General features: G+C 41.5%; 2 protein-coding genes, 1 long non-coding RNA gene, 1 other non-coding gene and 1 pseudogene across 15 annotated transcripts; 2 read left to right on the top strand and 3 right to left on the bottom strand.

Moving 5' to 3' along the window:
• Positions 1 to 81,778: 81,778 nt before the first annotated feature.
• ERI1 (exoribonuclease 1) lies at positions 81,779 to 216,841 on the top strand. 4 transcript variants are annotated; one of them, XR_010339609.1, is made up of 13 exons: positions 81,779 to 82,053; positions 87,104 to 87,279; positions 90,936 to 91,146; positions 95,582 to 95,665; positions 97,587 to 97,696; positions 99,617 to 99,731; positions 110,672 to 111,314; positions 113,642 to 113,742; positions 113,919 to 114,009; positions 115,425 to 115,504; positions 117,598 to 117,659; positions 119,866 to 119,947; positions 214,267 to 216,841. XR_010339609.1 is itself a non-coding variant. In XM_012468763.2 (7 exons), the coding sequence occupies exons 1-7, from the start codon at positions 81,946 to 81,948 to the stop codon at positions 110,912 to 110,914; spliced, it is 1,047 nt and encodes a 348-aa protein (XP_012324186.2). In that variant the 5' UTR covers positions 81,779 to 81,945; the 3' UTR covers positions 110,915 to 112,045. The 4 variants fall into 4 exon arrangements, 1 of the variants encoding a protein (XP_012324186.2); XR_010339610.1 differs by lacking the exon at positions 117,598 to 117,659; XR_010339611.1 differs by lacking the exon at positions 214,267 to 216,841 and having other exon boundaries at positions 119,866 to 122,477.
• Positions 141,599 to 141,717, bottom strand: LOC135271485 (small nucleolar RNA U3; annotated as a pseudogene).
• Positions 154,895 to 154,956, bottom strand: LOC135271513 (U7 small nuclear RNA). Its single transcript, XR_010339672.1, has one exon. It is a non-coding gene; the product is annotated as a U7 small nuclear RNA (small nuclear RNA).
• On the bottom strand, positions 215,045 to 229,111 carry PPP1R3B (protein phosphatase 1 regulatory subunit 3B). 7 transcript variants are annotated; one of them, XM_064368745.1, is made up of 4 exons: positions 225,687 to 228,173; positions 224,029 to 224,776; positions 221,167 to 221,332; positions 215,045 to 220,071 (listed from the first exon to the last, which is right to left on the bottom strand). In XM_064368745.1, the coding sequence occupies exons 3-4, from the start codon at positions 221,175 to 221,177 to the stop codon at positions 219,189 to 219,191; spliced, it is 894 nt and encodes a 297-aa protein (XP_064224815.1). In that variant the 5' UTR covers positions 221,178 to 221,332; positions 224,029 to 224,776; positions 225,687 to 228,173; the 3' UTR covers positions 215,045 to 219,188. The 7 variants fall into 7 exon arrangements, with proteins under 7 accessions (XP_064224815.1, XP_064224814.1, XP_064224813.1 ...); XM_064368744.1 differs by having other exon boundaries at positions 224,029 to 225,799; positions 226,231 to 228,173; XM_064368743.1 differs by having other exon boundaries at positions 224,608 to 228,173.
• Positions 229,112 to 229,432: 321 nt separating this feature from the next.
• Positions 229,433 to 244,964, top strand: LOC135271462 (uncharacterized). Of its 3 annotated transcripts, none has more exons than XR_010339612.1 (6): positions 229,433 to 229,631; positions 231,434 to 231,620; positions 232,658 to 232,807; positions 233,272 to 233,348; positions 243,162 to 244,544; positions 244,645 to 244,964. It is a non-coding gene; the product is annotated as an uncharacterized LOC135271462 (long non-coding RNA). The 3 variants fall into 3 exon arrangements; XR_010339613.1 differs by having other exon boundaries at positions 243,159 to 244,544; positions 244,648 to 244,964; XR_010339614.1 differs by lacking the exon at positions 231,434 to 231,620 and having other exon boundaries at positions 243,159 to 244,544; positions 244,648 to 244,964.
• The last annotated feature ends 14,714 nt before the right edge of the window (positions 244,965 to 259,678 follow it).

The raw sequence follows: 259,678 nt of genomic DNA, 5'->3' as shown, positions 1-259,678 counted from the left end.
GACCATCTGTAATTTGCTTTATCTGATGAAAAGAACTGGATAAGACCCTGAGCTCAGGCCTCGCTGAAGCCCCAAAGCCTGGTGTGAATAAGTCTGCTTAGTGGGGCAATTCTTTGTGAGTCCCTCAGCCTGCCATGTGCTGATACAGTCAATATAGTAGTAAGCCTTGTAAGAATCCTTGTCTATGAGTTATTTGAAAGTCAGTATGTTGATGGGTGCAGTGGCACACGCCTGTAATCCCAGCACTTCCAGAGGCTGAGGCGAGCAGATTGTTCGAGCTCAGGAGTTCGAAACCAGCCTGTACAACAACATAAGACCCCACATCTACAAAAAATACAAAAATTAGTTGGATGTAGTGTCTTATATCTGTAGTCTCAGCTACTCAGGAGGCTGAGGTGGAAAGATCACTCAAGGCTGCAGTGAGCCAAGATTGCACCACTGCATTCCAGCCTGGGAAACAGTGAGATGCTCTCTCAAAACACAACACAATACAACAAAATAAAGCCAGTATATTAAAAACTAGAAAGTCAAATCAGAACTCAATGATAAAAGAAAACTCTTTGGAAAGAAATTGTGTTCCATATAGCTTTAAAAAATTTTTCTTTGTGCTCTCCATGTTCAAAGAAATTGCTTAGTAAAGAACTATGAAAGTGATAGGTGGGCTGGGCACAGTGACTCACACCTATAATCCCAGCACTTTGGGAGGCCAAGGTGGGCATATCATAAGGTCAGGAGTTCAAGATCAGCCTGGCCAACATGGTGAAACCCCATCTCCACTAAAAATACAAAAATTAGCCAGGAGTGGTAGCACACCTGCAGTCCCACCTACACCGGAGGCTGAGGCAGGAGAATCGTTTGAACCTGGGAGGCGGAGGTTCCAGTGAGCTGAGATTGCACCACTGCACTCCAGCCTGGTCAACAGAGCAAGACTCTGTCTCGGAAAAGAAAAAAAAATGATTCATGAAAGTATCTTTTTTTTTTTTTTTTTTTTCCAAATTGAGACAGGGTCTGGCTGTGTTGCCCAGGCTGGTCTCGAACTCCTGTGCTCAAGTGATCCTCCCAAGTATCAACCCAGGCAAGAATGACTCCTGCCATGGGCACCTAACCTGGCCCTCATCTCACCATGCTGCACCCCTTGTGGTTAAGTTTCTGATAGGCCAAGGGGCATGCCCCCTCCACTTGCTAGAACACACATCGTATGAAGGATCCTGAATTCCCAATGCAAATAGTCTCAAGCCTGGATGGGGAAGGTGGGGCAGTCTTTCATAGTCATTCAAAGGAAGTTGTTGAGGTGGGCTTCCCTAGGCCTGGGGGTTGTGCAGGAGCTGGACTTCAGCTGTTTGACCATGAAACTCCTCCCTGTGCTGGATGAAACCCAGGTTAGGACAAGGAGTGTGAGTGTGCCACGTCTGGTAGGGTGATGTAGCACATTTAGATACTTAGGCATGTGGTATATGGGCCTTCACACGTACCCTTTCCCCAGGTCCTGCAAAGGATAGGAGTGGCCCTGCGAATGGTAGGGTTTTTCTAAAAGCAAAAACAACAGCATAGTTTGGAGAACAGGAACTCTATTATAAACGTTCCTGCCTTAGAGATCTATCCAATGTCATTGGACCTAATCTATAAAATTTCCGAAACCTTTTCAGCTTAAGCCTGTTAATGTATTCTGTTTTCTGACTCTTGGATTGTTTTCTCTTTCGCTGCTGCCTTGTGATGGCAAAAACATTTCATGCACATTGGCCTTTTCCCAGAATCCAGACCCTCTCTGCAAGGGCAGAGTCATTAGGAGAGTGGAGAGTACATGGAAAGAGGCTGTGTCTTAAGTGAGGCCTTAAAACATGGCTGTTTAGAGGGGAGAATCCTAGATGCTCCAGATAAGTGTCTTTTGTCAAGAACAGTTTTGATTGGCCAGGTGTGGTGGCTCACACCTGTAATCCCAGCACTTTGGGAGGCTGAGGTGGGTAGATCACTTGAGGTCAGGAGTTCAAGACCAGCCTGGCCAACACGGTGACACCCATCTCTACTAAAAATACAAAAAAAAAAAAAAAATTAGCCCGACATGGTGGTGCACTCTGGTAATCTCAGCTACTCAGGGGGCTGAGGCAGGAGGATCGCTTGAACCTGGGAGGTAGAGGTTGCAATGAGACAAGGTCACACCACTGCACTACAGCCTGGGCGACACAGCAAGACTCTGTCTCAAAAAAACAAGTAAAAAGTCTGGATGGAGGGGGACAAGAGTAGTTTATTTCTATCCTTTGCTAAAACTATCAACGAGCCCCAAGTAAGCTTTCTTCCCAGGTTTCTTTTGCTCTGTCTTTAACATACTCAGCCTTCCTCCATCTTGACAGAATTATCTCGACCTTCCTAATGCCCTAGTTACTGTCTGACTACTTTACTTCCTTTCTCTGTCAAATATCTTCCATAATTGGTCTAGGCTAATCTGGCTCCTCTCCCCTGGTTCCCTACTTGGGCCAGTCCAGGAATCTGGTTTCCATCCCCACCATGCCATCAGCCTTGCCCTCTAAAAGGTCAACTCGCCCTTTGTCCTTCCTTGACCTCCCATCGCTGAAAATGTTAAAAAACTTCCTTTGGAAACTTTCTGCTTTCTTGGCCTATATGATATTTGGTGTCACTTTAAGGTTTGGGTTTTCAACAAGAGTCCCTGTAAAGACTAATTATTTCCTTCTAGGGATCAAGTTTGCAATTAGAGTTAGTCCTACCAAATGAAGCACTGTAACTACATGGGCAGAGTGGCCAGGATTTGCCTAGATAATGATAGTTTCTGAGGAGGACATTTAGTCAATATGTTTTTTCCACTTATATTTAGATTATTCTATTTCTATTAAAGATGCATTTAGAAAATCATATGAGTGCACTTTTCCATTGAATTTTAATTTTATCAATTACAACTTTAATCAAATCTTGATGTTAAGGTGACAAAATGTTCCAATGTGCACAAGACGGAGGGGTTTCTCAGGATAGGAGACTTTCTGTCCTTAAAGCTAGGGTAATCCTAGGAAATCAGTACAATTTGTTAATTGACTTGGTCTTTAAGACAAACCCTTTAACTTGCTCTCCCTTTACCCTTCAGGAGTTCAGAAAGCACAGCTTCCAGGAAATGTAGTACTTTTTCAGCTGCTTTCGTTCTGATTTAGACTTTGGTTCTGATTTCATTTACCTAGCTGTTTAGTAGCTTAGAAGACAGGATATTCATGGGCTGGAGGCTCCAACTGACTTTGGAGTATGAAAACTACCTGTCTAGTATTGAAAGAAAATTTGGCAATCGCTTAACCCTTCCACGCAAATGAGACCCAGGGCTGGGTTACAATATCTCGTGAGAAAATGAGGTGAGTTTTCTCCTTGAAGTCTGGAGAAGCTGAGGATATACTGCCTGTATCATGAAAAGGAGCAAAGGACTCCCCACAGTTCTCCTTTCTTGTAATTTTAGATCATATTTTGCTTTAAATGAATGACAGCAACAGCAATGCTTCCTCCTATGTGGCTAAAGGTAACTAAGAGAAAATCTCACCTTCGTGACTTTAATTAGGGCACACCCTTCTTGGCTTGTCTTTGAAGGAGATAGAAGTGGAAAAAGTCAAGGGAAAAACAGAAAGAGGAAAAGGAAGAGATATTTATTTTAATTAATTTATTTATTTTTGAGACAGAGTCTTGCTCTGTTGGCCAGACTGGAGTGCAGTGGCATGATCTAGGCTCATTGCAATATCTGCCTCCCCGGTTCAAGCAATTCTCCTGCCTTAGACTCCCAAGCAGCTGGGACTATAGGCATGCATCATCAAGCCTGGCTAATTTTTGTATTTTTAGTAAAGACAGGGTTTCACCATGTTGACCAGGCTGGTCTCAAACTCCTGATCTCAAGTCATCTACCCACCTCGGCCTCCCAAAGTTCTGAGGATTACAGGCGTGAGCCACTGCACCCGGCCCAGAAGAGATATCCCTCTAAAAGGTGTTAGGCTTGGTCCAAAGCAGAGGACTTGAAATAAAATCTTAAAAATTGACATCAAAGAGTTTTGCCAAAGGAGATCTTGGTGGTCATGTCATTTTCTCCTTGCACTGGGCATCACTCACAGAAATCTCAGAATAATCACCAGTCATAATAGCTAACAGCTCTTAAAAGTTTTCTATGCACCCAGGCACCGTGCTGTGTGCTTTTCATGCAATATTTCATTTAATCTTCACAACAGTTCTGAATAGTAGGTTCCATTAGCCTCATTTACAGATGGAGAAAAATAAAAGCAGAGCTATTGAGTGGCAAAATTCACTCAAAATGAGACTGACTGTAAAACCCACGTATTTAATCACTGAGCTAATTCTTGGGGGGTTGGGAGGGTGGAGGGGACTGGTTCTTAATTGATTGGGAGCAAAGTGTGTATTTTAAGCTGTAGAGAAGAGGGAAAGAGGTACCAGCTAGAGCCAGGTCTGCCACCCAGTCTTCAGTAGAAATTGAGCTGAACTCCCACAAAATTGAAGAATATTATATTGGGCAATCCAAAGCTCTAAACAAAGTGTCCCCAACTACAAGAACTGGGCTTAAATGTCACTGCAGGAAACCAAAAGAATTTCTATGCTAGTTGTAGATCAGCTGTGTTCGTTCAATTTGCTAGTTTTACAGAGAAAGGGTCTGATACCAGTGCCCGTAAATCTACACTCCAATTAGCAGGTGTTTCAGATTTTGTATTTTGATAAGGGCATTTTTTGAAAAAAAGATGGAAGGTGACTGTATTAAGCTCAGATTAGATACAAAGAATCTGACCTCTTTTGCCTGGACTTTTTAAAAAAATTATTTAAAAATATTTAAAACATACCTCAACCCTCTTTCCCAAATGTAATAAATGGGCCTTGGACTGACCATCTGATGTGAAAGCAAGCCAGTTCCGATCAGCGATGACTAAGAAGTCTGAGACTTGCCACTCAACTACAAACATGGAGCATCAAGTATGTGTTCAAGACACTGACTCCTCCAGAGAGCAAAGGCAAAACCATACCCAGACGACTGCTGTTTTTTCTTTCCCTTGCTCTACAGAAAACTAATTTATTTTGGAATGAGCAACATTACATTTAACATTGGATCCCTTTGTGTTTCCAGGTCAAGTGGGAACACATATGCTCCCTACTGGGGAAAATAAACTGCAATGTATTTTTAGCATCCGTTGAAAGTACTTTCAGCTGAAGATATTCCACAGGACCCAGCCATTTCACTGCAAGCCAAAGGATTTGCCTCAACATCACCTAGAATTCCAAAACTTTCCCCAGGGGTCCCAAAGTAGCAGTGTCCCCTCCCAACCCTCAACTGCCCACCATTCTCTCTCCCAATTCTGGAGCAAATATCCTCTTTCTGAGAAAAACAAGGAAAATTAATCCAGTGAAAGATAAATGGAAAACATCTGTGAAATAGTCATGACGCATTAGGCTAACTAGAGCATACTTGGCAAAATGAAGCGTATCCAGGAGGAGAGAATAGGGAGAAAGGGTTGCAAAGAGGATGCCCCTATCATCCCCCGCTTCGTGTCTATTGCTAAAGGCAAGTATTGGACAGGGAGCCTCTCTATTGTGAGGTTTTTTGAAAGGGGCCTGTATTAGTCCGTTTTTAATGGACTAATAAAAACATACCTGAGACTGGAAGAAAAAGAGGTTTAATGAACTCACAGTTCCGTGTGGCTGGGGAGGCCTTCACAGAAGGCAGGGAGGAGCAAGTCATGCCTTACATGGATGGCAGCAGGCAAAAAAGAGAGAGCTTGTGCAGGGTAACTCCCTCTTATAAAACCATCAGATCTCATGAGACTTATTCACTATCACAAGAACAGCACAGGAAAGACGTGACCCATGATTCAATTACTTCCCACCAGATCCCTCCCCCAGCATGTGGGAATTCAAGATGAGATTTGGGTGGGGACGTGGCCAAACCATATCAGGGCCTGTATGGTGCCTCTGTGAGAGGGAGAGCAAGGCATCACTCTCCACAGACCCAGCTGTGCTCCTAAGTGCGGTGAGTGAAGCTCAGGTGTTTTGTCTTCCACTCCTCCTTCCAAGGGTGGTATATGCAGAACGTAAGCTGTGTATCCCTGGGTGTGGAGTTTTAGCTACCACTCTGAACTGCGACTGCAGTCACAGTGAGACAAATGGTTTAAGACTTTGCTTCCATCCACAAAGTTTTGAATTATTTTCCATGTTTAAAAATAAATGTACTTAGTAACTACCTTTTGAATAAATGACACAGGGATATTTGGCCCTCCTTTTTGAACATTCTAGTTTCAAAATTTCTGAGGTGTCTGCAATGATGTAAATTGAAAATGTAAAGTCCTGCCAAGCCTGGTGGTTCATGCCAGTAATCCAAGCATTTCTGGGGGCCAAGGTGGGCAAATCACTTGAGGTCAAGGAGTTCGAGACCAGCCTGGCCAACATGGCATAATCTTGTCTCTACAAAAAACACAAAAATTAGCTGAGCATGATGGCAAGCACCTGTAATCCCAGCTACTCAGGAGGCTGAGGCATGAGAATTGCTTGAACCTGGAAGGTGTAGGTCGTAGTGAGCCAAGATCATGCCACTGTACTCCAGCCTAAGCAATATAGAGACTCTGCCCCCTCCCCAAAAAAGGCATACAAAAAGAACACATAAAGTCCTACCAAATGATTGTAATTATTGTTAATAATATTATTATTATTATTATTACTGAAGACAGACTAAACTTTGACTTCTTTTCTTCTCTTGCCCAAATTCCTACCCTAGGGACTTGGGGAGTCATGGTCTATAAACCATCAAGTCTCAACAGAGACGTTATATTTAACCCTATATAATGTGGCCTGCCTTCCAACCTGACTCTGGTGTAACATCACATAACAAATAAGGAAGTAAATCAAAATATTTTAACCCCAAATATATTTCCTTGCCATACCTTGAAATTGTCCTGCACAGTCATCTCTTATGGGGAAAAATCTGCATTCTGTAGAGAATCCCCTTTTCCATTTTAAGTTCAGTAAGAAACATTTGCAATCTATTCTCTCTGAAGCCTGCTACCTGAAGCCTTCCTCTGCACAGTGAAAACTTTGGTCACCACAATCCTTTATCTTAACCCAGACATTTTCTTTTTATTGAGCCCAGGTCTTTAGATATACTCAACAAATTGTCAACCAGAAAAAATTTAAATCTACCTAGAGCCAGGAAGCCCTGGCCCCACTTTGAGTTGTCCCGCCTTTTTGACCTGAACCAATGTACATCTTAAATGTATTTGATTGGCCAGGTACAGCGGCTCATGCCTGTATTCTCAGCACTTTGGGAGGTGGAGGTGGGCGGATCACTTGAGGTTAGGAGTTTGAGACCAGCCTGGCCAACATGATGAAACCCCATCTCTATTACAACTACAAAAATTAGCCAGGCCTGGTGGCACGTGCCTGTAATCCCAGCTACTCTGGAGGCCGATACAGGAGAATTGCTTGAACCCAGGAGGAAGAGGTTGCAGTGAGCCAAGACTGTGCCACTGCACTCCAGCCTGGGCAACAGAATGAGACTCCATCTCAAAAAACAAACAAAAAAGAATTTGATTGATGTCTTATGTCTCCCAAAAATGTATAAAACCAAGCTGTGCCCCACACCAAGGGCACATATTCTCAGGACCTCCTGAGGGCTGTGTCATGGACCATGGTCACTCATATTTGGATCAGAGTAAAATATTTCTTCAAATATTTTAGAGTTTGACTTTTTTCATTGACATTATGAAGCCATGTATTTACTAAAAGACAGGAGAACATGTGCCTAATAAGAACAGGCACTAATAAGAACTTGCTAAAATAAGCCCAACTTAGAAAAATGTGCTCTAGGTATGAGGCATGGCTTGGTTTTATACATTTTTTGGAGACATAAGACATCAATCAAATTCTTTTTTGTTTGTTTTTTGAGATGGAGTCTCACTCTGTTGCCTAGGCCGGAGTGCAGTGGAAGTTTTTCCCTTTTTTATAAGATAATATTGTTCCATTGTCTTGGTGGATCTTGAATACATTTATGTTAACATTTAATTTATATTTTCAAAACAATACTTGGAATATTAAGTTTATGTATTAGAGGTTTGGCTTTGTTCTAGTACGGAACACTGAATTTATTATTATTTTTATTAATTGGGCTTATTTTAGTAAGTTCTTATTAGCAAGTTTAATATGTTGTACAAATTAAATGAAAATATCCTCCAAAATTATTTGGAAAGATTATAGAAGCCTTATCCTAGCAGTTTAGGACATAATCATATGCCCCTGCTGCTTATCATTACTGTGTCACAGGCTGTGTCTCTGCAGAGCAACTGGATTTAACTGGAACCAAACTCAGGTTTCCTCTTAAATTTTAGTGTTCACTTTCTTGCAGATGATGTTCTTAAAATGGATAGTTTTAGGTTGTTTTTATATATCCTCATGCGTAACATTAAATCTGACAAAAGATTCTAGGACATGCTTTTAAAAATACAGTTGGTACAATGCACAACTTTTTTGTATCTGTGTAAATTTCCAATGATTCTTTAACCGTTCCCTGTCTCCCCCAGCAGTGGGCTGTCAGGAGCCATTTGTCCATGTGACCTCACATCCTTGCTTTCAATTCATTAGACCTGAGGTGTGCACTTCATTGAAATGGGGCCAAAGTCACTTTCTTAGAAATTTGGACTTGGTCATGCCTGTAATCCTAGCACTTTGGGAGGCTAAGGCAGGTAGATTGCCTGAGCTCAGGAATTCAAGACCAGCCTGGGCAACACGGTGAAACCCATCTCTATTGAAATACAAAAAGTCAGCTAGGCATGGTGGCAGGCACCTGTAATCCCAGCTACTCAGGAGGCTGAGACAGGAGAATCACTTGATCCCACGAGGTGGGGTTGCAGTGAGCCAAGATCACGCCATTGCACTCCAGTCTGGATGACCAAGCGAGACTCTGTCTCGAAAAAAAAAAAAAGAAAAAAGAAAAGAAAACCAAGCAAGACACCATCTCAAAAAAAAAAAACAAAAAAGAAGAAGATAAAAAGAAAAATAAATTTGGACTTGGGGTTGAGAGAAGGAATGTCAGTCTTTCTGTGGGTCCAGATGGTAAATTTGGAACCATAAGCAGCCATCTCCAGACTATTAAGGGGCCTTAGGAGCAGAGAAAATCCTGTCCACCAAGAAATAAGATGGCAAATGTGAGAGATAGGCCACATTTCTTGGGTTTCTAATCACATTTTGCTTTCCTGACAGGTATTCTTGAATCCTAGCTCCTCTCCCTACCTTCAAGACTTACAGTAAATCTCTTGCTTTTGCTAGAGTGCCTTTGAATTGATTTCTCTTCTTTAAAACCCAAAGAATCTTAACACAGACATTTTTATCTGGAAGTGAGTTTACAAGTTATAGTCCATTAAAGAAAATTGTTATATCAAGCAGATGGGGTGAGAAGTGGATAGTCCTCTAACCAAGGAACCTCGTGTTTTCGTGTGTGCAGTTCTCACAGCCTTTCAGGGAAGTACAGTAACAGCAAGAAAGAGAAAGAGAGACTTCAGGACAAGTTTGCCTCATGGAAAGAAGACAGAGGAAAGTAGAGTAAGAATACAGTTATGTACCAGAAGCCTTTCTAATCATAGCCAGCCATCTAAGCTTGCTCAAAGTTAGTCTAAAAAAGCATCTATAAGGGCCAGTCATGGTGGCTCATGCCTGTAATTCCAGCACTTTGAGAGGCCAAGGCGGGCAGATCACCTGAGTTCAAGAGTTCAGCCCAGCCTGGGCAACATAGCAAAATCCTGTCTGTACAAAAAATACAAAAATTAGCCAGATATGGTGGTGGGCACCTATAGTCCCAGGTACTCAGGAGGCTGAGGCAGGACAATTGCTTCAGCTTGGGAGGCAGAGGTTGCAGTGAACCGAGATCGTGCCACTACACTCCAGCCTGGGCGACAGAGCGAGACTCCGTCTCAAAAGAAACATATCTATAAGGACACTAACCATGCTAATTATGTCTCCTGCGTAGTAACAACCAGATCCTTTATTGTAACCACTTTTGAAACTAAAATCGGGGTGTTTACTGGGAAAATGTATAATTTTGAAAATTAGAATGAGAATATCTGATAGAAACCAGAAGACCTAAGAACTTCAGCTTCAAAACTTCCACTTTGATTCCCAAAACCCTGCACATGTCTGTTTCATTCCATTCATCCCATCAGATAAACATGCTGAGACCTGACCCCTTGTAAAGCAAATCAGCTTTACAACAGCTTTGCAACTTGTGGGCACAGGTGGCATTTCATAATTTATTACAGAAAAGAAGTGCCATCATAAGTTAAAGAAAATGATGCCAGGCGTGGTAGCTCATGCCTGTAATCCCGGCACTTTGGGAGGCCAGGAAGGTGGATCACCTGAGGTCAGGAGTTCGAGACCAGCCTGGCCAACATGGTGAAACCCCATCTCCACTAAAACTACAAAAATTAGCCAGACATTGTGGCGCATGCCTGTAATCCCAGCTATCTGGGAGGCTGGGGGAGGAGAATTGCTTGAACTCAGGAGACAGATGCTACAGTGAACCGAGATTGCACCACTGCACTCCAGCCTGGGCAACAGAGTGAGATTCCATCTCAAAAAAATAAAATAAAATAAATAAGTTAAAGAAAATGATAGAGAAAATATTTTCAATACATATGACATAGGGTTTATGGTAAAAATATATAAAGAGTTCCTACCAGTCAATTTGCAAAAGATGAGTACTATAATACAAAAATGGGCAAAACAGTTTGCATTAGGAGAAATGCAAATAGCTAGTGAATATATATATTTTAAAGAGTTTAACTTACAAGAGTAATTGAACTGATGCAAATTAAAATAGCATACCATATTTAGCCTGTCAAATTGGAATCAATTTTTAAACATCCAATATTAATCAGAGAATAGGCAAAAGGAACACTATCAAATACCGCAGCTAGAGGTACAAATTGGTAGAACGGTATATAGAGCATTTAATAATATACAGAAAAAAACTAAGAAAACATTCTACACTTGGGAATTATTTTAGTTTTAGAAATTCCTGCTAGCCAAAAAGCTGAGATAAATAAAAAGTTTTCTAAAAAGGCCAAGCACGGTGTCTCACACCTGCAATCCAAGCACTTTGGGAGGCCAAAGTAGGCAGATTACTTGAGGCCAGGAGTTTGAGACCTGCCTGGCCAACATGGTGAAACCCAATCTCTACTAAAATAAAAATTATGAAAATTTTTTTTTAATTCTAAAGAAATAGAGATGCACCCAAAGATCTACATACAAGGATATATAGGGGGGAAAGCTGAAAACACCCTGGATTTCCAACAGTAATTAATAAATAAATGTTGGTGTGGATATATCATAGAATCCATGTAGCTATTAAAAACTGTTTTCCAAGAAAATTTAATAACTTTAAAAAATACTCATGCTGTAATATTTGTTCAAAAGATCAAAATACAGTCCTTTATATAAACATGACCCTACTTTGATAAATAAAATAGATCTATATGTAATTATATGTATATGTATATATAAATATGTTTTCATAGAAAAAAGCCTGAGAACACATGCATCAGTTTATGAGTGGGTATTACTTCTGCTTACTGAAATTAAGCAGTTTTCCTTCTTTCTTTTTTATTTTTCAAATTTCCTGTAATAGGTATGATCTTTATCAGAATAAATAATATATCAAAAGAAATTCATGCAAAAATACACATGTACTTTGTCTAAGCAATCACAAAAAATACTTGTAATATTTAATGTTATATTTCTATATCTCAATTTATGATTGAGAGCAAATATGTCCACAAGGAAATCTCCCTTTCCTGGAATATCACTCTGTGCTTCCTTCTTGGCCATAACACAAGCCTTATCCAACATGTGCAGTTTCTCTAAGTTAATTGCATGAGACTCATAAAATTGGGGATTTTTAAATACATTTCAACAATGTCAGGAATCTGGTTGCTTAGTATTTCAGTACAAAACATTTCCAGAACTCTCACTTCCAGCTGAAAAAAAAAGAAAAATGGAAGCAGATGAAGTTCTGAAAATGCTGTCTTTGCTTAACTTTAATCCTGTTAAAGAGACTCTTGTTTCATCCCCTTTTAAAAACACCCTTTGCCTTTACCCCTCATCCCCTTGTGTAGAGCTGATCATTGGACAATAGGCAAACGTGTGTAGGGGTTAAGGGTAACAGCAGGTAAGGAGACCAACAGCCCCAAAGCGAATTCAGCATAAGAAGTAACAGTCTGGGCTAGTGGCCCATATTATACTCTAGTTTGTTTTCACCCAGCATTTGCATGGAAGATGGTGCTTGATGTCTTGTCCAAGTTGATACAAACACACTACCAGCAGACCCCACATGTAAGGATTTAAGGCATTATCAAAGACTGGGTACAGAGGTACATTGGGGCCAATGGTAACTATCACATTGATCATCTGAGTTAGGTGAAGTTTCATAATCAAGTGATAGAAAAAGCCACATTGTAATATGAGGTCTCTACCCTCCCTCACTCTGTGGCCATGGGCAAGGTGCATAGCACTGTGACTGTCAATTCCGCCAACTATAAAAGGAAGGAATTGAATTACATCAGATTCTTTTTTTTTTTTTCGAGACCGAGTCTCGTACTGTAGCCCAGGCTGGAGTGCAGTGGTGCAATCTCAGCTCACTGCAACCTCTGCCTCCTGGATTCAAGTGATTCTCCTGTCTCAGCCTCCCAAGTAGCTGGGACTACAGGCACACGCTAACACTTCCAGCTAATTTTTGTATTTTTCATAGAGATGGGTTTCACTATGTTGGCCAAGCTGGTCTCGAACTCCTGATCTCAGGTGATCCACCTGCCTCAGCCTCCCAAAGTGCTGGGATTGCAAGCATGAGCCACCGTGCCCAGCCTCAGCATAATATTTTTACAGAGTAGTTTGGGTCACAGAGGAAGACCCTGCCTCAGGAAAAGAATAGGTTGGAAAGATGTGGGGAAAAGTTATAGAACTGTAATTCCAAAATCCCTGATCCCATCAAGATGTAGATAATATAGCTATAATGAATTCAAAATCTTTGAATTTTCATTCCCTGCTTGACATTAATAATGTAACATATCTATTCACATCTGTCTCTCTGACATTTACCTATTCCTTCAAGAGACTACATTAGAAGCAACTTAATGATGACACAGATGCTTAGCATCTTGCTGCTTTAGAAGCTGGCTAGAGATGTGTTGGGCACGTCTGTACAGAAGGAGCACACTGGCAGCGTCTTTGCCAGGGGCCACCGAATCAGGGTGCTAGATCACAGCCCTCTTTTTTGGCCAGCCTCACTGAGCATGCAGAGCTGATCTCATGGGTCCTGGGCGATATGCAATGAAGTCTTAATGTGCAACAGAGACGCCACATCCACGGAACAAAACAATAGACCAGCCCTGGAACTGTGAGCAGCAGTTTTTATTTTATTTTATTTATTATTATTATTTTTTGAGACGGAGTTTCACTCTTGTTGCCCAGGCTGGAGTGCAATGTGGTGATCTCGGCTCACCACAACTTCTGCCTCCTGGGTTCAAGTGAGTCTCCTGCCTCAACCTCCTGAGTAGCTGGGATTACATGCGTGCGCCACCATGCCTGGCTAATTTTGTTTGTTTGTTTATTTATTTATTTATTTATTTATTGAGACAGAGTCTCCCTCAGTTGCCAGGCTGGAGTGCAGTGGCACGATCTCAGCTCACTGCAACCTCCACCTCTTCGGTTCAAGCAATTCTCCTGCCTCAGTGTCCCGAGTAGCTGGGACTACAAGTACCTGTCACCATGCCCGGGTAATTTTCATTATTTTTAGTAGAGATGGGGTTTCTCCATATTGGTCAGGCTGGTCTCAAACTCCTTACCTCAGGCAATCTGCCCTCCTCGGCCTCCCAAAGTGCTAGGATTACAGACGTGAGCCACCTCGCCCAGCCTAGTTTTTAATTTTAAAGTGGTTAACCTTGGTTTGTTAGAGCTCTTATAAAAGTCTTGCAAAAGGTGAAATTTGATCATTTAATCTTCATATTACTCATCTCTTTAGCTTTTTGAAAAGTATTGCTACTGTGCATTTTATGTAGTTTTGTCCCCCACCCAATTCAGTCAATTTGCAAATTAAGATGAAAATAAAACAATTAAAAAGAATAAGACATTGGGAGGCTGAGGCTGGTGGATCATCAGGTCAGGAGTTTGAGACCAGCCTGGCAAATATAGTGAAACCCTGTCTCTACTAAAAATACAAAAGATTAGCCAGGCGTGGTGGCACGTACCTGTAGTCCCAGCTACTGGGAGGATGAGGCAGGAAAATTGCTTGAACCTGGGAGGCGGAGGTTGCAGTGAGCAGAGATTGTGCCACTGCACTGAAGTCTGGGCGACAGAGTGAGACTCTTTCTCAAAAAAAAAAAAAAAAAAAAAGCTAGAAAATAAAGGGCACTAATAAATATTTGATGAAGAAACAATGGATTCCTCAATTTTTTAAGTTCCTGTGGGGCCCTGTACACCATCATTTTTCACTTGGAGAAGAAGTTGGCATATATTGCTCTTACTCCTAGGACACAGGGTTAATGTTCCCTTAACACAAGCCCCCTACTCACTCCATCCCAGCTGGAGATGGAGTATGTATGGTACTTTTGCATGGTACCTTACAGGCCCCCTGCATATTCTACTTACAGGAAAGCTCTCTTAAGATGTTTACGAGAACCTCCTTCCCCTGCTTTTTCTTGTAACCTTCCCTAGAGGCCTGTTCTAACCACCCTGATCTGGTTTGCATCTGTGTCCCCACCCAAATCTCATGTTCAGTTGTAATCCCCAATGTTTGAGGTGGGAGCTGATTGGACAGTGGGGTGGATTTCCCCCGGGTGCTCTTCTTGCGATAGTGAGTGAGTTCTCGTGAGATCTGACTGTTTAAAAATTGTGTAGCACATCTCCCCTCCCTCTTACTCCTGCTATGGCCATGTAAGAGGTAGGTGCCTGCTTCCTCTTCCCCTTCCACCATTATTGTTTCCTGAGGTCTACCCAGAAGATGAGCAGATGCCAGAATCATGCTTCCGGCACAGCCTGGGGAATGAGTCAATTGCACCTCTTTTCTTTATAAATTACCCCAGTCTCAAGTATTTCTTTATAGCAATGTGAGAACCAGCTAATATGGAAAACTGGTACCAAGGATCAATAGGATCCCTACTCTTACCTTGTCTACCTCTCTATTTCTTTACCTGTCTCCTATCTCCTCCCTCCACGTACTTATCACTAGTATGTTTGTTTGTTGCTTTTTTCCCCTATAATATTAAAACCTCATAAGGAAGGGCATTTGACTGTTTTATTCACCACTGACTTTTTCTTTTTTCTTTTTGAGACGGACTTTCACTCTTGTTGCCCAGGTTGGAGTGCAACAGCAAGATGTCAGCTCATGGCAACCTCCGCCTCCTAGGTTCAAGCTATTCTCCTGCCTCAGCATCCCAAGTAGTTGGGATTACAGGCATGAGCCACCACACCTGGCCAATTTTGTATTTTTAGTAGAGATGGGGTTTCTCCATGTTGGTCAGGCTGGTCTTGAACTCCAGACTTCAGGTGATCCGCCCACCTTGGCCTCCCAAAGTGCTGGGATTACAGGTGTGAACCACCATGCCCGGCTTCACCACCAACTTTTAACCTAGGCCTTGGCACATGGTAGGTCACAAATGAATATTTGTTGCATCAGTGAATAAAGTGTAAAAAAGGTACTAACATTGAAGAGATTCTAACTTCTAGCTAGAACAATGAACTTCACTCACATCTTTAGCAACCTTCCTGGGAACTCTCATGAAATTTAATTACTTGTACTTTTCATCTTCAAAGTGTGTGTAAATGATTAACTATTTTACTCCATGACACATACACTAATGCTGCATTTTATAGATGGGAAAACTAAAGCATAGAGAACTAAATCCCTAAAGATCAATGAGTGAGTCAATGTCAGAGCCAGATGAATAGGAGAATTTGGGATATTTAGTTCTCAGCAACTGATTCCCCAAAGTCATTTAGCTATTTCTTGTGCTTGTTACAACTCATTTAAAAGCATTTATGATTCCCAAATTTAAAAGGCTTTTGAGTGAGGAATTGGTTTGTTGTGACAGCAGGTGATTCAGTTACTGTAAACGCTCATTCAGGCACTCAGTCCTCAATCTGGATACAGTAATTCACAAAGTAAGCTAATGCTCTCCTACTAATCTCTCTGCCTCCAGTTTTTTGTTCTGCCAGGCATCATTTAGAAAGATCAGAATGTCTGTTTCAATCCCAAATCAGGCCAGGCAGGGTGACTCATGCCTATAATTCCAGCACTCTGGGAGGCCAAAGTGGGTGGATAACTTGAGGCCAGGAGTTTGAGACCAGCCTGGGCAACATGGTAAAAGCTCATCTCTACTAAAAATAAAAATTAAAAAAAAAAAAAAAAAAAAAAAAGCTGGGTGTGGTGGTATGCACCTGTGGTCCCAGCTACTTGGGAGTCTGAGGTGGGAGGATCACTTGGCCCAGGAGGCAGAGGCTGTAGTGAGTCAAGATTGCACCACTGCACACTAGACTGGGTGACAGAGCAAGACCCTGTCTCAAAAAACAGAAAAGAAAAATCCCAATCTGATTGTGCCACACCCTAAACACACGTGTAAAAGTTGCATAAAGGGTTAACAGAAGCAGAGTTCTTACTTTAGAAGGTAAAATGTATCAAGGAAATTGACTCCGTAGAAATGAATAAATGCTGAGTGAAAGCTCAGCAAATATCTAGGACTATGAATAACTACATCCAAGACATTGTTATGTTTGTCTGTATGAAATACATTGAATTTGCTTGTAAAATTCAGGTATTCTAACAGATTCATTTTTCTGCTGTTGGAAATATTAAGGAGTGATCATAGGTCAAAATTTGCATTTGCTTTCTATGATGTAGAAACTTTAGCAAAATAAGATCATAAAATTAACATTTTGTTGTATTTATTTCAAAGATCTATATTCACTTCACTAATCTCACTGAATTAAATTGTCTTGTTATTTATATAAGAGAAAAAGAGCAAGTGAGCTTGAGTGAATTAAGAGTGTGTGTGTGTGTGTGTGTGTGTGTGTGCGTGTTTTTTTTTTTTTTTTTGAAACAGTCTCACTCTGTTGCCAGGCTGGAGTGCAGTGGCACAGTCTTGGCTCACGACCTCCACCTCCCGGATTCAAGTGATTCCCTTGCCTCAGCCTCCCAAGTAGCTGGGACTACAGGCACGTGCCACCACGCCCGGCTAATTTTTTTTGTATTTCAGTAGAGACAGGATTTCACCATGTTGGCCAGCATGGTGTGGATCTCCTGACCTTGTGATCCACCCTGCCTTGGCCTCCCAAAGTGCTGGGATTACAGGCATGAGCCACCATGCCCAGTCAAAGTTGTGAATTTTTTTAAAAAAGTAAGTTGCTGTTTTAGCAGAAATATACAGTCTGTAAATAATTTATCGGTTAGTAGTTTCATTAATGTTCATTCCTCATTTTGCTTTAAAATGGATCATGCCACCCTACATCTATTGCAAATGTAGGGGAAACCCTTTGTGCAGTGTCTGTAAAGGAGTTTCTCAAAATCTAACTTAATTTTAAATTATTCAAATGGTACTAGAAAGTATGACCCCAAAATTCAATATGCAGTCTCATTTTTCAGTAGGAATTCTCTTTTAAAATGCAGACATCTCAAAAACAAAACAAAAAAAGGTAATGTGGGAGCTGGGCACCATGGTTCATGTCTGTAATCCCAGCATTTTGGGAGGCTGAGGCAGGCAGATCTCTGGAGGTCAGGAGTTCAAGAGCAGCCTGGTCAACCTGGTGAAATCCTGTCTCTACTAAAAATACAAAAACTAGTTGGGCATGGTGGTGCTTGCCTGTAATCCCAGCTACTCAGGAGGCTGAGGCATGGGAATTGCTTAAACCTGGGAGGTGGAGTCTGCAGTGAGCCAAGATTGTGCCACTGCACTCCAGCCTGGGTGACAAGAGTGAGACTCTGTATCAAAAATAAAAATAATAATCATCATCATAATCATAATACGGGAACAGTGGTTCTCAACTTTGGCTGCACTTTGGAATCACCTGGAAACTTTACAAATAGTGATCCCTGGATTCCACCCCCAAGATGTGAGTTTATTTGATCTGAGGAGTGGCCTGGGCATTGTGATTTTTTAAAGCAGCATCTGAAATGCAACCAAGATGGAGACCCTTGAAGAAGGGTCTCAGTCCATGGAAGTCCCTACACAAGACCTGAGAATTAAATCTAAGAAGGACCCAAAGCCAGAGAACCCTGAATATAATGGTTTCTAGATTTCTCTGTAATTCTAAGTATCGTAAACAATTTCAAAATTGCCATTAGTAATATCTTACTGTATTCTTCAATAGTGGGGCTATTTCTCAAAAGGATGTACTTTTCGGAATCTAGGATTTAAGTTAAATTGGGCTAAGATGAAAAGGATGTCAAGGTAATCAAAACTTTGGTATTAGGCTGGGCACAGTGGCTCATGCTTGTAATCCCAGCACTTTGGGAGGCCGAGGCATGAGGATCATTTGAGCCTAGGAGTTTGAGGCCAGCCTGGGAAACACAGCAAGATGACATATCCACAAAAACTACAACAAATTAGCTAGGCATGGTGATGCATGCCTGTATTTCCAGCTATTTGCAAGGTGAGGTGGGAGGATCACTTGAGTCTGGGAGGTTGAGGCTGCAGTGAGCCATGATTGCACTTCAGCCTGAGGGACAGAGTGAGACCCTGTCTCAAAAGAAAAAAAAACTCTGAGGAAACAAACAAACAAACAACAACAACAACAAAAGACTGTGGTATTACATGAGAGCCATGCAGATCCAAAGTGGTTATTTGTATGATATAAACTGCCTCAATGTAATTTTTTTTTTTTTTTTTTTTTTTTTTGAGATGGAGTCATGCTCTGTTGCCCAGGCTGGAGTGCAGTGGCACGATCTTGGCTCTCTGCAACCTCCGCCTCCCAGGTTCAAGCGATTCTCCTGCCTCATCCTCCCGAATAGCTGGGACTACAGGCACACAGCACTGCACCTGGCTAATTTTTGTATTTTTAGTAGAGATGGGGTTTCTCCATATTAGCCAGGCTGGTTTTGAACCCCTGATCTCGTGATCCTCTTGCCTCGGCCTCCCAAAGTGCTGGGATTACAGGTGTGAGCCACCACACCTGGCTTTAATTCTTAGTAATAAAATACACACAAAATATGTTGACTCTTATTTTGAAGCTCTTATATCTTTATCATCAATCATTCTCTCTTGCTGGAAAATGGATATGAATTTTAAGGCCTGAAAGTTCTACCCATTCTGATACATATAGCTTAAAGTAAAACACAGCCCCGTTGTTACACAGTAGTTATTACATTTAACAATTCGGATCCCTCTATGTGAAGACTTGCATGGGTATGTGGTTTGCATTTATTTGCTAGCAAGTTCTCATACCTGGTATGTATTTGGTTTGCTTGCTTGCTTGCTTAATTGTGAATGTTAACAAAGGTAACATAGAAAAATAGATACAGGCTGGGGGTGGTTCATATCTGTTATCCTAGCACTTTGGGAGGCTGAAGCAGGTGGATCACTTGAAGCCAGGAGTTCGAGACCAGCCTGAGCAACGGGATGAAACCCCGTCTCTACAAAATTAGCCAGATGTGGTGGCACATGCCTATAGTCCCAGCTACTTGGAAGGATAAGGTGGGAGGATTGCTGGAGCCCAGGAGGTTGAGGCTTCAGTGAGCTGTGGCACCACTGCACTCCAGCTTGGGTGACAAAGCGAGACTTTGTCTGAAAAAAAACCCCAAAAACAAAAGAAAAAGAAAAATAGATGCAAATAAGGAAGGAATTACTGAAAAAGAAATGCTTTTTTAATAATGAGCAAGAAAAAGCACAAAAACTTGGATCTCTGAAAGCTAGGACTAGAAGCCCTGTCCCTCTCAGTAGTTCAGCCTTGCATCTTGCTGGGCGCCTCCAGAACCCTGATCAGCTGAATCCCTTCCTTCATTGGCAGTGTGTGTTGGGTCCTCATCACTTGATCACTTAAGCTCCTTTAAAGTGTTGTTTTCCCCTCCTTGCTCCAGGTTGTTGGGCTTACATTTAGTATAAGTTCTCAGAAGCAAGGAGGCTGGTGTCATCATTCAGCACCCCTAATGAAACACACCCTTAATAATTCCTCCTGTTTCGTCTGGCTCATTGGGTGTTGCCCATAAACACAGTTTGGCTTTTGTAATCACAACTAGAGCAGGCGGTGTGACTCATCAGTCAGTTCCCTGCATCTCTTGGTATCTTCTGTGAAGTGAGTCAGTTTCAACTTTGGCTTCGTGCTCATGTGTCCCTCCCTACTCTCTGATGTTCAAGTCTATATTTGTTCCAGACTCCGTTTTATTTCATCTATTTGTTTTCTTAATAGAACCATATTCCAAATTCCCTTTCAAGAGTGGAGCTAACTTCACAGAAATTTGGGAAAATTCTGATAGTTCTAGCCTATACGTAGAATGCCCAAAACAAGGAAGATACTTATTCTCTGAGGAATTGTACCAAAAATACAAGTAGATTAAGTCAGGATGCACATGTTGAATATTTACAATGTGCCAGGTACTTTCATATGCCATTCTATTAAAAATAAGCAGCATACGGCTGGGCACAGTGGCTCATGCCGGTAATCCCAGAAGTTTTGGAGGTTGAGGCGGGCAGATCACAGGAGGTCAGGAATTTGAGACTAGCCTGGCCAACATGGTGAAACCGCATTTCTACTAAAAACACAAAAATTTGCCTGGCATGGTGGCAGATGCCTGTAGTCCCAGCTACTCGGGAGGCTGAGGAAGGAGAATTACTTGAACCCAGGAGGCGGAGGCTACAGTGATCTTAGATCACGGCACTGCACTCCAGCCTGGGCAACAAAGCACGACTCTGTCTTAAAAAAAAACCAAAAAGCAGTATGCGTTAGAGCAGTTTTAGGTTTATAGAAAAATTAGAAAGACAGTACAGAGTTTCCATATATGCCACACTCAAGTTCCCCTATTATTAACCTTCTACGTTGTTATGATACATTTGTTACAATTAATGTGATGATGTATGAATATATTAATAGGTGATGATTAATTAACATCTATATTCTTATTGCCTTATTTTTACCTGTTGGCCTTTTTCTGTTCCGGAATCCATGCCGGATACATGACATTCTAGTTGTCCATCTCCTTAGGTTCCTCTCGTCTGTGACAGATTCTCAGACTTTCTATTTCACGAGCTTGGCAGTTTTGAGGAATATTGGACAGGAATTTTGTAGCATGTCCCTCACTGACATTTGTCTAATGTGTTTCCCATTAGACTGGAGTTAAGTGTTGCTGGGAGCGAGACTACAGAGGCAGAATGCCATTTCATCACATCATGCCTAGGGTACATACTATCGACATGGCTTATCCCTGCTGCTGTTACCTTGATTACCTGGCTGAGATAGTATTAGTTAGGTTTCTCTGCTGCAAAGTGACCCCCCTCCCCCGCCAACACTTCTGTGCTCTTTGGAAAGAATTTGCTCTGCATGGCCCACACTTAAGAAGGAGAGACTACAGCCCATCTCTTTAAGATAGAAGATTTACATAAATTATTGGAAGCTCTTATTTAGTCATTTATTTATATCAACGTGGACTCAAGGATTTTTAAAAATGTTTTGAGTTATAACCTAACTCTTTCTTTCTTTCCTTCCTCCCTTCCTTCCTCTCCTTTTCTTTCTCTTTTTCTCTCCCTTTCTTTCTCTCTTCCTTCTTCCCTCCCTCTCTCCCTCTCTCTCTTTCTCTCTCTTTTCTCTCTTTTTTCTCCTCCCTCCCTCTCTCCTTCCCTCCCTCCCTCCCTTCCTTCTTTCTTTCTTTCCCAGCTTTGAGTTGACTTCTCTGTGCCTGTGACATACTCCTTCTTTGTGTGTGTGTGTTTGTGTGGTGTGTGTTTAAGCCCTTCCTTAATTTTTGGCTCTATAGGATATTTCAGACATCTTGCATATTTTCTCCCCCACTCATAGAATCTGCCATTTCTCCAAGAAGCCCTGGTTCCTTTTATTGAAAAATGATACTAGATATCAAGATCTAGCTGGTAGGTATGGTTGTTGCTGTGGGGAAGTCTTTGCCTCTCAGCTGAAAGAGAAAGGAAATATATGTGCATATACTAACCCATGTATTTACATATATCCATAAACATTTCTGTGTGTAAACATTTATAGCTATATCAAGTTAAATATGCATTCATAGGGATATTCCCATCTCTAATCCATTACCACATGGATCATTCTAGCCTCTTTCCCTTGCACCAACAGTGAGAAATCTGGCTTTGACCATCAATCATCCATTTACTCGTGACCTCATATCCTCAAGTGATCCGCCCACTTCAGCCTCTCAAAGTGCTGGGATCACAGAAGTGAACCACTGTGCCTGGCCTGAATTTTAGCTGAATTTCTATGAAAGGGTTGTTTTTTTTCTTCTTGATACTTTTGACACAAGGCTCATTTCCTTCCTTTGCCACTTCCTTTAATGCTGCATCGCCTCCATCTTTTTTCAGCCTCCACAGCTGCCAGCCCACTAACAGAAGTAAGGGGAGAAGCCTTAACAACTTCATTAGACATTGTAAAGTGAGAGGGCACAGCTGGGTATACAGGTGGTGATGGATGGAAGGAGGGAGGGAGGGAGGGAGGGAGGGATGAATCGATGGATGGAGAGAGAAATGGATGGGTGGATGGATGGATGAAAAAAGTATCAGTAAATGGGTACTGACTCATCCAAGATACTACTACAGCAAGGGGAAAGAAACATAGATCATGGGACAGGATTTATAGCTGACCATTAGTCAACCATAATTTGTATCAGTTAGGATATAGATTACACACCTCTAGTCTGTGCCTCTTCATTAACCTATGATCAAATCAATCATCAGCATGCTATTTTCATCCAATGACAGTTGGCAATTTAAAAACAAACCCATGTCCAAATTCCAAATCTGACCTGATGTCTGGACAACAGTGGATGTGTGTCATTACATATTTGTCAAAACACATAGATTGGGCTGAATGCAGTGGCTCACACCTGTAATCCCAGCACTTTGGAAGGCCAAGGCGGGCAGATTGCTTGAGTCCAGGAGTTCAAGACCAGCCTTTGTAACATGGTGAGATCCTGTCTCTACTACAAATAAAAAAAACAAAATAAAACAAAAACCCATAGAACGTTCAATACCAAGAGTAAATTATGGTGATAATGACATGTCAATGTAAGTTCATTGATTGTGATAAATGTAGTACTATTGTGGTGTTGGAGGTTGACAGCAGGGAAGGCTGTGGCATGTGTGGGAAAAAGGGGTATATGGGAACTCTCTGTACTTTCCACTCAATTTTGCTATGAACCTAAAACTGCCCTAAAAAATAACTTTTACTAACATCTAGGCTGGGCGCGGTGGCTCATGCCTGTAATCCCAGCACTTTGGGAGGCTGAAGCGGGCAGTTGGATCACCTGAGGTCACGAGTTTGAGACCAGCCTGGTCAACACAGTGAAACCCCATCTCTACTAAAAATACAAAAATTAGCCAGGCATGGTGGTGGGCACCTGTAATCCCAGCTACTTAGGAGGCTGAGACAGGAGAATTACTTGAACCTGGGAGGCAGAGGTTGCAGTGAGCCAAGATCATGTCACTGCACTCCAGCCCGAACAACAGAGTGAGACTCAATCTCAAAATAATAATAATAATAAACCTAAAGTTTTCCCTAAAATATGAGCTGATTCAGAGTTTAAGATTCTTGAAAAAGGTGAAAGGAAAGGGGGCTTTGCAAACTCACTCATCTGTGTTTGAATCCTAGCTCTGACGCTTAACAGCTGTGTGACCGTGGGCAAATTATTTGCTGTTATTTATATTAAATTGATATAAAATATTAAAGTATTAAATATAATTTATTAAAATAATATGTAAATGACATCCTCTATTAATATTTAAAATGATATATAACAAAACTCATAAGATTGGATAGCACCAAGAGTAAACCCAAATGAATGCACATTTACAAATCATTCAGGAGGTCAGAAGATCCCGGGATGGAATGTGGAATGCAGTAAAATGATCTAACTGTATTACAAAAGTATAAAACTACCTCACTGAAGAGGTGGAAGGAAAGGATGTTAACTTAAGTAACTCTGGAAATCAGTGGAGTCTGACAGACTAAAGGCAAAAGAAATTGTCCATAAGCACTGCTCTGTTCAGAAGTGGAATATGAGACCTCCACCAAGTGTCTGTAAAGGAAGGGTGCTTTCCTCCTCATCTCTCTCCTTTCCTGCTGGGTAGAAGGAGAACCGATATGGCTTGGCTCCGTGTGCCCACCCAAATCTCATCTTGAATTGTAATCCCCACATCTCAAGGTAGGGACCTGGTGGGAGGTGACTGGATCATGGTGATGGTTCTCCCCACACTGTTCCCATGATAGTGAGTTCTACAGGAGCTGATGGTTTTATAAGTGTTTGACAGTTACTCCCTCTCTCTCTTTCCTGCTGCCTTGTGAAGAAAATATTTGCTTCTCCTTCACCTTCTTCCATGATTGTAAGTCTCTTGAAGCCTCCCAGCCATGCAGAATTGTGAGTCGATTAAACTTCTTTCCTTTATAAATTACCCAGTCTCAGGTATTTCTTTTCTTTTCTTTTCTTTTTTCTTTCTTTCTTTCTTTCTCTTTCTTTCTTTCTTTCTTTTTCTTTCTTTCTTTCTTTTGAGATGGAGTTTTGCTCTTGTCGCCAAAGCTGGAGTGCAATGGTGCGATCTCAGCTCACGGCAACCTCCGCCTCCTGGGTTCAAGTGATTCTCCTGCCTCAGGCTCCCGAGTAGCTGGGACTACAGGCATGCACCACCACACCTGGCTAATTTTGTATTTTCAGTACAGATGGGATTTCTCCATGTTGGTCAGCCTGGTCTCAAACTCCTGACCTCAGGTGATCCGCCCACCTCAGCCTCTCAAATTGCTGGGATTACAGACGTGAGCCACTATGCCCAGCCCCCAACCCCCTTTTTTTTTAGATTGCTCTGTCCCCCAGGCTGGAGTGCAATGCACAATCTCAACTCACTGCAACCTCCACCTCCTGGGTTCAAGCAATTCTCCTGCCTCAGCCTCCCGAGTAGCTGGGATTATAGGCATGCACCACCATGCCCCACTAATTTTTGTATTTTTAATAGAGGAGGGCTTTTGCCATTTTATCCAGGCTGGTCTCGCACTCTTGACCTCAAGTGATCTGCCTGCCTCAGCCTCCATCAGTTCTGGGATGACAGGCGAGAGCCACCGCACCCAGCCAGGTATTTCTTTATAGCAGTGGGAAAGCGGACTAATAGAAGGACAGGTGCCTGACATGGAAGAAACACCCATCTTGGACTACATGGAGTGAAAGACAAAAGCTGGAGATGGTAGAACAAGAAGATGGAAGAAGCCTATCTTCTTCTCATGATGGTGGTGCCATTATGCCAGCTGGATTTATGTAGAACAAAAAGTAAACTTCTTCCTTGTTTAACCCACTCTGATTTGAAGTTTTCTGTCACTCACAGATCAATCTAATCCTAACGAATGTAAATTTTAGTCATGTCTTTCTCTCCCTGGCTTTTATCTCTCCAACAACTCCTCTATCCCTTAAAAAATGAGGCTACAGGCTGGGCACGGTGGCTCATGCCTGTAATCCTCGCACTTTGGGAGGCCAAGGCGGGCAGATCACAAGGTCAGCAAATCGAGACCATCCTGGCTAATACAGTGAAAACCCGTCTCAACTAAAAATAAAAAAAATTATCTGGACCTGGTGGCATGAGCTTGTAGTCCCAGCTACTCAGAAGGCTGAGGCAGGAGAATCACTTGAACCAGAGAAGCAGATGCTGCAATGAGCTGAGATCATGCCACTGCACTCCAGCCTGGGCAAGAGAGCTAGACGCTGTCTCAAAAAAAAAAAAAAAATGAGGCTGCATAACTGTTCATGATATAACTCTGCTGTGGGATATCCTAAGGTATTCTTAAGCACCTAATTCTAGTCAATAAAAGCAGGGCATGAAGTGGACTCTCTCACAAAAAGATTGTGCTCTTATGTGGAATAATAATTGATAATAAGTAGCATAATTTTTATTAACTCATCATCTTTACAAAAGAGATTTTTTTAATGAGCTTTCAAATAACAGTATAAATTTAGCTTTTGTTTCCTTTACATAAAAATTACACACTTACTGAATTTTGGGAGAAATGTCAGGAAATATGACTGATTAAAATATAAAGCAACACAAATTGCTTTGGTTGGGAAGGTGGTAAGTATGGGGTCTAAATTAGTCTGTTTTCACATTGATGACAAAGACATACCTGAGACTGGGAAGAAAAAGAGGTTTAATTGGACTTATAGTTCCACATGGCTGGAGAGGCCTCAGAATCATGGCAGAAGGTGAAATGCACTTAGTAAGTGACAGCAGTAAGAAAAAATGAGGAATAAGCAAAAGTGGAAATCCCTGATAAACCCATCAGATCTCATGAGACTTATTCACTATTACAAGAATAGCACAAGAAAGACAGGCCCTCGTGATTCAATTACCTCACCCTGGGTCCCTCCCACATGTGGGAATTCTGGGAGATACCATTCAAGTTGAGATTTGGGTGGGGACACAGCCAAACCATCTCATTCCACTCCTGGCACCTCCAAATCTCATGTCCTCAAATTTACATACCAATCATGCGTTCCCAACAGTCCCGCAAAGTCTTAACTCATTTCAGCATTAACCCAAAAGTGCACAGTCCAAAGTCTCATTCAGACAAGGCAAGTCCCTTCTGCCTATAAGCCTGTAAGATCAAAATCGATCTAGTTACTTCCTAGATACAATGGGAGTACAAGTGTTGGGTAAAGACAACCATTCCAAAGCGGAAAAATTGGCCAGAACAAAGGGTTATAGGGCCCATGCAAGTCTGAAATTCAGTAGGACAGTCACATCTCAGAGCTCCAAAATGATCTCCTTTGACTCCAGGTCTCACATGCAGGTCACGCTGATGCAAGACGTGGATTCTGATGGTCTTGGGCAGCTCCACTCCTGTGGCTGAGCAGGGTACAGTCTCCCTTCCAGCTGCTTTCACAGGCTGGTGTTGAGTGTCTGCAGCTTTTCCAGGCACATGGTGCAAGCTGTCAGTGGATCTACCATTCTGTGGTCTGGAGGATGGTGGCCATCTTCTGACAGCTCAACTAGGCAGTATCCCAGTAGGGACTCTGTGTAGGGGCTCCAACCCCACATTTCCCTTCCTCACTGTCCTAGCAGAGGTTCTCCATGAGGGCCCCGCCCCTGCAGCAAACTTTTGCCTGGTCATCCAGATGTTTCCATACATCCTCTGAAATCTAGGCAGAGGTTCCCAAACCTCACTTCTTGACTTCTGGACACCCACAGGCTCAACACCATGTGAAAGCTGCCAAGGCTTGGGGCTTCCACCCCCTGAAGCCACAGCCTGAGCTCTAGGTTTGCCCCTTTCAGTCACAGCTGGAGCAGCTGGGACACAGGGCACCAAGTCCCTAGGCTGCACACAGCACAAGGACCCTGGGCCAGGCCCACAAAATCACTTCCTCCTGGGCCTCCAGGCCTGTGATGGGAGGGGCTGCCACAAAGGTCTCTGACATGGACTAGAGACATTTTCCCCTTGGTCTTGGGATTAACATTAGGCTCCTTGCTACTTATGCAAATTTCTACAGCTGGCTTGAATTTCTCCCCAGAAAATGAGTTCCTCTTTTCTATCATATTGTCAGGCTGCAAACTTTCCAAACTTTTATGCTCTGTTTCCCTTTTAAAACTGAAAGCTTTTAACAGCACCAAGTCACCTCTTGAATGCTTTGCTGCTTAGAAATTTTTTCTGCTAGATACCCTAAATCATCACTCTCAAGTTCAAACCTCTAGGGCAGGAGCAAAATGCTGCCAGTCTCTTTGCTAAAACATAACAAGAGTCATCTTTGCTCCAGTTTTCACCAAGTTCCTCACCTCCATCTGATTCCACAAGCCTGAACCTTATTGTTCATATCACTATCAGCATTTTTGTCAAAGCCATTCAACAAATCTCTAGGAAGTTCCAAACTTTCCCACTTTTTCCTGTCTTCTTCTGAGCCCTCCAAACTGTTCCAACCTCTGCCTGTTACCCACTTCCAAAGTCACTTCCACATTTTTGGGTATCTTTCAGCCACACCCCACTCTACTGGTACCAATTTACTGCATTAGTCTGTTTCCACACCGCTGACAAAGACATACCCAAGACTGGAAAGAAAAAGAGGTTTAATTAGACTTACAGTTCCACATGGCTGGGGAGGCCTCAGAATCATGGTGGGAGGCAAATGGCACTTCTTACATGGCAGCAGCAAGAATAAATGAGGAAGAAATAAAGGCAGAAACCCCTGATAAACCCATCAGATCTGGTGAGACTTACTCACTTTCACAGAATAGCGTGGGAAAGACCAGCCCCTTTGATTCAATTACCTACCTCTGGGTCCCTCCCATAACAGGTGGGAATTCTGGGAGCTACGATTCAAGTTGAGATTTGAGTGGGGACACAGCCAAACCGTATCAGGGTCAAAAACAATGAATATATTCACAAAATAGTTATTTATGAATGGCATGTTGTTTTCTTTTAAGTATTTTCACAAGCAGGCACTAACATCTCTCCATCTCTCTCCCTCCCTGGCCTCCCATCCTCGTTGATGTTACACTGGATTTAGGAATTAAGGTTTCTGTTCATAGAAAGAGGAGAAAAGGAAGATGGCAGTTAGTAGTTATTTAGTGTCCATTTCAAAATGGTTACCTAGCAACAGTTCCAGGCTGTAGCTGCTAGGAGTAGCACCAGCTGCTCATAGTTAAGCCTGCTTGAGCTATGTAGTTGCTCTGCTAAACATCTTATTTGTATTATCTTCAAATAAGAATCATCTTTTGGGGTTATATGGGCTGATGCTTCAGCTGGCCATCTGTTTTATTTGTCTTGCTTCATTCCTTGACAAAGTGAATGTGCTTGCTGTATTTATAAAAGAAAAAACCCGGCCGGGTGCGGTGGCTCACACCTGTAATCCCAGCACTTTGGAAGGCCGCGGGCAGATCACCTGAGGTCAGGAGTTCAAGACCAGCCTGGCCAACATGATGAAACACCATCTCTACTAAAAATACAAAAAAATGAGCCAAGTGTGGTGGTGGGTACCTGTAATCCCAGCTACTTGGGAGGCTGAGGCAAGAGAATCGCTTGAACCCGGGAGGCAGAGGTTGCAATGAGCCAAGACTGTGCCATTGCACTCCAGCCTGGGTAACAAGAGCAAAATTCTGTCTCAAAAACAAACAAACAAACAAACAAACAAAAAACAGATGTGGAAAAACAACAACAAAAAATCTGACAGTATTTGGAGCCAAAACAAATCTCTCAAAGCTCCTAGATATCAAGTGACAACAACTATGTAAATTCATAAATAGATTTTTAAACTAGTAATAAATAAAGTCTATCCCAGTACTTGGGAGGCTAAAACAGGGAGATACTTGAGCCCAAGGAGTTCAAGACCAATCTGGGCAACACTGTCACAATTTTTTTAATATCCACTTTTAAGTAAGGCTATTGATAGTTTACTTAAACCCACAGAATGCACTGGAAGAGTTTAAGTCAGTGTTAGTTTTCACAAAAGTTAAATATCATTCTAACTACCCCTTGCCTCTCAAGTTTTAATCTCTTTATGTTCAATTTCAGGAAACTAAGACAAGTATTCATAAAAGGAGAAAGACAGGATGTTTTACAGTACTTGTGGTGCTTGATTTTTATATCTTGTCGTTAAGCTGTGCCTTTATTTCCTTTGTGTTAAACCTCTACCCTTGTTTACACCTATTGTCTATCTATAATTTAAAAACATAATGAATGTTCCACCTCTGTAGGTTCTTTGTAAAGTCTTTTGAGCTCTAACCTCTCAAAGGACAGATACTCAATATGGTTTAAACACATATCACACATGCTGAGACTGGGAGCAGTGGCTCACACCTGTAATCTCAGCATGCTGGGAGGCTGAGGTGGTAGGATCACTTGAGGTCAGGAGTTTGAGAACAGCCTGGCCAACATGGTGAAAACCTGTCTCTACTAAATATACAAAAAGTAGCCAGGCATGTTGGCACACTCCTGTAGTTTCAGCTGCTAAGGAAGCTGAGGCAAGAGAATTGCTTGAACCTGGGAGGAGGAGGTTGCAGTGAGCTGAGATGGTGCCACTGCATTCCAGCCTAGGCAACAGAGTAAGACTTTAAAAAATTTAAAACACAATAAATAAATAAATACACATCACATATACTGAATGTGTAGAAATGGGGTGTCTACTAAAAATCATCTTCACAAGGACTCAAACAGATATTTGTACACCTAAGTTTACAGCAGCATTATGCAAAATAGCCAGAAAGTGGAAATAACCTAGCTATTCATGGATAACAAAACGCGATATATGGCCGGGAGCGGCGGTTCATGCCTGTAATCCCAGCACTTTGGGAGGCTGAGGCAGGCGGATCATGAGGTCAAGAGATCAAGACTATCCTGGCCAACATGGTGAAACCCTGTCTCTACTAAAAATACAAAAAATTATATGGGTGTGGTGGCACACACCTATAGTCCCAGCTACTGGGGAGGCTGAGGCAGGAGGATCGCTTGAACCTGGGGGGCACAGGTTTCAGTGAGCCAAGACTGTGCCACTGTATCCAGAGTGGTGACAGAGCAAGACTCCATCTCAAAAAACAAAACAAAACAAAATGTGATATATGCACACTATGGAATATTATTCAGCCCTTAAAAGGAATAAAATGTTGGTACATGCTGCAACAGAGATGAACCATGAAGACGTTATGCTAAGTGAAATAAGCCAGACACGAAAGAACAAATATTGTTTGCTTCCACTTATGTGAGATAACTAGAGGAGTGAAATTCATAGAGACAGAAAATAGCATGGTACAATGGGGAGCAATTGTTTAATGTGTACAGATGTTCAGTTTGGGAAGATGCATTTAGCTCCCACTTATAAGCGAGAATATGTGGTATTTGTTTTTCTGTTCCTGCGATGTTCTGGATGTGGCTGGTAGTGATGGTTGTAAAACGATATGAATATACTTAATGTCAATCAACTATCCAACTAAATTGGTTAAAACGGACAATTTTATGCTATGTATGTTTTACATAGCATAAAAAAATCAAATGTGCTTATTTGGTCCGGACAAATGTTAACAATGCTGTGATTTTCCCTCATGTACCAGTATTTTGCCACATAGCTAGTGGGAGATCATTACATTACTAACGGAGAAAAATCTGCTATGGAGATTATGTAATGTGCACCCATGTACAGAAAAATGAACCACAATGTCTAAAAAGCAAAATCCTGGCCAGGCACAATGGCTCATGCCTGTAATCCCAGTGCTTTGGGAGGCCGAGGCTGGCAGATCACCTGAGGTCAGTAGTTCAAGACCAGCCTGACCAACATGGTGTAACCCTGTCTCTACTACAAATTTGAAAGCAAGCAGTTTATTTAGGAAATGATTCCAAGAAAGCATAGTAGGGAAATAAGGAAGTGAAACAGAAAAGAGAAGAAACCAAACAAAAGGTTGTTACCCAGCAAGTTACCCTTGTGGGCAACTAGAGTTTAATTTCTGGGGAAATCTTGGAAATAGTGAGGAACACACACCTGTGAGCTGTCCTGCTTGAGGGTGGGGAAGTCCCGGTATTTATCACCATTGCCCATCTGTCATCGGCTGAGGACTTACCCGGGGATGGTGTACATGAAGTGTGAGGTCTGAGGAGCTATGGGGCAGATGGTCGAGGGGACCGCGTATTGGGATGTGAAGACAAGAGGAAAATAGGGAAAGATCAAGAGGGTCTAAAAGCTACGCAATAATACTGCAAGCAAGTACTGAACTGTGCCCATCAATTTCTCAAAAGGAGTAGCTGGATGGACCATTTCAGTGGAACAGCAGGAGCTAAAGCCAGAATGCTTGCTTCAGAGTAAAAGGGGAGATTATGTGTGGGGACAATTCTTTTTTGTTGTTGTTGAAATGGAGTCTCGCTCTGTCACCCAGTCTGTAGTGTAGTGATGTGATCTCTGCTCACTGCAGCCTCCACCTCCTAAGTTCAAGTGATTCTCCTGTCTCAGCCTCCTGAGTAGGTGGCGTGTGCCACCACGCCTGGCTAATTTTTGTGTTTTTAGTAGAGATGAGGTTTCACCATGTTGGCCAGGCTGGTCTCAGCCTCCTAAAGTGCTGGGATTACAGGTGTGAGCCACTATGCCCAGCCCATTCTTTACAACACTTGATTCTGAAAAGAAGCAGAGAAAGAAGGCTGTAGCCAAAAGACTGTGAGGTTAGAGCAATGCTTTTCAAACTGGGATCCTTGATGGATTCTCGGTCTGTAAGACCTGAGAATTTTAAAAGACACACACACATACGCACAGTGTTCCCTGGATACCCACTTCTAAGTGAATATTGCTTCCAAGTTTCAGTTCCTCTGTTTACATTTGTGTTTACAATCAAGCTGTAGCCAGGCAGTAATCCTTTAAAGATCACTTTCAAACAGAAATTGTTCATGCTGTCATGGAGCAGGTGTGATCTGGATAAGCATGAACATCAGTTTCTGTGTTGACAAGAAGAAACACAGTGCTGCCTTCTGCTCTGTTTGTTCCAGCTTTAGAGATGTTTGAATTAGAATGAGGGTTCCCCATGGGGGATGCTTGTGTCCTAGAAAAGACACTGAGGTCTGAGCACGGTGGCTCATGCACAATCCCAGCACTTTGGGAGGCCAAGGTGTAAGTGGATCGCCTGAGGTCAGAAGTCCGAGACCAGCCTGGCCAACATAGTGAAAACTTGTCTCTACTAAAAATACAAAAAAAAGGTCGGGTCTGGTGGCTCATGCCTGTAATCCCAGCACTTTGGGAGGCCGAGATGGGCGGATCATCTGTGGTCGAGAGTTTGAAATCAGCCTGACCAACATGGAGAAACCCTGTCTGTACTAAAAATACAAAATTAGCAGGGCATGGTGGTGCATGCCTGTAATCTCAGCTACTTGGGGCACTGAGGCAGGAGAATCGCTTGAACCCAGGAGGTGGAGGTTGTGCTGAGCTGAGATCGTGCCATTGCACTCCAGTCTAGGCAACGAGCTAAACTCTGTCTCAAACAACAGCAACAGCAACGACAATAAAACAAAACATAACAAGAAACAAAACAAAATTAGCCAGGTGTGGTGGCATGCGCCTATAATCCCAGCTACTCGGGAGGCTGAGGCAGGAGAATTGCTTGAACCCACTGCACTCCAGCCTGGGCGACAGACAGAGTGAGACTCCATCTCAAAAAAAAAAAAAAAAAAAAATCAAGGCTCAAAGAGAAAAAGGAGAAACAGTGTATTAGTCCATTCTCACACTGCTAATAAAGACATACTGGAGACTGGGTAATTTATAAAGAAAAAGAGGATTAATGAACTGACAATTCCACATGGCTGGGGAGGCCTCACAAGCATGACAGAAGGCAAAGGAGGAGCAAAGTTGCGTCTTACATGGTGGCAGGCAAGACAGTGTGTGCATGTGCAGGGGAACTCCCCTTTATAAAGCCATCGGATCTCATGAGACTTATTCACTATCACGAGAACAGCATGAGAAAAACCTGCCCCTGTGATTCAATTACCTCCCACTGGGTTCCTCCCACAACATATGGGGATTATGGGAGCTATAATTCAAGATGAGATTTGGGTGGGGCACAGCCAAACCACATCCCAGAGTGAGCAACATATTGGTGAGGGTAGCTTTGTCACATTAAAACAGGAGCCCAAGCTGAGAGTTTTATCACATATACCCATCAAATCACTCTGGCTATTACAGGACACCTGTCCTGAAAGCATCTCTGGAAACATCCAGCTGTGAAGGCCTCCAAGGCTTTAATTGTCAGAGGGGAATCTCTAGTGGGTATACAAGCAAATGCCCCCAGCAAGACTGAGTGGGGAGGGCTCCTTTGTGGCCATAGCTGTGTTGGAATTGGGAATATAGTGGGCAGCCCAGATGTCAAAGCCACCCTGAGAATCTTTCTTTCTGTATGGGAATGCAGGCTCTGAAAGAATATGATTTGTGTGTATCTGCAAAAGCAAGGAAAACTTATACCATAGGTCATCTCAAGGTTTCTGTGTTTCATAAGAAAGCTGAAGAACTTCAATGATTAGGATAAATAATCTTAGACCTATTTAGTGTTTAAGGGAGTTTTACAAAAAAACACATATACATGTACTCATGGAGAAAAACACCGCTTTACTGGAGCAACTACTTGCAACTTGTTATGTTATTTCCAGCCTTGATCTATGTATCTATGGTTTTAGATCTTTGTGGTCAATGTGTTGAATATTTCATGAGTAACCCCAGACAAACCACTTCACCTACACTAGTCTATAGTCTACTTTCTTTCTTTTTTTTTGAGACAGAGTCTCACTCTGTCACCAGGTTGGAGTGCAGTGGCACGATGTCAGCTCATGGCAACCTCCACCTCCTGGATTCAAGGGATTCTCCTGCCTCAGCCTCCTGAGTAGCTGGGACTACAGGTGCACGCCACCACGCCCAGTTAACTTTTGTATTTTTAGTAGAGGTAGGGTTTCACCATATTGACCAGGTTGATCTCTTGACCTCGTGATCCACCTGCCTTGGCCTCCCGAGGTGCTGGGATTACAGATGTGAGCCACCGAGCCCAGCCCACTAGTCTATTTTCTTATCAGCAAATGGAGATAATTGCTTTTATTTCACAAGCCTGCTATGAAAGACAAGTAAAGTAAGGCAATACAAAAACAATTCCTAAAGTGTACAATCATGAGACAAAATAGTTAAATATAATTGCTTCTGTTATGTTTTTCTGTGTATCACCTGTAGCAGTTGCATATTATTCTGAGTTGCTATCATAGTTTATTTAACCATTGTCTAATTGTTACTCATTCTTGCCTTTTGCTATCATAAGTCAAGTTGATTATAAACATCTCTGCATGGTTTGCATTTTTTCTCCTTCGAAATATTTCTTTAGGAGGAATTCCTGGAAGTGGACTAAATGAGTTGGAATCATAGTTGAGACATTCTCCCTTAGATGAGATACATCTTAGTACAAACAAACAAAATCTAGTTCATTATGCTGTACCATAATTCAGACAAATTAAGAAACTAAAACCAATTCTGGTGGTGTTAGCAAGCCGGCATATATAAAATCATATCATCATAATTTTCAAAAGGCAAATAGTTAAATTTTCTTTGATTATGGAACATTTCTCCTGATGGCTTGAAATCCTTTTTTGGAATGTGGCAGAATAGTGTACGAAATGCAAAGACTTAACTCAGTAGCCTTCTTTTCCAGTTTTAACATCCTCTGTTTACAGGAGACCTGGTTTTCAGAGGATCAGTTCCTTCCCATATGAGGCTTCAAGCTCCTTGGCGTCAGCTGGTTTTGATTCAGAGCAAAGTCATTTTAGTAAAGGATAGTTTGCTACATAGATTTTAGGTTAAAATCGAGCAGATGAATTTTGTGCAAGAGGTATATAAAATACAAAAATGTATTCTCCATGACCTGGTTCCAGTTTTCTGGAAAGATTGATTTTTAGAGGTATACGCAGGCCAGGCATGGTGGTTCACATCTGTAATTCCACACTTTGAGAGGTTAAGGTCAGAGGATCACTTGAGGCCCGGAGTTCAAGACCATCCTGGGGAGCATAGCAAGACTCTATCTCTGTAAAAAAATTAGAAAATTAACTCAACATGGTGACACACACCTGTAATCCCAGCTACTTGGGAGACTGAGGCAGGAGGATCGCTTGAGCCTGGGAAGTTGAGGCTGCTGTGAGCTATGATCATGCCACTGCATTCCAGCCTGGGTAACAGGGCAAAACCCTATTTTAAAAAAATTTTTTTAAGTATATGCAGATTTGCAGATTTCAGGGGTGTAAGGGCTCTTAACATCTATTATCTGACACAATTTTTGGAGCCTTAAATGCTCAGATTGGCAAGAGGCTTAGCCTTTTTTTTTTTTTTTTTTTTACAGAGTTTCCCTCTTGTTGCCCAGGCTGGAGTGCAATGGCATGATCTCAGCTCACTGCAAACTTCACCTCCTGGTTCAAGTGATTCTCTTGCCTCAGCCTCCCGAGTAGCTGGGATTTCAGGCATGCACTGCTAATTTTGTATTTTTAGTAGAGATGGGGTTTCTCAGTGTTGGTCAAGGAGGTCTTGAACTCCTGTCCTCAGGTGATCTGCCTGCCTCAGCTTCCCAAAATACTGGGATTACAGGCGTGAGCCACTGCACCAGGCAGCTTTTGCCTTTTTAGACTGAAATTTTGCTTCTCTTGGGTTTTTCTTTAGAGATGGTTTCAGAATCAAAGAAGAAATATCTGACCAAACTAGTATGGTTCAGTAGAAACTTCCCCATGAGACATTTCAGAGGAATTTGAATGATACCACTCATCAAGGTATCAGGGTGATTGATTACTAAGTGATTAGCTCTATTACCCTTATTTTGTTTCTCCAGTCACTTCTCTTTTAAATGGCTTGATAGGAAGTTACGAGGAGGTATAATGGGAAAGCCTTGGCTGAAAGTTACATTTGGTTCATGCGTTCAGCTTTGCCGCTAACTAGCTGGCTGACCATATCCAAGTTACTTATCCCATTTGGGCCTGAGTTTTCTCAACTACAAAGTGGAATCTAAGGTCTAGTCCAGTTCCAACACTCTGTGATTTCATCTGGAGCAAAAGTCTTTTTCCAAGACACAAGTAATCTTCTGAGAGCCAATGACTTAAAGACTCTTTTCCACTTAAAGACTTGTCATGTGATTGTGGCTGTGCTGCCTGTGTGGGTGCTCACGCAGGGTGGGGAAGGGTGGGTGGAAGTAGATTCCTACTCTCTACAGCAACAGTTAAAGAACAGGTTGAAAAAAATACAGTGGTGTCCTGTGTTTAGGCAAACAGGAATCAGGCCACCCTGACCTCATGGTCCAATGGACACTGCCAGGAAGCCCAAAAACTCCATCCAAAGCTGCTGAGACAGAATCTTTGGCAGAGCTGAAAGGAAGCTGAAAGGAGGGGTGCAGGGAGTTCCTGCCCAAAAAGGGGTGAGCACGGTGCTTGGCAAACGTGCAGCGTGTATTACGTGCTGAATTAATACCCCTTATTGTCATTATTAGCACTTTCAGAAATAGCCAGCAAAGCTATTTAGAGAGGGAGTTAAAAAAAAAAACACATCAAAACCTTTAACTTACTCCAAAATTACTTCAGGTGCATTAATACCTTTAAAACCTAAACTGTAGTCTCTCTACTTGTTAAGGCATCATTATTCTTCAGACTCAAATTCTGGCAGTTCCTTGTTGATGTATTGTTTTGGTATTTCTTTGGCATTGCTGTTGAGTCTCAGATCCCAGATTGGAGGATCAGCTCCTGTGAAGTGTATAATGAGAGCTAAGTGAAAGCAAATCCCAGGGTCTTACGTGCCCCCTGCAGCAGGCTTCCTTCCCCTTCGGGTCCTCACAATCCCAGACCTAAGGAATTGCTTGGCCATCTGAGTGGCCTTAGTCTCACCCAGTCTGCTCACCTCTGCTAATACCTTTGTATGGTGATACTTTTTTTTTTTTTTTTTGGAGACAGAGTCTCACAGTGTTGCCTGAGCTGGAGTGCAGTGGTGCTATCTCGGCTCACTGCAACCTCTGCCTCCCGGGTTTAAGCGATTCTCCTGCCTCAGCCTCCCAAGTAGCTGGGATTACAGGCGCCTGCCACCATGCCCAGCTAATTTTTTGTATTTTTAATAGAGACAGGGTCTCATCATGTTGGTCAGGTTGGTCTCGAACTCCTGACCTCAGATGATCCACCCGCCTCAGCCTCCCAAAGTGCTGGGATTACAGGTGTGAGCCCCTGCGCCCAGACGTATAATGATACTTTTATATATTGCTAAAATCTCTCTAGCGGTTCAATCTGACCCTGCCTGCTGGTCTAGTTCTGCATCCTGCTGCCTGTTCATGCAGCCCCTAGCTCCATGGAAAACCATTTGCCAAGGGCTTTCAAGTGTCCTTCCCTGGGCTTCCTCCCAGAAGGTTCTTGCCCCTGCCTGCTGACCTAGTAAACTCTTAGATTTGTCATCCTTCTGTCAGAGGCGTTCCAACCAGAGCTGTTCCACCTTGAACAGGGGGCTGGGTAAAATAAGGCTGAGACCTACTGGGTTGCATTCCTAGAAGGTTAGGCATTCTAAGCCATAGCATGAGATAGGAGGTCGTCACAAGATATAGGTCACAAAGACCTTGCTGATAAAACAGCCCAAAATTGGTTTTAGCAGCTAAAATCCGCCAAAACCAAGATGGCAACCAAAGTGACCTCTGGTTGTCCTCACTGCTCATTATACCCTAATTATAATGCATCAGTATGCTACAAGACACCGCCACCAGCACCAGGACAGTTTACAAATGCCGTGGCAACATCAGGAGGTTACCCTATATGGTCTAAAAAGGGGAGAAACCTTCAGTTTGGGGAATTGTCCACCCCTTTGCCAGAAAACTCATGAACAATCCACCCCTTGTTTACCATATAATCTAGAAGTAACTATAAGTATCCTTAGTTAAGTAACTCAAGGTGCTGCTCTGCCTCTAGAGTAGCCATTCTTTATTCCTTTACTTTCTTAATAAACTTGCTTTCACTTTATGGACTGGTCCTGAATTCTTTCTTGGGTGAGATCCAAGAACCTTCTCTTGGGGTCTGGATTAGGACCCCTTTTCAGTAACACTTCAAGTCTCAGCTAAAATGTCTCTTTCAGATATTTTATTGCTTCCTTTTGTGAGCTACCTCAGCATCCAGGACAATTACAGCTGACCCTTGAAAAACTCAAAGCTTAGGGGCCTCCATCCCCTGCACAGTCAAAAATCTGCATATAACTTAACTCCTCCAAAACGTAACTAGTAATTGTGTCCCATTGACAGGAGCCTTACTGATGACATCCACAGTTGGTCAACACATATTTTGTATGTTACTTGTAGTATGTACTATATTTTTACAATAAAGTAAGCTAGCTAGAGAAAAGACAATGTTATTAGGAAAATCATAAAGAAGAGAAAATGTGTTTACTATTCATTAAGTGGAATTAGATCATCATAAAGGTCCTTATTCTTGTCGTCTTCACGTCGAGTAGGCTGAGAAAGAGGAGGAAGAGGAGGGGTTGGTCTTGCTGTTGAGGGGGGTGGGTAGCAGAGGCAGAAGAGGTAGAGGAGGTGGAAGGAAGAGGGAGCAGAAGTGGCAGGCACACTCAGTGTACAATTACTATTTTTTTTTTGAGACAGTCTCTCTCTGTCACCCAGGCTGGAGTGCAGCGGTACGATCTTGGTTCACTGCAACCTCCACCTTCTGGGTTCAAGTGATTCTTGAGCCTCTACCTCCTGAGTAGCTGGGATTACAGGCGCACACCACCATGCCCAGCTACTTTTTGTATTTTTAGTAGAGACAAGGTTTCACCGAGTTGGCCAGGCTGGTCTCGAACTCCTGACCTCAAATGATCCACCCCCCTCAGCCTCAGAAAGTGCTGGTATTATAGGTGTCAGCCACCATGCCTGGCACTCGGTATAAATTTTATTAGATAAAAATCCACATACAAGTGGATTTTGACTCACGTTCAAATCTATGTTGATCAAGGGTCAACTGCATATTTCCATAAGAGACTGAATTTTTTGGAGCCAAGCATTTTATTTTGATTTTTATATTTCAAGCTTTGAAGCTTGAGCTCAGAATCTCAAAAAAAGGTGCTCAGTAAATGCCGAATAAATACATAGATTTGTGTTCTACTAATCTCATCTTCAACTGGTATGTAGAACAAAGGAGGGTGTTAAATGAAAAAGAAATTTGTAAACTGACATGTGGGAATTTATATTAAATCATGTTTATACTTAAATTTGCCCTGTGAAAACCTCTCTTGAAACAAAAAAAAGAGAACCAAGAAGGGTCCCTTTCAGTTTCAAAGATCTTATCTAAGAGGAGAGTCCTTGAACACCCCATCCCCTTCAAGCATACCCATGGATTTCCCCTGCATTCTAGCAACCATGGGCTCAAGTTACTCTTAAAAACTTTATTACCTGTGGCCAGGAGCGGTGGCTTATCCTGTAACACCAGCACTTTGGGAGGCCGAGGCAGGCAGATCACCTGAGGTCAGGGATTCGAAGATCAACATGGCAAAATCCCGTCTCCCCTAAAAATAGGAAAATTAGCCGGGCGTGGTGGCACATACCTGTAGTCCCAGCTACTCTGGAGGCTGAAGCAGGAGAATTACTTGAACCCAGGAGGGGGAGGTTGCAGTGAGCTGAGATCACACTACTGCACTCCAGCCTGGGTGACAGAGACTCCGTCTCAAAAACAAACGAACAAAAATAACAAAACAAAAAAACGTCATTCCTTCTTAGGAAGGCTAAGCCTTGTTTATCCCTTAATGAAAATTATTCCACACAGAGATCTTCCTACAAGTGCTCCTCGCTGGGGACAGTGAGCACCAGAGATGCGTACTTTGGATGGAGGGCCCTTTCCTGGCATCCAGGCCACAGCTCAAATGCTAATCAGTTTCTCCTGGGCTGCAATCCACTGTTGGCCCAGATTCCTGGCCCGTGGAAACAGGTCTCCACGGTGTAAAGAGCCTGGGCATTCCTGCCAGAAAAAGCTACTTTCAAATCCTGGTTCTGTCACCCACTGGCTCTATGACTTGGGAAATGTTACCTATCTTAGCAGAACCCCTGTTTTCTCACCCATAAAATGGTGATAACAGTAAATGCCTCACAGCTGTTGGCAAATGAGATGAAAGGGCTGACGTCCGGTCATGTAGCAGGTGCAGATAAAGAGTACTTTGTAAGTCTTTGAGTGACTCTGGGGATCTGAGACTTGCCAGGAGTGGGTTTGGATTGGTTGGTTATTAGGTGTTGCTATGAACTGGAGGTGGTGTCGGGGGTGGGTTGGTAACAGCATGGGGAGCCTGGGGGCTACCTGGTGAGGTGTGGCACACTGTGGACCCCTGAGGTTGATCTGCAGGGGGATATGTTATTCCAGAAGTTCCAGGGCAACTCTAAACCCACAGCCTGCCGAAATGGACACTGGGTGATTCGATTCTGACATCTACTTCCTTTTCCAGTGGAGAAGTTTTTCCATTTCTAGCTGGCTGAACTAGGGTGAACCACTGACTCCACAGAGCAGTAAACACAGAGAAACTTTGAGGGTTGAACAAGAAATTAAATGTCAGAATCACTTCCCATCTGTAAATGATTTATCTCCCTATCTGATCTTCGAAGTGAAGCCTAGAGAGGATTATTTCTCAAAGCGAGTGTTGGAAATAGATGCTAGGTGCTGCAAAGAAAAATTATCATTGAGACAAAGGATCTTTCTGCAACAAAACTTTTACTTCCTGGACTGCAGGAAGGGTACCCTCACTAGCCATCATGCCATGAGAGTACAATGAACAAAGGAAAACAGACAAATTTATCCCTTATGCATTTGGGGTCATCCTTACTGCTGTTTCTGATCACCGAATCTAAAATAAAACCCGATTGTCTAACAACTTAAAACTTTTCTAAACAGGTAAAAGCATGGAGAGCTGGGACATGTCTGTGAGCATGTTCAGCACAGATATCTTGGTTAAAGTACAAGGACACAGAATGCACTACATGCCTGTAAGCATGGCATGTCTAACAGCTACGTAGGATAGGGTTTAACAAAGTTATTATTAGCTCACTTGTTCTTTAACAAGAAAGGAAATTTTAAAAAGGAACTTTTCTACTTCCCACAGTGAATTCAGAGTACCTACTCCTGAGAACTCAGACACGTTGAACCAAGATCTCTGAGATGGGGATGGAGAATCTTCATTAAACCAAGTTCCCCCAGGTAGTCCTGGTGCACCTTAAACCCTTGCTACTTCCAGTGTGGTGCCTAGGACAACAGCATTGGCCTCACTGGACACTTACAAACAAATTCAGAATCTCAGGTCCAGCCCCAAACCTACTGAATCTGCATTATTATTATTTTCCTTTTTTTGAGACACAGTTTTGCTCTTGTTGCCCAGACTGGAGTGCAATGGTGTGATCTTGGCTCACCGCAATCTTGCCTCACCGCAACCTCCACCTCCCGGATTCAAGAGATTCTCCTGCCTCAGCCTCCTGAGTAGCTGGGATTACAGGCATGCGCCACCATGCCTGGCTAATTTTGTATTTTTAGTAGAGACAGGATTTATCCATGTTGGTCAGGCTGGTCTCGAACTCCCAACCTCAGGTAATCCACCCACCTTAGCCTCCCAAAGTGCTGGAATTACGGGCAGGAGCCACTGGGCCCGGCCTGAATCTGCGTTTTTAAAACATCATAGTAAAATATAATACACATAAGATAATGTTGAGGAAATGTTAAGTTTATGAATATTGATGAATGCTGAGTGTATGATAGAATATATTGTCTGCTAGGAAGAACGATGGCAAGGAAAATCTACCCCCGACTGCCCCCCCCCTCCCCCCGCACCAGAGAAAACTACTTGGGGCATTCCAAAGTGGCAGGACAATGTATAAATATCATACACCGGTTAAAACAATTATTTAAGATATCTGACCCTGCCCCCGTGGCCCACTCATAGAGAATACCTTTTAGTTTGCCTGTGATCAGTGGTAAGTGGGCACCAACTGCCTACTTGGCATATTTTGTGTTATGAGAAAATACCGAACACCTGTTTGTTAGTGGTGCACCTGTTCAGAGAGAATAAAGGTATGCATGGGTCAGCGTCTACTCGGGGCCTTCAGCCTGGAAAGCTGTCAGCTCCTGAGGCTCTCAGTTCGGAAGGCTGCTGACCCCCTGGATAGACCCACTTTGCTGTTCTATCTGGCTGTCTGCCTCTTATTTCTTTCAGTGCCACCTGGGTGGGGGTCTCTAAGCTGAGTTGGCTCTCAGTAACATAAAGTTTGCTGTCTTTAAGTGTACAGTTCAGGACCATTAAGTGCATTCATGTCACTATGTAACCTATCTTCAGAACTCTTTTCATCTTGCGAAACTAAAACTCTATACCTATTAAACAACCCCCATTTCATACTCCCACAGCCTCTGGCGACCACCCAGAATCTGCCTTTTAACAAGATTCCCGGGAGGTTCTTATGATCATTAAAGATGAAGAAGCCTTGCCCTAAGTATGAAAACCACAGATAACAAAATCAGGAGCCTGCCAGGGGGCTTAGCAAGGCAACCAGGTCATTTCCTTAGAGCGAAATTAGAAAAACCAGTGAGCAGAACAATAACAAATCCCTCTAGAAAATTCTGATGCATGCTCAAGTTTGAGAATCACTCTCTCCAGCAGTGATTTATAACCCAATCTACAAATTAGAATCACTTGGGAACCTTCAAAACATTCATGCCTAAGACCCCTCCAAAATCCACTAACTGTAATCACTAGAGGCAGGGCCAAGGTATCTAAATTTTTAAAACATCTCCCAGGGATTCTGATTACTCAGTTAGATAGATTTGTTTCTTTCTTTCCTTTCTTTCTTTCCCTCCCTCCTTCCCTTTCTTTCCTCTCTTTCTCCCTTCCTTCCCTCCCTCCCTCCTTTCTTCCTTTCTCTTTCTCACTCCCCTCCCTCCCTTACTCTGTTGCCCAGGCTGAAGTGCAGTGGCACATTCTCACCTCACTGCAACCTCCTCCTCCCAGGTTCAAGCAATTCTTGTGCCTCAGTCTTCTGAGTAGCTGGGACTGCAGGTGCATACCCCATCCCACCTGGCTATTTTAATTTTTTTTAAATTAATTTATTTTCTTTTTGTATTTTAGCAGAGATGGCAGGTTTTGCCATGTTGGCCAGGCTGGTCTTGAACTACTGGCCTCAAGTGATGCACCAGCTTCAGCCTCCCATTGTGCTGGGATTACAGGCATGAGCCACTGTGCCCTGCCTCAGTCAGGTTTCAGAACCACTGATCTGGAGAGATGAAGGAGGTTGGTAATATGAGGCAGATTCTGCAAACGTGCAGGGGCATTAGAGGAAAATAATGGTGCCGGGTAAAGCATCAGCACTGATGCTTTATTTTATAATCTGCTCAGCTTTCCTGGAATAAGTGATTGCCCTGGGGAGTTTAAACAAACAAACCAACAAAGCTGTGTTTGCAAAAAGAAATTGCTATCTTATTTGATGTTCTAATGCTTTACATGCAAACAATCCCGACCACCTCTTCACTATTGCCTGTCATTTTTCCTATCACAGCCCTCTGTTTATTTTCCTAATAGCATTTACCACAATTAGCAATTATTACACTCATTGTCTGCCTCCTCTCATTAAAATAATAGCTAACTGTCTCTGTGTAAAAATAAGGTTCATAATACTTGTTCACCTCCTCTTCACACAGCCCCTGATAAATATTTGAATGAATGAAACAAAAGTAGTACTCAATCAACCAATGTGCCAATCAACTTTGCTATGCCATAAAATCCCTGCCCCCCTTGTGGCCCCAAACCAGCTGATATAATATGGAAAGGGAGAAGCAGTCTTTTTGTTGTTGTTGTTGTTGTTGTTTATTGCATTTTAGGTTTTGGGGTACATGTGAAAAACATGCAAGATTGTTGCATAGGTGCATGCATACATGGCAGTGTGATTTGCTGCCTTCCTCCCCTTCACCTATATGTGGCATTTCTCCCCATGCTATCTCTCCCCAACTCCCCACCCACTGCTGTCCCCCCTCCCCCACAACAGACCCCAGTGTATCGTGCTCCCCTCCCTGTGTCCATGTGTTCCCATTGCTCAACACCCGTCTATGAGTGAGAACATGCGGTGTTTGATTTTGTGTTCTTGTGTCAGTTTGCTGAGAATGATGGTTTCCAGATTCATCCATGTCCCTACAAAGGACGTGAACTCGTCGTTTTTGATGGCTGCATAATATTCCAGTCATCTTTTTGCCTGGCTGGAGTGCAATGGTGTGATCTCGACTCACCACAACCTCTGCCTCCAAGGTTCAAGTGATTCTCCTGCCTCAGCCTCCCGAGTAGCTGGGATTACAGGCATACGTCACCAAACCCGTCTAATTTTTGGATTTTTAGTAGAGATGGGGTTTCTTCATGTTGGTCAGGCTGGTCTCAAACTCCTGACCTCAGGTGATCCACCCACCTCAGTCTCCCGAAGTGCTGAGATTACAGGCGTGAGCCACCATGCCCAGTCAAGCAGTCATCTTAAAGAAACTACTGCACTGTTGGGATTGAAAGAATTACAGCAGACAGTCTGTGGACTAAAGCCCACGGGAAGCAGTCAAGAGCAGTGGAGGCCCAGTGGTCTCACGTGATGGAGACCAGTATAGGGAAGCAGCACTGATTTACTGCACAAAATTAGAATTCTTCGATGAGTGAGTGATAGGAACTTTGAACTAGTGAAATCTGCATATAAATGTGACCTCATCCAGAACCTCCCAGCTAGTGAGGCTTAGATTACAATGTGTTTATGGTACTCCCATGTCAAACTCTGTAGTGGAAAGAGCATAGATTTTGGAACACTATTGAAGGCATGTTCTGCTTCCTCTACTAGCTGGCTGTTCAACCATGGGAAATTACTTGTATGAGTTTCAGCTTTCTCATCTGAAAATGAGACAATCTTTCTGTTTTATATTATGCCAAGCACCTAGTAAACTGCCTGATGCATAGCAGCATTTGATGGATGTCAACTCCTCAATCTGCAATCTAGATTTTTTTTTCCCATTCTTTTTCAGACTTTTTCTTCCTTCAGTTACAGCTTAGCCATTACCTCCTTGTCACTGGAACCACACACAATCACTTATAACACTTATGGTTTGCAACATTTGATTGGCCGGAAAAAATAAATCACATACTGCTTTGTGAATTTTCTTTTTTCTTTTCCTCTCCCTTTTTTTTTTTTTTTTTTTGGAAATGGAGTTTCGCTCTTGTTCCCTAGGCTGGAGTGCAATGGCACTGTCTCGACTCATTGCAACCTCCGCCTCCTGGGTTCAAGCCATTCTCCTGCCTCATCCTCCCGAATAGCTGGGATTACAGGAGAGCTGCTTGAACTGGGGAGGTGGAGGTTGCAGTGAGCTGAGATCATGCCACTGCACCCCAGCCTAGGGAACAAAGTGAGACTCTCTCAAAAACAAAAAAATTATACTCCAGCTGTGATAACACAGGTTGGCCATGATGTCTGTTATGTATGTAAATACCAGGGAATGATTCAGGTTTTTAAACTAACACTTAAACTATTTTGGAGACCCTGTTCATGATAAATATTAAATTAAGATCAAGGTCTTTGAAGAAACTTATGCAAGTGAGAATTTCTGAGCCTTAAACTGCATTAGCTCCACCATAAATCCACCTCTGAACATTATACTGTAAAAACAATCAAAACAGTGTTCGTAGTACACACAGTGTTCTGTAAACTTTTTCCCTTCAGCTATGTGTCTTGGATACCTTTTCCTTTCAATACACAGGGTTCCAGCTCATCTTTTAAAAACAATTCTGTGGTTGTCCAATATTCATTAGATACTTCTTGAATGATATTTAAATTGTTTCCACAGTTTGGTCCTCTCACTGGGAAGATGCTTTATATAACAACAGAGCCTGGCATATAATAAGCCCTAAATAAATGTATGTTGAGGCCAAGTTCGGTGGCTCACACCTGTAATCCCAGCACTTTGGGAGGCCAAGGCAGGTGGAACACTTGAGGTCAGGAGTTCAAGATCAGCCTGACCAACATGGTAAAACCCCTTCTCTACTAAAAATACAAAAATTAGCCAGGCATGGTGGTGGACGCCTGTAATTTCATCTACTCAGGAGGCTCAGGCAGGAGAATTGTTTGAACCTGGAGGCAGAGGTTGCAGTGAGCTGAGATCGTACCACTGCACTCCAGCTTGGGTCACATAGTGAAACTCTGTCTCAAAAAAAAAAAAGTGTATTGAGTTGGTGCCTTGTTATGAGCTGGGCGGTGCCATGTTTGCTGGGGTTAAAAGATGCTCGTATCTACTTGTATTTCCCCCGACTTGGAGAGGTGAGAGGAGAGAACAAAACACACTGTTCTTTTCTTCCCCTCCTGTCCCCTTTCTGTTTGTCCCTCCTCCCTCCCACTTCCCCTGGCTGTCATCACCCAGCCTGGCTGGTTAGTGAAGGGTGGGAATCATCACCACTGAACAGGTTTGGCTAGAAAGCAAGATGGTGTTTTGGGACTACGCTCTCAATTTCAAAGTACTTTTAACTTTTTAGGAAAATGTTCCTGATCTTTCTTTCCCCACATCAATGACAGCAAAGTCCCACACATAAAATTGGAATGACAGGGGCAATCTGAGGGTCTGGAGTGCATTTGGGTAATGTGAGCCTGAAAAACAAAGAATACTCAAAATGAATAAAAACCTCACAAAATCAAGGAGTGTGGAACTCTAGAGATAAAATTCTCTTTATATTCTTGTATGATAGAGGGGATTATAGACTAATCTACTTTAGCTAGGTGCCATCAGTTCTTTTTTTTAAGAGACATCATTTTTTTCTCTTCCTCACATTCTGTTGCCCAGGCTGGAGTGCAGTGGCACGATCTTGGCTCACTGCAACCTCCGCCTCCCAGGTTCAAGCAATTCTCTGGAATCATTACAGGCACCTGCCACCATGTTGGGCTAATTTTTTTGTATTTTTAATAGAGACAGGGTTTTACCATCTTGGCCAGGCTGGTCTTGGATTCCTGACCCACCTAGACCTCCCAAAGTTCTGGGATTACAGGTGTGAGCCACCTTGCCCAGCAAGAGACAGGATCTTACTCTGTCGCTCAGGCTGGAGTACAGCACTGCAATTACACCTCACTGTAGCATTGAACTCCTGGGCTCAAGCAATCCTCCTGCCTGAGGAAGAAACAATCATCCAATTATCTCAAAGTCTATCATCAGAATAATGAGTAGAGTTTTGGTGTTTTTTTTTGTTTTGTTTTGTTTTGTTTTTTTGAGACAGACTCTTACTTTGTCGCCCAGGCTGAAGTACAGTGGCATAATCTCGGCTAACTGCAACCTCCTCCTCCTGAGTTCAAGCAATTCTCCTGCCTCAGCTTCCCGAGTAGCTGGGACTACAGGTGTGCACCATCACACCTGGCTAATTTTTGTATTTTTTGGTGGAGACAGGGTTTCACCATGTTGCCCAGGCTGGCCTCGAACTCCTGACCTCAAGTGATCGGCCCGCCTTGGCCTCCCAGAGTGCTGGGATTACAGGCATGAGCCACCACACCTGGCCAAGTTTTGGTGTTTTTTATAAGAAAATGTATATTCTCGTTTTCTAGAATAAATCTCCACATCACTCATGGAAAACAGTGAAATACTAAGCTTACCAACTTCTCTTGTTTCCAGCCTCTGCAGCCCCTTAATTTTTTAGCCTGGGACCACTCTCCTCCATGGATTTCACCATGTTCTGAGTCTCAGCAAAATCAAAGGAACACAAGGCCAGGTGCTCAGCATGAAGTCCAGGGTCACTGCTGTCTCTTTCTACTTTTTAGCTGTTACATTGGCTTGCCAGGAGTGACTCAGGGCCCAGTGGCTGCTAGTGGGTTCAGGACACACTATCCCAAAATATTTTAAGGTGAAAGAACTTGAGAAAATGGCAAAACACGAAGGTTGCTCTCATCTTCCCCCTACCCTTCTTCCCTGAAGCAGATCATAAACTTAGGAAGGATTTTTCTGATGTTCCCCTAAAGCAGGTCATAAGACCCTCATTCCAGAGGTTGTGTCCCTATACCTGGAGGAAAGGAACATCCTAATCTTCGAAGACACAAGGACCCAGAGAAGAAACTGCACAAATAGGCCTGGCTGAGTTCTCTCCAGTTTACTGCCATTAGATCACACACCTTTGTCCAACCATACTTTTCTGTGGCCGTCCTCATCTTCATCAAACATAGCATGAAAGTACACGGGTTTACCTCTTTCTTCAGGTCTTCATTTCCTTATGAAGGCTCCTGTGTCATGTAAAACTTACATCCAATTTGTATGCTTTTTTTGTGTGTGTTTATTTTCTCTTGTTTCTTTTGTTACAGGAATCTAAGCCCTGAACCCTGAAACTTAGATAGGAAGGCAAGATATTTCTCTTCTCTGACACTGCCAAGTCAAGTAACCAGGTCTCATGTCTATCCCATAGTGTTCTTTTGGCCCTTCTTTTTTTTTTTTTTTCTTTTTTTTTGAGACAAAGTCTCAGTCACCCAGGCTAGAGTGCAGTGGTACAATCTTGGCTGGCTGCAACCTCTGCCTCCCAGGGTTCAAGTGATTCTCCTGCCTCAGCCTCTCAAATAGCTGGGATTACAGGTGCCTGCTACCATGCCCAGCTAATTTTTGTATTTTTAGTAGAGATGGGGTTGCACCATGTTGGCTAGGCTGGTCTCGAACTCCTGACTTCAAGTTATCCACACGCCTCGGCCTCCCGAAATGGGCTTTCCTTTTTTATATCCAAGTTTTTCTGGAACTAGAACCCTCCATGGCCATGGTTAGTTACCTATCATCACTTATTTCATTTCTGAACATGTTTATGAACATGTTTATAACATGGGTGTTATAGTTCTCTATGACCACATTGAAGCATTTACATCCCCTGTCCCCGTGACTTTCACAGGGACCAAGAGATCTGGAGGCAAGTGACAAGAGTGAAGGGGTTTAATATTGTCATTTGCAGAGCTACGTCTCTTTAAAGCAAGCAGCCTCTTGTTTTTACAGTCACACCCATGTCATAGTTATACTCACAAGTAAACAAATGTTGAGAAAGTGCCAGAATTACTCATGAGCAAGCCCTTGCTTTCTGTACCAACCTTCCTCAGGACTTTTCTACTGTTCCACCTAGGGAAACCTTCCCATGCCACCTACTCCCTCAGCCTACATGTGCAAAACCAGTATCACAGCCAATTCCTTTTAACCTCCTAATCCTGATTTCTATCTTTTCTATCTCCATTGCATGGAGCTTTGGAAGTACAAAAATGATTAAGACAAAGTCTCTTTCCTCCAAGATCTTGCAGCCTTGTGAAAGAGACAAACAATATACATTTAATTTTAGTAAAATGTGTTTAGCCAGGCACAGTGGCTCATGCCTGTAACCCCAGCACTTTGGGATGCCAAGGCAAGAGGATAGATTGAACCCAGGAGTTTGAGACCACCTTGGGCAACATGGCAAGACCCCATCTCTACAAAAAATATAAAAAATTAGCCAGGTGTAGCGGCACACACCTGTAGTCCCAGCTACTTGGGAGGCTGAGGCAGGAGGATCACTTGAGCTCCAGAGTTCTCGGCTGCAGGGAGCCATGACTGTACCACTGCACTCCAGCCTGGGAAACAGAGTGAGACTATCTCAAAAACAACAGGCTGGGCGCAGTCACTCATTCCTGTAATCCCAGCACTTTGGGAGGCCGAGGTAAATGGATCACCTGAGGTTAGGAGTTCCAGAACAGCCTGGCAAACATGGTGAAACCCCGTCTCTACTAAAAGTACAAAAATGAGCCAGGCATGGTGGTGCATGCCTGTAATCCCAGCTACTTGGGAGGCTAAGGCAGGAGAATCACTTGAACCTGGGACAGGGAGGTGGCAGTGAGCTGAGATCGCGCCACCGCACTCCAGCTTGGGTGACAGAGCGACACTCCATCTCAAAAAACAAAACAAAACAAAACATCAACAAAAGGCAGGGAGGAAGATGCTATGATAAAATTATACACAGGGTGCAAAGGGAGCACAGAGAAGGGCCACTGAGGCCAATGCAAAGCTCACGAAGGTTTTCAGGGGGAAAATGATACCCAAGATGAACCACAAAATGATTAATATGGTTTGAGCATAAAGCATGAGGCAGAAAACACGGCTCTGATGGTTGGAGGGGTATATACAGAAACCGACATAGAAGTCATGGAGGTCAGGGCTTAGAAGAGGCATTCAAACACGGCTTTGAATTATTTATTCCTAGTTGAGTTTAAGTTCCTCGAGTGTTGGAATCTGATCTGTCTTGCTCACTAATGGATCTTCAGTACCTAAAACGGCTCCTAGCACCTAAATGGTACTAAATAAGTAGTTGTGGAACTGAATGGAAGCTTGGAAATAACACCACCAGGTATAATTTTTTATAAATAATTTTGGCAGCTATGTGAGCTATCAGCCATGAGGCTAATGCAATAGTCCAGGTAGTGAATTGAATGAGACCCCAACTTGGCAATGAGAGCAGGATAAGGAAGACAAAACTTATCAGAGAAATGTTTACACAGTGAAATCAGCAGGAATTAGTAACTGAATGGGGAGATGAAAGAGAGGCAAGGATGACTCTTAGTGATAAAGACTACAGAAGGAGGGATGGGGGTGGTGGCTCACACCTGTAATCCCAGCACTTTGCGATGCTGAAGCAGATGGATCACCTGAGATCAGAAGCTTGAGACCAACCTGGCCAACATGGTGAAATCTCGTCTCTACTGAAAAATACAAAAATTAGCCAGACATGGTGGTGCACACCTGTAGTCCCAGCTATTCAGGAGGCTGATACAGGAGAATCGCTTGAACCCAGGAGGCAGAGGTTGCAGTGAACTGAGATCATGCCACTGCACTCCAGCTTGGGAGACCCAGTGAGACCCTGTCTCAAAAAAAAAAAAAAAAAAAGAGAGAGAGAGAGAGAAATAAAAAGACTACAGAAGGAGTCTGGGGGAGGGAATAAAACAAAGAAACCTACATGGTGAGGAATTTGATTTGAACAAAATATTTCTTCCACTTCCCTTTTCATTATCTATCCTTGGTCCTCAGGGACCCTCTAGACAGGTGATGTTCAGATCACATTCATCTGGTCATATGCATTCAAGTCATGTTTATGTGACTTTGAAATCATTCATAAAATTATAATTTAGAATATAATTATATGTTATTTTTACAGTTTCTTCTCTATAAATACTTTCAAGTTTGTCATTTACTTATTTAAACCTGGTAAGCAGAGTGGGTTTATCATTGGAGTCTAAAAATTCTTATCCCTGAAGTTCTTGTGGCCTTTTTCTATCACCTGTTGTTTCTGCTGGTTCTTTTTCAAGCACTTTTGCTTTTATGTGAGTGTGATTCTCTTTAACTATATGTTTGACACTGTTCTTGAAAATTATACATGAGGATTTCCTGAGGCTTGGGATGAATGTGCCTTTCCCTGGGAGGCTGTGCACGTGCTGCTTTCAGATGCTTAGACACACTGCTGCCTGGGAACCTTCTCAATCCAAATTAATGCTTGAGGCTCTGTGGCTCCCTCAGACTGTGTGCTCAGAATGCAAATACATGTAAGAGCTGGTCTGTGGCCAATATTGGATCGCCTTTAAAAATTGAAAAGCTGAAAAAAGTTGACAAGTGGGGACTCAATGGCCAGTTTTGGGATAAAGTCTATTTTCAGAATAATATATTAAATGGGGTTAGGGGAGATCCAAGCTACATATTCCCTAAGGGAATTGGTAGGATTTTTTCCTTTTCTTTTTTCTTCTGTTTTGCTCAGCTCCAAGGTAGCATTTTCTAGTCTCTGGTAATGATGAGCCAGAAGAGCATGTTAAGTTCTGTTTAGCTCTCATGCTGTGGGGGTTGCACCTGTGATTAAGGGCTATAGGGACACTTCTGGAACTGCCCCCCTGTGCTGGACTTCTGTCCCCTTCACGCCACAGGGCTAACAACCTTGGCCAACTGCGTGTCGCCCCTATTCCCTCAGGGAATATGTAGCTTGGATCTCTCCCAACTCCGTTCAATAGTTAAAGCCTGAAAACAGGCTTTATCCCCAAACTGGCCATTGAGTCCCCCACTTGTCAACTTTCTTCAGCTTTTCAATTTTTAAAGGCAAGCCAAATAACCTAGCCCTCCTTTTCTTGAAAAAAGAAGTCTTATGCTAGAAATGTTGAATTTTGTAATTAACAAAAGGTAGAATAACTCAAAAGTTTTTGCTTTGGGAATCTGCTGATAAAAACACAGGTGAGTGATTGCTTGATTTTATTTAAAAATAAATGTTGATTATTAACAGTCAACAAGATAAATCATTTAGTTGGCATCATTATCTGTAACACTGTATGAAATTCCAACTAGCACTGTCTTTCTATCTTTGCACCTGGTACTCAGTTGATAAAAATGTTTTGAATAACCAGGGACACAGATGGTGACCTGTACTAGTTTCTAATCATATAACCTTACAGTTCCATTTTCTCAATTCTGAAATAAAAAGGTTGAACTCTGAACTCTGAAATGAGAAGGTCATATCAGTTGAAAAAGTAGTATGGCTTATTTCAGAGCTAATAATCTGGGTTAATCACATTTCAGTTCTTTCTCCTGGGGAAGGAAGGGACAAACAGGTTTATCCAGTTACTACTTTTTCCCCCTCTCCTCAGTGTAAAAAATAAGAGTTTGTGTCAGCATATGAACATAAATGAATATAGTAACACAGAAATATGTACTGATACTTTAAAACCAGAGGAAGAGAAAAGAGATGAACACCACACATTTATTCCCTAATGACCGATCATTGGGTCACATCTATGCAAAACTTTGTGGTGGCCCAAGCAGAGAAGAAAACTTGATTAGTTACTAAATTCACATCATGTGTAAAATGATGGCAAGCCACAGAAAAGCTTTCCTAGATCCTGGTTCTGAGACAATCTTTTCCCATGGGTTTTTAAAATCAGTTTTCTAGGGCTGCCGTAGAAAATTACCACAAACCAGGTGGCTCAGAACAATAGAAATGTATTCTCTTGCAGTTCAGGAGGATGAAAGTCTGAAATCAAGATATTGACAGATTCTTTTGGGGGATGCTGAGGCTGTCCCAGGATGACCTCCCAGCTTCTGGTGGCTGCTGGCAATCCATGGTGTTCTTTTTTGTTTGTTTGTATGAGATGGGGTCTCCATCTGTTGCCCAGGCTGGAGTGCAGTGTCACAATCTCAGCTTACTGCAGCCTCCTCCTTGGGCACAAGCAATCCCCCGTCTCAGCCTCCGAGTAGCTGGGATTACAGGCATGCAGCACCACACTTGGCTAATTTTTTTTTTTTTTTTTTTGGTATATTTTTGTAGAGATGGGTTTTACCATGTTGTCCAGGCTGGTCTCAAACTCCTGAGCTCAATTAATTGGCCCGTCTCAGCCTCCTGAGTAGCTGGGACTGCAGGTGTGAGCCACTGTGCCTGGTTCTTGGCATTCTTTAGCATATACTTGTATCATTCCAAATTCTGCCTGGCATCTCGTGACCTTCTCTTCTGTGTGCCTGTGTTTCTGTATCCAAATTTCACTCTCCTTTCTCCTATAAAGATATCAGTCATTGAATTTAGAGCCCACCTGAATCCTGTAGGACCCCATCTCAAATTGATTGTATCTGCAAAGACCTTGTTTCCAAGTAAGGCCACATTCACATGTATGAATCGTTAGGTGTTGAACATATATTTTTGGGGAACAAGATTCAGAAGCCTTTACAAAAGAAAGCCTAAGGGTGTAGAGGAAGCATTTATACCTCCTCCAGCTGCCCTGCTCCTGGAGTATCCAGCCCTTCCTGTGCTCCACTCCTTCACATTCCATCACTCCAAAGATGACTCCCTGACCATCTGGATGACCAGCATATTCTGACAGATTGTTCTGAACTGCCCAGAGGGGCACTAATAAATAACAATAGCTGGGTCAGCTAGTTATTTGTACAAGGAATAGAAAAAGCACTGTCAGTACTTACTGTGAGCCAAAGCTTCCTGGAAGAATACCAGATTTTAGAATCATGATCAGTTTATCTTGGCTGAGTCTAATTAAGGTTTTGGAATGAGGATCTGGACATCTTTATCCTTACTCCAAATTTCTATTTGAATAAATTGCCATGTTTGCTGCTATGTTTTAGCTAAAGTATGCCATTGGGCAGCGTTTCCTGTGCCAAAGTCCAGAGAAGTTAAGACAGTGGAAATTCTGGGACCATTTTTGAGCCTCTGTGGTTAAATGGGTGCTGTAGTTTGAATATGCCTTTCAAATTCCATGTATTGGAAACCTAATCTCCAACTTCATATGTTGATGGAGGTGGGGCCTTTCGGGGGTAATTAGAATTAAATGAAGTCATCAAGACAGAACCCCCATGATGAGACTAGTGGCTTTATAGAAAGAGAGACTTGAGGTGGCAGGCTCTTGCCCTTTTCCATGTTATGAAACAGCGAGAAGGCCCTCACTAGACACGAGTGCCATACTCTCGGACTTCCCAGTCTGCAGAACTGTGAATTAAATTAACTTCTATTATTTATAAATTACCCAGTCTGTGGTAGTCTGTGATAGCAACAGAAAGCAGACTAAGACAATGAGTTAGAGACAGAAGCTGCTCTAAGCGTGAATTGGGGAGCCTTAAGACATAAGCATACTGCTTTGGGGTTCAGATTGGGGCGTAGAGCACCAGGGAGAGGGGGACTTCCTCATATTTCTGTGGACGCACAGCTTGACCATACAGCAGGGAGGACCAAATGGAAACCTGTGCCGTTTGGTGTATGAGAAGGTGTGCAGCATGGAGAATGTAGCAATAAGGAAGTAGCCTTCTGTGTGTTGGGCAAGAGACACTGATAGCTGTGGCAGTGAGCAAGTGACTCCTCTATGAAACACTTCTAAGTAGAGGACTTACTGTATAAGAAAGCTGGCTGAGTGCAGTGGCTCATGCTTGTAATTCCAGCACTTTGGAAGGCCAAGTCAGACAGATCACTTGAGGTAAGGAATTTGAGACCAGTTTGGCCAATGTGGTGAAACCCCGTCTCCACTAAAAATACAAAAATTAGCTGGGCGTGATGGCATACACCTATAATCCCAGCTACTTGGGAGGCTGATGCAGAAGAATCACTTGAACTCAGAAGCCAGAGGTTACAGTGAGCCGAGATTGCACCACTGCACTCCAGCCTGGGTAACAGAGCAAGATTCCATCTCAAAAATACACAGAGATTTTTAAAAGACTGCCAAAAATTAATAAACATGAGTGAATTTCTTTCTGAGCAAATGTAAGACAATTCTGGGGAGTCTTTGGAACAACTAAGAGAATTTCTAATGTTTTAAAAAAATTTTTGAATAGCAACTATTTTGTTTTTATTGTGGTAAAACATACGTAACATAAAACATACCATTTTACCAATTTTACCATGTACAGTTCAGCGGCATTAAGTACATTTACATTGCTATGCAGTCGTCACCACCATCTATCCCCAGAGCTTTTTCATCATTCCAAACTGAAACTCTGTACTCATTAAGCAATAAATTTCAATTCTCCCCTTACCCTAGCCCCTGATAACTTTGATTTTACATTTTGTCTCTAGGAATTAACTACCTAAGACAATATTTGTACAATAGTGTCTAATTGTTATGTAATATTTGCATAATTGTAATTTATAAATATTGTACAATATTTGTCCTTCTGTGTCTGGCTTATTTCATCTGGCATAATGTCTTTAATATCCATCCACATTGTAGCATCCATCAGAATTTTCTTCCTTTTCATGCCTGAATAATATTCCATTATATCCATGCACTACATTTGTTTATCCAGTCATCTGTTGACAGCTGGGAGAACTTTAAATGTGGGGACTGAGGTCCTGCAGCTATGTTGATGGGAACTAACAGGGTGACAGAGTTCAGACACCAACACTAACATGAACTTGCACCATAGATTTATCATACCTGTGGACATTCAGGGTACTGAATTGTGTGATTCCTTTCATCTGGGAAATGTCTTTATTTAAAGCTGAGGAAATGAACCTCCAGCTTGCTAAAGTCATCGTAGGTGCTATCCCCTCTGGCCATGCTTGTCCCCTGATGATTGAACTTGGGCTTTTTAGCTCTGCCAAGAATGAATGATTGGCAAGGTGCGGTGACTCAAGCCTGTAATCCCAGCACTTTGGGAAACCAAGGTGGGCAGATCTCTTGAGGTCAGGAGTTCAAGACCAGCCTAGCCAGCATGGTGAAAGCCATCTCTACTAAAAATACAAATATTAGCCAGGCATGGTAGTGTGCACTTGTAATTCCAGCTACTCAGGAGGCTGAGGTGTGAGAATCACTGGAACCCATGAGTAGGTGGTTGCAGTGAGCAGAGATCGTGCCACTGCACTGCAGCCTGGGCAACAGAGCAAGACTCTGTCTCAAAAAACAAAAAAAAATGCATGATTGGCTCCTCTCTCTTAAGCCTTGCAAGCAGAATCAGGGGGCCATCATCCCACCCAGTCATAAGAAAACTAAAGTGACCTCTCTTCTCTTTGACTGCCAACAGAATGGGTGACAAGAAACAAACTTTTTCTATTTTTATTGGAATTCTTATTTATCTTTATGAAAATAAATCCTATTTACATAAAAAAAACTTTATCAGATTTACTTGTTCATGTTCTATCAATAGTTACATAGAATTAGTAGATATAGTCCCGATTGCAATATTGTCAGATGGGCAATTTGGCCCATCTGACTGACAGAACACTGAGATGATGTGATTTATGTGTGCAGAAGAACACAGCTGGAGGGCCATTTGACTGTAATTACTTGGGGTTTTATTACTCTCCTTGCAAATGAAAAGTGTGAAGATGTACAAGTGCCAATTGCTTCCAATTACTTGAAATAGTTTCTGTTAATATCCAACTCCTTTCTGCAATGTTATTGCCAAGTGCAAAGGGAAATTTCCAGATTATTGTATTGAACGTTAAGGTGACCGAGCGTGGGGGCTCACACCTGTAATTCCAGCACTTTGGGAGGCCGAGGTGGGAGCATTGCTTGAGCCCAGGCATTCAAGACCAGCTTGGGCAACATAGGGAGACCCCATCTCTACAAGAAAAAAACAAAATTAGCCAGGTGTAGTGAAGCCCGCCTGTAGACTTAGCTATTCAGGTGGCTGAGATGGGAGGATTGCTTGAGCTCAGGAGGTTGAGGCTACAGTGAGCCATGATCATGCCACTGCACTCCAACCCAGGAGACAGAATGAGACTGTTTCTCAAAACAAACAAACAAAAAAACAAACAAAAAGGCTGGACGCAGTGGCTCATACCTGTAATCCTAGCACTTTGGGAGTCCGAGGCGGGTGGATCGCCTGAAGTCAAGAGTTCAAGACCAGCCTGGCCAACATGGTGAAACCTCTTTTCTACTAAAAACACAAAAATTAGCTAGGTGTGGTGGCTGGCACCTGTAATCCCAGCTACTTGGGAGGCTGAGACAGGAGAATTGCTTGAACCTAAGAGACAGAGATTGCAGTGAGCCAAGATTGCGCCATTGGACTCCAGCCTGGGCAACAGAGTAAAGACTCCATCTCAAACAAACAAAAATAACAACAACAACAACAACTATATATATATATATGTATGTTAAGCTATGTATATGCATATATATATATCTATATATATAAAAACACAGATATATATATAGCTTAATGAAACAGTTACATGCTTGAGATATGATCATCAGAAAAGATACCTGAATTCAAATAAGACAGTATGTGTTACATCTTTGATGCTCAATGTAATATTAATAACAATTGAATAAATAGCCACATAGAAAATACAACATACCTTTATTCAAATAATAGTTTGTTGAGATAACTAGATATGTAAAGTCTCCTTGACAGACATAAGCAGTAAGAGGAAAAACCGCAAATCAAATCAAACTTTTAAAAAATATTTTTCTTCTTCTTCGTTTTTTTTTTGTTGAGATGGAGTCTCGCTTTGTCACCCAGTGCAATGGTGTGATCTCGGCTCACTGCAACCTCTGCCTCCCAGGTTCAAGTGATTCTTCTGTCTCAGCCTCTTGAATATCTGGGACTACAGTCAAATGTCACCATGCCCGGCAAATTTTTGTGTTTTTAGTAGAGACAGGGTTTCACGATAATGGCTGGGCTGGTCTTGAACTCCTGACCTATGATCCACTTGCCTCGGCCTCCCAAAGTGCTGGGATTACAGGCATGAGCCACTGCACCTGGCCTCTTGTCTAATTTTTGTTTAGTGAGCTTTGAGTTCAGTTATCAAAACCAAACTTTTTTTTAAACTCATTTTTCTCTCCTGACCAAAAAAAAAAAAAAAAAACCATAAGTAGAAAAATAAAATAAAATTGGAAATATTGTCTACCTATTAGTCTATGTCCTTTTAATGGACACAAAAAAAATGGAACACACATTTGTTTATAGTAGACCGTTGACCTGTTTAACTAAGGGGGGAGTTTGATTTTGTTAATATGACCTTGTGTGAATCCAGGAGTGCTGGAGTTCTTGAACTTGAAGATGTTTAAAAACAGGAAATAGCAACAAATCTTCAAGTTACTTCTGCTTGTTAGGTTGAATTGCAGTAGTGCTGTGGGCTTACTGTCTGAGTAGTTGGCTACTTTAGACAGCCTGTACCAAGTGAGTGAACATCCTGAGAAAATTCAACATTTTCATAGAATCTCAGGATTGGAAAATATCTTCTATGCCAATGAATAGCCTGCAGGTACTTGTAAATAAGTTGTTCAGTGATCTAGGTGCTTGTTTAACTATTATATCAAAGTATAATCTAAACAGGTAACACAGCATTTGGCCAAGTAATTCATAGTGTTTAGAAATTTACCTGTAGAAGACTTGGCCCTGGGAAATGATTGACTTGAATCTACTTGACTTTAGAAATTTAGGAATCTAAGAAGACCATGTGATTATGCATTAGCATATACCATCCCTGTTCTCCTCTGTCACCTCACCACTTCCATTGGCTCAAATCCTTGCAGCACATGTGGGTTTAGGGATTTTACAGATAGAAGATGGACCATCTTAGTATTTTTGCCTGCTTTAGTTCTCTTATGTTACATCTTTCACATTGGAAATAGAGCAAATGGGACTATTTGCTGGTAACAGTGTTAGAAGACTGGGGGGGAAATAGATGACCCCTAGCTCCTATCAGTGCACATTTATATGCAATTTAAATAAATGAGTTAGTAACATTCCATATGCAGCAGATGAAGCCCATCATTCTTATGCTTACTGTGCAATCCCTGCCTGGAGAGTTTCTATTTCCTAGAGCTGATTTTTTCTTTTTTTAATCTAGTAGATGCTCAAAAGCCTAATGAGACAGACTACCAAGAACTGAATACAGTTTCTCAGGTAGGAATTTTCTATTAATATATAAAGGGGTTTCTCACTAATCCATGGTTTTACTCATATCAAAAACATAGAGCCAGCAAAGTCCCATCTGTGAAAGAGCTTCCAATGGACTCAACTCAAGTGCCAGTGGGTGTGCTCGTTCATTCACACAGAGCATTGATCAAGAGAAGATTCTTTTCCTGCTGATACTACAGTGATGTCCAAACTGAGTAATCAAGATGCCTTTTAAAATAAAATCAAAACCAAAACCACCCTCCTAGCCACTGAGAAGTGGTTTATTCCAGATGGCTGTGGGGTCAAGTACACCCCCAATCCTGACCCTCTGGACAAGTGGTGGGCCCTGCACTCATCAGGGCCTGTACTGTACTGCCCCCTCCTACTGCCCACCAATAAATCCTACTTTTTGTCTACGTTTTAAAAAAAAATGATAAAGGGTAGTCACCTCTTGGGAGTGAGAATAGGGATGGTGTGAAAGTGAGTTTTCACTTCTCACTTGACATATTCCGTGTTTAAAAAACTGTTCGCCTAAAGTGGGTATCATTTTTATAACAATTAGATTTAAAAAAAATTTCACCGTGTGTCTAATCTGTGCAAGGGGAGAATGCAGAGGAGGGAGGCATTAGAACCACATGAGGGGACACTGGGTCCCAGTGCGTTTGACTGCAGAAAGCCATTACTTATCGTGTTGACTAATAAACACCATATGAAGATTATTTATGACGTGTAATCTCTTAATTACAGATACACAAAAAAGGGCAGTCATTAATCACCCCAAATTGGAAGCAACCAAGATGTCCTTAAGTGTGTGAATGGATAAGCAAACTATGGTGCATTCAGATAACAGAATATCACTCAGCGTTAAGAAGAAATGAGTTATCAGCCCTGAAAAGATGTGGAGGATATTATAGGCATATTACTAAATGACAGAAGCCAGTCAGAAATGGCTGCAAACATACAATTCCAACTATATGACATTCTGGAAAAGGCAAAACCATGGAGACAGTAAAAAAATCAGTGATTACCAGAGGTTGGGGAAGGGGTGAAAGAGGTAAGATGGTTAGGTGGAGAACAGGGGATTTTTAGCTCAATGGAGCTAGTTCTGTAATAATGAATACAGGACATTATGCATTTGTCAAAATCCATATAACTGTACAATACAAAGAGTGAATTTTAATGTATACCATGGATTCAATTAATAACAATGTATCCATATTGATTTGTCAATTGCAATAAATTTACTACATTAATGCAAGATGGTAACAGCCTAACTGTTAGGCAGAGACAGGATGCATGGGAGCTTTCTGGACTTTCTTCTCAGTTTTTCTGGGAACCCAAAGCTGCCCTCAAAAAACTAAAATCCAGTTTAAGAACAAAGTGAATGCTCTTTAAACATAATAATAGTAAAAGGCTAGTAATAACATACTAACATTGAAAACTAGTATTTCAAAACCAAGTCAGGACTGTGATGCGCTCATCCTTTTTTGTGCGTGTTTGTTTGTTGTTGTTTACAAAGTTAGGAGATGCTCTCCTTCGCTGTCCAGTCTGCAGAGCTGTCTTGGAGTTGGTGCGGGTCCTCCCTCCGTGGTTCTGGCTCTTGGGAAGGAACCAGGCGGGCTGCGGATTTGGCGCGCCCTAGTCTGCCCGCAAGTCCTTGGAAAGCGCAGGCCTCATGCGCTCTCCTGCGCCCAGCCAGAGTGCAAGGGCAGAAGAAGCACATCCCGTGTGCTAGGGTGGCGATCACTGTGGACATGGCGCCCAGCTCCACCCGTCCGTCCAGCCCCGTTGTCCTGCCAGGGCGCCGGATGCAGAGCAAGCGGGTCTGCGCTCCAACACCTTTGGCAACTCCTGGCCGCGGGATGCAAACGGCGGCCATGGCTCACAGGGTGCAGGAGCAGGCGGCCAGGACACTGGGAAGAGAAGCCCAGAGCAGGCTGGTTTGTTTCCCCACCTCCTCTGGCCCAGCTGAGCGCCTTAAACCCGCCGTGCAACAGACACAGGTACCCGCTCAGGACGTTCAGTCAGTGATGCAAGAAGCCTGAGTCGTGGTGCATCCTGTTTAAAAATAAACACCCACTTCCCTTAGGACCGTTGGAATTTATTCTATTTAAATTGCACAGATTGTTTCCCTTCCTTGGTGTCTGAAGTATGAAGGCTGAAATCAGCCTTCCCAGCTATTTGCATGTATTTGTTTAGTGATGGAGTCACCCTACATACAACACGGGCTGCTTCTATGGCAACTGCTACAAAACAAGATCAGGCTTCACCAGGGTAGGAAGAAGAAACCTCCCAAGAAAGCCAGACACTAGAGTCACTGGTGTGGATGTCCTTTTAGGGACTGGGAAAGGAGGATCTGATGAGCAGGCATTGAAGAAAAGCCAGTATGATGACGATGCTTTCATGGTGAAGCTTTGTGCATTTTCTACTGAGCATCTTTTAAAGTGTGCCCTTCTTTTTGAGCTAGAAGAGAATATTGGCATTCAGAGTTAATGCTTCTTTGAAAACAGCTATGTGGAAAGGAAAGTATTCCACTTTAGCTCATTTGCACACAATGGCATTATCCTTGTACCTTGTTTATATATATACACATACGTGTCCAATGAATACACTGTAGGATGTATATGTAATTATATATCATATGTATAGTATAGAATATAATTATATAACTTTCCATTTATTTTGAAACTTTGTACTTCAGAGAAGACACTGGAAAACACTTGTACACTTTATACACTGAAGTTTATTTATTTTATTTATGTATTTATTTATTTATTGAGACAGCACTCTGTTGCCCAGGCTGGAGCATAGTGGCACAATCTCAGTTCACTGACCTCCCTGTATCACTTTAATAATGACCTTGAACCTATTTTAGCCTTTTGGAAGTGTTCTTTTATATTACAGTTCTTTGTAAAATGACCTGCTAATTACTCTAATTCTCAAAAGCAAAACAAGAGCACATTAGCATGAAGAAAAGGATCTTGAACCCCTCTGGGGTTCAAGTGATTCTCCTGCCTCAGCCTCCCCTGTAACTGGAATTACAGGGGCACACCATGATGCCCAGCTAAGTTTTGTATTTTTGGTAGAGAGCTAATTTTTGCAATTTTAGTATTTTTGTATTTTAGGTGATAGAGCAAGACCCTGTCTAGGAAAAAAAGAAAAAGAGAAGTAAAAGATACAACTCTATCTCCAACAGGAACATTATGAATTTTATTATTGACTTGAGAGTTGAGTCCAAGAAGGAAGGCGAAGTTGCTGAAAAACCAGACTCACTTAAAAGTCAAAAGCCAAGCCAGGTACAGTGGCTCACATCTGTAATGCCAGCAGCACTTTGGGAGGCCAAGGCGGGCAGATCACCTGAGGTCAGAAGTTCGAGACCAGCCTGGCCAACATGGTGAAAACTCATCTCTACTAAAAATACAAGAATTAGCCGGGCATGGTGGCAGGCGCCTGTAGTCCCAGCTACTCGGGAGGCTGAGAATCGCTTGAACCTGGGAGGTGGAGGTTGCAGTGAGCCAAGATCCTGCCATTTCACTCCAGCCTGGGTGAAAAGAGTAAAACTCCGTCTCAAAAAAAAAAAAAAAAAAAAAAAAGTCCAAAGCTGGTAAACTAATCACAACGAGAAAGTTGGCACTGAAATGATGAGTTTATTCACAGAGAAAAAGAGCAAAGTCTCCAAAACCTCTTCTAGGCATTTTATAACTGAGCTGGCCCCAAGTCCCAGGTGCAGGAGTTCTTAGAAGCTCAATCATGGGGAATAACACTGGAGGAAATATATGGCCAGGATAAGCTGAATGAAATGGTGGAGACAAAATCCAGTATCCCCAGGCTCTTCATCTTCAAACAGCGGCCCATCTGTAGAAACCCTGTCAAGCTAGCTTGAGCACAGCATCTCTTCTGCAGGACTGTGTGCCTTTTGCTTGTCTGGCAATCCCATAACTCATAGGCAGATGCTATATGCTATATACCAAATAGCAAAGTGGAGATGTGCAGGGTAGGAAAACTGGATTGAGAGGAAGGAGATGAGACAATCATTCTCAATCCTGGTTGCACAACAGAACCTCTTGGGAAGACTTTATAAAATATGAATGTCTGGGTCCATTCCTATGGATGCTTCTTTTTTTCCTAATAAATGTTAGCAATTTTATTAGTCTTATGTCCTTGCTTTTGTGTACTATCTGTCCCCAGGGAGATTCGTTTTGAGAATTACCCCTAAATTTCCATTGTTTTCTCCCTTCAAATTTAGTGCTTATGAGACACGTCCTGAAATAGAGAAGTGACTGTATTTGTTGAATGCATTACTTCCTCCACTTAACCTCTTGCCTATTGGAGCTAAAAGCAGACTCTGTAGTCCTTATCCCCTAGTTGCTCTAATTCACACTCTCCTAACCAGGAATTTGTCATCATAGTTTCAATGCAATGGCAGTTTCATTTTCTTTTTCCATCCCAATCCAGTAGTTAGCTTAACTTGCTCTATAGTGATATGTACCCATGATATTCTGACTTAATTGGCTGAGTGCATGAGCCTGGCATCAATAATTTTTAAAAGCTCATAAGGTGATTCCAATGTGCAGTTGGGGTGAAGAATACCAATCAGACAGCTGGAAACAAAAGAAAAGCGAACATTTTTTCATTTGGTGCTTTCACAAAGTAAATAAATACATATAAATGTTGGGGAAAAAAGGAGGCTAGAGCAACAATATTGTATTAGTCTTGAGATATTAGCTAGATATATGATGTTGAGCTGGTTATCTTATCTAAGACTCAGTGTCATCTTTAAAAGGAGGAAAATTATAGCACCAGCCATATACAGGTATGAAGATTAAATGAGCTAATATGTGTAAATCACTTAGCATGGTGCCAGATAGAAAATGTCCAATAGATAGGTCCAAGGCATAGTGGCTCATGCAATGTAGTCCCAGTACTTTGGGAGGCTGAGGCAGTAGGATTACTTGATCCCAGGAGGTTGAGGCTGCAGAGAGCCATGATCGTGCCACTGCATTCCAGCCTGGGAGACAAAGACTGTGTTTCAAAAAAAAAAAAAAGTGGGCTGGGCATGGTGGCTCATGCCTGTAATCTCAGCATTTTGGGAAGCTGAGGAGGGTGGATCACCTGACATCAGGAGTTCAAGACCTGCCTGTCCAACATGGTGAAACCTCGTCTCTACTAAAAATACAAACATAAGCCATGCGTGGTGGCGTGCACCTGTAATCCCAGCTACTAGGGAGGCTGAGGCAGGAAAATTGCTTGAACCTGGGAGGTGGAGATGGCAGTGAGCCGAGATCGTGACACTGCACTCCAGCCTGGGCGACAGAGCAAGACTCCATCTCAAAAAAAAAAAAAAAAAAAAAAAAAAAAAAAAAAGAAGGGCCCAATAAATGACTGCTGTTTCATTATCATCCTCATTGTCATTTTAGGGAGTAGAAACACTGGGTTCATATACAGCATATTTGCTTCCATAAATAAGTGCAAATTCTGAAATGCAAAGCAAAAATTCTTTAAAAATCATTTCATCTTCACTGAGAGCTTTTCCTTTGAACACAGACTGGGGGAGGCAGTTTCATAGATTTTCAATGTTCATAATTGGATCTGTCTCCATTCTTTTTTGGCATTCCCAGCCTTGAACCTCATCTTGTTAATCCTCCTCCACAAAAGCCCATACTAGCTTTTATTTATTTTTCTCTCAGAATATCTCGTCTTTACTTTCTGTTGATTTATGCTCTATAAATACTAATTCCAGACTTGTGTAACCAGCACTTTCTGGCCCTATGTGTTCCACAAAATGGACTCAGATTATCTTGTACAATGCACAGTCTACCAGGTTGGTGAAAGGTGATAAAATGATCTGTGGAGCTGAGATTGAAAGGACCATCTGGGAAAGCTGGCTCCTAATCACTTAAATCCTTTCCTAACGTGGGGAAGGGGGTGGTTCGAGGGAGAATGAGAGCAGACAAAGCTGGCTGTCATTGTTATGATTAAGCTTTTTCTCTAAGCCTCCAGAGAGTTGTGACCTGGGCTAAATGATGTGAAGGATTCATTTGGCCTGGATACAGACAGGCCCAAGGGGCTACACCAGTAAAAGTGGGATGAACAGCGTCTTGAACTCCCTTTCCTCCAAGTCCAGTGCAAGCCACAGCCTCCTGAGCAGCCCAATGTGATAAGACAAATCCAAGGAAAAAAGAAGGAATACGCTTCCTCCTGAGAGCTAGATGGGAGCATCTCTAATCCCCCCAAACTGTTATCTGTCAGGAATCTTATTTGTGAGCAACAGAATCCAACTCCAATAACTTTGGAAGGAAGAAATTTAGCAAAGGCTATTCAGGAGCTCCAGCTAGAGCTGAGCAGATGGGAGAAGCAGGCTTAGAGTCAAAGCTCTGGTGGCAGCAGGAGCACAAGCCAGGCAGTGAGGACACCAGTGCAGTGGGCATTGGACACAGACCTCAATGCTCACCCATGGCTGATGCTGGCACAAGATAGTGGTTGCTGCTACAGGCATCGCTGCCTCTGCACTTGGGAACTTGCCAGTGCTCCCCCATCTGCCACCACCCACCTATCCATGGTTTCTCCACCACCCTGCTTCTTGGGGTACAGCAGCCCCCTAACTGTGCAGCTTTGGGCCAGCCTTAAGGAAGAGAAAGCAAATCCCCCAAATGTCTGAATCACAAATACACAGAGACCTCACCCCCATGACAGTGGAAATAAATGCCCTTGCCTCTGATTCCTACAGATCAGCATTCCTTCCCCTAAAGGGTGCAGTGAAGGGAGGGCTGGGCTGCAGAACAGGTGGAGAGAAGAATGTGGCATGTCCCCTAGGGGATCTGTGCTGGGACTCATATTGTCTCCAGGGTTTCCTGCCTTTCTGTTTGGTTAGGGCAACATTTCTCAGAAGTATGTGGATACCTGGGATTTTAAGAAGATATCATGGCGACTGTTTCACTCTCTAGTTTTAGAGATTATAGTGACAAATATCTCCCATCTGAGAGCCTTTGAGTATGTACCAACTAACCATATGGGGCAATTGTTGGGGATCAGATAGAAAGCCTGGTGACACAGTTACTCTATTGAGTTAGCACCAAATAAGCACAACAGACCACCATGTTGTCTCTGACTACCATGCAGCATGGCAGACTGCTTGTCGTTACCCCAAGTCCACACCACACCCAGCTAAATTTGGTAATTTTTAATAGAGATAGGGTTTCATCATATTGGCCAGGCTGGTCTTGAACTCCTGGCTTCAAGTGATCCACCCACCTCGGCCTCCAAAAGTGCTGGGATTATAGGCATGAGCTTTCACATCCTCCACGCCTGGCCGAGAATTAAGTTTTTAACAGCTGAGCATTCTCTGGATATTTTGAGAAGGTTATTTCCTCTCAATAAACATAACAAATCATAGATCCTGCAGAGATTTAAACTGAAATAAGATAGCTGTGCAAGGAGAGAGCAGGGACAGTGGAGACTGAGATAAAATGATAGGAATATCAAAATATGCAAGTAAATAACTATACTAAGAATACTTAGAGGCAGATATTTTACTGTGGAGGAAGAGATTACAAATATAAAAGGCTGAGAAAAACCTTGAGGTGTTGGATTGAAACTGATGATATCAGTGTGAACTCACAGTTTATACAGACAAAGATAGATAAGATTGAAATAGTTATATAGAGTATGTGCATGTGTGTATCTTCCATCTCTGTTCATGAGAGGTCTCAGAAGCAGTGATCCTACTGTAGCAATGAGTGTACTGGTTTTCAGATATTATTCCTCAATAGGCCAGGTGTGGTCGCTCACGCCTATAATCCCAGCAATTTAGGAGACTGAGGTGGATGAATCATTTGAGGTCAGGAGTTCAAGACCAGCCTGGCCAACATGGCGAAACCCCATCTCTATTAAAAATTAAAATAAAATAAATTAGCCGAGAATGGTGACAACCACCTAATCCCAGCTACTGCGGAGGCACAGGCAGGAGAATCTCTTGAACCCAGAAGGTGGTTGCAGTGAGCCAAGATTGTGCCACTGCACTCCAGCCTGGGAGACAGAGCAAGACTCTGCCTGAAAAATAAATAAATAAATAAATAAATAAGTAAAAAAATTATTCTTCACTAAAGGATGCAGGACTCCTTAGTGAACTGACTGATTCCTGGGCCAGGACAAGGAAAAGACAGAATGAGCTTGAAACAGTTTGTTGCACAAGAAAGTAAGAAAATGCTGAAAAAATAATGGGAACATGTCAAAAGGACATACGAACCAGCTTGAAGAAACTCCTTTGGCCAAATCTAGGTTAATCTAAGTGTCATCTCCACCCTCCCCCCAAAAAATGATAGAAATGGATTACATTTTCTTGAATAAAATAGAAAGCCATGAATCCATACTGATTTAAATAAATAAATTACATAGGGAAGCATCTATTTGTAGTAGAATGTCAACTACAGAAGGAATTATGAAAACAGAAAAATCATTATTTAAGGCCGGGCATGGTAGCTCACACTTCTAATCCTGGCACTTTGGGAGGCCGAGGCGGGTGGATCACCTGAGGTCAGGAGTTCAAGACCAGCCTGGCCAATATGGTAAAACCCCGTCTCTACTAAAAATACAAAAATTAGCCAGGCTTGATGGCAGGTGCCTGTAATCCCAGCTATTCCAAAGGCTGAGACAGGAGAATCACTTGAACCCTGGTGGTTGAGGTTGCAGCGAGCTGAGATTGTGCCATTGCACTCCAGCCTGGATGACAAAGTGAGACTCTGTCTCAAAAAAAAAAAAGTTAAAGAAAAGTCATTATTTAATGACTATCATAATGATGGTTGATTCAGACAGGAATGGGTAATGAATGCTATAGCCTGTGTGCTGGCGTTTGATAAGGTAAAGATACTCTTAGACTAACTATGGGGTTATGGCCTCATAAATCCATCGTAAGTTGAAAATATCGTCGTGTTCTAGATGCACAGTGCTTCTCTGATTACAGAATTTAAATATTCTTGAAATTTCCTTTTCTTTTCTTAATATTAGTGGTTTTGTCACTATTTCTGAAACTTAGCAGTTTAATCTTCTCCTATTTCCATTAAAATATGGTTAGTCTTAATGCCTACTCAGAATCCCTGCAATGTGAGGTACAAATGAAGATTTGGAGGCTACCCAGATCTATAAAGTCAAATCCTGAAATAAGGACCCCAGGAAGTATTATGGAGTTCCTTGGGATTCTTACACACACTAAAATTTAAAGGCTATTGTTATATGGTTTGTATAATGTTGAGCTTTGTGATTTTGACAATGATGAAAGAAATGCCTCCAACAAAACCCTACAAAATTCCATCATGAAATCCTTATTTTAAATCTAATAATTTTCAATTGCCTAGAGTACTTATTCAAGCATTTTTTTAATGGGCCCTTACATAGCTAAGAATTTTTGTTTACATCACAAACGACAGATACCTTGGTTGACAATAAAATTCTTGGGATGTAAACTTTTTCCCTCAAAATGTTGTCAATTGGCTTCTAGAATTTAGTATGTCAGAGAAATCTGAGGACTATCTAATTTTTGTTCTGTGTTAAGAGTTCTAGTTTTTGCTGGGTGTGGTGGCTCATGTCTGTGATCCCAGCATTTTGGGAGGCCAAGGCAGGTGGATCACTTGAGCCCAGGAGTTTGAGACCAGCCTGGGCAACATGGTAAAACCCCATCTCTAAAAAGATACAAAAATTAGCTGGGTTTGTGAACCACGCCTGTAGTCTCAGCTACCCAGGAGGCTGAGGTGGGAGGATTGCTTGGGCCTAGGAGGTTGAGGCTGCGGTGAGTTGTAATTGTGCCACCGCACTCCAGCATGAGTGAGAGAGTGGGACCTGGTCTCAAAAAAAAAAAAAAAAAAAAAAAGAGTTCCAGTATTTTTATGCTGGGATAATTCTATAATGTTTTATCATTTTAATTCAAAAATTTGCCAAGACGTGCCATTAATCTTGCTTGTTCTTGCACTAAGAATGTTTTCTGGGTACAAGCTACTGGCCTTCCATTCCATCTTTGGTTGTTGGTCCCATGAGTACCATGCCAGATAACTTCAAGCCTTCTCACCTTTCCGCAAATTCCCTGAAGTATATACTCCTGCCTCCTCTGCCTGGAAACTTCCTCCTCATTATAATATTTTGTCATAGTTTAACAAAACATACAAGTTTATAATTATATTATTTAGAGCGAAGTAGAGGCTTATAATTTTTTGCAAATAATGTTTTTCTTTTCTGTGCTTTCATAAATGGTAACGTATTATATACACAAAACAACTTTTAACAAGATATAAGCAACATATTACTACTAATAAAATACATTTTACACCTATCATCCCTGCTGAGAAATAGAACTTAGTGCATTAGAAGCCCCCACTGTGTTTCTTTTTTATTGTCTTTTCAAAATCTATTTTTCATGTAGGGATACACGCCTAGCTATCATATTGTTTAGTTTTGAAAAATTAGGATGCAAACACAAACTTAACTGTATGAGGAGGGGCAGAATCATCTCTATTTGATGAATAGTCTGTAAGTCATAGCCTGGCATCATCTTGTTTGATTGCTGACAGGAAACTTCTGGAAATTGGTGGGCAAAGCTGTATGTGTGTCCTAGGAAATGTAGGGGTGTAAGGGCATTGGACAGAACTCTGGAGTACCAGACATCAAGAAGAAATATGGTTAGACACAGTGTGTCTTCTCCTTCTTCGCTTACCACATTTTATCTCCAGTTCTTACATAGTTCAAAGCACAATGCTTCTGTGGGGTGAATGAGTATCTTCAATGATATGGCAGCAGGACTTGGAGGGGAAAGTAGAACTTCATCAAGTCTTAACAAAGACAGAGTAAGCAGCTGGGTGCAATGGCTTATGCCTGTAATCCCAGCACTTTGGGAGGCCAAGGTGGGCAGATCACTGGAGTCCAGGAGTTCGAGACCAGCCTGGCTAACATGGTGAAACCCTGTCTCTACTGAAAATACAAAACTTAGCTGGGCATGGGTGTGTGCACCTGTAATCCCAGCTACACAGGAGGCTGAGGCACAAGGATTGCTTGAACCCAGGAGGCGGAGGTTGCAGTCAGCCGAGTGACAGTCCAGCCTGAGTGACAGAGGAAGACTCTGTCTCAAAAAAAAAAAAAAAAAAAAAGACAAAGTAATTACATATCAAAATCTGACTAGATTCACTGGACTTTCTGTGCACCTGTTAAATAGAGTATGCAATAGTATTCAACATCTTGGTGGTAATAGCATTCAGCGTGCCTGTCTCTTGAATTGCACTGCTTCGATCCTGACCAGTGTCCCCTGGAGCACAGCTGTCATGCTGCAATCTTTCTCCATCATCCTGGGGATTCTCTCTGCCTCTGTCCTGTGTTAGATCTCCTGTTTTATTATGGATACATAAGAGTTGTACATATTTATGGGGTATATGTGATATTTTGTTACAAGGATACAATGTGTAATGATCCAATCAGGATAACTGAGATAGCCATCACCTGAAGGATATGTCATTTCTTTGTGTTAGGAACATTTCAATTTCACTGTCAGATATTTTGAAATATACAGTAAATTGTTGTTAACTATACTTGCCCTATTGTGCTGCCAAACACTAAATCTTATTTCTTCTAACTAACTGTATTTTTATATCCATAAACCATTCCTACTTTATCCCCCACTCCCCACTGCCCTTCCCAATCTCTGGTATCCATAATTATACTCTTTTATGAATCCCATATATTCCTCTTTCTTGGTTTGCCCTCTCATTTTCTTGCATGTATCCTTCAGAAGAACCTTGAGAAAGAATGTACAGAAGTTATTCAGACCTTGCATGTTTGAAGATATCTTTGTCCTGTTCCCATGCTTTATTACAAGTTGATTAAGTATAGAATTCTAAGCCAAATTCTTTTCTTTCAGATTTTGGAAGAGATCACTAGTTTTTTCTTGTTTCCAATGTTAGTATTGAGAAGTCAGAAGCCTTCTGTTTTTTAATACTGTGTATGCCACTTCCTGTTCCTTTTTGTTTTTACCTCCAGTGTTCTAAAATTTTACAAGAATATGCCTCAGAGTAGATCTATTGGGCTAAGCACTCACTGGGCTTTTTCAATCTGGCAATTTATAGACTTTCATTCCAAAAATCTTTTTTGAATTATTTCTTTGATGATTTTCTTCCCTCCATCTTCTTCCTTCTTTCTTTCTAGAATTCCTATTATTCAACTGTTTGACCTCCTTTTTTTTTTTTTTTGAGACAGGGTCTTGCTTTGTCACCCATGCTGGAGCGTAGTGGTGTGACCTCAGTTCACTGTAGCCTCCGCCTCCCGGGTTCAAGCGATTCTCCTACTTTATCCTCCTGAATAGCTGGGACTACAAGCATGTGCCACCATGCCTGGCTAATTTTTGTATCTTTTGTAGGGACAGGGTTTTGCCACATTGCCCAGCTGGTCTTGAACTCCTGAACTCAAACAATCTGCCTGCCTTGGCCTCCCAAAGTGCTAGGATTACAGGCAGGGGCCACTGTGCCCAGTCTCATTCTATTTCTTTGTCTTCTTGTTCTACTAAGGGAATTCCTCCAATATCTACTTCTTTTTTTTTTTTTTTTTTTTTGAGAGAAAGAAAGAAAGAAAGAAAAAGAGGGAGAGAGAACACAATTCTTGCTCTATTGCTCGGGCTGGAATGCAATCTAAAAATAGGTATTAAAACCTCTTTTATGCCAATAATTGTGCTTACCAACAGAGACAGGAAGGAATAAGGGAAGAAAATAAACAAACAGCCAACCAATATTTCATTTAAGTCTGTGAAATGCTATGCAAATGCTGAAGAATGATTTATTTCCAATTTTCCAATTATGTGGTCACTTTCAAAATAGGTGTAATGTGATACTGAGAAAAATGTATGTTCTGTGGACCTGGGGTGGAGAATTCTATAAATATTCATTAAGTTTACTTATTCCAGGTCTAAGTTCAAATCATAGATCTCCCTATTAATTTTCTATGTCATTGATCCGTCAAATATTAACAATGTGGTGTCAAAATCTCCTGCTATTATTGTTCGGGAGTCCAGGTCTCTTTATAAGTCATTAAGAACTTGTCTTATGTATCTGAGTGCTCCTGTATTGGGTTCATATATATTTATAATCATTAACTCCTGTTGTTGCATTGATCCTTTTACCATTATGTCATGTCATTCTTTGTTTCTTTTAGTCTCTGTTACTATTAAAGTCTATTTTGTGAGAGACGAAAGTTACAACTCCTGTTTTTTTTTCTTTTTCTTTTTTTTTTTTTTTTGCTCTCCATTTAATTGGTGAATCTTCCTCCATCCCTTTGTTTTGAGTCTTTGTATGTCGTTGCTTGTGAAATAGATCTGGATACAGTGTACCGATGGGTTTTGACTTTTTATTCAATTTACCTGTCTGTGTCTTTGGGGCATTTAATCCATTTAAATTTAGAATTAATATTAATATTTGTGAGTTCAATATTGTCATTTAATGCTAGCTGGCTATTTTGCCCATTAGTTGATGTAGATTCTTCATTATAGAGATACTCTTTATGTTTTGGTAAGTTTTTGGGATGACTGATACTGGTTGTTCCTTTCTGTTTGTAGTGCTTCTTTCAGAAGCTCTTGTAAAGCAGGCCTGGTGGTGATGAAATCGCTGAGTGCTTGCTTGTTCGTGAAAAATTTTCTTTTTCCTTCACTTATAAAGCTTAGTTTGGCGGGATATGAGATTCTGGGTTGAAAATTTTTTTCTTTGAGGGTATTGAATATTGACCCCCACTCTCTTCTAGTTTGTAGGGTTTCTGGTGAGAGGTCTGCTGTGAGTCTGATAGGCTTCCCTTTATGGGTAACGTGACCTTTCTCTCTAGCTGCCCTTAGAATTTTCTCCTTTATTTCAACCCTAGTGAATCTAGCGATTATGTGTCTTGGAGTTGCTCTACTTGAGAAATATCTTTGTGGTGTTATCTGGATTAGCTGGAGTTGAGTATTGTCCTGCCTTACTAGATTAGGAAAGTTTTCCTGCATAATATCCTGAAGAATATTTTCCAACTTGGATTCATTCTCTTCATGACATTCAGGTATACCTATCAAACATAAATTAGGTCTTTTCACATAGTCCTATATTTCTTGGAGACTTTGCTCATTCCTTTTTACTCTTTCTTCTCTAATCTTGTCTTCTCGTTTCATTTCATTAAGTTGGTCTTCGACCTCTGATATCCTTTCTTCTGCTTGATCAATTCGACTGTTAAAACCTGGGCATACTTCAGAGTTCTCGTATTGTATTCTTCAGTTCCATTAATTCACTTATATTCCTCTCTAAATTGTCTATTCTCGTTAGAATTTCGTCAAACCTTTTTTCAAGGTTCTTAGTTTCTTTGCATTGGACTAGAACATGTTCTATTAGTTCACTAAGGTTCCTTATTATCCACTTTCTGAAGCCTAAATCTGTTAATGGAATGCACTCGTTCTCAATCAGGCCTTGTTCTCTTGTTGATGAGGAACTGTGATCACCTGTAGAAGGAGAGGCATTCTGATCTTGGGTATTCTCAGCCTTTTTATGCTGGTTTCTTCCCTTCATTGTGAGTTCATCCACCTGTCGTCTTTGTAATTGCCTACTTTCAAATAAGTAGACGTCCAACTTGTTGATTCCCAGCACCAAAATCTGAGCAACCCACTGCGCCGGCCAAAACGGCGGCATCAAGATTCGTGGTGCCTTTCTGCCCGGGAATCTCCAGTCTGGCTTCCCTCTTGAGTCCCTTCTTCAATCAGGTAAATGGGCAACTCTGCCTTCCCAGAGGTCCAAACATCGATCAGTCCCGTTTACTCTGCACCAAGAACTGCCACGCCAGGGGGCCAGCAAAATCATGACGCCAGCCACAAGAGTCACCCTGGCGACCCATGGGGCTCCTCCGCTGGGAATCTTCCGGTCCGTGGGTAACAAAAATTCGTTTGAAAGTGTGGCGTCCTCTCGTTCTGTGCGTTTTCTCTGGAAGCTACAGTTGTGAGCTGCTAGTGATCAGCCATCTTGGATCTCTCCCCCTTCTAAACTTCTATCACAAAACTTTCTGAATTGATGGAAATGTTCTTTATGCTGTCCAATACCTTAGCCACTAGCCACATAGGACTTTTGAGCATTTAAAATGTGACTACTGCAAATGAGAAGTTGAATTTTTAATTTTATTTATTTCAAGTAATGTAAATTTAAGCACAGTGGCTAATGGATACCACATTGAACAGTGCCAAGTATTTGTTTTCTGCCATTATATTTTTAATTTCCAACTACTCTTTTTTTATTTTTCTTAAATCTTCCATTTTCTTAGCCTTTGTTACTGTTTCATAGATGTGATATTCCCTCTTATTCCCTCATTTCTCTCTGAGAATATGATTATAGCTGTTGCTTTTTTTTTTTTTTTTTGAGATGGAGTTTTGCACTATTGCCTGGGCTGGAGTGCAGTGGCATGATGTTGGCTCACTGCAATCTCCACCCACCAAGTTCAAGCAATTCTCCTGCCTCAGCCTCCTGAGTAGCTGGGATTACAGATGCCTGCCACCACGCCTGGCTAATTTTTTGCATTTTTAGTAGAGACGGGGTTTCACCATGTTAGTCAGGCTGGTCTTGAACGCCTGACCTCGTGATCCACCCTCCTTGGCCTCCTAAAGTGCTGGGATTACAGGCGTGAGCCACAGTGCTCAGCCTATAGCTGTTGCTTTTAAGTCTTGAATAATTTATATTTCCTCTAAGTTGCTCTTTTGTGCTTGTTTGTTTTGGTCTCTATCTTTTATATGATAGACTTTCATCAAATATACAGTAATCCTTGGTGGTCTGCTCAAAACTAATACTGGAAAATTAAAAAATGTATTAGAGGCTGAGCATGGTGGCTTTGCCTATAATATTAACACTTTGGGAGGCCAAGGCAGGACAATCTCTTGAGTCCAGGAGTTTGAGACTGCAGTGAGCTATGATTGCACCATTGCATTCCAGCCTGGGTGACAGAGTGAGACCTTGTTTCTAAAAAACGAAACAAAACAAAAACCATATTAAAAACTCTGAGCTTATAAGTTTCACTATAGAGAGACGTGAAGGAGGCTGATGGAGAACACTTGGTGTCAGCATTTTCAAGTACTTTCTTTGTGGGTAACACATTCATTCCCTCAGGCAGGAGTCTCAATCTTCCACCTAGAGGGTAAAGTTCTAGCTGCTGCTTGCTGAGGGCCAAGTTGCCGGGAGAGGCTTGGAGGATGACCTTTTAATCCCCTTTGGTGAGAATAAACATTCAGACTTCCTCCAGAGTGAGGAAGGGTCTAGGGCTCTAATTTTTTCCCAAACAGCTTTCATCTTGGTTCTCCTTATATTAGTTCCCCAGGAATTTTATCTTTGAGGATTTTGTGGTATATATGTGGTTGGTTCTCAGCATTCTCACTGGCAGTTTGGGATCTTGTTTCCTCATATTGTTATGAGAAACATATTTGTTAAATCACTTAACACTGATCCACTGGTTTTGCAGCTTCCAAAATGTCATAGCTCTTGTCTCCTTTCCTATTCTTTTAGTCCTTGTGGGTTTAGGTCTTAACTCCATTTTTGGGGGATTCAAGAGAGATTAAGTGAACATGTTCAATCCATCGCTGTTAACCTGGAAGTCCAAAAATGCCTACTTTCGTAAGGTCCAGTTCCTCTGGGAAGCACTCTTTTGACTCATCTGCCTTTAGCAGAATTTAATCCTGTCCTTCAAAAGATTCTTAGTGTGGTGCACAACACATTGGATTCTAATCAATTTGTTTACATACGCCTTTTTCCCCAGAGAAAATATGAATCCTAAAATGTCAGGATAAATTTTTTTTTTTTTTTTTTTTTTTTTTTTTTTGAGACAGAGTCTTGCTCTGTCGCCTAGGCTGGAGTGCAGTGGAGTGATCTTGGTTCAATGTAACCTCCGCCTTCCCAGTTCAAGCGATTCTTCTGCCTCAGCCTCCTGAGTAATTGGGACTACAGGTGCCCACTACCACGCCCGGCTAATTTTTTGTATTTTTAGTAGAGACGGGATTTCACCATGTTAGCCAGGATAGTCTCGATCTTCTGACCTCAGGTGTCCCGACCTCCTCGGCCTCCCAAAGTTCTGGGATTACAAGCGTGAGTCATAGCACGGCCAGGATCAAGTTTTACTCTAATTTTATCAATAGCACCCATCACAATACACTAAGTATTCAATAAATGTTTGCTATCTACAGGAATGTGTAATTAAGTTCCAAAAAGAATAGTGCTGAATCTTTTAAAAAAATGGACACGTTCAAATACATGCTATACTGACGAGGAATTTTTAATTTCTCCTTATTGTCAAACTAAACTAAAACGGAAAGCTGATGAGCTCCTTCAGCAGCATAGAAGCCTATTTCCTGCACTTCAGATAGAGCAATGTTTGGTTTGAGCACCCTCTGGTGGCATTTCAAGAAACTAACTTCTTTTACAGCCTGATAATCTGGTTCTGTTGCCGTTAAAAGATTGACGGAAAACATCTCTCATTTTCTTAATTTTTTCAATTGAATATGCATGACTTTTGCAATCAGAAAAATTGTATAATTTTTTCCAAAATAACTTTATGAGTTTCTGATACAATAGAAGACGTTTAGGAAGCTGAACAAGCACACAAATAGAAATTATATGTATCTTCAAACGAATCTATTTCTAATGTTTGCTTGCTTTTTTTTTTTTTTATTGAGAGTCTCACTCTGTCACCTAGGTCGCCCAGGCAACCCAGGCTGGAGTGCAGTGGTGCGATCTTAGCCCACTGTAACCTCCTTCCCCGGGGTTTCAGCTATTCTCCTGCCTTAGCCTCCTATGTAGCTGGGATTACAGGCATGTCCCACCACACCTTGCTAATTTTTGTGTTGTTAGTAGAGATGGGGTTTCACTATGTTGGCCAGACTGGTCTTGAACTCCTGACCTCAGGTGATCCACCTACCTCAACTTCCCAAAGTGCTGGGATTACAAGTGCGAGCCACTGAGCCTAGCCTGCTTTACCTTTCTTATTTCTCAATCCGAGTCAGTTGAATTATGATAAGCCTCAAATTAATCATTTATAATTCAAATGATAAAAAACATCTGGAATTCTTCATACTAGAAAGTCCATTTTCTTTTTTATGCCAAAAAAAATAGAGTTTCTTCCACTCAATTTCAAACAAATCTGAAACTTTTAACATATAGGCTTAAGCATATTTAAACAGACACAAAAATGTGCAAAATGAACTTCGATGGATGATATATTTTTAAGTTTTTATTTTTATTTTTTCTTTTCATTTTTTCTTTTCTTTTTTTTTTTGTTTTTGGTTTTCTTTCTTCTTTTTTTTGAGATGGACTCTCGCTCTGTCACCCAGGCTAGAGTGCAGTGGTGCGGTCTCTGCTCACTGTAACCTCTGCCTCCCAGGTTCAAGTGATTGTTGAGCCTGTCTCCCGAGTAGCTGGGATTACAGGCATGTGCCACCATGCCAGCTAATTTTTGTATTTTTAGTAGAGGTGGAGTTTCACCATGTTGGCCAGGCTGGTCTCAAACTCCTGGCCTCTAGTGATCCTCCCACCTCAGTCTCCCAAAGTGCTAGAATTACAGGCATGAGCCACTATGCCTGGCTTTACAGTAAATTCTTGAGAAGCAACCCAGGAACTGCCTCTTCTTTCCTTTAAAAATTCACTTGCAGCTGCTACTAATCTGAGTATACTCAGGGCAACTTGAATCTACACTTGAAATCCTCAAGTTTGGCCCAAACAAATTCTCTATTTGTATTAATTTTGCCTAAGCTGCTCCTTTTAAGTTGATTTTTTCATGCATGTTTCACTTTGTTCAGCCTTTAGTTGTTCAAACCAGAGTCTAAAGACAAAAACAGTTACTGCATGATAGTAATTTTTACCTAGGTATTTTCATCTCGCTTGGATTTTTTTGACTATTTTTTGACTGACTTTGACTATTTTCACCTAGCTAGGATTTTTCAGAAGGCACATTCTTTAACTGTGTCTCACAATCCAATTTCTTCAGAGAGACTCCTTGGATTTCCCCAGCACAGCTGCTCATCACAGGCTTCAAGGACAAAAGCCTCACTATTAGATTCCCTTATTCTTGGTCTTTTTTTTTTTTTTTTTATGGCAACTCAAATTTCTGGATGCTGCTGCACTAGTTCTAGAAAACAAAGAAAGTCAAAAGAGTTGTTTCTTGAGATAGAAGCTGAGATGAAGGCATGCACAGTTAGAAAGGAGTACTTATCCCCATCAAAGATTATTGTTATTGAAATTATGCCCTATTTCAATTGCCTATTTAACAAAGCAAATAATCTAGAATGTGTAAGACTTGAAACAATTATGATTCATTACAGGGTGTTCACTTAACTTCAAAATTGGCATATCTTCTGAGTAGATGGATTCAGGGCAACTTCAATCTATGCTCCTGGGTTGCAATCCTCAAGATTGGACCAAGGAAACTCTCTACTTATATTAATTTTGCCTCAGCTTCTACCTTTTGTTCAATAGTATTAAGCCTCTCTAATTGGTCCTATATGTAACTGTGGCTGTATTCATTTTTTTCTCTATGTGTGTCATTTTGCATTGTTTCTGTTGCTATGTCTTTAAATTCATCAATCTTTTTTTCTGCATTGCCTAATGTGCTAGCAATCCCATCCAAAGAAATTTTTATTTCAAGTATTTTTTTCCTCTAGAAATTTGATTTGCTTCTTTTAAAAAATCTTTCCAGTTTCTCTCCTATCATGTCTTCCTTTAAATCTTTGAGCATATTCATAACAGGTGTTTAAAATCCTTGCCTGTTAATTCCATCATTTTGTCATTTTGGGGTTTGTTTCTACTAACTTCATGAGATATCTTCTTACCACTTAGTATGTCTCTCTTTCTCTCTTTTCAGACAGAGTCTCACCCTGTCACCCAGGCTGGGGTGCAGTGGTACAATCATAGGTCACTGCAGCCTCAAACTCCTGGGCTCAAGCAATCCTCCCACCTCAGCCTCCCCAAGTGCTGCGTGTCTCTTAATTTTTGATTGGATGTCTCACATTTTGAACTTAATGTTGCTGAATCCTAGATTTTACCGTAGTCTTTCAGAGTATCGGACTTTGTTCTTATAGGCAATTAGGTTACTTACAGAGTATTTTGATACTTTCAGGGCTTGTTTTTAAGCGTTTGAAGACTCTACAGTAGCTGATGCTCTGGGTCCTGCTGTCTAGGGCTATTGTATATCACTAAGGCATGACACTTTCGTAACTGCCCAAGAGGTTCACCTTGCCCACTGCTTAAACAGAGCCAATTTATCAAGACAGGGGAATTGCAATACAGAAAGAGTAATTCATGCAGAGTGGGCAGTGTGGGAGACCAGAGTTTTATTACTCAAATCAGTCTCACTGAGCATTTGAGGATCAGGGTTTTTAATAATTTTGTAGGTGGGAAGCCAGTGAGTGGGGAGTGGTGATTGGTTGGGTAGGAGATAAAATCATAGGAAGTCAATGCTGTCCTCTTGTGCTGAGTCAGTTCCTGGGGGTGGGGGGTGGCGGGCACAAGATCAGGTGAGTTAGTTTATCAATACGGTGGTTGCCAGCTGAGTAATCAAGTGGAGGGCCCGCAAAATGTCTCAAGCACCATCTTAGGTTTTACAATAGTGATATTATCCCCAGGAACAATTTGGAGAGGGTTAAAATCTTATAGCCTCCAGCTGCATGACTCTTAAATCACAATTTCTAATCTTTTGGCTAGTTTGTTAGTCCTACAAAAACAGACTAGCCCCCAGGCAAGAAGAGGGCTATCACTTTTGTTTTAAACTCTAAGCTATACACTAAATTCCTCCCAATGTTAGTTTGGCCTACACCCAGGAATGAATAAAGATAGCTTGGAGGTTAAAAGCAAGATGCAGTTGGTTAGGTCCGATAACTTTCACTGTCTCAATGATAATTTTGCAACAGCAGTTTCACTTCTGAGGTTACTAGTGCAGTTTCCATGATATTCAATAATCTCCTCACTCTGGTTGCTGGGAACTCAAATAATTCCCAGTTCTGTATGAGCTCTGATCACTGGTGTACTGCTGCTCCCTAATTATACTTCCCTCCTGGCCTTGGGGAGTTTTACGTTTTTTATTCAGTTAAAGATTCAAAGGTATTCCTAAGCAGATTCCTGAAGCTCTTTTCCCATGTAGTTCCCTCCTCTCCATAATTCTGTCCCACAAATTCCAACCCACTTGCGCTACCCCAATTTCCTCTACGCCAATCCCTGTCTTCTCAACCCAGGAGATCCTAGGTCTCCATTTGATTATCTTTCTAGGCACCACAGATTGGAAATGGCCTCTGGGCAAAAAGGCAGGGTAATATAGGGCTCCTTTTGATTCTCTTCTCTCAGGTAAAACAGTCCACAGCTGTCTGTTATCCAATGTCTGAAGAGCTGTTTCCTATATTTTGTTCTGTTTGCTAACTGTCTATAGTGGGACATTAAGTCCAGATCCATTTTCTTTTCTTGCCCAGCAGTGGAAGTTTTAGGAAACTCCTTATGAAAAACGTGAATTGTTTTATACATGCTATTTTTTATGGTCGAAAACATCTTTCTCTATGGTATCTCCCCACCCACCCTACTTTTTTCCTTCTCAGGAAATGCTGACCTGATCATCCGTTCTGGTGCTACCCTCTAGTGACTCGCCCAACTTCGACCCGCACTAGCTCCGCCCACGGCCGGTCACGCCCCATCTTCTTTCCCGCGCGCCTCTCTCTGGTTCTTCCTCCCTCCCTCTGTGGGGTGCGGCGCTGGCGTTCCGCGCGCGCGAGTTCACTGCGCCTGCTCGGCGTGTGGACGCCACACGCTCCCGGAAGTAGGAGGTGGCCGCCGGAGTTTGTGTGGCCGCCGCCGCGGGAACGCGAGCCCGGTAATTTTTCAACTGAGAAAGGCTAAGCTTTTGGGCTTGACCGGGTGAGAGTGAGCGACGGTCCTGCCCCAGCAGCTCTCTTCTGACGTGACAGCAGGCATGGAGAATCCACAGAGCAAAGAGGCTGGCGGCGAGGCCGTGGCTCCCGCGCTGCAGGAGTCGCCACTGCTGGAGGGCGGGGAGGAACCGCCGCATCCCAGTCCTGAGGTGAGCAGGCGGCCCGCGCCCGGTTGTCGGCGCCCGCTGCCCCGGAACTCCAAGCGCCTTCACCCTTTTCTTCTCCGGTGTCCCGCAGAAGGTGCAGCTGCGCGCCCTTGAAGCCCAGCTGCTTCCCCCGTGCCCAGCTCCCGAGCCTTATCCCGGGATGGTTGTCATGAAGCCCCCTCAGGGCCGAATCACTTTCTGGGTGGGAGGAAATCGTCAAGATCAGGAGTTCTGTCAACACTGGGTTAATAGGTTCTAAGTGGGATTTCTGCTCTAAATATTCTATGTTCACGGTTGCTGTTGTCACTCCATCTAGCCCTTATGGGTAATTTGCAAGGCTTTATATTTTTAAATCGCACCATGTACCAAGTAGGTATGTCACTTCATAACTTTTTTTTTTTAATTAAACGCCCACCAGCCTCCCTCATTCCTCTGTCTATATCTATTAGGTGGAGCATTGTCTTTGCTGCTTTTGCTTAGTTACTGCTCTCATGTAAACATAGTATACGATTGATTGAATGATTTTGACGTCTCATTGGTTGAACCTAGTTACAGTGGCAGTTGTAGAACAGTCTTAAAACTTATTATCATCTTATTTAACGAATGTAATTGTTGACTAGCCCTGCGGATTGTAAGGGATTGAATGCTAAAATTGATTTTTTCCTAATAATAAACATGTTGAGCACTTCATAAAGTGGGTATTTGCAGGAGGCGCCCTAGCTCTTGCTCCTTATGTCCACAATCAATTTCCATATGGCAGCTAGAATAACCTTTTTAATAACATGAATTTGGCTTACTCCCCTCCTTAGTAACTTCGATTTGCTGCTCTGCAGGGTCTGGTGCCTGCCTCAGTTGCTAATTGCAGCTCACACAGTTTTTCCCTTTTGCTCTCAGTGCCCCTTTCTTCCTTGTGCTCTTTTACATTGGAAGGAAGGTCTTCTCGTTAAGGGTCTCTATGTTTCTTTTGCCCTGCTTATACTTCCTTCGGATATTTGCAATTATCTTTCTTCTTCTAAAGTTGTTACTTTCAAAGACTACTTAACAGCCCTCTCTTAAAAAGACCACTCTTCCACCTGCCTCCTGCTTCAACCTGAGATACATTGTGTCAATTCATCGTGTGAGTGGTTTTTAAAATAAATTTCAAAGTTTACTTTTCATAAAAGAAGTGTGTTTGAATATGCTTCTTTGTATTTCAAAGTCTTGACACTTTTACAGCTACTTAAGGCCTGGGTCTCTGTTCCAAATTGGATTTAGTGACGGTAGTAATTGTTAAAAACTTACTGTTGCATGCTCTTAATAATGATTTTTTTTTTTTTAAATTGTGAGACGGAGTCTCACTCTGTCTTCAGGCTGGAGTGCAGTGGTGCGATCTCAGCTCACTGCCTCCTCCGCCTCCCGGGTTCAAGCGATTCTCCTGCCTCAGCCTCCCAAGTAGCTAGGATTACAGGCACATGCCACCACACCCAACTAATTTTTGTACTTTTAATAGAGACAGGGTTTCACCATTTTGACCAGGATGGTCCTGATCTCCTGACACACCTGCCTTGTCCTCCAAAAGTTCTGGGATTATAGGCATGAGCCACCGCGCGCCTAGCAGATACATTCTTTTTTTATAAAAGGTAGCCAGGCGTGGTTGCACTTGCCCATAGTCCCAGTTACTAGGGACTATGAGTGTACAGAATCACCCGAGCCCGTGGGTGGAGGCTGCAGTGAGCATTTCATTGCACTCCAACCTAGGTGACAGAGTGAGACCCTGTCTCAAGAAAATAATAGTATTGATACACAGGTTTTTTTTTGTTTGTTTGTTTTGTTTTGTTTTGTTTTGAGACGGAGTTTCGTTCTCATTGCCCAGGTTGGAGTGCAATGGTATGGTCTTGGCTTACTGCAACCTCCGCCTCCCAGGTTTAAGCTATTCTCCTGCCTCAGCCTCCCTAGTAGCTGGGATTACAGGAACCCACCACCACGACCGGCTTGTTTTTGTATTTTTGTATTTAGGGTTTCAGCATCTTGGCCAGGCTGGTCTTGAACTCCTGACCTCAGGTGATCTGCCGGCCTCAATCTCCCAAAGTGCTGGGATTACAGGCATGAGCCACAACGCCTTGCCATGATACAGTTTTTTTTCAGTCTCAAGCAAAGTTTTTGTTGAATTCAGGTGGTAAATTTTCATCATCTCTAATGCCAGTTGTTTTTGTAAGCTAATAGAAGCTATTGCATATTTATATTTTGAAAAAGTAGATTCAGATTTCATCAGAACTCTTTTTGGAAGAACCTCAATCAAGAAAAATTCTAAGTTTTTTCTTCAGTGTGCAGAGGCAGGGGTTTTCCTTTTTCTTTTTTTCTTTTTTCTTTTGAGACGGAGTTTCGCTCTTGTTACCCAGGCTGGAGTGCAATGGCACGATCTTGGCTCACTGCAACCTCCACCTCCTGGGTTCAGGCAATTCTCCTGCCTCAGCCTCCTGAGTAGCTAGGATTACAGGCACGCGCCACCATACCCAACTAATTTTTTGTATTTTTAGTAGAGACAGGGTTTCACCATGATGACCAGGATGGTCTCGATCTCTTGACCTCGTGATCCACCCGCCTTGGCCTCCCAAAGTGCTGGGATTACAGGCGTGAGCCACCGCGCCTGGCCTTATTTTCTTTTTTTTAATAGGTAGTGCCTCGATTTTTGGCAACTAAATAATAGATGCATCTCCAAAACATCTGTTTTCAAAATGTTCTTTATACAGAAAAAGTTTCTTTTGACAAGCAGTTACCTTCTAGCTTACTGTTAAAATGTATTTTCTTTATCTTGCAACAAGTTTGTATTCATTTAAAAAAAAATGCTAAAAATCAAGCTCCAGTCCCCTTCCCAAGCAATCTTAGAATACCTGTCTTTGTAAAAGAATATATGTAATTCATCTTTAAGTTCAACAACAGTTTAAAAGTACTTTGTCACAAGATAATAAACCTGTGTTTGGTATAGAAGATTTTCATTGCCACATCCCATAATGTAAAAGGTTCTCTTATTTGAGATAATATAAACTGTACATCCATTTAATTTGACACGTGAATATTGTAAAATATTACGGTTCTGTGAAGGTGAATGTTTCTCTCCATATTGTGGAATCTGTCACTTTTTTCAATATATGGTCAATACTGTATGTGACACGTGATAGATGGACATAGATACTGGTGTGGATGCTGATGCATATGTAAGTATGTATTTCATAAACCAATTTTGTGTTTCTGCAGATTAACAATACAAGTAGGGTTTTTAGTATTTTCTTTTTACTCCTTAGTGGATTGATCAAGCATTCTTCTTTGTGAACCATTAGTGTAGATGTGAAATTTGGGAGGAGACACTGATTTCTGAGGATTGGACCTTGGCCGTCCCTAGAACTTCACTAGAAGAGAAGAGATCTAGAAGTAGACCTCGGAAAGGAAGCAAATTTTTCTTTATATAAGTCATAATTTATAGCATCTATAGACAAGGCCTAAGTGTTACTTGGGAATAATTTTTGTAGCTACAGTTTTGGATGAGAATTAACAAGTGAATCGGAAAGAGGATTTACCCAAAGAGAAAATCTACTTAAATTAATTAAGACATCTGTTTTGGTAGACGAACTGTTACTTAATGTTGACCTAAATCTTAACCTAAAGATGAAGTTTAAAATTCAATGTAAATTTAAAGTCAAAAGATAATTTTTTATTAAATTGTGATCAAGTAGAGAGATATCTATTGTAAATGTAATATATTTTTGAAAGTGAATTATGAGTCAAATAGCAATACTTTTTTTTTTTTTTCTTAGCATTGTTAACAAGAAACCTCAGTGTGGCTATTCTTTAATTTATGGACAGTTCACACATTGGAACTGCTGACCTCTTCCTAAAAGGAGATGGGTGTGAGTGACTCTTGAGTACTCTGGCACCTTACCTACTATTACATTTCCAGTAAATGTGTGTTGCATTAAATTGAGAGCTTAGAGTAAGAAACAGTTCCTGAACCATCAGGATCAGTTAGTTCTAAGTCAGGGACTGTGGCCTCTCTGTGATTATCCTTCCTTGATCTGTAATTAAGGTTTACATGAGGACGATGTGTAAATTTTAACTAAGGTAACAAGCTTTAATAGGGATTAATAGTAAGTACCAAGTATTTTTGAAAATTCTTGAACATAGTTAATATTTATGATATTGCATGTGGAAAATAATTAACTTACAAATGAATCTTTGGAACTTAATGTAATAGTAATTTGAGACTACCTGTGGAGAAAATAGAATCGAGTCATGTTTTTTTCTTAACAGATTTTTATTTATGAAAAGAGAAAAGATTTACAATTCTGTAGTTCTTCTGGATAGCTGACATAAGTATAACTTTTGGAAAATGTGAGTTTTGAAATGAAATGCATTTCTTTCTTTGCTTTGAAGTACTAGGAAGCTTTGAATGAGATTTGCAGTTCATTTTGTTTTTATGTTGGGCAATGTTTGTTAACGTTATGAAATGAAGTTAGGTTTAAAAATTCTCAGGAATTCATTATACATGTATAATGTAAAGGCTCATTTGTAAATCCTAGAATATTGTTTGTGAAGGCTTTGTTGTATAACTTGTGATATTAATAGTTACCATTAATAGCTACTGTGGGTGTAGGAGCCCAATACACATAATCTCATTTAATCTTTGTAATAATTCTGCCCAACCACTATTTACCATTACCAAATACCATTTTACAGATAAGGAAATTGAAGATCAGAAGCCAATACGTAACTACCCAAGGTCATGCCGCTATTTATAGTAAATGGTCAGCTGGGGCTCTCTATTGAGGTGGTGTTGACTCCCAACACCAGTCCTCTTTTCACTTAGCTTTGTTTCCTTTGAAAACCTCGTGACTCAGAATAGAGCAGGGTAAATTGTACTGGAGACACATCTTCCTTCTTCTCATCTTTTCCTCCCTCCAATAACTGCAGAGAGCACTTTTCATGGAACATGTGGCATGAACAGGCTTCAGAAGTTTGAATCTTTAAATCTGTGGTGTTTGTACTATTTATAAACTATATCTTTTTTTTTTTTTTGTAGAAAAATCAGTGTAGATTTGATGGCCAAGAAACAAAAGGATCCAAGTTCATTACCTCCAGTGCGAGTGACTTCAGTGACCCAGTTTACAAAGAGATTGCTATTACCAATGGTTGTATTAATAGAATGAGTAAGGAAGAACTCAGAGCTAAGCTTTCAGAATTCAAGCTTGAAACCAGGTAATTAAAAATAACTTATAAAAGTAGTACATACTCATTTTAGAAAGTCTTGAAAACATTGAAATATTAAAAATCATCTGTAATCCTATCACAATGACATGATCCTATTAACAATTCAAAAAACTGTAATTTATGTTTTTTATGTGCAACTCTGATTATTTCTGTCCATCTTCTAGATGATAGGACTGCTGAATCAAAGTCTATGAATGTTTTAATGATCTACCGGCAATGTATAGGAGTATCTATCTCATAACAAGTGTGTTTTTCATTTTTTCAGTTGCTCATTTACATGATGGATATATTCATGAGATTGTTTTTCTTCTTTTTTTTTGGCCATTTGTATTTTTTTTATATATAAAGAGAGTTTGTTTGAAACCAGGTACAGTAATTTAAAAACATAATTCACTTACCAGGAATATTTTTTTGTTTTGTTTTAGTTTCTAAAAAATAATTACAATGATGGTGTGCATTATGTTTAACTGTATATTGAATGAGAAAACAATGCAACTTAGTCAACTGTGTACTTCAGTGAGATATACACATACCTAAATTTTTAGTAATTATTTTTGCAAAACAGATCACTTTACATTGATTTGGGCCATGGGACAGGAATGGCTTTTGGAGTCCAGAAAATGCATAGATTTTTTATAAACAGTAGAACTGCCAGACATCAAGAAAAAAATGGCTTGTATGAAACAGGTGGTAACTCTTACTGTTTCGAGGCATCTGAATCATAATTCTCTTATAATTAACATTATTTGTCTACTTTAAAATAGAGCTTCACTACTCTTCAAAAGAGCACAAATACATTTTTTTCTAGATTGTCTACATCATAATTTATGAAGAAATTTTTGACTCCCATTTCCCCAGTTCTTTCTGTTGTGAACGTACAACTTTTAACCTGCAGATGATTTTCTGAGCAAAATTTTTGTCCTTCCCATGTGTGAAGTTTAGTTGCTTACTCCTGGCTTGCATGGGAGCTGGAGATCTAGATGTATGTTTATACATTTATTCAACAAGCCTGTATTGAATTCTAAGTACTGCACTAGGCATTGAAGTTATAAAGGTAACTACAGATATGTTCCCCACTTTGGCAATCTCAGTCTTTTGGGAAAACATACATAAATCATCACAATATGGAGGGGCCAATGCTATATTGCAGGTCTGGCCTGGTACAGCATGAGAATACAGAGGAGAATATTTCTCAGGAATTCAGAAAGATGACATTTGAATTGTGCCAGACAGAAAAGGGAAGGAGGGTATTTCAGACAAAAACACAGAAACTTTTGTAATTTGTATGGTTTCTGCAACATGATATTGCTTTCCCTTCAGCTGTTGTGCAACCGAAGTTATAGGACATCAAAGTGTACCACACATATTGAGAATATGACTTTTAAATTTTTTTTATTTTGTTTTGAGACAGAGTCTTGCTCTGCCCCCAGGCTGGAGTGCAGTGGCGTGTTCTCAGCTCGCTACAACCTCTGACTTCCGGGTTCAAGCGATTTGTGTGCCTCAGCCTCCTGAGTAGCTGGGATTACAGGCATTCACCACCACGCTTGACTAATTTTCATATTTTTAGCGGAGATAGCATTTCTGCATGTTGCCCAGACTGGTCTCAAACTCCAGCTCAAGTGATCCACCCACCTCCCAAAGTGTTGAGATTATGAATGTGAGCCATCTGGCCTGCGGAGGCCATGACTTACAGTATATTTTGTCTTCGTTACACAATGTACCTCAGAAACATTTCAGAATGATACTGAAATGATAGGCTGTAGCCAAGTTGTGAAGGAACTCTGTGCTGAACTCTGCATCTTACCTTGTAAGTAGAAGGGTGCCACCGAAGATATTAAAGCAGGAAATTGGCATTCTGCTCAGTTCTCAAGTAAGTAAAGAATGAATTGAAGGGTTTTGGTAGTGGAGGCATTTGCTATAGTCCACGAAGCTAATGGGAGCCATAGCAGAAAGAATTAAGGAGAACCAGATTCTGAATATTTTTCTGAGTTGGAATTGGCAAACATGGTGAGTATTTGGTAGAGCAAAGGAGATGTTAAAGATAACAGGTTCTATCCAGAGCAACTAGTTATGTTTGTCCTGCCATTAGCTTTGCAGACAACTCCAGTAAATGTAGTTACTCCCCCTACTACACCTCCCTGCCAACAACAACAACAACAACGAAAATTAAAGTAATCCAAAGATGTCACATGACACAGAGGTCATTCACAGTGCCTTGATATGAAAGGGGTTAAGCAGTTTTCTCCCTAGGTTTTGATAATTTGGAAAACTTCAAGCAAAGAAACAACATTAGGACATTTTATCTTAAAATAGCTAACTGGTTGATTATTAATATTTTCATGGGTAGGATTTTTTTTTCAATGCTTAATTGTAGTTTAGAAAGCAAAATAAAATACTAAAAAAGTTTTTAACATAGCCATTAATTAGTTAATATGACCAAAATATGATACTTAGCACTACACATTAATTATAATTTAGATTCTCTTATTTTTACTTCCATTTCATATTGCAGGCCATATAGGATTCATTTACATAATACTGAAGGAAGCCTGAACACTGGTTGTGACTTAATTTTTTGGAAAAATACTGCTTGAAGAAAGAGATCACCTGATTAACCATTGTTATCTATTAGGAGGACTTTTCTCTCCTCCCCATTACTCCATTTGCGGAGTGTGTGTGTGTGTGTGTGTGTGTGTGTGTGTGTGTGTGTGTGTGTATGTGTATGTGTATGTTTCTTTGAGACAGAGTCTCGCTCTGTTGCTGAGGCTAGAGTGCAATGGCCCAATCTCGGCTCACTGCAACCTCCGCCTCCAGGGTTCAAGCCATTCTCCTGCCTCATCCTCCTGAGCAGCTGGGACTAGAGGCACCTGCCACCATGCCTGGCTAATTTTTGAACTCCTGACCTTGTGATCTGCCTGCCTCAGCCTCCCAAAATGAGCCAACGTGCCTGGCCTGTGAAATTTTAAAGCTACCTGTAGTATTAAAATCCTCTAAATCATATTCTACCCATGATAAATTTAGAAACTTACTTGTAGTTAAGAACCTACTAGTATGATGATGTTCCTCTGGACATAGTTTACTTAAAGTATATTCTAATTTAGTTGTCCTAGTTAAGTAGCCAACAGACATTCACCTTTATATGCTAGGCTTATAACACTTTCATATTCATATGAATCTTTTGAGTTGACTAACCTACAAATGTCAAAAGAAAGGAAAGATAATATGATCTCTTCAACACGAGTTTTCATATTCTTAAGTTTATATTTGGCCAGTAGAATAATCTAATATTAATTTAAATGTTTGTATCATATATGTTATCTTAGTATATAAGGCAATGTGACTGTGTTAGTGGTATATGCTGACAATGTTTATGGTTTGAAATACCAGTATATGTTGGAGAAAATGCTGTTATATACTACTAAAATGAAAAACTACTTGTGAAGGAAAATGTTAATGTTGCAATAAACATGTTATTTTAATTAGTTCTTTGCTTACTTAAGCTTTGAGTCTTGCTTTTCTTATATTGATTTTAGCTAGTATTTGCTAAATTATGCTATGATTGTCAGTTTCAACCCAGTGCAGGCAAGAGTTTTGATTCTCGACTATAAAATTTACCTAAGTGTAAATACTCTTCTTGTATTTAGGGGAGTAAAGGATGTACTAAAGAAGAGACTGAAAAACTATTATAAGAAGCAGAAGCTGATGTTGAAAGAGAGCAATTGTGCTGACAGTTACTATGACTACATTTGTATTATTGACTTTGAAGCCACTTGTGAAGAAGGAAACCCACCTGAGTTTGTACATGAAATAATTGAATTCCCGGTTGTTTTACTGAATACGCATACTTTAGAAATAGTAAGTGAATATTTATATTTTAATTGTATTTCTAGCAGCAACTATTCTGGTGTTTTCTGGTAATGTGGAAGACCTCATTTGCTGTTTACCTAGAATTAAACTTTTGAAGTAAGCTTTTTTCTTTGCTGTGAACTTATATCAGCTTGATTAATAGAAAAGCTATAATAAAGCAATTTTAGAGACTACTGCTTGCTTTTTGCAGTAGCTAAAGTTAAAAATTTTTTTTCCGTTTGCTTAGAACATCTGGAGTGTGGACATCAGAATCTCCTGTTAAGTAAAAAAATAAAAAAACATACTAATGATACTGATGCCTGGCCCTAGTCCCAGAGATTCTAATTTAGTTCTATGATAGGGCCCCTGACATCAGCATTTTTTTTGAAGCTTCTCAGTTGGTTTTAATATGCAGTTAGACTTGATAACCACTGCTGTGGGCTAGTGTGATCTCTAAGAATGATAATTTACAAAAATGACTTTTGAGTCTCTCTCTGGTGGAGAGGTTATGGGGGAAATGACTTATATAACCCTGGTTTCTAAGCCAAATAATATGTATGCTTTAGATACTTGTCAGTGCATTGTTTGTTCAGGAAGTCATAGGAATTCCCTACAATAATACTGTTTGCCTTACAAAATCTGAGCAAAAATATCCTAACATCTCATCTCTCCAAAAGTCACTTCTGTGATATCCTCAGTTGCCACCAACCCACTTGGGAGTTAGTATGAAGAGGCTGTGAGTTAACATGCATAGGTTATTCTTCATGCTGTTCACAATCTCTTTTAGTTAGTCTTAATTAGTCTATTTCTATAATTTTCTCATCCAAAGCAGATTTATGGTCAGTAAATTAGAAGGAAAAATGGCAGTTATGAAGGCAAGTAATCTTGCATCACTAGATTTTATGTCCTCTCTCTTACTCAGGGACATTACTCTAGCAATTCTCCCTCATTTGGACATTATGATTTATTGCTTTCTGCTATATTGCTGCCACTACACACAAACATTATTTTCACACCATAAGAAAACTTCACTTCATCCCACTGCACTGCCAGCTACCCCATTTCTTTGTTCCTCTTTTTGGGAAGATTCTTCACATAAGTTATATGTACTTATAATTTATATGTGTGTGTCTTTCCTTTTCTCCCATTCTCTCTTAAATTCATACCATTGTGGGTTTAAATTCAATTCAGTTTAAGCTATGTATTCGATCCCATCATTCCACTAAAATCATTCATCAACATCATCTTTGACTTCTACCCTAAATCCTGGCAAAATTGACCATTCTCACTTTTTTTTTTTTTTTGAGATAGAATCTTACATCCAGGCTGGAGTGCAGTGGTACAAACTCAGCTCACTACAACCTCCGCATCCTGGGTTCCAGCAACTCGCATGCTTCAGCCTCCCAAGTAGCTGGGACTACAGGCATGTGTCACCATGCCCAGCTAATTTTTTGTGTTTTGGTAGAGACAGTGTTTCACCATGTTGCCCAGGCTGGTTTCGAACTCCTGAGCTCAGGCAATCCACCTGCCTTTGACTTCCTCAAGTGCTAGGATTACAGGCGTGAGCCACCATGCCTGGCCATTCTCACTTAAAAAATATAAAAAAACACTGCACTGCTCTAATATTCTTTCCTTGGAACATTTTCTTCAGGTCTAACTTCTTCTGCTTGATTTTTCTCCAGCCCTACTGGGTTTCCCATTTGCAGTTTTCTTTCCTGGTTCCTCCTTTCCTTCCCAGCTTCCCCGTATCAGATGACCCAGGTCTCAATCCTAGCTCCTCTTCTCTGCTTACATCCTCTTGCTTGATGATCTCATCCAGTGCCATAGCTTTTAGAAGCTGTCTCTATGCTGGTGACTTTCAGATACATAATTCCAACCCATACCTCTGTTCCAAATCCAGACTGCTTACTTGACGTCTCTAATTGTATGGCTCAACCTGTTGAACTTACCCCAACCCAATCTATCTTCAGCCTTCTTTAGCTTGGGTGATGGCAGCTTTTTCCAATTAGAATCCCTCTAATTGTTCAGTTCAAAAACTTTGGAGTCATCCTTGACTCCTGTTTCTCTCATATCCAGGCCATCAATGATTCCTGTTTGGCTCTGCCTTCAGAATAGATCCAGAACCCAGTCACTTAACTGAACTGCTGGGACTTCAATCTGAGCCCCTATCATTTATGTGTTTTACTACATTCTCCATCTAACTGGTCTTTGTGTTTCTGTCCATGTCCTACAACCAGTTCTCAACAAAGTGGCCAGAGTAATTCTTTTAAAATGTAAGTCAGGTCATTTCACTCCTCTACTCAAAACCCTGCACTGGCTCCTCATTTAACTCACAGTACAACCCAATATTCCTTATATGATCTGGCCTGTTGTTTCCTCTGATTGAGCCTGTCTTACTATTCTTTTCCTTAACTCATTCTTCTGCAGGCATAGTGACCTGCTTGCTGATTCTCAAAAAATGCCAGGCATGCTTTATCCCATTACTTGCCAGGACTTCAGCTCCAATTTTCTTACCCAGAAGTGTTGCTGGTTGATCTTTTTCTCCTTCTCTCCTTCCATCCCATTTTTCTTTTCAGTCCTTCCTTAAATCTTACCTGTAAATAAAGTCTAGTTGATTATCCTATTTGAGAGTGTGTCTTATCCCACATACCCCATGTTTCTGATCCCCCTTACTGCTCTTTTTCCTTTGTTGGCTAAAGGGAGTCTCCTGCTTCATCTTCCTGAGTAGCTGGGATTATAGGCACCCAGGTTCCTTTACTTTTAGTAACCCTTACTACTTTTTAACTTATGTAATTTATTTAAGTGATGATTAAAGATTTGGTCAATGAATGCATAGTTCTCTCTAGCATTCTTCTATTAAAAGAATTTAATAGTGAATACAATTTTAGTAATATCTGTTTAATATCGAATTGTAATTTAAGGGAAGTTGCAATATATTTTTGAAAGAATTTAATTTAAAATTATTAAACAAAATAGAATAGTGGTACTTAAAAGGATATAGACTTAATTTATCTGTGATACTCAGTTAAGTGGAATTTTTCTGCAATATGTCTGGTGAGTAAAGAGTATCTAACTTTTGAAATTCAATTTTTTTTTTTGAGATGGAGTCTCACTCTGTCTCCCAGGCTGGAGTGTAGTGGTGCAATCTCGGCTCACTGCAACCTCTGCCTCCTGGATTCAAGCGATATCCCACCTTGGCCATCCGAGTAGCTGGGAGTATAGGCACGTGCCACCTTGCCCGGCTAATTTTTGTGTTTTTAGTAGAGATGAGATTTCGCCATGTTGGCCAGGCTGGTCTCAAACTGCTGACTTCAAGTGCTGGATTACAGGTGTTAGTCACTGTGCCTGACCTCAAGTGTTCTTTTTTGTTCTTTACTGTTGGTCATTTACAATTCTTTACAACCATTTATAGCTCATATACTTAATAGATTAATATGTAGAAAGAATTTATTCTTAGGAAGTATAAATGCTACTTAATTTTTAAATCTTCTGTCATAAAGAATATTTTTTGTCATTTTCTCTATATCTACTTCCTAGGATTAACAGTTGCTGTCTTTAAATCTTTAGGCTTTGAAATTGTCCTTAATTTCTGAAATGTGACTTGGTATGTCCGGTTAGGGAGGCATTATTGGACTAGAGGAAAAAGCACTTAAAAGATTGTAGCCTGATAACAATACTGGCCTCACTTAGTTTACAGGGTTGTAAGCATAAAATAAGACTATCGTGAAAGCTTCTTGAAAAGGTTAAAATCTGGAGTAGCTGAGATTACAGGCACTCGCCACCACACCCCGTCTAGTTGTTTGCATTTTTAGTAGAGATGGAGTTTCACTATGTTGGCTAGGCTGTCTTGAACTCCTAACTTTGTGATTCGCCCACCTTGGCCCCCACAAAGTGTTGAGATTACAGGTGTGAACCACCACGCCTGGCTGCAGCTCTTAAACTACCTGTATTATACAGTTAAATTTTGACTATTTAGAATTTAGTTCAATTGGATTTTTCTATGAAAATAAAGACTATTCAGGAGTAAATGAGAGAGCAATAGTTTAGAGCTAATTTATTATAACTGAAGACTGGCATTTCTCCAGAAGAATTTATTATTTTTAAAACTCTTAGTATCTTGAAGTAGAGGTTGCATTAATAGGCTTTGTAGTTTTAAAATATTATGAACAAAATTATATTCCTCAGGAAAATATTTAAATTTTGGGTTCAAGTCTTACTTTCCACACATTTGCTTTATCTTTATTTTGAGTTATGAACCAAACGATTTTTTAATTTAAAAATTAAGAGTGCTTTGGGTGTGGGGAATTATCCTTAAAAACTGTGCAAGAGTTTATGCCATGAGATCCTATAAAGTTATAACCTAGTGTAACTGAATTTGTCGGTATAATGTATTGTGTATCTTAAGTCATATAAATTACTTTAACTTGCTGTCCTTCCCTTGCAGGAAGACACATTTCAGCAGTATGTAAGACCAGAGATTAACACACGGCTGTCTGATTTCTGCATCAGTCTTACTGGAATTACTCAGGTTATAATTCCAACTTCTTCTTTCTAGAGTTTGAAAGAGTTTTTGGAGTTAGGGATTTATTTTCAAAATAGTTTAAAAAAATTTTTACTGTTGTGAACAATTTAAATTAATATCTTGCTTGGTAAAGATCTTTCATGTTGTAATAATTAAAAACACAGCAAATTTTACGCCTGGTAACATTTTCCTCAGCCTTTCCTCTTAAGGAGTTGTAGTGATGAATCTAAAGATTTCATTTGTAAAACGAAGCATTAACGAATTGTTACCATACTGAACTTGGAGATAAGTTTGTTTGATTTATTTATTTATTTGTTTGTTTGAGATAGTCTCACTCTGTCACCCAGGCGTGAATGCGGTGGCATGATCTCGGCTCACTGCAATCTCTGCCTCCTGGGCTCAAGCAATTCTCTTGCCTCAACCTCCCAAGTAGCTGGGACTACAGGTGCGTGCCACCACGCCCAGCTAATTTTTATCCTTTTAGTAGCGACAAGGTTTTGCCATGTTGGCCAGGCTGGTCTTGAACTCCTGACCTCGAGTGATCTGCCTGCCTCAGCCTCCCAAAGTGCTGGGATTATAGACCTGAGCCACTGTGCCTGGCCAGAGATAAGTTTTAGAATGTATCTGTTTACAACCTGACTTTATATGTTGTGTTTATTTTTGATTTTTATTTTTTTGAGACGGAGTTTCACTCTGTTGCCCAGGCTGGAATGCAGTGACACAATCTTGGCTCATTGCAACCTCTACCTCCCAGGTTCAAATGATTCTCCTAGCTCAGCCTCCCAAGTAGCTGAGACTATAGGCATGCACCACCATGCCTGGCTAATTTTGTTTTAGTAGAGACAGGTTTCACCCTGTTGGCCAAGTTAGTCTTAAAGAGCTCCTGACCTCAAGCCCGCCTCGGCCTTCCAAAGTGCTGAGATTACAGGCATGAGCCACCACACCTAGCCTGTTTCATGAATTTTTAGGTCTCTGATTTTTTTTGTTGTATTCTAATGTCGTAGGCACTTTGTTCATTTATTTAGTTCCTTCATTCATTCACTCCACATGTATTTGAGTCCCTACTATAATATATGCCAGGATTTATATATATCTTTATGTGTATATAGATGTATGTCAGTCCTGTGGTCACAGAATGGTTAGGACTGATAAGTCAGTGTTTTATTGGGGTATTAATGGACATCTATGAAAAGGTCTTCCATTTATGACAGAGGGAATGAAAGACTGTCCTGGGAAAAACATTCTCAAGTTGATGAGTCATGAAAGGTAGGTAGGCAAAAAAGAATGGCTGGGCATTTCTGGTGTGAACTGGCAGAACTACAGGTAGTTCAGGATGGTTCAGATGTGTATGGGCTAGCAAGAAAATGGTCCAGATAGGCAGAGGCAATCCAGATCATGAAGAGTTTTGTGCATATATTTATCCTGAAAGCTGTGGAGAGTGGTTGGAGGATTTAAGTATGAGATTTAAGTAAGATTAAGTGATAGGGTGGACCAGATTTATGTTTAGGAAGATCAATCTGGCAGCAGTAGGTAGTATGGTGTGGGAAACTGTGAGACCTGAGATGGGAAGACACTTAGGGAGCTGTGGCTTTCAGCTTAGAAGGAGATTTCTCTTTTTTCCTCTCTAGAAATCCAGCAAACCACTAGGTTGAGGCCTGTAAAAAGGAAACCACTGGGGATGATCTTCAATCTTAATTTTGGGAGGATTATACATTTCAGTTGAACATAGTCCCTAGTACTTGGTTATAAAACTTTTCAAATTTCTTAAAAATGAAACCTTAGGTGGAGCTAAGCCAAGGAAATCATGAATCTAAAGCATCAGGCTTTCTCATAGTGTTCATTTCCCTCCAAGTTAGGTCTGGGTATTTTGTAGGGCTACGTGAAGCTACAGCCCTGATTTTTATATATTTTACTTTTATATCCTCAGGATCAGGTAGACAGAGCTGATACCTTCCCTCAGGTACTAAAAAAAGTAATTGACTGGATGAAATTGAAGGAATTAGGAACAAAGTATAAATATTCAATTTTAACAGATGGGTAAGTATTTAGGAAGATTATTTTTTATATCTACCTTTTAAAGATTAAAGATACCCTTATTTATTTAACTTTTAGAATAATCACAAAAATATTATTAAAGACCCTAGAGTCTCACCCCACAGGGGACAGTATATTTCCTTTCACCTAAAGATGAAAGAGAGGAGGAAAGCAGTGGGGACAGTCTAATCCAGGACTAGAACACTACAGAAAGATAAATATATAACGCTGAAAAGACTTTCCTAAAACTGTTTTTATCATGACACTTCCTTGCTCAAAAAAGTCCAGATTCCCGAGCTTGGCATTGAAGTCCCTTTCATCTCATCCCACCCGACCCATTAAATCTAATTCACCTGCCATTAATCCTCTTTAGTCAGACTGGCCCAGGAATTCACATGGTTTGTCCTTTCTCTGTGTACTTACTTATGCTTCCCTCTCTACTGAGAGTCTCTTCTCAACAATTTATCATTTTTCAAAGCCCATCTTGTGTTTTACCCTGACAACCCCATTGATCTTACAGCTTCTATGATATGTACTATTCATGTTGACATCTGACCATATATTCTGATATATAATCTTTATGTACATATGTAAGACTTACTTTTGCAAGGAAATTTAAAATTCTTTCCGAGTAAGGACTTTTGCTGCCTGATAATCTTCCATAATGCTTACCTTAGTGCTGAACTTAAGGTGTGTGCTCAAAAAGCACTGGTTAAATGGGAAGATTAGAAAGATTAAAACACAGATTACAGACATTGTGCCAGGGCATCTTCTATACCTTAAGGCCATTAAGGTTGAAAAGAATGTCCTACATAACTTCTGTTTCAAACTTTACAGATTATCCTCTATACTTGAGATGTTACCAACATAGAGGGTTTAGAGATCCTCACATATGATAGGAGAAGAGCATTGAATTTAAGCACATCATAATTGTTAAGTTTGGAAAATGTTTATAGACCTCTTTAGAAATCTGTTACTGATTTTAAACATTAATGAGCAGTGTTCTGCTAAAGTATACAGGTGTTTCTGCCACAATATAGTATATGCAGTTCTGTTAAAGTCTTGTTTTCTGGGACAGATCATTCACAACCTACGTAATTTTGTAACTAGGGCACTATCAAAAAACAATCACTGAAGCCTCCAGAAATAATTTGGACAGCCCAGGCAAGCAACTAAGGGGAGGTGAGATTGCCTCAATGGATATTAAAATTGCACAGAGGCACTGGTATCCTGGGGACATATACTTGTTTTTAATTTTCTTGTAGTATAGTTGACAGTATTATAAGAAAATATAAAGGATTATATCCTGTTCCCAGTATAGCAGCTGAGTTAAGGGCTTTTTTAGTTTCCTGCAGAAGGTTATAATTTCTACTGCTATTATTCTTACTGTCCTTGCCTAAGAAAAACCACATATGAACCAACACAGTTTCCATATCACACAGTTAATATTGTCCTTCTTAACTACAATAAATTGATTAGTGTTATAGAAACATGTTGTAGCAGAACAGACTGTATTTTAACCGTTTGATATCAGCTACTTTTGTCTCTTTCAATTTTTTGTTTTTGGTTTTATTTCAAAGCATACTTTCAAAGAACTTACTACAATAAGTCTGGCATTAAAAATAAGCTTAGCAGTTAATACTCAACAAGATAGAAGCCTGCCCAGAACCATAAAAAGAATCAAGATGAACCTAATAGGAATTAGTTAGTGAACAAAAATTAATGTATCTGACTTCTTTGTTTTGTTTTTAAAGCTTAATTTTGAATTAATATTTTGTAGGAAACAAGGTTAATTTTCTCAGCTTGATGTCATGTGTGAATATGAGAAAGTTTATATATATAGAAATAAAAAATTTAAAATACTCATTTGTAAAATAGTTTAGCATTTGTTTAATCTATTTTTTCTCCTCTTTTAATTTATAGTTCTTGGGATATGAGTAAGTTCTTGAATATTCAGTGCCAAATCAGCAGGATCAAATATCCTTCTTTTGCTAAAAAGTGGATCAATATTCGGAAGTCATATGGAAACTTTTACAAGGTAAAATTTCCATATTTAATAATTATACGGCCCTTGATAAATTTGCTAAATTTTGCATGTATATTAAGTTGTAATTTTCCAGGTGTTTTTGACTGAAAAAGGCCATATAATTAGTTACTACTTTTCAGATTCCAAATTAGTTACGTTCAAATTAGGTAAGCCTTTTTCTCATTCAACCTGTTAACTTTATTTAAATAGGTTAACTATATATATCTGACAAGTTTGAAACTGTAGGGGTAGTCGGTATGTGGATTGTTTGTACAGCAAATGCTCCCCACTAGATTTTAATTTTACTTTGCTTTTATCAAAGTTAATATGCGTGTGTAGTGTAAATGTTTAAAATATTATTGCAAGACTTTGCAAGACTTACAATGAATGGCAGTCTTCTGCCATAGCCTTCAGCACAACTGGTTTCTGTTCTGAGGCAAATGCTTTCAACTTCTTTAAAGCTGTTTTTTGTGTTTTGTTTTGTTTTTTTCAAATATTTACCTTTATATTTTAAGTTTCATGCTTATACTACTTCTGGACTTTTCAGTTTGTGATCTGTTGAATTCCTGCAATGAAAGATGAAGATTGAGCTTGACTAAGCTCCCACTCCTGCATATCCTTCCCTCCCTGCGTCTTCCTATTACCTTTCAGTCAGATCGCTCAGTGTTCATACTCTTGTGACTATGGAGAGTGTTTGCAGTGTTTCCCTAGATGTAATAATTTACTCCTAGGGTTGTTTACTTATCCCCTTACTCTCCATTCACACTGTACGTTGCTTCTAATGACTGAAAGCACTCAGGTAGTCTGCCAAGTTTTTTTTTTCCCTCTATTTTTCCCTTGCAGACTATCTTCCTGGAGCCTTTAATCCTGTTCTAATCTGAACTGTTAGTTCTTCAGGCTTCTTTTAAAATCATCTTAGGGGATTTCCTTTGATTCTCTATCATGTGTTAGATCCTGTGTTGTAGTCTTTTTCCCTTTATGGTTTCATTTTGGAGAAGCATATTCTAAAGTAGTTTCATGAGAAAAGGTGCTTTTCCTTATGGTCTCTTCTGTTTTAACAGTCTTTTAAAACTGAGAAATATGCATGCAGAAAAGTAGAGTTTTGAAGATTGTTATAAAGCAAATACCCTGTAACTTCCACCCACTTAACTCCCTTCCTTCCTCCTGGAGCTAACCCTAATTCTTCCTTTCACAGTAATCATTTTCTTCTTATTCCTTATAGCTTTAATACTTATATGTATATCCTTATACCATATAGTTTTGTCTGGCTTTGAGCATGATATAATTAGTGTTACACTGGCTATATTATTTATTTTCTTTTTCTCACAATGTCATGCTTGAAATCCATCCACATCGTGTATGTCACTGCAGTCCATTCACTTTGTTGCTATTAATTACATTTTGTGAATATACCAGACTTATTTATTTGGCTGGCCATTTGGATTGTTTTTAGTTTGGGCTTCTGTGAAGAGTACTGCTACAAGCATTCTTGTGCATGTCCCCTGGTGTCTTTGTGCACTCCTTTCTCTAGGATATAAACCTAGGAGTGCAGTTGCTGGGTCATAGGATATGTACATCATTGACATTGCTAGATAATGCAAAAATAATTTTTCAATGGTGTTGTACCAGTTTGCACTGTTATCAGCAATGTGTAAGTTTACCGTTGCTTTAAGTCTTTGCCAGCATCTGATATTACCAGACATTTTAAATGTTTTTTTAAATCTGATGGGTGTGTGATACCATCTCATTGAGGTATTAGCTCTCTGGATTGCTGTTTTGTGAAGCCCTTGTTTAAATTTCTGACCGTTTTAAAAAAAATTAGGTAGTCTGTTCTTTCATTATTGGTGTTTTGTTACTGGTTTATAGATTTTTACTTTGGATGCTAGTCCTTTGGTTATATTTAATAATATTTTTTACTTGTGGATTTTTTGTTTGTTTATTTGTCTTTGAGATGGAGTCTCACTCTGTTGCCCAGGTTGGCATGCAGTAGCGTGACCTTGGCTCACTGCAACTTCTGTCTCCTGGGCTCAAGCAGTTCTCCTGTCTCAGCCTCCCAAGTAGCTAGGACTACAGGTACCTGCCACCACACCTGGCTGATTTTTGTATTTTCTGTAGAGACGGAGTTTTGCCATGTTGGCCAGGCTGGTCTCAAACTCCTGGCCTCAAGTGATCTGACCACCTTGGCCTCCCAAAGCGCTAGGATTGCAAGCGTGAGCCTCCAAACCTGGCCTTTTGTGGATACTATTTTTTTTTTTAACTCATTTTGTGAATTTTTAAAAAAACTGTGTTATGGAAAATTTCAAACATATAGAAGTAGACAGGTATAATGAGTCCTCATGACCCAGTTTCAACAATTACAAACTCATGGCCAGTCTTATTTCCTGTGTATTCCCACCCACTTTCCTCTTCCTTATTATTTTGAGGCAGAAGTCAGACATTATGTTACCTGATCTGTAAATATTTCATCACATATGTCCAAAAGATAAGGGTTATTTTCTTAGAGACACAGCTACCATACCATTTTCACATCTTTAAAAATAAGCAGTAATTCCTTCACCAAATAGTCATAAATATTTTCTTTTACCTTTTGTGTGTTGAATCAGAGCAGAATAAGGTTCACAGATTTGTGGTTGATTTAACATGTCTCAAGTTTTTTTAAATACCTTCTTTAAAGATTTTTAAAAATCTCTTCTTTTTCTTCCCTAGCAATTTATTTTACTCTTTTAAGAAACTGAGTCATTTGTCCTGTTGTATGTCTCCTTGTCTGGATTTCATAATCATATCCTGCAGTGTGGTTTCAAAAGTGTCTGTGTCTTCTGTATTTCATGTAAATTCACATTCCAGTTGAGGAGCTCAATCCCCTTTAAGTTTTTTTTTTTGCTACAACTCCGAAATGGAATAATTTTTATTATTAAAAATTAATAAACCTCAAAGTAATTTTCTCTCAGGTCTGTATAAATCTACAGCTTACAGTAATTAGTGTAATCAGAAAGTTGTAGATATTATAAGGCAATAAAATACTCCTTGCGTTTTTGAGTAAACAGTGGTTTTTCTTTGTGGCTTGTTTATTTTGGCCAGTTTGTTAGCCTACTCTTGTGTGTGTGTGTGGTTTTTCCCTCTTCATAATAGATAACTGTAATCAGTTAGTAGTATAAGTAGAAGAAACTTTATTTTCCTTTTCTGTTTTTTTTTAATCTAAGACCTAAACAAAACTCTCGATCACAAAATTCTACCATATATAATACTTAATAAGGTATGTTACACAGTATGTTCAAAAACATTTTTTCTTTGAAAGAAAAATGACTTTTTTTTTTTGAGACGGAGTCTTGCTCTGTTGCCCAGGCTGGAGTGCAGTAGCAAAATTTCGGCTCACTGCTACCTCTGCCTCCCGGGTTCAAGCAATTCTCCTGCCTGAGCCTCCTGAGTAGCTGGGATTACAGGCATGCACCACCACGCCTAGTTAATTTTTTTGTATTTTTATTAGAGATGGAGTTTCACCATATTGGCCAGGGTGGTCTCAAACTTCCAACCTTGTGGTTCATCTGCCTCAGGCTCCCTAAGTGCTGGGATTATAGGCATGAGCCACCACACCTGGCCAAAAATGACTTTTTATTCAGCTTTTCTTAAGGACAAAGGGTGGAAATGGGTAAACTTGAGATTAATCTCTTTCATAAATTTAAAAGGCAAATAACTGTAATACATTTCTGTGAAATAATTGGCTTAAGCTAAAATGGGACTTGATTTTTCTAAAAGTCGGCTGAAAAAATATGAGTAAAAATACAGCCTAAGACACCTTTTTATACAAGATTTGGGGGGGGAAAACACAAACTTTCTTTGTGTGTGATATATCAGGCTCAGTTGTGGGCTTAGCATTTAGAAAATTATGCAGCTGTGTTTATTTTTACTTTTTGTTGTTGTTGTTGTTGAGATGGAGTCTAGCTCTGTTGCCCAGGCTGGAGTGCAGTGGCACAATCTCAGCTCACTGCAACCTCCATCTCCCAGGTTTAATCAATTCTCCTGCCTTAGTCTCCCAAGTAGCTGGGATTATAGGTGCCTGCCACCATGCCCGGCTAATTTTTTTGTGTTTTTGGTAGAGACAGAGTTTCACTATGTTGTCCAGGCTGGTTTTGAACTTCTGACCTCAAGTGATCTACCCACCTCAGCCTCCCAAATTGCTAGGATTATTGGTTTGAGCCACCATACTCGGCCTTCTTTATGTCTTTGTAGGTCTGTGTATATGCATTGAAATGCTGTTGTTGAGGTAAAAGGAATGATGAAATATACCTCTGTACTGTAAAATCTGTTTGCTTTTTTCCCCCCACCCCCTTACAAATACTCAGTTGTGGGTTGAATTTAAGATAAACTCACATAGATTCATTTTGTTTTGAAATTAGACAATTTCTGCCCTTGGTCTTCATGCTTGTTAAACAAGAAAAAGCTTGCTTACACATGTAGAAAGTTGAAACTGCAGTGAAATGTTACTGATTTCAAGTGAATGACAGGATACTTTGTAGAAATCCATAACTTTTCTAGGGACAGAGCATTAAGTCTCATCTCTCGCATACAGTCGGATTGTACCTATAAAGCTCTCAGAGTCAAATTCTCTGGTTGAGCAGAGATTCAGAGAAAGGATCCCTTACCTAATCACACTTTGGTGTTGAAAGGGAGGAAAAATACTTAATTTTCTCCTATAGTTTTTCCAGATTGCACCCAGTTAGACTTGAGACTTTAAAATACCTTTCCTCACTATCAAACCCAAGCAAAAGGTGAACATTTTAAGGTTTTCTGTTGTAACATGATTATTTCCAAAGACATACTTGGTTACCTTTGAAATGGAAGATTCTTGTCACTTGAAGTCAAACATTTTCTCCAGCTTCTTATAGGGCCTTGTTCAACTGGTTCATGTGATGAAAGATGTCGATAAGGAGGCTACATTTTGCAGCCTTTCTTCAAACTGCTCAGCAAATCTGGCCTTTTTGTTTTCCTGCTGTTCACCTTTTAACTCAGATACCTTGTTGAGAACTTTTCCTTGCTAAACTAGAGGAAGCAAGAGTTTGTTTTTTTCCCCCCAGGTTTTCACATTGCTTTTAAAAGCATGATGAAGTGACTAGGCCTTTAATAAAGTTAATAACTTTTTTTGGCACTATCTAGGACTTTTCATTTTATCTCTTTTTTGTGTGTGATAAAATATACATAATACAGGTTGAGTATCCCTAATTGAAAATGATTGGGACCAGAAGTGTTTCAGATTTTGGGGTTTTTCAGATTATGGAATATTTTCATATACATAATGAGATATCTTAGAGATGGGACCCAAGTCTAAACACGAAATTCATTTTTATTTCATATACACCTCATACACATAGCCTGAAGGTAAGTTTCATACAGTTTCATGGACAAAACAGTTGATGTACATTGAACCATTAGAAGCAAAATTGTCTGTGACTGTCTCAGCCACTGATATAGTCAATCTGGTTTTTTGGCATCATCATTCCTGATGCTACCAATAAGCAATTACTTTCCTAATCACACATAAATTAACTGTGTGTCATGCACCTGTGTTTCGACTGTGACCCATCACATAAGCTATAGAATCTTCCACTTGTGACATTTTGTTGGTGCTCAGAAAGTTTCAGATTTTGGGACATTTCAGATTTTGGGTTTTGGGAATTAGGGATGCTCACCCTGTATAACACTTGTTCACTTAAAAATGCTCTCAATCATTTTTAAGTGCACAATAGTTCAGTGGCATTAAGTACATTCACATTGTTGCACAACCATCACCACATTCTTCTCCAGAACTCTTATATCCTAAAACTGAAACTCTTTGCCTATTGAACTTCCCTCCTGCCAACCCCTGGCAATCATCATTCTTCTTTCTGTCTCTATCTTGACTTATCTATATACCTCTTATAAGCGGAAGCATATGGTATTTGACCTTTTGTGACTGGTGTATTTCACTGAGCATAATATCTTCAAAGTTCATCCATGTTGTATCATGTGCCAGAATTCCATCTTTCTGAGGTGGAATAATAATTCATTGTATGAATTATGGGCTGAATATACCTAAATCAAAAATTCAATATCTGAAATGCTCCAAAATCTGAAAATTTTTGAACACTGACATCGTGCTCAAAGGAAATGCTCACTGGAGCATTTCAGGTTTTGGATTTTCGGATTTTCAGATTAGGGATGCAAAACTGGTGTAATATAAATATTTAATATTTCAAAATCCCCAAAAAATTCAAATTCAAAGCACTTCTTGTCCCAAGCAAATCAGACAAGGAATATTTAACCTGTACCATGTTTTGTTTTGTTTTGTTTTGAGACGGAGTTTCACTCTTGTTACCCAGGCTGGAGTGCAATGGTGCGATCTCAGCTCACTGCAACCTCCACCTCCTGGGTTCAAGCAATTCTCCTGCCTCAGCCTCCCAAGTAGCTGGGGCTACAGGCTGCGCCACCATGCCCAGCTACTTTTTGTATTTTTAGTAAAGATGGGTTTCACCGTGTTGATCAGGATGGTCTAGATCTCTTGACCTAGTGATCCACCTGCCTCGGCCTCTCAATATACCATTTTTTTTTGTTTTTTTTTAAATCCATTGATCCTTTGATGGACACTTAAGTTACTTCCATGTTTTGGCAATTACTATGAATAGTGCTATTACAAACATGGGTATACAAATACTATACTTTTTTTTTTTTTTTTTTTTTTTTTTTTTGAGACGCAGTTTCGCTCTTGATACCCAGGGTGGAGCGCAATGGCGCGATCTCGGCTCACCGCAATCTCCGCTTCCTGGGTTCAGGCAATTCTCCTGCCTCAGCCTCCTGAGTAGCTGGGATTACAGGCACGCGCCACTGTGCCCAGCTAATTTTTTGTATTAGTAGAGACGGGGTTTCACCATGTTGACCAGGATGGTCTCGATCTCTTGACCTCGTGATCCACCCACCTCGGCCTCCCAAAGTGCAAATACTATACTTTTGACTGTATAACCAGAATAGGAATTGCTGGATCATGTGCTAATTCTTTAATGTTTTTGAGGAATCTCCACATTGTTTCCCATAGTGGCTATACCATTTTACATTCCCACTAGCAATGTACAAGGTTCCACATTCTCCACATTTCTGTCAATGCTTGTTATTTTCTGGTGTGTGTGTGTGTGTGTGCACGTGTGTGTGTGTTTATGAACATTCTAATGGCTGTGAAGTGGTATCTCATTGTGGTTTTGCTTTTCCCTAATGATTAGTGATATTGAACATCTTTTCATGTGATTATTAGCCATTGGCATATCATGTTTGGAGAAATGTTTATTCAGATTCTTTGCTCATTTACTGATTGAGGTACCTTGATGTTTTGAGTTGTAGGAGTTCTTTATTCTGGATACTAATTCCTTATCAGATATATACTTGCAATGTATCTTCTGTTCCACAGGTTACCATTTCACTCTGCTGATAATGTTAGTAATAAGGTTTTTAATGTTGATAAAGTCTATTTTTTCTTTTGTTGCCTGTGTTTTGGTGACATCCAAGAAATTATTGTCTAATCCATTGTCATAAAGCTTTTTCCATATGTTTACTTCTAAGAGTTTTATAATTTTATGTCTTACGTTTAGGTCTTCAATCAATTTTGAGTTAATTTTGGTATATGGTATAAGATAAGGGTCCAACTTCATTCTTTTGCACATGGATATTCAGTTTTCACAGCACCATTTGTTGAAAAGGCTGTTGTTTCCCCCATTGATTCAATATATTTGTGAAGGTTTATTTCTAGACTCTATTCTGTTTCATTAGTTTATATGTCTATCTTTATAGTAATACCACTCTCTGAATTACTATAGCTTTGTAATACATTTTGAAATCAAGGTGTGTGAGATCTCTGACTTTGTTGTTTTCTTCAAGGTTCTTTTGTTATTTGGGGTCTCTTGAAGATTTTCTATGAATTTTAGGATGGAGTTTGCTATTTCTGAAAAAAGTTGTGTTTTTTTGCTATGTACACATGTGTTGCACTGAATCTGTAGATTTCTTTGAATAGTATTGATATCTTAATACGAAATCTTCTAGTCCATGAACATTGGATGTCTTTCCATTTTTTGGTCCCTCCTTTAGTTTTTCAGCAACATTTTGAAGTTTTCAGCATACAAGTCTTTCACCTCCTTGGTTAAGTTTATTCCTAAGTATTTTATTTTATTGATGCTATTTCCATTTTGGATTGTTTATTTTGTATAGAAACACAGTCGATTTTTTTGTTCATTGTTTTGTATCCTGCAGCTTTGCTCTATTGATTTATTAGTTTTAATAACTTTTTGGTGGAATCTTTAGGGTTTTCTGCATGTAAGATCATGTCACCCGCAAACAGAGGTAATGTTACTTCTTTTCTTTTGGATGCTTTTTTATTTTTCTTGCCTAATTGTTTTGGTTAGATATTCCAATACTATGTTGAAGAGAGGCGGTGAATGTGGGCACCTTGTCTCATTCCTGATCTCTGATGAAAAGCTTTTAGTCTTTTACCCTTGAGTATAATATTAGTTGTGAGTTTTTCATATGTGGCCTTTATTATGTTGATGTATTTTCCCTGTATTAGTTTGTTGAATGTTTTTATCATGAAATTACATTGAATTTTATTAAATGCCTTTTATGGTATCAATTGAGATGGTCATGTGGGTTTTCTCCTTCCTTCTTAATGGGTTTGTTAACATTGGTTTTTAAATGTTGAGCCATCCTTGCATTTCATGATAAAATCTTACTTGATCATGGCATATAATTCTTTTAATATGCTGCTGATTTAAGTTTGCTTACATTTTGTCACAGATTATTGCATCATGATATTCATAGGGGATATTGATCTGTGATTTTCTTTTCTCATGAGGTCTTTGTCAGGCTTTTGTATCAAAGTGATGCTGACCTTATGGAATGAGTTGAAAAGTATTTCTTCAATTATTTGTAGTAGTTTGAAGAGGCTTGGTCCTAATTCTTTAAATATTTGCTAGAATTGAGCAGTGAAGCTATCTGGTTCAGAGCTTTTCTTTGTTAGAGGTTGTCAGTTACTGATTCAGTCTCCTTCTTAGGTGAAGGTCTATTCAGATTTTCTGTTTCTTTATAATTCAGTTCCTGGTAAATTGTGTATTTCCAGGAATTTGTCCCTTCCACCTAAGTTATCCAGTTTGTTGGAAAAGTTATTTTTAGAAGTGCATTTTCCAAGTGATAATTAGTGGAAGGTACAAGATATATTGCAGTATTACAGCTTAAGATAATTATGGATGTTTACATCATTTGCTTGTGATTATCCCAGTAACCCTATAAGTAAATCGTAGAGTCATTAGTCCCATTTTACAGATGAAAAAGCTGAAGTCCAAGATGCACAGGCAAAATAATTGTACAAACTACAGAATGTAAAACGTTAACAAATCTTGACAGAAATTTCTTGAAGAAAATGTAACAATAATAATAATTGTTTTTTTTTTGAGATGGAGTCTCCTCACTCAGGCTGGAGTACAGTGGCGTGGTCTTGGCTAACTGCAACCTCTGCCTCCCAGGTTCAAGCGATTCTCCTGCCTTAGCCTCCGGAGTAGCAGGGATTATGGGCGCATGCCACCATACTCAGCTAATTTTTGTATTTTGATTAGAGATGGGGTTTTGCCATGTTGGCCAGGCTGGTCTCGAACTTCTGACCTCAGGTGATTTGCCTGCCTCGGCCTCCCAAAGTGCTAGGATTACAGACATGAGCTACCATGCCCAGCCAATAATTCTTTTTTTTCTTTTTTTGAGACGGAGTCTCATTCTGTCGCCCAGGCTGGAGTGCAATGGCATGATCTTGGCTCACTGCAACCTCTGCCTCCCAGGTTCAAGCAGTTCTCTTGCCTCAGCCTCCCAAGTAGCTGGAACTACAGGCACGTGTCACCATGCCCAGCTCATTTTTTTTTTTTTAGTAGAGACGGGGTTTTGCCATGTGAGCCAGGATGAGTCTCAATCTCCTGACTTCGTGATCTGCCAGCCTCTGCCTCCCAAAGTGCTGGGATTACAGGCGTGAGCCACTGTACCCAGCTGCCAATAATTCTCAAAAGTAGAGGTGCATATTGGAATTTGGGGAGTGTGAGTTTTTTTTTTTAATTATCAAGGAACAGGTTTTTAAATAATTTGAAAAATATCACGTGACATCATCTTTCATTCTTGATCTTCATTATCTTTAGCCATCCAAAAAGGCTAAATAATCTTTTATCTAAGAAATCAGTCAAGTAAACTAATACACTGTAGAAAATTACCATATAAAGTAACTAATTTGGATTAAAAAGGTAGATTTTCAACTTACATGTCCCGAACAATACTATGTTCCCTTTAATAAATGATTTTCAAATCCCAAAACTGCAGATGTTTTAGATGTCTGAGGATTCTGTCTATATTTTTAGCTAAAACTCTAAGATCACATTTTAAAGCTCTGAAAATTAAAAGCTTGTTTTTTTTTGTTTTTTTTTTTTTTTTTGGGAGATTGAGTTTTACTCTGTTGTCCAGGCTGGAGTTGAGTTTTACTCTGTTGTCCAGGCTGGAGTGCAGTGGAGTGATCTCAGCTCACTGCAGCCTCTGCTTCCCAGGTTCAGGCAGTTCTCCTTTCTCAGCCTCCCAAGTAGATGGGATTACAGACATGCACCACCACGCCCAGCTAATTTTTCTGTATTTTAAGTAGAGATGGGTTTCACCATGTTGGCCAGGCTGGTCTCAGACTCCTGACCTCAAGTGATCTGCCCGCCTCAGCCTCTCAAAGTGCTGAGATTTACAAGTGTGAGCCTCCTTGCCCGGCCTGTTTTTTTATTTGCCTTATTTGACCAGGGGTATTGCCCTTTGCCTAGCTTTATTTAGCTATTAGTGCTCATTTTTAGCTTCTTATTTTTCAGCTTATCTGTGGCTTATATATTACAGTTTAGAACACCAAACAAATATTTACTAAGCTGTTTATTTTTCAGGTTCCTAGAAGCCAAACTAAACTGGCAATAATGCTTGAAAAATTAGGAATGGATTATGATGGGCGGCCTCACTGTGGTCTTGATGACTCTAAGAACATCGCCCGAATAGCAGTTCGAATGCTTCAGGATGGATGTGAACTCCGAATCAATGAGAAAATGCATGCAGGACAGCTAATGAGTGTGTCCTCCTCCTCACCAATAGAGGGCACTCCACCTCCACAAATGCCGCATTTTAGAAAGTAACAGCAGTTTTGTCTGTGGATCATTCCAACTGAAGTTGCTATGAAGAGGCAGCAGATGAATACTCATTGAATTAGTCTTGTAGTGCAAACTTTAAGCACCTTAAAACATTTAAAATCTTATTACAGGCAATAGATATATATGTATGCGAACGTGTTTTGTGGGAGGGCATACTGAATTCTTTATCACCAGCACTTTTGATATGAGCAGTATTTGTTACACAGTAACAGTTCAACTGAATTTTATAATTTAAGGTGTTCAAGATGTATTCTCTTTGGTTTTAAAATGCAAAATATTATTGGCTGTTCTTTTGAATGTCATTTCTTACTGGTGTTAAAATATGGAATATATTTCTTTATTACCGTCACTAGATGGAATCATAAAATGCAGAAATGATTGGAAGGTAGGTCTTATCTAGCCTTTGGATTTCAAAAATATCATAGTTCTTTTAATTTTCAAAGTTTATATGAAAAGTTCACCATGTATGCCCTGAATTTCCTAAGATACTTGGCATACGTATCTGCCTATGTTTCTTTTCAACTCATAATTGGAAGAATCATGATAGATTATAGGATCTGGTTAAAAATTCAATTACTAAAGAAATTAATGAAAACTCAGAAGAAAATACTAAAAGGAATATCATAAAGACTGTAGCTCAAACTTCATAATACATAAATAAATCACTGGGGTCTTTTTCAATTTGGTTGTTTGGTTCTCCTTCCTTTTTTGACTTATATATGCCTTAATTCTTAAATCTGAGGGACCATGTTTTGAAATAGACTGAAAATTTAGGGTCACCACCTAATTTTGCATTTGTATTCAGTATCATAAATGAGGTTAATAAAATATGCTTTCTACCATATGTTTTTGTTATTACACAACTTCATTGGCCACCAATGGAGTTAATAAAATACTTGTTTTTCTGATTTTACACAGTGGCTGCTAAATATTGAGTAGTTCTTAACTAATTCTAAAAACTAAAATGTGTATTTTGAGTTAATAAGGTAAAACTCTTTGTCTAGAGGCTAAACCCATGTATTTTCAGAATTGAATTTTTCTCCCTGTAGCTTTCAAGGGAACAATTTCATTGAATTGCTTCTTGCCTTTTACCTTTTAATAAAAATTGTGATGCTACTTTGTTTTAAAGATGTATATATTATAACCAAATGAATTTTCTCAAAGGTTTCCAAACCTGATATATAGGTGAAAAGCAGGAAAGTAGACATTTTTCTTAGCATGGGAATTCTCTACATAGGGCAGATTTCTTAAGCCAATAAATTTCTGCTTTTGAGCAGTAGTCATATAATCAATATCATAAAGAATAATATGTAAATAACAGAAGGCATGAGTGTGTGATGTTCCTAGATAAACTGTTACAGATTATAGTAAAATAAGGAAATCCAAGCGCTTTAAGTTTATACAGTTAACTCTTAGGATAAGAGGGATATATGCTGAGATGTTTGTGAATCCCAGATAGCACTGTATGATAAACTGTAAAGTGTTACTAAAAGTCTTAAAGAATTTCCTACAAATCCTTACTGTGCCAGAGCAAAGGACAAAGGAGTAGAAAATAGCAAATCACAGATGGCAGGAGATCTAGACGCTCTTTAGGTGATTTTTTTCCGTATAACCAACCTACTGTGGGATTCAAATCCATGCTCTAGCAGAACTATAATTGCCTCTCATGTACTTCCAGAGTTGCACATGAATAGCTGAAACTGCAATTGGAAAATTTGAAGATGGCAAGGAAATTATTACATTGGCATTTTTTGTTTGTTTGTTTTTTTTAGGGGTCTATCTGCTAATTTCTTTGCCTGTTTTTATTTTTGCCAAGTACCAACAAGTTCATGTTGTACTTCTTTAAGACCTTCAACATTATAAGCTCTCAGTACTCTATTGTTGTTTGACACAGTTTTTGCTCATCTGCCAAGCTGGAGTGCAGTAGTGCGATCTTGGCTCACTGCAACCTCCGCCTCCTGGGCTCAGGCGATCCTCTTGCCTCAGCCTCTTGAGTCGCTGGGATTATAGGCGCAAGCCAGCAAATTTTTGTATTTTTAATAGGGATGGGATTTCACCATGTTGGCCAGGCTTATCTTGAACTCCTGACCTCAAGTGATTTGCCCGTTTCTACCTCCCAAAGTGCTTGGATTACAGACATGAGCCACTGTGCCTGGCCTTGGTACCCTTTTGGCTCAACCATAGATTTTACTGTCTTAATCCATTGTAATTACTCTTTTGAGTCTCTGTCCTCCCTTCCAATTTGATTAGGGATTTTGCTGATGAGATGATATTAAACATCAAGAGTACTACTTTTTACTCTGACTTTTATTGTGTTGTCTTTAATAGACAAATAATATAATTTTTTTACAAGGAAACACATGAGATAGATGTCTTTCTGGTATCCACACCAAGAAAAGATTAGTATATTCTATTCTTGTTACTTCTTATTAATGGTTACTTAGTATTTACAAACAATCCTTGTTTTCTTAATTATTAGCTATGTTAATTTTTATTCTATGCTTCACTTGCTCTGACATTGACATAGTAGGTTTCTGCTGATTTTTTTCAAATCCACAATCTTTATAACAAACTGAAGTATATAATAGAGCACTATATTTTGTTTTTATTTGTGTGTTCTTTTGGATCAAATATTTAACATTTGCTCTGAAAAAATGTTTTTGTGATTTGTCTTTTTTGCCTTGAGATAGATCTGTTTATCCTGCCTCCTAGGGACAAGTTTCTGCCTGGATTGAAACAGAGAAAAACCACAGGAGTCACAAGCATGTTACCTATTAAAAGAGAGAGGGTATCTCTGAAGACTAATTAAAATGGTAATTTTTTAAAAGATGGGACAAGTTGACTTTTAGTATATCACCCCAAGTATTATCCCCAAAATGATAATGCAAAACAGAATAATTTGGAGACTAGGAGAAAAACTGGTGGTAAGATTACTGGAGGGGGGAAGAAGTACATGTGATCAGGATAAATAATGCTTGTTTGTCCTCAGCTGTAGGTAGAGGTGCCAAAGAAACTACCTGCCTCACAGATGAGCACGCTCGGGTGTACTGTACTTTGAAGGAAGACTTGCCATTTCTAAGGTACCATGGAGAAGTGTAAGAGAGCAGAAACTGTCACTTCTGAATCTTTGATTCCAGCAGCAAAAATGTTTTACACATAGTCGAATACAGTGTTGATAAATGGAGGACAGCATTAAAACTTTTTTCTATTAAAAGTTTCCTCTTTCTTCTGTACCACCAACCTGTATTTCAAGTCTCCCTGTCCCACAAAGCTTCCAAAGCCCATAAATTTGTTAATCTAGAGCAGGGATCAGCAGACTACCACCCATGGGCCAAATCTGGCCTGCTGCCTATTTTTGTATGGCCTACTAAGTATGGTTTTTATATTTTTAATGGTTTTAAATAATATTTTGTATAATATAAAAATTACATGAGATTAAATTTTAGTTTCTCTAAATAAAGTTTTGGAAAGAGCTACCATTCTCATTTGTTTTTATGTCATCTCTGACCACTTTTGTGCTACAATGGCAGAGTTGAATGGCTGCATCAGTGGTACCATCTGGCCAGCAAGGCCAAAACTATTACTGTCTGGCCCTTTATGGAGAAAGTTTGCCTACCCTTACCTCCCTTATCTAATGCAATATATAAGTTCCATCAACACACAAGAAATCGACTTGGTAACATGAGAACCTAGAGCTGAATGTTAAGGTACAGTAATGATACTTGCTCCAAACATTTATTGAGCACTGCTAAGGTACTTTATTCCGTTGTTTAATAAGAATCCGGTGAGGGAGAGAGGCATTATTTCCAATTTACAGATGGGAAAATTGAGGTACAGAGTGGTTAACTTGCCCAAGTTTAAGTAGTGGGAGCTGCAGACTCTGGCTGTCTGACGAGCCACTGCCCTTTACCCTTGTGCTATGCTGCCTCCCCTTGTGGACTTTGGCTTAACCTGATATTTCAGAAACAATTAGATTGTCCTGGGTAGAATAAACATCTTCGTCCCTCAGTTTAAATTAGACATTTTCAATGCGATTGTACTAAATGTTGCAAATCAGGAGATAATCTGATGTTCATTATTTGAATGAAGCATATAAAATACTGTTAACTTCTAATTTAACTAGCTCTAAGGGTTTTTGGAGATGGGGATAAGTGGAGAAGGAGAAGGATTTCTGCTTTAAAATTTCCCCCATGTTCTTGAGAGTTTATAATTACACAGAGGCTAAAGGGCTTAACCTTGATGGATTGAGAGGTGAAAGTAACTTTCTGGATTTCTTACCAAGTCTGGGGTAAAGGGCTGATTCTTGAAGCCTTAAACTAGATCTGCTTTTCTACTTGCAAATGGGTGTTCTCAAGATATATTTCATTAGATTTTTTTAGGGTGAATACTTCTCAATCATTGAGGAGCCACAAGGCATGCCTCATTTTATTGCACTTCTCTGTATTGTACTTTGCAGATACTAATTTTGTTTTCTTTCTTTTTTATTTTTTTAAAGATGGAACGTTTGTGTCAGTCCTGCATGGAGAAAGTCATTTTCCCAACATCGTGGGCTCACTTCATGTCTCTCACATTTTGGTAATGCTCCCTATATTTCAAACTTTTTGATTATTATTATCTCTCTTATGGTGACTTGTAATCGGTGACCTTTGATGTTACTATCATGATTGTTTTGGGACACCACAAAGCACACCCATATAAGACAGTGAATGTAATCGATAAATGTCTGTGTTTTCTCCATCTCTTCCTCTCAAGGCCTTCCTATTCCCTGAGACACAATATTGAAATTAGGCCAATAATAAGCCTATAGTGGCCTCTGCGTGTTCAAGTGACAGGAACAGTCACATGTCTTTAACTTTAAATAAAAAACTAGAAATGATTAAGCATAGTGAGGAAGGCATGCCAAAAGCTAAGACAGTCTGAAAGCTATGCCTCTTGATCCAAATTAGTTAGCTAAGTTGTAAATCCAAAGGAAAAGTTACTGAAGGAAATTAAAAGTGCTACTCCAGTGAGCACACAAGTGATAAGAAAGCAAAACAGCCTTATTACTGATACGGAGAAAGTTTTAGTGGCTTGGATAAAAAATCAAACCCCCACATTTGCTTAAGCAAAAGCCTAATCTAGAGCAAGACTGTAACTGTCTCATATTCTCTGAAGGTTGAGGGAGGTGAGGAAGCTGCAGAAGAAAAGTTGAAAGCCAGCAGAGATTGGTTCATGAAATTTAAGGGAAGAAGCTGTCTCCATATAATAAAAGTGCAAGGTGAAGCAGCAAGTGCTGATGTAGAAGTTGTAGTAAGTTATCTGGAAGATCTAGCAAAGGTAATTAATGAAGGTGGCCACACCAGACAACAGGTTTTCAATGTACATGAAATAGCCTTCTATTAGAAGAAGATAACATCTAGGACTTTCTTAGACAGAAGTCAATGCTTGACTTCAAAGCTTCAAAGGCAGGCTGATTATTGTTAGGGGCTAATGCAGCTGGTGACTTCAAGATGAAGCCGGTGTTTATTAACCATTCTAAAAATCCTAGGGCCCTTTTGCTAAATCTACTCTGCCTGTGCTCGAAAAAGGGAACAGCAAAGCCTGAATGACAGTACATCTGTTTACAACATCATTTACTAAATATTTGAAGCCTGCTGTTGAGACTTAATGCTCAGAAAAAGAAAATCTTTTCAAAGTATGACTACTCATTGACAATACATCTGGTCACCCAGGAGCTCTGATGGAGTTGTATAAGGAGAGTAATGTTGGTTTTAATGCCTGTAAACACAGTACTCATTCTGCAACCCATGGATTAAGGAGTAGTTCTTGCTTTCAAATCTTACTTAATAAATAACATTTCATAAGGCCGTAGTGATTCATAGGTAGTGATTCCTCTGATGGATCTGGGCAAAGTCAGTTGAAAACCTTCTGGAAGGAAGAAATCATGTCCTGTTAGTTCTGTGGCATAACCGACAGAGTGCAGACTTTATATCCAATCCCGGCTCTACTATCTACCCAGTGGTGGTAGAAATTCTCCAGCCAACAGCCCTGTGATTTTCTTTAGGCAATTCACTTTCTCCTGTTCTCAGCTCCACAGGTTTTGTGGGACTGACTCCACCCCCAGGTCTAGAAATAGATCCAGACTGCCTAGGGTATGACAGTCCCCCAAGGTTAGCAGATAATTTAAGACAAGACGAGTAAATCTCAGGAATTGTAAGAGAGCTATAAGAAGAGACCTTCTTTTCCCCATCTAGTGTGGGATACATTTGTGAACACTGTACAGCATTCCCGTGAACAGCTAGAGCCAATTTGAAACCATGGTTGTGGGGGTGAGGGAGACTTGGGCTGTAGCAGACCCCCCTGTAGAGCCTGAGGATGAGGCCAATGCTGGGAAGGCAAACCAAAGAGAACAACAGAGATGCCAAGTTCATGGTAATATAAATTTTGCAGCTATATCTAGCCTCTTAAAGACCTACTCCTACCTCTGGGCTTCTGTTATTTGAGTCAATGGATTCCTTTAACTGTTTATGCCAGCTTATTTATTTTGTCACTTGCAAAAGAAAGACTCTTATAAAAGAGACTCTAGCTGTCTCTTTTAAGAGGTTAGGCCGGTCAGCTAACCTCTGTAAAGTTTTTATTCATAAGATAATAATGGTGATACCTTCTCTGCATTTTTAACATCTTCTTAGGTGGGCTGTTAGCAGAATCAACTCAGAGAAACAACAGGCCCACAGTAGACACCCAAAAAGCCGTAAGTTCCTTTCCCACACTTCCTGATGTCCATTCTATTTCTCATGGTGTCAAGGACAATGCCACACACCCACTTATAATTAAGTAAATAGATGTACTAATTCTGGAATGTGCAAGTCAAACTGAAACCATGATTAACATTGTGAGCTAACAAGTTAATAAATAAAAATTTATATTTAAACTGTAAAAAAAAAAAAAAAAAAGAAAACCTTCTGGAAAGGAGTCACCATTCCGAATACCATTATAAGCATTTGTGATTCATGAGAAACGGTAAAAATATCAACATTTACAGAAATTTGCAAGAAGTTGATTTCAGTCCTCATGGATGACTTTTAGGGGCCCAAGACTTAAGTGGAGGAAGTCACTGCTGATGTGGTGGAAACAGCAAGAGAACTAGAAGTGAAGATGTGACTGAATTGCTGCAACCTCATGATAAAACTTGAATGGAGGAGGAATTGCTCTCATAAAAGCAAAGAAAGTGATTTCTTGAGAGGGAATCTATTCCTGGTGAAGATAACTGTGAACATTCTTGAAATGACAGCAAAGGATTTAGAATATTACATAAGCTTAATTGATAAACCAGTGGCAGGGGTTGAGAGGACTGAGACTAATTTTGAAAGAAGTTCTACTGTGGATAGAATGCTGCCAAACAGCATGATAAAGAGAAATCTTTTGTGAAAGCAAGTATCAGTTGATGGAGCAAACTTCATTGTCTGATTTTGAGAAACTGCCACAGCCACTCCAGTCTTCATCAGCTACCACCCAGATCACTCAGCAGCCCTCAACATTGAGGCAAGGTCCTATACCAGCAAAAAGATTATGACTTGCTGAGCACTCATATGATTGTTAGCTTTTTTTTTTAGAAATTTAATTTTTAAATTAAAGTATATATATATATATTTTTTTAGACATAATGCTTTTGCACACTTCATAGACTATTGTTTAAACAGAACTTTTATATGCACTGGGGAGCCAAAACATTTGTGTGAGTTGCTTTATTGTGATACTCCCTTTATCGCAGTGATCTGGAACTGAACCTGCAGTATCTCTGAGGTATGCCTGTATATAGTGTGATCACGAACAAGTTTAGAATACAAGTCCTTTTTTTTCCTATTTAATTGAGTAAAAGGACAAAACAGGAGAAAGCTTATGATTTTCTGCTTGCTAGTGCAGTGTGGCACACCATCACTAGTGATGGCAGAGTGATGGAAGGCAGAGGTTTAGCCTTCCCCTTCGAGTGTCCATTCTTGCTTGCCGACTCTGCACCTTTGAACATAGACCTGTTTTCCCATTGGATTTATTTTTCTCAGTGGGACCATGATTATCACATCACATATAATTGAAACCATGAAACTCATGGTCCCTCCTTCCCCCTTTTAGTAATGTCCTTTATTTTCCATTTACTTTATCCTCACCCCAGCCTCTGCTCCCATCATAGCTATGCAGACTATTGCTAAAAGTAGACCGACTTCTCTCTTGCTGTCTCTTACAAAACCTTCCTAAAATGTTGCTATGCACACTGATCTCAGAAACTCACATTTCTCATGGAATAAGACTCAGCTCTCTGTTGGCATATAAGACCCTTCACAGTCTGATTTCTATCTTCCAATTTTTATAGTAGCCATCTGCTCTGGAGTAATAGTTAACTTTCCTCACTGTCATTACTTGCATTGTGTCACATGGGCACTGTCTTACTTCTGTACCCAGGAAGTTAGCCCATCAGTCTTACTCCCTTGATTCTGTTTTGTTAAAGACCTGCTTTGATTTCAGCCTTCTCCTTCCCAGATGACCCGGACCTTTGGCAACAGCTCCCTCTATTGGTTCATTGCACTTTTGTTATACTCACTGGGCCCTTCATTTGTGCTGCAGATTCACATTTACTGTGTTGTTGGTTTATGTGTTTCCCCAACAAGAGTGTAAATTATTCAGGCACAGGTTCTTACTTGTATCCCAAGAACCTAAGACACAATGGATGCTTAGTTAAAAATAATTAGTGGTGGTAAAATATATCCTCTAAGGTCAGTTCCTGTTCTGAAATTGCAAAAGATAGCTTAAGTCCTGACTGCTGTGATGAGTGAGTTGCTGCTTTGGCAGAGTTACAGATATGAGCTATCCCCTTTTCTGTGACTGTGCACCATAAATCTTTAGAGGCTCTGCCTCAAGAGTAGAAATGTTTAACACCTGTCTATGCTTGACTTTCCCTCTAGGTGCCAGGAAAAGCAAAGAAACGTTAAGCTGGCCTCCCTGGTAGTTCAGTCTGTATGTTGCTGATTAAAGAAAAAATCTGCTGTAAGTCTCTTTGGCCTTGAAAAAGGTCATTGCTTGCCTTTCCTCTGTGTTGAGCAGGGATTTTTCAAACTCTTTTGCACAAACTCCCTAATACTTAAAAAAAATTGTTTGAAAAGGAAACTGTATCTATTTGCACATTTAAAGCTGTTCCTAAGTTTAAATATTGGCAAAAGATACAATATCCAGCATAGTACAAATACTGGTATTTTAAAACAAAACATGCTTCATTATATAATCAGTGTAGTCTACATACCATAGAAATTTAGTACCATTATCTACATAGAAAATATATGAAGGTTTTTAAAATTCCTTTTTCTCTTTGAACTTGTATTTTTGTTGCAATTCTCCAACAAGATTTTATTCTAATGTAATACAATAGTCTCCTATTATCCATGGTTTCAGTTATCCAAAGTGCAGTAACAATAATGTATTTTGAGAGAGAGACCACATTCATACTTTTATTGCAGTATATTCTTATAACTTCTATTTTTATTAGTTTTTGCTGTTAATCTCTTACTGTTCCTGATTTATTAACTTTATCATAGATAAGTACAGGAAAAAACATCAGGTTTGGTATTATCCGTGATTTCTGGCATCCTGGGGGTCTTGGAAAGTATTCCCTGTGGATAAGGGAGTACTGCTGTACAGCAAAACTCCACCACAATGCCTCGGTAGGACCCAAAAAAATTGAGTTGTAAAAATGTGGGGTCATATTACTAGAAGAAAATGAAACAAATATTTTAGTTTGTACTGTTGTACAAAGATACAGAAGTAAAGATAGTGAAACTTATTGTTTCACCATCATTAACTGACCATTCACCAAACTTAGAAAGTCCTCATTGGTGACATGGCATTCACTCTGGCTGCCACCATCACCACCTGCCATCCTCAGAGTAGCTTACAGCTTTCAGCTCCTGTGTTTGAGCACAAGCTCTGGGCTGGAGTATAGGAACCAATTTCACTATATCCAGTTTTCATCTTGTAGCTTGTTGTCATCAGGTTTTACTCTCTATTTTTATGCCTGAAAGTCATTGATCATACTGCCGTACATCTTTGCAACAAATGTATATACATTTAAAATAATAAATGGCTGAGCATAGTGGCACACAACTGTAATGCTAGCACTTTGGGAGGCTGAGGTGGGTGGATCGCTTGAGGTCAGAAGTTCGAGACCAGCTTGGGCAACATGACGAAACCCTGTCTCTATAAAAAATAGAAAAAACCAAGCCAGGTGTGGTGGCACAAGCCTGTAGTCCCAGCTACTTGGGAGGCTGATGTAGGAGGATTGCTTGATCCCAGGAGGTGGCGGCTACACTGAGCGGTGATCTATTTATTTATTTTGACCCTAAGGATGTGTTTAATTTCTTCTATATTTAGTCATTTGCATAATGGATCAAGATATATTAACCTTTTTTGACATTAGATGAAATATAAAATTTTTGGAAATTCTTTAATGAGAGTGTTTTTACAATTAGTTTATATATCTGGATTAATATGACACTGCTAGAATGAAAGAGGGTCCAGCATCAATTCTATCTTTCTTTTTCATTTCTGATTAAATACTGAAAGCCCCTACATAGAGAGGAATGGAAGATGCTTTACCTAAAAGCCTTTTTCTCAGTTCTTTAATTTCCATGACAAAAATCGCATTGTGATCTGTCATCTGTGATGATAAATCATTCTTCAGCTGACAGCATGATTAGTATCTTGTTTATTTTTGTTGAAAACAGAATTTTGAAAGTTGCCTAACTTTTAGAAGTGTTTTTTCTAGAATTACTCATTTTCATATTTGGGGATGTAAAACTAAAGGGCTCTACCAAGACTATAAAATGATTATTAATTGTTTACCTGTTACTCTTTAACTTAGAAAACCTTTATTTAATTCAGTATATTCATAAACCCGTTGCTTTCAAAACACCTTTTTGGATATAATAATCTTGGTACAGTTAGTGCTTTAAATATATTTTTATTGTGTGTTTCGTCAAAGCCTTGGAACACAGATTTAATCATTCAATTCATGATACATGTCCATCATATAATGAAATCAAGCAAACTATCCATTTCATTAATCGAATCGGACTGACTTTTTCAGACAAAAGCCTGACTTGAAAATTCAAGTTGTGTTAGTGTATTTTAAACTTAAAAAATCATTAAAAACCATTACAGAACACCTTTTGTAAATGATTAGTGATAAGTCAAGATTTAAAATTTCCCTTATTTGTAACTATTCACAGTCATCTGTGGGAAGAACAAATTATTTAGGAAGCAAATAGGTTGATAAAAGGCAAGGTATTCTTTCAATAAAGGTGTGTATGTATATTGAACTAAGGTGTTTGGCTTTTGGTAGATTTGGGAATCAAAAATTACTAGTATCACATTTTTCCTATGGAATGTTATCCTACTAAAAACTAACTGGCAGCTAGCTAGAACCTAATTTATTTTCTGTTAATAGGTAGTAAATATTTCTCATTTCATATGATACAGTAAATTGACATTTGACCGTATATGGAGTAAATATTTCACAATATGATTGTGGTCAGTTTTTTAATTTTTTGTCATCAGTTTTGTCTATAGGCGTGATGAATTTATTCAGTGCATTATGAAAATTCTGATAGTTATGAAAATTATTCCAAGTACAATTAAAATATTCAGTGTCACTAAACTTTTTTTGTTTTGACTGTCCAAGAGTATTTTTCCTTCTAGTCAATGATTGTTCTGTGGATGAGTTTTTAAATAGTTGAAAAAGTGACTTACAAGAAAAGCCGTTTATAGCATTCAGTATTTCTTACCGATGACTTGCTGCTTTTTGCTGGTGGGACCTCCACCAAGAGTGATTTATTTCTTGGCAGGAATCTTAAAGAGGGAAATGGCCAATTTGTTCAATAAAAATCATTACTTTCACTTTACCACATATTGAATATACTAACAAGTCTCCGTATATCCCCATTCCTAAATCCCCCTTTACAGAAGTTTAGAATAGGGAAAGTCACAAAGCCCTAAGTCCTTAAGCTGACTTGAGAAAACTTTCTGGGTAGGAAGCTTCTGCTTTGTCCTCTGTATTCATTAGCGCCGTGGAGCAGCACTGTCAAGTGAGCTGGGAAGGTGAGTGGTATCTTTGTTTTGTAGAATGGAAGAAATAGTGTGGATGCCATGGTTTTGCTTTTGTTAGAGGAAACTGTATGAAAGCTCAGAATTACCTTAAATTCCAAATTAATTAGGTCATCCTGTGAAATTACCTTGGCTGAGGGAGCCTTTAGAAAGTTTCGGGGTACCCCTAGGGTAGACATATCCCATATGAAGACCTTTAGTCCAGAGTGTTGAAAATTTCTGTTATTTTTGTGTATTCATAAACATTTTCATTGGTAATATTATAATGTGTGTGTGTATGTGTGTGCACATTTGATAAAGTTCTTACTTAGGACTTCCTTAGTGAGCACTGAGAAAATGAGCTTAGTCTCTTGTAGCGGGGAGTGGAACACAAACCTGCCCCTGCCTCATTAATGTCAAGAAGCCTCTCCATCAGCCCACCAGCACTGAGCCGTTTGAGTTTCCTTTGATAATGTCAGTAACACCTGGGTTGGCATTATTCTCACCTCGGTCTTGTGACTCAGTCCTGGGCCATGCTGAAATTGCATGCATACTAGGTATAGTGTAATGAGACAGTCTTCAGTGCAGACAGCTGAACCCCCAATCTTACTTGCTCTGCTGAGTGTTTTGGCGATTACATGGCACTTCTGCTAGCTTGCCTAAAATGCATAAAGAGTACAGTGAGGGTGCAGTGAGTATGACTTTCGTTCATTCTGTGTGTCTGGTGAGAAAAATGTGGGAATTCCAAGCAACAACTTAGTGATGATTCAGGAGATTCAGTAAAGACAGGTAAAATAGAAAGAAACCTTAAGTTGTAAAATTTATGTTAAATCCTGCATTCCTTACTATAGGCAACTTCCTTGTATTCTCCCATTTAGTGATTTGGTAGGAGAGTAGGAGGGGAAACTTAAAAATTAGGTGTGTTGCAGAATACATGTTCTTTTCATCAGCACGTGGAACATTCTCCAGGGTTGACCATATGTTAGGACAAAAAACAAGTCCCAAGAACTTTTTAAAGATTGAAATCATATCAAGCGTCTTATCTGACCACAATGGAATTAAACTAGACATCAATAACAAGGAACATTCAAAACTAAACAAATACGTGGAAATTAAACATGCTCCTGAATGATCAATGGGGGAAAGAAGAAATTAAGAATGAGATTTAAAACTTCCTTGAAACAAATGGAACAGAAACACAATGTACCAAAACCTATGAGACATAGCAAAAACAGTATTGAGAGGCAAGTTTATAGCAATATGTGGTGATGTCCAAAAACTAGAGAGATTACCTTTTTTTTTCAGATGGAGTTTCATTATTGTTGCTCAGGCTGTAGTGTAGTGGCATGATCTTGGCTCACTGGAACCTCCGCCTTCGGGGTTCAGGCAATTCTCTTGCCTCAGCCTCTCGAGTAGCTGGGACTATGGGCATGCACCACCACGCTCGGCTAATTTTGTATTTTTAGTAGAGATGGGGTTTCGCCATGTTGGCCAGGCTAGTCAAGAGCTCCTGACCTTGGGTGATCCTCTCGCCTCAGCCTCCCAACTGCTGGGGTTACAGATGTGAGCCACCGTGCCCAGCCAAGAGATTTTAAATAAACCATCTAAAGTATACCTCAAAGAACTGGAAAAGCAAGAACAAACCCACCAGGGGGAAATAGTTTAGATGTAGTAGAATAAGATAAGCATTAGGAATTTCTCAAGGCCAAGAGAAATCTCTGTACAGAGAAGAAAAGGAACTTGGGGGCTGCATTGCTAGAATGCCTCGCCCAGTGTATGTTTTGTACGCTGTGTCCCTGGTCCTCACTTTGCAATAATTTCTCCCTGTGGCATGCAAGGCATCATCTATCCCATCTCTGCAAAGTTTCCTAAAATCTATTGGCCTGACCTCTCTTTTGAGTTCCAGTTTCCTAAGTAATTTCATAGGTGTCACCAGCATTTTAAATTTTATACATTAAGAAACCAACGTGCTTATTTCCTCACCTGCTACCCTCTCTCCTGCCTCCAACACACAGCCTATGCTTGTGTCACTCAAGTTAGGGAGCATCCTCCCATGATACTTAAATCTGCCAGTTCCCTGTTCTTTGGGGGTGATTACAAGGAGGTAGTGTCATTTGTCACATTGCAGGCATTCTGGGGCTTTACGCCCCTGGAGGAAGCCTGGATGCCACCGGCCTTTGTATCCAGAATGAAAGTTAGCTAACAAAGCCAGACGGAAGTGTTATGCTTTGAGGAGGTAATACAGATTGAGCATCCCTAGTCCAAGAATCAGAAACGACCCCAAATCTGAAGGTTTTTGAGTGTTGTCATGATTTCGGATTAGTGATGCTCAATGAATGAATATCAATATAATGCAAATAGTCCAAGATCTGAAAAAATTCTAAGTCTGAAATATTTCTGGTCCCTAGCATTTCAGAGAAGGGATGCTCAACCTGCACCTGCTTGAGTCAGCTTCCCTGCATGTTCCCATGAGTAGGACTGTATGTCCCCTGGCACATGCTCTGCAGTCTGCAAGGCTCCAGAGAAGAAAGGTATGGCTGTCACTCCCTGGCAGTTGACACTTCATCTCTGCCATTGGAATAGATTGTATTTGATTCTACTCTTATGTCTAAGTGCATCCCGTTAGGTTTCTAGCCTTGGAACTATGCTTGACTGTGGAAGGGGTTCATACTCTGATTTATTTTTAAGTTGTTATTTCTACTTCTTCATGTATAATTGATGCAAACCATTCCTGACATACTTTAGAGCACTTGTGTCTTCCTGAAACTCCCACCTTTAAGACAAGCGATGACTGTGTTTTTGTGTGGCTCAGATATGTAGGTGATATATCAGGGAGAAACCGTGTATGGAGCACCCTTCCCCAACCACTCAATTTCAAGCCTAGCTTTTGCGATGCTTTTGTGACTCAATTGTGAATAATCAGAGCTGTGACTGGACTCCATCATTCTACCTTACTTTGCAAATTCTCAGACCGAAGCAAGTAGAGGCCAGGCCTATTACAAAGAGCCCAGAGGAAGCTGGGATTCTTTGGAGTTCAGAAATGTCTCTTATGGAAGATGGAGACAATCATGGAGAAATCTTTTCATCATTCATGACAGGCAAATGAGATGCAAATAGGCCTAGATTCACTTTTGGTAGTAACTTTTAAATAGATCGTTGTAGAAAATTATTCTGTATTTGGTATTCCATGAGAGGTTGGGCAATTTTGGAAGCTTTTTAAAAGTTAAGTCCAGTGACACACTATCCATAACTGTATTGTTTATTGGAGATTTTATTATTTTTTATTTTTATTTTTGAGACAGAGTTTTGCTCTTGTTGCCCAGGTTAGAGTGCAGTGGCACTATCTTAGCTCACCGCAGCCTCTGCCTCCCGAGTTCAAGCAATTCTCCTGCTAGCCTCCTGAGTAGCTGGGATTACAGGCATGTGCCACCATGCCTGACTGATTTTGTATTTTTAGTAGAGACAGGGTTTCTCCATGTTGGTCAGGCTGATCGCAAACTCCCGACCTCAGGTGATCCACCCACCTCGTTCTCCCAAAGTACTGGGATTACAGGTGTAAGCCGCTGCACCCGGCTGGAGATTTTATTTTTATTTTATTTTTATTGGAGCCGGGTTCTCACTATCTTGCCTAGAACTTGAACTCCTGGGCTCAAGCCATCCTCCTACCTCAGCCTCCTGAGTAGCTGGGACTACAGGCTAATTGTATTGTTTATATTCAACAAAGAAATATTTACTGAATGATTCTAATTGAGAAAATAAGGCATAAGCTGGGAAAGATAGTTAACAATATAAAGCAAGTTTCAAAAGAGACCTACAGTGTAGCATGATGTTTAAGGCTATAGGAGATTGGAGTTGGATCTGGGTTTAAATCCTGGTTCTGAGACTTACTGATGGTGGGACCTCAGCAAGTTACTTAACCTTTATGAGCTCCCAATTTTCCTTGCAAAACTCTTTATAGCGTTGTTGTAAGAGTTAAATGATATATCGTCTGAATCATGCCTAATGAATTATAGGTGCTTTGGTGACAGTATCTTAGAGTAAGATAAAACCTCTTCAAAATCCATTGTGGTGCAAAAGGACGGCCTTGTTAGCATGGCATGCTGGATGCAGGGCAACAAGTCTTGAGCTCCTTAAATTTTCTGTGATTAGGGAATAAATGATCCCAGATCCTGGAATGGTGTTGAGATTGTTAAAAGAAGGCAGGTGACTTTGGTGTGGGAATAAGGAGGATGGGAGAAACGGAAGGGAAGCCAGGCGCCGCGTCAGCAGACACATCACTGCATCAGTTCAGTAGGAGAGTTCACATTGGCCCCCATACAAGTAGATCTACTTACCAAATTGCCAACTACCCATCATCAAATGGAGACGATGGAGAAATAATTACAATCCATGATATAGCCAAAGTACACAGAGGACAGTGTAGGAACAGAAGCAAAGCTTAGTGGACCAGGGGCTCAAAGAGGGCTCCTTCGAGTGGAAACACAAGCTAAGCCTTGAAGAACAAATCAATGATGTTAGAAAGAGAAGCAAGAGTTTACCAAGCAGCAGAAACAGCATGTTGAAGAAATAAGAACACAGGAACAGAAAACACGACTGGATTCTCCAAGGTGGTCTTTTTCCAGTGGAGTTCTACTTTTCCTCAATGAGAACATAGAGATTCCAAACCTGTCCTTGACTCTCACCCTGACCTGCCACACCTGCATGATCTTCTTGGCTAACACTGAGCCAGATTTCACATGGTGAGAACTGTTCTGAAATCTTGTCTAAGAGTTCTGACCACGAAGCTCTTCAAGTAGTAATATTAGATTCAGTGCTGAGCTGGCTTCTCAGATTTCCACTAGACTGGTTCTACAGCCAGTGCTCTGTAGGGTAGGGACTTCCTAACCCACTCTCGTATACTTGCACTGAAATGAATTGCTCACTTTGGCCATGTAGGTCTAGCCTCCACATAGATAGCTTAACAGGCAGGTTCTCATTAGACTTCAGTAGAAACATTCATGGATACCAAAGACTTGTGTCTCAGTGGCTCTCAAGTCTAAGTTGACACTGGGCATGGTGGCTCATGCCTGTAATCTCAGCCACTAGGGAGGCCAAGGCAGGAGGATCACTTGAGCCCAGGAATTTGAGATCAGCCTGGGTAACATAACAAGATCCCTATTTGTATTAAAAAATAAATCTTATTTATCATCAGAATCTATAGATGAATTTTTTTGCTTTTGTTTTTGTTTTGTTTTGTTTTGAGATGGAGTCTCGCTCTGTTGCCCAGGCTGGAGTGTAGTGGTGTGATCTCAGCTCACTGTGACCTCTGCCTCCCAGGTTCAAGTGATTCTCCTGCCTCAGACTCCTGAGTAGCTGGGATTACAGGCAAACACCACCATGCCCAGCTAATATTTTTGTATTTTTAGTAGAGATGGGGTTTCACCATGTTGGTCAGGCTGGTCTTGAATTCCTGACCTCAAGTGATCCTCCTGCCTCAGCCTCCCAAAGTGCTGGGATTACAGGCATGAGCCATTGCACGTGGCCATATCTATAGATGAATTTTTAATACAGAGTCCCAGACCCCACTCAGAGATTCTAGGAGGTGGAGCTGGGCCTGTGTTAAAAAAATTGATTAAAAAATTAAATTAAAAAAAACAAATTCCCACAAGTAACTCTGATGCTCTGACAGATCTGGAAACCTTGGCTGAGCGGATGCCCACTGGGCCATCAGCTATCACCATTGACCCTTGCTGATGGAATCTGACCAATGAAGTTCTTTTTCCTGAGAATCGGTTTTGAAAGATGCTAGTCCTTCTGAGCACATCTCTTGAGTGGCAGTGATGACTCTGCCCTCTGAGTGACAGTAACATTTCTCCCTGCAGCCTGGCAGTAAGAGCCAGTTAGCAGAGAGACATGGGCAGAGAGGCTCTGATGCCTCTCCAGTTCTTGAAGCCACACTGCACATGGCCACACTCCTCTCTTTGCTTCCATGAGACGCTCCTTTATTTCTATAACAAATTCCCCTCTCTGGCTAAGGCCAGCACAAGTTGGTTTCTGTTACTTGCAATTAAAGAGCCCAGTGACTACGACTCTTACCAAAACAGCATCCCTAAAGAACAATGAAGGCACACACTTTAAAAGCTAGGTATGAAATATCAACTTTCTCCCTAAACAACTCTGGACATGGGCTCTAGCTCAGGGAGGGGGAAAAAAAAAACACTTTCACTGTTGAGTCGTTTATGCAGCTATTAGCTTGGAACAAAGAACATCCCCTTACGCAAAAAGAAATTAAAGATGCTGGAAGATTGGAAGAAATGAAAGGAGGCAATGGAAGCTCCACTCTCACAAGCAGGGCCTACATCGGCCTCCCCACGGGAAGAGGAAATACAGTCAATTTTGTGGCACAAATGAGCTCCAGGCAGGGCCAATTTCACTCATGCTGATCTCAGCCTGCACCTTCTGCCTCACCCTCCTAATCAGCCTGAGGCTGGCAGAGGTCTGTGAACTGGGCTGAGATTTTTGACCTGTTAGGTTTTAGCATACGGCAGAAACAATCAACACTGCCCAGGAAACGAATAAAGCACAGCTGTTCCCAAAAGGGAAAACAGGCAAGCTGTTCTTTCCCAGAAGGAGTACTCCTTGCCAAGACAGCATGCCCTGAGGGTCTTCCTACACAGAGCACTTAAATATTCTTCTACTTAGAAAACACATTCCAGCCTCTAGCCACCACCCCACACCTAAAAACCAAACAGAGACATTTATCCAGCTGGGAGACTGGGAATTTATAGCAGTGCCTTTTGGGTGGGGTCAGTGAGCTCAGCTAGTAGTGGTGGCTTATTCCACTGATCAGCCTGCGGCCAGAAGGCCACTTAGGCCAAGCAGCTCTCCTCTGCTCACTCCTGTGGCCACAGAGTGGTCCCTGGGCCTAGCCAGCTAGCTGGCTGGCAGATGCCTGTCACTAGGCAATGGGAAATAGGCTGCAGCAGTTCTGAAGCAGAAAATGTCACCTGACCAGCCTGGGCAACATAGCAAGATCCCCATCTCTACAAAAAAATGTTTTAAAAATTAGCCAGGCTGATTTTTACACACCTGTACTACAGGTACACACTTGTAATCCCAGCTACTCAGGAGGCTGGGGTAGTAGGATGGCTTGAGTCCAGAAGTTTGAGACTGCACCGAGCAGTCATCATTGTACCACTGCGTTTCAGCCTGGGCGACAGAGCAAAACCCTGTCTCAAAAAAAATCCCACCCAAATACAATCAGATTGAGTCCATAATGTTGCTACATACCTGACACCATGGCCTTCAGATGATTTCCTAGGACCGTAAGGATCTGCAGAGCATCCTAGGACAGAAGCCTGGGCGGGGTGGCTCATGCCTGTAACCCCAGCACTTTGGGATGTCAAGACAGGAGGATCCCTTGAGGCCAGGAGTTCGAGACCAGCCTGAGCAACATAGTGAGAAGTCCCCACTTCTTCCATCTCTACACAAAAATGTGTGTGTGTGTGCGCGCACTATGTGTGTGTGTGTGTGTGTGTGTATATATATATAACCGAATGTGGTGAACACCTGTAGTCCAACTACTTGTGGGGCTGAGGGGGGAGGATTGCTTGAGTCAGGAGTTTGAGGCTGCAGTGAGCTGTGATTGCACCACTGTACTCCAGCCTGGGCAGCAGAGTGAGACCCTGTCTCTTAAAAAGAAAGAAAACAAGAATGGGGCCTGCATCTGTCCCTACCCTCACCTTCAAACAGAGCAGTTCTGCCTTTGCCTATTTATTAATTGAGTTTCCTATCATTTTGTTTGAAGAAGGGCTTCATAATTGCTAAAGTTAATTGCTCACGCTGTGTGTTGGGGAACACGAGTGTACACATGCCCACCAGGCACCATGCCAGGTGTTTCAGATGCCTTGGCTTGATCCCTTCAAACAAGTCCAAGGGGGAGATTCTGTTATTATGTCTACGGTACAGTTGAGGAAATGAAAGTCAACTATCTTGTCCAAGGCCACAAAGTCAGTAAGTGGGAAAGCCAAGAATTGAACCTAGCTCCCTCAGACTCTGCAGCCTTTCCTGCCATTGTCCTCTAGGAAGGGCCACAAGCACCTGAGTGAAGAAAAGCAAAGCCCAGTCTTTCTCTAAAGCAACTGTTCTGAACCTTGCCTGCACACTGGAGTCACCGAGGAAGCTGCGACCAGTGCAGATGCCAGGCTGTCGACTCTGGAGGCACTGATTTACTTCATTGATCTGAGAGCAGCTTGGGCATAGGGATTTGTGTTTTTAAAGACTGAAAATCACTGCATTAGAGAAGCAGTGATGGGAATTCAATAATTAGAATTACATGTCAGCACTGATATGAGGGTTCACGATAGGAATTTTCCTCCTGGCACATAACTCAATGGATGGTTGAAAAAGTGTCCTTAAGAAGAAGAAAGCCAAAATCCTCCTGCAGCTCTAGTGGAAAATGGAGAAGCCTTTTTCTTTCTTCCATCTCTCCCAGGGCCTAGTGGCATGAGACGCTGCCCAGCTGTAAACTGTGTGCACCAGGTGATCACTGGTCACTTTTCTGGTGGGGCCGGCAGAGAACAGCTGATGTGTGAAGGAAGCAGGGAAGGACGTGGGAAAAAGGTCCAATAGAAATCAAGGCCCACTGTCATAATTCTGTCCTTTTTCTTTGAGACAGGATTTTCCTCTGTTGTCCAGGCTAGAGTGCAGTGCTGCAGTCAGAGTTCGCTGCAGCCTCAATCTTCTTAGTTCAGGTGATCCTCTCGTCTCAGCCTCCTGAGTAGCTGGGACCACAGGTACATGCCACCACTCCTGGCTAATTATTATCTTTTTTATTTTTAGTGGAGATGGGGTCTTGCTATGTTGCCCAGGCTGCTTTTGAACTCCTGGGCTCAAAAAATCCTCTCACCTCGGCCTCCCAAAGTGCTGGGATTACAGGCATAAGCCACTGTACCCGACCATCATTCTGTTCATGAACCCAGTCTAGGACCAAGATAGGTAGAGGTAAGTGAGATGTAAACTCAGTCATCAACGTAAATAATGTCTGAATGCCATCTTTAAAAAGGGCAGCCAGGCACAGTGGCTCATGTCTGTAATCTCAGCACTTTGGGAGGCTGAGGCAGGCAGATCACCTGAGGTCAGGAGTTCGACACCAGCCTGGCCAACATGGTGAAACCCCATCTCGTCAAAAATTAGATGGACGTGGTAGCAGGAGCCTGTAATCCCAGCTACTAGAGAGGCTGAGGCAAGAGAATTGCTTGAACTGAGGAAGCAGAGGTTGCAGTGAGCTGAGAGTGCGCCACTCTACTCCAGCCTGGGGGACAGAGTGAGACTCCATCTCCAAAAAACAAAAAGGGCAAAATTAATGCAAAAATAAATTCACTTGAAAAAAATGTCAAGTGTTGAAATATAGATAGTATCCGACAGGGCTGAGATTGGGCTAAGGGGAGTGAGGTGAGTCCTGCAAATACACTCTTGGATCCTGTCTTTATTTGAATTTTGTGGATTTTTTGGCATTAATTTTGATTTTTTAAAAATATTGCATGAAAATATTATTTTTCTTAAGTTGTGTGCCCCACTGTGAGTCTCAATTAACATTTTCTTTAGGCGTTAAAAGAGTTAAACAGCTTTTGACTTGTCGATCCTTCTGCATTGAGGGAGGGGACATCTCAGAAGCATGCTCTTTGAAAAGTAACAGAATACTAGGCCTCCTCCCGTACCGCCCCAAAAAAAGAATACCAGGCTTCCCAAAGGCCAAATGGGATTTCTGCATCAAAGAGAAGATGTCAACGGAGAGATAACCTAGTCATTTCAGAGGCGGCAGGTGAGGCGAGAGGGACAGTGGACAGCCATGCACAGAGAAGGCAAATTGAGTGCATGATCACCAGCTCATGCCAAGGACAGCCTGTAGAGTTCCTGTCTCTGTGGATTCATTTGGCTGGGATGAGTTCTAGACCTGAACACGTACCTCTCCATCATACAGGATTACTCACTGTTACCTTGGTAAATTAACCTGTTTAACCTTCAGCTCCCTCGTCTGTAAGATAGAACTAATACTATGCCCCTCACAGTGATGTTTTAAGGATAAATGAGGTAGAATGTATATAAAGTGCTTTTCAGAGTGCCTGGTACATTCTAAGTGCTCCAAAAAAGAAAAAGAAAAGAGAAGAAAAAGACAGGTATTTTTACCTTTCTATTAGATTTTTCTAGGTCAAGCCCGGGCACAGTGGCTCACGCCTGTAATTCCAGCACTTTGGGAGGCAGAGGTGGGCAGATCACTTGAGGTCAGGAGTTCAAGACCAGCCTGGCCAACGTGGTGAAACCCCGTCTCTACTAAAAATACAAAATTAGCCGGGCGTGGTGGTACATGCCTGTAATTCAAGCTACTTGGGAGGCTGAGGTAGGAGAATCACTTGAACCTAGGAGACTGAGGTTGCAGTGAGCTGAGATCGTGCCATTGCACTCCAGCTTGGGTGACAAGAATGAAACTGTCTCAAAAAAAAAAAAAAAAAAAAGATTTTCTATGTCTGTTCTAGAAGCTTTAGCTTCTTATCTGAGTCCTTATTAGGAACATTTCACTACTCATTGTTATGTCACCAGAGGGTAGGCCAAGCCAGTGAGCTTTGATGCTTATTAATATAAAATCTGGGAAATTATCACTAAAATGGGTCAGAGTTACAGAAGAAATGGAAGAGCCTGGATTCTGGTCTCAGCTTCAGGACTTGTTAGCTGTGGGAACTTAGGTCTAGCCCATCACAACTCTGGGCCTCTTCCTTCTTTATGCAATAAGAATAACAATATCATTCCTATTGCTCTTCTATTGTGGGGATCAAAGAGATAAGGCTGCAAAAGTGACGCAGGGCAGCACCTTCAGATGGAAATGAGCTTTGTTAAGGTGTTGTTCTTTCGGTAGGCTCATTTTTTTTTTTTTTTTTTTTGGCCTAGGCTGGTTCATCTGGTTCTGATACTGAAATTTAATGCTCTTTGGAAGTGGATTCTTTATTCTGGACTTAAAAATGATAGCAGAAAGAATTAGCTGAAAGTAGCAAAACTTGTATGAAATGAACTGTAGTTAGTTGTTAAATTATTATTTAAAGTGGGTATTAGAGATATTAATTATATTAGTTTCCCATAGGGAATTGGAGGCATTTAAATATATATAATATATATATATATTTATAATATATATATATTTATAATATATATGATAAATATTTTATATATATGTGTGTGTGTGTGTGTGTGTGTATGTGTGTGTGTGTATATATATATATGAAAAAGAATTTTATTTCTTACAGCATGGTGGCTGAGAAGTCCACAGTTGAGGGACTGCATCTGATGAGGGCCTTCTTGCTTGTGGGGACTCTGCAGAGTCCTGAAGTGGCTTAGGGCATTACATGGTGAGGGGGCTGAGATTGCGAACATGCTCAAATTGGAGGTGTATTTAAGAAGTATGATTAAGGGCTGGGCGTGGTGGCTCATGCCTGTAATCTCAGCACTTTGGAAGGCTGAGGCAAGCAGATTGCTTGAGGTCAGGAGTTTGAGACCAGCCTGGCTAACATGGTGAAACCATGTCTCTACTAAAAATTAGCCGGGCGTGGTAGCATGCGCCTGTAGTTCCAGCTACTCGGTAGGCTGAGGTGGAAGGATCACTTGAACCCAGGAGTCAGAGGTTGCAGTGAGCTGAGATTGTGCCACTGCACTCAAGCCTGGGTGACAGAGTTGAGACCCTGACTCAAAAAAAAAAAAAAAAAGCATGACTAAGGGAAACGCCTTCCTCTTGGTCCTGCCCAGAACCACTTCTTTCAGTTTTCTAATTTTATATGTTTAGATCTTTGTAAGTGTCCTGTGTAGTTACACATTTTCCTTAAATATGACTTCGAATGATCACTTCATTTTCTCAAGCAAATGCACTCACTTATTCTCAGTCATTTTGAGTATAATTGCTTAAAATTCAGACTGTAACTGCAGAGGCATTTTCTAGCCATCCTTAGAGGGTAAGTATGGTGTAAGGATTGAGATCCCAGGCTCAGATGCCATGCCACTAAATAAGTGACCTTGCTCTGTTAAACAGGGGCATGCCAGACCAGATCTCATAGGGTTGTGGTGAGAAATGAAAGAATTAATGTTTATAAAGTGCTTAAAATAGTGCTTAGTGATTAATAACCACTCAATAAATGTTAGCCATTATGGTATTGACCCTGTTTGTGTTAGCTGTTGTTACACTGGTCTGCACAAGGCTGAAACTTGGGGCTTGGTCTCTATGGGGATGTTCTCTGTGAGTTTCAGCTACTGCTCCTAGTACGCTTCCTGGCAGTGTTTTTCTCTCTCTCTGTACTCTATTTCTCAGCTTTCTTCCTTTCTTCGGTGTCAGTGGAAAGGATTAGATAGACTTTTTTTTTTTTTCAATAAATCCCCTTTAAGCAAAATTGAGTCAGGTGTCTCTTGCTACCAAAAGAGCTGGACAAACTCCGCTAGTTTGAGAACAGTCACTTCCTATCCTTGTGCTAATTGGTTGAACTCTCCAAGAACACTGAGTCTTCTGGGATTCTTGCAATGGCTTTCACTGACACCAGCAGCATTCTGGGTAAGCATCATATACCACTGTTATTAATGAACGAATCAAGAAACACACTAAGTGTACACACACAGAGGGGCATCCTTTGCACACAGAATTGGGGCACAGTTGGCAAGGAGGTTAAATATGTTAGCTTCAGGATGCATTTAGGGAAACTGCAATAAAGAGATTTACCCAGAAAACACATTTCAGAACTATGGTATAATACAAAATATGTTTGGTCTTTATCGCTGGCTCCTGGCACCGAGCATCAAAGACCCTTGGAAATTTCTGAGTGGTTAGAATGTCTTTTGTTAATCATGAATCCTTTCTGCTCATACTAAGTTTATGCTAATGAGGCAAATCAAGGTGGGCCCTTAAATAGTTTTAAGAGAGAGGCTGGCCACACTACAAAGACCAAGCTTATGATTAGAGGGTTGGAACTTTCAGCTCCACCCCTCAACCTCTATGGAGAGGAAGGGAACTGGAGATTGAGTTCAGTCACTAGAGGCTAATTGTTTAGTTTAGTTTTAGTTTTTGTTTGAGACATAGTCTTGCTCTGTCACCCAGACTGGAATGCAATGACACAATCTTGGCTCACTGCAACCTCTCCACCTCCTGGGTTCAAGCAATTCTCCTGCCTCAGCCTCCCGAGTAGCTAGGCTCAGAGGCACACACTACCACACCTGGCTAATTTTTGTATTTTTAGTAGAGATGGGGTTTCACCATGTTGGCCAGGCTGGTCTCAAATTCCTGATCTCAAGTGATCTGTCCACCTTGGCCTCCCAAAATACTGGGATTTACAGGCATGAGCCACCATACCCAGCCAACGGCTCATGATTTAACTGATCATGCTTAAGTCATGACACTTCAATAAAAACTCTTGAGTAACAAGCTTCCAGGAGCTTCTGGGTTGGTGAACGCATGATGTGCTGGGAAAATGGCATGCCCAGAGAGGGAACGGAAGCTCCACACCCCAACCACCAGCCCCATACCTGTCCTACGCATCTCTTCCATTTGGCTGTTCTTGAGTCGTATCCTTTATGTGAAATTTTATGTGAATCATAAAAACAGTGCTTTGCTGAGTTCTGTGAGTCACTCTAGTCTATTACTGAACCTAAAGCAGTCATAGAAACTCCTGAATTTGTAGTCAGCCAGGTAGAAGTTCAGGTAGCCTGGGAACCCTACTGGCACTGGCAGTTTTGTGGGACTGAGCCCTTAATTTGTGGGATCTGACAGTAACTCCAAATAGTATCAGAACTGAACTGTAGGACACTCAGTGAATGTCAGAGAATTGATGTTGAAACCGTAAGAACTTTGGAGGAACTGGCTGTAAGAACTCTTTTTCTGAAAAGTAGCAAGTCTTCTATTGCCTCTGGAGAACTACGTTGTAACCCTTGATGACAGAGTACAGTACTCTGTTTTTCTGCTTTCTTCCCCTTTTTGGTGGTATTCAACAGATTGATTGGAAGTGAAAGGAAATACATTTGTGATGGGGGGAGAACAACATCCTGTGGCATTCCAAGTTCTAAGGCCTGTTAGGCTACTGGGTGTGATCATGAACTCCCATTTCCACATTCACATATGAAGTTGATCAGATTTGTGATTTATTCTGCTGAAATTCCCTAGAGCTGGTCCAGCTCTCTTACTATGTAAAGGCAACATGATGGGATTGGGTATGAAAAAAAAAATACTGTAGTGGGAATGCTGTTTTAGAGAACATTTTATTTAACTTATTTTTGGACTTAACCTGTATGGTAGGCTCCCATTAGAAAACAGTTGTTGGGCCAAATTACGCCCATCAAAATACATCAATTATGTACCCACTTAATCCTATTCTGTTGCACTTTTTCGTAGAATTCAGCTTTACTTTTCTACAGATACATTTGTTCTCTTTTTTGTACTTCTATTCTTACATTTTTGTTTCTATTTATTATGTAATTGGGGTGAAGATTGTAAGGACAGAAAGGGGGTGGTCCCTTTCCTCCCCATCTAAAGGTCATGGCTGACACCCCTGTAACGAAAGACAGATTACCAAGAAAAAAGCACAACCAATTTATTTGATCATAGTTTTATGTGGCACAGGAGGCTTCAGGATAAAGACTCCAGGCCCCAGAATAAACTATCCATGTTTACATTTAGGTTCAAGGAAGCAGGGACAGCCATGTAGAAATGTGATTGGGCCAGGCACATCTATAATCCCAGCACTTGGGGAGGCCAAGGGGAGCAGATGACTTGAAGCCAGGAGTTTGAGACCAGGCTGGCCAACATGGTGAAACCCCATCCCTACTAAAAATACAAAAATTAGCTAGGTGTGCTGGCAGGTGCCTGTAATCCCAGCTACTCAGGAGGCTGAGGCAGGAGAATCACTTGAACCTAGGATGTCGAGGCTGCAGTGAGTGGAGATCGTGCCATTGCACTCCAGCCTGGGTGACAGAGCAAGACTCTGTCTCAAAAATAAATTAAAAAAAAAATACATAATAAATATAAATGTGATTAGATAAAAAGGGTGTGAACTGTTAAAAGAACAACTTCAGCCGAATTAAATTTAACAGAGTTTAACTGAGTAAAGAACGATTCGCAAATCGACAGACTCCTGAGCCAGAGTAGGCTCAGAGACTCCAGCACAGCTCCTTGGTGGAAGATTTATGGACAGAAAAAATAAAGTGACATACAGAAAACAGAAGTGAGACAAAGAAACAGGCAGATTGCTTGTAGCTCGGTATTTGCCTTATTTGGATGCAATTTGAGCATTTGGCCACATTTGATTGGCCAAAACACAGTGATTGGCACAAGAGTAGACTCTAGTCTGTTTACAACTCCATTTAGGTTTTAGTTCATGATGTACAGAGAACTCTTTAGGTCAGACTTAAAATATTTAAGGACAGAGATTTAAGCCAAACTTGATTTAACAGAGCTGATGGTAATAAACTGAACGGGGAAACTAGCCAGGCCTGCCTGTTCAGATTCTTCTTGGCTCTCGGTTGCAGCATTTCTTCTTCCCTGGTGTAGGGCATGACCCCTCTGGAATGAGGGTCTTTATTTATGGCCAGCTGGTACATTGAAAGGTTGGGGAAGGTGAGAGTAATATATTATTTTTTTGTCACTCAGACTCGAGTGCAGTGGTGTGATCTTGGCTCACTGCAACCTCCACCACGCTGGTTCAAGCCATTCTTGTGCCTCAGCCTCTAGAGTAGCTAGGATTACAGGCACCTGCCACCATGCCTGGCTAATGTTTTATATTTTTTGTATAGAAAGGTTTTTGCGATGTTGGGCAGGCTGGTCTCAAACTGGCCTCAAGTGATCCTCCCGCCTCAGCCTCCCAAAGCCCTGGGATTACAGGCATAAGCCATCGTGCCTGACCAAGAGACTAACATTTTTAGGCTTTATAGCTGGCTTTGAGGGAAAGGGGTTCTGGTTTTTATGACCCACCTTGGGGAAGAGGAATTCTAGTTTCTATGGCTTGCCTCAGGGAAGAAAGAGGGGCAAGAGACAGAAAGGCAGGGGAAGATGAGAGAGAAACTTCACCCCTAAGGCCTTTACTTTGAAGTATCACTTTCTGAGCTCCAACATTGTTACTCTGGAGACTAATTCCTACACATCCCTCAGAAGCTCTGGGATCTCATTGGGTGCCTATGTGCTATGGGTTCCTGATGCTAAGAGGAGACATCACAAAGAAGAATTTGGAAATGGAAAGGTTTCTGGGCCTTGGAGCTGTGATCCCCAGCTCCGATGGAAGTGGAAGACACTCTCTGTCTCTGGGGATTGGGATCAGATGGATGGGGCACTCCCTGAAGTCAGAGAACTCGGAATCCAGGAGCACAGCTGTGTCCTGCTCCTACCTCTGTTGCTATTTGACCTGCCTTTTCCCCTACTCTGTTGCAGTAGGGAGTTATATAGCATCATACTAGGGCTTTCCCACATTGGTAAACTATTAATGAGTCACTAAAAACAGAATCAAGTTGATGAGCCATGTATAGTTTGCTTGTTCTTATGGCTAGTCATGTAGGTTGCTTTTAAGTTTTGGTTTTATAAATGCATCTGTAAATAAAATATTTGTCCATAAAGATGCTTCCACATTTAGGGTAAATTCCCACAAATTAATTTCTGAACATCTTTAGGCTTTTGGCCCATTTTTCAAATAAGTTCACAAAGGGCTCTGTTTTCTAAAGGTCTAAAGGTGCATTTTTTGGTTCCTTTGCCAGCATTAATATAGTTTTTAAAAACCTTTACCAATGTAGTAGCTGAAAAATTGTTGTATTGATTTGATAAATGCTTTTTTGATTACTTTTGATAGAATCAAACACTTTTGATTACCCATCAATTTTGACTATCCCATCAATTACATGGAAACAGTTTTACCATGTAATTGTTTGCTATTTTTCTTTTTTTGAGACAAAGTCTTGCTCTGTCACGCAGGCTGGAGTGCAATGGAGAGGTCTTGACTCACTGTCACCTCTGTCTCCTGGGTTCAAGCAATTGTCCTGCTTCAGCCTCCCAAGTACCTGGAACTATAGGCGGCGCCACCATACCCAGCTAATTTTTATATTTTTAATAGAGATGAGGTTTCAACATGTTGGCCAGGCTGGTCTCAAACTCCTGACCTTAAGTGATCTGCCTGCCTCAGCCTCCCAAAGTGCTGGGATTACAGGCCTGAGCCACCACACCTGGCCTCCTCTTTGTTTTTTTTTTTTTTTGTTTTAAGACAGGTCTTGCTCTGTTACCCGGGCTGGAGTATGGTGGTGCAGTCACCGCTCACTGCATCCTTGACCTCCTGGGTTCAAGTGATCCTCCCACCTCAGCCTCCCAAAGTGCTGGGATTGCAGACGTGAGCCACTGTGCCTGGCTCCTATGTATGTGTTAGCCACTTATTTCTTTTTTTCAAGTGCTTTGCCCAAGTCCGGGCTGTGCTGCCTTACACAATTTGTAATTGCAGAATGAGGCCCATCAGTGATTGGCAACAGCTTCAATAATCACCTGGAAGGCCCAGCACGTAGCTCACAGACCCAACCACTTTTGAGGTCCGAGTTTAGACATCACAGTTGTTAACTAGTTTGTGGTTTGCAAAACAAGTGTTAGGCATCTAGTCATTTACTGATTCATCAGATATTTCTTATGGGCCCTGTATGTGCCAGACACTGTTTTAGGCACAGTGAAAATGACAAAAATCCTTCTTTTGATGGACTGTACATTCTAGTGAGGAGAGGAAGAAAGTAAACATCCTTAAGTCTGTTGTCAAATAAATTAAAAGATGTTCACTGCTTTAGGAAAGGAAGCATCAAGGATGGGGGTGGTTTGGAGAAAACTGGAAAGTGAAATCAGCTGCAGAAGTAAAGTGTGGTCAGGGCAGAGCCCAGCGAGGGGGTGAGAGAGCCCTGGGAGCTGCCTGGAGACACTGCGTCTGGCGGAGGCACCAACCATGGGGAAGAACAGTAGGAAACCAGGATGGCCAAAAGGAGGCAAGCAGTCGGAGAAATAGGAGTTGATGTCAGAGAAGTCGAAAGGGTGGATCTTATAGGGCCTTGGGGGCTGTTGCAAGCATCTGGGCTTTGCTAAGGGTAAGATGGAAGGACCAGAAGGTTTTCAGCCACAAGAGTGTTGAGATCTGTCTGGCATTTGAAAAGAGTAGGTCTGGCTGGCTGCTGCATTCAAAACGGACTTCATGGGGTCAAAGGCAGAAGTTAGTTAGAGAAGAGGGCGGAGCAGACAGACTGCTGCATATTACCCAGAGCCCTCACGTGGCTCTGGAGCTGGTGAGTGAAAAGATCCAGGAATCGGTAGAGTTGATGGGATTTCCTGATGGAGTGAATGTGAGCTGAGAGAAAGGGTGGGGCCATGGGCAGTTTCTATTTAGGACCTCATAGGTTGCTCTGTGCCCCATGGTTCCTTATCTAATGTCTGAGCATTTCCAGAGTTAAACCAGAAACACATTTACTCATGGAGCAAGCTCCAGGTATGAAGGCCATGAGAACTAATCCCTCCCATGAGAACTCAGAAGGGGCAATGGTTTTATTCATGTTAATGAGAGGATGAATGAGACTGATGTTGTGATCTTCATATATTCCTCTTTAACATTTTTTTTCTCTACACGTTTAGAGAAACTTCTGTAGTACTGAACTACAGAAATGATCCCTGAAAGTATCATCTTCTGTTTAAATTTACTTAATTGAGTTAGGATAGTTATTTCCTATCTTGGCAACCACGTGTGGATCTTATACAAGATTTATGCCTGATGTCTTTGCTGTTGTTTTTAGAACAACTCAGCAAAATAAAATTCCAGTTCACCATTGGACAACATCGTTTCACATATCTGTCAAATAGGCCAAAAAAATAAAATAAACAGCAGCTTCATAGATAGATAGATAGATCTTTTATCTTTGGCCTTTTTAACAGTCTCATACAAACCAACTACCTATAGTACAGCTAAGTGCATATACAAAAAAGTTACTGGAATGCTCAGAGTAAGATTGTTTAGTTGTTATTTCTGCTTCTTTCTATGAGCTTTCTTTTCTCCTTTGAGGTGATAATGAACTTGATGACACCACAAGTAAAGTCAGAAGTAGGATAGAGGATGAGCAGGAGGCTGGTTTGATCACCTGAGATTATTAAAAATGGCTGACTCCTGACAATATGCGCAAAAATATAAAAGGAAACTAAAAAATACGAATAAATCTCCTTTTTAAATTACTTAAAAAAAAAAAAAAAAGCAGGGCCTTGGAACTTTTGGTTTTTTTTTTCCTCTCCTGTTGCAAACTTGTGTTGTGGTTTTGGGCGGGTGGTGGAGAGCATGTCACCAGCAGGTGGCACTATCTGTGGTGCCTGGGTCTCTCTCTCCATGAGCCTCTCTCTCCAAGGTGACCATGTCTAGTTTCTGAGAATAGGTCATGGCAACCTTTTTTTTTCTTCAACTTTTCTGCTGTCTGGTTATCCTCCTGGTCTTCTGCTTCATGATATCAACACCACCATCTTCTTTATCTTCAGTGCCCTGTTTGCCACCAGGGGCCTTAGCTTCTTCTTTCACCTCCACCCTCTTCCCTGCCTCTACCTTCCTCCTCCTCCTCCTCCTCTTCTTCCTCCCCCCCCCACCTTCTTTCTCTTCTTCATCCTACTCATTGTCAGCCTCATCTCCCCATTTTCTTCACTGGGGTTCCCACTAGCAGGGACATCTCTTCCCCTTTCTCCACCTGCACAACTTCCTTCTTCTTTAAGTGGGTTGGTGGTCATCTCAGAGTTGGTGTCCATGGATGGATGTGTGTGACACACCTCGTCCCCTGATGATCTTATGCATTGGATAACAAGCAAGAGTTTGAGGACTCCATCAATAAAATGGGGACAATGCAAAGATGGCTTCTCAGAGCAGCCAGTGGGCACCACCTGATGACTTTCAAACTCAACAACACTGGCAGTGATTTGATTTCATGTTCACTTGGCTGTGGTGAAGGAGGATGACTAATTATAGGCAGAAAGGAATCAGATGCATGACTTTGTAAAGATGTAGGACATTTTGTTATTCAATAAGTGTTCAGTTATGAATGCCAGTTATTGTTTTTAAAGAAAAGAATTTAACATTTTAAGTATTCCATTTTCTTATCTGAAATTTAAAAAGAAGGAAACAATAAGAGGTCTGGCAGACCCCACTGCAGAGACTAAAATGTGACAACCGGGTGAGTTGAGAGGGAAGCAGTTGGTTGGTTTATCTCTGTGACGGCTTCTATTTTGGGAAAGTTTGGTGATCACATTGCCTCACTGACTGTTCTGATGTTCTCAGTGGCCTCAGCTGAGCTACAGTGGAGTGAGGGGTGAAGGAAACATGAACAGTGAGAGTCATTCCAGCTGCCTGGCAGCATGGCAGATGGGAATAAATACCCGTGAACTGGGAAAAGATTTGATGGCTCCCCATTGCTGCGTAAACCTGGGCAAGCCATTTTACACTTCTAAGCCTTAGTAAAAGGGAAATCATTCTTAGTGCCTTACCTGTTTCTAAAAACCGCGTGAGTCTCCAAAATTGCAAGTGATATGACATAAAATTGTTTTGTGAACACTTAGGAGCTATACAAATATAAGTCCCCATTATTGATTTAGCTACAGGGTACATTATTCATACACATACACTCAAAGACTGAATACATGTTCCTGTATCAGCCTGAAATCTGTATTAAGTTTTCTGGATATAAAGAGTCCATTATTTTATGACTGGAATTCTCCTGCTCTATGCACCTGTTTATTATAAAGTTCATGGTCGGATTTTATCTTTAACCTGAGCATGTGTGTATGTGTGTTTGTGCACATGTGCGTGTATGTGAGTGTGCAATGTCAATAGTAGGAAAGAAAAAAGAAAAGTAACCTAGCCTAGACAACATGGTAAAACCCCATCTCTAAAAAAAATACAAAAATTAGTTGGGCATGGTGGCATCCAACTATTGTCCTAGCTACTTAGAACAGTTAGGTGAGAGGATTGCTTGAGCCCAGGACAATGAGGCTGCAGTGAGCCAAGATCACAGCACTGCTGCACTCTAGCCTGAGTGACAGAGTGAGATCCTGTCTCAAAAAAAAAAAAAAAAAAAGTGACAAGACCTTCCATAACATGGACAAGACCTTACAGATGATGCAGTCCAATTTTCTCAAGTTTTAAAGAAGCTGGGATCCATGGTATTAACTGAATGATTTCAAGATTACACAGCTAGTCTGAGCGGAAATGGGACAGGTCTCCAAGTCAACAAACTCCTGCCTCAGCACGTTTTCTACCTCCTTTTGCTTCTTTCATGTATTCTACAATTTTCCCATACATATGAGCACAGAGAGTTATGCTGCAAATATATATATATATATATATATATGATACAACATTCTTCCCTCAACAGTCTCCTTCCCCCAAGCAAGAAGTTTCCACTAAACCTTGAACAATTTCACTCAAAGTGTTATAGCTAAAAAAGTGGAGGAAGCAGAGAACATATATTTTCGGAGCTATATCTAATCCAGAATTGCTTTTCTCCTTAGCCCTTAATAAACTTCTTTTTAAATTCAAATTTTCTCAGCTATTTCTAAAATAGTATTATATGCAATTGACCTGAGACTGTCTCACATTTAAGAAGCGTTTCTAGAAACCTCACCCAACAACTTCCCTCACACCTCATGTAGCTGTCCTGCCCTTGGGGAAAGTAGGTTGGGTTTCATGGTTTGCTTTTAGTAGGGGCTCTCTTTCTCTCTCTTTTCTTTTTGGCAACAGGGTCTCATTCTGTTACCCAGGCTGTAGTGCAGTGGCAGGATCATAGCTCACTGCAGGCTGGAACCCCTGGGCTCAAGTGATCCTTCTGCCTCCGCCTCCCTAGTAGCTGGAACTACAGGTGTGTGCCACAACGCCTGGCTAGGGGATCTTTTATGAATGCTGAGTGGAGGCTGGATTGGTGGGGGCACATGCCAATTTGCTACAGGGATCTTTCTTCAGCACCAAGCAAAGCAACCTCCTCCCTCGCCTTTAGGCTCCTCATATCCATACTTGCTTCTCTTCCTAGGATGCAGTGTGTCTGAATTTATCATCTTTCTTTATCTGCATACATATTTATTGTCTTTCTCTCTCTTTATTAGAATGTAAGCTTCCTGAGAGCAGAGAGCTGGCTTGTGTTGTTCACCTGCGTACTTGAGTGACTGGAGAGTGTTTGGCACTCTTTCTAAATTTTTAAACTTTATTATTAGTTTTTGAGACAAGGTCTTTCTCTGCCACCCAGGCTGGAGTACAGAAGAGCAGTCACAGCTCACTGCAGCCTTGACTCCACGGGCCCAAGCAGTCCTCTTGCCTCAGTCCTCCCTAGTAGCTGCGACTACAGATGTGCACCATCATGCTTGGCTAATCATTTTTATAGAGATGAGGGTCTCACTGTATTGCCCAGGCTGGTCTTGAACTACTGGGCTCAAGCCATCCTCCTGCGTTGGCCTCCCAAAGTGCTGGGATTACAGGCATGAGCCACCACACCAGCCACTTTTAATATTTATTAAAAAGACAAAAGGATTGTGGGGTTAACAGGTTGAACATCTCGATCCATATTCTCAAATCACTTTGCTAAAATGCCAGAATTCACAATGCCATCAGCAGCGTCTATGAGGATCTTTTCCTCTCTAAAACTGGGTATGATAACTTTTTAAATCCTTGTTAATATAATAGGAAAAATTTTTTAAAAGAATTCTTACATTTTAATTGACATTTCTTTATTGCAATATATTTTAGAAAGATTTTTATTCCAACAGATTTTTAAAAGATGTGATAACATAACATGTAAACTTTAGTGGTCAAGAAAATTCCATTATGTTGATGCCTCCTTGTTAATCTTCGCTGGCAATGCTTGGTGGATTAAAGAGGACTGTACCACCCTCTCTTAGCTATGGGCATCAAACACATATGAAAGTATTTTGAGAAGTATAAACAAGTTATACAGTAAGAATGATTTATTTTGCTCAAGATGAGAGTACAGAAGACAATGATTTCCCTCAAATAGCACTTTTTTTTTTTTTTTTTTTTTTTTTTGGATAAGCTTTTCTTTTTTTTTTTTTTTTTTTTTTTTTTTTATTGCATTTTAGGTTTTGGGGTACATGTGAAAAACATGCAAGGTTGTTGCTTAGGTGCACACGTGGCAGTGTGATTTGCTGCCTTCCTCCCCTTCACCCATATCTGGCATTTCTCCCCATGCTATCCCTCCCCAATTCCCCACCCCCCCCGCTGTCCCCCCCACTCCCCCACAACAGACCCCCATGTATAGTGCTCCCCTCCCTGTGTCCATGTGTTCTCCTTGTTCAACACCCGCCTATGAGTGAGAACATGTGGTGTTTGATTTTGTGTTCTTGTGTCAGTTTGCTGAGAATGATGGTTTCCAGGTTCATCCATGTCCCTACAAAGGACGCGAACTCCTCGTTTTTAATGGCTGCATAATATTCCATGGTGTATATGTGCCACATTTTTCCTGTCCAGTCTATCATCGATGGGCATTTGGGTTGGTTCCAGGTCTTTGCTATTGTAAACTGTGCTGCTATGAACATTCGTGTGCATGTGTCCTTATAGTAGAACGATTTATAATCCTTTGGATATATGCCCAGTAATGGGATTGCTGGGTCAAATGGAATTTCTATTTCTAGGTCCTTGAGGAATCGCCACACTGTTTTCCACAATGGTTGAACTAATTTACACTCCCACCAACAGTGTAAAAGTGTTCCTATTTCTCCACATCCTCTCCAGCATCTGTTGTCTCCAGATTTTTTAATGATTGCCATTCTAACTGGTGTGAGATGGTATCTCAATGTAGTTTTGATTTGCATTTCTCTAATGGCCAGTGATGATGAGCATTTTTTCATATGCTTGTTGGCCTCATGTATGTCTTCTTTTGTAAAGTATCTGTTCATGTCCTTCGCCCACTTTTGAATGGGCTTGTTTGTTTTTTTCTTGTAAATCTTTTTTAGCTCGTTGTAAATTCTGGATATCAGCCCTTTGTCAGATGGGTAGGCTGCAAAAATTTTTTCCCATTCTGTTGGTTGCCGATTCACTCTATTGACTGTTTCTTTTGCTGTGCAGAAGCTGTGGAGTTTGATTAGGTCCCATTTGTCTATTTTGGCTTTTGTTGCCAATGCTTTTGGTGTTTTGGTCATGAAGTCCTTGCCTACGCCTATGTCCTGAATGGTTTTGCCTAGGTTTCCTTCTAGTGTTTTTATGGTGTTAGGTCTTATGTTTAAGTCTTTAATCCATCTGGAGTCAATTTTAGTGTAAGGTGTCAGGAAGGGGTCCAGTTTCTGCTTTCTGCATATGGCTAGCCAGTTTTCCCAACACCACTTATTGAACAGGGAATCCTTTCCCCATTGCTTGTTTTTATCAGGTTTGTCAAAGATCAGGTGGTTGTAGATATGTTGTGTTGCCTCCGACGCCTCTGTTCTGTTCCATTGGTCTATATCTCTGTTTTGGTACCAGTACCATGCTGTTTTGATTACTGTAGCCTTGTAGTAGAGTTTGATGTCTGGTAGTGTGATGCCTCCTGCTTTGTTCTTTTTGCTTAGAATTGACTTGGCTATGCGGGCTCTCTTTTGGTTCCATATGAAGTTTAAGGTGGTTTTTTCCAGTTCTGTGAAGAAGGTCATTGGTAGCTTGATGGGGATAGCATTGAATCTGTATATTACTTTGGGCAGTATGGCCATTTTCACGATATTAATTCTTCCTAACCATGAACATGGAATGTTTCTCCATCTGTTTGTGTCCTCTCTTATTTCGTTGAGCAGTGATTTGTAGTTCTCCTTGAAGAGGTCCTTTACATTCCTTGTTAGTTGTATTCCTAGGTATTTTATTCTCTTTGTAGCAATTGTGAATGGCAGTTCGTTCTTGATTTGGCTCTCTTTAAGTCTGTTATTGGTGTATAGGAACGCTTGTGATTTTTGCACATTGATTTTGTATCCTGAGACTTTGCTGAAGTTGCTTATCAGTTTCAGGAGCTTTTGGGCTGAGATGATAGGGTCTTCTAGATATACAATCATGTCGTCTGCAAATAGAGACAATTTGACTTCCTCCTTTCCTAATTGAATACCCTTTATTTCTTTTTCTTGCCTGATTGCTCTGGCTAGAACTTCCAGTACTATATTGAATAGGAGTGGTGAGAGAGGGCATCCTTGTCTAGTGCCAGATTTCAAAGGGAATGCTTCCAGTTTTTGCCCGTTCAGTATGATATTGGCTGTCGGTTTGTCGTAAATAGCTTTTATTATTTTGAGATACGTTCCATCGATACCTAGTTTATTGAGGGTTTTTAGCATAAAGGGCTGTTGAATTTTGTCGAAGGCCTTCTCTGCATCAATTGAGATAATCATGTGGTTTTTGTCTTTGGTTCTGTTTATGTGGTGAATTACATTTATAGACTTGCGTATATTGAACCAGCCTTGCATCCCCGGGATGAATCCTACTTGATCATGGTGGATAAGCTTTTTGATGTGCTGTTGTAATCGGCTTGCCATTATTTTATTGAAGATTTTTGCATCTATGTTCATCATGGATATTGGTCTGTAGTTTTCTTTTCTTGTTGAGTCTCTGCCAGGTTTTGGTATTAGGATGATGTTGGTCTCATAAAATGATTTGGGAAGGATTCCCTCTTTTTGGATTATTTGGAATAGTTTCAGTATGAATGGTATCAGTTCCTCTTTGTATGTCTGGTAGAATTCTGCTGTGAACCCATCTGGACCTGGGCTTTTTTTGGGTGGTAGGCTCTTAATTGCTGCCTCGACTTCAGACCTTGTTATTGGTCTATTCAGGGTTTCGACTTCTTCCTGGTTTAGGCTTGGCAGGAGGCAGCTGTCCAGGAATTTATCCATTTCCTCCAGGTTTTCTAATTTATGTGCATAGAGTTGTTTGTAATAATCTCTGATGATGGTTTGAATTTCTGTGGAATCTGTGGTGATATCCCCTTTGTCATTTTTTATTGCATCTATTTGATTATTCTCTCTTTTCTTTTTTATTAGTCTGGCTAGTGGTCTGTCTATTTTGTTGATCTTTTCAAAAAACCAGCTCCTGGATTTATTGATTTTTTTGAAGGGTTTTTCGTGTCTCTATCTCCTTCAATTCTGCTTTGATCTTAGTTGTTTCTTGTCTTCTGCTAGGTTTTGAGTTTTTTTGATCTTGCTCCTCTAGCTCTTTCAATTTTGACGATAGGGTGTCAATTTTAGATCTCTCCTTTCTTCTCATGTGGGCACTTATTGCTATATATTTTCCTCTAGAGACTGCTTTAAATGTGTCCCAGAGATTCTGGTATGTGGTGTCTTCATTCTCGTTGGTTTCGAAGAACGTCTTTATTTCTGCCTTCATTTCATTGTTTATCCAGTCAACATTCAGGAGAAAGTTGTTCATTTTCCATGAGGCTGTGCGGTTCTGGGTTGGTTTCTGAATTCTGAGTTCTAACTTGATTGCACTGTGGTCTGAGAGACTGTTTGTTATGGTTTCCGTTCTTTTGCATTTGCTGAGGAGTGATTTACTTCCAATTATGTGGTCAATTTTAGAGTAGGTGTGATGTGGTGCTGAGAAGAATGTATATTCTGTGGATTTGGGGTGGAGAGTTCTGTAAATGTCTATTAGGTTTGCTTGGTCCAGGTCTGAGTTCAAGTCCTGGATATCCTTGTTAATTTTCTGTCTCGTTGATCTGTCTAATATTGACAATGGTGTGTTGAAGTCTCCCACTATTATTGTGTGGGAGTCTAAGTCTCTTTGTAAGTCTTTAAGAACTTGCCTTATGTATCTGGGTGCTCCTGTATTAGGTGCATATATATTTAGGATCGTTAGCTCTTCTTGCTGCATTGATCCTTTTACCATTATGTAATGTCCTTCTTTGTCTCTTTTGATCTTTGTTGCTTTAAAGTCTATTTTATCAGAGATGAGAATTGCAACTCCTGCTTTTTTTTGCTCTCCATTTGCTTGGTAAATCTTCCTCCATCCCTTTATTTTGAGCCTTTGTGTATCCTTGCATGCGAGATGGGTTTCCTGGATACAGCACACTGATGGGTTTTGGCTTTTTATCCAATTTGCCAGTCTGTGTCTTTTGATTGGGGCATTTAGTCCGTTTACATTTAGGGTTAATATTGTTATGTGTGAATTCAATCCTGTCATTTTGGTGCTAGGTGGCTGTTTTGCCCTTTGGTTGATGCAGATTCTTCATTGTGTTGATGCTCTTTACCTTTTCGTGTGTTTTTGGAGTGGCTGGTACTGGTTGTTCTTTTCTATGTGTAGTGCCTCCTTCAGGAGCTCTTGTAGAGCTGGTCTGGTGGTGATGAACTCTCTGAGTTCTTGCTTGTTCACAAAGGATTTTATTTTTCCTTCACTTATGAAGCTTAGTTTGGCTGGATACGAAATTCTGGGTTGAAAGTTCTTTTCCTTAAGGATGTTGAATATCGGCCCCCACTCTCTTCTGGCCTGTAGGGTTTCTGCTGAGAGATCTGCAGTGAGTCTGATGGGCTTCCCTTTGTGGGTAACCCGACCTTTCTCTCTGGCTGCCCTTAGTATTTTCTCCTTCATTTCAACCCTGGTGAATCTGATGATTATGTGTCTTGGGGTTGCTCTTCTAGAGGAGTATCTTTGTGGTGTTCTCTGTATTTCCTGGACTTGAATCTCGGCCTGCCTTGTTAGGTTGGGGAAGTTTTCCTGGATAATATCCTGAAGAGTATTTTCCAGCTTGGATGCATTCTCTTCGTCACATTCAGGTACACCTATCAAACGTAGATTAGGTCTTTTCACATAGTCCCATATTTCTTGTTGACTTTGTTCATTCCTTTTTACCCTGTTTTCTCTAATCTTGCCTTCTCGTTTTATTTCATTGAGTTGATCTTCGACCTCTGATATCCTTTCTTCTGCTTGGTCAATTCGGCTGTTGAAACTTGTGCATGCTTCACGAAGTTCTCGTGTTGTGTTTTTCAGCTCCATCAATTCGCTCATATTCCTCTCTAAGTTGTCCATTCTTGTTAGCATTTCGTCAAGTCTTTTTTCAAGGTTCTTAGTTTCTTTGCATTGGGTTAGAACATGTTCTTTTAGCTCACGGAAGTTTCTTATTATCCACTTTCTGAAAGCTGATTCTGTCATTTCATCACACTCATTCTCCATCCAGTCTTGTTCCCTTGCTGGTGAGGAGTTGTGATCCCTTGTAGGAGGAGAAGTGTTCTGGTTTTGGGTGTTTTCATCCTTTTTGCGCTGGTTTCTTCCCATCTTTGTGGATTTATCCACCTGTTGACTTTGTAGTTGTTGTCTTTCTGATTTTGGTAATTTTAAGTCTGCTGTGGCAGAACTCATAAACCCCCTGCTCTTCCCCCCAGGTGTTCTGTCCCAGGGAGTTACGGTTTTATGATGTTCCCCTGTGCGGTTGCTGTTTTCCCTGCCCACAAGGTGGCAGCCTAGTCACACTCAGGTTGCAGAGGCTTCGCTAAGCTGCTGTGGGCTCCACCCAGCTTCCGTGTGAACTTCTGGGTGTAGTTAGAACTGCTTCCGCTATGTTGGCCCGCCCCTGTAGTGATGGAGTCTCTGTAGTGGCGGATTGCCTTAGTAGATTGCCCTGGGAACAGCAGGGTGCCTATGGAGAACGCCCCTCCTCCACAGAGCTGGACCGTCCCGGTTTCAGTTGTGTTTCAGGTCTTCTTGCTGGGTAAGAGGGGACACCGTCTCATCTGATCTGCCTCCGGAGCCGCTGCGTTGGCTAAAGCCGCGGCTCTGAGATTCGTGGCGCTGGCCTGGCTCCCCGTTTCAGCTCCCCTTGCTGGCTTATAGGGGACTCAGACTCTCTCACTTTGTACAGTGAGCCGTTGCCTCAGGGTGCCGGCCCAGCGGCTGCGCCGTTCAAGCCAGCAGCGCCAGTGGCGCTGGCGACCCGTGTGGCTTCTCTGCGTGTGAATCTCCTGGTCTGTGGGCAGTAAAAATCAGTCTGGAAATACGGCGTCCACTCACCCTCTGTGCTTTCTCTCGGAGCTGCATTCCCGAGTTCCTCCTAAGCGGCCATCTTCAAATAGCACTTTTAAAGTACTCTAATGCTTACTACCTAAGCACAAGATCATTTGTATCTCAGCATTGTGCAATACACACATGAAACAAACCTGCACATGTACCCCCTGAATCTGGAGTAAAAGTTGAAATTCTTAAATAAATAGATAAATAAAATAAAATACTATTTTACAAATGTGAGAGCAGGAAGAATTATAAAGAAGAAAATGATTATACTTTTGAACATATTATTTCCTTCCTGAGTATTTTAACTATTATAAGTCAACAGAGGAATTTGCAGGTTTTAGAAAGTTGCTCCAATCATTCTGAACATTGATTATTTTTGCTTGATTTCAGGAAGACTATTATGGCTGGGCGGGGTGGCTGATGCCTGTAATCCCAGCACTTTGGGAGGCTGAGGCGGGCGGATCACTTAAGGTTAGGAGTTTGAGACCAGCCTGGCCAACATGGTGAAACCCTGTCTCAACTAAAAATACAAAAATTAGCTGAGTGTGGTGGTGCGCACCTGTAATCCCAGCTACTTGGGAGGCTGAAGCAGGAGAATTGCTTGAACCCAAGAGGCAGAGGTTGCTGTGAGCCGAGATCACTCTACTAGGTAGAGTGTCACCCACTCCAACCTGGGTGACAGAGTGAGATGTTGTCTCAAAAGAAACCAAAACAAACAAAAAACCCAAACCAAAAACAAAATGACTATTAAAAAAAAAAAACAATAAAAAAGAAATAACGTGTATAAAAATAAAGTACTCTGAAGAGGCAGGGTGTGGGGGATTGTAGGCTCACACCTATAATCCTAGCCCTTTGAGAGGCTGAGGCCAGAGGATGGCTTGAGCCCAGGAGTTCAAAGCTGCAGTGAGCTATGATCCCACCACGGAACTCCAGCCTGGGAAAAAAAAAAAACAAGACATTGTCTCAAGAAAAAAAAAGGACTCTAAAGATACTTAGTTATGTTTGGGACACATTGGTAGGTTCTGAGCTACTAGTATGGAACAGAAAAGAAGAAATTGATTGACTTGTTTCCCAACTACTTTTTTACCCATGGAACCTTCCTAATGAACTCACACAAGACTCATTACTCATAAGGATCAATTAGCCCACTTCCTTACAAATGTGCACAGAAAGAGAACATTTGGCATCTGATTCAAGTCGCATGTTTGTAGATCAAAGTAAAAATTTTTAAATAATTTTTACCAAGACTCCCTGAACTATGTTTATAACTTGGGGATGAATTCATTTGAAATCTCCTTTTTCCTCAGCATTTGTGCAGCCTGTGTGTGCAGGGCCAGGCAGAGAATTGTGGTTTTGATCTCAGGTGGCAGGGTTGGGAGCTGGAACAGAGCCTATGGCTGCTGTCATGGGCTCTATCTTCTCTCTACCCAGTTCTTTTGGGTGTTTTGGTCTGTTGATTTTCCAGTTTCCCAAAGCAACATATCTTTCTTGGCCTGTTTGGAAAGAGCACTGTTGCTAAGATTATTGAGCTCGAGAGAGGAAGATCTTGTGTTTACAGCTGCCTAATGCAGGGCATCATTCTAAGCAGACAATTGCGTTGTTAAAGACATCTACTAGGTCAGTTTCTCCTAACCACTGTAATAAATCTTATGATAACCAGTTAACTTGACAAGGTCGTTTCTCAAAGCAGCTTCAGTGTCTGATAAATACTTTTCCTTTTCTGGAATTTCTATTCTAGTTATTACATTTAGAAGTAGAATGCACACCCATCACAAAATGCCTAACCTTTAAGCTCCCTTGGTGGAATTCAATATAATTAAAAGCAGCAAGTATTAAGTTTCTAGTAATGCCAGGACTATGTGAGAAATTTGGGGAACATCCAAGAAATATAAGTCTTGTAAATGATGTCCTAATTATGAAAAGAAATAAAAACACCTTTTTCAGTTTTCAGTTCATTCATCTGAGAAATGCTTTCTCCAGATAGGAAGGGATAATTGACTCCTTTAACTTGGTACCCCATTCTGCAGGGAAACAGGAAAAGTTCTCATGCAGCTCACTCTATGGCTGATGCCTTCCTTTAAAGAGTTCAAGCTGTAACACCTTCATCACACCCATAGTTTTTGAGCTCCAGCAGGACAAGGTGATTCAACTTTGGAAATAGAATGACAAAGAGAGACTGAGTGCAGTGGCTCATGCCTGTAATCCCAGCATTTTGGGAGACCAAGGTGGGAGAATTGCTTGAATTCAGGAGTTCAAGATCAGCTTGGGCAATATAGTGAGACCTTGTCTCTACAAAAGACAAACAAAATTAGCCAAGCATGCTGGTGTGTGCCTGTAGTCTGGCTACTCAGGAGGCTGAGGTGGAAGGATCATTTGAAGCTGGGAGGTTGAGACTGCAATGAGTGGACATTGCACCACTGCATTCCAGCCTGGACAACAGAGCAAGACCCTGACTGCATTCCAGTCTGGGTGACAGAGCAAGACTGTGACACACACACACACTCTGACAGAGAGGCAGAATTCTCCTAAGTGGAAATGAAATACAGATTACCATGATTTAGTTTTCCTGTAGTTCTTTCCTTAGCATTTGATAATAGCTTTCCTTCTGGGGGGTCCGTGATCTTTGGTTTTCCCTCGTAGCCCTGTGAGGTTGCTGTGTTGTTTTGTTTTCACACCACATTGACCCTCCTCTCTAGTGGCTTGTAGGTTTTTGTTATTTTTTTAAAAAAGCTTTATTGATACATAATTGCTTTATTGATATATAATTCACATACCATACAATTCACTCATTTGAAGTGTACATTTCAATATTTTAAAGCCTATCCACAGTATAAGTGCAACCATTACCACAGCCAATTTTAGAATAATTTTTTTTTCTGTTTTTTACCGTGGGAGTTTTCCAGTGAAAACCAGAAAACCTGCTAGACAAATTCCAAAAGAACTGTAACACTCAATTTCAGAAAATTTTAGTCACCTCCTGAAGAAATCTGAAGTATCCTTCAGTTGGCACCTCTACCTCCATCCCCTCCGGCCCTCAGCAACCACTACTCTATGTTCATTCTTTAAAAAAAAAAAAAAAATCTTTGAAGCCTTTGTAAATCAGCCCTTTGATTTAAATCTCCATCTCACTCTGCCACTATTTTTGATCAGTTCTTCGCCAGAGCTTCATCTTGACGTGTGCTCTGCCTTTCAGCCAAAGCCACTGCATTAAGAAACAAAGTGACCCCCTCTCCCGACAGAAGCAACCCAGAGAGAGAAGTAGAGGGTCAGGGTTAGCATCGAGTGTGCTCAGGTGAACTGCAAGTCTTGACTTAGCCTCGAGGACCTCCTCAGTTTCACATCCCTTCATTGAGCTCCACCTGTAGGGATTCATCTTTCAGCCTCCTCTGAAGCACAAAATCATTTTGTTGTCTAGCTGCTCACTGTATTTTCTCTCTGTGGTTTTCTTTAATTTACACCCCCCTTCTACTCTGCTGGCCTTCGGAATTTTTTATTTTTATTCACCACACTCATCAGGGAACAAATGCATAATCCTTATCTGGCTTCTGCTGTCAATCAGTTTGAATCTTGGTTGCTTTCTCAGCCATAAACTTTATCACCTGGTCTTATGCCTTTGGCTTTGTCCTTGATTTTGGAAGCACAGTGAATCAACATTATTTATCTTTGCAGAAGGTGGTATCTTAACCATCACATAGTAGCATTAATCTGTCAAATCATCCCAAAGATGCAAGGCCCTATCTGTTACTGAAGTGGAGACTTCTTTATTGAAGGGTATTGTCCACTGTTATTAAAGTATCTCAACTTATGATCCTGAATACTTTCAAGAGGGGTAAGCGTTAGAGAAGGTACAGGTGGGGGTCTCTGAGGGGAGGTTACTGATGGACAGGTTAGCAAATAGGGCATTGTAAAGGAGATCAGTGAAATAAGATTTTTATAAAATAACAAGTAGAATTTTGGTAATTTTTCTTTTGGTTTTCCAGTTCGATTTTGAAACATTCTGTGTTCAAATTTTGTTTTGAAGAGGCGTTATCTCAGGCTTTAAAAGAATGTTGCTGAATCAATGTGCAGGAGGGAGAAAAATAATTTAAAATGTCGCTGAAAATTATATTCTGGCATGAAATAATTCTTCTGGTATGAAATATTTATATTCTTCTGATATTAGAAAGCCTCATTTCTTAAATAGGCTTAAACATATTTCAAGTAATCTTCCTTTATGCAATCAGGACTCTAAAGACTGACATGAAACTACATAGAATCCAGTAAACCTTTTGTTTAGGGTCTTCTACTTATTCACAACTAACTTTATGAAAAAGTCAAGTCCTATAAAATACCTTATAAAACACCATGACTTAGTAAACATTGTACTTTTTAAAAATTTTATTTATCATTTTTAAATTTACTTTTTAATTTTTATGCTTTACAGAGGAAGTCTTGCTATGTTGCCCAAGCTGGTCTTGAACTCCCAGGCTCAAGCAATCCTCCCACCTTGGCCTCCAAAAGTGCTGGGATTACAGGTGTAAGCCATTGCACCCAGACATATTTTTTGTTGTTTTGTTCATTTTTGTTTTTTGTTTTTTTGAGACACGGTCTTGCTCTGTTGCCCATACTAGAGTGCAGTGGTGCAATCTCAGCTCACTATAACCTCTGCCTCTCAGGTTCAAGCGATTCTCCTGCCTCAACCTCTTGAGTAGCCTGGATTACAGGCACGCACCACCACACTCAGCTAATTTTTGTATTTTTTCAGTAGAGACAGAGTTTTGCCATGTTGGCCAGGCTGGTCTTGAACTCCTAACCTTAAGTGATCCACCCGCCTCGGCTTCCCAAGGTGCTGAGATTATAGGTGTGAGCCACTGTGCCTGGCCCATATTTTTAAATTTAAATTTAAGTTTCTATTTTTGAGACAAGGTCTTGCTCTGTCACCCAGGCTGAAGTGCAGTGGCAAGAATATGGCTCACTGCAGCCTTTACCTCCTGGGCTCAAGCATTTCTCTGGCCTCAGCCTCCTGAGTAGCTGAGACTATAGGCACATACTGTTATGCCCAGCTAATTTTTTCATTTTTTTTTGTAGAGCTGAGGTCTCAGTTTGTTGCCCAGGCTGGTCTCAAACTCCTGAACTCAAGTGATCCTCCCGCCTTGGGCTGCCAAAGTTGCTGGGATTGCAGGCGTGAGCCACTGGGCCCAGCTAGTACTTTATATTTATTGTGCCTCCATTTATGTGGGAACTTCCTATAATATTTCCTTTTGAAAAATTTCTAAATTCCTAAAGCCTTGATTAATAGCACACATCGTTTTCTTAGCTTGTCAGTCCTTCTAAGGGAAAAGCAGCATCTTCTGGTGTGGTCTGATGTGGTCTTAATCTTCAGAGTCACAGGAGCAAGCTTGTCCCCACCAACGCCACAATGAGATGACATGGAAAAGCACCAGGGACACTGCATGTTTACTTGCATTCCTCCGGTCCCATGGAAGTCCATTATTTCTTTCCTGAATCATATCTGAGCCAAAGGCCCTATATGGCCAAGATTCCCTGTTCAGTGATGAAATGCCAGCACACGACATTCTTTCTGATGAGTCACAGTCAATAAAAATTGTTTTCTAAATGAATCTGAGTATGTCACCACACCAAGCAACATAGAAGAAAAATCTTATCAAACCAAAACATCTTGTTTTATCAGCTGAGCTCAGACAGACCTTTCACTTTCGCAGGGAAAGTGAAATGTGTTTCTACACAAAGCAAAAACCCAATCTGTCCTTCGTTTTCCTTGGATACATGTGTTACATACTGTGAGGAAATGAGGGAGACACATATTGGGAAAAATTTTCAGGGTTTGGAGACTGATGAGACGTTCAGAGGAGTTTGTGTACAATAACAATAACACAACTAAAGACATTCACTTTTGAGGGCTTCCATGTATACATTAGGTTAATATCCCATGTTGAACATGGCCTTAAAAATTTTTTTTTGCAATGCTTTGTTTTAATTATGAACATGGTCTTCATATGAAATAGCACTGACCCTATTATTAGAAGTGGAAATTTATTAGCCATGCATTTTGTTGTTGTTACTTCTGAAGAGACTTAGGGTGGCCTTAGGAAAGCCACAAAGAATTCCCAAGGTGTGCACACATCAACCACAGACAGGTTAACTCTTCAGGCTCAGGGAAAATGAAAATGAACTAAAGGAATAAAATGTAATGATCATCCAGAGGTTAACTATTATAGTGAAAGAGAAACAAAATCTTTTAAGTATTTTTATTTATTCTTATTTATTATCATTTTTTGTAGAGGCAAGGTCTTGCCATCATGCCCATTCTGGTCTCGAGCTCTTGGGCTGAAGCCATCCTCCTGCCTCAGCCTCTCAAAGTGTTAGGATTACAGGGGTAAGCCACTACACCCAGCTTTTTTTTTTTCTTCTTTTTTTTTTTTATTTTTTTGAGACAGGGTCTCACTGTGTCACCCAGGCTGGAGTGCAGTGGCACAGTCATGGCTCACTGCAGCCTCAATCTGCTAGGTTCAAGTGATCCTCCTGCCTCAGCCTCCCAAGTAGCTGGGACTATGGGTGTATGCCTCCATGCCCAGCTAATTTTTGCTGCTGCTGTTGTTTGGTAGAGATACTTATTGCCCAGGCTGGTCTCAAACTCCTGAGCTCAAGTGATCCTCCTACCTTGGCCTCCCAAAGTGTTGGAATTACAGGTGTGAGCCACTGTGCCCAGCCGATAAAAAGAAAATCTAAAGGAGAAAATACAAGCAAGCCATGTACACACAGTTCTGTCCCCTAAAACTAGGGTATAAAAGAGAGGGTGTAAATTACAGGACTGGCATCCATAAAATTCCCTAAGGGAAAGATACACAACATCTAGGGTTCATCTGTAAGTCAAAGCAAACCTAAGTCAGAATGAGATGAAGGATTTAAATATGACCAAGGTGCCAACGTGTAAGTGATACCATAGACAAGTGAGAACTCCCTTGGGCCTTGAACTTGACTTTCTCTCAAGTACTCCCAATGAAGTAAGTTACCCAGTAAGAAAAAGAGGTGGGTGGAGGATTAAGTTCTTATTTGCCCATCAGGAGTTTGTTTAAATTATCCAGTGCCTTTGGTAATACCATGTGCTTTTCTTTCTGTGAGAGAACTACATAATATCCAGAGAAGGGTAACTAGAATGGTGGAAAAGCCACTTCAGAGAGAAATAGCTGAAAAAACTGGGCACATTTTACCAGAAAAGAAATCTGAATGAGGACAAGAGGGCTGCCAAGAATCTTTAGGAGGAAGTGGGGATGTGTGTTCTCCTGTAGTGCCGCAGAAGGCAGGGCTAGGACTACAGGAGAGCTGCCCCTCCTTTGAAGGAGCTCTCTGGGGCAGAGTTGATGATTTAGAAGATAGGGGTTTATTATAAGGCCACACCAATGAAAGGTGGGGAGACAGGAACAAAGCCAAAGGTGGGATGGTAGGGAGAGCTGTTAAAGAATGTGGACTTAACAGCTTTCGATGCATCTATGTTCTCCTTCCAATCTACCTCATACTTACACCAGTATAACTTATCTGCTGGTCAGAACACATATTAGCTACCCATTGCCTACCAGAGCATGCTGAAACTCCTTTTCCTGGTATTCAAAGCTTTCTGTGGTTTTACTCTGCTTTTGCAGCCATATCATCAGACTAATCATTTTCCCACATTCTCCAGTTCTTAAATGTGGCATGCATTTCCCTGACACTTTCCTTCCCTGCTTAATTCCCTACCTGTTGAAAACCTTTAGGGCCCAGCAAAAACTCCATCTGTTTCATGAAACCTATGTAGAGGCAAAGGGAACTTTCCTTTTACCTTCTAAAGGTTCAATAATTTGGGTGTCTGGAAGAAACTGGCAAAACACAGATTAATAGGAGAAAAGGCATACAAATTTATTACGTGTACATGTGCACAGGAGCCACACAAACTATGACTCAGAGGAGGCCCAGCTGACTGAAGCTGTTATACCCCACAGAAAAATATAGGGGCTGGGGGCTCCGGGAGGGTGGTGGTGATGAGGTGAGGGAGGGAGGAGGTGGAAATGCACTGTGAACAAGGGCTGTGTTATCTGGTTATAAAGCAGAAAAAGTGTCTCAGGCAGCAGCCCTCAGACGAATGAATTGGTAGCCTATGTTAAAAGTCTCTCTGAGCAAGAGGTCAGACCTTTAGCCTATTTTCCTGAGTTAATCTTCCCTGGTTGATGACTATTCTGGAGGAACTTCCCTTAATCAGATAAGAGAGGCTAGAGAAAGCCCTTCTCTGCATTTGCTGCTCCCCAGGTACTCTCAATTTGAAGTCCAAAGCAGCATATTTGGGGAATTGTTTTCTGAGCCCCAACACCAACCCCATCCAACCTTTCTTTATGCCAGGTGAATGCACTGCTTTCTTCCTGTGTTCCCATAATACTCTCATGGTCTTTTTGAAACTGATCCAGCCTATCTTTTTTCTGTTTTTTTTTTTTTTTTGAGACAGAGTCTTGCTTTGTCTGTCAGGCTGGAGTGCAGTGATGTGATCTTGGCTCACTGCAACTTCCGCCTCCTGGATTCAAGTGATTTTCCTGCCTCAGCCTCCCAAGTAGCTGGGGCTACAGGCATGTGCCACCACACCTAGCTAATTTTTGTATTTTTATTAGAGACAGGGCTTTACCATTTTGTTAGTCTGGTCCCAAACCCCCGACCTCAAGCAGTCCACTCACTTCAGCCTCCCAAACTGTTGGAATTACAAATATGAGCCACTGCACCCGCCCTATCTTTTTTTCTAATTGGGTATCTGTGTAGCATTTTTGTTTTTAGCTCATATGGTATTTTTACAAACACAACTATTACCTACCTGGGAGAGTAGTATTCCCATTTCGCAGATAACTCAGGCAGGCTTTCAGAGTTTAAGCAACTTGACCATAATCATAGAGGTAATACTTGGTAGGGTTGGAATTCAAACTCAAGTTTTCTAACCTAAAGTCAAGACTCTGCTTCCCCTAACACAGTTGTGGGTTTTTTTTTTTTTAAGTCTAATAAATATGACAGAGATTTTCAAATTCTGAAGTGCTACCCAGATCAAAAGAGGGTTTTATCCATTAGACTGCATCCTTCTAGAAGCCAGAGACTAAGTCATTTTCATCTGTGCGCATATTCTCAGGTCTATCCAGACCTGCTGAATCAGTGACTTCAGTGTGGGGTTCAGCAGACTTTGTTAGAACAAAGCCCTCCAGGTATCTGCTGCATGCTCAAAGTCTGAGAACCAAGACTCTAAGAAAAGATTATCTTTTTTTTTTTTTTGTGGGGCACTTGCCCTACAGAGACTACAGGGGCATTATGGGATCATTAACAAGTAGACAGACCTCAATTCTCAGAGGAGAGGATCGCTACTAGTGCTGAGTGAGCAAACATTTTATAAGGATAAAAAAGTCTAAAGACTAACTTGGCAAGATTACGAGCTCTAAGGGGTGTTGTCTTACCTGGAAGTCAGGTGTCAAGTAAAGCTTTGAGTGGAGAAGGCAAGAAGACAAGATGTTGAAAGGAAAATTCTTTATGGGTGTCAGGAAAACTCATGGGGTGGGGAAAAAGATTTATTATGGAATTTTAATATGAGAAAGAAATGACACTTTTGTTAAAAAGGCTATTTACTAGACATTGCTGACAGCGGGCCTTTGGTAAAAGGGTGGAACAATGGGGTGGAGTAGCAAACATTGAGAGCGGACAGTGAAGCACTGGAAGGCAAGGTTAACCCCTTATCCCTGGAGAAGAGCTTTGAGTGCCCGTGACCATTTGATTCTGGAAAGCACTAACATGAGTTCAGCTATAGACTGTTTTCATTTTCCCTAAACACATGCATTGTTCTACAGAAGAAAACAAATATATGTGACAGGTTCCTGCTTTCTTGAAGCTATTTTGAATAATGCAAAAATGTTGGTTATGACTCTCATTTAAAATGTGTCCAGAATGGGCTAGCAAAAAAGAGGAACTTGCTAAAGCTCAAATGACTGTCAACCTAAAAGGAAGAGGCTGAGGCATAAAATGTAACTGGAGGAGTTTACTTTAGCCAAAGGGTTGACAGCTGCTAGGAAGACTCAGACCCAAGTAGCCTTGGGTATGAATTCCATTCAATCTTTGTTCCAAGCAGGTTTGTTTGTTTATTTGTTTGTTTGGTTTTTGAGACAAGGTCTCACTGTCATCCAGGCTAGAGTGCAGTGGATCATGGCTCACTGCAGCCTTGACCTCCCCAGGCTCAGGTGATTCTCCCACCTCCGCCTCCAGAGTAGCCAGGACTACAGGCACACACCACCAGGCCTGGATAATTTTTGTATTTTTTGTAGACAAGTTTTCGCCATGTTGCTCAGGCTGGTCTCGAACTCCTAGGCTCCAGCAATCCTCCAGCCTTGGCCTCCCAAAGTGCTTGATTAGAAGTGTGAGCCACTGTGCCAGCACATAAGCAGGTTTTTAAAGACAAAAAAAAAAGTTGGGGGGACAGGGAGTAGGGCTAATACAAAGTTGTCAGGAACTGGCTTACAGAAATAACATTGATTAGTGATTGGTTATACATTATTAGGCTATAGGGTGTGGTTATAGTGTTCAATGTGGCATTATTAGGTTACTTTACAGCTACCTGTGGCAATAGAAAGCAGTTTTAAGAGGGGAGTAGGATATGATTGCTGTCTCATTTTAATGTCTCCCTAGGCCTGAGAGTTTAAAAGGACTTGCAGTCCTCACATCAAAGTCCATTTACTTTCTCAACTATATAGTCCAAGTAGCCTGGATAGATATACACTGTGAGTGTCTAGGAGCCTCTGGTGTCCATGTTTATGTGATGTCCTGAGAGGATGGCCTGGGCACCACCCCCACCTTTGGGAAGGGCAGTACCCTTACCCTGATCTTCCTGCAGGTTTTCACCAGGTTCGTGTTCACCTGTTCCACCTTGCTGTTGCCTTATTTCCCATTGTCTCTTAGTTTCTAGATGATTCTTTGGGTTCTAGCAGCTCAGAGCTCTGAGTGTGGAATCATCACCAGTGTGGACCTTGCGCACTTCTTCATTTTCCCCCTCCCCAAAGGCACCACTCACTTGGCTCCTACAGGAACAAGCATTTAGTTTGGATATCAGCTAAATGGGGGTAGGAAGGGGGTGCAGACAGTACAGCCCAGAATTGGCTACTACTTAAAATTTAATGCTCTACTGAATGTTCACTGATAAAACATGCTATCTGGATTTATTAGTCTTTTCTCACACTGCTATTAAAGATACTATCTGAGACTGGGTAATTTATAAACAAAAGAGGTTTAATTGACTCAGTTTCTGATGGCTGGGGAGGCCTTAGGAAAATTAACAATCATGGTGGAAGGGGAAGCATGGCACGTCTTACATGGCAGCAGGTGAGAGAGGTTTTTAAACCATCAGATTTGTGTGAACTCACTATCATAAGAACAGCAGAAGGAAACCACCCCCACGATCCAGTCACCTCCCACCAGGTCCCTCCCTTGACACATGGAGATTACAATTTGAAATGAGATTTGGGTGGGGACACAGAGCCAAACACTATCACTGGAGGTTCTTTCAACATAATCCATGGGAGAGGGATGAGTGAGTGGGGCATTTTAGATGAAATGAGATTGGCTGTGCATTAATGATTGTTGAAGCTGGCCAGGGTGCATTGAGGTTCTTTATACGAGTCTGGTTACTTTCGTACATAGTTGAAATTTCCCACAATAAATCATTTCTTTTTAAAGTAGATGCTGGAATCCCTCAGGCATTGCCAGCTCAGCCATTTTCTCTCCGGCCATCCTTCCCCTGATATGTTCCCTGGGATCCCCCTTCCCCTCTGCTACCTATTTCTTCACTCTTTCTCTCTATATAGCTCTCAAAATTCCTGTCTTCCCTCCCTAAAGAGAACACTAAAAACAACTCCCATTTCTTAGGCAAAACAAGCCATTTAATTATTCTCTGTCTAGACTTCTCATTAGCCTACACTGGAAGACCAAATATACCAATTAATATTGTTTTTCTGAACAAAAGTTGTTCTCTCTGTATGAAGAATTCTGCCTTCATCTTAGTCCATCTGGGCCCTGCAACCACCTTTTAAAGTCACTGTATCCCCCCACCCCATTAGAACTCTAACATTTGTTTAACTTCAGAGTAGAATGGAAAACATGAATGGTAAATATTTCTTACGATTCCAGGAAATGGAATTTAGTCTCTCTCTAGAAGCTTCATCGGGGAGGTCCACTATGAGCCCAGTTTAGAGGAGAAGGAGAATGGAGAGCCCCACAATCTCCTTAGACTCTTATTTTCTTTGTCTTCCTCTTACTCCTTTTACCAGAACTTCTGGTAAGTAACATGTTGACTCATGGTGTTTTATCACTTCCTTCCTCTGGCTCACTTCCAGTAGAGATGCTAATGAGTTGCCAAGTCACCGGTAGGCAGGAAAAGATGTAAGGGCTTCTCTGTCATGGAACCTTGATCTGGTGCTAATAATCTGGAACCAACATTGACAAAATGAGAGTTAAGCTGGATGAGGTGTTATCTCCTTATTTCCAGTGTGAAATCATTCTTTGTTTCCTTTGAAGTCCATATCTATATCAAGGATGCAACAGCAGGAATGGTCTGTACTTATTGGGGGTCTCAATCTCTGCTGTGTTGAAAGGATATTGAAAGAAACGGATGAGTACCTACATCTCATCTTAGAGAGTAGGCACCTGCTTGGGAACCCTTAGGCAAATGGCTTCTATCTTTCCCCATTTCCCTTCAGGGGCCATAAGGTCAGAGAGAAAGTCTACCTTGAACTTATCTAAGATCTGGGAAAAAGCCTTTCTAGGAACGTAGGGAAAGTTAATGATGAGATACCCAGAGAGTCATAATTACAGAGTCCAGTCTAGTCAGTGTGGGGTGAACTAAGGCATGGAATGCATTGGAGAAAAGTGGGGAGGATGGAATATCCTAAATGGTATAAGTCATATAAGTAGGGTTGCCAGATAAAATATGGAATACCCACTGTAGTGTGAACTTCAGGTAAACAACAAATAAATTTTTAGCGTAAACATTTCTTCAATATTGCATGGGACACAGGTATACTGAAAAAAATGTATTTGCTGTTTATCTGAAATTTAATTTTAACTGGGGCCCTGCATTTTTTATTTGCTGGTAACCCTAGAAGAGCCCAGCCAAATCAGAGCTTTTATTGCTCCATTGAATGTAACAAGTGGTCACCTCACATTAGTCAGAGCGAAGCAAAGTCAATGACTGGTAATAATCCCTTACCTTGACCTACTTTAAGTGAAAGACATTACTACTTTTATTCCTTTGGGAATGTTGCTAAAACAATGGCTGTGCTCTGACAGTAACTCCCATCCAAAGATCTTTATTGTGTGGTATATGCTCCCTAGAGAAAGTATACCATAATAAGAGAAAGCATACCATCTAGGGGTCAGAGATCGATGTTTGTCTCCATTCTTTTTCTTTCTGCTTTTGATGCCGTTTAAATTTTTATTCCTTTATTAAGAAAAAAATTTAAACATATAACAAAGAAGAGAGAACAGTGCAATGAACCTCCTTGTACTCAGTATCCAGCCTCAACAATCATCGACTCATAATCAATACTGCCTTATCATGCTGGCTTTGGCAGCACATACACTAAAATTGTGATGATACAGAGATTTGCATGACCCTGTAAAAAAAAAAGGCGGGGGGCAGGGGCGGGGAAGAAGAATACTGCTTCATGCTTGGCACAGCGGTTTATGTCTGTAATCCCAGCACTTTGGGAGGCTGAGGTGGGAGAATCGCTTGAATTGCTGAGTTCAAGACCAGCCAGGGCAACATAACAAGATCCTGTCTCTACAAAATAATTTTTTTAAAATTAGCCCTGTGTGGTGGTGTGCACCTCTAGTCCCAGCTACTTGGAAGACTGAGGCAGGAAGATCGCTTGAGTCCAGGAGTTTGAGGTTGCAGCAGTGAGCCTTGATGGCATCAGTGCTCTCCGGCCTGGGCAACAGTGAGACCTTGTCTCAAAGAATACTGCCTCATCTATTCCACCACATGTCTGTCCATTCTAACCCCATTATTTTGAAATAAATTCCAGAGAGCTGGAGCTTTATTGCTTTGTAACTTTCTATTTCTCACTGTGCCTTTTCTTTTCCAGTGGTGGAATTATATGGACAGTGGCTGCTCCAAATCTGAACATTTGTTGCCCCGCGTTTGTATAATTGTGTAGTTATCTGCTTTCCCGATATCAAATCCCCAAATCTGCATTTTCCAGCCTCCCTTAACTTCACAGCTCAGACACTGGACTTCAGTTTTGAAAATCAGACCCTCTTGGTGTGAGATTTTGACTCGCACTTGGGCTTGGAGGAAGCAGGAGGGATGGGGTGCATGGCATCAGGACAGCTCAGCAGTGCCATTCTGGGAGCTGCTGCTAGAAGATGACCCAGGAAAATATTCCTCCTGCTTTTTCCAAGATGTCTGTGAGTACCCTAACTACCTTAATAAACCCCTTCCTTTACATACTAGCTAGAGGGATTCTACAGAATTACTAAATAGCCAAACTGATACAAAAGCTGATCATTCTAACCTTCTAAAGAAGCCCAAGAGGAGAGGTGTACACAAGCACTTCAGTCACTCGGGAGAAAAATGTCGTATTATAAATATGATAATTTATTAAGTACTTCTGGTTTATGGGACCACCCTATAGCTGTCATTCTCAAGTGTAATCCCCCCTGCAGTGCCCTCTAGCCTACCAACCAACAGCATCAACATCACCTAGAAACATAAATTCAGATTCTTAGACCTATTCCCAAACTTCGTGAATGAGAAACTTTGGGATAGGGCCTAGTAATCTGTGTTTTAACAAACCCTAGGTGATTTACATAAGCAAATTACAGCCTAAGGGCTAAATCTTCCCCACAGCTTTTGTTGTTTTGTTGTTTTGAGACAGAATCTTGCTCTGTCACCACGCTGGAGTGCAGTGGTGTGATTTTGGCTCACTGCAAACTCTGCCTCCCAGGTTCAAGTGATTCTCCTCCCTCAGCCTCCCGAGTAGCTGTGATTACAGTCTTGTACTACCACACCTGGCTACTCTTTGTATTTTTAGTAGAGTCAGGCTTTCACCATCTTGTCCAGGCTGGTCTTGAACCGCTGACCTTAAGTGATTCACCAGCCTCGGCCCCCCAAAAGTGCTGGCATTACAGGCCTGAGCCATCATGCCTGGCCCCACCGCTTGTTTTTAGAAATAAATTTTTATTGGAGCATAACTGCACTCATTCATTTATGTATTGCCTCTCTCTGCTTGTGTGCTAAACCAGTAGAATGCCATGGTTGTGATAGAGACCATAATGACCCACAAAGCCTGTAATATGTACTATCCAGCCCTTAAAGAAAGCTTGGGGCCCCTGATTTAGATTCACTTTAAATAATGAGACAATAAAAGAGGAAGAGTCAATAAGAATTAAACAGATACATGAGACTAATTTATAACAAAGTATAGCTGTTGGGATTGGTGTTCATAAAATGGAAGTCTCTCCTTAGCTGAGGTCTGTGAGAGACAGAACAGCAGGTTTTTCTAACTTGTTAATGGCAGTCTTCATGCCGAGGACAAATTTAACAAACTCGTATTTGATCAAGATGCTTTTAAGTGTGTGCATGAGCACGCGTGTGTTGGTGTGTTTAAATCCAGAAGATAATCTCTTGAGAAACCAGGAGGAATCACAGAAAAGATAATGTTATGCTAATAGGAAATAACTCTGGTCCTCACTCAAGTCCAAATTTGTCTGTCTATACTGGGGCATTTGCCATGAATGCTAGAAAATAGGGATAGTGGGCCAGGCATGGTGCCTCACACCTGTAATCCCAGCACTTTGGGAGGCCAAGGTGGGCAGATTGCTTGAGCCCAGAAGTTCAAGACCAGCCTGGACAAGATAGTGAGACCACCAATTCTACAAAATACAAAAAACTAGCTGGGCGTGGTGGCCTGTACCTGTGGTCCCAGCTATTTGGGAGGCTGAGGTGGGAGGATAACTTAAGCCCAGGAGTTTGAGACCAGCCTGGGTAATATGGCAAAACCCTGTCTCTACAAAAAAATACAAAAACTAGCTGGGTGTGGTGGTATGTTCCTGCAGTCCCAGCTACTCTGGAGGTTGAGGTGGGAGGATCTCTTGAGTCAGGGAGATCAAGGCTGCAGTGAACCAAGATCATGCCACTGCACTTCAGCCTGGGTGACTGTGAGCTGTATCTCAAAACTGGCCAGCCAACTAGCCAACCAACCAATGCATTCTCTTTGACCCACAATTTTACCGTTTTTTTTTTTTCTCAGATGGAGTCCTGCTCTGTCACCCAGGCTTGAGTGCAGTGGCGTGATCTTGGCTCACTGCAACCTTTGCCTTCTGGGTTCAAGCAATTTTCCTGCCTCAGCGTCCCAAGTAGCTGAGACTACAGGTGCATGCCACCATGCCCAGCTAATTTTTTTTTTTTTTGTATTTTTAGTAGAGATAAGGATTTACCATGTTAGCCAGGATGGTCTTGATCTCCTGACCTCATGATTCGCCCAGCTTGGCCTCCCAAAGTGCTGGGATTACAGACGTTAGCCACCATGTCCGGCCCACAGTTTTACTCTTAAGAATGCACAGTAACAATAAGTAAGGATATGTTCAATGATATAGCAACAAGCCCGTTGGTTTCAGTAGCGTTTATAACAGTAAAAACTGGAAGGCAGCCTAAATGTCCTACCTAATCAATGTGGTTGAGCAAACTGTGATATATACATATTATGGAATATTTTGTAGCCATTAACATAATGTTGTAAAAACATTCACATTGGCATGGATGAATACTCTTACTGTTGAATGAGCAGTAACATCAAAGCATCATTTTGTATATTTTCCTACAATGGACTTACTATTATGTTTATACCCATTTATATGCCTACATTATAATCTATAAGTGTATACCAAAAAATTCTCAAAATTTTAACTGTTTTTTTTTTTTTTTTTTTTTTTTGAGATGGAGTTTCGCTCTTGTTGCCCAGGCTGCAGTGCAATTGTGTGATCTTGGCTCACTGCAACTTCCGCCCCCAGGTTCAAGTGATTCTCCTGTCGCAGCCTCCCAAGTAGCTGGAATTACAAGCACGTGCCACCATGCCCAGCTAATTTTTATGTTTTTAGTAGAGATGGGGTTTCACCATGTTGGCCAGGCTAGTGTCGAACTCCTGACTGCAGGTGATCCAAAGTGCTGGGATTACAGGTGTGAGCCGCTGCACCTGGCCCTAACTTTTAACTGGTTTTTAAACTAGTTAGCGCTGGGTGGTAGGATTATGAGTAGTTTTGACCTCCTCCTCATCTTCTCAGCATTTTTTGTTTTAATTTTTTAAATTGTACTTTAAGTTCTGGGATACATGTGCAGAATGTGCAGGTTCGTTATATAGGTATACATGTGCTGTGGTGGTTTGCTGCACCCATCAACCCATCATTTAGATTTTAAGGCCTGCATACATTAGGCATTTGCCCTAATGCCTCCCTCCCCTTGTCCCTCACCTTCATCTTATTTTTATTTATTTTTAAATTTTATTTTATTTTATTTATTTTTTGGGGGACAGAGTTTCACTCCTGTTGCCCAGGCTGGACTGCAATGGAGAGATCTCAGCTCACTGCAATCTCCACCTCCCAGATTTAAGCGATTCTCCTGCCTTGGCCTCCCAAGTAGCTGGGACTACAAGTGTGGCTATTTTTTTTTTTTTTTTTTTTTTTTTGGTATTTTTAGTGGAGACAGTGTTTCAATATGTTGGCCAGGCTGGTCTCAAACTCCTGACCTTAGGTGATCCACCCACCTCAGCCTCCCAAAGTGCTGGGATTATAGGCACGAGCCACCAGACCTTGCCCTTATTTTTATTTTTAATTTTTCTCCAGTGACTATGTATTACTTGTATAATTATATGTATTTTAATGCACATGCATATACAGACATCTCAGCTGGGAAAGATAATGACATATTTAAATAGATAAATTTAGATACCCTGCCTTCTGCTCAAGTTGACATAAATGTCTTCCCCATGCAGCTGGATGGGAGCACCAGGTCCCACAGGGTTGCGGCTTCCCTACTTTTGCAGAAAGGGAAAGAGGCAGATTCTGGTAGGGAGAACACTTTAAGGACCCCTTGCTCCTTCCTCATTTCCTAGGTAGGATAGTCAATCACTCTGGTATGCCCGGAACTGAAGGATTTCCCAGGATACAAGACTTTTGGTACAAATAGGGAAAATCCCAGGCAAACTGGGACAAGTTGATCATCCTATTCCTGGAACATTTAAAAAGAATGACATATACTCCTACAGGTACACAGAGCTACATTTGTGACTCATGCTGTGGTATGTGGTTTCATGAGAAATTACTTATGAAATCATTGCGGATTTCTGACCTTCATGGCCAGGAAAGTTGGTAAACTCAGCAAGGTCGGGGTCAGTTCAAAAAGGAGGCCTTCTGACCCTGAAGAATGCAGAACCCATTTCAGGTGATGACACCTTCTCTTCTCTGTGTTGAACACCAGTGTGTGCATTTGCTCTGTGTCTGAGCCTCTGTAAATTAAAATTAATTAATTAATTAATTAAAGTGTTTTCTGAATAACTCAGGCCAAATTCGCCATTCCCACTTCCTTTACTATGAAACATCAAACTATTTAATGTTGCTTAAGTTGCATTTACTATATTCCATTAGCCCCAGTTGTGCCCATTCTGGTAAAGCTCTTGACATTCTTTTTATCATTAAAGAGAAAGAGGAAAGGATCAGAAGTGGGGACCAGCAAAGCACAGCTCATGTGGGAAGGAAATTTGACATGTGATGCAAGCAGAAGTTTGCGTAAACTGTGGGAGATTAAGAGTGTGTATCTTTCTGTGTGTTGCCCATGCACCCATTTATAAGTGGTGGGAGAGACGGTGCAGAGGGGGAGCAATGCCCATTCAACAAGTGCAAGTTGTGGACTCAGCTGGCTGCCAGTCACCCTTTGTTTGGACTCAACTGGCTGCCAGTCATCCTTTGTTTGAAAGCAGCACACCTCTTGTTCGCAGCTGAGTCAGGAGCTGTTCTCCTCGGTGATTTCAGGGAATCCATCTCATTGCTCACATGCACATCATTCCCTTTGGATCATAGCGTGCTGGAGGGTTTAACCAGGGAGGTGACAATGAGTGTCTCTGCAGAACAGGCCAAGCACATTCCCTACTAGGTCATGTGGTCAAGTCAATATGCTCACTACGTGCTCCTTTTACCCTGCACTGCAGCATGACATTAGTTCCTAAACAGCAGGGTTAGCACGTACAGTCTAATGTAGTGGTCTTGGCTTTAGAGTTAGTCAGACTTAGGGAGGAACTGTAGTCCAACCACTTCCTCACTGTGTGATATTTGGTAAGTTATTCACCATCACTAAGGCTCAGTTTCCTCAAATAGATTAGGGAAATAAGATGGTTCCCACCTCACTCTCATCTCTCTCCTTCTTCACTGAGTTTCTCTCACCTGTGCCTTTTTGTTGCCTGTAAAACATATAGGCCAAGGGGAAAGTTGATTCTGGCACATTCCAGACCAGTCTCATCTTCTTTAATTTATTTATTTAATTAAAAAAATATTTATAAGTAGAAATGGGGTCTTAGTATATGTTGCCCAGGCTGGTCTTGAACTACTGGCTTCAAGTGGGCTTCCTGCCTTGGCGTCCCAAAGTGCTGGAATTATAAGTGGGAGCTACTGTACCCAGCCTAGATCTCTTTCCACTGGGGAACTTAAGATTCTCCTTCTTTTTCTGAGAATGACTTGGACACAAGGGTTTATAGAGTATGTTCCATGGGTCACTGGTGGTTCACTGTGGTCCCCTAGATGATGCAAATTTCAGGGGGAAGAAAATATCCTATGTGGAGGAAGCAGAGAGGAGCCCCACTGGCTCTGAGTGAGGACTCTTGGCTCTACCTTCAGAGCTCAGGGAGATCAGGGTTCCTTCCGTTCCTGGTCACCATCTAAGTCCTTCCTGGAGCCCACAACTTCCAATACTTTGTTGTTCTCCCCACCTCTTCTTCACCAGCTGCACAAAATGATGAGGTTTGGGTAGCCAGAGTGATGCCTTGGGTTTTTGTTGTTTTACACCATTAGGAAAAACCGAGGGATTAGATGGGAGAGTTCACTTAGCTTTTCAGTGAAGAAATGAAAGGTGTGGTGAGGTGGGTTCAGGTGCAGTTTGCTGGTGGGAATGGAAATAAAATTGGGAGGAGGAGGATGTGAATGTGAGCAATGAGACAGATTCCCTGAAATTACCCAAGAGAATGGCTCCTGACTCGACTGACGGCAAAGAGGGTGTGCCACTTGCAAAGCAAGGATGACGGCCACAAGATGAGATCACATTTGCTTTTTCTTGGATTGTCACCACTCTCACTGTGCCATGTTTCCAATCTGTGCATGTGCGGATGTGCAACTGGGAGACAGGCAGACACCAAGAGCTGGTAATAAAAATCCGACCTCCTTGTAAGCAAGCCTAATCCAAGGACCCAGGACATTTGCTTGACCCAATTCTCCAGAAACTCTACTGCTTCATTCTCCTCCTGATTTGTTGTGAGAGAGAAAAGGAAGATGGGCCGACAGAGAAGGGGTGTAGTGAACTCAGGTGCATTTTGCTGGTGGGGTACGCATGGGTGCCGATTGGTACTGTTTGCCCAGTGATGTAAAAGTCTTTCAAAGTTCTCATTGGTTGACCCAATCATTCTAGTTTTGGGAATCTAGCCAAAGGAAATAATCAGCAATGCAGATGAAGGTCTATGTTAGGGGTACATACTCTATTTATTATGGTAAAATATTGGAAAAAAATATTTTTATTTATTATGGAAAATGTTGGAAAAAAATCTGCATGGCCAAGGGTGGAAAAAAAATAGAATATGATGGAATTACACAGTCAATGAAGATGATGTTTTAGGAATATTCATTTTTAAATGGAAAAAGTAACACATGCACATGGTTAAAAGTTTAAATAGAGGTCCGGACTTGGTGGCTCACACCTGTAATCCTAGCATTTTGGGAGGCCAAGGCGGGTGGATTGCCTGAGCTCAGGAGTTTGAGACTAGCCTGAGGAACACAGTGAAACCCCATCTCTACTGAAAATACAAAAAGATAGCTGGGCGTGACAGCATGCACCTGTAGTCTCAGCTACTTGGGAGGCTGAGGCAGGAGAATCGTTTAAAACCTGGGAGGTGGAGGCTGCAGTAAGTCAAGATAGCACCACTGCACTCCAGCCTGGGTGACAGAGCAAAAAAAAAAAAAGTTTAAATAGGACAAAAGAGAAGAAATGAGAAAGGAATTTCTCTCTGGGGTCCTCCTTTATAGATAAAACTATGTCCTCTGTTATACATTGTGCTTTAGAAAAGAAATAGGTGAAACAAGAAAATGGTTTCAAAGTAATGATAAGTGGGGGAAAGACACAAGATAAAAATAAATAAAAAACAACAAAATAAAACAATGAACTTCCCAGTATAATTGTAATTTGAGAGGCTTAGGAGGAGAGTCAGACAGAAAAGAAATATTCCAAGCTGTTTCTGAGCAATGAAATTTGGGATATTTATTTTCCTGTGTTTTATAAACTTTTTATAGTGTGTAATACTACTTTCTAATACTTCGCTTTTAGAGAGCTAAAAAATTGCATTTAAGTTCAGAATTCAGCAAGGAACACCAATGATTTTCTGTAATTTTTTTTTCCCAAAAATCAAAGGTCTTTATAGTTACACATATATGTTCCCCTATTTTCTTTATGTGTAAGTTTAAAATAATGCTGCAGGTTAATTATTTGAGAACACCCAGAAAATGCATTTTATCTCCCTGTCGGCCCTTCTGTAGCATCCAACTTATTTAACACATGCAAGAAAGTTAGAAAACAACGCCACAGGAAAGAATTCTTGGCCAGGCGTGGTGGCTCACACTTGTAATCCCAGCACTTTGGGAGGCCTAGGCGGGTGGATCATTTGAGGTCAGAAGTTCAAGACCAGCCTGGCCGACATGGTGAAACCCCATCTCTACTAAAAATACAAAAATTGGCTGGGCATGGTGGTGTGCACCTGTAATCTCAGTTACTCAGGAGTCTGAGGTAGGAGTATCACTTGAACCCGACAGGTGGAGGAGATCACATCACTGCACTCTAGCCTGGGTGACAGAATGAGCGAGACTCTGTCTCAAAAAAGAAAAAAAAGAAGGAAAGAAAGAATTCTTGCTATTATTTGGTGGTCTTGTGCTTAAATAAAAATGTTTTGCTTATTTTGCATTTCAGTGTCAAACACAGAAGTTTAAACTTTGCCTTTCTATAAACGAATCCATCAGGGAAGATAAATTTGACAGTGGTTCTTAGGTCAAAGTCTAATGTTATGAGAGTTTTCAAAAGAATCCCAAGGGAAAGTATTTGTCTGGTTAGCATACAACAGCACTTAAGAACAAATTATTTCCAGTTTCCAAAAATGTGAAATGTACATTTTGGAGTCAATTCAAATTTCTGGATTTACAATAGTGTTTCAAAATCTATCCACATATTTTAAAGAGACAGACATTCCTAAATGCCCCTAAAAAGACCCAGTAATAAAATTGTTAATTTCTGGATGTTGGAAAGAGCTTTCTGCACTTACACCGAAGTGTGTGTATGTGTTTGTTGTTGTTGTTTTGAGACAGGGTCTCTTTCTGTCACTCAGGCTGGAGTGCAGTGGTGCAATCTTGGCTCACTGCAATCTCTGCCTCCCAGGCTTAAGTGATCCTCCCACCTCAGCCTCCCAAGTAGCTAGGACTACAGGGACATGCCACCACACCTGGCTAATTTTTGTATTTTTTATAGAGACAAGGTTTCACCGTGTTGCCCAGGCTGGTCTCAAACTCTTGGACTCAAGCAATCTGCCCAGCTTGGCTTCCCAAAGTGCTGGGATTACAGGCCTGAACCACTGTGCCTCGCCTGTGTATGTGTTTCAGTGATGGATCCCCCTTCAGTGCTGTGGAAACCCTTATTTGGAGAGGATTTGGAAGGGTATTGGCTTCTCATTCTGTTTGGAATCTTCCCATCTACACCACTGCACACATGGCCTGTGGTCAGCTTCACCTTTGAGTATGGGCTGGAATAAGCAAATATCTTGTTTATAGCCACAGACTGGTTTATTAGTGAAGTAGGTGACAATGTCATGAACTAAGATTTGCTCTTGTCATAGATAAACAGAAAGGGGACATCACTGAAGTTTATGGGGAATCAAATGAGCAATTTTTTCCTTCTGTCTTTCTCACACATATCAACCTCTTCAGATGCATATGACGGCTGTGAGCTGAGAGTGAGAGCAGTAAGGAACCAGGGCTGTGAGCAGTCGTTTGCCACTTGGACAAGATTCAGATTTTTACTTTATGCACTGAGTTCTTGAGAACTGGCGATTTATATTTTTAGAGAAGTGTTTTGTCTTAGTTACCTAGGATTGCCATAACAAAATAACAGAGTGAGTGGCTTCTTAAGTCCCAGAAGTATATTGGCTTATAGTTCTGGAGACTGGAAGTCTGAGACCAATGTGTTGGCAGTGTTGTTTCTTTCTGAGGGCTGGGAGGGAGAATCTGTTCAGGCCTGTCTCCTGGCTTCTGGTGGTTCGCTGGGAGTCTTTGGCGGTCCTTGGCTTGTGGGCTCATCACTCTAATGGTTGCTTTCATGTTTACTGTTCACATGCTGTTTTCCCCATGTGAGTGTGTCCATCTCCAAATTTCCCCTTTATGTAAGGACATCAGTCATGTTAGATCAAGGCCCGCCCTATTACCTCATTTTAACTTAATCACCTTTTTTAAAGACCATGTCTCAAAATACAAAAGGGGTGTCCAATCTTTTGGCTTCCCTGGGCTACATTGGAAGAAGAAGAATTGTCTTGGGCCACACACAAAATACACTAACACTAATGAAAGCTGATGAGCTTAAAAAAATCTCTTAATGTTTTAAGAAAGTTTATAAACCTGTGTTGGGCTGCATTCAAAGCTGTCCTGGTCCACACGCAGCCCAAAGTTGGACAAGCTTGAAATACAGTCACTTTCTGAAGTACTGGGGATTGGAACTTTAATACATGAATTTTGGGGGGCTGCAATTCAACCTAATAACAAATATACACAAAGGCATATGCATACACCTGGATAATATTTTTGGAAGAGAGATGAGCATAGTGAAGGCCAGTTTGGTCTGCTCTGGATACTGATCGCATGATGAGGTCTTCCACAACACTGTAGTGATGAATGCATGTGTGCTGACAATTATAACAGCCCCACATTATGTATGTTTGTGGCATTGCCTTTGAATGTGGTGGTAGAAGGATGGATGCTTCATGTGTCAGTATTTATTTTTGGCACTCATACATAATATTGGCTACATATGCATGCAACTAGCATATGGACCAACTGAAAAGTATATGAAAAGTACATAAGATGCAGTTTATGATTTCTCAGAATTCCTTCCATTTTTCAAGGTCAATAGCATCATTTGCATCTTCATTTTGATTTAGAAACTTATGTATTTCATACCAGCTTAAGCTTCAACATGAGCAATTGTGCATTGTCAGAGCAGATGCCCACCATCTGGGTCATGTTCATAGTAGGTGTGAGCATTTTCCAAAGTGGTCATTCAGGTTTACCTCATTGCAGCTGCAGGTGGACCACTGTACATGCGTAGTAGCACATATTCTGTGAAGCTGCCCTGTTCTTGGATCACAGATCTCACCCGTTCTTTGAAGTCTTTCATGGAGAAACTGATGGGTAGTGAGTAGTTAATACAAGTTTCTTGGTACTCAGTCTTTCAGAGGACACATCTGGTTTAACCTCTCATCATGGGCAGGAGAATATCACATCTATCCCAACAGCAAAGCAGCATTTAAGGGAACAGAACCTTGAGTGCTTATCAAGAGAACTTCATCTCCTGGAAAACAGTTGCTGGATGTAGAGTATGGATAGGAAGATACTAAGGGACTACAGGACAAACGGGCACAGCGGTCATAAAAGTAATGTTTGTAAAGTCCAGGCACGGTGGTTCATGCCTGTAATCCCAGCACTTTAGGAGGCTGAGGCAGGAGGATCACTTGAGCCCAGGAGTTCAAGACCCACCTGGGCAACATAGTGAGACTCCATCTTTAAAAAACAATTTTTTTAGAAAAATACAAATTAATGGGGCATGGTGGCACGTGTCTGTGGTCCCAGCTACTTGGGAGACTGATCACTTGAGTCTGAGAGGTGGAGGCTTCAGTAAGCCATGATTGCACCACTGTACTCCAGCCTGGGCAACAGAGGGAGACCTTGTCTAAAAAAAAAAAAAAAAGAAAAGAAAAGAAAGAAAGTTTGTAATTTAGCTTAAGACTATTTATTTATTTATTTTTGAGACAGAGTCTTACTCTGTCACCCAGGCTGTAGTACAGTGGCTCAATCTCTGCTCACTGCAACCTCTGCTTCCTGGGTTCAAGCGATTCTCCTGCCTCAGGCTTCTGAGTCACTGGGATTACAGTCGCACGCCACATGCCTGGCTAATTTGTGTGTGTGTGTGTGTGTGTGTATGTGTGTGTGTGTGTATTTTTAGTAGAGACAGGGTTTTGCTATGTTGGCCAGGCTGGTCCCAAACTCCTGACCTCAGACGATATGCCCACCTTGGCCTCCCAAAGTGCTGGGATTACAGGCATGAGCTACTACGCCCGACCAAGACTTTAAAATAATTATTTTGTCAATGGAAGAGCTGGGTGTGACTTTTATGGAAAGATGCCAATGTGTTTAAAGTGTTACTTATCATTCAAAAGCAGATAAAGGAAACTTCCTTTTTATTTTTATTTTTATATTGTGATACACCATACACCAATCAGCTTCAACAATTGCTAATAATTACTTTAAACCAATTGTTTAGTAATAACAAGGATAGTAGTGATTATTAGCAATTTAAAAGCTTTGCTTTATTAAATACAAATAGCAGACAAGGCATTGAGGACAATTGAAAAATTAGCTACAGTGTTTCTTGACAAGCTCCAATTTCTAAAATAATAGCATATTACAATATGAACATGAGAACCATCGTGGAATCTCAGGACGAATCCAGACAACCAGCAGAGTTTCCTCAAGGGGCAGAGGATCGTGCCCTCATTCTCAGTGTGGACCTGGGCAGCATTCCAGAAGCCTCTTCAAGAGCTAGGCATTGATATTTGCCTTGCAATCTCTCTCTTTGCAATTGCTGCAAGCACTGAGTCTCAGACTTTTCAATCCACATATCTCTTTGATGAGGCAAAAACCCACCCACCATCTGCCTCACCTGTTTGCTCTGCGCACAGGGGAGAGAGCTTGGCTCTGTTCCGTCTCCCTCTCTGCCTCATCCGTGTGTTGACGGATGATGAGTTTCCAGCAACCCAACTGCTTAGAACAAAGACCACATCTTCTTTTCTCTCTTCTCTGTGTGCTAGTTGGGGAACATAAATGTGTTTCTCATTATTCAGTCTGTTTTGTAATGTGAGTTCCTGCTGGAGTTCACTGCTTTGGGGATTACAAGGTATTTCATCTCCTATAGGACGGGCCCTTCCCTAACACTGAACAATGGCAGTCTGTCTGAAGACAGGAAACCATGAAGTGTTTTGCTGAATTTAAAGGCTCAGACAAATATTAAGGTTGGAGAGATTTTTTTCCTATTTTTTTAAAAAAAACATAATCCTTTTATATAGCTATTGTGTATATGTGTTATGGGGGTTGGGAGAGTCCTAAAATGGGTGGTAGGAAGGATCCAAAGATAATTAATTCCTAGGTTAAAAGCCATCATGGCACAATGAAAAGAGAATGGGCTCTGGAGCCAGAAGGTCGGATGTGAATCTTTTGTTTTCCTACTGGCAGTAGCAACAGCCTTATTTCCATCACCTGCACGATGAGGATTCTATAACCTGCTTTCTTAGAACTATTGTGAAGACTAAATGAGATGCTTCATGAGAGCACCTGCAATGCTGTAGGGCTTCATGAGTGCTACCTCTTTGAAAACACTTTTAAATTTTAGATTCAGAGAGTACAAGTGCACATTTGTTACATGGGTACATTGGGTGATGCTTGGGTTCTATTGAATAGATTGGGTTTCTGTTGACCCCATCATCTAAGTAGTGAACATGGTACCCAATAGGTATTTTTTTCAACCCCTCCCCTTCTCCATACCTCTCCCCACTTGGAGTACCTAGAGGGCTACCTCTTATTAAAACCTAACTCTGTAATGGTGAGGAGTTCAACATTGCAAATTCAAACACAGGGGCTGTGGCCACAGGATACCCAAATCCATTGGTCAGGTTTTCTTTTTCTTGTTGTTGTTTTGTTTTGTTCCAAGATGGGGTCTCACTCTGATACCCAGGCTAGAGTTGCAGTAGCGTGATCATGGCTTACTGCAGCCTCAACCTCCTGGTCTCAAGCCTCCCAGGCTCAGGTGGTCCTCCCACCTCAGCCTCCCAAGTAGCTGAAACTACAGACACATGCCACCATGCCCAGCTATTTTTTGTAATTTTTGTAGAAAATTTTTGTAGAAATGGGGTTTCACCATGTTGCCTAGGCTGGTCTTGAAATCCTGGGTTCAAGCCATCTGCCTGCCTTGGCATCCCAAAGTGCTAGGATTACACTGCACTCGGCCAGGACAGATGTTTATATAATAGAAGTTTGCTCTGTGTTTAAGGATCATCTATAGAAGTAGGGGGAGAACATGTGAACCCAGCTCAGTGAGCAAAGCACTTAGCCTTACTAGTCTCATTAAAGAAACGTTTGGTGAGCCCCTGCCACCTAACCGTAGGGTACTGGGTTATCTGTAATATAGAAATCATAATAATCCCCCTTGCATCATAGGCTGACCTGAGGATCAAATGAGATAATGTCTGTGAAAGTACTTGGTAAACCTGAAGCACTGTCTAAATGTATTGCTGAGGGCCTGAGGTAGAGAGGACGTTTACTCTTGGCCATTCATGAGGTTCAAATACAAACTCTCCATTGCATGGCATTCAGCGCAGAGCAAACACATTCTATTTGGCTTTAGCATTGAATGAAAAGTCAACAGTGCCTTTTCAGTTGCTTTGCTTCCTCTCTTCTCCCTCCAAAACAAAGCCAGGCCCTCTAAGTGTTTCCTGCTGAGTTTATAAAGAGGTGCCAGATTACAAATCCAGCCCCGGCTCTCAGGATCTTAGAGGCTGGGGAAGAGTGTGGCAAAACAAGGGGTGTCTGAGGACACCTTCACTTGGTTTTTCATCAAGGGATTGGCCTTCTCTTAAGTCTCAAACCAGGGCCAAGTACCCCAAAAGCAATGCCTTCTTTCCCATGGGGGTAGTCACAGAAGAGGCACCATGAAAGAAATTGGACAAGGTCACTGCTGAATTGTGGAAAGTATCACTGTGAGGATAATAAGGAGGGAGGAGTAGTAGCTTGGGGCTGACCTTAGAAGCATAGTCCAGCTGCCTGATGTGGATTGTACATTTCAGGCATGCTTTGAGAAGAATCCCAAATGATCCAAAGTCCCATTCCATGAAATGTCCGTCTCTTCACTTCTATTGCCATCTTCGTCTTCTTTTTTCTTTTTTTAGACAGGATCTCACTCTGTCATCCAGGCTGAATTTGCATGATCATGGCTCACTGCAGCCTCAAACTTTTGGGCTCAAGCAATCCTCCCACCTCAGCCTCCCAATATGCTGGATTACAAGCATAAGCCACTGTGCCTGGCCTCTGTTCCCATCTTCTGTCTGACTTTCTCCTAACATTCTTTTCTTCAATTTCGCGTACCCATCCTGCACATCCTAAATATTGCCTTTATGATGGGAGTCAGGGCTCTTCACTCTCTAGACAAAGGCTCTTCCCTTTCCTACCCAAGTTCTAAACGAACTCACCCCCTCTCTGCCTTTACTTTGTCTAGCTCTCCCACTTTCTCTGGAAGTCCCCCTTTCTTCTCTCTTCCCATTTATACCCTTTCCATCCTTCAGGACCCTTTGTGAGTGCCTCCCCCTGAAGCTGTTTGTGACTATTCAATCCCCAGCCCTTTCTCGCCGCTTTCATATGCTACATACTTTTTATATTTTTTGAACTACTCTTTGGCCCTTCATGATTTTCTGTTTCTTATTCACTCATTAACAGTTGAGTGTCTTTGTGCTAGGCATTGCATTTATACTGGGGACCCGGTGGCAAACCAAACAAACAGGGCATCTCTTCAGAAGTAATTTATCATTTAGGGCCCGGCGCGGTGGTTCACGCCTGTAATCCCAGCACTTTGGAAGGTAGAGGCAGGTGGATCACTTGAGGATCACAGGCTGAGCTCAAGACCAGCCTGGCCAACATGGTAAAACCTGGTCTCTACTAAAAATACAAAAATTAGCCATATGGAGTGGCATGCACCTGTAGTCCCAGCTACTCGGGAGACTGAGGCTGGAGAATCGCTTGAACCCTAGAGACGGAGATTGCAATGAGCTGAGATTGTGCCACTGCACTCCAGCCTGGCTGACAGAGTGAGACTCCGTCTCAAAAAAAAAAAAAAAAAAAGAAATGTATTATTTAGTAGGCAGTTAAGAGATTTTTTTAAAAGAAAGAGAGGAAGAAGACATACAGAAGCACTGTATACTACATCATAAAGAATGTGGATTTTATTCTGAAAGCAATAAAAGCCATTGTAGAGGTTTACATTTTTTTAATTAAAAAAATGTTTAACAACCCAAATGCCCATCAGTCAAAGAGTGGATAAAGAAACTATGGTATATATACCATGGAATACTACTCAGCCATAAAAAGGAATGAAATAATGGCATTTGCATCAACCTGGGTGGAACTGGAGACGATTATTCTAAGTGAAGTAACTCAGAAATGGGAAACCAAACATCGTATGTTCTCACTCTTAAGTGGAAGCTAAGCTATGAGGATGCAAAGACGTGGGCATGATATAATAGGCTGGACATGGTGGCTCATGCCTATAATTCCAGTACTTTTGGAGACTGAGGTGGGTGGACCACTTGAGGTCAGGAGTCTGAGACTAGCCTGGCAAAAAATGGTGAAACCCCATCTCTACTAAAAATACAAAAAGTTAGCTGGGCATGGTGGCACATGGCTGTAATCTCAGATCTCAGCTACTCGAGAGGTCGAAGGGAGAATTGTTTGAACCCAGGAAGCAGAGGTTGCAGTGAGGCAAGATCACTCCACTGGACTCCAGTCTGGGTGATAGCATGAGTGAGACTACGTCTCGACAACAACAAAAAGAATGATACAGTGGATTCTGGGGACTCTGGGGAAAGGTTGGGAGGGAGGGATTGCTTGGGTGATGCATGAACCAAATTGCACAAATCACCACAAAAGAACTTGTTCATGTAACCAAACACCACCTGTTCCCCAAAAACCTATGGAAATAAAATAATTAATTTTTTAAAAGAAATAGAAAAAAATGTTTAACAGCTTTATTGAGGTATAATTTACATACAGTAATTTGCACATATTTGAAATATACAATTTGGTAAGGTTTTTTTGTTTTGTTTTGTTTTTGAGACAGGGTCTCACTCTGTTGCCCAGATTAGAGTGCAGTGGCACGATCTCTGCACACTGCAACCTCTGCCTCCCAGGCTCAAGCTATTCTCCTGCCTCAGTCTCCTGAGTAGTTGGGATTACAGGCATGTGCTAATATTTGTATTTTAGTAGAGACGGGGTTTCACTATGCTGGCCAGGCTGGTCTTGAACTACTGACCTCAAATGATCCACCCTCCTCGGCCTCTCAAAATGCTGGGATTACAGGCATGAGCCATTGCACCCAGACACAATTTGATAAGTTTTAACATCTGTATATACCCATAAAACCATTGCCACAATATGGTGAGTATATCCATCCTCCGGCAAAGAGTTCTTGTGCTCACTTCTTCCTTCTCCACAAGCAGGAACTGAACTCCAGTACTACTGATTAGTTCAGAATTTTGTATAAATCATCATACAGGGCCAGGCACAGTGGCTCATGCCTGTAATCCCAGCACTTAGGGAGGCAGGAGGTTTGCTTGAGCCCAGGAGTTCAAGACCAGCCTAGGCAACATAGCGAGACCTTGTCTCTACAAAAAATAAAAAACTAACCAGGTGTGGTGGTGCATGCCTGTGATCCAAACTACTCAGGAGACTGAGGTGGGAGGATCACTTGAGCCTGGGAGGTCAAGGCTGCAGTGAGCTGTGATGGTAACACTACAATCCAGCCTGGGCAACAGAGCAGGACCCTGCCAAAACCAACCAACCAACCAACCAACCAACCAACCCCAACCAAATAAATAATCATATGGTATATACTCTTTTCCATGTGGCTTTTGTACTTTTTACTACTGAAGAGTATTCCATTGCATGATACACCAGTTTATTTATCCATTTACCTGTCCATGGACCTTTGGGGTTGTTTCTGCTTTTTGGTTATTATGAATAATGTTGCAATCTTTGCATACAAATATTAGTGTGAACACACGCTTTCATTTCTTTTGGGTAGACAACTGTGAGCGGAATTGTTGAGTCATGTGGTAGATTTAGGCTTATTTTTCTAAGAAACTACTAGTTATGTTGAACCTCCGGGCCATCATTCTGTTCATGTCAGCTCATTGTAGAACACGTCGATGTAGACCAAGATGGTAAAGAAGAAAAATTGTAGGTAATATTTATTGCACATTTACTACAAGCCAGGCATTGTGCTATGAACTTTAAGTGCAATATTCATTAATCCCTCCAATAATTCCTCTGAAATAGGTGCTGTGATTATCTTCATTTATAGATGAGGAAGCTAAGGCTTTTCAAAGTTAAGTAACTTGCCTGAGGTCTCTTACCAACTAGTGAAAAGGATAGAACTCAAACATATGTCTTCCTGACCCTAAAGCTTGTGTTTCTATCCATGGTGTAAGTGAATGAGTCAATGTATGCCAAGGTCAAGACTCTTGTGTTTTACTTTCTTTCAGCATGGACAGCAGCACATTCCCCTAGTCACAGGTGCCAGTGAGGGGAGTTCTGATTAGCTGAATGTTGGTTTCATTTTGCTTTACTGTTAGTCTAAGAGTCTAAGGAAAATATAATGTGCAAAATACATTTGGAAATCATTTTATAGATTCTGTTAGAACTCTATAAGTATTTGTTATAAAGGTGTCTAATCTAAAATATATGACTATATTTAAAATGCATTTGTTTGCTTGATTTAGATGGTAGTTTTTTTTAACAGGGCCTCATCCACCAAAACACAATAAATGGAAATTGACTGTAGAATCCTGAGAATTTGTAGTATTGGGAGGCAGAATGACATAGCAGAGAGAACATGAGTTTGCAATAGGGATTTGGATTTAATATTTGGTCTGATGTTTCACAATGGAAAAGCTATTGAAACCTCATTTTCTCCTTGGTAGAATGAAGATAGTAATGCCTATTTAAAGGGTGGTTCAAAGGATTAAAGAAGATTACAAACCCATTACCCAGTGAAACATTAGATTCTTCGTGAGGGTCAGTTCCTAGTTCCTTTTTCTAGTCCCACCCCCCTCCCTTTTTTTTTTTTAAAGGGCTCATACCTTTTTATCCTGGCTTAAAATCTAAATCCCTTCCTGCTAGGAGTTGGTGATCCTTCCCAAACTGTATGAAAAATGTAGTAGGTTTTTCAATATTCATTTTGTGGGAAAATATTCCTGTGTATTAGTCCATTTTCACACTATTATAAAGAACTACCGGAGACTGGGTAATTCATGAAAAAAAGAGGTTTAATTGACTTATAGTTCTGCATGGCTGGGGAGGCCTCAGGAAACTTAAAATTGTGGCAGAAGGAGATGGGGAAGCAACGCATGTGGCAAGGTGCAGGAGAAGTGCCACACATTTTAAACCATCAAATTTTATGAGAACTTACTCACTATCATGAGAACAGCGTGGGGGAAACCACCCCCATGATCCAGTCACCTCCCACCAGGCCATTCTCCGTGGGGATTACAGTTTGAGATGAGATTTGGGTGGGGACACAGAGCCAGACCATCTTACCCTGGCTTTCATCAGATTTCAAGGAAATCCATGATTCAAAGGCAATTTAGAACTACTGTGAGACTGTTCTTCATTCATTCAACAGTATTTACTGAATAGCCACTGTGGATCAAGCGTTTGGCTCAGATAAACTGTGTCCCTGACTTTCAGGAATGTACAGCTTACAGTGGTGAATAAATGTATGCCCTGTTTTGTGAATCTGTGTGTTATCATGCTATTATTAGGTTGGTGCAAAAGTAATTGTGACTTACGCCTTTGAAAGTAATTACTTTCACACCAACTTAATACTTACATGTATGGAGATGACACATCAAAGAGAAAGCTGAGTACATGAAACAAAAAGCAGAAGAGTCCAGGCAGGAGGGAGGACGTGAAAAAGATACCCTGTAAGCAAGAAGCAGGAATCAAGAAAATAAACCTTCCTGACTTGGAAGTGCCAGCCAAGGGGTGAGTGGAGTGGGTTGGGGTGGAGAGATGCCGAGATACAGCTTGAGCTCCCCTCACCAAGCTGGAGGCCCTCAGGACTCTGCCTACCTGGAGAGAGCAACTTTTTCTAATATGCTCCAAGGTGCTATAGAGGCTGCCAGCCCAGTGTATTGCTGCTACACAGCGAATCAGATTTTTCCTTTAGGAGCTGAGCTGCTACACTTGAAAGTAGATCAACTCTAGTCCTCAAAAAGGAAAAAAAAAAAGGCTCTTTGCTCAACTGATCCCTTAGAGGACATGATCAAGATACTGACAGGTCACTATGTCAACAGTGTTTGGAGAACAAAGGAGGTGCCTTTAAGCCTCACACCTTTCCAAGAAGATAGTAAGATGAGTTGAAAAAATCCTATAGCAGGAGAGGAATGTGGGTTTTATGTAGCTAGGTCCCCTCATTTTATAGATGAAGAAACTGGGACCCAGGGGGATCGTGTGACTTCTCTTAAGATTTCACAGCCTTTTCTTAAGCACACAGCTGGAGAGTAGATGGTAATGGCAGGAGGCCCTGGAGGATTCGTTGTACTCACTATGAGCACTTGACCATGGGAAGGGGCCCCTCTGCCGTGACGCTGGCTCTCCTGGCATTGTCCACAGTGACCAGCTCCGCCCGCCCGGCATATCCTGGGGCCAGAGACTGTGCATATTTATTCTTTCCAGTCTTGCACTTTGCTCTTTTATTTTTACTGGCCCTGCACTTGTGTTTGCTCTTGGTGCTCTCTTCATACATATTGCAGGAGGCCTCCTGTTTAACTTGAGCTGGAAACTAAATATAACCACTGCTATCGCCAGAGGCATCCATACATGTCAGCCCTTTTTCAGTGTTTGTCCACTCCACCCCAGGTCACAGGCTCCAGCACTCCTTTCATAGGAATTCACTTTTAAATGGAAACTATCACCCAAAGCAGGGGGGCGACTGGGGCCAGGAATAAATCAGTCCTTATCACAAGCTGCACTCATGCTTTGTCCCTGGTGTGCAAAAGCCTGGTCTTCTCTGTTTAACAGCATGGTAGGTGCCCCTCCCGTTGACTCCATCCCCATCCTGCAGGTCCTTTGAAGGGAACTGCAAAGTGTCTGCAGCTTTGACAGTGCTTTTGTCCTCTGAGGCCTTCCAAAGCCTTCATGCCATTCCATAGACCTGCAAACCATGGTTCTTGGACATTGTTTCCACACTTGACATTGCACCAGGACAAGCTTCCACCCCACTTGCTCCAGGAAGCTCTCCTCCACACTCCTATCAGCACTGCTCTTGCCTGTCTGTAGTAATCGTGGTGGTTAAAAGTTGCCTGTGTGGTTCATAAATTATTGTGTGATTCTCATCTTGTCAAAATGAGAGAAAAAGCCCTTCATTATCTGAGCTAGTGTCTTCTACTCACCTCTCCCTGATCCCTTTCCTTAGTGCTGAGAAAACAGGTGCTTGCCAATATCTCACTCTCTTGAGAACACGGAAGAAGATTCAAGCTTGCGTTTCCTGCTTCTCTGAATACGGTAGGATCTGCTGTGTCCTACACTACAGGCTGGGGAATACCAGACCAGAAGAGGGGCTGGAGCTCCTAGAGAGAAGAGGGCACCCACCCAGTAGCTGAATCAACCCGGGAGAATGAAACAGCAGAACTCAAAACCATATTGTTCTTGCAGCTTCCACTGGGTCTGAAATCAGATCCTTTGTAATCTTCAAGGTCTGCAAGGTCAGAGATACACTGCTTTGAAAGAATACGGAATGCAGCGACATCATTTTCTGAATCAGTCCCTTTTTCTCTCCATCCCTTTCTTCTAGCAATTGTGAGCACCTGCTGTGTACAAAGATCAGGGCTAACAAGAAGTCTAAGGTGTACCCCTTGTACTTCTAGAGCGTGCTATCTAGGAAAAAAAGACTTCTTTAAGGTTATGTTCAAAGGAAGAAGAGAGGACCCTTGGATAAGTCAATTGGGCTGCTGTTGGGGGCTGTCAGCAGCAGGGGTTGTTTCAGGCAGAAATTCAGGGAGAGTGGGTGATGATAGAGTAAGATGGACAGAGAAAAGAAGGGTTTGTTTATGTGTTCATTTGTGAGCTTGTTTCAACCCCGGGGAAAGAAGCAAGTGGTGGAGGTGAGATTGCAAATACCAGAAAAGGCAGGAACATGGGGTCATGCCTTGAATGCTTCTCCATCAGGACAGGTTGTGATTGTTCCATCAGCCTCTAGATGCACAGCTAGCAGTTTTCTTTATGACTGCCCGGCAGCTCAGCCTGTTCTCCAATAGGGTTTCCCAGGTCACGTGTTAGCTGTAGGTGAGGACTGAGAATACTTCTTGTTCTTTGCCCTCGGTCCTGTGTATACAGGGTCACCCTCACGCCATTGGGACTTTGAATGAGGACACAGTGTCTGACGCTGTTCATGAAAAGAACTATTCTGGTCAGGATGCATCTGAAACTACCTGCAGCTTGCTGGTGGGGGTGGGGTGGGGTACAGGCATCAGAATTTGAGAGTCTCTCTGGCTTCGTCATCTCTACTGCAGACAGTTAACCTCAAGGGGCCCCAGGAGGGTGTCTTTCTGGTGCCACTGAGAACACAGAGCATGAGGGGCCCCATCTTCAGGGAGGTGGGGCTGGCTGTGAGCTCAAGGTGCGGCCTTCTGATTTTCAGTGATTTGTTGTTAGAACCGGAATTTCAGGGTTTTTGTGGCCTGGGGTCTATCCAGGCAGGTGTTAGAAAACTGGAATGACTCGATCATTAAGTGGTGTTGAGTGTGGCCATGCCAGAGTGTGAAAGCTTTAGCAGGAACACAGAGTAGGATCTTCTCTCTACTGCCTCAGTTGGACACATGATATTGCCTTACACAAAAGATCAAAGCTCACCTCTCCCTTGGAAATAAGCAGTAACATCTATAAACAATGAGTTGAGATTTAAAAATATTCTTGGCTTGTGCTTTAAGTCAGATTGGAAGTCCAGTTCATTTCGATAACTAATTTTATGCTTTTTGCCATACCACAATCCATGCAAAAATAAGATAACTCCTGACCTCAAGTGGTCCTCCCACCTTGGCCTCCCAGAGTGCTGGGATTATAGGTGTGAGCCACCACACCCAGCCCTAAGACCTGTTTTTTAATATTAGTTCCTTAACTTATTGGTTCCTAGACCAAATAAATAAATTTGAATCCTTCAGCCATGCAAGGTACAGGCCTAGAGTTCCAATTTTTCAAGAGAGATTTTATTTCTCCACCAGAAAACTTTCTTGTAATATTTTGGTACTGATTTCTAGTTGATCTTATAACCAAGATCAATTTCTGGTTGATATTATAACCAAGGAGGCAGCTCTAGCAGCGTTCCAGCTTAATGCAGGATTTTCAGTTCCCAGCTCCATGGTTTTATTAGGCTCAAAGCTTTGCTGAGGTCAACATGTAGTCTCAATGTTGGCTTTAAGATGCAATGCTACATAGATCGCAAGTGTGGTGCCCAAACCAGCAGCCACAGAAACAGCATCTTGGGGGCTGTCATAAATACAGACTCTTAGTCCCCACTGCAGAATCATAGTTTTTATCTTAACAAGATTCACAGGTAGATGCCTGTGTACATTACAGTTTGAGAAGCACTGCCCCAGATCACACATTTTATAATGCTCATTCTTCCAACCTCTCCCCTAGAGAAGTTATAATGTCACCTCGTGTTTTTCTCTTGGCTCTTTGTTTTAAACTTCTCTCTGCATTTTTGGAAACTGAGTGAAATTTTCTTTCTTGAGAGCTCATCTGTGCATTTAAAAACATTTTTGTTGAAACCTTCTTAGTTGGCTGCATTGCCAGGCCTGGAAATCCAATCCTACTCATTCTTCAAAGTTAAACTTTAAGCTCTTAGCAGTTTTTATGCCAGCCCCTACCTTTGTGCTTTGTAGATACAGACACTCGACAAACTATTTGTAGCTTTTGCATTCAAATGATAGATTAGAAAAATGTTCTTTACAGTGAAGTGGTATCATTTTTGCTTAGTTCTGCCCCTTCTATGGTATTCTCTTTTTGACAAAGCTGGCTCTGGCTCAAGGCAAGGCCTCCTCTCTGGCACCATGAAATTTCTGTAGTGAGACAGGAAAAATCTGTTGTGCTCTCAGAGTCACAGACACTGAACAACACAGCAGGGGCCAGGTTATCAGTGGCCACTTCTTTCAGAGTTCCTGTGGGACAGTTGGTATCTCACTTGTGCCCAGTCAGCCTACACGTGGGGGTCTGGGAAGTAAAAGCTGCAGAGAAAGCAGCTCTGTCCAGATTCATTTGATAGGCATTAACTATACACCTGTTCATTGCATTGCAGCATCCTGAATCTCAGGGGCATTTGTAGGGGAAGAGGAAGTAGCCCCTGCCTCTGGAGAGCTTATAATCATATGGTAGTGAGACGCCCATATCTAAAAGAATGAGAGGAAAAATCCCAAGATGTTAGATACGCAAGTGTCTCGTAGGGAGGTAGGATCTGTGTACAAAATGCTGTGGGAACGTCAAGTAAAGAGAAGTAACTCCATCGCGTGGGACACAGCACCATCATTCCTTGTCTCCCTTTAAGTCGCCAGTAAATAGTTATCCCCTGCTTGCTTCTCCTTGGGGCCAAACCATTCTCCTTTGTTTTAGAGAGAAGGAAAGAGCCCCTCTGCTCTCCCTTGCCTGGGAAATCCATCACAGCAACAGTGGAGATCTTGGCTTTTTACTCTCTTTTGGGGGTTCTGCATGGCATAAAAAAATACATTCCCTGCATGGGGCAAGGAGAGTTTCTGCTTTTCTCCCACCTCCTGTAGGGTACATCTGGCCAACAGTCCCTATCACTGTTTGCAAAGCTTCAATTCAAACATGTATATTGTTTTATGAATGGCAAAAGAGGAAGCCAACAATAACCTTAGGTCTTCCTCTGCTTCCTTCATCTGAAGGGCAGGATTATTACATGAAGTTCCCCTCCAGCCAGTGTCCTGTGCTCTTTCCTGGGAAGCCAAGATCATCAAGATCATTGTCTTCTTTTGCTCACAGCACACCCACTCCTGGAGTCCCAGACCCCATTCCTTTCCAAATCCTACCATTCTTAAATGCTCTCTTTTCCTGGTAACTTTGTATCTGAATGGATTATTTAAAACTTCAGTGGTGCCTTATATTGTTAGGGATTGTTTTTGTGTCTTTCTGACTTATCTCCTCAAATATATTTTAAGCTCTTTGAAGGCAGAGGATTCATAGCATGTGGCACAATGGCAGGCAAGGGCATGTTCTCACAGATCTCAAGAAAGTCTGTTGAGCCCAAATTCAAGGCACTATTAGTTATCATATGTAAGGTCATTCATCTGCTCTGATGAAGCACTTCCATATGATGCCCAGGTTGTTGTAGTCATACTAAAGAATGTCTAAGGACATAGAAATGCCTTGTTCATAAAGGTCAGAGGAATAAGCCAGACTTTCCACTGTTGGGGAAGGTGAAATGCCACACAGATGCTAACCTGAACGCGGTACCTCCATTCTCCTGCCACCAACAGTTTACTTCCTATCACCTTCTCTCCCATGTAGAATCATCACATGTCCCATGCAACTTTCTGATGTTCTGTACAGGCATACCTTGGAGAAATTGCAGGTTCAGTTCCAGACCACTGCAATAAAAGCAAGTATTGGCTGGGCGCAGTGGCTCACACCTGTAATCCCAGCACTCTGGGAGGCCAAGGTCGGCAGATCACTTGAGGTCAGGAGTTCGAGACCAGCCCGGCCAACATGGCAAAATCCTATCTCTATTAAAAATACAAAAATCAGCCAGGTGTGGTGGTGGATGGCTATAATCCCCGCTACTTGGGAGGCTGAGGCAGGAGAATCACTTGAACTTGGGAGGTGGAGGTTGCAATGATCCAAGATCATGCCACTGCACTCCAGTCTGGGTGACAGAGCAAGACTGCATCTCTAAAATAAAAGTAAAAATAAAAATAAATAAATAAAGCAAGTATTGCAATAAAGCAAATCACCTAAATATTTTGGTTTCCCAGTGCACATAAAAGTTGTCTTTATACTATACAATGGTGTATTAAATGTCCAAAGCACTATGTCTAAAAAAAGATGTACCTATCATCTTAATTTAAAAATACTTCAGGTCGGGTAAGGTGGCTCACGCCTGTAATCCCAGCACTTTGTGAGGCCGAGGCGGGTGGGTCACTTGAGGTCAGGAGTTTGAGACTAGCTTGGCCAACATGGTGAAACCCTGTCTCTACTAAAAATATAATAATTAGTTGGGCGTGATGGCAGGTGCCTATAATCCCAATTACTCGGGAGGGTGAGGCAAGAGGATCGCTTCAACCCGGGAGACAGAGATTGCAGTGAGCTGAGATCATAACACTGCACTTTAGCTTGGGTACAGAGTAAGACTCCATCTCAGAAAATAAATAAATAAGAATAAAAAGACTTTATTGTTAAGAAATTGCTAACAATTATCCAAGCCTTCAGCAAGTCATAATCTTTTGCTGGTGAAGAGCCTTGCATCAGTGTTCATGGCTGCTAACTTAGCAGGATGGTGGTTGCTGAAGGTTAGGGTGGCTGTGGCAATTCATGAACATAAGACAATAGTGAAATTTGCTGCATTGATTGACACTTGCTTTCACAAAAGATTTCTCTGTAGCTTGTGATGCTGTTTGATAGCATTTTACCCACACTACAACCTCTTTCAAAATTAGAGTTAATCCTCTCAAATCCTGCCGCTGCTGTGTCAACTAGGCTTAGGTAATATTCTAAATCCCTTATTGTTGTTTCAAGAATGTTCACAGCATCTTCAGCAGCAGTAGGTTCCATCTCAAGAAACCACTTTCTTTGCTCATCCATACTCCTCATTTGTTCAAGTTTTATCATGAGATTGTAGCAATTCAGTAATATCTTCAGGCTCCACTTCTAATTCTAGTTCTCTTGCTATTCCCACCACCTCTGTACTGACATCCTCCATTAAAGTTCTGAGACTCTCAGTGTCATCCATGATGGTTGGAATGAACGTCCAAATCCCTGTTAATGTGGATATTTTGGATACATGCCTGTAGGCCCAGCTACTTGGAGAACTGAGATGGAATCATTCGAGGCCAGGAGTTCGAAGCCGCAGAGAGCTATGATTGTGCCATTTTACTGTAGCCTGGTGGTAACAGAGTGATACCCTGTCTCTAAAAATATTTATAAAAAGAAAAAAATTTAAAATGTTGATAGTTTGACCTCCTCCCATGACACGCAAGTGCTCATAATGGCATCATTAATGGCAAATTCCTTCTCTGGAAGGTTCTTAATTTACTTTGCCCAGATCCATCACAGGAATCACTATCTAGGGCAGCTATAGCCTTACAAAATACATCTCTTAAATAAGACTTGAAATTTGAAATTACTCTTTGATTCATGGGCTGCAGAATGGATAGTTAGCAGGCATGAAACAGCGTTAATCTCCTGTACATCTCCATCTCTGCTCCTGAGTCACTAGGTGCATTGTCAATGAGCAGTCAGATTTTGAAAGGAAACTTTTTTTCTGGAGCAATAGTTCTCAACAATGGTCTTGAAATATTCAGTAAATCATGCTGTAAACTGATGTGCTATCATCTGGGCTTCTTTGTTCTCTTTATAGAGCACAGGCAGAGTCAGTTTAGCATAATTCTTAAGGACCTAGGATTTTAAGAATGGTCAATAAGCATTGGCGTCAAATGAAATTTACCAGCTGCATTAGCCCCTAACAAGAGAGCCAGCCTCTCCTATGAAGCCAGACATTGATGTCTCCTCTCTAGCTATGAAGCTCTAGATGGCATCTTTTTCCAATGAAAAGCAATTTCTTCTACATCAGTAACCTGTTGTTTACTGTAGCAACCTTCATCAAGTATGTTAGCTAGATCTTCTGGATAACTCTCTGCAGCTTCTGTATCAACATTTGCTGTTTTATCTTACACTTCTGTGTTATGGAGATGGTTTATTTTCTTAAACCTCATGAACTAACCCCTGGTAGCTTCCAATTTTTCTTCTGTAACTCCCTCACCTTTCTCAGCCTTCATAGAATTGAGGAGAGTTAGGGCCTTGCTGTGGATTAGGTTTTGGCTTACGGGAATGTTATGGTTGGTTTTATCTTCTATCCAGACCACTAAAAATTTCTCCATATCAGCAACAAGGTTCTTTCACTTTCTTATCATTCATGTTCACTGGATTTCTGGTTCTTAATGTGGTATTCTCCAGATCTCTGACTCCATCTATCATGTTCTAATCCATGTGGCTGACCTACCATTCCTTAGGAGTACCTTGATCCTGGCTGGGTCACTTTTTTTTTTTTTAATCATAAGGCACTAATTCTCACAAGGGAGAAAACTCAAGGGTGTGATCGTCGTCCATCTTGAAAGCCTGTGCTCTGAGTTGGGCAGCTTATCTTTCCCACCTCCCAAAATTATCTCCTTGCCTAATCTGTCCAAGGTGGGCGGAAAAGGTTGTTTCCATTTCTGGCTCCCTTGCAGAACTCAGTTTCCATGACACCACTTCAGTACCAGGCCTAGCCCTATATTAACAGCACTGTAGATTGGATGCAGGGCCTTTTCTCCCAAGAATCAGTCATCAATCCGTAAGTTTTCATTAATTGAACTAAGGCCCTCACTAGTGCCTTCCTGGCACAAGAAGATTATCAGTTTCTGAACTCTCTAAAGGTCCATACTTCCCCTTCCTTATCTCCATCTTGTATTATTTTTATTTAAATATGCGGGAAAAATCATCCTGCTTGGAAAAAAAAAGTAAAGCAGAAAGAGGCATGGGGCAGACTCAGTGTGCTATAGCCACCTTTTTGAGAATGACAGCTTGGGACACAGCCAATGGAAGAATTAACCTTCCTGATCTTCTCAGGAGTGGCTTTAGTATGAGGTTATGGGCACAAAATATGCTTTCCTTTAGGCTCCCTCTATACCTTTGAGGAATGAATTTAACCTTGCAGTAGTCCAAGTGCAAAGGTTCAAGGTGTTACCTCCCATAATTTTGTGACAGTGAGAATTATTGAAATACTAGGAGAGTCTTGGAAAAATAGTGACCTTGCAAAAGTGACATTTCTGGCTACTGCTAAAACTATAACAGGACTTAAAATGGAGCTTTCTGGTTTGTCATAAATTTATGCCCTCAATTTGCTCTGAGACCGAGGTCTCCAGTTGGTTCTAGGGATATCTAAATCACATGTCAGCATCTTACATGCTATGGGCCAGCCATGACGAGGGCTGGATTTTCACACATAGGAAGGCCAGGTGGCACCACTTCTGCTTATGACTTCTATTTGCCATCTCCCTCTTTGCATTTTCCCTGCTGCTTGCAAGAACAGATCCATGTTTGCTAACCTAGACCTCATGGGAGTTAGAGTCACCAAGCAAGGAGAAGGCCCTTAGCTTGGCAAAACTTCAAAAGTTTCAGCTTTCTAATCTAAAGGGGGAAAACTGCAGCCATGCCTTGGAATGAAGATTGAAGTTTCCCCAGGATTGCTGAAGTATCACCAATGGCTAATGAAATGTCAAATTCTCACAGCAAGATTTCTCCAGAAGGGGAATCAGTAACGATGTCATTTAACTTCCCTGGGCCTTAATTCTCTCATCTGTAAAATGAGGCAGTGGGCGTCACTGGTGGTGCTCCACAGTTCTTTTCTGTGTCAACTGGGTAACAGTCTGTCTCTTTATTCTTTTTTTTTTTTTTTTTTTAATTTTTTTGAGCCAGGGTCTTGCTCTGTTGCTCAGGCTGGAGTACAATGGTGTGATTTCAGCTCACTGCAGCCTTGACCTCTCACGCTCAAGCAATCCTCCCACCCCAGCCTCCCAAGTAGTTGGGAGGTACCACAGGTGTGCATCACCATGCCCAGGTAATTTTTTTATTTTTTGTAGGGACAACGTTTTACCATGTTGCCCAGGCTGGTCTCGAACTCCTGAGCTCAAGCAATCTGCTTGCCTCGGCCTCCCAAAGTGCTGGGATTACAGGAGTGAGCAACTGCACCCGGTTGTCTTTTTGTTCTATTGCATTCAACTATTATTTCCAAAGACTAATGTCACCTAAAATTAGCCATTTTATTACTACTCTTTTGGCTAAACAAAATAATCTCCAGTCTTCATTTCCCCCTTCCCACACTATAAAATACAATGATTAGTAAAAGCCCATGATTTCTATCTTGCTCTAACTCAGCAAATGACAGGAGGCTTTCATCCTCCTGTGGATATATTTCAGGTCTCGTCACTGATTTTGCTTAGGTATCTATAGTATCTTGGGAGGGTTTCTATTCCCAGCTAACACTATATCCTCTATGCTAAAGATCTGCCCAACTATTCTAGGTTTCACTTCTCAACAAAGTTCTATTCTTGTATTTCCAGTTACCCATAGGGAATTTTCACTTGGAAAAAACATCTCATCGTAAGTCAGTTAACAGATATTTTTGAGAGGGTATGATGTATCCATTATTATGCGTAATCTAGAAGAAACATTAGACATCACCTCTGTTTTTGTTTTTGTTGTTGTTGTTTTTGAGACGGAGTTTCACTCTTGTTGCCGAGACTGGAGTGCAGCGGCGTGATCTCCGCTTACTGCAACATTTGCCTTCTGGATTCAAGTGATTCTCCTGCTTCAGCCTCTCAAGTAGCTGGGATTACAGGTGCCTGACACAACGCCTAGCTAATTTTTTTGTATTTTTAGTAGAGACAGGGTTTCACTATGTTGGCCAGCTGGTCTCGAACTCCTGACCTCAGGCGATCCACCTGCCTCGGCCTCTCAAAGTGCTGGGATTACAGGCGTGAGCCACCGCACCTGGCCACCTCTGTCCTTAGGAACCTTAAATTACAACTAGAGAGGAAAAAACAGATATGTTCATCCAGCAAACACTTGTTGAGGATCTATTTATGTGAGATACTTTAAAGCCTGATAGGAAATGTGGCCATGTATCTCAATTTGCCATGTATCTTATTTTTACCTGTCACATTGGTGTATTATAAATAACAATCCTTCTGACCTTCAAAAGTGCCCTAGTTTGTATAGTGGATTAGAAGATTGCTTTGATGCTGGGAAGTGATAGGGCCTTGATAACCTCATCCACTAGAGTCAGGTCAACAGAGAAGATTACCATAGCAACGAAAGACCATCATGTTAACAGAAACAGATATTGTCACACTCTGGATATTTTTTAATTTGGATGAAGCAGTCTCTTTCATTATCTGAGATATTTCTAGAAGCTATATTCATCTTGTTGGTTAATCTAATGCAAAGTGTTATTTTCTCCAGGTTGCAATTCTGATCAGCACCTATGCCTCTGGGGTAGGCTTAGCCTATGCTGAGACAGGTCAGATCTCACATCTATGGGAAATAGACCAAGGAGAAGCCTTAAAGAATGGGCAGATCAGGTGTAGTGGCTCATGCCTATAATCCCAGCACTTTGGGAGGCCGAGGTGGGCAGACCATTTGAGGTCAGGAGTTCGAGACCAGCCTGACCAACATGGTGAAACCCTGTCTCTACTAAAAATACAAAAAAAATTAGCCAGGCATGGTGGTGTGTGCCTGTAGTCCCAGCATGGTGAAATCTCGTCTCTACTAAAAATACAAAAGTTAGCTGGGTGTGGTGGTGGACGCCTGTAGTCCCAGCTACTCGGGAGGCTGAGGCAGGAGAGTTGCTTGAACCCAAGAGACAGAGGTTGCAGTGAGACAAGATTGCGCCAGTGCACTCCAGCCTGGCAACAGAGCAAGACTTCATCTCAAAAAAAAAAAAAAAAAAGTGGGCAAAAAATAAGCCATAGAAATTATGTATTCAAGTAGAAGAAAAGGGACATGAAGTCTCAGTTCCATAATCATGCCTAGGTGGCTACTCCATGCCGGGCACTCCCTCTAGTAAACAGGGCAGAAGGAATTTTATGAGCGAAGCCTGGAGGTGGGAAATAGCATGGGGCATGTGTGGGGCCCGCCAAGCAACTTGGCTTTGATAGATACCTACAGTGTATGGCAGCAGGGGATGTGCGATGGGAATAGGCAGAGGCCAAATAATGGAGAACCTACATCAAGAAACATCGTGCTTTTTTTAGCCTCGGATGTGGCTCTATCCCAAGGGCTCTGACTTTCTTGGCAGCCACCACATCTGCAGCAAGACGATCCGTTTTTCAGGGCTTCTGCTGATCCTTGAAAACCTCTCTGTCCCCTCCAGCGCTCTGTCCAGCGCTCTGTCCCGGGGTATGTTACTCATATTTGGAGACTTAGTGCTGATGAGACAGTTTATGGAGGCCCAGGACAAACAATGCTGCCTGGAACAGCCAACCCTGGGCAGTCAGCTCCTTGTTTGGCAGCACTTCCAGGTGCTGCAGAAAAACTGGTACAGCAAGGACAATTGATTCTTGTGGGTCAAGGTAGGAGTGTTTATATTCTTCCTGAATGTGCAGCAGTTGCTGATAATGCTGGCTGACACTGAAGATCCTGCCAATTTCTTTAATCATTCTTCCTGCTGGTAGACTTAGATGGTCCAAAAGGCCAAGTATCCCAACCTGGAGTACTACCCTGAAGCCACCGGATCTTGAACTCCCTGCCACTCTAAACTGTAAGGCACAAAGCAGGCAATCTTATTTACACTGGAGACATAAGTTCTTGGCAACAGGAGCAGAGCAGTATGGTTTGGTGCATAATGCAGGAAGTTAAAAAATAAAAAAAGGAAAGAAAGGGGAAAAAATGCTCATACCAGTGTGGAATGGGCAAGTAGAACCCAAAAAAAGGAAAAATGTGAAACTAGCAGGAAGAGCTATCTCCAATCACATGAGAAGAACATGCCAACAATGATTATTTTCAAAGATAATTATTAAGAAACACATGGCCAAGAACTTTAAAAATCAAGTACAATCTAGGCATGGTGGCATGTGCCTATTCCCAGCTACTTGGGAGGCTGAGGCAGGAGGATCACTTAAGCCCAGAGTTTAACACTGTAGTGTGTGATGATCGTGACTAATAGTCACTGCTCTCCAGCCTGGGTGACATAGTGAGACCCCACCTCTTAAAAAAAAATAATAATAAGTGCAGACATTTGTTTTCCAGTTTGCTAGATACCAACACTTCAAGAAATATCTCTTTTAGGACCAAGACATGTTTTTTCTAAAGTTGTATGAAACAACTTTTCCTCTGTACTAACTCATTTAAGCATTAGTGAGTCTTAAATTATTACTTTTTCTTCTCTATTATAAGAGTCTCACTGGTGTTCATTTGATGAACTAAGCGAGTGTGGGAAGGCATTCTCTTCCTTTGAGGACTGTAGAGATGCTGATAGGTAGAAATACTCTTGAACAAAAAGGTCCATGAGGTTATTGGGTTGATTTATGGTCCATTCTGGGTCACATGGATGCCAAGTCCTTCTTTTTCATCCAAAATGCTTTCCTAAGTATGTTCTGAACTGAGATCTTGGGGGTTATATGATTATGACTTTTTTTTTTTAACTGTGACTCTCACCGGAGAGAACGCTCCAATTTAACATGCCTTTATATGAAGTTTCAATTCATGATTAATTGTCACTTACACCAGTGCTACTCAAAGTGTGGGTCTCTGATGCTTGAGGAGCTTGGCGCAGACTGTGAATCAACATACTGCTTTCTTCATGGGGAAAGTCAGGCACTAAAAACCTGTCCGTCAAACTACAGTGTGCTTGGTGAGGCAGTCGACACACATTACGGTGCAAGCCTCTCCTCTTGATGTGGGAGGATAACCATTTGCAGACCAACATCTGTGTATAGACTACACTTTGACATATACTTGACTGTCACTTACATCATCTGTATAATCTGTATAAGACACAATCTATAATCAGTCTCAATTTTAAAAAGATTCTTTTGAAACAATTTCAAATTTATAGAGAAGTTGCAAGACAACTACAAAAAACTCCTGTGTGCCTTTTTTTTTTTAATTTGTAAAATATTTTTTTCTTTTATAGAGATGGGGTCTTGCTATGTTGACAAGTCTGGGCTTGAACTCCTGGCCTCAAGCGATCCTCCCATCTCAGCCTCTCAAAGTGCTGGGGTTATAGGCATGAGCACCATACCTGGCCTCCATATGCCTTTCATTCAGACTCCTTTCAAGTTTTACCCATGATGTGATTGTTACCAGTGGGTCCAATTCATGATCCCATGATCTAGCCTCTTCCTATCTGGATCTTTCTTTGGGTTCCATGCCCTTGACCTTTATGAAGGTTACATTTTGAAGAATGATCCTCAAGTAGAGTTGTCCTTTGCTTTTTCATGATTAGACCAGGTCATGCCTTTTGGACAAGAATGTCACAGAAGTGATGCAGTGGGGTCTCACTGCCTACTATCAAATAGCCTGTGAGGTCATTTTGCCCCATTGATGATGGTAACTTTGATTGCTTGATTAGGATGGCGTCTGCCCCATTTCTCCACTGTAAAGTTACTTTTTTATTTTATAATTAGTAAATATTATATAAATATTCCATTACTTATTCCATTTTTACTTCCTTGTTTTAGAACCCATTGATGTTTCTTGCTGGAATTAATTATTACTGTGATGTTTGCCAAATGGCAATTTTCTAATTGTATCATTCCTCTTACATTAATAAATTGGCATTCTATTGTGAGGAGGAACTTTCACAGCCCCCATTTTTACAAACAAATGTGTTATTATCCATTCTATTCTTCTATTACTCAACGGGTTACAAACCTTGCTCTCATTTGACAGTCGGTTCCTGTGAAGCTGGCTTCTGCATCCTTTCGCCATGTGCCTCTCATTCTCTGAGCACTTCCTCACAAAAAGCCCTTCCAGGATATCTGGTACTTTTTCTGTTCCAGGTCTGGATCAGCCAGTTCTTTAAGGAGCCTTAGTTCCTTTTCATGGAGGGTGGTATTTAGAAGCCAAGATCTAGGTGCAAAGTAGGCCTTTGCTACTGGAGTGTTGCTTCCCCAGGCCCTCTCGGTGGACAGAATTAGGAAATAGATGTATTTTTATCCTTCCATATATGCACACACACATAGCTGTGTTTACACACATATACCTTTACATATATATTTCTATCTCGATTTCTTGGGGTTGCATCATCCTTAGTATGTTTATTTGCTCACCCCTGTAGATAGCCATTCTCTTGACTACATGAGGGGCCTACTCATCCTTCTCTGGCTCTATCCTCATTACTGTTTTCATTGCCAGGTGCCACCAGATGCCTCTGCCACCTTGCTCCAATATCACTCTTGCCTAGGCCACTGTCACTTCCCTTTCTTGTGCTTGCTCAGTGACTCTTAGGTTGAATTAGTAAAGAGAGGAAGGAAGCCAAATTTTTGTTTCTTAATTAGAAGTAAACAAAGGCTAAATTGAGATTACCGGCATGGTTACTCCTTTGTTTCAGCTTAGGATTGAAAGTATAAGACAGCCTATCTGTTAGGATGATACAAATGTTGAAATGAAAGAGTCTTAGATATCTCTAAGTCTACTTCAAGACCATAATCATGGCCAGTCGGGTGGGAGGGGTGGTGCTTGTGTATTCTGCAGTGCACGTCAGCCTTGGTTTTTGCAGTGGGAATAAGGCTATCAGTGCTGGCTTTAATGTCACTAAATCAGCAGAATGCTTGTCAACTGGTCTAGACATGCATCATACCCGATGATAGAAGACGAAAAAGGAGACCACTGGTTTTTCCGGCAAGGGGCATTTGGAAATATGGGGGTGTTATGTGTTGTCACAATGCCTCGGGCCCACTGACATTTGGTGGACAAGAGCCAGGGATATAAATGTTCTATAGTGCACAAGGCAGTCCTGCATGACAATGGCTTGTCCCACTGAAATGCCAATGGAGTCCCCTCTACGAGATACAAGCAGTGCTCACCCACGAGGTATAGTTTGTAATGCTTTAATGCCATTACCGCTGTCATGTTTATGAGGGAACATGGTCTCCAGCCTCCACCAGATGGGAGCAAAATAACCATAACCACCAGAAATAGAAGTGGTTGTAGAAACTGCTTCCACATATTCTAGATACCCACCCACTGTGTGCAGTTATGACTGAAATTGTGGCACCTTTGTGAAACTCACAGCCCTGATCTTGGTCCTAGTGGGCAGCATGATGTTGGAATAAAATTCAAGACATCAAGTGATCCTGTGTTTTGGCCCCTGTTGAAATTAGCAACTGGAAAATAAATGTGTTTCTATGGTCTAGGATAACTGGCTGTCTATTATGAGCTCACACATCCTGTCACTTGGTCAAGGAGTACTTGCTAGCACTTCCAAATTGATTGAGGGCAAGAGGCAGTATGGCAGGCTTATGTAATCACCCACAGTGTCTTGCAATTAGTAGGTGATTACTAGCCAATGACTCGAAGTTTGATTTTTCCTAGCTGGGCCATTAACCGTAACACTGGGTGAGGGCTCACCTCTATTTTTCTACAGTGTTCCATCACCTCACTAATTCATATTTTAGATAGGGCTGAAATCTGTAAATTTCTGAAATGGTTAAGCAAGGTAGAGGCTCCAAAGCCCTTTTCTCTTTCACGTACTCTCTCTCCCTCCCTACCTCTGATTTATAGGCTGTCAGAAGTGAATGCAAAAATGACTTCCCTATAGATTGGCAAATGACCATACTGCTGAATTGTGCTACTTTAAGCTCAGAGCTGAAGAACAGGACATCCAGCTTGGAAGGACAGCTAGGGTCACAGGTGTAGGCGGCCTTCTGCCACGAACTCTTTTAACATTCAGCAAGTCTCCTAACCTCTCTGGGCCTCATTGTCTGAATCTGTAAAATTGGGAGATTGGACCTCATGATCTCTTCAAATCTGTGGTTCTACAGTTTTTTGTCTTGGATCTCATGAAGTACTATGAATCATGGGCATATCCTGAATAATGGGCAAAGTGACAAGGAAATGTCACAAGGATGGCAAAGTGATAGGGAAAACAGAGTGAAAAGTGTGTCCTATGACATTGGAAAGACCATCCTCTGGCCACAAAAATTCAAATCTCTCTTTCTCAGTGAATTTTGTCTTTTTCTTTTTCTTGTGGTTATAGGAAGAACAGAAAACAGCATTTATAGCTGCTACTTTCCCAGCCAGGAGGATACGCCAGGCTCAGGCTCTGGTGGTGGGGAGATGATCTGTTTACCTTAGCTTTACTTCCAGACCATGAGAGTCCCACATTTGTCCAAGACCTCTTTTACCCCATGGAAGGAGGGCTGCAATGGCTGGACAATTCCACTCTCAGCAACCTCTTCTGATCTTTAAAATTCTGATCTCTCTCTCTTTTTGTTTTTTTAATTGCATTTTAGGTTTGGGGGTACATGTGAAGAACATGCGAAATTGTTGCATAGTTACCCACATGGCAGTATGATTTGCTGCCTTCCTCCCCTTCACCTATATCTGGCATTTCTTCCCATGCTATCTCTCCCCAACTCCCCACCCCCTGCTGTTCCTCCTCTATTTCCCCCCAACAGACCCCAGTGTGTAGTGCTCCCCTCCCTGTGTCCATGTGTTCTCATCGTTCAACACCCGCCTATGAGTGAGAACATGCGGTGTTTGATTTTCTGCTCCTGTGTCAGTTTGCTGAGAATGATGGTTTCATCCATGTCCCTACAAAGGACACGAACTCATCGTTTTTGATGGCTGCATAATATTCCATGGTGTATATGTGCCACATTTTCCCTGTCCAGTCTATCATCAATGGGCATTTGGGTTGGTTCCAGGTCTTTGCTATTGTGAACTGTGCTGGAATGAACATTCATGTGCATGTGTCCTTATAGTAGAACGATTTATAATCCTTTGGATATGTACCCAGTAATGGGATTGCTGGGTCAAATGGAATTTCTATTTCTAGGTCCTTGAGGAATCACCACACTGTCTTCCACAATGGTTGAACTAATGTACACTCCCAGCAACAGTGTAAAAGTGTTCCTATTTCTCCACATCCTCTCCAGCATCTGTTGTCTCCAGATTTTTTAATGATCGCCATTCTAACTGGCATGAGATGGTATCTCAATGTAGTTTTGATTTGCATTTCTCTAATGACCAGTGATAATGAGCATTTTTTCATATGTTTGTTGGCCTCATGTATGTCTTCTTTTGTAAAGTGTCTGTTCATATCCTTTGCCCACTTTTGAATGGGCTTGTTTGTTTTTTTCTTGTAAATCTGTTTTAGTTCTTTATAAATTCTGGATATCAGCCCTTTGTCAGATGGGTAGACTGCAAAAATTTTTTCCCATTCTGTTGGTTGCCGATTCACTCTAATGACTGTTTCTTTTGCCATGCAGAAGCTGTGGAGTTTGATTAGGTCCCATTTGTCTATTTTGGCTTTTGTTGCCAATGCTTTTGGTGTTTTGGTCATGAAGTCCTTGCCTATGCCTATGTCCTGAATGGTTTTGCCTAGATTTTCTTCTAGGGTTTTTATGGTGCTAGGTCTTATGTTTAAGTCTTTAATCCATCTGGAGTTAATTTTGCTGTAAGGTGTCAGGAAGGGGTCCAGTTTCTGCTTTCTGCACATGGCTAGCCAGTTTTCCCAACACCATTTATTAAACAGGGAATCCTTTCCCCATTGCTTGTTTTTGTCAGGTTTGTCAAAGATCGGATGGTTGTAGATATGTTGTGTTGCCTCCGAGGCCTCTGTTCTGATCTCTTTTTAACAAAGTAGTGAGAAGTAATTTAGACTAAGCGACTTGATACCTGTATTTCCTGATACTTTACTTTTCTTTCCATAATTATTTTCACTCCTGAAAAGTGGAAAAGTACTTTCTCCATCATTTCTCAGTTTTCTCTTTTAACTTAAAAACATAAGGTATGCATTTATTGTAAACTATCTTAAATCCACTTTGGAAGTGATTTGAAAATGAATTGTAAAATAGTGCTGTAGGTGTCTAATAAGCTTTGTGTTATAGTCAAGAGAAAAAAGCAGTAGACACATGTAGTAGTAAATATCTGAAGTAGAAGAGACATGAGAGAATATTTAAATCATTGTTTTTCCAATTGCAGGTTGTAGCCCATTAGTGGGTCCTGAAATCAATTTAATGAGTTGCAACCAGTATTTTTTAAAAAAATATATAATACAGAATACAGTGGAAAATACCAGAGTACATCACACATAAATAAGATTTGTTTAATGAAACTTTTGTTTAGGCAAGTTCTGACTTGCCTAAAATATCAAAGCTATTAGAAACCACAAAAAACAGAACAAGAACTTTGCACAGTAGACAAGAGCCTTTTATTTTACTAAGAATTAGTTTATATGATTGGTTATTGTGATGCCCCATTTAATTTAGAAGTAGTCTTTGCAAAATCCACTAATAAAACCACTTGATTAAATATTTATTGAGTGCTCAAATTTATGAGGAAGTGTGCAAAAATATTTAATGAAAATACTATTTATTAGGTCTTATAACTTATAAAGATATTCAACTATAATTTAAAAGCTCCCAAAAAGGAAATTTCTAGGCCCAAAAGGTTTCAATGGTGAATTCCATTGAACATTTAAAGAAAATTTAACAGTTTACACAATTTCTTCCTGAAAACAGAAGGGGAGGGAATGCTTATCACTTCATCTTATGAGGCTAGCATTACCCTGATACAAAACAAAACAAAACAAAACAAAAAACAACCCAGACCAACATGGCTTATAAATGTAAACACAAAAATCCCCAGCAAAATATTAGCAAATCAAATCTAAATATATATTAAAAGAATTACACACCATGACAAAAATTTATTTCAAGTATGCAAAGTTAGATCAATATTTAAAAAATCAGTCCATGTAATCCGCTGCAAAGAAAAAAATCACACAGTTCTATCAGTTGACACAGAAAAAGCATTTGACAAAAACCAGCACCCACTCGTGATAAAAACTCTCAGCAAACAAGGAATAAAGGAAATCTTCTTTAGCTTGATAAAGAGTAGCTATTAAAAGCCTACAGGTAACATCATATTTAATGGTGAAAGACTGCTTCCTGTCTAAGATTAGAAACAAGGCAAGGATGTCTGCTTTCACCATCCTTACTCAACATGGTGCTAGAAATTCTAGCAATTGCAAGAGTGCGAGAGAAATAAGTAAATAGCATAGAGATTAGAAAGGAAGAAATTAAACTGTTCTTATTTTCAGATGACATGATTATCTACACAGACAATCTCAAATAATCTACAAAAACTCCTAGAATTAATAAGCAAATTCAGTAATCCTGCAGGATATAAGATCGACACACAAAAATTAATTGCATTTCCATTTATGAAAATGAACATCCTGAAACCAAAATTAGAACACAAAACAAGTCACTCCAAATAAAATTAAATACTTATGTGAAGGATTTCTGTGCTGAAAATAACAAAATGCCTATTAAAGAAATTTTAAAAAGATCAAGATAAATGGAGATGCATACTATTATGTTCATGGATTGAAAGACTTAACATAGAAATAGGTCAATTCTTCCCAAATTCATTGACAGATCTAATGCAATTTTGATCAAAATCCCAGCAAGAGTTTTTGTAGACAGAGACAAGATTACTCTAGAGTTTATATAAAAAGACACAAATTCTAGAATTTAAAAAAATCTTGAAAAAAAAGAATAAAGTGTGAGGAATCACTCTACCTCATATTAGGCTTTACTGTATAGCCACAATACTCAAGGTAGTATGGTATTGTTCAGGGATAGGCATATAAATCATTGAAACAGAATAGAGAACCCATAAATTAACCTATATAAATATGAGAGAACCCATAAATAAACCTATGTAAATACCTCTAAGTGCTTTTTGACAAAGAGGCAAAAGAAAGCCTTTTCAACAAATGGGGCTGAAGTAAGTGGACATCTATAGGCAAAAAAAAATGAACCTCAAGCCAAACTTCTCACCTTATCAAATTTAGCTCAAAGTGCATCATATTTGCAAATTTAAAATATAAAACTATAAAACTTTTGGAGGACAACAAAGGAAAAAATCTTCGGGATGTAGGCCTAGGCAAAGTGTTCTTATAGTTGACATCAGAAGTGTAATCCCATAAAGGAAAAAATTGGTAAAGAGTAAACTTTACTAAGAGAAAGTCCATGTGAAGAGAATGAAAAGGCAGGCTACAGATTGGGAGAAATATTTTCAAAAACCACATATGACAAAAGACTAGTACATAGAATATATAAAGATCTCTCAAAACTCAATAGTGAAAAAAAAACCCAGTCTACTTAGAAAATGGGCCAAAGACATACATACATTTCACTAAATAAGATATGGCAAACAAGCACACAAAGAAGTTTAGCATAATTAACCACTGAAATAATGTAAATTAAAACCACAGTGAGATGTTGTCACACACCTTTTGGAATTGCTAAAATAAAAAGTAGTGACAACAGTGGTATGGTGGTGTGTACCTATAAGATTGTGTGAGCCCAGGAGTTCAAGTTCAGCCTGGGCAACATAGTGAGACCCTGCCTCTAAATAAATAACAGTGACAACACAAAAAGCTAACAAGGGTGCAGAGAAACCGGATACATTTCTGGTGGCATTGTAAAACAGTTTAACTACTCCAGAGAACTATTTGGCAGTTTCTTATAAAACTAAACATGAGACTGCCATATGACCCAGCAATTTCACTCTTGGGCATCTATCCCAGAGAAATGAAAATATGTTATTTGCACAAAAACGTATATGAATGTTCATAATAGCATTATTCCTCATAAACTCAAACTAGATGCAACTTAAATGCTCATCAATATATCATTATTCTGTACTGTGAAATAGTCCTCAGCAATGAAATGGAACAAATGGTTGCTATACGGAGATTCCCCGTGAATCTCCGGGGAAATATGCTGTGGGGAAAAGTCAATCCTCAAAGTTTACATGTATGATTCCACTTACATAACATTCTTGAAATGACAAAATTAAAGAAATGGAGAACAGATTGGTGGTTGCCAGGGGTCAAGGACTATGGTGGGAGTGGGCTGGGGGAGGAGAAGAGCTGGGGAGACGGGAGGAACTATGCTTATAAAGGACATGAAACATCCTTGTAGTTCTATATCCTGACTGAGGCCGGGTGCAGTGGCTCATGGCTATAATCCTAGCACTTTGGAAGGCTGGGGCAGGAGGGTCACTTGAGTCCAGGAGTTTGAGACAAGCCTGGGTAATGTGGCAAAATCCCATTTACATAAAAAATACAAAACATTAGTCAGGTATGGTGGCACACTTGTGGTCCCAGCTACTTGGTAGGCTGAAGTGGGAGGATGACCTGGACCCGGGGGGTTGAGGCTGCAGTGAGCCATGATCGCACTACTACACTCCTGCCTGGGTGACAGTGAAACTCTCTCTCAAAAAAAAAGGAAAAATTATATCCTGGGTGGATTAATGTCAATATCATGGTTGTGATACTGTATTCTAGTATTGCCAGATGTTACCATTGGGGAAAACTGAGCCAATGTTACATGGACCCTCGCTGTATTATTTCTTAACAGCTGCATGTGAATCTACAATTATCTCAAAACAACAGTTTACATTTCAAAAGGGAAGCATGAGGACTCTCTGGTCTTAGTTGCAAGCAAATGGAGGAAAAAATGTATAATTTGGGCAAAGACTAAAATAACTATTGGAGGATTCTAAATAGCTTGGTGACAATGACATGCTTTTTTTTTTTTTTTTTACATTCCCATAGAGTACTTAGTAATTTTGTCTTCTGTGTTGTTATTAGTGTGGAACAGACATTGCCCTGTCAAGCAGTTTAATGTATGAATGTAAATATAAATCACATATGTATAATAGGCAGCTCAAGTGTGGTTCTGTGTGAACAAGCCAATATTTTTTTTTGTGAAAGAACATAATAATTATCCTTGAGGACAGAAGGAAAACATAACCAGTCCATATTTATTTTGGGGTCCGCAGTTGTGTTTTCTTTGCATGAAGGTTTTGCTTGTTCACTTGCTTTTGCCTTATTTTATAGGATATCCTTCAACTACATTCATTAGCCTACGAGGCAGGAGAGTGCAACTCCTGTGTTGGAAGGAAAGGGTTTGCATCTATATTTCTGGAGCCCTGGGGCTCTTCAGAGGTGCTACAGGGGTCTAGGGAGGGGAATGGGTGCTGTTCCCCACTTTCTGCAATTTCTGTCTTGGGAGCCCTATTTTCTACCTGCTTGTCTATTGGCTTCACATTAGCTTTGGTTTAAGAACAGATTCCATGGCTTCAGAAAATGTTAGAAAACCACCAGTGGTTCCTGTCGGAGTTCAGTGGCACCAGGCTGAGGTTGCAGCTGGAGAACTGGGCCTCTGCATTCCCTGAGTGGGGAGGGAGCGCAGAGGCTGAGATGAGGCATGAGTGGTGTCCTGAGGCCTGGAAAGAGTGCCTCCTGTCGTTCTCTCTCTGGCTTCTGCCACGGCCAGCAGAATGTCACCTATTCAATGTTGGTCATTGCCCAGTGAGGACAGACTGTGTCCTGCCTTGCAGAAACCCTGGGGCAAAGCCATGACGTTTCAAAGCAGGACAATCAACCAGTGTAAGAGGGACTTTTTTTCTGGAGAAAATACTTTTTAAAAAATGTTTGCTTTCAAAGTCTGTGTGCATAATATAATGTGTGACTAATAGAAGCGATGAGAGTCCAAGGTGGTGAAGTGATTGATCAATTGATGAGAAAAGCCCCTGCAAAATTTGTGTGAACAAATACTTAGTTGCAAGGGCAAATGTGCAAAGCAGTGTTCAAAAATATCCTATGAAAATATTTGGGAGCTGGGAGGTGCAGTGAGCCGAGAGGTGCAGTGAGCCGAGATTGTGGTACTGCACTCCAGCCTGGGTGACAGAGCAGGACCCTATATAAAAAAAAATTGGGAGAAATCTTTCAGTGCTAGGTCCAATAAATAACTGACTAATGATGAAGAGTTAATAATATAATAATTTGTAATAAAATGGTGTAATAATAATTAAAATCAGTGAAGTTTCACCTGGCTAATTCCACATTCAAATGAGACCAAGAAGTTGATTGGAAGGCAATCCGTGCGGTGGCTCTAGCTGAAGCAGTGACTGGTTTTTCTCTCTCATCAGCTCTAGCAGTGCAGGTGGTGATGTGTGGTGTTTGGATGGATGCTGGAAAACTAACCCTCCTTTGGTGATGAACGATTCCCCTTTGATATGTCGGGGTTTCCTAAAACCTTTCAGGACCCCTCAGCACTAATGTTGGGGTGCTCAGCATTACAGACCCACCTTTAGCATGGGAGTAATGGTAAATACCAGCCAGAGGGGGCGACAGAGATGAAAAGGAAGAGCATGTGTGCCTGCCCCTCATGATGCCACCAGGAAAGCAGGGAGGACTTCAGGACGAGGGCCCAGGGAGAGCACTTCGGAGTTGAATTTCTACATCCTTGGTCTCCTGCGATGCTTAATTAAGGCCTCTTGAACTTGCTGGACTAGAGAAAGATGAGCTGAGACCCTGGAGTTAGTTAAATTCCCAGGAGAGCTTTGATTTTACTTTCTGGGGACATGGGTTTGGAATACTGCAAGATCCAGCCTCAGGGTCTCTGTCCACAATGAACAGCTTCCTTGGGACCTTGGCCAGGCTCGATTTGTTGGGCATAGGGGAGAGCTGGGGGAAAGCAGCACTGGTAGGAAATAAGCCCAAACCATGAATCACCCCTTTCCTCCTAAACAAGCTACTGTTAAGCGTGAATTGGTTGAAGTTTCCAGAGAGTTTTTGGCCATCAGCACTACAATTAGGAAAGAAAAGCCAACCAATAAAAACAAATCTAACCACAGACTAAATCACCACTCCGTGATAACCCATCCAAAAAAAGCATGATCCAGGATACAGCCAGAACTGATTTCCCTGCACAAGACCAGCCTGGGCTTTCTGAGCTCTCTAGAGGTCTAAGAAGATCCCGAAGGACCAGGAAAGGTGAGCTCGGACAGGGTTCATGCCGTTGGGTTTGCCCAGGTGTTTCTAGTGGATACCACTAGGTGCTCCTGGCTAACTCAAAGGAGCCTTATACATTCTCAAAAATGTCCCAGTTTAGATCATAAATTATATGGTCATCTTAAAAAAAAAAAAAAGCAAGCAACTGAAAATAACCTGCTCACTCAAGACTTCAGCAAGTCGGCCCTCAATTCTCTTCCTATGTGACTCTCTCTTTGGATTGGCAAACCATGGCCTGCGGGACAGAGTCTGCCCTGGTCCTGCTTTAGTACGGCCCGTGAGCTAAGAATGGTTTTTACATTTTTAAAGGGCATTTAAATAAAAACAAATATGTGACAGAGATCACATGTGGCACACAAAACCTAAAATATTCACTAGCTGGTGCTTTGCAGGAAAAGGTTGCCAACCCCTGACCTGGCTACTTGATCTCGTAGCTTTGGATAGAGGGCTGGGATCTTGATGTCTTTGGCCCCAAAGAATGTTGACAGTTCTGTATCCTCATCCTACCTTTGTGAAATCCTGGGCCCCCAGTGCTGGAGAGGCAAAGCAGTGTTTGTGGAATGAACAACATCAATGCAAGCATGTCACTTAGCAGAGAAGCCCATGCAGAAAGCAAAAGGCATCTGTTGAGATTCCTTCTCTCTCTTCTCCTCCAAGGGAAGGTGACAAGAAGAAATGAGGTTTAGTTAAAGTCTTCCTGTGCCACACAGGGTTTCTAGTCTGGTAGAGGGGAGCGCTGAGACTAAGAATTCTGCCTCTCTCCTGGAATGCCCTTGTAGCCACTGTTCCTTGGTGGTTTCCTTCCACCAGTTTATCCTGAAGTTTAATCAGGCCCTCAGAGACCCAAATTATTTCATTCTAACTTTCATACTTTCATGCGGCCTGTGGTTCTGGTACATGCTGAGGAAGCCCTTGGGAGGAATGCGGCTTTTCTTGTAAAAAAATGATTGTGTTCACCCTCACCCGGGAACTGCATCTCTCCAGCATGAGGGACTACATTTTAGAATCACGATCTTGGTTCCTCAGTTCTGTGAGGTTGATTCTGGTTCACGAGGACAGTTCTTGGAAAAGAGACCTGTGTCATCCTCCTGGCTCAGTCACTGATGGGCTCTGGGACTTGAGGAAACTCACTCAGGGCCTTTGTCTCTCCCTCCACACTCCTCTCTCTCTCTCTCTCTCTCTTTTTTTTTTTTATTTTTTGGAGACAGTCACACTCTGTTGCCCAGGATAGAGAGCAGTGGTACAATCACAGCTCACTGAAGCCTCAAACTCCTGGTTCAAGTCATCTTCCTACCTCAGTCCCCTGAGTAGCTGGTACTACAGACACAGTACTACACCCAGCTATTTTGAAAAAAATTTGTGGAGATGGGGTCTCACTACATTGCCCAGGCTGGTCTTGAACTCCTAGCCTCAAGTGATCCTCTGTCCTTGACCTCCTAAAGTGCTAGGATTACAGATGTGAGCCACTGTGCCCGGCAGCCTTCCTCTCTTTACCCACAAAAAAGAGAGCTCTCTGACATTTTTTCCTGCCCAATCACTGAGGATGTGATGAAGTCCAAGTGATTGTCTGGAATGTGATTCACTCCTGTGATTCTGAAAGGACACAAATTGTGTACGTGTTGCTACTTATGAGTGTCTATATTTAGAAACCTCTTAAAAATGAACATGTTGGCTGACTCTCAAAAGAATTTAGGGCACTGCTAGCGCCCCTGGTCACCTTATTCCTACAAAACATGCTCAGGGCCCCTTCAGCAGAGCCACTAACAGAAGACGGGAGGCCAAAGAGATTAGTGGCAGAGCTTGTTTTTTTTTTTTTTTTTTTTAGAAAAAATGAAAAAAAAAAAAAGAAAGAAAGAAAAAAAAGAATGAAGGAGAGGAAGAAAAAGGAAGAGAAAGAGGGAGAGAGAATGAGTGTATTTCTTTATTGCCCAGGCTAGAATGCAATCTAAAAATAGGTATTGAAAACCTCTTTTATGCCAATAATTGTGCTTAACAATGGAGACAGGAAGGAGTAAGGGGAGAAAATAACAAACAAGCAGCCAACCAATATTTCATTTAAACCTATGAAATGCTATGCAATTACTGATGAGTGATTTACTTCCAGTTATATAGTCACTTTTGGAATAGGTGTGATGTGGTACTGATAAGAATGTATGTTTTGTGTATTTGAAGTGGAGAGTTCTATAAATGTTTATTAAGTTTACTTGTTCCGGGTCTAAGTTCAAATCCTGGATATCCTTATTAATTTTCTATCTCGTTGATCTGTCTAATATTGACAATGTGATGTTACAGTCTCCCACTATTATTGTGTGGGAGGCTAAGTCTCTTTATAAGTCATTAAGAACTTGCCTTATGTATCTGGGTGCTCCTGTATTGGGTGCGTATATATTTAGGATCGTTAGCTCTTCTTGTTGCATTGATCCTTTTACCATTATGTAATGTCCTTCTTTGCCTCTTTTGATCTTTGTTGCTTTAAAGTCTATTTTATCGGAGGTGAGAATTGCAACTCCTGCTTTTTAATTATTTATTTATTTATTTTTGCTCTCCATTTGGTTGGTAAATCTTCCTCCCTCCCTTTGAGTCTTTTTGTATCATTACATGTGAGATGAGTCTGGGTGCAGCATACTGATGGGTTTTGGCTTTTTACCCTGTCTGTATCTTTTGATTGGGGGATGTAGTCGATTTAAATTTAGGATTAATAATAATATATGTGGGTTTAATACTGCCATTTGATGCTAGCTGCCCATTAGTTGATAAAATTCTTCATTATGTTGATGCTCTTTACTTTTTGATATATTTTCGGAAAGGCTGATACTGGTTGTTCCTTTATATGTGTAGTGCTTCTTTCAGAAGCTCTTGTAAAGCAGGCCTGGTGGTGGTGAAATCTGTAAGTATTTGCTTGTTTGCAAAAGATTTTATTTTTCCTTCGCTTGTGAAGCTTAGTTTGGTTGGATATGAAATTCTGGGTTGAAAGTTCTTTTCTTTAAGGATGTTGAATATTGGCCCCCACTCTTTGCTGGCTTGTAGGGTTTCTGCTGAGAGATCTGCTGTAAGTCTGATAGGCTTCCCTTTGTGGGTAACCTGACCTTTCTCTCTGGCTGCCCTTAGTATTTTCTCCTTCATTTCAACCCTAATGAATCTGACGATTATGTGCCTTGGGGTTGGTCTTCTTGAGGAATATCTTTGTGGTGTTCTCTGTATTACCTGGAGTTGAATATTGTCCTGCCTTACTAGGTTGGGAAAGTTTTCCTGAATAATATCCTGAAGAGTATTTTCCAACTTGGATTCATTCTCTTCGTCACATTCAGGTACACCTATCAAACGTAGATTAGGTCTTTTAACATAGTCCCATATTTCTTGGAGACTTTGCTCATTCCTTTTTATCCTTATTTCTCTAATCTTGTCTTCTTGTTTTATTTCATTAAGGTGGTCTTTGACCTCTGATATCCTTTCTTCTGCTTGATCAATTGGACTGTTAAAACTTGTGCATACTTCGCGAAGTTCTCGTGTTGTGTTTTTCAGCTCCATTAATTCACTTATATTCCTCTCTAAATTGTCTATTCTCATTAGCATTTTGTCAAACCTTTTCTCAAAGTTCTTAGTTTCTTTGCATTGGGTTAAAACAAGTTCTTTTAATTCACAGAAGTTTCTTATCATCCACCTTCTGAAGCCTACTTCTGTTAATGGAATGCACTCATTCTCCATCAGGCCTTGTTCCATCGTTGATGAGGAACTGTGATCCCCTGTAGAGGGAGGGGCATTCTGATTTTGGGTATTCTCTGAGTGGCAGAGCTTGGATTGGAAGCCAGACTTCTTGAATTCCAATACCTGCCAGTAGCTCACCATGCTCACCAGAGCAGTCATCCAGAACATGTGAATGTCCTTCATAGGGACTGGGGGAAAAAGCAACTGGCACTGCTTTGTATATGGAAGGTGAGTGGTAAATGTTCAATTGAATTACTCAGAGCTGGGCATTTGCTATTCTGGAGACATTGCTCTAGAAATGTGTTTTTCTTTTTCTTATGTTGTTTTTATTCCAGACATCCATGAGGTTTTGGTCTCACAACTTATGATTAGGTAATGGTTATTAAAACCTCATTGAACCTCAAATAGACATTCACAAAAACCAGAGTTAACGTCTCCACCCTTCCCATGTCTGTGAAGGCAAACTATGGGCAATATGTGAAAATCTTGAGAGAGTTATGTACGGAGCTCACTTTTTGCATCTACACACTAGCTGCTAAACTTTAATACACTCTGCCTTTCCACTAAAGCCACCGCCCACTTCCCTGGGGTGGCAGAGGACTCATTGACATGGAACTTCAAGATGCAATTTCCCACCCTACTCTGTCTGCATCTTGTTCTGAACTTTGGAAAAACAGCAGCTCTGGAATTCTCACTTAGGGTGAATATCCACTACCTACCAAGGTCTGGTTTGTTTTGCTGGTTACAGAGTTTGTTTGCTTAAGCAGTTAAAAGGTATGATAGCCACTTAGAGTTTTCCTGCTTTTGTTTGAATACATCTGTCTGCACTGTACTTCAAGTGCAAATGACAGGATAAGAATGCCTGCGACCTTGGATCATTCAAAATGGGTGCAGAATAACACTAGCCCCTGGATCTCTTCCCTAGCACTTACCTTCTCAGCTATGCTGTGAAAACTTTAAAAAAGCAGTTATCTCCTTCTCTGCCTTGCACCTATAACTCAGACTTTGACTGTGAGCTTTCTCTTTGGAAACCTAAGATCTACATGTGGAAATGTATTGATTTGAAATATTTCTTCGCTTCCTCTGGCTCTAAGAATAGAAGGACAGTTTCAGTTTTGTTTTGTCTACCTTTATTACAGTTTTGCTTTTGAGATACAAACAAATGTCTCATACCACACAAAAACAACATCCATTCTTGTGATTTTTAAAGTGCATTTCCCCTTGAACTTTGTGTACAAAAATATCTTTTAAAACATGCAGAAATTTCTTGACAAGGCACTTTTTGGTATAAAATGAAGAGGAGTCCTTGGTTCTACATTCACATTGAAGTAAAAGTGAAACATCATCACAGCTGCATTCTCAAAGCCCTCAGAGGTCCAGCAGTCTCTAAAATTTCATCAACAAGACTGAAAACATTGACGGCTTTACAACGTGGGTTGCACAGCTTTACAACCATGGCCAGGAAAAACTGCCCATAACAACAGCTGTCCTTCCCAGGTCCAGATGTGTTGTCTCACTGTAGGAAATTAAGATAAGCTGTCAAATTGTCTTCGTGAGACCCTGCAAGATCCCATCCTCCATATAACTTCTTATCTCCAATTTCAGTGATCATGTCAGGAGAGATGTGATCGGGACTCTCCCAGAACGACATTTGGGTGAGAAATTTTAAAAGAGGAAACAAGGCAACCAAGGTTTTTCATTCCCTATCCATTGAGAGGGAAGATCCAGAAAATGGGCACTTCCAAAAAAGTCAACACTTTTTTGATTGATAAACATATATGGACCATTTAATGTCCATGTTACTACAACTAATGCTATTTTCAAAAAGAAAATGGTTTGAAACGATCAAACCACAGAGCATTCTTTTAACAGTTCCAGATTTACATCTTCTAAAAATGTATCGTATTTTACCACCATTAAAATGAAATCTTAGTGGTAAAATAAATTCTACCATTGACTCTGAAATTGTTTTAATTTCTGGAGAAATGCACAGCTCCATTATTTCTCACCAGCTCCTGTAGACCAATAACTAACTTTTTAAATAAACCCACTGAAATTCTTCATGTCTTCCAAGAGATATTGAAAGCTTATTTATTAAATATCTTTATATAATCCAGCTTATTTATTGTACCCAATTTGCAAATGCTCCCCAGGGCACTTGAGGGAATAAATACAAAACAAAAATGAAGTTGCTTCCCTATTCCCGGACAACTGCACCTGTGACAGGTGGCTGGTCTTTCTGGGGCAACGCGGAAAGATTCTGGGACTCGGGGTCCACTTGTTACCATAACCAAGATCTGTCTGAAGATAAACCTACAAGTCAGGCTGCAGTGAAGTCTCCAACTAAGAAACCTGTCACGCTCTGAACTATGTAGGCTTATCTACTGATCATGAGCTATCAAACAAGGAGAGAATCCATTGGTGCAGCTCCTGAGGCCATCTGAGAATTTCATGGGACAGAAGGAGGACAAAAGGAAAGACTGTTTACGGCATGAGGGAAGTAGGGGAACGAGTGGTAAACAGAAGCCAGACAGAAGACAGTATTCTTCAGATCCCCATACATCACTGAATGACAGCCCTGATGAGGAAAGTCAGGCAAGTAGAGTCTTTTATTGGAGAAGAAGGGTCTTTGCAAGCAGGTGAGGACTTGCCTTCTCAACTATGCGGTGGGGTAAGCATCCCAGGTGTGCTGGCTGGGGGCTTGCAACCAGCGCCCCCAGCAAAAAAAAAAACTGGGGTGAGCGGAGAGAAAGAGGGTTTATGGCTGCTTTAGAAGAGATAGTTATCAGTGAATTACCATATTTCAAATTTTGACATGGGAATGTCTTAAGATCATTATTAGATAAACTGACTTTATTAAACAGAGTCACTTGAAGCCTTTTTATGAACACAGAATGATCCTTAGTTGGGTAACATGTCAATGACAGTACACTCTGTGCCTTTCCTGCACTGCAGGGAGGGCACTTCTTAACTCAAAGTAAAATTCAGTACCCACATGAAATCAGTTTTGTTTCCATCTTTGTATGATTTATGCCATTAATAGTTCTGATCACCAAATTTCTAACATTTAAAGTACTGTCTGTGTACCTGATGTCTGGTATGTCTATATAGAACATAGTTCTGCCCAGTAACAGCGTAAAGTAAAAAAGTGTTACCTGCCTGGGAGAGGTACAAAAAGCATTAGATTTCAGGCTAAGAACAGCTAGTTTTAGGAATAAGAATTACATCAAACAGCACTTCAGATCATTTAAAAAGTCAAGGCATTTTAAACTTCAGAAATGAGAACAAAAACAACCTAACCCAACCACAAAACTCTAGGAGGCACGGCACTCCATATCTGCCTGTCAGTTATGTACAAAGCCACATATGGGAGCTTTCAAATTAATCTAAAAAATCCAAGCACAAGACTCTTAGCTTGAAAAGCCTGACAGCTGTGCCTCCAAATCCAGGCAACTGTGCTTCCACTCCTCCTCTTGCTTGCCTTAGGAAGCAAAATCTTACTAAGATCAGGCAAAACAGAAAATAAGAGTCATTTAGCCAAACTCCTCTAAAAACAAAAATAGAAAAAAAAAAAAAACCAACTTCCTACAAATATACATGTAAAAAAATATTTTTAAAGCACCCCTAAGTAAACACCAATCTTGCTCAAGAAAAATCACAGGTTTGGACTCTATCTGAAAATGAATGTCCCGGAGGTCTCACTCTTTTTTTTTTTTGAGACAGTTTCACACTGTCGCTCAAGCTGCAGTGCAGTGGCATGATCTCTGCTCACTGCAACGTCCACCTCCTGGTTTCAAATGATTCTCCTGCCTCAGCCTCCCAAGTAGCTGGGATTACAGGCGCCCACCATCACACTTGGATGAATTTTGTATTTTCAGTACAGATGGGGTTTCACCGTGTTGGCCAGGCTGGTCTCAAACTCCTGACCTCAGGTGATCCGCCCGTCTCGGCCTCCCAAGGTGTTAGGATAACAGGCGTGAGCCCCTGAGGTCTCTTTTACAACAGCACTAACCAACAGACTTTAGTCCAATATGGTTAAGAACAATTAATCTCTGAAATTTCAGAGATGGCAAACATTTAAAATAATGTATAACACCTTGGGTGAGGTTTTTCTCCCTTATCCCTTTACATATTCACACACCATAAATAAGAACACCCAAATCCATGTCCCTGGGTGCTGGTAAAGTGTTCTAGATATTGTAAATCACAGTCAAAACCATTTTCCGAAGGCTTCGAGGAGATACTGGATCTGCAAATCAAATGTCCGAAACACAGAAGAAAAGATGACTCTTCCAGGAAAGGAGATCCAAATTCTTTCATAAAGAATGAGACAAACCAGCCAAGCAAGTTAAAACAAATCTTGTCACTGAGCCTTCCAGCAACTCAGGGTAAGTGTGGGGACTTGGAGAGCTCCCCTTAGAAGGCAAGAGGAGAAACTGAAAGTGTCCCCACTCATGACCGTCCTGCCTTGTCAGAGCCCCGCAGTCTGTGACACTTGCACAGGAGCTGTGGCTTTTGATGACTGGTGTGTCGCTCTCTGCTGGAATAATCTATGGGGCCAAGAAGAGGGGAGAGGAAATGCCTGTTTCAATCACAAGCTAATTTGCCTTTATTATCTTTTCCTGAACATCAGATGAACTATGGAAGAACATCAAATGCAAAGGATGAACATGCAGAAAACAGGAACCAATCTCATTTCTCTTCTGGAGTTGCATTAGAAATATGCATCAGGTCAGTGTGTCACAGTGCAGAGATAAAGCGTGAAGTACACGTAGACGGAGGACCCGCAGCAGCTTGCAGGAAAGGCCTGGCTGGCAGAGAGCACCCAAAGATGAACATGACGAACAGTGAGGGTCCTACGGGAGGTGGCAGGGGCTGAGCGGCTTTTAGCGACTGATGTTCCACATCTGATTGGAGAGCAGAAGAGAGACTCCTCCAGCTTCATCAGCACTGGCACAGGCTTGGTTCCCTTTCCAGCACCGACCTGCACAGATGCTCGTGGCTGCCACAGTGCCAAAGCGCGCCAGTCACCACCACTCCTTTGAGTGCGACACCAGTTGTGTAATCTGAACCTGGCTGGATTTGCTGGTTTAAGAAAGAAGTGAAGAGGATCCTTTGATTTTCCAAAACTGGGCCTCATGGAAGTCCCACTTTGCTCTTCCCTGGCCTTCCATCTCCACTGCGCAGTGAGCAGAGCTAGGCTTGTCTGCAGCAGCTCTGCCACGCCCTGTCAGTCACCTGCAGTCACTTGCAGTCACTAGTAATAGGGCCCTAGCTTTTCATATCCTAAGTAACTTGGCCACTCTGGAAACAGACCATAGGAACACCGAGGGCTTCCAAACTGGTCAAAGGATATTCCCAAATCCGGTCCATTGTTGGGCCTGGTCGTTCCCTGGGTAGATTTTAACTCAGCCCGGATGATTCTATAGTTCTTGCCTCTGTTGCTGTCCCAGTGCGTCTGTCCATTGCACTCGTAACACACAGCAAATTCCATTCTTTCATAAGACTGAATCTTCTCAGGCAAGCTGATGTCGAAGGAGAACGTGTCCTTGTCTGAACCGGCGTAAGTGTCCTTCACATACTGACAAGGAAAGTCTGTGTAGCTCTTCCAGGTGTCAAATGTCATCCTTATTTTCACGGTCTTCTCAAATGCAAGGTTCTGAACCTTCACGGTGCCTGCGATGGCCTTGTCCTTGAGCACGCAGTTCTCAAGGCAGACGTGGTCAGCCTGAAGTCGATTTCTAAAGTCTAAGTAATCTGCAGAGGGCTGGGAAAAATCCAGAACAAAGCTCTCGCTCTCTGCTGTCGTCAAGCTCACAATGTTGTCTAGGAGCTCGGTGATGTTGAATGGGATATCTAGCGGGTCATCAAATTCTGAGAACACTTTGACCATTGTCAGGGCCAGCCCTTGGTTGTCTGCGAAGGACACCCGCTTTTTCACCTTCTTCTCCTGGACGGCCGAGGCCACCATTCCACTGGCTTCATTCTTGCTGCTCAGCTGAATACAAGGCCTCAGCGGTTTGCTGGGCTTTGGTGAGATCTTAAAGGCAAACCTCTCTCGGCGCAAGGAAGGGGCCATGCAGTTGTATCTGCACTCGATATCCACAGCCATCATGGGGCTAGATGAATAGGCTAGAACCCTAGAAAGAGAGAAGAGAGAAAACAGCAGAGCAATCAGATCGGATAGATGTGTAAAGGCATGATTCCAGCAGGGACTGGCAAACAATATTTCCTTTTATCTCTGCCCACATGGCTACAGGTCAGGATTAACTCCAGTGTGGTCCAGCACAACACGGGTTTGAGGGAAGATTATGTTGGGGAGGGGACAAGGTGGGGGGTTCAAGGTTAAAACAAACAAAAGAGTATGCAACTCACTAGTTTTAAAACTAAATGCACAGGTTTTTTTCATCAGCATTTCTTGGGGCCTTCCGTTGGCTAATGTGCCACAGAGGATCATTAAAAGGGCATATACTGTTTTAAAATTTCCCAAACCTATTTGATTAAAAAGGTATCTTCCATAGATAACTGTCCTGAGGGACACTTTTTATTTATGTATTTTTAGAGACAAGGTTCACTCTGTCGCCCAGGCTGGAGTGCAGTCGCGTGACCACAGCTCACTGCAGCCTCAACCTCCCAGGCTCAAGTAATCCTCCCACCTCAGCCTCCCAAGTAACTGGGACCACAGGCACAAGTCACCATGCTTGGCTAAGTTTTAAAATTTTTTGTAGAGACAGGTCTCGCTATGTTGCCCAGGCTGGTCTCACACTCCTGGGCTCAATCCATCCTCCTGCCTTAGCCTCTCAAAGTGCTGGGATTACAGGTGTGAGCCTCCTTGTCCACATTTTATTAATTGAGAAGTAAAAATTGTGTATTCTTATGGTATACAACATGATGTTTTCATATATGTATACATCGTGGAATGGCTAAATCGAGCTATTTAACATGCATTACATCACATGTTATTTTGTGGTGAGAACACTTAAAATCCACTCAGTAATTTTCAAGTATATAACATGTCATTACTAAGTATAGTCACCATATTGTAGAGTAGATCTCTTGAATTTACTCCTCCTGTCCACCTGAAATTTTGTACCCTTTGGCCGATACCTCTCCAGTCCCTCCACCCCCAGCTTCTGGTAGCCACCACCGTATTCTCCGTTTCCGTGAATTTGACTGTTTCCGATTCCACATATAAGCAAGATCATGCTGTATTTGTCATTCTATGCCTGACTTACTCGCTTAACATCCTCCAGGTTCATCCATGTCGGCACAGATGACAGGATTTCCTTATTTTTTCAAGTGGAATAGTATTCCACTGTGTTTATATATCATGTTTTCTTTATTCATTCATCCACTGATGGGCACTGAGGTTGATTCCATATCTTGGCTTGGTGAATAACGCTGCAGTGAACATAAGAGTGCAGATAACTCTCTGATACACTGACTTCAATTCCTTGGAATATATGTCCTGTAGTGGGATTGCTGGGTCATAGAATAGTTCTAATTTTAGTCTTTTGAGAAGACTCCCTACTGTTTTCCATAATGGCTGTACTAATTTACATTCCCAGCAGCAGGAGACAAGGGTTCCCTTTTCTCCACATCCTTGCCAATATTTATTTTCTTTGGTCTTTTTGAAAATAAATAGCCATCTTAACAAGTGTGATGTGACATCTCTTTGTGGCTTTATATTTGCTACAATCTGATAAAAAGAAATGGATTCATCCCACAAATATGGATTGAGTGTTTCCCATATGCCAGGCATCCAGCAAGACAGTGGGATTTAATAGTGAAGACAGACACAACCCTACTTTCATTAAGCTTATGGTAGGATTTTTTAATGTCAGGAAGCCATTCTTTTAAAAAGAACCAGCAGGCCAAGTGCAGTGGCTCACACCTGTAATCCCAGCACTTTGGGAGGCCAAGGTGGGCAGATCACGAGGTCAGGAGTTCGAGACCAGCCTGACCAGCAAGGTGAAACCTCGTCTCTACTAAATATATAAAAATTCACCAGGCATGGTGGCATGTACCTGTAGTCCCAGCTACTCAGGAAGCTGAGACAGGAGAATTGCTTGAACCCGGGAAGTGGAGGTTGCAATGAGCAGAGATCACACCATTGCACTCCAGCCTGGGTGACAGAGTGAGACTCCCTCTCAAAAAATAAAAATAAAATGAAATAAAAAGAAACAACAATTTAGTATTTTTAAGCCTTTAACATAGGTGAATACTGTTTTTTCCACAAGTGAAAAATAGCCTTTGTAAGAATAAAAATCAAATAAAATCATGCTAAAAGAAGATAAATCTGAGTTAACAAAAACTATATTCTTCTATAAGTAAAAATGATACGTAAAAAATATTAAAGACAAACTGTGAAAATATTTCACAATAAGCATAGCAGCAGAGCTAATACCTTAATATGTAAAGTGTTCTTACAAAGCAAATATTCCACATAGAAAAATAAGCAAAGAACATGAATAGAAAATTCAAAAAAAAATTTTAAAGTGGCCTATAAATGTGCAAAATGCTCAACCTTATTAATTTAAGAAATTTAGATTAAAAACAATGTATGTTTTTGCCTATTGAATTACGAAAAAATTTTAAAAGATAATGGAAACTTTTTTTTTTTCTAAAGACTGGGTTTTACTCTGTCACCTAGGCTAGAGTGAAGTGGTGTGGACACGGCTTATGGCAGCCTCCATGTCCTGGGCTCAAGCAGTCCTCCCACCTCAGCCTCCCAAGTAGCTAGGACCACTGGCATGAGCCACCATGTCTGGCTAATTTTTAAAAAACATTTTTTATAGAGAGTTCTCACTATGTTGCTCAGGCCAGTCTTGAATTCCTGGACTCAAGCAATCCTCCCACCTTGGCCTCCCAAAATGCTGGGATTGATACATATGAGTGTATGTGCCCAACCAATGCAGATATTTTCATGAGTTTAAATTGGCACAACCTGTCTAATTTTTTAATCATTTTTATTCTAATATCACATAGAGACATTTATCCTAAAGAATTAAAAATGCATAGAGGTTAATGTACTAAAATGTTCAATGCCACATTAGAGGGGGAAAAAAGTGACAATAACCTAGATGACCAATAACAGGGACCTGGTTAAATCAAATGCACCACATCCATGTGATGTACTTTGATTTTATTATTTTTTTCCTTTTCTGAGACAGAGTTTCACTCTTGTCTGGAGTGCAATGGTGTCACCTCCGTTCACTGCAACCTCCACCTCTCAGGTTCAAGTGATTTTCCTGCCTCAGCCTCCCAAGTAGCTGGGATTACAGGAGCCTGCCACCACACCTGCTAATTTTTGTATTTTTAGTAGAGACAAGGTTTCACCATGTTGGCCAGACTAGTCTCGAACTCCTGACCTCAGGTGATCCACCCGCCTGGGCCTCCCAAAGTACTGGGATTGCAGGCAGGAGCCACCATACCTGGCCCATGTGATGTAATTTTATATCATCATTAAAGCCATTGTTTTAAAAAAGATTTAAATGGAATGAAAAGAGTTATATTTATGTTGTTATACATATATATATATAGATAGAAGACAAATTGTACATAGTTGTACATAATACATAGAAACTAGTCTTGTGGGGAAAAATGCAGTTGATCCTTGAATAACATGAGTTTGAACTTTGTGGATCCACTTATGCTCACATTTTCTTCTGCCTCTGCCACCCCTGAGACAGCAAGACCAACCCCTTCCCTTCCTCCTCCTCAGCCTACTTAATGTGAAGAGGGTGAGAATGAAGACCTTTATGATGACCCACTTCCACTTAATGAATAGTAAATGCATTTTCTCTTCTCTATGATTTTCTTAACATTTTCTTTCCTTTAACTTACTTTACTATAAGAATACAGTATACGTTACATATAAAATACAAAATATGTGTTAGTTGACTGTTCATGTTATTGGTAAGACTCTGGCCAACAGTAAGCTATTAGAAGTGAAGGTTTTGGGGAGTTGAAACTTATATGTGGATTTTCGACTGTGTTGGAGGATAGGTTCCCCTAGACCCCATGTTGTTCAGGGGTCAATTGTATCATGTAAATGCAGAGAAAAAAGACTAGAGATATACTTAAAATCAGAATACCTAGGTGACAAGATTTCAGGAATTTCTGGTTTCCTTGTTTGTATTGTCTTCTATCTTCTAAAATAATATTGCATCTATCATCAGAACAAAACGAACCTTAAAACAAATCCTCAAATATTTTAAGATATGCCAAAAACCCATCCCAACACTACTGTCTCACTAAAGCTGAGCACTTTTTTTTTTTTGAGACAGGATCTTGCTGTGTTGCCCAGGCTGGAGTGCAGGGGTGCAATCATAGCTCACTGGAACCTTGAACTCCTGGGCCCAAGCAGTCCTCCCACCTCAGCCTCCAAAGTAGCTGAAACTACAGGTGTGCACCTCCCTGCCCAGCTAAGTTTTCCATTTTTATGAGGCAGGGTCTCACCATGTTGCCCAGGTTGGTCTCAAACTCCTGAGCTCAAGCAATCCGCCTCGGCCTCCCAGAGTCTGAGCACTTTTTATCATTCTAATTGCCAGGACAAATTTATATTTTGATTTGACAGTTTCAGTGGAGTAAATTAAGGAAATGAGTGACAAGACTAGGATTAAAATCTCAAGTCTGAGAATCACAGAACACAGGATCTGGATGAGTCCACAAACCTGTCTCCCCTCCTTATAGCACAGGTGTAGGTCTATGATGATGTGTTAGGGTGCTCACTCTCCAGCAGCCATGGCGACCCGGAGAAGTGACAGGCAACATGTCAACTGTCTTCTTTCAAGAGCTGGGACCACTGGTTCAGTCCAATAAATAAACTCTCATTTTTTTCACCTTTTGATTGTGATTAACCAAACACGTAAAGAAAAAATGTGAAAGAACAAACACATATCAGATTTGACCCCATTTTTCCAAAAGTTCAGCACTTCCCTGGGATGCAAGAAGTGCTAACAGATGGCCAGTCAGAGAAATGCACATGTTCAGAAGCAAATAAAACAATAACTTATGGCCAGAATGCAGGTGCTTAAACATGCATTTTAAAGGATATCTGTCTCACTGTTTCCCCCTAAGAAACTCAAGCTAGTGAAAATTTTAAGGGCAAATATGCTTTCAATTATGTGTTCTTATACCCACATAACTGTTCTGGAAAGGAAAGTTCTGACCGAATTAGGCAAGGTAGGTTTACACAGATTCAATGGATTGACTAACAGGTTCAATGTAAAAAAAAATCCTATATTTACAAATTATCTAAATTTTACTTCGTCTTGTCCTTTGCAAAACTGTGTTGGAATTCTAATCTCAGCTCTAACTTTAACACAAGTAGTGTTTTTGTTTTGTCTCATTTTTTTTCCCCTGAGACAGGGTCTTGCTCTGCACCCAGGCTGAAGTGCAGTGGCGTGATCTCAGCTGCAACCTCCACCTCCCAGGTTCAAGCAATTCTCCTGCCTCAGCCTCCCGAGGTGCATGCCACTGTGCCTGGCTAATTTTTGTATTTTTAGTAGAGATGGGATTTCACCATGTCAGGCTGGTCTCGAATTCCTGACCTTGTGATCTGCTTGCCTCAGCCTCCCCTCACAGTGAGGAGATTATAGGTGTGAGCCACTGTGCCCGGCCTCATTTTTAGATAAGTATGAAAACCAAAGAGGCTATATCTGGCATCGCAGTGCCCCCCACTCTACCCATCCTTACCAGTCTGGGTGTGAACTGAGGGAGGAGGGGTTCCTCTTTACAGCTTCCTCCTCACCTGAGTTAGCACAGGTCAGCAGCAAGTTCTCTATGCTCCTCCAACAAGCCTGTAAACCAATCTCCTATGTACTTTCCTGCATGTTAGAAAAGGGCTTGGAAACTCTCAAGATACTGTGGAAACAGAATTCCAAAGCAAAAGGATCAATCAAAGAATCTACACACTTGCAGCCCACAAAAGCCACTGTCCCGAGTTCTAATCCCGCAGGCTGAAGAGACTTAGCTGAAGACCTTGGTAGAGTTTCACTCTTTCAACCTGGTGGCATAAATTTGCCCCTGAGATCCCTTTTATCACCAATCTGTAAGAACAAGCAGAAGTTCGGGTTGGAGAGACCAGGCTCTAGTCAGAGCCAGGGCAAATTAAACAATTCTGCCAGCACTTGCAGGAGCCAAATTGCTATTGCAAGATTCTTCCGTGAAGGGCAAAAGTAGGGTTATGATGGCCCAGGAGGGCTACTGCCCCAAAGACATTGCACAAGCAAACCCAGTCTAGAATCACTTCACTTTGTTTGTATGTCACCATAACGGCAGGTGAGGACACTAACCTGTGTGGCTTCAATCTGGGGTGTGACTCAACTGTCAGTCACCTTGCCTGTCCTCACAGACAGATTCCAGCTTTTCTTTCCCTGATCATTGTCCAAGAATCAGCATACCAAAGTGTTGGTTTGATGCAGGCCTTCCTGATCTGCTCAGGAATTCCCCAATAGACGGTGACAGGGATGGCTGCCATCATTCAGAAAAACTCCTAGCAACTGAGCTCTGCAAGGTAATATTAAGTTACTGAAAAGAAGGCACCTGGACAGGTGATTCTTTTGCAAATGACATGAAAATGATCGGTTCTAACACAGGATGCACCAGGCTGCACCCCAGGCCTCCTCTCCTGACAGACTCTCTGGCTGCTCCAGCTCTGTCCTTTTCCCAGGCCAAGGAATATGAGTCACCAAAGTTGGCCAGGAGAAAAAAAAAAAGAAGAACCATAAGCTATGGACATACATTTGAACCAGGAGAGCAGGACTCAGGATCTGATACCAATTGCAGGACAGGAACAAGAGTGTATGAGTGCTGCTCCCAGGTAGGTATGAATTCTCAAAGATGGGCTTCCACAGAGATGCCTTAGAGATAAGGGATCAATTTCCCTGGTGAGGGACTGGGCCATGCTTCAGGGTAGATTTCAATATTCATGGCTAAGACAGGGCAGACCCTAACAGAGCATGGAGATAGTTTTCCATAAATGCTTTCTCTGTTCCACTAATGACAACACACCTTCTCAAGACAGCTGGCCAAGGTTAGGCAGCCATGGTGGTTTTTCTTGTGAAAACTACAGACCTGCACAGAAAATAACCCCATGACCTTCACGGTTTCAGGCGGCTGAGCTACTGACTTTCTGGCTGTACCTTTTATAGGAAACAAATCTTTTTTTAAAAAATTAGGGCCACAACATTATCCCCTCCATTCACTCATTCTCTCTCTTTTCTGATAAAACACACACACACACACACACACACACACACACACACACACAAAAATCAGATGCACAAACAACCTACCAGGAACACTGAAAACTGCCAAATTGCATTAAGTAAACATTCATAACCAGGTTATAGTTTTCATTTTTAAAGATATGGCCATCTACCTCCCTCCAACAATTTATTCCCTTCCAAAAGGGTTGACTGATCCAGCGTGGAGACACTGCACGTCTCTCCCCTTTGTGCTCAGACCATGGGGCCCTATTCACACAGCCTTAAAGGCTACTTGTACCCCTTGATTCCATCCTCATCATCCAAAGCATCTTGGAGATTGATATTTGTGAATGAGGTTGCATATTCTAGGAAAAAGGCAAGTTCAAATGACACAGCCCATGCCGTCGAAAAACGTACAAGGGAAAACAGGGCACTAGGCTAAGAATGCCCACTCCTTGCTGTGCTACTTGAGCGAGTCACTCAATCTCTCTGGGCTTGAGGTCCCCCTCCAAGGTCCCTGCTGGCCCTGACGTTGTATGTTGCGACCCATGCCTGGTGGCGCTTCTCTTCCCTCTAACTTTTTTCCCTAAATACCTCAACTGTACTTTTGTGGTAAGTCCTCCAGCTGTATTCACTTTAGTTTTGGCTCCTGGACAACTCTACCCAGGGAACCGTTCCTTCCTCTCCTCCTCTTCCTCCTAGCCCAAAGCCTGACTTGTCTTTTCTGCTGCACCCTGGGTCTCCCAGGCAGACTCTGCCACTCAGACCACAGTCTCCAATACCTTCCACCGACTCTCCCAGTTTCCAAGTCCAGTCTTTCCTCTGTTTTCTCCTCTTTTTCAGAAAACAATGCCCTGACAGGCCCCAAATCTCCTAGTAAGTCATTACTGGCCCCCAATCCCTCTTTTGAAGCTACTGTGCCATCCACACCCCTTTCTTTGGGTTCTAAAGGGAGACAGGAAAGGCCAGTGTTCTCCAGGCTGGAGGATCCCACAAGTCACTCTCCGACTCTGTCCCTTCCGTTCAGCTCGTCCAGGGCTGCAATCCGCCCCCAACCTCCCTACAAGCTTCCTTGGCCTCGCGCTGCACCCACCTTTTGGGCGGCGGAAAAGCCCCCTCCCCAGCTCGCTCGCTTCATCGGAGAGCCTGCAGGGTTGTGGCAAGGGCGGCCACCGCTGCCCGACTACGTGAGTGTTGGTGTGTCCGGGAGGCAGGGCCTGGGCTGGGTTCCCGGAGATGTCGGCGGGGGGAGGAAGACGACGAGGAGGAGGAGCCCGTTATCGCACCCGGGCGGGGCCGGCAACGGGGCAACCCCGGCCGGTGCGAGCAGCGCGACACCAGCACCCCCGCGCGGCCGCCTGGCCCCCGCGGGCCCAGGACGAGGGATCGTCCTAGGTCCCGTCGCCCTCGGCAACCTGAGAGCCTACCAAGTGTATTTCCTCGCGTTGCATAGGGAAACTGAGGCCCAGAGAGAGATGAAGGGGCTTGTCCTTAAGCTCCAAACCCCACTACCCAACTTTGGAGACGTCTCCGGACCTGTCGGGACCCGGGGCTGGGAACTTGTGCGAGGCTGGAAGCCGGAACAACAGGTGGCAAAGCGATCAGCCGCCCAGCCGCAGCTCCCGGGTCGCCGTCGCAGCGGGGCCCAGCAGCTCGGTGGAGCACGTGGGCGCGGCAAGCGCATCCCAGCTGCGGTCCCTGGATCGCCCTCTCCACGTTGAAGCAGCTCCCTGGGGCCCACCTAGAGTGTTCCAGCGCCGGCGTGACAGTGCAAGTCGCACGGTGAAAGTGTAGGTGGCAGGAACCCAAATGGGTCCCCGCTGCACGCCCTCGCCTCGGTGTCCCCGGCCCTTCCCTCGGACTCGAGGCTTGGGGAAGTACGTACCGGGTTCAGCTCATAAGTCCCGAGGGCAGATGTGCTAGCCTGCGGCAGCATCCGCGCGCGGGGCGGTGGTGGTGGGGGAACAGGGACAGCAGCCGCGACGGCAGGAGCCCGGCGCCAGGCTCGGGTTCGCGCCCCCAGCGGGCGGCCTCGTCAGTCCGTGCGCGAGAGCAGTCCGTGCGTGCTCGCCTCCTCCCTCCGGCAGTCATTCGAGACTCCAGCTCCCCGCGGCCGCTCTGCCCCCTTTAACTTTCCGGCCACCTCTCGGGACTCAGGATTCCATCCCGGACCCCATTTCACGTGAACGCCCCCCTCAGCCAATGGGTGCGCCCGGGACTCCAGCCGCCGACCAATGGACGCTGGGCCACGGCTCCCCGGAGCACTGCTCCGCCACGTGATCGGCAACGCGCCCGGAGTGATCGGGCTGCGGGCCAGGGTCCCGGAAAGGGGTGGTGGGTCACCGTTTCATCAGAAGCCCGAGGACAGGCGCCAGGGGGCAGGGGCAACTTCCTATAGGAGAGCGTCCCGTTAGAATGACAGGGCTGTTGTTGCAAAGGACTGACAGCCGTGGCACAGAGCGTCCCAGATATGGAGGGTTTCACAGGTAGGTACACTTTAGAAGAAATGTCCTGACGTGAGTCTGTTACAATCACTACCTAAATCTACAGGGCCTCGGTGACACATATTACACACCTTAAGGTCTATAGAAAATGATTCTAGAAAAAAAAAACCTTAAAGAGTTTAAATCAGAGGCTCTTCTTTTTTTCAGTTTACATGTAACTTGATCTGAACTAGCCACTTCAGACATAAGGCTACCAGTTTTCTAATTTTAATAACCAGTAAAGTTTTCGAAAAAAATATTAGAAATTGATATAGGATTGCCAACTTTTTAAACTGCCAAGAAAGACATTAAAATAAACAAACCCTACCGTGTTCTATTACCATCCTTTTATTTTATTTTATTTATTTATTTGAGACAGAGACTTGCTCTGTCGCCAGGCTGGAGTGCAGTGGTACAATCTTGACTCACTGCAACCTCCGCCTCCTGGGTTCAAGAGATTCTTCCACCTCAGCCTCCCGAGTAGCTGGGACCACAAGCGCGTGCCACCATGCCCGGCTAATTTTTGTATTTTTAGTAGAGACGGGGTTTCACCATGTTGGCCAGAATGGTCTCGATCTGTTGACCTCGTGATCTGCCCACCTCGGCCTGCCAAAGTGCTGGGATTATAGGTGTGAGCCACCACACCCGGCCTTATTTTTATTTTTAAAAGTACTCTTTAATAGCAATAACAACAAAATGCAGAAAGGGTGTAAAGAAAGACCAGTTTTTCCCATTGGATATGTGTAGCTTTCTGAAAACTGATTATGTTGAATATGGCAGTTGGGAAATTTACTCTAAGGGATATAAGCTCAACTTCCAGTTTTACTAGGAATGCAAGCCTAAAACACTAATCGGCGACAATAATCCAATACAAGCCTTTAGCTCTATAGAAAGCTTTCCTGGAGGGAGTCTTCCTATCTGAAGGGTGATTATTAATCTTATTCCTTCTTTTCAGATGGGCAGATCTGATAAGGGACCACCTGTGAAATCAGCTATTGGTAGGTGGTTAGCAAATAGCGTTTCTATGCAATATTCCCTCTGCCAACTTTAAATCTCCTCTTGTTAGGTGATGAGTAGGTTGAAGATTTTTAAACCAAGTACTGGCTAAGTTTCTCAAGTGTAGTGAGCATGCTGGAGGAGTGGGCAAAGATGAAGAGCCAACAGGTATTACAAAAGGTATGCAGGCAAAGAGTAATCCGAACCACACCAGGAAAGAGTTGGGACAAGTAAATACAGCTTTGTAGCATTAGGGTTTGGAAGCATTTTTCTTGCATGGATCTAGGAAACCATAGACAATAATTTCCCCTGTGGTTTAGATGACTATTTCAGACCAGGAGAGAGGGATTAAACTTAGTTGTGGCACACCACAGTCTTAGTAGGTAGGAGGGTGGCATCTGAGTTTGAAAAGAGCACAGTCTTTGCCATCAGGATAGAGTTGAGATGCAAGCTCAGAGGGTGGCTTCAGCAGGAGACACAGCGGTCCAGAGCCCACCCTCAGACACAAACCTGCCTTACCTTCTCATTTTATGGCAACAAAGAGGGAAAGTGAAAATGGAAAATTTCAATGCTTAGTACATCAGTCAATGCACACCAAGTTCCCTCTATTATATCTGGCATTGGGTTTTAGCTTTAATTTCATTTAATAACCCTCCTCCCCTAACCAAACCAAACCACCCAAACCAAAACAGAAAACACTAAACCAGAAAACAGCAGTGGCTAAGCATAGCAAATTATTATTCATCCATAAACTGCTCTTTTTCATGGCTATTAGTGGTAGCACTGTCCATCTTCTTCCTTGCATTTAGGCTTATGTGTGGCTTCTTCAGTCCTCTCTTCATTCATTCATGTATTCACTTCTTTATTCAACAACATATTACTAAGGAACCCCCTTAAGCCTGGAGGCTGAACATGGAAAAAATAAGTGAAATATAATTTTACCCCTGAGAAGCTCATAGGCTAAAAAATATGGATTTGGAATAAATGTATGTTAAGGTAAGTCTCTGTGTTAGGGGAGTTAAGAGAAAGACTCTATGTGTTTAGCAGCAGAGTGGGTGGGGAAGGGGATGACCAGAGGATGCTCCCGGAGATGAGACCATTGAGCAGGATCCTGGAGGAGGAGTTAAAGGGTCATGTCAGGGAGCATGGCAGGAATTGGCAAAGATGCAGAGTTTGGTAAGTACCCAAAGTATTTCCACTCTGCTGATTAAAAGTTAGGTCTTCTTTCTGGCTTAAATATTAAACAATGTTCCTTTATACCAGTGTTCACATCAGCTTTCTGCTCATCCAGAAAGTTTTAAAAAAGATTGCAAATGTTTTATCTCCTTCTCAACTTAATGCATTTCAAAAACAGCTCAGACCTAGTCCTATTCTCATCGGAGATTTTGGAAGAGAAATCTTTCTTCTTATTACTATTTTTTTGACTTCTAACTTGCCTCTCTTTGAATGAAAATGATTGCAAAATTAATGTAAATAAAAATAACCAGCCTTGGGAGTCAGAACTAAAGAAGAGAACATTCTTTTGCTTGATCAGAATAGTAAGTGGGAAAGACTGCTTCCAAACTGCCCAAGTCAATTTATATTTAGCCGAGTGGAGTTGTTTGCACCTGTCAGAGCTGCAGACGTGTTCTGGCGCATTATGTTACCTGGGGCCCCCTGCCCCTCTCTCAGATTTGACTGACATTGACTTGCAAGGTCATGTTTTATAGGGACAGGCAGAGAAATACTTCCAAAGGAACTCTGTAAGCCTCTGTCTGCAGATAAACAGACAGAGTCCTCTGTGTCCTTAGCATGTGAGAAGATCTTGAGTGGCTTACACTCCAAAGCTCCTAGAGCCCATTTGGGCATTTTTCTTACCGTTGAGGGCTTTTGAGTTCCTGAGTGAGGTTGATAAATGGATTACTTGTTTGAAAGCTGTGTGACTACAGAACTGCTTTTATTCTACAACTTCATACTTTGTGCAGTGCTTTGTGTGAGCCCGATGTATTTTCTTTTCTTTAATTTGTGGTGTTTATTCTTTTTTATGATTACAGTTGACTTTTGAACAATCTGGGGGCTAGGGGCATGAACTCCCTGTGCAGCTGAAAATCAACATAGAATATTGACTTGCCAAAAACTTCACTACAATAGCCTGCTGTCGACCTGAAGCCTTACCAGTAACATCAGCAATTAACACATATTTTGTATGTTATATGTATTCTATGCTGTAGTTTTACGATAAAGTAAGCTGGAGAAATGAAAATTTTAAGGAAATCATAAGGAAGAGAAAATATGTTGGCTAGGTATGGTGGCTCATGCCTGTAATCCCAGCACTTTGGGGGCCCAGGTGGGCAGATTGATTGAGCCCAGGAGTTCAAGACCAGCCTGGACAACATGGTGAAACCCTGTATCTACAAAAAATACAAAAAGTAGCCAGGCATGGTGGCACGGACCTGTAATTCCAGCTACTCAGGAGGCTGAGGTAGGAGAATCATGTGAACCTGGGGAGATCAAGGCTGCAGTGAGCCGTGAAAGCACCACTGCACTCGGGCTTTGGTGACAGAGCAAGCCTCTGTCTCAAAAAAGAAAGAAACAAAATGTATTTAGTATTCATTAAGTGGAAGTGGATTGTCATAAAGGTCTTCATCTTGGTTGTCTTCATGTTGAGTAGGCTGAGAAGGAGAAGGAAGTGAAGGGGTTGGTCTTGCTGTCTCACGAGTGTCAGAGGCAGAAGAAAATCCAAGTGTAAGTGGACCTATGCGGTTCAAACCCATGTTGTTCAGAGGCCAACTAATACTAATACAACGTATTAGTATTAGACATTGTGGAAAATATAGAAAATACAGAAAAATATAAAGATCAAAATAGAATCAGTACTACCCAATGATAACTACCATCATAATTCACTTTATTTTCTTTCAGTATTTATTCTGTGCATAGACATTATATTATCTGAATCATAGTGTGAATATATGTATATAGTTTAATATCTTCATTTTTATTCATGACTGCTTCTCATTTTGGGTATATTAGTATTATAGTTTTCCTGACATATGCTTTTTACTGCCTGTATAATATTCTTTCACATAGAGAGATCATACTTTATTTAACTATTTTCTTATTGTGGGACACTTAGATTTTTCTTCCCAAATGTTCCCTATTGTAAACATATTAGTTTGGTGCAAAAGTAATTGTGGTTTTTGCCATTAAAGGCAACGGCGAAAACCACAGTTAATTTTGCACCAACCTAATACTTCAATAAGCATCTTTATATTTAAATTTTGTCCATGTTCCTGGCTATTTCCTACAACTCTATTTCCTACAGGGGATAGATATTCTTCAGGCTGGATTTATATTGCCAAATTTGAATACTAACCTTTTAGAAAGGTTAGTATTGACCTTTCATTCTTGCTACTGGGAAAAACTAAGTTAAATAATCTCAATAAGGTCTTGGTTTGTGGACTTGGGGCAAATTATATCTCATCTTGCAAAATAGCCAAATGAGAATTTTTATAAATGAATCATTTACTGTATGCCTGGGTAAAAATAGCTGCACACCTTATCTAGTGCTTTAGCTTTGAATCTCAAAGTACACAGACAATTTGTGTTATGAATAAGGACTTCATAACCCATTTTATTGACTTAAATAGTATTAAGTGGTGGCTGGTCAGGGAGAAGGTGGAGAGGCTGGAAACCAGGGAATACTACCTTGCCAAAGGCTTAAACGCCATTAGGCAGAGCCAGTATATATTTATATTCTTTGCTTATTCATCCTGTGTTCATAAATTATATTTAAACATGTAACTCTATATACGTATAATGCAAGGCATAGCAAAGTTGCATGCAGAATTTCTTGACAAGTGGCATGCATTTTTGTGAGGAGAAAAATATGTCAAACTGCCTTTAGGACTGTAACTGACCACTTGGCTGTTGCATGCTTCGTGCCTCAGGTCTGGGATGTTTCTCTTGCACGCCTCTGGAATCAAGTGACTCTGATACTGCAAGCACTTCAGAGTATGTATAAGCAATTTCATCTGGTTTCATCCTATGTTTACAAAACTGCCTGGATCATATTTACAAACATGCAATGATATATATTTATATTAAGAAAACAACGATTCCCTTGAAAGATGAGGGAAAACAAACTAAGTATTTATGTGCAATGAGTCCTAAGTGTACACCACTATGTTTTCCATCAGCCTTTGATTTTCTGTCACTCCTCTTTTTCTTTGAAATTTAGAGTCAGAAGTGAACTGACTTCATGGTTTTCCTCATGATTATTTGATATCCTCTAGAGAATTACGACTTAAAGACTTCATTCTTTCTTCTCAAAACTCATGTTAAAGATTTCACCAAGCAGAGCCACAGGCTATTTTGGAGTTTCAAATGGAGCAGTTAAAACTAGGAGGTCACACACATTGAGATTATTCCTTCAACCCCCGGCTTGTGTGCCTGAGGAGACACGCATCTCAGAGGGCAGAGGGGCAGCCGTTGCCTAATGAGGCTATTTCACCTACTGTATAATAAAATGTGGAGGACAATAGCGCGTTTGTTATAAAGACTACTTGAGTTTGTTATACAGTTATTCTTCACCAAAAACAACAACCTGATAACTCACAATGTGAGTCTTACTTGGTAGATAGCCAGGGCTATAAAATATACAAAGCCAGACTTTGCCATTATTTCCGTCTGAACCTTAGAGATTGCTATAACCATACATTCAGCCTTAACAAAGGTATTTGGCACCATTCTCATTTTTTTTTTCTGTTAATTCTTTGGTCACTTTCAAATGCAAAGTCCTCCAAAGTGGAGGGTTGTTTGTCTCTTATTTTACTCAAGGCCCTTTTTCCAAAAAGAGAAGTTATCCTTTCTTCCTTGAATTTAACCTTTATTCTTTTTTCTTCCCACCTCCTTTTAAAAAGTATTCCTCCTTAGTTTAAAAAATCTAGAAATTTTTCTCTTATAATTTTGCAAGACTAGTAAATAAGCAATTCTCTTTGTCATTCTCCCCTCTTATAAATCAGCATTGTTTATCAACTTTTAGGAACAATCCCAAGACATAGTTTATGAAAAAAAAAGGGACTGATTGCAAAATAAGTAAGGAAGTTTCTGGTTTAACTTCCTGCTGAAATTCCTAGGAAGAAAGACAAAAAGCTGAAGACTCACATAACCCTCATGCCCTAGCGATAATGAAGTGTAGCGTAAGAGCTCAGTCACCTGGTGGTCTTGGATGAGTATGCTGACTCTGCCACAATGAGCTATGGACCTTGGGGGAATTTACCTGCCAACTTTGCACCTCTGTTTCCAGATCTATAAAATGGGAATACTAATGCCTGCTTGGTAGGGTTATTCTGAGGATTTCCTGGAACAATATTTATGTATAACCAGGATAACTTGCTCCATAAAACCTAAGTGCAAAAAAGTCACATTTCTTGATTATTTAAATATAGTGAAATCTGGAACTGAACCCTCCACCTACTAAGGCCAGCAAGAAGCTAAATGTCAACTGGTTTATGCAGCTCTTGGAACTGGGAACAGACCTTTTGTTCCTCGACTCTGTGGTCACAGCCCTTAGCACTGCTCCTTCTGCAGTCCAGCCTCTGTGCAGGTCAGGTGCTCACCACCCACTCAGCCTAGTGCTCAAGGCAGGCTTTGGTGATGATCACTTAGCTGGCCTGACATGAAACTCATGCACCCTCAGAGAGAAGCCTCTTCCAGAATATTGCACTCAGATGGGGTGTCCTACCACCTGCAGAAACTTCAGTCCCACAGCTCGCAGACTCTAGGGATTCACTCCCTTTCTGGGCTGGATCTTTCTGTAAATCCACAAAAGTACCAGGCTGGAGCCCCTCCCACTTTGGGACAGTTCTGGCCCCTTCCTGGGAGGGTCCATAATTCCCAAACAAATGCTTTATGGAAGTAGTTTCTCCAGAGGCTCCTGGAACATGAAGGAGCTGTTAGCACCACTTTGGGGCTAAAAGAGCCAAGACTTTGGAAAACAAAGACCTACCTTTCCCTCCAGTGTAAGATGTTGGGGTATATGAGAATGAAACACAAATTTACACCCCGACACATTTGTAAACTATCAAGTGCATGGTAATTATTCCAAGGGCATCACCAGTTTGCTAAATACCTTCTCTGAAACAGTTTTACTACAGGAAACAAAAGAAAATTTTAAAACTATCTTGGATTGCAAGAAGACATGGTCTATGAATTACAGAAAACCACACAGAGAAAAGATGAAAAGTTAGGAAGACAAGATACAAAGAGAGATGAGATAAGAATGGATGACAAAAAAATGGAATCAAAGATTAAAATCCCTCGTGGAGGTGGAAAGAAGCAAAATTGACAGTGTAGAAAATGGAAACATTGATTTGGAGGCAAACCTTGAGAGGTCTTTTAGGCTATACAGGAAAAGAACCTAGAATTAGACATGATAAGTGAAAATAAATGTTACTAAGAAAAGTGATAGATACTGATAAATAAAAAGAATGGGAATTCAGTTTAAGACTTACAGTGTTACTAATCAAAAACCAGAACTACAGAAATAAGTGATGACTTTATTGAAGAAAACGTTTCCAGGCTGGAAAAAGATTGGAGTGTATAGATTGGGCTCACAAATTCCAGGTGAAATCAATTTTAAAACACCCACACCTAGACACATATTGACAACATATTTTAGTTCCAAAGACCAAAAAAAAAAAAAGTGCTGCAAGTATTCAGACGGGAAATACCACCCCCAACCCCAAACAAGTTTTTGATGGAAGAACAAATACCAGACTGACTTCTGACCTCTCTGTACTACTACAGTCAGAAAACAATGGAGAGGCACCTAAAAGCATTTTATATTCAGCCAAGTTGACTTTCATGTGTAAATGACCTTGCTTCCTAATACTCCCTAGTTTTATTACCATAATATAGCAATGAGAATGATTAGTACTCAAAAGAGTGGGTATTGTATGTTATCCACCATGGTAATTTAGTTTGTTGATGACATTCTAAAGTTACATGTAAATGCCAATTTTATGCCTCACCATCTCTCTGTGTGTGTTTGAGTCTGGTTTTAATGATCCTCTAATCTGGCAGTGATAGTGTTATTTGCTGCTGAGAAAAGAGGTCTCTCTCCCAATGACTTCTTTAACCTTATCTCTCCCACTCCAAGTGTGGTCCTATTGTTTGCCTTGCCACTGGGAATTTCTACTTTGTGGGCGTAGTGTTTGCTCAGGTGGAAGAGCTCCACATAGCAAGTCTTTGTCCCTTAATTTTACTCCAAATGCTAAGACTTTGATTTATGAATCATATTGAAAAACCAGGGATTATTAGAGTTTAAAGGACCCTTCTGGGTAGCATCCTTAGTTTACAGGTGATAAAACAGACCCAGAAAAGAGCCATCACTTGTTTAGAGTCACAGATTCAGATACTGTTTGTGTTAGGGCCAGCTAGGCTCCTGGTTTTTCTGCATCCCTCACCAGGCTGACACTGATGGACAAGGTCTATTGGCAGGCCCAAGTGATCCCATCTTCACCATGATGAAGAAGTTTGTGAGTGCCAGGGTCCAAAGCCCGTGGAATGGCCAAAGGCAAGCTAATGTCCCATGATAAAAAAGTCAGTGAATTTCCAACAATAAGCAGAGGCACACCTTCAACATGGCACGTTGGAGCCACTGAAAACTCAAGGTACTCATTACAGAACAGTTCAAGGATACAGAAGACATGATCCTGCCAGTGTTTCAAAGGTCTTAGAAGTTTTGACTTTTGCCAGGGGCATAGTAACTCACCCCTGTAATCCCACCTACTCAGGAGGCTGAGGAGTTCAAGACCAGCCTGGGAAGTATAGTGAAACCCTGCCAAAAAAAAAAGAAAGAAAGAAAGAAAAGTTTGACTTTTAAGGGCTCTAGTAACAAAACTTCCTTTCTAAGCAAGCAGACTTGGCTCATGACACCTGACATCCTTTCATCAAACACTGGTTCAGATTCAAGGGGCAAAATCATCTCCTGCATTTGTAGATTTCGTAGCTTCTCTTCTTAGGTGAGTCATAACTCTTTAGGTTGCAAAAGACAGGAACCCTGCTCTAACTAGCCTAATCTAACAAACCAAAAGAAGAAATGAACTGGTTCATAAGCAAATACCAGGAAGACAGGGGCAGAATTGGGCCAAGAATTAATTTCTTCACATCGCAGGGAACATGGCTGCTCACATCTCTCGGCCAACATCAACCCCACTTAAAGAGCAGAGAGGAAAGAGGGCATCTTCTACCTGTTTTAAGTGTACAAAATTCCCAGGGGGGACACTGGTGGCTGCATAACTGTGGCCAGAGGGATGACCCAGCCTGGTTCCATGCTTACCACTCTGTTAAGGAGCATTTTCTGTCACTAAATTTAAAAAAGTGGGCAGGAAATGGGCACAGTGCAGATCTAAACAATAGCCACTACATTATCGGTAGCAAGTGTTGGTTACTACGGAGTTTATTATCCACCTGCTGTTATTGCCAAATATCTTGTGCTTCCAAGAAAGGAGAAAAGAAATGAATAATTCCCCTACATTGCCTTCACCTTGGTCATAACCAAGCCCACTTCTGGAAGATACAGGACACTCTCCAGCCTGCCTCCTGCTCAGGAAAGACTTCAGAGAGCACGAGGGCTTAGGAACCTGTATGTGTAAGCAGGTGTCCACTGTGCTTTGTGGAGACTTTCTCCTCTCTTTTGGAGCCGCTTTGTATTAGTCCGTTTTCATTTTGTTGATAAAAACCTACCAGAGACTGGGTAATTTATAAAGAGAAAGAGGTTTAATGGACTCACAGCACAGTTTTACGTGGCTGGGGAGGCCTCACAATCATGGCGGAAGGGGGAAGGCACGTCTTACATGGCAGCAGATGAGAAAGAATGAGAGTCAAGTGAAAGGGGAAACTCCTTATCAAAACATGAGATGTTGTGAGACTTATGCATCACCACGAGAATGGGATGGGGGAACCACCCCCGTGATTCAATTATCTCCCACCAGGTCCCTCCCACAACACCTGGGGATTATGGGCCCTACAATTCAAGATGAGATTTAGATGGGGACACAGTCAAACCATATTACCTTTCCAGGGGTCTTGGTGGTCTCTCTCCCTTCCCCTGGATAAGCCAGTCAGCAGTAGGGAGGGCAGGATGGTGTGTTCAGGTCTTAAGAAACAAGTTCTCTTGGTACCAGGTGAGAAACAAGCTCATTGTGGGGTCTTTACCAGTGAGGAGACACTCAAGTAAGTCTCCAAGATGATGCCTCATGCTCTATTGGGCAGGCGATGGGAATGTGTCAGCCTTGGAAGGTGTGGCTGTGAGCAGCGTCAGCAACCCAGGTGAGACCTTGTGTCTGTCATCAACAAACTGGCTAGTGCATTTTAAGCAAAGCAGGAGCCGTGACCCCCACAGGTGAAAGCCCTCTGGTCAGCTCATTACTATTTTTTTATGTGTCACAGCCTCAATCTAAATAGTAAGGACTATTACTTTTTTTGAGCATTCATGGTGCACAGACACTTTACATACTTGATACCAATATCCTGAAAGTTACGTATTTTTGTTTAACCCCCTTTCATAGGTAAGAAAAGTGAAACTCAGAGAAGTTTAGTAACTCATCTAAGATCACACAGCAGTGAGTAGCAGAGCCTTGATTCAAAGTAAAATCTGACCCCAAAGTCCAGGCTGTTTCCACCACACAAGGCTGCAGCTCTCAGCGAGCAGATGAAAGAGGGTGATGGTCTCACTTTGGGGACACCTTGTCTTTCTTCCCCAGTCTGCCTGATTGAATTCTAGGGCCTTCACTGGGCCTCAGCAGAATAAATTTGGGGTTTTGCAAACATAGCCCTTAATTCAATTTGACTGCTAGGACAACCACCTCATTCACAAGCAGGAGGTAATAAGAAGATGATTAAGTTACTCGTGGTGGCTACGGCTCTGGCTGGAGGAGGGGCGGTTTACAGCCTCCCTGGATGGCTGCCTCAGAGCAGGCGGGAAGGAAGTCTGGGGAGGTGGAGAGAGAAACCATGAGAGAGGACACTTGGGGAGGCAGGTTTCTAAGGTTTGTGCGGGCTGCAAGGGAAAAGCCACACAATGGATGAACACATGCCAAATATCTCTGTTTCCAGGAGGAAGCCACACATGGAAAAAAATTCTACCCTAAACAGTTCTCAAGTACACCCACGTCCTGAAACAGCATGAAAAATAAATTAACAAATAGCCTGCTATAAACACAGTGGAGGTGGGAAATTCTGTAGTAAACCGGAAAGGAATTCATCTTATTCAAACCTGCTTTGAGGAGGTTGTCTAGGGTGGGTGAATACTTTGAGGCCAGGGCAGCTAGCCATCACTGGCATCTCTGTCTTTGTCACATCTGGGGGCCCAGAGCTGTAAGGTGCAGAGAGTGTGTCACACTTGGGCCCATGTTTAGTGGGAGTCAGGAGGGGAGTGGAGGCTCTTGGGTGGCTGAGCCCTGTCTTCTCATCTGCAGTCTCACTTCATGGCCCCCAGCCAGGACTGGCACTTGTCACACAGCATGTGAAGCAAGTGACTCTTGCAAGAAGAAAGTGTGATCAGGAGTGGGGCACAGTTTGCCAGTTGGTCATCTTGCATGTGAATCCTATGTCCCACTGACCTTTGTGCCTTGAGAACTTCCTGGATCTCAAAATACAGAGTATTTCCTCCGGGGGGATCATACCAGCCTCAAAGACATCTTGCCAAAACAAAAATTAACTTTAATTTGAATTTACACTAATTTAAAACATGAATATGTGCCATCTGGCATTTTTATAAATAAGATGATATGTTGCTGAAACAAGTAATGAAAATGTCAAGGCTTCCCAGATCACTGGACGGTCATGAGTTTAGGGTTCTACAGGGACTGTGGGGAAACCTCTGTTGGGACAAATGTTCCTAGTGCTTTTGTGGCCACTTCCAGCTACAGAACAAGAATGCAGAAGACTCTACACTTGTGCCACTCACTAGCAGGGACGCCCACCTCTTCTCCCAGGGGAGGCAGGACATGGGCTGTGACCTCCTTCCTTGCAGTGCACAGGGGCTTCAAGATTTCCTGACTCTCTCTCTCCGTTTGGCAAATATTTAAAGATCTTTATAAATGTATTTAATACCGATTTGTTTAAACAACACTTTTGATTAAGAAATGACCAAAATTGGAAACAGGAAAATTATTTTATCTCTAGAGAAACATTGGAGGAACGATATGATCGTGGAAAGAAACAAGGAAAAATAAGAAATAAGCCAGGTAAGTTATTGTTTCCAAAAGTGCTTGGATAGAACACTAGTCCTGAGAGAAGTTCATCACAAAAAGTATTCTGGGATCAAAACCAGGTTCACTCTATTGTTGATGGGCATGGGTCGATTCTGTGTCCTTGCTATTATGAATAGTGCTGCAATGAACATATGTGTGCATGTATCTTTGTAATAGAATGATTTACGTTCCTTTGGATATACACCCAGTAATGGGATTGCTGGGTCAAATGGTGTTTCTGGTTCTAGATCTTTGGTACATATACACCATGGGATACTATGCAGCCATTAAAAGGAATGAGATCATGTTCTTTGCAGGGACATGGATGAAGCTGGAAGCCATTATCCTCAGCAAACTAATGCAAAAACAGAAAACAAAAACCACTTATAAGTGGGAGCTGAACAACGAGAACATATGGACACGGGAAGGGGAACAACATGCACTAGATCCTGTTGGAGGATGTGGTGGGGAGGGAGAGTATTCGGGAAAATAGCTAATGCCTGCTGGGCTTAATACCTACATGATGAGGGAATAGGTGCAGGAAATCACCATGGCACACGTTTACCCATGTTACAAACCTGCATGTCCTGCACATGTACCCAAGAACTAAAAATTAAAATTAAAAAAAAACACAGGCTCAGAGGAGTCCTGCATCATGAGACTAGCTAGCTTTAGTTAACCTGGCACTTCACAAACTGACCCAAGAACTCATGGTTCTTGCAAAGCTGCAGTTTACTGTATGGAAAGGTGGGAAAGACATCTGAATGGACACAGGTGAATGTCTTATTTCCATTTGGGCTGCTATAACAAAATACCATACACAGAGTGGCTTATAAATAACACACACATTTACTGCTCACAGTTCTGGAGGGTGGAAAGTCCAAGATCAAGGTGCCGGTAGATTTGGTGTCTGGTGAAGTTTCGCTTCCTCATGGACAGTGTCATCTTACTGTGTCCTCATGTGGTTGAAGGGGCAAAGGAGCTCTCTCTGGCCTCTTTTATATGGATGCTGATCTCATTCATGAGGGTTCTGCCCTCCCATAACCTAATCACCACCTCTTGGCTCTAACTCCTAATACCATCATCTTGGGGGTTAGGACTTCCACATATGAATTTTGGGGTCATGAAAACATTCAGACCATAGCAGTGAGTATGAATGAAATTTTAGGAAGGAAAGTCCAACAGAATTGGGAAATGCATTACGCATGATTCAACTCTGTGCACTCTTAGGCCTCGAGAGAACAAGGAGGGAAACAACTCCAACATATTATGTGCTGAGCACTTTTTTCTATAGCAGGACAGGGAGAAGGATGCCTTCTTCCACCCAAGCACTGAACCAAACCACAGTAGAAGAAACAGACCCAAATGAGAGAGATTCAACTGACTAGTTTAAGGCTTATCAGTAAGGAACAAAGACACCAAAATAGCCCATCCTTGCACAAACACAGACATACAGAGACAACGCACAAGTGCGTCACTTATACCAGCACAGGTGCTCGCAAGAAACCCAATGCAGATGTAACAGGGAAAACTCTTTTAAAAATAGAGGATTTTCATCTTTGTAGTATCCACATTTATTCACTCATTTATTCAATGCAATTTATGTGCCTGATGCTTGGTCAGGGCTGAGGACGTGGAGTGGACAAGTCAGGATTGCTGCAGTGATGTGTGCTCACCCTTGGACAGAGGAGTGACTGTCAACAAATCACTACAGGCCCATATGTTAGGTTCTTTAATAGTACGGGGACTGGAACTACTGGATGGAACCCAAAATGCAGTCACCCAAATGTATCATGTCCATTTTGATCCCTACAGCAATTAAGCCTTGCTTTCACAGCCGCTGAAGCAAACCACCAGATGGTTGTTTAATTGTTTATAAAACCAAACATTAACTACTGGGCTTGGCAACATATCTCTTTTCCTGAAGCCTCTCAAAGCAGATGTCAAACAAAACACTGGAAGTTGCTGAGAAACATCAAAAGATCAAAGGTCGAATCTTGGAATTCAGATCTGTCATTGACCTGCTTTACAACTTCTGTCGAACTGCAATATGGTAAGATTGTTCTTGTGTTTCACAGCAGCGTTGCATGGAATGACTAATGGTCTTTAGTTGCTTCTAGTGTAGGTGGTAAAATGGAAAGCTGTTCACAAAACCCCTTTCTAGCAAAGATGCGTCTCTGTCAAGTCACGTATGTTGGCCAGAGGTGTGTTTAGGGAACTTGGCCCTCTTCAGAAATATACAGTCTCCTTGTTCCTGGCCACATTTTAATGTTGCCCTGCCTTTTAGCTTATGAAGCTTCAGGCTCTCTATACAAATGCTGTCCATTTTAATAGAGGGCTAATTGCAGTAATGGGCATGGCACTTATGTCTGTAATCATCGCATCAACACCACTTGGCTTAATCCTTGAAAATGGACAACAAGCTATTACTAAACCATAAAAACCGCAAATTCTGTGTGCTGACCTAGAGACACCTCCAATCAATGAGAAGCAGCCTGAGAACCACCAAAGGCTCTTCAATGTTCAGCTGTCACCAACATTCCCCAAGAACTTCAAAGATTTTAGAGGCCAACACTTCCACGCATGTGTCTCTTGGTGTTGCTGCTGTTTACACTTTGAGGACACTGGACACTGATCCTGTTTCAGGGGGACCCAAGCTAAAGGTTCTGCCCTAGGTGTGGTAAGTATCTGCTGATGCGTAGTATGCACACAGCCTTGGCAGGCCTCCCCACCCTCTGCGTGGGGAACAGATAGCTCCCACTGCAATCATCCTTCCCCAGCAGCCTCTTCCTTATCCTCCTGGGTTCAACTTCAATGTCACAAGCGCAGACTTTGAGACTCCAGGACTTACACCAGCACCCATGCTCCCTCCTGGTTCCCAGGCCTTCAGTCTTAGAGTGGGGGTTATGGGATTGGCTGTCCTAATAAAGGGTAAGATAGATATAGCCTTTTATATATAGTATATAACACAGTGGCTCTCTGTCTGCATGATTTCTGAATGTTCTGATTCAACCAACCATGGATCAAAAGTACTCAAAGAAATAGAAAAATAACAATACAACAATACAAATAATACAAATAAAAAAGACAGTATAACAACTATTTACATATCATTTACATTGTATTAGGTGTTATAAGTAATCTAGAGATGATTTAAAATATAGAAGAGAATGCATATAGGTTGCATACAAATACTACATCATTTTATTTAATGGACTTGAGCATCTGAGGATCTTCGTATCTGCGGGGATCCTGGAACCAATCCACTGTGAGTGCCTAGGGATGGTGTGACTATGTATAATACATCTTTTTAAAGGGGTTAGCCAGATAGTGGGAGCCCTCATTTCCTTACCAAGGAATTGGAAATTGATTTGGTCAGTGAAAAGTCTCTGGAATAGTATTGCATGATTAGAATTTTGTTTTACACACACCACACATGCACACGCACACACACACAAGATAGACAATTCTGGGTGGAAGGAAGTGGATTAAAAGAACACAGGATTAGAAAACTTACTTGATGAAAGATCACAAATGCTGCCAAGTGGGTGGTCAAAGAAATTTGAACTTATTTTCTAGACCAAGTGCCCAGATCTTAAATGTTTTTAGAGGCTGGATAAGTAGCAAATGTGTGAAGCCTCTGGGTGTGATTGCCCTGTTTACATTTAGAATGTCAAATGCTGCATTTGTCCAAACAACCAGTCACATCAGTGGCTGAAAACTGCTCTGTGAGCTTGATCCTTGCTCTAGGAAATGCGGAGCCATAGATGATTCTTGGGGAGGGGAATTGGAGCAGATGCTGTTGGTGTTCTCTGCCCAGATTCTGTCAGTCCACGCTTAGGGTTGCCTGCAGACAAGTACCCTTGAACTGGTGACTTCCAGCACCTCTGCCTGACAGCATTCTCTGGGCTGGCCACCTAGAGACAGGCTAGAAGTACTAGGACATTACTGCGCTAGAAGCATCCCTCAACCAATGAAGCACAGAAGCTGCTGGATAAACACCTCAGCTTTCTTGCTTCTTGATGGGTCGTTGCTGAGGTTTACGCAGTTCTCGGAGGGTCCTGAAAGAATTGAGCCTCAGTTGCTCACAGCAGCATTTTTGTCTTAAATGCAACTTTATTAGCTCTCTTAGGAGGGGTCACCTGAAAAATAGACTCTGCCATACACAGATGCCTGCAAGAAGTTTAAAGTTTATTAGGGAATTCCTTTGAGACCAACACCTATGAAGAAGAAAGAAAGTAGGATTGGATAGAAGGAGTTGTTGAACTGTGGTGTCATTAAAGCTTCAGAGGATCCCACAGGAAGCTGTAGTGCTGGGATAGCCCTTCAGCATTGACCCATTGAGACCAAAGTTGGGGGCAGGGCTTTATATCCTCTATTGATTAGTCAATGGATGTGGCTGCCCCAGGTTGGGACCTGGGTTAAGGCTGCTCTCTGCTGCTGAGAGCAGTTCCTGGCTACAGACTCAGCTAAAAGCCATCAACCAGCAACACTCCCAGCAGTTGGGAGAATGAGGACCTTAGTCCTGAGGGGGAATCTCGGCAGTGCACCATACCACTGGCTTCCCTCCCTTCCCTGTCTTCCTTCTTTAACCCCTCTCTTTCCTAGGTGTTATCTTCCAAATGAACTACCTACACCCAAATTCTTGTCTCAGGGTCACTTTTGGGGGAAGTCAAACAAAGGCAGGAATTACATGATCTGCATTTTGGTTTATCCATGTAGCAAAGCTGCACATGTATTCCCTGAAGTTGAAAAAAGGAGCTAACTAGAAAATAAATTAGGATAACAACAAAAACCAAAAAAGAGACATAAATAACAATATGGTAGCAGCGTATACAACAGATCAGAGGGTTGACAGACTGTCCAAATAGACCAAAGAAAAGATCATGCCAGTTGTCCCAGGGTGTGGGATTAAGTTAAAAGGATGCCAAAGGGAAAACAGGAAATGAGACAGAGGTGAAATTGCCATTAATGGAAGTAACGTATGGAAAAATGGGGAATGGTATGCAGGTGAGGGATGTTAATATGCTTTTAAATTTGTTTCACTTGAAGTCATCGTGTGCTGTCCAAGTAGAGCTGTCCCTCAGTCAGGTGGCTATTATGTCAATTTACGAGTTAGGTATATGGAAGTGCTAGGTTGATATGATAGAAGAGATTATAAAAAATTGTTAGGGGAGAGAGGACAGAAATGGAGAGATCAGCTAACAATCTCCAAGCGTCTATAATGTACCAGACATTATGCAGGCTGAGGGCGTCTTTAGAAAATGTCAACATTTACAGGATTTTTTTTTTTGAAAGGCGGCAGACAGTTGAGAAGAGCAATCAGCAATGGCAAATACTAAATCCACCAGCTACGATCCTTCTATGGTCTGTTCACTGCAGACATCACTAACTGATCAGTTTTCTCTACAGAGCTTGGACTTGCCTCAAAATCCTTCCCAATATTGTGCTCTAGGAAGCCATTCCAAATCATTGGATTTCATCCTTGAGAGAAAAACTCAACTATTCTATATTATGGAGGCCAAGAGAAGAAAGGCTTACACAGAGGACAGAGTATGTGGGAGCCATTTTCAATATAACAGATGGAAGCCTCTCTCTCCCAAATTTTTTTTTAACAAAGCCTGTAAAAAGCCCACTGGGGGCTGGGCATAGTGGCTCATGCCTGTAATCCCAGAACTTTGGGAGGCCGAGGCGGGTGGATCACTTGAGGTCAGGAGTTCGAGACCAGCCTGGGCAACATGGTGAAACCCCGTTTCTACTAAAAATACAAAAATCAGCCAAGTGTGGTGGCACTCCTATAATCCCAGCTACTCGGGAGGCTGAGGCAATAGAATTGGCTTGAACCCGGGAGGCAGAGATTGCATTGAGCCGAGATTGCGCCACTGCACTCCAGCCTGAGTGACAGAGCAAAACTGTCTCAAAAAAACTAAATCAAAAACAAACGAACAACAACAAAACAACCAAATAAACAAACAAACAAGTCTACCAGGCTAAATCAATAGGAGGTCACGTGGGCCAGGGAAACTCTGAAGAGAAGGAGCAGCAGTAGGGCAGCAGTCAAAGTGCAGGGTTGCAAGCAAAGGCTGACATCCAGACACCTGCTAAAGGGAGCACCTAACCAGTTTTTTGTTTTGTTTTGTTTTTTGAGATTAGGTCTTGGTGTCGTTGCCCAGGCTGCAGTAGTGTCATCTCGGCTCACTGCAACCTGCTCCCCCCAGGTTCAAGTGATTCTCCTGCCTCAGCCTCCTGAGTAGAGTAGCTGGGATTACAGGCACCCGCCACCACGCCTGGCTAATTTTTGTATTTTTAGTAGAGACAGAGTTTCGCCATGTTGGCCAGGCTGGTCTCAAACTCTTGACCTCAGATGATCCACCTGCCTCGGCTCCCAAAGTGCTAGGTTTACAAGCCTGAGCCACCGCACCTGGCCGAGCCCAGAAGTTTTAAGCTGTAATTGGTGAGTTCCTTGTAGCACACTGTGGTGCTATGATCCATATGCTGAGAAATAAACACAATTAAATTTTGGGAGGCAGTTCACAATTACATTCTCTCTGTGGATAAAATTTTACTTAATTTTCCAAACCTGTTTTAAGGATACAATGAGCACTGAGTTTTTAAGATACATAAGATTTATTGGGCCAGATGCAGTAGGAATCTTGTCTGCATATTCCACAGGTGCATTTGGTATACATTGGAAAAGCTTTACAAAAAAAAAAAATCCCTAACTGCAAAAATTTTTTCACCTAGAACAAGCTCTTTTGCTTTTCATATTCATGACGTTTGATATAGACACATCAGATAAAACTAGAGATGGCTGGGTGGAAGGGGTCAGCTTCAGGAATCTTCCCAGCTCTGGCTCTAACCTGGGTTTGACCCTGGTAACTTGCTTAACTTCTGTAGTCCTTTGTTTCCTCATCTGGAAAATTAGAGTCCCAGTCCTGGGCACTCTGGTTGAGAGAAAGTCTGTGATTCATCTGTAGCCAATCCACCTTTACCCCCAAATTCATCAGGCTGAGTCCTCATTAATAATTTATATCCACCTGTAGGTCAGCTCTGCATAGAATCAAGTTTCCCTTCTTGTTCTGCTTCCAGTTGAATTAAAGTACCTTGGCCCCTGCCTTCTAATGACACCATCCAAAGTCTGTACGTTTTAGAGGTCGCAGTTGATGACATCTAAGGTGCTTTCAAAGCCCAGCATTTCTAGGAAGGGAACCATCAATATTAATTAAGTGCTGGCAGCTCTCAGGATTCCTTCCTATTCTAAAAAATGTGCTAGCTCCCTGGTACTGTGTGCCCCTGAGGAATTTGGATATACCTGCAGATCTGGTTACTGTATCAGCTGAGCCACATCCAAAGGCCACAACACTCTGCTTCCTGCATTTTAAGTATGTTCTTACTGAAAATTCTGACGACTATCTAAAGAATTAAGCAAACTCCTGGCCAAAACCATTTAAAGTCAATGGGTTAACTTGAAAAACTTAACAGTTATGACTGTCCTTAAGTCATAAACCAGAGATCAGTGCTGAGCCATGCAATTCTTCAAATGTTGTGCTTTAAATAGCTGCAGAAGGACAGATAGTAAGGCAAGGGAGAAACATCTACACTCCACCAAGAGACGTGCTTCCTTCAGAGCTGATTCCTTAGCCCAGGGATGGGTACGGCCTTGGCTCTTGGGATCCCAGACTTGTCATCAGTTCCTTTGCTCTTTGTACTCTCATTTCCAGGTCTGCTTTCTCTGTTCCTTTCTCAAAGGGTGGTAGCCCTCCAAATTCGCTCATCACCCTCTTCTTTCATCATTTTATTTACTATTCCAAGGCTCATCCCTTTTCTGGACTTAAAAATGCCTCTGTTGCTGATGAGAAGCATACATCCTCCCCAGAAGCTCATACACGGGTGGACAAAACAGGAGTCCACCTGCACCTGACCCAGCACATGCTGCCTGCAGTCTGAAGCCACAGGAATAACACCACCGACCACTCTGTTGCCTGAGCTACACACCCAGATCCATCGCAGGTTTCTTCACTCTTGCCCCAAGCAGGTGACCACGTCCTTTTCAAGCCACCTCCCTTCTCCCTGCTGCCACTTTCTCTCCATCTCAACTGCTGCTGCCTTAATTTGGACTTTTATCTTCTCTGACCTGGACTATTTCCACAGCATTGCTGATATTTCTGCCACCCCCCACCCAACCTCACCCTTTCCTCTGCAGTCAGGATGAGCTTTCTCAAATGAAAATCACATCTTGGCTGGGCGTGGTGAACCAAGATGTGATTTTCTCAAATGAAATGAGCTTTCTCAAATGAAAATCACATCCAGGCTCACGTCTGTAATTTCAGCATCTTGGAAGGCTGAGATTAGAGGACTGCTTGAGCCCAGGAGTTCGAGACCAGGCTGGACAACAAAGTGAGACCCCGTCTTGACTAAAAAAATTAAAACAAAACAAAACAAAAAACCACTATTCAGGTGTGTTGGTGAATACCTGTTCTGGAGGCTGAGGTGAGAGAATCATTTGAGCCCAGGAGTTTGAGGCTGCAGTAAGCTACGATCATGCCACTGCACTCCTGTCTAGGTGACAGAGCAAGACTATCTCTAAAAAAAAAAGAACATCACATGATGCTTCCCTTTGCTTGTGTCTTAACTCTGTAGATGAAGTCCTTTTTTTCCAACCCCAGGAACCCTTGCATCTTCTTGTGGCTGTTGCACACCTCCTATGTAGCCTCACAGGCTGCTATGTCTGCCCTGAGAGCCTCTTCCTTTGTTTTTCTGGTGGGCTCTTATTCATCCCTCAAGATCCAATTCACATTGTACCTCCTCTGTGAAGACAACTTCCACCCCAGCCCATCATCCCCTTATCCACAAGCACACTGTGGATGTCTTGTTTTCACCTCCAGCACTTACTGGGGTTTCTCACGCAATTACAGTCAGACAGCAACTGGGATTGGAATCACCTGAAGACTTGCTCTGTCTCTATGTCTCTGCATGTCAGAGTAGTATGGCTTCTTATGTGACAGCTTAGAGCTCCAGAGGTTCATGAAGAAAGAGAGAGGGAGAGAGGACATGAGGGAGAATCATCAACCTTTTCTGACCCACCCTCAGAGGTCACAAAGACAGGATCTTTGTGACTTTTTTTTTAAGACAGGATCTCACTCTGTTTCCCAGGCTGGAGTGCAGTGATCCGATCATGGCTCACTGCAGCCTTAACCTTCCAGGCCTAAGCAATCCTCCCACCTCAGCCTCTTGAGTAGCTGGGACTATAGGCATGCACCATCGTGCTTGACTAATCTTTAAATTTTTTGTAGAGATGGGGTTTTCCTAAGTTGCCTAGGCTGGTCTCAAACTCCTGGCCTGAAGCAATCCTCCCACCTTGGCCTCCCAAAGTGCTGAGATTATAGGCGTGAGCCTGAACCCAGACAAGACTCCATCTCTTGATGAGAGAACTGTAGATTTGGGAATAGCATGAAGGTCCAGACATTTTATGAGTATTTTAGAAAATACAGTTAGCTTTGTCCTATTGTGAGTTCTTGGTTATCTGCATTTCATTTAACAAGCATCCTACTAAATAGTGCCTCTGCCTATCTATGGCAGGTGGCCCCTGTTGCTGGAAAAGGCCATTAAGTGTCACCTCAAGGCACCGAAGCAGCTGCTGAACCACCAGAGAGAGCCTGAGACTTTCCAGAGTTACCCATGGATGGTGGCAGTTGCTCATTACTTGGAACAGAAGGAACCAGCTCCCTAGAACTCCCAATGGGCTCCCAGTCAATTCTGCCATAAACTGCCTGGCTTTCCTTGGGCAACCTGTGGGCTGCAAGTGCCTCAGATCAAACCTAGGGGCTAACCTAAATCATCCCTGCTTTAGGCATTCTGTGGTTTGATCGGAATAAACAAGATTCTGCCAAGTCCCCAAATTTACCATAGAGATGTTTTCAACTGCATGGCTCTTGACCTGGACTGTGAATTATTTTTGTGTGGCCATCTCTTTGGGGAGAACTACAAGGGCCCCGTGCCAACCATAAGCACCAGGCCTAAGGCAGAAGCAGAGAGAAATCAACTCAAGGCAGAGGAGCACTGGGAGGAGAAAGGTGTGGGGAGAGGACTAACAGAATAAGAGAAGGCAAATAGATTAAAAAGATGTTGAAGGCCAAGTGCGGCGGCTCAAGCCTGTAGTCCTAACACTTTGCGAGGCCAAGGCAGGCAGATTGCCTGAGCTCAGGAGTTCGAGACCACCCTGGACAACATAGCAAAACCCTGTCTCTACTAAAACATACAAAGATTAGCGAGGCACGGCAGCAGGTGCCTGTAATCCCAGCTTCTTGGGAGCCTGAGGCAGAAGAATCGCTTGAACTGGGAGGCAGAGGCTGCAGTAAGCCAAGATCGTGACACCAAATTTCTGCCTGGGTGATAGAGGGAGACTCTGTCTTAAAAAAAAAAAAAAGAAAACAGCAGTTGAGGTTGGCGTGGGCTCCACATTACCAGGGAAGTGACCTCCAATGATCTTAGCAAGATAAGGAAAATGTAATAAGCCTTGTGTCAGCTTGTCTCCACCCTCCACCCCAAGACAAGTGTTTCCCTCTCTTTGCAGGGGCCAGTATCTAACGTAACTACATAAGGTTGACCAGGCCAAAGTATCCCATGGAGTGAACCCTCCGGTGGTTGGAATTAAATCAGAATTCTAATGTTACTGACTTGGCTTAAGTGGATTATTGACCCATCTGGTTGAAACAAGAGGCATATTTTTCTGTTGTCTAAATGATTAATAATAATTTTTAAAAGCTGAAGAATTAAATATCAACTTAGCATAAGAACCAGGGTCATTCAAAATACCCTAGGGAATTTTAGAAAACCATGAATTTTGTTATTGTCACTTAAAGCGGCATCATGGTATAGTCTGCTGGTTTTACCTTTTTACTGGACCTCATGACTAGGAAAATAATTATATAGATGAATGGTTAATTAAAATAGTGTGAGGAGAGCCGCAACCATCTTCTACCAGGCTTGTCTTACAACTTCGGTAGATTCCACTACGTGCTGTTAAGAAGTCCAATAAATCCCAGCACTTTGGGAGGCCGAGGCGGGTGGATCACGAAGTCAAGAGATCGAGACCATCCTGGTCAACATGGTGAAACCCCGTCTCTACCAAAAATACAAAAAAATTAGCTGGGCATGGTGGCACGTGCCTGTAATCCCAGCTACTCAGGAGGCTGAGGCATGAGAATTGCCTGAACCCAGGAGGCGGAGGTTGCGGTGAGCCGAGATCACGCCATTGCACTCCAGCCTGGGTAACGAGCGAAACTCCGTCTCAAAAAAAAAAAAAAAAAAAAAAAGAAGTCCAATAACCCATCTACATTTGGATTATTCATTTCAAACAGTATATATTGGTTGCTTTCCAACAGGTTAAGTGCTGGGGACAAAACCACTAATACAATCCACCCCTTCCAAGTTTATTATGTCCCTTTTATGTTATAAAGTCATATATATATATTGCAAAATATTTAGGAAATTAAAAACTCACCTTCTAATACCACTATTGTTAGTATTTCCTTCTTGGGTACATAAAATATTTAGTTGTAATAATACCGAATATAAAAACTTTTAGCCCAGCCAGGGCAACATAGTGAGACCGTCTCTACAAAAAAATAAAAAATTTAGCCAGGCATAGTGGCATATACTTGTAGTTCCAGCTACTCAGGAGACTGAAACAGGAGGATTACTTGAGCCCAGGAAGTCAAGGCTGCAGCGAGCCATGATTATGCCACTATACTCCAGCCTGGGCAACACAGCAAGACCCCATCTTTACAAAACAAAAAACAACTTTACCCTTTTCCCTGCTTTTTTTTTTTTTTTTTTGTAAGACCCTCTTCTTAATCTTAATGCTAGCAACTAGAATGCTAAAAGACAGAGCTAAGAGTTTTTCAGAATATTCCAAAGCCAGGAGCATGTTAATAAATCAGTGCTTCTGAGCCCAGGAGTTCAAAGTTGCAGTGAGCTGAAATTGCACCACTGCACTCCAGCCTGGGTGACAGAGCAAGACCCTATCTCTAGAAGAAAAAAAATCAATCAATCAATCAATCAATCAATGTAAACAAAAGCTTAGTGTTTTGAGAAATCCCATTTAGGGGTTTGTTCATTTGTCATTCTAAGATATTCACCAACCCTTCCCTCATTCCCCACCATACAGATCCACTGCAGTATTGCCACATGGGGAAGAGTGAATGATATACCAACAACGGAGTGTCCCACACCACCCACAGATTCTAAGGAGTCAGATTCTAAGGAGTCAGCTGTCACCTGAACACCCCGCTTCTCTTAAGGACGCAGGTGGCCTCAGTTATAATCAAAGAGTTATAATCAAAGAGTGCTGGGGTCCTGGAGGCACTGTCTTCCTTTTCTTATTTTTTCTTTTTTCGGCTTCCTCAGTGCTACTTAGGGAGAGGTTGTTATTTGAGGCTCCAGTCCTGCTTCATGTTATCTTTAGGATGGCCTGAATGAGTGTTGCACTCGACACCAAAGAATTCTATTTTGCTTTGTTCAGATATCAATCATCAATAGATAAAATAATCCAAATCTAATAATAATCTCTTGCTGTGTTGGGGTTTGTATGGGAACAGCTCCAAATCCTTAAAACAATGCTAAAATCTTCCAGCAGAGACCAGACCCCTAGAGGGGACAGACCCCAACACCTCTGCCAGTCTGTCCTGTGTAGCTCTCATTTGATTTGCCCAGGCACCAGAGGTAGATCCAGGGGTGTGGGGCCTGGAGTTTATGAAGTCTGAGAACCTTATGTGCAGGAAAGCAAATATATTAATAGAACAGAATTTTGTAAAGCAAGGGTCCCAGGTAAGTGAGAGGCCTCTTCACTTTATTTTTTTATTTGTTTTTTTTGAGACAGAGTCTCTCTCTGTCACCCAGACTGCAGTGCAGTGGTGTTATCTCAGTTCACTGCAACCTCTGCCTCCCAGGTTCAAGCGATTCTCCTGCCTCAGCCTCCCAAGTAGCTGGGATTACAGGCACCTGCCACCACACCTGGCTAATTTTTGTATTTTTAGGAGAGTTGGGGTTTTGCCATGTTGGCCAGGCTGGTATCAAACTCCTGACATCAGGTGACCTCTCGCCTAGGCCTCCCAAAGTATTGGGATTACAGGCATGAGCCACCACATCCAGCCTCACTTTACTTCTTCAGGTTTACAGTGAACCCAACCCTGCTGGTCCTGACACATCCTTTTCTTGGATGTAATTTACCCATCTATAATTTACCCCATGATAGAGGATGTCAGGATGGTCTGGGGGAATAGCCCTGCTCATGGCCTGTAGTGCTAAACACTCATTTTCAGATAAGTGGATATTCTCAAAATAAACATCAGCAAAAGTGACTGTAAAAGAGAGAACATAGAGATGATATAAAAATTGCTAAGATTCTATGGTAAAATGTCTGAGTCTACCTATCTAAGTAGAAGCACAGAAAGAATTTAAATACTAGCCCTGGACTCTCTTGAGCTACAAAAGCCAGATTATGGCCTTGAAGGTCATACCTAGCTTTTCCTATGTCTTATCCCTCTGCACTTCCTGACCACATGATAGACATCCTCTAATTCTGTGTTCTGAGGGAGAGGTAGGCCCAATATTCTGTCCCCCTCCTGGCACCACTACAAAGGTCCTTTCCCTATTAAATCTGCCTATTCAGTTGAGTTTCCAGGGGAGGTCCCTCTCATATTAATTGGGCTAGTATAAGTGCTGGCCTTGGAGATTGCTATAAGGCCTTCAAGTCCAGGTTCATTCATAAGCTCTGAGTTTCCTTTCCCACATAGAGAGAACTGTGCTTTTAAAGGTCCACCCATGAAGGGTGAAGAGCCCCAGGAGGTTGAAACCATATATCAGCACACGTAACAAGTGTCCAAACACACAGTTGGCAGTAGAGATGTGATCTTTCAGAGAGGCTTTGTGCTCACCAACACAACCTAGGGTCTGTTCTAATAAGGCCATTTCTGTAGGGCTTACCCAGCTATATAACATTTTAGATTTCCTGAAACTGCCAGACTTCCTCAAAGTGTAACACAACCCATTGATCATATCATTTATTCAGCCCCTAATAGGTGCAAAGCAGAGGGCTAGGGGATGTGCGAGGTATACAAGATCGTTGTAACAAGACTGCAATTGTTATGTACCTATTAAGTACCAGGCCCTATGCTGTGTGCTTTGGTTCCATGAGTTCATTTTACGCTCAGTGTAGTCTTGAAGATAGGAATGATTAACCCCATGGTATAAAAGGAGAAACAGAATCAAAGACATTAAGTAGTTTTTCAAGGTCATATACTAATGGCTACGGGAAGTAGAATTCAAACCTTCACCCCCTGCTTTAAGCTGCAATTTTTTTCTTTTTAAACCACCATAGGTTCCTTGCCCATCCTTAAGGATATCACAGCCTTGGAGAAATAATCAATTCCTTTCTTATGGCTTTAACATCCCAATGTATTCTTAACTGGAAAGAATGTGGTAAAACATAAGTAACAAGATGGCATTCTTTCCCTGACTGAAAAGCAGATAGAATCACAGATCTTAAAAATTATTTTAAATTTATTTTGTTATAGGAGTAATTCCTGCCCATTGAAGAAAATGTTTCAAATGCAGACATCTATCAATAACAAAATCATTAATTAGCCACAGTTGCATTATCCAGAGATGATAATTGTTCACATTTTAGTCTACACCTTCTCCTGATATTTACAACTGATAATTAGTTCATAAAGTTGGGATCACACTGCATTATTGGCTTTATAATCCACTTTTCTAACAGCATTCTATCACAAATATTTCCCTTACATATTTAAAGAAGAGTTTAAATATTTAAATATTCCTTGTTTTGTTTTGTTTGAGACAAAGTTTCGCTCTGTCACCCAGGCTGGAGTACAGTGGTGTGATCTCAGCTCACTGCAACCTCTGCCTCCCAGGTTCAAGCAATTCTCTGCCTCAGCCTCCTGAGCAGCTGGGATACAGGCACCCGCCACAACGCCCAGCTATTAAATATTTTTTAAAACACAATTTTGAAGACTTCCTAGTATTTCATCACATGAGTAGACCATCATTTATTGATCTGTTCCTTAACTTCTTTAATTATACAGACAGGGCCAGCAGACAGCGTAGCTGAGATTACAGGCACCCACTACCACGCCTGGCTATTAAATATTCTTTAAAATACAATTTCCTAGTATTTCATCACATGAGTATGCCATCATTTATTGATCTGTTTCTTAACTTCTTTACTTCTACAGACAGGGCTGGCAGAGGGGCACATATTTTGCATTTTGCACAAAGTTCCAGCCTAAGTTGAAGGCTCCTTCAGCTGTGGGCTGACACTCGGCTGGCACTGTGTCCCCCAGGGTGAGCGTTTCCACAAGCTGTAGCAGGCCAGAAGGATATCTTTTACTAGTGGGCACAAAAGCTCCTAGAGAGGCCAGCAGCAGCCTTGATGATAGACAATACTCTGCAGAGTGGAACACAGAAAGCTCTTGAGTATCATCTACTATCAGTGATTTCTACCAGCAGAACCCACTATCACCTGCATCGACTTCTGTGCCTCTTTTTTCAAATTAAAAAACATGAATGTTTATATTACTGTAATCAATGTTTTCTTAAAAAGAGACAGGATCTTGCTAGGTTGCCCAGGCTGGAGTAGTTGGTATTCACTGGTATGATCATAGCACACTACAGCTTGAACTTCTAGACTCAAGGATCCTCCTGCTTTAGCCTACCAAGTAGCTGGGACTACAGGCTCACACCACCATGCCCAGTTTTTTTTCTTTTGGTAATTATTTTTTTTACTATGAATTTTATTGCACCATTTTTAATAACACTGCAATTACTTGGAATCATGATTCTGCAGATAATGAGAGATTTTTCCATTTTTAAAAATTTTAAATGCAGTTAAAAATATACAACCATTGAAGATTCCTTTTCACAGTGGCAATTATTATATTATAGATCGAAGGTATACTAAAAGAGCCTAAACAATGATGCCAGATCCCTAGGCTTATATAATTCCAAGGAATTAATGCAACTTTTGTACATTTGAGAGATGTGATTGCAGTGCTGAGCAGGTGCTGAACTGTTCGTGTCAGCAGGGACAGAAGGTCATCACAGTTTTCTAGAGTCCTGATCCATCATAGATGATAATGCAGAATTAATTTTAGTGGGGAAAACTAGCAGCGGTTATGATAATTCTTTTTAGATTAAGACTTAAAATGACATTCATTTTGGGAATGTTTCTCCACTGCCTTCACCACAGGAAATTTGTTGGACTATAAATTGCCTAATACATTTTGCATGTCCTTGAGTTTTGGCTAATGTTCCACTCTCTTTATTACAATGATCATTTACATGATATAAATCTGCTCTGAGCACAGCTTAGAGACCAGGCTCCCTGGTTCGTAGTTACTGCTGCTGTCCTGGCTGGCATCCGGGAGCCAGACTCACAGGGGCTGCATCTGACAGTTTTAATTCTCTGCTCTGGAGCCAAGAGGGTGCAAATGTGCTGCACACCAGTGCTTCTGGCTTGCCTAGGGTAAGACTTTCATTTCCAACAGGAAATGCCAGGGAAGTTGAGATGAGCCATAACTTAAAAAGAAAGGTTAAAGTATGGACACTTGCCAGTAGACTGCAGGAATGATAGCAGCTTCATCTATTCTTCTACCAAAGAGTGTGAGTTTACGACATTCCTAAAAGTTAAAGAAACGTGGCAATAGCAATAGTCTTTGAATCAGAATGGAATCATGTCATTTCTTGAAAAATTTCACTTCAATTTCAGTTCAAGTTATACTATAGTAAGTATTGACTTTCATTGAGGAAACTGATACACAACAAGCATTCTAAATACTGTTAAATTGTTTTAACAGTTAAGTGAATGTGTGTGTGTGTGTATGCGTGTGTGTGTGATGGGCCAGCCTCACTATAGCTGGTCAAGAATATATATGAAGTGCTTTCTGTTGGCTTTCTTTTTGGCTTTTCTGATTTTGTCAGGTTTGCATGGCTAGGTAGGAAATGGACCTGCGCCTTGGGTCTATTTCTTGAAATAATGGACACACAAGAAAAGGGAAGCAGCAGCATAAAATATAGGGTAACTTGTGGGCTAGGTGACTTTTTTGTCACTTCTGCTCTTGGAGCCTCAGTTTCTGCATCTGTAAAATGGGAAAGCAGGGTTTTCAGGAGGATTAAACTGTGAACGTGCTAGAGTAGTGTTTACTCATCTCTATTAATATAAGAAGAGGTGCACCCCCCCACCACTGCCACAGGACAAGACTGGGGCTCATTTCTCTCCCCTAACACCCCAGCTCTCCTTGTCACTATGCACTGCACATCTGAAACCCAGGACACCTGGGCTCTGTCACCTAGTCACTGCCTGTTAAGACTATGAGAAATTCCAAAATCTGTTTGGAGCTCAGTTTCCTCCTTAAGAAAATTCTAAAGAGGGACTAGAGACTGTTCAGTATCCTTTTGGTAACAAACATCTATGAGTCCAGAAATAAGTATCAGGAGGTGACAAATGGGATTCTCCTTCCTCACTGTAGGGAATCCAGAGAGATAATGACTTCGCACTTAGCACCTGGGTCGATTCTGCTTGGCTTTTCCCCAGCCAGTTTCCTTCTCGTTTTGGTTCTGACCTTTTGATTTGGAGTTGTCAGGAAATTGATCAATGATACACTTAGTATGGCTCATTTCATCAATATAAGGTGCTAAAGAGCCACTGTTTCTTTTCCTGTAAACAAGCGCTTGCTTATGAGCCCAGAGGGAATTGGTAAACAGCACTGCATTCTTTCCCGGCCACACACACAC

This window comes from Aotus nancymaae, unplaced genomic scaffold (assembly GCF_030222135.1).
Source record: "Aotus nancymaae isolate 86718 unplaced genomic scaffold, 86718_ANA_hifiasm-v0.15.2.pri h1tg000079l, whole genome shotgun sequence".
Lineage (NCBI taxonomy): Eukaryota > Metazoa > Chordata > Mammalia > Primates > Aotidae > Aotus > Aotus nancymaae.
This window is presented reverse-complemented; position numbering and strand designations above follow the sequence as displayed.

Coding starts and splice junctions, on each gene's coding strand:
- ERI1 (XM_012468763.2), top strand. CDS start 81,946: ATGGAGAATCCACAGAGCAAAGAGGCTGGCGGCGAGGCCGTGGCTCCC. Junction 97,697..99,616: donor TATTCAATTTTAACAGATGG/GTAAGTATTTAG, acceptor TTTAATTTATAG/TTCTTGGGATATGAGTAAGT. Junction 99,732..110,671: donor CATATGGAAACTTTTACAAG/GTAAAATTTCCA, acceptor TTTATTTTTCAG/GTTCCTAGAAGCCAAACTAA.